This window comes from Macaca mulatta, chromosome 6 (assembly GCF_049350105.2).
Source record: "Macaca mulatta isolate MMU2019108-1 chromosome 6, T2T-MMU8v2.0, whole genome shotgun sequence".
Classification (NCBI taxonomy): domain Eukaryota; kingdom Metazoa; phylum Chordata; class Mammalia; order Primates; family Cercopithecidae; genus Macaca; species Macaca mulatta.
The window spans coordinates 118,480,952-118,769,309 of record NC_133411.1 but is presented as its reverse complement, the minus strand read 5'-3'; the positions used below and the strand labels follow the sequence as shown (position 1 = coordinate 118,769,309).

The 288,358-nt window shown below is 37.9% G+C and overlaps 3 protein-coding genes and 1 pseudogene across 4 annotated transcripts; 2 read left to right on the top strand and 2 right to left on the bottom strand.

Annotated features, from left to right (window-relative positions):
* Positions 1–55,996: 55,996 nt before the first annotated feature.
* On the bottom strand, positions 55,997–58,149 carry LOC106998885 (uncharacterized). The gene has a single exon (XM_015140553.3). It carries the CDS (start codon positions 57,207–57,209, stop codon positions 56,169–56,171), a length of 1,041 nt encoding a protein of 346 aa, XP_014996039.2. The 5' UTR covers positions 57,210–58,149; the 3' UTR covers positions 55,997–56,168.
* Positions 58,150–73,970: 15,821 nt separating this feature from the next.
* On the bottom strand, positions 73,971–249,840 carry MAN2A1 (mannosidase alpha class 2A member 1). Of its 2 annotated transcripts, none has more exons than XM_015140548.3 (22): positions 248,736–249,840; positions 224,833–225,087; positions 222,295–222,439; positions 209,139–209,310; positions 183,835–183,962; positions 174,481–174,654; positions 171,596–171,782; positions 167,150–167,327; positions 162,416–162,618; positions 159,503–159,685; positions 155,297–155,411; positions 154,819–154,886; positions 126,315–126,480; positions 123,859–124,077; positions 123,412–123,534; positions 119,615–119,729; positions 102,980–103,113; positions 99,426–99,567; positions 96,744–96,877; positions 89,238–89,432; positions 78,439–78,549; positions 73,971–76,743 (listed from the first exon to the last, which is right to left on the bottom strand). In XM_015140548.3, the coding sequence occupies exons 1-22, from the start codon at positions 248,868–248,870 to the stop codon at positions 76,591–76,593; spliced, it is 3,435 nt and encodes a 1,144-aa protein (XP_014996034.2). In that variant the 5' UTR covers positions 248,871–249,840; the 3' UTR covers positions 73,971–76,590. The 2 variants fall into 2 exon arrangements, with proteins under 2 accessions (XP_014996034.2, XP_077860594.1); XM_078004468.1 differs by having other exon boundaries at positions 222,295–222,399; positions 248,736–249,365.
* Positions 104,802–105,257, top strand: LOC106998884 (cancer/testis antigen family 45 member A10 pseudogene; annotated as a pseudogene).
* On the top strand, positions 248,453–251,470 carry LOC114678876 (uncharacterized). The gene has a single exon (XM_028849639.2). It carries the CDS (start codon positions 249,526–249,528, stop codon positions 249,883–249,885), a length of 360 nt encoding a protein of 119 aa, XP_028705472.1. The 5' UTR covers positions 248,453–249,525; the 3' UTR covers positions 249,886–251,470.
* Positions 251,471–288,358: the final 36,888 nt, after the last annotated feature.

Below are 288,358 nucleotides of genomic sequence, written 5' to 3'. Positions count from 1 at the left end.
AAAGTAGATTAGTAGTTGCTTAGGGATAAAACTGCTCTAAAATTGACTGTGGTCATGGCTCCACGTATCTGTGAATAGACAAGAAAAAAAAAACACGATGAATCATCTTTGGGTATGGTAAGTGTATGGTAAATGAATTATATCTTAAAAAATATTTAACTGGTCAAAATTGTAAAAAACAAACCAGCAAACAAAATAAAGGAAGGGGAGATATAAATTCTTGGACACTTTCAGTTCTCTACGGCTGGGATAGTTCAAGGGTGGTCCTCTAAAGAATTGCAACTTCTGGTCCTTAAAAAAATGTAGAAGGGATGTTGGGGAGGTGAGGGGAATGAGGGACAGGGGTTCACACAAATGTTAGAAAGATAGCTCAAGGTGTGTAAATTGGATCTGCTGTGGCCTGTACCCATTGCTTAATCAAGCATTATGACCAAGAAGATGCAAATATCTTATTGTCCAGCACTGGATCCTATGCCCACCATGAGCCCAGACTAAGAATAGGGGAAAGTGGTCCCAGTGGAAAAGTGAACTGCCAGTGCCAGAAAGGAAGGGAAGCTGGACAGGCACCCCCAAAAGATGTCCACTCGAAGGACACAGTCTTCATACTTCAATCTAAGGAAGACTTTCTAAAAGTAGAATGAAAACAGCAGCCTCAAAAGCGGCCAAGCTCCCAGTACAAGAAGTTTTCATGCAGAGCAGAGATGTGGCTGCCTGGAGAGCTGAAGGAGATGGCTCCTGTGGCAGGGAGCTCTAAAGTGATCCTCAGTGACTCCCTCCTCTTGACATGCATGCCTTTGTGAAACCCCCTTCCCTTGAGTACGTAGGGACTGCAGAGAGTGACTCACTTGGGGTGAATAGGATGCAGCAGAGGTCCTAGAAAATTGTTTTTGAGATTAAGTGGCTTCCATCTTGGGTGCCCTCTCTCACAATCTGACCTCTTGCTTGCACGCTTGCTCTGAGTGAAGCCAGCAGCCTTGCTGTGAGCTTCCCTATGGAACTCTCATGGGAGGAACTGATGTCAATAGCCAGTGAGCTCTTGAAAGCTGCCAATAGCCTTGTAAGTGAGCTTAGGAGCAGATCCTTCCCCATTGAGGCTTGAGATGACAGAAGCTTCACTGACACCTTAATTGCAGCCTTGAGGAAGACCCTAAGCCAGAGGCATGCAATTAAGCCATGTCCAGTTTCTTGACCTGCAGACCATGACATAATGAATATTTGTTGTTCGTAGCTGTGAAGTTCTGGGATAATTTGTTATACAGCAATAGATAACTAGTAGCCTTTAGAGCCCTTTATTCTACTATTACATTAGTTTGAGAATGTTTTATCAAAGGGATTATTTTTGTGGTGTGAGTCTGCGTGTGCCTTTATGTGTGAACATGAGTAGGAGTTTGTATGTACCTGCAGGCATTTTGAAGGGAAGGCCAGGAAGGTGATCCATAAATAGGGTAAAAGGACGGTAATTTCAAAGACTTCAATCCACTTTGATGTTGATGTGTCCTGGCTTTCTCTAGCAACACATTGGTTCCTGCAAACAGAACTTGCCTTGTCTTCCAGAAAGCAAAGTATTGTTGTGACAATAGTCACAAAAAGACTAGCACTTTCCATCTTAACCATGTTTTGTGCCCTCTGTGAGATTGCAGACAGTATCTAAATTTAGGCAGGCCAAATTAGACTCCAAAGAACTGATTTACAGTATAATCAACGTCACTTGGACTTTCTTCTGATTAGTATGGGAATGGTCAGGAGCTTCCCAAGTACCATTTATCCCACTTATTCTATTCTTTCTTGACAATAATATGTTAGGCTTCTTTTCTGCCCCAAAATCTGACTGCCCATTCTAAAGCCATAAATTATACAGGAGGCTCTTCTGTGCAGAGATCAAACTCAGATCACTACATGGCTTTTATTTGTGCCAAATGCACACAGTCTGCCTTGTCCTGGAGAGCAGGAGCGTCATGCAGTGGGAGCTACAGAAACACTGTTTACATGATCAGAAGTCCAGTTTTGCTCCTGTTTCCTTGCTGCTCCCAACAATTAGCCTCTCTCGGAACATCAGCTTGCCCTTATCCCAGTGGAACAGAATAACAAAACAACAGCTGGCATCTTAGAGCAGCAGTAAGTGAGGACCTGCCTGGAACTCTTTTCTGATGACTTCTAAGTGACGCCTCCAAAGAAGCAGAAGTTATCACCTTCATCACCTGAAAACACCAGCTGTGCTATGGTTAGAGGTCATACAGGTTTCAGGGACACAGGGCCCAAGGAATTTTCAGATGTGCATTCAAATGGGCACGTGGAAGGGGTCACAACACAGATTTCTGTTCCAACCTGAGTGAGGATGCTCACTGGCTACCAGTAGAGCATCCAATATAGAAACAATCTAAGACCAAGGGCTGGAGGGTGGGACCATTCAGATAATAACTTCTAGGGGGCTCTTCCAGCCCCACCAGGACTCAGTGGAGTTCTCAAGAGAATTAGGGTCTTCTGGTGCATTCTAGAGTCGAGGTATTGGCAGGAGGCCAGTAATATGGGCAAAACATTGGCCTGAGACAGGAGACCTGGATTCCAGTTCTAGAGCTGTCTTTGATCGATTTGTCTTGGTTAAGACTTTTTTTATTTTTAAAAAACAATTAAGCAAAAGCAAAACTTACTCAAATTCTCTTAACTCAAATAGGATCCAGGGTATATGTCTCTCGTAGAATCCAAAGGAAACAAGTGGAATTGAATTTCAGAAGAAATTGAAACTAGAAACTAGAAATCCATCAAGAATCAAGACAGCCTTTTACCCTCACCTCCTTTCCCTTCCCACTTTCTCCTTCTCTCTCTGTGTTCTCTCATCTATTTCTGCTGTGTGGCTATGTCTTTCTTGTCTCTCTGCTTCTGCATGCTCAGAAAAAGTCGCCCTCCCCGAAAGTGTAAATGTCCTCAGCTCAGAAAGCCAGCTGAACTGCAAGTGCTGTCGAGTCTCATTTTCAGGCTCCCGGGTGAGAGACTGTGACTAGACAGATTGAGTCAGGGGCCTGAGGCTGGTCCAACCAGCTGTGGCTTGGAATGGGGGTTGGGGGTGGGAGTCAGGATTATGCAGGACAAAGGTAGTTTGAGTGAATTGGGGAAGGAGGGTGGTACAAGGTGGACACCAGGAGGGGACTATTGGGCTGGGCACACTGTCAAAATGTGTCAACTCTAGTACTCAGCCTGTCTGGATTCTAATACTTTGAGAAGTTTAAAACTTCTGGCCCCTAAAGTTCTCCCCTGTTTTCACACTGTATGAATCTTGAGCTCTGTTTAACAAAGACATCAGCCTGGCAGTGGGAAAACATTTCTTAACTCTTAGCCTTGGGAAGAGCAGACAGTCTCTTCACCAACACAGTAAGCCCTTCATTCACAAAAAAGAGATGGCAATTAACTGTAGGATAAGTCTGAAAAAATTAGACAGATAGATCTAGGAGACCAGTCACGTTAGCCATTCTCTTATCCACTGTGCCCTCCAGTCCCCCAGTGACTAAGCATCAAGATAGCTGGGATCTGATAGCTGTGCTTTAATTAACCTATTAAGGTCCAGAGGGGACCATTGACAGCATTATCACTGCACAAAATGGATCAGAAGTTCCAAATGTCTCACTAAGGTTATTGGATCCCCTGGGGCCTAGGAAGAGCATGCCACCCTAAGTACTCAGCTTACCACACTACTAGACAGCAAATGGAACAGCGGGGAGGAGGCTCCACGCGCAGCAGAAGGCATCTGTCCTCAGGTTGTTTACAGCACAGCAAAGATACATCTCCAGCTCCGAGGGAGGCACGGGCCCCACATTATAGAAATAGGCTGCTTTAGGGGTTTCTTATTCTGGTACATGCATGTTGGTTTACTTCTCATTTGAGCTCACCAGCCATCTCTTTTTCACTCTCCTGTCTTCCTGCAAATGGTTGAGAAATTATCTGACCCATTGACACCATCCTTGAGCTGGGGGTTCCTTCAGTGTCAGTCACTTTTGAATCAAGTACATTTAGCTGCCGTCTTGCTATTTTTCTAAATTACTGTCTTCAGCAAATGCTTAGATAAAACAGTCTTTTTATTATTCTGATGGAATTCAGCAAACAGTGTCTATGGGACTTCTGTTTTTGTGAAGTGCTCTGTTGCCAGGATACCCAGGGTGAAGATGTCAAAGAAGACACATTGAAAGGACAAGCTATAGTGAATATCCCCGAATCAGCTCCTTGCATACTAATCATTCAGATTTACCCTATGCTGTTTCTGTTTGCTATAGGAAAGATACTAGAGTCCATAATTTCTGAATAATAAACTATCCAGAGAACAGAAAACATGTATTATTAAGGAGGGCAATGCTTGTTTAACTTCCTTCTTTTTCCTTTTTTTTTTCTTTCTTCTAAAATGTGGCACTAAGACCATTAGAGACAAATTCTGGTTTTTCATTAATACATGTAGGAAGATGAAAGAGAAATAGATTTCTACACTGACAATTTCAGGAAGAATGTAAAATACAGTGAAAAGGAAAAGATGAGAGGAATGAAAGATACCATTAATAACAGCAAAAAGACCCCAAAAGTCACCTATTTATTTAAAAAGCACAGGGTAAGCATTATAACAAGCATTTATTATCACCTACTGGGTTTATAGTATGATACTATACTTATAATGATGGCCTTAGACTTAAGCTTAACTAGATACACTTGAAATGGAATAGATGTAAACTCCTATATCCACATAAATAAATAAATAAACAGAAAAGGCAAATCTACAAGTTCAGAATGAGATTTAAGATAGTCTTAGCAGTCCCTTTCAGGGTTATAAAACAACAGGTTTATTATAAGCAAATGGTATGATATGTTTGGGTAGAGGAACAATTAATTGAACTTTGGACTGTCTCAAAACTATTCTTCTGACCAATAAGCATATTGTACTATTAGGATGTGGCCAGTCATACTAAATGACATGAAGTCTTATGTTCATGCAGGCACAATATTGCAAGAAAAATATGCTGGCTAATTACATACATCACAGTTGAGACTGACAAGCTTGGTAGAGATATGAAAGAGAGCTGACCAGAGGGAAAGTTCTGGAAACTACCTCACAAGACTACCTATTAAAGAAACTGAGCATGTTTAAGCCAGGAGAGAAGTTTAAAATGTTGGTGAAAATGCTATTGAGGTTTTAGAAAGCACCAATCCACTCTAAATATACCCATCCTGACCAAAAGTTGTCTGAGCTCAAAAGAAGTATTGTTTTCTCATCATTCAACACAATGGACACTTGAAGGATATATTTCCCAAAAAAGTTCATTAGCAGTCTCCCATCGGCCATGCACTGCTATGTCCTAGCACAGGCTATGGGATCTGACAGTCTTTTGTTCTCAGATGTAGTACCTTGATCCTGTGGTCCTGATCTTGGTTCTGAGGGAATCTTCTCTCTTGGTCTGGTTCTTTCTCCACTAAAGAGTGAAAAAGACAATCTAGAGGCCTCTTCTCCCCTGTGGGCAAGAGGTTTCTCTCTGCCAGTGACAAGTGTGAAGAGAGTTTTGGAGAGGTGGGGGCTGTCATTTTGAACCTGGGCTTCCACCTCAACGAGCCACCAAATAGTCAAATATTCTGAGTCCCCACTTAGGGAAATCCATTCCAAGATTCTGTCCACTTTTTAGAATGAACATCCAAAGTAGCTAATAGAATATAAAAAATGTTTTTTTAAGACCAAAACTTTTTTTTTTCACAATTTGGGTCCAAATGTGCTGCAAATACCAGAAATGTAGACCACCTCAAACTGCTTAAGCTGTTTCTAAAAGAAGGAATCTCTTCCCTTTCTGCCTTCCTACTGTCAGCCTGGTTTTTAAAATAATTCAAGTACAATTACAGTCAAGAAAAGGGGACCATCAAGACTGCCAGAAAAATATCCAGCTATGAGATACCACAAGTATAATAGGGTCACATATGATATTAGTATGCATAGAAACCCGAATTTTTATATTGAAAAATCCAAATTATCCTATATGCTGGTTTGACCATAAAATAATATTTTATGGAGTGCTATAAGGATAAATGATTAGAGTTATATAATGCCTATTACGTATTATTAAAGTATTTTAAAAATATCAAGTTAGTGGTAAACCGATAGCAGTATTTCAAAATAGCTTTTCAGTTATTCAATATGAATAAAGAACTTTAAAAGATTCATGACTTTGACCCTATAATTCCTCTTTCTCTATTTTTACATCAAAGAAATAATCCCAAATGCAGACAAGAATTTATACACAATTGATATTTCAAAAATTTGAAAGAAAATCTAACACTTGGGAAATTACTCTAATTTTTAGGAAGTTTGTCCAATGGGATATCAACATAAAATTTTAACATAATTTGAGAGAAAAAAGGAATGGAAAATTTTAGAAATGTGACCAAATATTAGGTAAAACATACCCAAGCCTTAACAGTGGTTGCATTTGAATGGTAGAACTATGGATAATATTTCCTGTAATAAACATGTACTATATTGATAATGAGGACTATTCAGTAAAAGCATGTTCAAGGCAATAACTTCTTCGGTATCCACATATCCTTACTCCAGGTGGAAATAGTAGATGGGCCATAGGAAGAGAAAGTAAAATCTGGTTTTGTTTGGACAGTTACACCTTGCAGATACACTACATATGTAACTTTATTGTAACTCATGTTTATCCAGTTGCAACCAACTACCCAAGGATAGTTGTGTCAGGATCAACTTTTCTCTTGGTCTCCCCAGCAGGGCAATCCAGTGCTTTTTTTCCTGATGAATTTGTGTCTGTTTTTGGAGACTCAAGTCCCAGAGCACGATAGCTTTTGCACAGAAATGCCACATTTTCAGGAGAAACTAAGCCTGCTTCAAAAGAACATGAGAGTGGGGCTGGAACATAGGCATCAAAAGCCTCAAGACATGAAATACATTAAGAAACCTCAAAAACACGCTGGAGGATCCATGTGCAATTATTACATAGCCCTGAGTGAAAATAATTTCCATGCTACATTTAAAATCAGCGATCCTATGTCTTGCACTAGAACTACTTCTAACTCATTTTCTCTTTTGCCCCCAAGTTCTCTTTTCTCTGCCCCATTCCCATCACACACACACACACACACACACACACACACACACACACACACAAAATCAGCTAAAATAAAGCTAGTATAATCCACCCTAACCTCAGGTGAAGAGGTTTTTTATAAAAACAAATGCAGTGACTCCCTGTTGAGCTCCACGCACACTTCTGAGTGTTTTCACATATATAGTGACCCAGCTAATTCTTACAAAAACTTTATAGGGCATTATTTTTCCCAGTCTGTGGATGAGGAAACTGAGGCTCAGAGAGACTTTAGACTACTTGTCCCATCACCCATGGCAGATTCAGGGTTTAGATTTCTAGTTCTAAATCCCATTTCTTTTCTATTAAATCACAGTGGGTGCCCACTGGATGATACCTATTGACTTCCCTAGATACAGGCTGACCTTAACAATTTACCATCCAAACTGGGACAATTTTTAGAGGACAGCAGGCATAAATTTGGACTAAGCAGAGAAAACTGGGACTAGTTATCCTAAGGTACAAAATATAGTCAGGACTTTCTACAGTTTACCACACATAACCATGAACATAAAGTCAGGTCGTCTCAACCTGACAAACTAATACAAAATTGCCAACCAAATGGAAACCACTGAGTAATTTTTATGTTCCTGGAAACAATGCTTAAAAGAACCTGTGTAGGAACAATTCAACCAGTGCAGCCACTCAAAATAATAATGCTTGAAAGGGAGCCACATTGTTGGGATATCATCACAGAAATTTTGAAATTGATTTTTAATGATCTTCCTAAAAGAGGAGTAGGTTTGCATCAAGCAACAGAGGCCCATGTCTCATAAAGCTGTATCTTGGTTAAGATTTAAGTGCTGGCTGGCCGCAGTGCCTCATGTCTGTAATCCTAACATTTTGTAAGGCCAAAGTGGGAGGATCGCTTGAGCCCAGTAGTTCAAGACCAGTCTGGGCAACATGGCGAGATTCCATCTCTTAAAAAAAAGAGAAAGGGAGAAAGAAATTTAAGTGTTAACTAACTTACCCTCTGTACAAACAGCATGTAACCAGGTGCAACATTTACATTTGTTCTCTTCTCAGTCACCCTCTTGCTAGAAGCATTGTGGGCTCAAGCAAAAAGCAACTCAAAACCACTGCTGGTTTTATTGGCTGGGGCTGAAGAAACCCGAGTCAGTGGTTGAACTTCAAAGGAAAATTTGCGTCTCTCTCCTCCTACTTGGGTATCCTCATCAGCACATCAGAGGGCCAGAAATCAGCTAGAATTTTAAATTAAGCCAAAACAATATCCACAAATATAAAAGTCATTGTGTCCCTCCCAACTGCCCCAACCAGACTGACTGAAGTATGAGTCTGTGCTAGCACAGAGGTAACACTGGTCAGCTTTGAAGTGAGTGGACATCTCTTCAAGGAAACCCTTCAAAGCTCAATCTTCAAAGGGATACAGGATCCATCCACTGCCCCCAGCCACAGCCTCTGAACCAAGTGGGCTTTGCTCTCTGGCAAAAGAGCCAGAGAGTTCTTTTCAGGTTGAAACAGTCTCAGATGGCACTGCTTTGAAAGCAAATTAACTACTGCCCGACAGGTAGAAAAAGCTGGAACTGTGACAAGGGACAGCAATAGGAGATAAAGAAGAAGAAGACGAGGCACTCAAAGTGCTAAGAGAAGAGGGGAATTTTGAAGAAGCATATTTTCATCACTGTTTAAAATTAGCAGAAGAGACCAACAGATGTCTTAGAAACGTCTTTTGCAAAATTGAAACCAATAATCCATGCGAAAGCTAGACTCTCTAATAGGCTCTACTAGGGCTTAGAAAATGAATTGTATTGAAATCTATGTGTATTGTAGCTCCTGAAGAGCAGCCTTGTGCAGTCACTGTCTCCCGAATAGCTAGTCGTAGTTCATTCAACACTGATGAGTTTGTTCTTATGTGTCCACTCGTCACACCCATAACAGTGCACCTGAGGGAAGCAGCATCATGTGGTGGTCAAAGGCCTGGAGTCAGGACTCAGGAGTGTATGATTTCAAACCCCCGTTCCACTACTTGCTAGATGTGTGACTTTGGAAGTGTTACTGAATTGCTCTAGGTTTCAATTTCTTCCCCTTCAAAAGGTGGGGAGGAGTGATCATGGTGCTTAACTCACGGGAAAATTAAGTGAATCAATATAATCAATACATGTGAAATAATGGAGCAGAGCTCACCAAAGGGTACGAGCTGTATAAATGTTGGTTATCATTTATGAATAATAGAAGCACAAGTGGATAAATTCTTCACGTTTGTGGTTGTTTGCACCCCTTCTTGTTCTGGAATGAATGTGAGGTAGCTAACAAAAAATAAGAAAAGTTCAATCAGATAGTGTAATTTTCAAGTAGGCACAAGAGAAAAAGAGGGCAGGGCTAAAATTCATCTAGAATATTTATTGCTGGCATTTTTTTTTTCAATTGTGAATTAACCTCTCAAAAGGGACTAAGAGGAAAGACAACAGCTAGACAGACAATGGAAAAGGCAGGTCCTCATGTATCGATGTTGGTCTATTCTTCAATAATTTTCAGGTCGACATCTCATTGCTTCCTTTGAAGCCAACATTTTCCCTGGCTTTGTTCTCTTTTTTCCTCATTACTGATCCTTACTGCTCACGCCAGAAGTACATAGTAGAGATCAGGAATGCTGCTAAAGTGAAGACAGAGAGAGTGAGGAGGTAGAAGGTAAGAACAAATGAAGACACGGACCCAAAGGAAAAGTAGAAAATCAGGAAGTTTAGGGGACTTAAAATACTCCCTATCCAGACCTATAAATCTATTACCTAAAGAGGTGTTCTTTCTACCGTAGTGCTCTGTGACTCTCAGGCTCTACAGGGAACTCCCAGCCTGGCCTCTGCTTCCAATTAATGCTGCCCATTAACATTTTCATGAGGTGATACATTTGTCTTCTGAATATGGTAATGATCTCAGAGTTCTTCCTTGTCTTGGGAGAATTTATTCACCAAAAGTGTCTGCTCCAGGAACCAATTAGAACAGCACTGCCTTAAAGAATTTTACTATGGTTTGAACATCAGGATTAACTTAAGCATAGGCCATGTTTATGTGACACATAAACAAAGAAGTTATTGATATTCTAGAACTAGATAGTTATAATAACAACTCATATTTAGACTCATGAAACTGGAAGAGACCTTTTAGAGATGGAATGCTGCTTCCTTATTTTGCAGCTGAGATAAAGTAGTTTCCTCCAACCCACCCTATTCTGTTCTTATTAGAGTGAGAGGAGATGCACAAAATTTATTTTTCATCAAAAGAGATTAAAGAAACCCGATGCATGATTTTCTTGGTTTTTCAGTTTATCAGTGTGAGAGCATCTTTTGCTGTTGGAAGATGTGTTTCAGGGGTTGGGCATGTCAGGATGTTCACTACGACTCCTCTGCAGTGGGCCACTAGGGAGCCTCTGCTGATTCCTCTCCAGCTGTCCAGCTGCCATCTGTCAGTGTAGCCATTGTTATTTCTCATGAGAATCAGTTATGATTTGAGAAGAGTTGCCATTTGTCAGGGGGAAACCACATCACCAAGTTTATTATGCTGGAAAGCATAATTTTATTCAAATTAGTTGGTGAACTCTAGCTGGAGATCCAGAAGTATGGAGATCCATACTTACGTGTGTGAGCTTTCTGATACCTATTTTTCTCACTTCTCAGAAACATGGTGGCAAAAAAAAAAGTGGCCTCTGCAAATAGAACACCTTGGTCATCAGGCTTGTGATCTTAGGCCAACCTCTCTAAGCCCCAGTTTCCTCATACGTAAAATGGAGACATTAACAGTATTGTCTATGACATATGGTTATTATAATATGTAAATGAGATAACTCAAGTAAAGCATTAGTTTATATAGGCACTAAATAAAGCAAAGGACAGATCTCAAGCCTGAGGAGTAGAAAGACATTCGTTTAACACAACCAATTAATAAAAAAAGATGTCATGCTATCAGATTAACCTTTGTAATGCATATAATTATGTTTTTCAGATAGTGCATTCTGAGGACATACCTTTCAGGGGCTCCCTCCTCTCCCTCGCCTCCTTTGCTCTCATGACATGACACTTTCACAGCCACCTCTTTACCCCACACACTGCATTCAGCAAAAGCACTGCATGCAACAGAAAATGGCTGATTCCCCCATGTTTTGAGTCTGGACACAGGAAGTGGCAGAAATCTGAGAGATGGAGAGCAAAGAGATGAAAAGCACTGATGGCATAAGAAAGAAGGAGGGAAGCACATCTACGAATATGGCATCCCCAAGAATCTAGAGTGCAACCTGTGGAAAAGTTGAATAGATTAAGAAATTTATTTTGTTTCACTGGCCAAGTGGTAGGTGAGGAGGGAAGGGAATATGTGTTCTTTTTCCCCATCCCCCATCTCCAGTTTCTAGCAAACAGTTGGATTTCTCCAACTGGAAGTTAGGAAGGTAGAGATAAATAGGCATATCATTTGGCAAGTATCATAATAATACCTGACTCAGACAAGAACTATCAAAGGCTGAGAAAACAAGTGGATGAAAGTTTGAGAAGAAACAGTATATTTACACCATTTCCAAATATGAATTACAAAGAAGATAGTGCTAACTTTACAGTAGAAAGACAATTAAGGATGCCCCCATAACCATGTAATCCTAGCTAACATCACCAATAATGGGACAAACTGGCATCATGTCTCTACTGATGTGATGGATACAATATTATTTATGTAGTATTCCTGCCAAAAAGGCATAACCTGAAAGTAGTGAGGAAACATATACACAAATGGAGGAGCATTTCACAAAACAACTGTCCAGATTCTCTTTCAAAATGTCAATGCTGTGAAAGATAAAAAAGGCTGAGTAATTATTCCAGATTTAAGCAAACTAAAAAGTACAATAAGGGATCCTGGATCAAAGAAAAAGGCTATAAAAGACATCATTTGGACATAATCTACTACTGTCTGAATGTTTGTGTCTCTCCAACAGGCCTATGTTAAAATCCTAACCCCTAAGGTGATGCTATTAGGAGGTGAAGCCTTTGAGGAGTTAAGTCATGACGGCTGTCTTCATTAATGGAATTAGTGCCTTTATAAAAAAGACCCCAGAGAGCTAGCTAGCCCCTTCCATCACATAAAGGCACAGAGAGAAGGCACCATCTATTACCGTGAAACTTGCTCCACTAGACACGGAACCTCCCAGCACCTTGACCTTGGACTTCCCAAACTCCAGAACTGTGAGAAATAAATTTCCATTGTTTGTAATCCTTGCTTTTAAGAGAGACACACAGTATTTAGAGATAAAATTCATGACATCTGTAATTTACTCTCAAATCATTTAGCAAAGCTAACAGTAATAGTAATAGGGAGAAGGGAAAAGAAGGAGAAGGAGACTGTTGGAGGGGGAGGGGAGGTGGAGAAAGAGATACAAAGCAAGGATTGTAAAACATTAACATTGGTGAATCTAAGTAAAGGGCATATGGAAGTTAATTACATTACACTTGCAACTTTCTGACTTGCTGTAAGTTTGAGGTTTTCTCAGAATAAACACTTTGTAAAACATTACAAAAAAAGAGAAACAGAGAAAGAGAGCGTGCACGATGTATAAGACAAATAACTAGCTGATTGTAAGATAGGTGTGTTAACTGAAAGCACCATCCCTTCCATGAGGAGCACGCTGACCTGGGTCACATTTTTTTTTTTTTTTTAAGACAGAGTCTCACTCTGTCGCCCAGGCTGGAGTGCAGTGGCGTGACCTTGGCTCACTGCAACCTCCGGCTCCCGGGTTCAGGTGATTCTCCTGCCTCCGCCTCCCGAGTAGCTGGAACTATGGGACACATTTCGCTTGGAAGTACTCCACTAAGTTCCCATATTGTTGCTGTTTCCAGGGTTGTAAACCCCAATCATTGTGCTTTCACTGCCAAGTTACACTGCTGATTTTATGTGGCCTTAATTCTTTCTGAATGCATTAAATTATTTTTAGTAGAACTCATGCTACCTACCAGTCATGAAAAAATTGTTTACTGTTAATTGAAAATGTTTGTAAAAAGAGCAAACTATTGTCAAAAACAATGTATACATGGCTGAAATATCTTTTCCCTTGAATCCTTAGGTACTCTTTGAGTAGGCATTTGCCAGTTGGAGTTGTACATTGTCTTTCTTGCGTTAAGCTCACCCATTGCCAATTATTTCCAGGTTTCATTTCTATAAGGTTGAAAGTGTATTTTGTCTAGATGTTTACATTCATTTCCATCATTTACAGATATCTTGCCTGCTGATGAAATGTAACCTCTTTAATCACAAGAAATTTCATTGAATTTCTTCAGGGCATTCAACTTATTTTTCACAGAAATGACTCTTTTCTTATATATATCATCAGTTTATGTAGTATTTAATTATGTAATCACCATTTTAAAGATAACTGGAAGGAAGAGATTTGGAAACAAACACAATTCACTTTTGGTAAACATACAAGCACACAGCCAACCTAGGGTGCAGAAGAACAAGAACGGAAGGCTGACCAGCCAACTGGTTGTAAGCATTCAATGTGCCATTAGCTTCACTCATTGTGTTTGGAGAAGAAATAGAAGAAAATCAGTTAATTCATGAGGAGTTGAGTTTCAATTCAGTAGCGGTCACTAAGAGATCTTCTATGTATTTACCTATTTTCAACCCACAAAAAAGGTTTGCTATCTTCCCTAGGTAAAAATATCCCTTCCATGGGTAAATATTGATTATCAATTCTCCATGAAATTTACCACTTATCAGAGAAACTAAAATTAGGAGTAGTGATCTGATGGACATACAGCCATTGAGTGCCTACTGTGTGCCAAGCACTGTTCTGGACACCAGGATAACAGGTTCCTACAGAGCTTCATCACAGTCGGTATAGTTATCTGGTAGGATTCACTGCTGGGCTGCTGGGCTGCACTTCTCTGCCCCAGTAAATTTCATAAGAAAATGCCTGCTTGGCTCAATAAGTAAGGAATTAATTCAAGGCTATTCTTTCTGTCTTCTGAGAGACTGGGAGAATAAAAAAGAGGGAGGTTTTACTCTGTGTCAAGTTAAATGCTGTTATCAGTTGCTGCATGTACAACATGTTGTTTATGGTAGAGTCAATTGATTATGACGCCTGAAACCAAGTGATAGATGGGACATGGCTGTAGCAGCAGCAGAAAAACAAGGAAAAATAGTGATCATTAACATATGGAGGCACATGTATGTGATTTTGTGTCTTCTTTTATTAAAGCAGTTTTCTAAATTTGAGCTGATCCTTTTAATTAATCATGGAGCCAAGGCTTTTTAGTTTTCTGTTTTTATCTATGTCTTCAAATTACTTTTAAAAGACTGTTGCTGCTTTCAGTAGAATTTAGCCTTCAAGTTGGGAAGTAACTGAGAAGATGTCTGAATATTTGGGTTAAAGAACATAGTTGTTGGTTTTGGTGTTGAACTCTGCTTTTCCTACATGCCTAATTGGTTCTGCTCATCTCTGTGCTTGTGATTGATACTCACTCCCCTCTTTTATTGGCTCTCATGCCCACGAGGCAGGCCATTCCCTCCACATACACACACCCTGATGTATGCAAGGGTCCCTGCCAAGGGTGGCTTCATTTTTCTTCTCCATGAATTAAACCCTCAACTTTGCTAAGTAGCCAAATGAAGGTTCCTGAATTCTCAGTAACTTCCTGTCTTTACTCCTATTTCATGAATACCTAAAGTGCTTCTCATGAATACCCTTCGTCAGTGACCCAGGTCAAACTCTTATTTTCTCAACAAGAAAATCAAGATGGGAAAAGGTGAATGACACAGCCACTGTCATATTGTAGAACCGAAGCAAAATCCAAGGCCTCCTGTCTCTCAGCTAAGCTCTTTCTACTGTATAACAATCCACCATTTTTTACTACTTTAACAATGGTTCATGTAGCCTCTACAGTGCTATCCTGAGTTCGCTTTCTGTGAGAATTAGTCTGATTCCATCATGTAAAGCATGCCCTGCAATTAGCATGTAGCTTCCTTGAGGGCAGGGACTGTTCCTTTCATGTCCACAGCTTGCAGAGTGAGAGGACACTGACTACAGGACAGGGGGATTTAATTAGCCAAATCTCATATCAAACAGCATCAGATCCTCCCTCCCAGCCACCTCCCAGTACCCCAATAAACAACCAGCACATATCTTCTGATTGCATTTCCAGGCTCCCCTGTGCTTTTGATTAACTTCTGTGTTTTTCAGCCTTTGCATTGCTGATGCATCCATTTTGTGTCCCCAAGTGGGATATAGAACTGTAGGTAACAGGCAGTTAATAAGCTAAACAGGTAGGGACAGAGGCTCATTAATGGTTGCTCTGTGATTTGTAGCCAGTTCCCTTAGCACCTAAATCTTGAAATAAATATATTCAGAGACTCCGTTATCCCGGAAGAAGACATGGATCATTTTTCTTTCATTAACAATGGAGCCGCTACCGCAACATTTTTATTTATATGCACATTTCCAAGCCTAAAAGCTTGTCCCTTTAAACCTGCTTGCACTAAATTTTGATCAGCCCTTGATGAAAGAAGACTTACGAATCGGAGACAACCTGGTAACCATCTGTGCCCAATGCATATTAAAGGAAGTGTAAATTCACAAAAGACTCCCCAGCATATATCAGCTTCTCTACCCTGGGAAGACAGGATGATTAGAGAATCTGGGACCAAATCTCCCAATTCAGTAGGGCTATGTTAATGAGGAACTTTGACGAAGTACACAGCAGGAAGGAGCCTTCAACAAAAGAAATTTCTAGATAACGGATGGTCCCAAATTTCTTCTATCTAGAAACCTATCCTTCTATCTGATGTGGTAGGCACTTCTAGGGGTCTCTACCCAACCATAAGAACACACATGCATGCTTCACACATACACGTGTGTGAGCATGTACCTGCACACATAAGCATCTCTGAGCTCTGAACACTGGTACATGTGGGTCCAGGCAGTCATATTAACTGTCTACGTGAACATTTTGTGAGCTCTCTATTCACGCCATGCCACCCCAGGGCCATAGTCTTGGAATCGTTCTGGACAGCCCGTGTGGGCGGCAAGCCACCCAGGTGCTGAGGCAAGAGATCGAGGGCACGAGCTGTTCCAGTATAACAAGATATACAAAATAAGAATAGTTATACTAGATGTAGATAATAGATATGATTATGTATGAATATCATTAATCAATAGTTTGTAGCAATTACTCTTTACTCCAATATTACAATAATCCTTGCTCTACAATTATAACTTAGGAAAAACCGGGCCATACAGAGATAGGAGTGAGAAGTGATCAGAAGACAAGAGTGCGAGCCTTCTGTTATGCCCTGGCAGGGCCACCAGAGGGTTCCTTGGTCTAGCGGTAACACCAGCGCCTGGGAGGATGCCCATTGCCAAGCGGACCGTGGTCTAGCGGTAGCGTCAGTGTCAAGGAAAAACACCCACTACTTAGCGGACCGGGAAAGGGAGTCTCCCTTTCCCCGTAGGAGTTCAGAGAAGACTCTACTCCTCCCCCTCTTCTGGAGGGTCTCACATCTGTCAGGCCCACTCGCAGTTATCCGGAGGCCTAACCGTCTGCCTGTGATGCTGTGCTTCAGTGGTCACGCTCCTAGTCCGCCTTCATGTTCCATCCTGTACACCTGGCTCTGCCTTTTAGATAACAGTAGCAAATTAGTGAAAGTAGTAAAAGTCTCTGATATGCAGAAATAATGGCATAAGCTGTCTCTCTCTCTCTCTCCTTTCTTTCTGCCTCGACTGCCAGGCAGGGAAGGGTCCCCTGTCCAGCGGACAGGTGACCCACGTGACTTTATCTATCATTGGAGATGGCTCTCACTCCTTACCCTGCCCCTTTGTCTTGTATCCAATAAATATCAGCGCAGCCTGGCATTTGGGGTCACTACCAGTCTCCGCGTCTTGGTGGGAGTGGTCTCCCGGGTCCAGCTGTTTTTCCTTTTATCTCTTTGTCTTGTGACTTTATTCCTACAATCTCTGGTCTCTGCACACGGGGAGAAAAACCCACCAACCCAGTGGGGCTGGACCCTACAGCCCGTATACTGTTAAGACATATACTGTGATCAGAAATCAGGCAATCACATCCCTGCCTCAGAATCCTTTTAAATTTCTCTGACTTAATCTAAACTAATCAGATTTTTTCTGTGAATTTGGAGTTGGCACTGACAGGAATAGCTCTACTGTTTGCCTGAGCTGAGGGCTTTGTAAAATTGCCTGATAAAAAACAGCCATCTTCTGCCATGTGGTTGAAGAAATAGCAAAAGTTGGTATAATAAGAGAAAAATAAAGCAGATACACAGTGACAAGTGGTGAGCAAGAGCCACAAAAGTCAGAGACAGACACACACGTAGAGACAGAGGAAGAAAGAGAGAGGAATTGTGTTGCTTTCTGGATATTTTAAGGTACTGGTCCCAAACCTAGACATGTTTTCCCCTTGCGTTTCATGAGACAGATACCCTATTTTCTTAGTAACAGTCCTCCACTCTGCTTGAATTCGTGTGCAGTAAAAGAGCTTTGGGGACAATCCCTAGTCATTGAGGGCTGGGCCCATCTAGGCTTCAGGGACAGATTCCCAGCAAAGCCATGCAGCAGTTCTTCCCCACCACTGAGCAACGGAGCCTGGTTAGGGTGCACCACCTGTGCACTGCCTGCCTGTCCTTTATCAGAACTAGCCCTCCTACTAGCTTTTTAACACCTCTGTCCTTGCCAAAAACATTCAGAGTTGGAAGACAAAAGCATCAAGGATGCAGGAGAGGCCCAGGAAAAAGTGAGAGCAAAACCAGGGATTGCTGTGGACAAAGATAGCAACGACAAATCACTTCAGCGGGCTGTCATTCACAACTGAAAGCCACAGGCTGGAGTGCCTGTGGCGGCTGGAACACAGTGTTCTACCATAAGGAAAATGAGGTGGGTAACTACTTTCATTTCCACCACATTGAAGGTCTATTCTTTCTTTCAAAAATATTTAACATACTATTCCAATTGTATTAAAAATGCAACACCAGCCAGGTATGATGGCCTGTAATCCCAGCACTTTGGGAGGCCAAGGCAGGAGGATCACTTGAGTCAGGAGTTCAGGACCAGGCTGGGCAACATAGGGAGACTCCATCTCTACCAAAAAACAAAAACAAAAAAAGTTGAGTGTGGTGGTACACACCTGTAGTCCCTGCTACCCATGAGGCTGAGTCAGAAGGATCGCTTGAGTCCAGGAGGTGGAGGCTGCAGTGAGCTAATTGCACCACTGTACTCCAGCCTAAGAGGCAGAGCAAAACCTCATTTCAAAAAAAAAAAAAAAAAAAATCAAACAATACCCAGCCTAGTCAAGTTCTGTCTCTTCTTAGTTCTAACACATGTCCTAGGTATCTGATTACATGACAGAAATCAGTACAGAAAGTATTTCACACCCTACCCCACTCCCACACAAAGCCAAAGCATGTCTGTCTACAGCTTGCTCTGTGGCACTGCATCATTCTTCACCCCGCAACCTCCCCCCATCCCCCACATCCTTCCTCCACTGTGCTCCCTGGATAAGCATCCCATTCATTCTTTAGACTTCCCAAAGGGAGTAATTTGGCACCACACGGGACACCTTACCCTTGGAGTGCTAAATAGAAGTTAAGACTCGTGACCCTTCTCAGCTCTAATCACAGTCTAATTTCTCTGATAAAGCCACTTCAGATTTCTATTCAGCCCAGACCCTTGGCATCAGGCCTTGGAGCTGTTCTGGGCCAGGCTGCTGGGCATACCCTGTGATCTGAGCTTTAGCAGTCACCACATCGCTTCCCCATCAAACCTTTTAACCTGCTTTGTTTTGATTATTTTAAAATCCTGCCAAACCTATTAGGGCTAATGCTCCTCTGAAAGCAGCCACGACCTCCTGTCAGCACTTGGCACTGCAGGGCCATCCGTGACAAGGAGGGAGCTCACAGTCCTCTCTGTGGGATGCTAGCACCCTCTGCTACCAAAGAGGGAGGAAGCGACAGTGGAAAAGGCACCTGCCACCTAAACCTCAGAAGTCAACAGCTCCCCTGCCCCTGCAGCTAAGGCCTCAGCTCTTTGAAGGATATGAGCAGCTGCGGAAGCGATGGTGGCCTCAAAAAGTCCCATCAGCTGCTCTCAGTTTTGTCTTCAAAACAAAAGTGCACCTGTGTTTTGGCAAGCTTCAAAAGGGTTATGAGTTGTGAGCAAATACAATGTGGTTGAGTGAGAAGTGCTTCGAGCCTATGACTGCACAGACATACCACAGCATCTGGCACCGTGGCTGCTCTGTGACCTTGAGGAATCACTCTGTGGACCTTCGGCATAGGAGAGATTCACAGCTTATCAGATTCACCCCTGAGCTTCAGGACCTGGGTTCACAGTTAAAGACCTTCCCAGCTTGTCCTTCCATGCCTCAGGTTTGTTCCACTTTCTTTAGCATCTAATAAATAGCTCCTGTCCCTTCCCCTTTGGTCTTGGCTCCTAGAATGCCCTCCGATCTCCCTACTCAAATCCAGCACATTCTCTAAGACTCAACTTAAGTTATTTTTTCTTGAAGGCTTTCTTGGCTCCTACAGCCCTCAAGGCTCCTCCTGCTATCCCATCAGACAATTGCACACAGTTACGCAGCCATTTTAGACTCCTTTATATTGTTCTCAATTATTATGTCTGTGTTAATATTGCATCCTTCAACATCCTAAAATCCTCAAGGATAGGGCCCAAATCATTTTAGCACACTCCTGGATTGTGTTCTAAGATTAAAAAGAAAAAAAAATAATAAAATGGCAACCTCCCAGGGCATGATTATCCAGCCACTCTTCCCCAGCAGTCACACTGAGTCAGGAGAACACGGCACTCTGTAATTTCTAAAGGTCAGAAAAAGGTGATCGTGGTCAGCCAGTAAAAGTTGGGTGAGCCACGTCCATCTGGGTGTCCCTGCTATTTATTTCTATGTAATCCTCTGCTTAGGGGGCAGTCAGTGATGCCAATAGTGGGGGCTTTCAATCCATAATTGAAACGTCTTTCCTTCAGCCCAAAATGTGGAGCAGCTCCTGATTCCTCCCTTGGCAGCCAAAAGGCTGATCTAGCCCCAACCAACTGCAAGAGGTAATGGCAGGACCACAAACTTCCTGCAGCTGCAGGAATGAGACAGGGGAGGCTGATAACCACCAGAAATGACCACAAGGACTCTGTGGGTGTCTCTGGAGGCAAGGACTGGTTAAGAGAGGAATTGGGGAAAGTAGAAATGAGGCTTTGCAATGAAACTCTGAATAAAGCTAGCTCTATGGGCCTTTGTACTTAAAAGCCCTACATGACCAAAAGGTAGCAATCCCCATCCCCAACACTACTCTCCATATCCATGCGGGCACCACCTTCCACATGCCCCAGGAGCCCAGCAGCTTTTGAGGACCCTGCTCACGCTCAGTGGTAGCAGAGGAAGAGAAAGAAAGGAAATCCATTAAAAGCCAGGAGCTAGCAGAGTCCAAATAAGAGGATATTTAAAAATAAATAAATAAGTCAATTCATTTTACAAAAGAAGACAGAGGTGACCAACTAGCATATGAAAAAATGTTCAACACCACCAATCATTAGAGAAATGCAAATCAAAACCACAATCAGATAGCATCTCATACCAGTCAGAATGGCTATTATTAAAAGGTCAAAATAATAGATAATGGCAAGATTGCAGAGAAAACGGAATGTCTGTACATTGCTGGTGACAATGTAATTAGTTCAGCCATTGTGTAAAGCAGTGTGATGATTTCTCAAAGAACTTAAAACAGAATTACCATTTGACCCAGCAATCCCATTATTGGATATATATCCAAAGGAATATAAATTATTCTACTATAAAGACACCTGCACATATATGTTTATCACAGCACTATTTACTGTAGCAAAAACATGAAATCAACCTAAATGTCCATCAATGGTAGAATGGATAAAGTAAATGTGGTACATATGCACCATGGAACACTACACAGCCATAAGAAGAATGAGATTATGTCCTTTGAAGCAAAAAGAATGGAGCTGGAGGCCATTATCCTCAGCAAAATAATGCAGGAACAGAAAACCAAATACCACATGTTCTCACTTATAAGTGACAGCTAAACACTGAGTACATATGAATGCAAAGAAGAGGACAACTTAAGGGTGTCTGGGGCCTACTTAAGAGTGGAAGGTGGAAGAAGGGAGAGGATCAAAAAACTACCAATTGGGTACTATGCTTATTAGCTGAATGATGAAATAATTTGTACACCAAACCCCCATGACATGCAATTTACTTATATAACAAACTTGCACCTGTACCACTGAACCTAAAATAAAAGTTTTATTTAACAAGTCAATTTAAAAGGATCTAGAGATTTAGTCATTGGCTAATTTCATTGCACTGGAGCTATCATAGACAATAGATATTTGGGCTCAAATGTTTATAGATTGGAGCATGGGATGAGGGAAATATTGTATCTTTTGTCTTGTCCTAAGAAGGAGAAACAAATTCCCAGGGTGTATTAGTCCATTTTCATACTCCCATAAAGAATTGCCCAAGACTGGGTAACTTATAATGGAAAGAGGTTTAATTGACTCACAGTTCAGTATGGCTGGGGAGGCTTCAGGAAACTTACAATCATGGTGGAAGGTGAAGGGGAAGCAAGGCACCTTCTTCACAAGGTAGCAGGAAGGAGAAGTGCTGAGCTAAGGGAGAAAAGCTCAGATCTCAGGAGAACCATCGGATCTCGGGAGAACTCACTATCATGAGAACAGCATCAGGAAAACCAACCCCATGATTTAATTACCTCCACCTGGTCTCTCTCTTGACACATGGGGACCAAGGAATTATGGAGATTACAATTTCAGATGAGATTTAGGTGGGGACACAAGCCTAACCATATCATTCCCCCTCTGGCCCCTCCCAAATTTCATGTCCCTTTCACATTTCAAAACCAATCATGCCTTCCAAACAGTCCCCCAAAGTCTTAATTCATTCCAGTATTAACCCAAAAGTCCAAGTCTAAAGTCTCAACTGAGATAAGGCATGTACCTTGCACCTAGGATTCTGTAAATCAAAAGCAAGTTAGTTATTTCCTGGATACAATGGGATATAGGCACTGGGTAAATGTACCCATTCCAAATGGGATAAATTGACCAAAACAAAGAGGCTATAAGCCCCATACAAGTCCTAAATCCAACAGGGGAGTCAAATCTTAAACCTCTGAAATGATCTCCTTTGACTCCATGTCATGCTAATATAAGAGGTGGGTTCCCATGGCCTCAGGCAGCTCTGCCCCTGTGGCTCTGCAAGGTACAGCCCTCTCCCAGCTGCTGTCTCAGGCTGGCATTGAGTGTCTGTAGCTTTTCCAGGTGCATGGTGCAAGCTATCAGTGGATCTACCATTCTGGGGTCTGGAGGACAGGGGCTCTTTTCTCACAGCTCCACTACGCAGTGCCCCAGTGGGGACTCTGCATCGAGGCTCTGACCCCACACTTTACTTCTGCACTGCCCTAGGAGAGGTTCTCCATGAAGGTTCCACCCCTGCAGTAAACTTCTGCCTGCACATGCAGGTGTTTCCATATATCCTCTGAAATCTAGGCAGAGGTTCTCAAACCTCAGTTCTTGACTTCTGTGCACCAGCAGGCTCAACACCATGTGTAAGCCACAGACTTGGAGCTTGCACCCTCCAAAGCAATGGCCTGACCTGTAAGTTGGCCCCTTTTAGCCACAGCTGGGATGCAGAGCACCAAGTTCCAAGATTGCACAAAGCAGAAAGGCCCTGGGCCCAGCCCAGGAAACCATTTTTTTTCTCCTAGGCCTCTGGGCCTGTGATGGAAGGGGCTGCTGCAAAGGTCTCTGACATGCCCTGGAAACATTTTCCCCATTGTCTTGGCAATTAACATTTGGCTCCTCGTTACTTAGGCAAATTTCTGCAGCTGGTTTGAATTTCTCCTCACAAAATGAGATTTTCTTTTCTATTGCATTGTCAGGCTGCAAATTTTCCAAACTTTTAAACGTAAGTTCCAATTCCAAACCATCTCTTTGTGCATGCATAAAACTGAATGCTTTTGAAAACACCCAGGTCACATCTTGAACATTTTGCTACTTAGAAATTTCTTCTGCCAAATACCCTAAATCTCAAGTTCAAAGTTCCACAGATCTCTAGGATAGGGGCAAAATGCAGCCAGTCTCTTTGCCAAAGTATAGCAAGAGTGACCTTTTCTCCAGTTCCCAATAAGTTTCTCATCTTTATTTGAGACCACTTCAGCCTGGGCGTCATTGTCGATATCACTATTAGCATTTTGGCCAAAACCATTTGACAAGTCTCTAAGAAGTTCCAAACTTTCCCACATCTTCCTGTCTTTTTCTGAGCCCTCCAAACTGTTGCAGTCTCTGCCTGTTACCCAGTTCCAAAGTCGCTTTCAAATTTTCAGGTACCTTTATAGCAGCACCCTACTCTCTGTGGTACCAATTTAGTGTATTAGTCAGTTTTCATACTGCTATTAAGAATGGCCCAAGACTGAGTAATTTATAAAGGAAAGAGGTTTAATTGACTCACAGTTCAGCATGACTGGGGAGGCCTCAGGAAACATATAATCATGGTGGAAGATGAAGGGGAAGCAAAGCACCTTCTTCACCAGGAGGCAGGAAGTAGAAGTCCTGAGCCAAGGGGGAGGGACTCTTATAAAACCATCAGATCTCGTGAGAACTCACTATCACGAAAACACCTTGAGTTAAACCACCCCATGATTCAATTACCTCCACCTGGTCTCTCTCTTGACAAGTGGGGATTATGAGGGTTATAGGGATTACAATTCAAGATGAGATTTGGGTGGGGACATGAAGCCTAACTATATCACAGGGGCAGTACTGTTAGGAAGAGAAATACAAGCATTAAAAAACAAGAAATGGAAATAAATGCATCCAGAAATGTCTCTAGGACTTGAAATGGCATCTTTGCATGTGCCTTTGACAGGACTATGTTTGCTCTAAGAGGCCTATTTGAGACAGAGCAGTGTTTAACTGGGACCTTCTTTTCCCTGGAGATGGCCTGTTCTCTTCTCATCATTTTCTTCACATCCCACACTTCAGGACTTCTGTCCACTGCTCAGTTTCTCACCACTCACACACAAGCCCAACAGCCTCATGGCTGTCAGGAGAATTGTCTGTTATCAGGCTTATGTGAGATTAAATTTAGTCATTATCTTGGAAGAGAATTATCTCATGTTGACAAAATCCCTCAGAGTTCACTGTGGAGAACTTTAATTTCCACATTCAAATGAGATTTGAATTTGATCAGGCATCAATTAAACACTGTGCATTACGTAGTGACCTAACTTCAAAAGAAAAGTCAGTGCTTGTGCTGTGCTTGTTCAGCACAAAGGATTTCGTTTCCTTCTTCAACCATCATTTGAGGTTACAGGTCAGACTCAGAAATAATGGGCCATACATTTACAGTAATACATAGAGGTTATGATTGCTGCTTTTAAAAAGAGCCATAGCATTCTAAATTATAGGCTTATTTTCCTGGGTCAGCTTTGCCTCAGTGAAGACAGCACCACGTGGCACTTAAGAGCAAAGCTTTGGGGCCAGACAGGCCTGTGTTCAAATATTATTCCATCACATTTAGCCATGTCAGACTGAACAATTTCACTAACCTCTCCAAGCTCAGTTTCATAATCTGTAATGTGGGAAATAATAAAGTCATGTATACAGAAAGCATAACATAGTGCCTGCTACAGGATAAGCAGTCAATAAATGGCAGCTGTCATTGGTACCTCTGTTAGTTATCACTTTCTACATTAAATAATTTATTTAATTAGCAAATATTTGTCAACCATATACTAAGCCATTGGGGAAGATAAATAGAGATAGAGTAATTAAACTATGTGCTTTCTGCCCTCAAAGAACTTATAATTTTGGAGTGAGACATGTTTTTTTATCAAGTTTGTGAGACTGTGTATATAAAGTGTTTCAAGAGTATTGGAGAAGGAGCATCCAAATTGACTGAAGATATAAAGGAAGGCATTGTAGAAAGGATAACTCTTGAGCATAGATTTCAATGATATGCATTTATTAGGACTCAAGTACAGGCAAGCCACTCTAGTGGAGGACATAACATGTACCGAGTCTCAGAGGCATGAGAGAGTAGAGTTCATTCATGTAATCCCAAACTGGTCTGTCATGCCTGGTGAGGAGAGGTTAAAACAAAGATGAAGACCTGGATAAGAGAAGGTCATTGTAAGCCCCCTGAAAGGAGTGAAAGGCTTGATCAGTTTTGCATATTGAGGATAAGGCCCAGCTCATATTCATGTGTACCCAACACGGAGACCTGCACATTAGCAGACGCTCAATAAATGTTAGTTGAAAAGACAAATTAATGAATGAATGGAGCATCTCAGTATTACTATCTCACTTTCAGTAATCAGATCAAATGTGTAGGAGTTAGGGGTTCCCGAGGCAGAACTGGATGTTCCCAAATAAATCTGGACCACAGCCCTCTGTATCTTCTACAGGGAAATCCCCAAGGCCCTTTTAATCATCTTACACATGTTGGACCATAGAACATACCTGAACACTCTTTTCCAGCTCTGTGACCATGACAGAATTAGTTTATACTCAGGTGAGATTGGTCCTCTCTGGGCATTTTCATTTTTGCCCCCCAAACAAATACTTACTGTAGGGTTTGAGTATGAAACAGTGTCTATGGTGGAACAACTCAAGTGCCTTTCAAAACAAAGGATTTAAATATATGGTTCAGGAATTCAGAAAAGTCAGAGCCAGTCCTAAAGTCCGCAAGCACATCTGGTGTAGGAGCAAAAGAAGGGCTGGGCTAGTGGGGTGGAGAATGGAGGAGATCTACGAGAAAAGAAGAAAGAGGGTTTCTGCCAGGCTCCTCTAGGAAAAGAGAAATAAAGGGAACCCTGTTGCTTCCCTCATCTTCTAAACACTGAATTTCTTTATTAATCATTTTGCTCTGTATTCACCATGCATTTCACTATGGCCAGAAATGTTATTTAAGCTTATATTTTGTACTTTGCTTATTGTTGGCACTTAAATGAATATTGAATAGTGATGACAACTGTGTGTATACAAGCACCATCCAGTGGACCGATGAAGGGAAAACTGACATGCCACACCAAAAGGGCCTTATGAAGCCCAGTTTTCAGGATTCAGCTTCGCATATTCCCTGGCTTTTCAATATTACAGAGTAAAACTGTAAATCAGAAAGCATGAACAATATGCTTTCCAAATTTATTGGTTTTGATAGGCACTGAAAAATACCTTTAGGATTTTGATGTAAGGTGGGGTAAGCTGGCTGCTTCTGAGGTCAAAAGAGTGTAACCCTATTAACAACAAGAGGAAGAGAACAAGAATGCTTTGCTCAGTAGAGTGTTCCACAAAGGGTTTGTCAAAATCTCTCCTGGAGAGAGAGCAATTTGCACGCTATTTCTCTTGGTTTTATCTCATGTTGTCTCAAAGGTCCATCGTGAAGAAGGTTCTAAACAGAATTAACCTTGGAGAGAAAAGTAGCAACTTTGGTATTCATTGTTTTTTACATCAAATATACCATTTCCTTTCTCTGACTTTCAGCATTAGTTAGAAGGTGAGAGAAGCAGACAGAATTGTGCTTTGAAAGCTCAAGAGGCTTTTGTTGTTCACATTCAAGAGTGAAGTCTAGATCTCCCTGCTGAACAGAGCTCCCTGCCTGTGCTAGATTAAAACAATCAAGATGCTTTCCTCTGCGGAATGAACATTTTTGCCACTCAGTGAGATTCCATTTTCCTCCAAAAGTTCTGCCTGGCAAGGTTAGCACCACATGTGTGAACTCATATTCTCACACAGTGGTCAAAACGATGCTTGTTAATTAGATGCCATCATGGTTTGGGTGAATGGTTACAATCACTTTCCATTTGTCTCATTAACTACTTCACTCTTGGAGTCAGGCTTCCAAGTGCCTGAGTAGGACAATCTAGAAAGAGTTAAAAAGGCCCTACTACACTTGTCCATAGATATCTGCACCAACCAGGAGCTACTGGGCCAGAAATGTGGCCATTTTCAATGTGTTTGTTGTCGTTATTTTGCAGAGTATCATAACCCTTTCAAGGAGTTCTGTATTTTGTGCTCAGCAAACATATATTAAGAGTCTTCCATGCACAGGCATTGTGGGAGATAGAGGAATACAATAGCCTACACTATACAGAGTTTTCTTGGAAGGTAGATATGTGTCAGTAACGATAATCTAGGGGAAAAAGTATAAGTGTCATAAGAGTGTTTCAGATAAAATGCTATGAGAATTCAAGAGGGGAAGTTATTGATTACTTCTGGCATTTGAGCTGTGCATTAAAGGGTGGGTATAATTTGGACCTATCTGGAAAGCATTTCAGAAGCATTCTAATTTGTAAGCTTTCTATTTTTACAGTAAATATTCTAAAATAAATAGGTGGGTTTTTGTTTGTTTGTTTGTTTGTTTGCTTTTTCAGATGAATTTTCACTGTGGCAAGAGTGGCCTGGGGCGAGCAAGTAGTTCAAAGAAGAGGACACCAGACAGTGGAAAAGCACACGCTGGACCCATGAACTTTCTGGATTCACGTTTTCACTTACAACAGGCAAAACTTTGACAACCTCAGATATAAGTGATAGAAACAGAAGTTTTTCAGTAAACTTTTTGGGAGATATGTGACCAATGGAGATACGTTCAAACTCCTGCCCCAAAGCAGAAGGGGGCCCACAGCTCTATCTCTGGCTGGGTATTGGAGGCTTATGGAGGGGCTGCTCTGCAGGCTAGAAGTATAAGTACAGAAGGTAGCAGCTGGGCCTAGAGACTGGATGTATGAACAGGCTAGCCTGCTAGAGTTGTCAATCTAAAGACAGCACAGTGAGGTCATAGTGAATCTAGTGCATGAGATCAAGTCCAGCAGTTCCCTGAGACACTAAGGCTGACCACGGGATTCATAATATTGTGCACAATGGACAAGCCCTGCAGAGAGCCATGAGTCATGAGAGTTGCACTTTCAGTCATGTAATGTAATGACGGACCCGTCAGCCTACAAATAAGACAGGAGACTCTCCAGGAAACGGGTGCCCACCTGGCTCAGGCACACTGGGCCGGCTACGGAGATTCTGAGGTATGCATGTGCCACCACAGGGGGAAGCTGTTGCCCTGCAACTCAGTGGGGTTGTGCCAACAGGAAAGGCTCATTTGGCAGCATCATGGAAGCAGGTTGTTCAAATAAACATTTATTAGGAGGTGAAGGGGAAATGCTTAACTTACTCTTACTTGGAAAGACCTAAATTCTCTGAGGTCTAAAATCAGAGCAGAGAGAAGTGCTGCTGGCATTGTGAAAGGAATTTTAACCAGTGGGGGACAATGAGAGAGACTGAAAAGTGCAGCCAGGTGCATCCTGTGACTGGAACCACCTGTAGGTCACAGAATCTACACTTTATTAGTGACACAGTGTAATACATTTAGTCCATCATGGTATCTAAGAACTCTTGCAGGGATGGGTGCTGAATCTTACTTGTTTATCGGTATGAGTACTTTCGAAGTGAACAAACTGGTATTAAACTGCTTTGCTACCCTGTTTAGAGAAATGCACAGGATTCTGAGTAGAAGCTTCAGCCAACAGAAGCATGACTCCTTTGAATGTAACCGAGCCTTTTTTCCTTTCATTCTTTTTTGCTGGCATTTTTAACCCATGGATCATGAAAAAAAAATTCCCCCTAAAGATCACTGTTTCATTAAATAGACCACCATCTTCCAGCCAACTCTGAGATCTGTCTGCCCATGGCCACAATGAGCAGATGCTAGGTTCCATCACTGTAATGTGGAGACGTGGGCATCCATGCAATTCTTCCCCTGGTTCATAATGATACTTTGAAATACAATCTGCTATTTAGAACAGCTGTTGTTGATTTTACTTGGGACACATGCTGATTTTACGTCAAACAGAATGTCATGTGAACTTCTCCAAGGAGTCCTAGGGAAAAAAAAAAGAACAGCATAGAAGATAAGAACAGCATTTATAAATGTTTGCCTACGTTGGAAATCCCCAATATAAAATTTTTTGACACTCTGGGAAATAACATACCTATGTAACTGACTTACTATTTCTTATTCCATCTTACAATCTCTTATGCTGATATGAGCAAAGAGAAAAAAGAAAAAATCCCCTACTGACAATGAAATGCTTGTTACACTGATGAAACCTTTGAGAAATACTAAAAAATATGTATCTTCAGGGAAGTACCTTACTTCTTCAAGTCTTCTCTTTCTGTTCCGTCTTCCTTTCCCCCCTGACCTCAACTAATTTCCATCATCAATATTTTCCCTGAAATTAATGCAAATTTATCTGGTTTAAAAAAAGATTTCTTGTGTACCTAGATTTGTTAAGACCAACAACACATCAGACTGTAAGCACTTCAAAGGCATAAAATGGGAATGGGAGCTTCCTTTTTAGCTTCCTATCTCCAGTAGCTAGCACGAAGCCTGGCATGTATGGGCATTTAACAAATTCCTAAATAATTAAGTTGAATAAAGAGTGTGGTTAGTACCCCAGAAAGGATGAGCTGAGAACTCCCTAAGTAGAAATTAGCCTCTCCTTTAACATTGTCCCCTCTCTCCCGCAGATAGCTATTTATCACCGTGGTCCAGCTCCGTGATCACCTCCCTCACCTTGCCAGTCACCATCAGTAGCCCCCCCACCTTCCAGCACTGGGCCTCTCTGTTCTGTCTCGAGGTGTTGCATCAGTCTGTGCCCCTGACTCTCAGTTCTGCTTTCTTCAATGTACTGGAGCCAACTCTCACTCTGGCTTGCTCTTTCACCAGCTCACCTCCATTCTCACCCTAATTGCTTCAATCTACCGTCCCCATACTGACACATCCTCATTTTAGGAAAGCGAATTACAAAAGAACCCAGGTTGGTTTTTGTTTGTTTTTGTTTGTTTTTTCAATTTTGCTCCAAAAGTCCATTCCAAAGCACATCCAAGTGGTCAGTTTCCCTTGTGGTGCATCCTTGTGATGTACTGGCATATCTAGGACTTCTCAGGGAGGAAAAATCCGCAGGAGTTGTAAAGAATCAGCAACTACACAGACAGGGCTACGGACCATCACTATGAGGATAAACAACACTGCACTGGAGTTAGCCAACACAGCAGGCATTTTCTGATTCCATAAGGAAGACCTGATGTCCTTGTGCATCAAAGGTTAAACATGACAAAGAGATTTTCTTTTTTTTTTTTTTTTTTTTTTTTGAGACAGAGTCTTGCTCTGTCGCCCAGGCTGGAGTGCGGTGGCGCGATCTCGGCTCACTGCAAGCTCCGCCTCCCGGGTTCATGCCACTCTCCTCCTCAGCCTCCCAAGTAGCTGGGACTACAGGCGCCCGCCACTACGCCCAGCTAATTTTTTTTGTATTTTTAGTAGAGACGGGGTTTCACCAGGTTAGCCAGGATGGTCTCGATCTCCTGACCTCGTGATCCGCCCGTCTCGGCCTCCCAAAGTGCTGGGATTACAGGCATGAGCCACCGCGCCTGGCCTGATAAAGAGATTTTCAAAGAAACGTAGATGGTATGGTGAATTAATAAGATTTTTTAAAGTCACTATGAAGCATCTACTATATGCTGGTCTTATTTCAGATACTGAGGATACAACAGTAAATTTTGCTTTCAGGGAACTTACCTTTACTTGGAAACACCGAGAAAACAAAACAAAACAAAAAAAGCAAGTTAAATACAAAAAAAAAAATGATGTAGCTTTTAGGCACTAATAGATGCTCTAAAGAAAAATTAATCAAGTTGAGAGACTGTGGTGACACAGCAGGGACTCAGGGACCATTTTAGGTCAGAGGTCAGGGAAGGACTCTTTGGACAAACTCCTTCAAAATCTGGAAGAGAAACTTCAGGCAGAGAAAACAGGAATTGCAAAGAGCCTGAGAAGGAAATAAACCTGGCATGTTTAAGGAACCCAAGAAAGCTGGGGTGACCAGAACAGAATGTGTAATGGGGACAAAATTAGAAAATAAAATTAAGTCTGATGTGACATTTATTGGCCAGTATAAAGAATTTGAGTTGGAGGATTCTGAATGAGAAGTGAAAGAATCTCACTGAGATTTTAAAAGATCATTGAGGGTGATGTGTGGAGACTGGATTTTGGGCAGTCTGGAGTGAAAGCAAAATCCATTACAAGACTTTCGCCCTAGTCCAAATGAAAGATGATGGTGACTTAATAGAATGATAGGATAGGATATTAATGACTTAATAGAATGATCGAGTGATAGGATAGTAGTCATGAACTTGTTGGAGAATAGCTGGATATGTAATTTGAACAATGAACAGGATTTGCTGACAGGCAGGATTTAGGATTTGAAGGAAGAAGATTCAAAGTTGACTCCTGGAACTTTGGCCTGACTAACTGAATAGATGTACTGAACATGCTAAGTTTGAGAAACATATTAGATAGATACTGGCAATGCCACAAAGTTGCCTTGATGGGAGTTTGGAATTCAAAGGACAGGTTGAGGCTGGAGACAATATTTACAGTCATGAAACTGGATGGAGTCTCCTAACAATACAGAGAAGACAAAAATCTGATAAATAAGCCCCCAAAACTCCAAAAACAGTGCTCAGAAAGAAGACAAGGAACCCATAGAGAAGCCTGAGAAGTAGTTGAGGAGACAGAATGAGTATCAGAAAATTGTCACAACCTGGAGGTCAAGTGAAGACTGTTTCAAGAAGTAAAAAGTTGTGTCAAATGATGCAGAGAGTTCACGAAGAATGAGTGCTGTAAGGTGATCACTAGATTCAGCAATGTGGAAGTCACTGGTGACTTTACCAGAACAGATTGAAAGGAGTGAGAACAAAGCCTGATGAAATGAGTGAAAAACAGACTGGAAGATGAACAAGCGGAAGCAGAGCATAGACAACTCCACTGAGTGTTTTGTCATGAAGGGGAGCCCTACAAGTGGGCAGCAGTAGGTGGAGAAAGACATGGGACTGGGAATTAGTTCTTTTGTTTTTGTTCTTTTAATATAAGAAATATTAAGAGTTTTTTATACCAATGGGAATGATCCAGCTGATGGGGAAAATTAATGATACAGAACACAAGATGAACTTCTGGAGTTAAGTTAAGTAAAAGGAGATGAGCTGCAGTTACTAAGTGAATAGAGAAATTGGCTTTTGATAGGACAAATTGTTCTAATCTAAATGCTTTTCTTTCAGAAGAAAATACACTAATTGCTTCCTTTTTTTCCTCCCTTAATAAGTACAATCTTGTGGGTTAAATCTAAAAGAGAATTATCACCTTTTCACATACCAGAAAACTAAAATAACATGGTCAAGTGATTTGTCCAGAGTCACACACAGCCAGGCCTCATTCCCTGAGCTTCTGATGCCTTATCAATGGTTCTTTCTGCCTCTCCTCCCAACATGTGTGTCAGAGTCAGGCAATGGAAATGCCACTCTCAGGGGCCGATTCAAAGCCACAGGCTTAGACTCTCGTGGAAATTAAGTAAGGCAAACTTTTGACAAATTCATTCAAAAAAAGTGTTTTCAAATTCAGTCTGCACCTGTCTTTTCCCCAATCAGCCTGGATCAGAGATTCGGAGCTGACAGATGGTCTTTACGACTTATCAAGGGAACACTCCTATCCCTTCTATTCTGCCAGTCCTTCCAGATGCATTTTTTCTCAAATGGCAGTCTTATCAAGGATATAGTTTATTCTGCTAGCAAATAGCCAAGGGACAGGCTGGAAACAGATAGGCAGCAGAGGGAAGATGGTCTGGAATTATCAGTTTGCTGGGCCTCATGCTCAAATGCATAATTAACAGTTGATAATTGTTCTGGGTTGGGCACAGTCCTATAATGGTTAGATCAAGGCATAGTTTACTGTACTTAAATCTAGGCATTTACAATTATTCTCCCCTTAATATAAATTAGGAAGTTGGAAGCTCTCTCTCTCAAACAGATTTCTCTCTCTCTCTCTCTCTCTTTTTTAACAATTCTACCACCACCTAACTTGCCCTTTAAAAATATGCTCAAATTCTTTCAAGGATAAGAGTGAGAGACAAGAGGATATAAATCCAAAAGGTGGTTTCTGCCGTTTTGCCACATCTGCTCAAAATTCCACAACTGGCACTGCCTCCTGGAGATTACCAGAATGACTAATGAGTCACACAGCTCCCAGTCTTAAATGTGCTCGGAAAATGTTCAGGGATTTGACCACAAGTTTTCAACATCAAGAATGAGAGGTGTGAGAGCTCCCAGACATCAGCTAGTTCATCTCTTGCCAGATCTGGATTTTTCCCTTCTGGATAAGATTCTAGCAGATGCTTTAGCTAGTCTTGTTTTAAATATCTTAAATGATGGCACTCCCTCTGCTTTCCAAGGGTAAGGCTTTTTCACAGTCCAGTGGATCTTATCACCAGTCTGTGTTTTCCAGAAAGTTGCCTGAAATTTATCTTTTGTTAATTTCTTAACATAACTCATGTTTATTCACTTTGGCAACTCACCTGCAAGCAGCCTCTCTGCCTCATTGGCAATTAAGCAACTAAGTCTACAAGCGAGAGATCATCAGCCAATCTCTTCCATCTATTTCTTTTTCTTGCTGGATAAATCCAGCTTGCCAAGAAGTTCTGTGCTCTGAACACCCGGTGGTTTTCTGTTCATTTTACTCTGTCTCTTCAGTTATCACCTCATCTCTCTCAGCCACAGCATCTCTCAGCCACTGTTCCTATCTACCAGGCTTGGCAGGGGACTCAAGTATCAACACAATGCAGTCATTCTCACCAACTCCCTTCCTGGCCCAGAACTTACAAATTCCATCTGTCACAGACTGCAGCATGGGGACAGTTAACAGAAGATACACGCTGAAGCAAAGGTTGATGTAGAAGACTCCACCCATCACCAAGTGGCTCCATGTTTTCTGCTGTGATGGTATCTTGTCCACTCTCATGCCAGCATCTCTCTATGCACCAAACCCACTGCTATTTTTCTTCTAGCCGATTCTTCTCACTCTAGACACTACTTTGGGGCCCCTTAGCTCTTCACTTCCAAATTTCCTCTCAACCTTCTTCTCTTTCTACCTCACAGCTCTCATTTGAACCTTGCTGCATATTTTCCCAGCTGAATATGTTAATCACTTTCATCTTTTCCTCCTCTGCTGTAGACAACCCTGTGGGCTAAATAAGTCATATTATTTATTTCACTTTTTCACACACTGGAAAATTAAGACAGCATAGTCAAGTGACTTGTCTCAAATCACACAGCTAATATCAGGATCGGAGCCAGCATTCATACCCTGAGCCATATCCATAGTTCCTCCTAATTTTCCACACAACAACGCAGGCGTCAGTGACACACGATGGACACAGGCTTTGCTATTGACTCCCCTATTATTCTAGGAAGGTGCTACATACCTAAATATACTTATTTTACATGTTGTAAAGAATCAACTTTTTAACTTTCCTTTTTACAAGAATGGTGTCTTAGATGTTGTTTTAAATGATTAAAAACAAAAGATAAGTATAGTTAACAGTAATTTATTTTACTTTAAAAAATAACTAAAAGAGTATAATTGGTATGTTTGTAACACAAAGCAATGATAAATGCTTGTGGTGTTGGATACTCCATTTACCCTGATGTGATTATTACATATTGTATGCCTGTATCAAAATATCTCATGTGCCCCATAAATAATACATCTATGTACCTATAAAATTTAAAAGTATTTTTTTAAAAAAACAAAGGAACAGTTTCTTGCAAAGTTAAATCACTTTTTTCCCTTTGCATTTAGGCCAAATATATTTTGCTATGCAGAAATGTTTAAGTAAATTATGTGATAACTGAAAAGTAGTTTAATAGAATTTACATTTGATTTTTTAAAAATCCATTAGGCTAAGGATTTATAAAGACATTTTTTCTTCTGCTCAATACCTGCCTGAACAAAACACCCACCCAGCCAAAATCAAACAAAAAGCTTCTTTTGTCTTCATGAACTGATGTCACTTGAGTTGTACTACTTTAGAATCCACAGGACTCAAGTGAAAAAACACAGCAACTAGAATGTGAACATCAGGGGGGCTGTGACTCACATACCTGCTTGCTGACTATTAGATCTCTTAATTTCCCACACAATATGAACTATGGTCTGCTTCAATTCCCACACTGTATTTTAAGAGCTTTTGCTTCAATACTCTGGTATAATTTCTAAAAACACAGGGCTTCACAGCTATGGCCAACTGCTTATCCCAGGCAAATTAAATTAAGCCCCTGGCATGCAACTTAAAGTTTGTTTCGCCTAATTGAGCAGCTAATGGGTATGGATGAATCTGAGGTGCAGATAAAAATATTGTTTTCGAAGAGCCTTTCTGATTACCATGCTCTGAAATGAGCAAAGAAAAATATTTATGCAGCCATTTTCATAATCATGCTCAAATCCATTTGTTAAGCTCCTGGGAAGATTTCAGAAAACTCTGCCCTGTCTTTCCATGAGGTGCTCTGCTCATTGCTAAAGAAGGTTAAAATCCTTCAGCTGTGATATTCTGTGTTGTGTCAACACCCAGTCATCTTTAATATGATTTGTGGCAAAATAACCTCTTCCCATTGCCAACATGTGTCTTCACTCAAGGACTGTATGGGTCTCTATTCCAGCGAAGCACTATTCTAATAAGTGCCTTATCTAATAAATGGCCCTGGGGCTGCTGTGCCACTGTAACAACTGTTAGTGGGATGGAGGAGAGAATAAACAAATAAATAGTTGGGGAGGAGTCTCTGAGACATCAACATTCTAGAACGTGTATCATTTTCCTATCGTTTTGCTGTGTTTTCATGTATTAAATGTCAGAGAAGATGGCCCTCTTTCCCAGTGTATCTCCTTTTTATTGCATCTTTTTAAAGTAAGCTTTCATTAACAACAAAGCAAATACATGTGTTATTTTCCAAAACTTACAATCATAAAATAAACTTCATGCCATGTTAAAGTCAGTTAAACACCGGGGCTTGGTGGCTCACTCCTGTAATCCCAGCACTTTGGGAGGTCAAGGTGGTCAGATCACTTGAGGCCAAGAGTTTGAGACCAACCTGGCCAGCAAGCCAAAATCCTGTCTCTGCCAAAAATACAAAAATTAGCCAGGTGTGGTGGTGCATGCCTGTAATCCCAGCTACTTGGGAGGCTGACGCACGAGAATCGCTTGAACCCAGGAGGTGGAGATTGCAGTGAACCAAGATCATGCCATTTCATTACAGCCTGAATGACAGAGAGAAAAAAAAAGAAGTCAGTCAGTTAAAATTTTAAAGACAATTATTTTAAATGACAGCTATCATTGTGACAGATTTATCTCAAATTCTATCCATTCCATCCATTGTCCTTATAAACATGGGCATTTTGGGGGAGGGGGAGTTCTGTGTGTGTTTCTTTTTCTATTAGTTTTTATTTTCTCCTTAGATCTCTTACCCATTTGTAATGAGGGAGTGAAGAAAATACCATGGATATAGATGAAAAAACCCAAGGCCACAGCTAATGTTCCAGAGTCATCTGAAAACTGATGTCAGGTTACTGTGGGGATAATTCTCAAGCAAGTGGATACCTTTATGGCCCTCCACACATTTACTTCATTTGGTCCACAGGTGAACTTGTCACATCACATTTACAGCAAAAAATCCTTTATGTTTCAGGTAATTCCTGAACCTTCAGTGAGTTTCTATTAAACATGTTCTGTTTCCAAATAATCTGGTTTCCACCGCTGTGTCCAGGAAGCGATTATCAGAAAGGAAGAGAGAAAAATGACATCATAATGCAATCTGGCCCCTCTTTTGCTGGGCTAGGAACACAGCATCTGGCAGAGACTTTCAAGTGTCAGATACTGCTTTATCCATCTATTTCTGAAGTTCATTTAATAAATAATGGAGACTGATATGAAAAGGCTTCTAGTTCTACTAATGGAAATCCCTCACCCTGGCTCTGAAACAAACTTTAAAAAAGAAATTGTGACTTTTCTGATGTTAGTTTGCTTCAGATGAAACTTGTTCTTATTCCTAGCTTGAAGAAGAAAATTTCACCCTTTGCCCCTTTAAGGCTATATAACTTTTCTTCCCACAAACTAACAGTATCTCCAAAAGGCACTACTGTCCAGGTTGAGATGAAGGTTCCAGTTGCATTCTCTTCTGGGTGCAGGTCATTTTGTTTGCTGTTCACTTATCACATCAAAATGCATAGCAAGTACCAGCTTCCTGTCAGATAACACATAAACATGAGCTGTATCCACTCATATGTATATACATATAACTCAATCTAACTTTCCCCTTTCTATAAATTCAAATCATGTGCCCTGATGTGGTCATGCTGGAGGTCACACACAGAGCTCTCACCTGAAATGGAAGGGAAGATAGGAAGGAATCTAACATATATTTAATGTCTACTATATGCATATAAAATTAAGACATGTATTAGCTTATTTTATCCTCACAACAAACCTGTCAGGAATACATTATTATTTCTATAGACGAAACAAAATAAACTCAGAATGGTAATAGTCACTCAAATTTGAGTGTCCTGGCCAAGAAAGACACCTTCCTCTTTCCCAAGTCTTTATTGCAGTCTCACCTATGCATATATATCCAGGATTAATTCTCAATCAGAGGAAACTTCTTAAAGGGACAGAAAAAAGGAGCACTGCTCACTCTTCATGCTCACAGCAGTTTCCTCCTTGAAAGTTTCCATGGCAGGGCCATCAACTGGGGCCAGGAGCAGTGGAGGAGCACCTGGAGGTGGAGATCTTTTCTTCTTGCCTGTCAGGGCTGTGCTCAGATGCCATCCATCTCACAGGCCCAGGGAGTGTTTAATGAAGCTGATTTGGATCAGTGGAGATTGGTGTTTAGGCCGTTCTCCAAGACTCCTAAAATGGCTGGGAAATGTGCCCATTTTTGGCTTGTTGTGGTTTTATTTTTAAATAATCATCTTCAACAACTTTTTAGGTGCCTGTTCTATTGAAAGCTCTTTCAATTATTCAAATCAAGTCAATCAGAATTATTGAGCACCTATTCTGTGCCAGGAACAGCAGGAGTATGCAAAAATCTGTAAGATACTACTCCAGGAACTTGAGAAGGATGCAATAAACTCACAAATAATGCCAAGGGGCTGAATATGAGAGCTATAAAGAAGTCATAGGTAAAGAACTACAGGAATTCAGACAAAGGAGACATCCTTTCTGGTTGGGAAAAATCAGAAGAGATATCGTGGATAGGAAATAAGCATTAGACAGAACTTTAGGAATTCATTCACTTACTTGGTCATTCAGTCAACAAATACATAGTGAATATTTACTATGTACCAGGCATTTGTTAAGAATCGGATATACCAGAGGGATATAATCCCTGCCTTCAAGGCATCAGCATTCTAGCAATAAGGAAGTATACAACTAATTATAGCGTGTATGGATATTAAGAATTGAATGACCAAGATGAACTGATATTATTAAGAGTAGTAGGAGGTATATGGTATTGGTGAGGGTGGGGGAGGTGCTTTAGAAAAGTGGTCAAGAAAGATCTTGCAAGGGAAGTGATTTTTATTGAAGACCTAAAGACTGAGAAGGAGCCAGTCATTTGAATAGCAAGGGTAAGAATATTCATGAGACTGAAAGCAGGAAGTAAACATTTCCTAAAATGAAAAATAATTTGGTGCTCTCAAGAAAGTCTCAAAATGTCACTGTGTTCAGAGAATAGGAGCAGTAGGCAGGCTAGCTTGCAACGAAGTTGGAGAAGCAGGTGGGGTTCAGATCTTGCAAGGTACTTAGTTATGACTGGAAGTCTTGATTTTTCTCCTAAAAACAGCAGGACCTTTGACAGGTTTTAATCTGGGAAGTGGCATAAGGCTAGTCTGCAATTTGTAAAGAGAAGTCAAATCAGAGTACCAAGTGGAGAATGGGGTGGATCTGGGAGGTGAATTAGAAAACTATAGCATTGCTCCATTTGTGACGTGTTTTTCACAACGGTGAAGCTGGGAGACATACATGTAGATAAATTCAAGATACATTTTGGAGGAAAAAACAATAATAATTTACTAGACTGAGGTGAAGCAGGGCATTTATGTAGACAAAGCAGCATAAACAGACATTCAGAGGAGATAAATGGTAGGTCTATGTGGGCTTCAGTAAGACAAGACCAGTGTAACTCTTTCTTGCAACAGAGCCCTGGGCCATAGAATAGCATTATTCATCTTTGAATGTGGAACTGGACCCTGTTTCTACTCCTTAATTCCAGCTTTAATTCCCCCTCCCCTGCTCCCAGTCTCCATCCATGACTCATTACAATAAAAAAAAGTATAGGTTGCAAGACTTCACAGACACCCAAGCAAACACTGAAGCCAACATTCTCAAAAATGTATTCTGCGTGCCACTTGTTATATGAGATGCTTCTTGAGAAAAAAAAATAAAGTTGGAGAGTTTTGTGGTCAAATAAGTTTAAAACATGATTTTCATCTTTTTTTCTGGACAGTGACAAAAACATTGACATGTAAACACTCTGAGATGTCCTTCAGTAAAGAAACTTACTTAGCTTTGTTTAATGGTTAACCCACATTTTTTCCAAACAAATAGGACCTTAGGCACCTTAGTCCATAGACCAACCCCAGGAATCCTGTGGAATCACTGACATGTCCCACAGGACAAGTTACATAATTACCCAGTGCAAAATGAAAATAATGAGCCTTTTGCTTAAAAATCATTAAGAAATTCAAGACAATGACAGCAAAGCACTAAGCCAAGAGTGGGGCTATTCTACATGTGGGCTCCTCTGGGACTGCACAGAGCTTGCATGACCATGAAGTCAGTCTTGCAGTACCTCAAGTTACAGAGGAAGAAACAACCCAGGGAAGTAAAGTGGACTCCCATGATCTCACGTTAGGTAAACATTGACACCGGATCTTCACCCTGTGCCTTCTGACCACTTAGAGCATACCAACATGGCTTCTACAAGGTGAACCAGATAATTTGGGGGATGGGCCATTTGTGATTGATGCCTCAGTCAGGTGCAGCGGCATCATCTTTGGTTTTGCCCCTGCTGTGGCAGGCACCAACCCTAAGGGGCAACCTCTGGCACGACTTGCCTCTAGCTTGCCCTCAAGCTAATTTCATTGCTTTTTCCTGTCATCACTCTGGTTTATTGTCACCAGTCACAGAACTTAATCACTACCCTAACAACAGTCCTGGGGATAATGTGTCTTCAGGAAATATTGTGAGCTGCCTGATTAGAGGATGAGTCAGAAAGTAAGGCTAGAGGAAGGGAGAAGACCATGATTATCTAATTCTCACTCTGTTTGAGAGAAGAAACCAAGTACCTTTGCCCCTGACTTACAGTGGTTCAACTTCCTATTTTTGGCTTTACAGTAGTATGAAAGCCATATGCATTCAGTAAACACCGTATTTTTCATTTTTAATTTTGCTCTTTTCCAAGGCTAGAGATATGCAGTAGGATACTCTTTTGAGGTGCTGGGCAGCAGCAGTGAAATGCAGCTCCCAGTCAGGCACGTGATGATGAGGGTAAACAGCTGATATTCTATAGTGTGCTGTGTTGCCAGCAATTTTTGGATATCCTGTTTTCGCATCCATCATATCTACAAAATGCCCATCTGTGTCTCCTGCTTCTGGTAAGAAGAAGAGGAAGGCAATTACTCTTGAGATGAAGCTCAAGCCCAGCATGAAGGCAGCAGGCCAGTAATGGCCATCACATGTGAGTTGGGACATTCACAGTCCACAGTCATGACTTATCCTTTACATGAGTTTTTCGCTTCCAATATTTTCAACTTCAAACAAATTTTTCAGGACATAACCCCATTGTAAGTCAAGTAGCATCTGTATTTCCTATCCATATTCCATAAAACATTAACACAGGGTTGTATACATAGTGGATGCACAAAAAAAGCGTCCCTTCTCCCTTAAAGGTAGGGAAGCTGTAGCAGTCCATGTGGAATCAGAATGAGGAAACGGTGGGGAAATACTTAAGCTCTGTGAAACTATAAGGTGGATGATGCTGAGTTCTCCAAGAATAAAATAAGGAAGGGCTTCAAAGCAGAGGATAAGAATGAGCTTTGGAATAGGACACACATATATTTCAAGGACAGGAAGGAGAAGATGCAGGTAGACAGAACACAGGGACTTCAAAGACACAGAGAGAGGACATGGAGAGTGTAGAGGGTTTCTACTGTCTGGCCTTCTGTATTAGTCAAGGTTCCCCAGAGAAACAAAACCAAAAGGTTATATGCATGTATAGAAAGAGATTTATCGTAAGAAATCAGCCTGCAGAATTAGGGAGATTGACAAGCCCCAAGGCCTGTGGGGTGAGAAAGCACACTGAAAGCCCAGCAGAGCTGGTGGTGTAGCACCAGTCTGAGTCAGAAGGCCTGAGAACCAGGAGAACAAACGGTGCAAATTCCAGTCTAAATGCCTGCTGGCACTAGACCCAGGAAGAGCTGGTGTTTTATTTTATTATTTATTTATTTATTTATGCATTTATTTATTTTGAGACGGAATCTCACTCTGCCGCCCAAGCTGGAGTGCAATGGGGTGATCCTGGCTCACTGCAACCTCCACCTCCCTGGCTCAAGCAATTCTCCAACCTCAGTCTCTCCAGTAGTTTGGACTACAGGCATGCACCACCACTCCCGGCTAATTTACTTGTATTTTAGTAGAGACAGGGTTTCACCATGTTGTCCAGGGTGATTTCGAACTCTTGAGCTCAGGCAATCTGCCCGCCTCAACCCCCTAAAGTGCTGGAATTACAGGTATGAGCCACCGTGCCCGGTTAAGAGCTGGTATTTTAGTTTGAGTCCAAGGGCAGAAAAAACCAATGTCCCAGTTCAAATGCAGTCAGGCAGAAAGAAATCTCCGCTAGTTAGAGGAGGGTGAGCCTTTTTGTTCCATGCAGGCCTTCCACTATGTGTGAGGCCCACACACATCAGAGAGGGCAATCTACTTGACTCAGTCTACCAATTTAAATGCGATTCTCTTCCAAAAACACCCTTAGAATAAATGTTTGACCAAATATCTGTTCAAACGCTGACCCAGTCAAGTTGACACGTAAAATAACCTCACATCTGCCCAACATCATTCCTTCTTATTTCAGCTCCATGACTCAATTTTCCTTTGGGGAGCCACCCCTTGCCCATCAGCAGCCTGTGTGGGTGGGCTAGGGCTGACTCCAATTCTGAATTTCTAGGAATAGACAATGAGAGTATTCCAATGTCCTGAATAGGGTTACTGCGTTTGAGACGGGCCAGTGAGTCTCAGATCCTGGGATTTTGCTGTAAACTGTTTGAAAAGAGGAAAACAAAATGAAAAGAGGTGTTTTCTGCCAGGGTTGTTATGCCGAGAATGCTGGGCTCACTATGGGGAGAGAACTTACTTAAGAATGACACCAGCACAGAGGAACAGAAGTGAGAGAGAGCCCTGATGACACGGTTTGATTTGAGCCCCTGCTCAACTTTTCCTGGAGGTTTCAGTTGCATGAGTTACACAAGTTAGTTACATGAGTGTCATTTCATACTTCAGCTGGCTTAAGGTAGGTCCTTGTCTGTTATAAGTAATGAGTTTTGACAGATGCTATGAGCACATTATGCTCAGAAAATAAGCCAAGGGAATGGATCTGCCTTATCTAAGGAGCTGTGAGCGAGCAGCCGGCAGCTCTGCTTTCTGAGTGGTCCTTTTGAACAAAGTTACAGCATTGCTAAAGGCAGATGAGTGAGCTCGACTTAGCTCCCAAGGCTGATGCTAAATCTATCAACTCCTAATGTCACACTATTAACTGAAAATGATTCTAGCCCTAAAATCCCATCACGTTGACAATAAAAATCATCATATGCTATTTAATAGGAGCATAGACAGTGTACTGTCAGAACTGGGACTGGGGACAGTGAGCAGAGAGGTTAAAATCCATTTCTATTGCTCTGAGGGATGGGAACAGAATTTGGGACCAGGATTGCACTAGGGATAAGTTAGAAGCATGGAATGTGAAGCCAGAGGCACCAACATATTAGTGCTAACTTCAAACAAATTCATGTGGAATCTTAGATAACTTCCTTTTCCCTCCCTCTTTCCCATCTCTCTGTCTGTTTGCTTCTTCTTCCCCCTTTTCCCCACAGTTTTGAACCCTCTCCTGTTCCAAGCACTGTGCCAGACACAAGGGCTATGACGACAGGCATCAAAGAAGTTTACAGGCTGGGGTTGGGAGGGTCATGTTGGTGGGGACAGAGCAAAGCATGCATGACTATTGTAGCACAACACAGTCAGTGTTGGATAGTGACACAAGATGCTTTGGAAGCACAGTGAGAGAGACTCACTGCCAAGTGCAGGGATATAATGAAGGTTGCTTACCACCACTTTTGGGCTTCAATGCCAGAGGAGTGGGACTTCAAAACATAATACTTTAAAAAAATTACTCTAAGGATAAACTTGGAATCTTGTAACTGCTCACATTTTTTTTTTCTTTGTTTTGATCACATCTAGAATCAACGTATGATCTATTCTAAAGTAACTCTAGTTCCTTATGGAAATGATTTCATATGTTAACCTCACTCCTAAATTAATCTTAATTCTTACAAATGTTCTCATTTATTTTTATTCCATTGTGCAATACACATTTCTGTAAAATATTTCAAATTTGAGGGTAATGAAAGGTATATAAGTAAATCATGTACTTATGTATCTTAGTAACTTTTCAATTACTTAAAACAAGTAAGTTTTTTTTAAAGATGATTAAAGCATAGGTAGTAACTCTTATAGTAACCCTATGATCCTTGCTTAAATGAATAAAGTAGTATGTAGTGGTTCATGAAAGTACAAATATCAATAGGACAAAACAAATATCCAAGAAACCAACACTAGTATATATAATGATTTAGTGTAAGATAAATGTAATAGCACAGCTTCATGGGGAAAAGGATGACTCTTCAGTAAATAGTGCAGGGATAATTACACCACTATTTAGTGGGAAAAAGTAACCTTAAGCAAATAAAACTTCTGATGGCTTAAAGAGCGAAATGTTTAAAATTAGCCTCAAGGCCGGGCGCGGTGGCTCAAGCCTGTAATCCCAGTACTTTGGGAGGCCGAGGCGGGTGGATCACGAAGTCAGGAGATCGAGACCATCCCGGCTAACATGGTGAAACCCCGTCTCTACTAAAAATACAAAAAACTAGCCGGGCGTGGTGGCGGGCGCCTGTAGTCCCAGCTACTCGGAGGCTGAGGCAGGAGAATGGCGTAAACCCGGGAGGCGGAGCTTGCAGTGAGCCGAGATCGAGCCACTGCACTCCAGCCTGGGTGACACAGCGAGACTCCGTCTCAAAAAAAATAAATAAATAAATAAAATAAAATAAAATAAAATAAAATTAGCCTCAAATAAATGAGAAGAAAATATATTTAATTTTATCAGATCCTTAGATGTGGAGTGGCTTTTAAGGAATTAGCCAATATAATATTCAAAATAGAACTCTATATATAGTTTTTAATTTTATATATTTTCTATATTTATTTTTATTTTTATTCCTATTGATTCCTAGGGCAAGCCCAGTCACTGGGCCCCTTATCATTAGATAAGGAATGGCAATATGCATGAACATAAATAATCTGACACAGTTAGATTTAGTAATTTTGCTTCTCAAAATTTACCTAAAGGAAATAATCAGAGATTTGTCTAAAGGTTGATGAAGAGTCTCACTGAAGTTTAATTATTTAGAAAGGACATTTACAAATGTTTGACTTTTTTAGTATCCGAAGACTTTTTTATATTTTACACAAAAATACATGCAAATGTCCCCCAACATTTGAATATATTCTATTTCTTATATTGGATGATAAAGTTGCAGGTAGTGATGGATACCAGCACATATGCATATGCATTTATTTTAAAAAGAATACAATCAGCTCACACTCTTCTATAATTTATTTTTAATTTAAGTGTATATTTATATTCATCCATCAATTTTTTTACTGCATATCTACTAAGGGGAAGGAATACAGTGGTAAGTAAAAATAGTTGAACTCTACTATTGTGGGGTTTATGATGTAACAAAAAAGGAAGATATTACAGAAATAAGTCAACTAATATTAATGTAGACTCTCAAATGAAGATAAGTGCTAAAGTTTGGATATTTGTTCCCCCAAACCTCACGTGGAAATTTGATTCCCAGGGTTGGGTGTGGGGTCAAATGGAATGTGTTTGGGTCACGGGGTGGATCCCTCATGAATGACTTGGTGCTATCGTCAAGGTAGTGAGTGAGTTCTCACTCTATTAGTCCCCACAATAGCCAATTGTTAAGAAGAGCCTGGCGCCTTCTCGCCTTCTTGCTCTCTCCCTTTCTTCCTCTCTTACCATGTGATCTCTGCACATGGCAGCTTTACTTTGCCTCCAACCATAATTGGAAGCAGCCTGAAGCTCTCACCAGAGCAGATGCTGGTACTATGCTTCTTGTACAGCCTGCGGAACCACAGGCCAAATGAACCTCTTTTTTTTTTTTTTTTTTGGAGACAGAGTCTCGCTCTGTCGCCCAGGCTAGAGTGCAGTGGCACAATCTCGGCTCACCGCAAGCTCCGCCTCCCAGATTCACGCTGAACCTCTTTTCTTTATAAATTATCCAACCTCAGGTATTCCTTTATAGCAACACAAATGGACTAAGACAATCATCCCAAGGGATAAAAAGGTTGTCTTATTAGGTTATATGACAAATGAAACTGATCCCAAGTGTGGGGGTTAGGAAGGCTTCCCTAAGGAAATTAAATCTGAAATATGAGTAGAACTTAAGTGAAAAGTAGAGAGACGAAAAAGAACATTCAAAAGACAGGAAATGGCCATTGCAAATGCTCTGTTTGGAAAGAGAAGGCACATTCAGAAACTGGAAATGACTGGTGTGACTTGATCATGAAAAATGAGGACAGAGAGTAAAAGAGGAAGCTTGAGGAAGATGTAGCATCTAGGCATGCAGAGCCTTGGTCATTATGCTGAGGATTTGGGTCTTTATTCTTTATCCCAAGCCCAGTGGATGTGTTAAAATCCAATTGAAACTTTAAATGGATTCCTCAGGAGAAGGTGGTAATTAAGCACAGAAGCATTACTTAGACAAGAGATGATGGCACCTTGGGCTAAAATGGTGATTGCATCAATCTTATAAATGAAACAGATTTTTTGGAGGTGATACCAACAATGCTTTTAGTATGGATATGGGGATGATGTAAGGGAAAGGAACATTGCCTAAGTTTTAGTCCTGTGCAACTGAGTGAATAGAAGGTGGTACCACTGAACACAGTAAGAACAATGGAAAAGTACCAGTCTAAGGGAAGATCATGGATTCAGTCCTGATCACGTTCAAGTGAGAAACTTTGATTTCAAGTAGTTAGTTAAATGAGTAAGTCTGGGCCAAATATTATATTTGCATAATAATGGTAACTGAAGATTTGAACTTGGTTGAGGTTACGAATAAAGTATGAAATGAGAAAAGGAGAGACTCTAGGAGAAGAATGTCAATGTGTAATTTCTGGGTAGAAGAAGAGCCTGCAAAAGATACAGAACAAAATGGCCATTGAGGTAGGTGAAAAGCCTAGCGAGTTTTAAAATGTATCCATTGCATATAGCATTATTGAGTTTATTACTGACTATAGCAAGTGTTATTTCAGTAAGACAATTGGGCTAAAGTCATATGGAGTGAATTGGAAAAAAGACCAGAAAATAAAGAAATAAAAATGGTGAATATGGATAATTCTTTGAAGAGGTTTAGCTATTGTGCTAATCAACTTTTGCTGTGATAATAAACATCTTCAGGATCCTTGTAGTTTAGAGCAACAAAGACTTGTTTCAGTGGACCAGCTATAGTTCTGAGTTTGACTGGGCTCCACTCAACTATGCATGTATTTCCATTCTGGGATCCAAGCTGAAGAAGCTACTGGGATATTCTGTGCTCATAGTGGAGGATAGAAATGTGAGACAAACCATGTCATGGCATTTAAAGCTTCTGCTAATACATGAAAATGTGGCCTTGGCCAAAGCATATGGCCAAGCCCAAAGTCCAAGTTGCAGCAAAATTTAATTAAATAATTCCATAGCATTGCACATTTCAGTATTTCCAATTTTTTCATTTCTTAAATATCTTCAGTAAAGATGTATGTATAAGGAAGATGATTGTAGCATTGATTGTAAAAATAACAAAACTTCAAACTACCTATTAATAAATGCTCATCTACAACAGAGAGACACATATTCCTCCTTCAGCAGGCACAAAAAAAGGACTATAACATGATGGTAAGGAATACTTAATTCTATCACACAGTAGGTAACAAAAATATTCCAATCTATCATAGCTATGAAAGAGAGAAGAAAAATAAGGAGATAATCTACAGGGAGATGAGGGGTCTAGGGAGCATATTTGTTTTTTTCCCTTTCATTTTTTAACATAGGAAAGATTTTGACATATTTAATATCATTAGGAAGAATCGAGTAGAAATGAAGCAAACAACTTGCTGGAAAAAAGAAGAATAACTAATAGCATACATTTCTTGAACCCGTAGAAAGCAATAGTTGTTAAATCACAGGTCTGGCCTAAGATATCCAAGGGATATAAGTCTGTGTGTTAAGAAGGGTTAACACATAGACGTACGTGTGTGTGTGTGTGTGTGTGTGTGTGATGAAGGGTTGTGTGTATTGTACACCTCTTCCTAGAAAAATACATGTTGATTTATTTCATTTATTAAACAGATGCATATATATTAATTTAGGTTAATTTTAACCATTCTGTAGTAGGTAAGCATTTAGGTAGTTTAAACTTTTGTTACTTTTACAATCAATGCTAGAATGAACTTCCTAATTATACATATCTTTACTGAAGATACTTATAAATGAAAAAATTATAAAAATTTAAATGTACAACACTATGGAATTATTTAATTAAATTTCGGTATTCCACTTAATAAAATACTATGTGTATGGTGGCTGTGTCCCCACCCAAATCTCATCTCGAATTGTAACTCCCACAATTCCCACGTGTCATGGGAGGAACCCAGTGGGAGGTGATTAAATTATGGGGGTGGGTCTTTCTTGCACTGTTCTCATGATAGTGAATGAGTCTCACGAGATCTGATGGTAAAATGGGAGTTTCCCTGCACAAGCTTCCTCTTTGCCTGCTGCCATCCATGTGAGACATGACTTGCTCCTCCTCTTTGCCTTCCACCATGATTGTGAGGCTTCCCCAGCCACATGGAACTGTAAATCCATTAAACCCTTTTTCCTGTGTAAATTTCTCAGTCTTGGGTGTGTCTTTATCAGCAGTGTGAAAATGGACTAATACACTGTGTATCCGTTTAAAATCATTTTGTAAAAGACTATTGAATGACATATACTGCAGGTCATCAAGCAACTTAAACAATGTGATAATATACATAATATATATATACGGTTGACCCTTGAACAACACAGATTTTAACTATATGATGCACTTATATGCAGGTCCACTTATATGTGGTTTTGCTTTCACCTCCACCACCCTGAGACAGCAAGACCAATCCCTCCTCTTCCTCCTTTTTCTCAGCTTACTCAATGTGAAGATGATGAGGATGAAGATGTTCATGACAATCCACTTCCATTTAATGAATGGAGACTATATTTTCTCTTTTTAATGATTTTCTTAATAATACTTTCTTTTCTCTAGCTCGTTTTATTGTAAGAATACAGTATATAGCATATATAACCTAGAAAACATGTGTTAGTCTACTTATGTTACCTGCTTATGTTACCTGCTTATGTTAATCTGCTTATGTTACCAATAAAGCTTCTGGTCAACAGTAAGCTATTAGTAGTTATGTTTTGGGGGAATAAAGAGTTATACACAGATTTTTCAACTATGCAGGGGGTTGATGTCCTAAACCCTGCATTGTTCAAGAATCAATTGTATACATACACACACACACACACACACACACACATATGTATACACAGAGTACACACAGAGAGAGAAATTAGTACACAAATATGTCTAATACATGTAGTTGATTCTGGATAGGTGGATTTTTGCTTTTCTAGGCTTTTCTGGATATCCACTCTTTTTCAATGGCCTTATAATACTTTTATAATTGGGGGAAAAGTGAATGTTAAAAATGTGTTGCTCTTCACTAGATCACAGTAGGGCAGAGCAAAGCAGCACAGTAGAAAGGTTGACAGAACCAGCCCTGAAAGTGCCCCAGTGCAACCTGGACACTAGCCCTTATTGCAGGTATGCCCGCAGGCCAGGTACTCCTTCTCTGCCTCAAGGTCCTTATCTCTAGAATAGAAACAATAATTATTCCATCGGGTTTAGTCGATATTAAAGGGAAATAATAGGTAAAAAATATTAAGCCCAGTAAACTGGCTATAGTTAGTGCTTTAAAACCTTGAACTTTTGGCCAGGCATGGTGGCTCATACCTGTAATCCCAGCACTTTGGGAGGCTGAGGTGGGCAGATCATGAGGTCAAGAGATCAAGATCATCCTGGCCAACATGGTGAAACCCCGTATCTACTAAATATACAAAAATTATCTGGGAGTGGTGGCGTGCGCCTATAGTCCCAGCTACTTGGGAGGGTGGAACAGGAGAATCGCTTGAACCTAGGAGGCAGAGCTTGCAGTGAGCCAAGATCGCGCCACTGCACTCCAGCCTGGCAACAGAGCGAGACTCCATCTAAAAAAATAAAAATTAAAAAATAAATCTGAACTTTTTTTAAAAAAAGGTACTATCTTTCTTCTTTCAGTTTGGAAAGGTCTTCCGAAATTATCAGTGTTGGCAAGAATGAGGTGAAACAGGTGCTTTAATATGCTACGGTGGAAGTGCAGATTGGCACTTTCTGGAAAGTAACTGTGCGATATATTAATACTCTTGTTCCTATAATCTCAATTTTTAGGATTTTTACCTAAGGAAACAGTCCATGATAAGTAAGAGATTCATGATTATCAGGATTTGAATGAAGCCTTATGTATAATGAGGAAAAACTGGAAATATCCTCAACATTCAATGATAAAGGAATAATTAAATACATTTCAAAGATAATGTAATAAAAAAGGAAAAAACTCATAAAACTATTTCAAAGTGACTTTAAAAAACTAAGAATTAAAAAAATAACTTAAAAATGCTGAAAAGTATGATTCCAGGAGTATATAAGTCAATAAATATAATAAAATAACAGGTAGTAGGAATAGAACTAATTTTATTAATTTGCAAACCAGCTTTTTTCACACTTTCTTACAATCAGTATTAGTTAATTTTATAGTCAATCCCCAATTTTTTTAAATGTAGAGATATTTTTAAAATAAAGAAAATGTATTTCCTTTGTATACTTTATTGATCTTTGGGAAGGAAAGGAAAAAGGGAAAAAAATCCATTCTGGAGAGTATATTTCAACTCCTTGTTGCCAAAGCAGTCTCAGAAAAGAGGGTCTCAGAGACTTCCATCTCATTCAGGAAAGCAGCCATCGAAGGGGTTTTGTATGGCCTGGAAATATCCAGGGTCTCCTGAAGCTTGGAGGGGAGTGGGTAAGGCAGTAACAACCTTCACTTTGTAGAGGTGCACCCCTTTCTATGGTCTTCTTGTGGACTTTTCCAGCCAGGCCAACCTCACAGAATGAGAGACCATCAAAGGTTATTTCTAAGCTTGATTTAGCAGACCAGATACTGAGGAGGTGGATAAATGTGGTCCTGGCTAACAGGTGCTGCATAGAGGAGCAGGAAAAGCCTGTGCTTGGCCATCTAAAAGCCTGGCTCACCTTCAGGTTTCCCTTTCTCCCTGTTTCCTTCTAGTTGAGTAACCATAGTAAAATTACTTAATCTCCTTGGGCCTCAGTTCCCACAGCTATAAAACAGAGGTTATAATCTCCACCTCACAGTGCTATGAACAGGGCTTCTATCCAGATAGCACACAGTGTTAACAGCTTTGTCGATCATTAAAATATTAAAATACTTTACTACAAGTTGGTGAATTGCCACTTCTGGAGCCCACGCAGTGTTTCCCATGGCCATCTATCCACACCTCTCCATTACCCTCCAACCAGAGACACAAATGGGGCCTTCAGGTCTCTACTCCAGCACTAATGCCGGTGCCATTTGAACAACCTGTGAAGAAGCCATATTAGTTGTTAAATGTTTTGGATATTATCCCTGGTTGTGGGAATAAAAGATGAACAAGATGATTTCCATAGTTGAGATTGTAGAACATAGAGATTTGGAACTTTTTAGCAAAAAAGTATATACTTATAGCACACATACACACACACACACACCACACACACACACTCAGGTAAATAGTATATTTTTCTCCCATGAGACCAAGAAACTTCCCCTTATAAGGGAAGAAAGACTTGAGAAGGTTAAAGAGCAGTGCATAGCGTGACCCCCAGAGCAGTTCTCATAGCTTCTAGACAGTGCCTAACCTGAGCTCAGAAGAGTGGGCAAGTTCAACTATTCACTAAGCTTCATTATGAAATCATCAGAAGTGGCCTTCCTTAGCCCTGCTACTTGCAAATGAAAAAGAGAGCTAGATTTTTTTTTACATTAAAAAACAGATTTTCTTAAGAGAATGTAGATGGCCTTGGATTTTAATAGATCATCTGAGAGTTCTTGACACAGACAGAGTTTAAGAGCACAACTTTTGGCCTCTCTTGCTTCAAGCCTAGACTGCTAATTCCTCAGAAAAAAGGCTCTAAGAAAAAACTCTTTAACTTATGATTCTGGTCTTTTCTTAAGGGCGTTTGTTCCATTCCTTAGCAAAGACAGGTCTAGGACAACCTGCTCAGAGATATTTCATAAGAATTATCACTAATTCTGGGATCCCCCTCTTCCAATAATGAACAACCAACACTCTTACCCTTCTCCTCTAGAACTTTTTGTTTTATTTAGCTTGTATGAGATAATATTGAGAAACAGGAATACCAAAACTCTAAAACAATTTTGTAAAGAAAAACATTGTCTAGATTTTCAAGAAAGATACACATTAGTGATACTAAAGTAAATGCAACTTACACAAGAGTAACTTCTTTTTTGTGCTTGATTAGTGTTCTACAAAGAATAGCATGTGATATTAAACTGGGGCAGCTTCTGGGCGTACTGGTATTTGGTTGGAGTGAGAGCTATACTAATCTGAGTGTATTTAAATTGGAGAAAGTTCAGATTTTTTTTTCCATGTGCTAGATTTCCTGTCAAAAATGTGACTCTCTTAAATGCAGTCTGTTCTATTCATTCTCAGGCCTTCTGAAGTACTGGGGAAAAAGAGAACAAGCCAAAATCTTGTGCCCATGTCTTTATTTTGGAATTGAGTTTGCACACCTATTATATCATTTTGGAAACTTGATGCCCAAAAGGCCTCAGCATCTCTAAAGACAATTTCATGAGCTACCTATTGTTTTGTTTTGCTTGTTTTTTTCATCAGGCATCAGAAAACCTTCTGAACCTCATAACCAGACTTTGGATGAGGGCAACATGCACTTTTCACAGGTGTTCTGTCTGTGACAAAGGACAAATTAAGTCTCCAAAAAGACTCATCTGCTAGCTTTTTCTGGTGACTTCTATTTCAAGGTCTTCTCTCTCTCCCTAATTAGCTTTCCCAAATGGACTGTTTAATGCATAACTAATCTTGAACTTGCTCTTTTCTCTGACTGAAGAGAAAATTGCACTTCATTTTGTTGAGCTATGGTGCTTATGTTGCACATTTATCAACGAGTGATATTTTAGAATTCTAGATGACAGCTGTTCAGAGTTTCCTCATTGTCAATATTAGATTGGAAATTACTAATGGTGAATATATAAACCCTTTTTAACATGCAGTCTAATCAAAATTGTTCTAAATATTTAGCTTCCTAAATTCAAATTATTTTCCAAAGTATATTAGTCTAATGAAACGTTCTTTTTGGGATCTAGAGGAAAGTTGAAAGCATTTATAACATTTATCACATGGCCAAATATGTAATTGATAATAATATAATTCAGTGTATTGATCTGTCTTCTTAGCTCTGCACCTACATCATCTTAATTTATTTCCACTATTTTATTTTTGACAATAAATAAAATACTTCAAAAAATTTTGGTCTGAAATAAATGGCTATGCTTGTTTTGTGTTTTTTGATCAAAGGAATTTTTAAAAATGTTTGCCTTATTCTTCTGCTGCAAGTAAAGAAGTGGAACAAAGTAAGCACATACAAGCTGAAATACAACCGGCAAATAGAATTCACAACATGCTTCCTTTCAATGATTGATACCACACTTAGGTGGGCAACAAAAATGGGGTCTCCTGTGTCTCTGCAAGCAGGCAGAGTTCCCTTGAAGGGAGCAGGAATCTGCAGGGGCCTGGATGATGAGGTGCCAAGGGGACCAAAGGCCCAGGATATTGGAAAAATTTCTCTAACATCTCTTTCTAAGAGCTATAGTCCTTACCTTTTTTAAAACAGGAATCTTGCATTGAATTGATAGCACAAACAGAAGTTAAAAATCCCTAAGTTTGAGGGTGGAAGGATATGAAGCAAGGAAATACTGAATTGGAAAGAGCTGCAAAATCAAAGAATGAGTGATGACATGAAATAGATGTTATGGGGGTGACCTCACAGAAAGTGGAGGTCCTTATCAGGTAGAAGGGAAGGGGAGAAGAGAAAGTCTCAAACATAAGGAAATTGCAGAGATAGATGAGAGCTCGGAAGTTAAGTCTACATCATTTCCATCTAGTTGTACAGATCTGTCTCCACCTGAATGCAACAGGAAGGTAAAATGAGATTTGGTCTCAGTTTAGGCTGAGGTCCCAAGGCAATAGGTAGAAACAACTTCTTCCAGGTTCCAAAATGACATACAAGGCTATTTATGGACAACGTGTAATGGATGTAGTCTAAATCTGGTTTTGCAAATCTTGGCCTCTCTCAAAAAATATATATAAAATGAAATTAAATGCTTGGAAAATTGCAGTTAGAGAAAAAAATTCTTTAGGAATAATTGGTATAGTGCTGAGTCTCAACTCTTCCTGCACTCTCCACTCCTGATGGGAAAGGGATGAATGTTGCCTTCTCCTGACTTCAAATCTAGTGAGGAGGCTTCAGATAAACCACAAGGAGAACCTGTGATGTGACCTCTGATACCAGACTGGTATGTGACTAGCACCTGAGAAATCTAAAGGTTAATTTTATGGCTAGGGCTGGATGCCTACCAGGTGCTCAAAGGAAAAATGGGTTATGTCTTAGGAAGCTATTGCATTTAAAAATGGAGGTGTACCACAATATACCCAGGGGCTGTGAGATAAAGGCAAAGTGATTAACAGAAGCATGTGCCCACATCCAGGGAGACTTCCAGCAATGGATGTGTCCAAAGAACCTATGAAAATGCTCCAGGACAAGATCAACTGTAAATGTCTATTATAGATTGATGCCAGTCAATAAGGCTTCCTCCCACCCTCTTGCCTACCCTCCCTTCCTCTTACCTTATCAGGGAGCTGAGGAGGAGGGCAGGGGAGAACCGACAGAGTCATGAAGCCAATCACTTCCAGCTCGCTTTTCCACCTTGGGCCCTGACAGGCCAGTGCTGGATGAGGAAAGAAACTTTAACTTTGGATGAAATTTGGAGTTTTGGCTGGACATCCAGGTTACTAAACTGAGATTACTCTGCAGATTAAAGTATCTAGAGGATATTTTATTTTCTAAGAGTAACCAGGAAAGTCAATGGCACTTGCCCCTCATTTCAGCTGGGACAGAGAAGAACCTGCCCTCAGAGTGGTTGTGCTTGCAGCAGTTGTGGAAAAAAAATTGTTTTGATTGTCCCTTGTTTGTTCAATGCGATGCTGACATAAAAATGAGCATAAACATATAAACAGGCAGGTGAAAAGGTGAAAGTTGCCTGTAGAATAACTCTAGAAATGAGAAGGCATTTCACCGAAGAGAAGTGAAATTTGGAAAGTGTGAAAATCTTCTGGAGATACAAAGGCAAGAATCGGCATTGCATTTAGGAAAATAGCAGAGTAGAACTAAAGGGACCTCTGGTAACTGCATCTGCTTCCAACTGTGTCTTATGAAAAGTACTATCTCTGGGCCAGGCACAGTGGCTCACACCTGTAAACCCAACACTTTAGGAGGCCAAGGCAGAGGATTGCTTGTGACCAGGAGTCTGAGTTTGCAGTGAGCAATGATCATGCCACTGCACTCCAACCTGGACAACACAGTGAGACTCTATCTCTCAAAAAATAAAATAATAATAATAATTTCTGGACTGAAAGCCAACTTCCTTTTCTTGGGGAAAACAAACATATAAACAGAGAGGTTTATATGTTATATATTTAGAGTTGTCTGCTGATATGGAAATAAGTATTCCTCAGTTAACTCATCAAATAAAAGGGAGTGAGATTTGTAGACGAAAAACTGATCTCACTTCTGGAGCTGTGTGTTCCATAACATGCAGAAAGTTGGTGTTTCAATATAAAGCAGTCCTATGTATGAGTTCGGTTTACAAGTTCTTCCAGAATCCAATTATTGGGATATTCTGAAAATTCCTATGTCAAGGGTCTGAGAATTCACACCCCCAGCTATAAGAGTTCATGAACCTTGCCACACTCATTTGAACAATAACTTTAAGAGAGTCATGGGGTTGGAGTGTGGGAGCGGAATGAGCATCCTGTGACTAAAAGACAAGATTAACCAGCCTGGTATATCTCATAAACCATCCCCATCGCCTCTCCACTCTCCTTCTCAATTAACAATTATGAAAGACTATTATTAGATACAATCTTGGCTCTTCCACTAACTAGTGGAGTAATCAGGACCAAATCATTTGCTCTTCTAGACTTTACTTTTCTCATTTGCTAAATAAGAGCTAGGACTAGATAAGTGGTATAGGTGGCACAAAACAAACCAGTTATTTATTTATTTACTTACTTATTTATTCATTGAGATAGAGTCTTGCTGAGTCGCCCAGGCTGGAGTGCAGAGGCGCCATCTCACTACAGCCTTGGACTCCCAGGCTCAAGCTATTTTCCCGCCTGAGCCTCCTTAGTAGCTGGGATGACAGGGACGTGCCACCACACTCTGATTTTTTTTTATTTTCATTTTTGTAGTCTCGCTATGTTGCCCAGGCTGGTGTGGAGCTCCTGTATGCCTGGAATTACAGGTAGTCGTGAGCAACCGCGCCCGGCCCAAATCTGTTATTTAAAAGCATATCCAGAGGCGGCGTGCCTGCCAGGCATTGAGCGCCCGGGACCTGCGCCGGAGCTGGCGGCCCGGGGATCCGGCAGGTGCTGAAGCTGGCAGCCTGCGGGCTGGCCAGGGGCTTGGTCCCAAGGTTCTGCTTCGCTGGCACAGTGGGGAAGCCGCGCGCAGCCGAGCCGTGGGCCTGGGCGTGGGGCACGCGGCCGGGTCTCAGCGTCTGGGACCCCAACTGGGACAGGCGAGAACCACTGTCTCTGAACAACCTAAGGAAGAGGAACGTGGAATCTGGAGAAGAGCTGGCGTCCAGGCTGGACCACTGCAGAGCCAAGACCACAGCGTACATCCTCCTCATCACACGTTGCCAATACCATGTGGACGGCTCCCTGGAAAAGGACTGCGGTCTGAACCTGCTGGGTCGTGAACCAGTAGAACTAACTGGACTCCAATTTGCAAGCTTGGGGTTGAGGTTTAATAAAATCGTCCATTCCTCCATGACCCACCCCATAGAAACCACTGGCTTCAGCAACAGGCACCTGCCAAACGTCTGCAAAGTCCACACAGACCTGGGGCGGGAAGCCCCCTCGTCAAGCCAGCCTGGCAGCGTATCACTGGAAGCGGCCACTGGGCATGTTGTGAAGATGGGAGTGCGGATCGAGGCAGCGCTCCGAAACTGCATCCCTCGGGGGATGCCAAGCAGGGGGACGATAATTAGGAGATCTTCCGATGTCACGCCAATGTCATTCGTTGCCGGTGACAGGGCACAGCGCTGCAGTTTTCTCCGGAAGCCTGGCTCCATTGCTCCCTCAACAATGGCAGTATCACCCACCTGGTGATCCGACCCAATGGCCGAGTAGCGCTCAGGACCCTCGGGGACACGGAGTTCATGCTCCCTGACGGCATCACCCAGTCCTGAGGGCAGTCCACAGAACTCTGCCCTTCTCAGCTCAGGACCTGGCTCTGGCTTTTCCTTCCCTCTGTCCTCCCTTACAGACTGCATTGCAGTTACGTGCTGTTCTCGAGGAGGCGGACAGAAAAGTAGAAATCTCTCAAATGCTGCATTTGGGTACTTGTTTCTGGCCCAGGCTGACAAGAGAAAAATTCAGATCAGATAACCTGACTTCTTTGCAAGGCTTTCTATATTACCATGACCTGCCAGGACGACCGTGTGGGGTTTAAGGTGAAAATTCAGACAAAACTCGGGCCTGCTTTGGGGACTGAATGAGGCCTGACCCAGGCCATCACTTTGACGACCACAGCAGGCTGTCGCTGAGGGTCCGCTGGGCTCCGTGGGCAAAGCCTGTCAGGCACGAGGGTAACTGAGGCACACGGAGAAGAAGGGCACGGAGATTTTGTTCACAACTCACTTCACTTCACATTCTTTTAATTTCTTAAAACCCTTTTGTCACTTAAATATTTATCCATTATAGATTTTCCTCATCTGGGTTCTTGCTTTGAAAACCAATTTCTCACTCCAAAGTTACAGATCCCTGATGATTCTGAATCTGAATTCATCTAAGTTATTAGGCCTTTGAGGGCTCAAGGACTTACCAACTACACAGGTGACCATGGGCAGGTGAGGGATGAAATGAGTCTGCAGAGGTGGTGTGACCTTCGACCTGCATGCTGGTCTCAAGGGAGGGGTGACATGCTGGTGACAACCCAGCAGGAGGAGATTATCCTTATTCAATATTAAATCTCAGGCTGACAGCTCAATCCTAGTTTGCTTCTGATTAATTTTTTATGCTTGGGGATTGAAATATTTAAACGTGATATGTCTATCTCAAATATTTACTACAACCATCCTATTAATTTAGAAAAAAACAATTTCTACAACATGATTGTGAACATTTTCTGCAGTCAATACAACTAATTGGGATAGTTAATCTCTTTCTTTGTCAACTTTGGAAAGGACTACATCATAAAAATTACTGGTTTAAAAAAATTAAAAATACATAAAAAATAAAAACATATCCAGAGCCCATCACTAGAGATTTGTGATTCAGTTGATGAAGACTAGGATCCAGGAATCTGCATGTTCACACATTTAAACTGATTCTGATGCAGATGATCAAAACAAAAATTAAAATACACAACCTCGAAGGTCTCTTGCAATTTTAACCCTTCTTCTGTTCTAGTCTATCACGACTGTTTATTGCTCACTTAGAGAATGCTTGGTGCCTTACAAAATCTAGTGTACTCAATGAATATAGTTTTATTTGAAATCCATACTCACTGGGTGCTGGAATTGGTTAACAAGGATTCCAGTCATCATAGCATATTATAGCATTCTGCTGGCTGGACATGGCAGTCTTGATTTTTCCTGGTTTGGGTTGTTTCGATGGTTGGACTGAAAGATTCCCATCACTATGGGATTCTATGATTCTGATTCTAATTCTGTCATATTATTAGGTCTGATTCTAATTCTGTCATCCATTAGGAGTTGCTAACTTTTCTCTGTTACTTGGCTAAACATAAGTGTACTCCCTCAGAAGGCCTCCAGGAAGTTCTCCATGTGGTTAAGAATGTTGATGTTGATGGTTCAAAAGTTACACACTCAGAGTGAAAATATAGCTTTATTTATTCTCTACTTGTTATATAAAGATGCCTCAGTTTTGGATAATTCAAAGTTTAAGCTCCTTCTAAGTATTCCCTTCCTCTCATACTTCCCAAACTGGCAACTGGACATACAGGTATGCCTATGTATCACACATAAAATAAATGAATTGTCCTTAGGGATAGATACTGCCTCTGAGTCCTTGCTGGTCTCCGACATGTTGTAGCTTGTTTGGTCCGGTGCCCAGGAAACAGTGGTGGTGCCCACAGAGGTGTGGTTTGTCCCACCTGCTTCCCTCAAATGCTATGCTGGCATCCCCTGCTGAAGTCTAACTACATTCATGACCTCTTCCTTCTAACCCTAGTCCTCTTCTGGTCTACTGCTTCTTCCATTTCTCATTCATGTCAAGGATACAGAATATTGGAGGATAGGAAGAAATGAAGTGATATCTAAAGCTCAGCCCTCTAGACAGCTCACTCAGCCATTTCCGCCATCCAGTCTGGCACCATGTTAGATGCAGTGCCACGCCAACTGTGGGATGCTCTGAAGCACAGGCTGGGATACACCTGCTGTCCTGGACCATGTTTCTACCACACCTTCCAAGAAACTACTACCCAAAGGGGACAAGAGAGCTGGCATAATCACGTCTGATGGCTTGTCTTTCTTCTCTTTACTCCTCCCAACCATCTCCTTTCAGAAATGTAAGGGGCTTTCCCTATTCTTAGATAGAAATGTCCATTGCAGCATGTATTGGTCCTCTCTACATAATGGCTTATAGTAAAATTCAGTGATCCAGATTCCCTAGGCTTAGCATTTGATTTGTAAATGAAATTTTGGCAAATTTAAACAACATTTTTCCCCTCTCAGCAAAGCCTGGAATTCAATATTATGTTCTCACAGTGAATTTTTTAAAATATGGTTTTCCATGGATGGTCAAGAAATGACTTCTCTGTTCCAACCTCCCGTAAAATGAAGTCCAGTGATTTAATAAGTGCAGAGCTGCATAGCAATGTGATTTCTGAAAATGAAAAATGTCAACTTAACATTTGCGAAAATATTATTCCTGTAAAAATAATTCTTGGCCGGGCGCAGTGTCCCAAGCCTGTAATCCCAGCACTTTGGGAGGCCGAGACGGGCGGATCACGAGGTCAGGAGATCGAGACCATCCTGGCTAACATGGTGAAACCCCGTCTCTACTAAAAAATACAAAAAACTAGCCAGGCGTGGTGGTGGGTGCCTGTAGTCCCAGCTACTCGGGAGGCTGAGGCAGGAGAATGGTGTGAACCTGGAAGGCAGAGCTTGCAGTGAGCTGAGATCCGGCCACTGCACTCCAGCCTGGGCGACAGAGCAAGACTCCGTCTCAAAAATAAATAAATAAATAAATAAATAAATAAATAAATAAATAAATAAAATAATTTTCTAGATAGGTCTGCCTTTGGAAAACCAAAAGCTAAGAAAATAAATTATACAAGTATAACTGTTGCATCAAGGGCCATAGATGGCAAACTGCTTAAGATCAAGCATCATTGAGTTTACATATATTTGGTTCTCTTGCAGATGCTACAATCATAGAAACATAAGAAATGCAGGACCTAAGCGATCCTGACAGTGAAATTTGGTAAAATTAAGAGAGATGATTTTTCCTAGGAAAAGGACAAGATTAACAGTATCAATTCTCTCACAAATTGGCCCAATCTAGCACTCCAGCCTTACCTCCCCCTCCTCACCCGTGTCAACCTACTCTTCCTACAAAGCCAGCAGACCCATGGACCTTCAGATCCACCAACTGCATTCCTATATCTATGTCTTTGCTCCCACAATCCCCTCCATGGGATGCCCCTAGGCAGTAGGGCTCTGAAGATTAGCGAGCAAATTCATGAGGATTAAGTGAGTATCAATAAGCATGCCTCCTGTTTCTACCTCCATCAAACACAGGAATCATGTGTTGTTACAAGAATGGAAGTACTATATTTAGTTAGGCTCCTCGTACCAAAAAAAACCAGTGGATCATAGTGGTATCTTACTTTGAGGGAAAAAGAGATTATATCCAATTACCGTTTTCTATAATTTGTCTTTTCTTTTTAGAAAGACTTCTGAGTAGGAGCCACAGGCGGAGTCTGGCTCTGAGGTGGGGGAGAAAATGGAAGAATAAACACTGAGCAGGAAGCAGGGAGACCACGGTTGTTACCATAGTGATGAGCATTGAGTCCGGGTGGTGCTGTTGCCAGCTTGTGCTAGTGAGTGGGAGAAAACCACTTTCCTTCTGGACTAGTAGAGTTGAGGACAGAAATATCTGAGATGACCAATTTAACTTGCTACTTGACAGTCTAAATTCTATCTCTGTAGATATAGCCAGTGTTTATTAAGCACCTACTAAGTGATGCATAATAAATGGCAAATAATTGGCAATGTGCTGGATGGATGTATTAGAGGCTTTGATGTATGTAGACCCAGAAATTTAGGGACTAACATTCCCATTTTAAATATAAAATAAAATTTCAAGAGACTAAATAATTTATTTGTTATTTAATGACCTAGCTAGTAAAAGAACAGGGCCAAAATTTATAGCCAGATCATTAATTTAATTCAATCTAATTTATTTTCAGTGTAAACCTATTTCCACCAGGCCACAACTATGCCTGTCAAATGATATGGCAGGAAAATTATATCCCTTTGAATAATGCAAACTTAGAGAATCCATGGTGGTTACCCCAGACTTTGACATTTTAGTTTTCCCTGTTTTGCAAGTTTCCTAGAAAATAATCGATGTTAAAGCTTTCTTTCCTTCATTTATAAACTGAATGAGTTTTCTGATAAACATCTTTTTCATATGTTTATTCGTGAACTATAATTATTCATTCTTAGTTAAAATGATTAGAAAATAATCCTAAATGACAGGTTTCAATGTATTTGGCATTAATGTGACAGTATCAAAATTTACTGACAGTAATATTCACTTATAGACAGACAAAGTTCATGAAATTATTTCCTACATTCTTTTTTTTCCAAAATGGAAGCACCTTTGAATCTGTAACAACCATCATTTCTTACCAGTAAACACAAAAAAGAATATCAGAAAATTAAAGACCCCTATAATTCCACTTCCATTCCCTTCCTTACTCCCCAAGTAAAAACTGTTTTTGTTTACCCTTTTTGAACATTTATGCACAGTACAGTGGTGAAAAGTGTGAATTCACATTCTGACTTTGTCACTTACTAGCTATGTGACTAGACAAATTAGTCTCTTAACCCTCAATTTCTTAACTGCAAAATAGTAAATAATATTACCCAACACATACGAATGTTATATGTAATAAATCATATAATAAGACAAATTATGTTAAGTGCTTAGTGCAGTACTTTAGCACTTTATAAATGGTAGCATACATATGTATGTATCTCTCTTTATACATATTGTTTACATAAATGAATTATGCTACACATATTGAGCCATAACTCTCATAACAAAATTTCTTAAGCCATATTTACACATCTATATGTAAGACTACCAGTTGCTGCATAACACTCCACATTGTGAATATAAAATAATTTTATTTAAGCATAATTAATGAATATTTGAGTTGTTTATGGTTTTAATCTCAATAGAAGCATTGGCAAACTGTCAACAAATGAAGAGATAAGAAATATTTTAGGCTTTGCAGCCCATTCAGTCTCTGTTGCAGTTATTCAAGTCTATTGTTGTAGCATAAAAAGAGCCAGAAACAATACAAAAACAAACGGGTATGGCTCTGCTCCAATATTTTCTATTTCCAAAACAAGCAGTGGGCTTGATATGGCAATGGGCTGCAGAGTTTGCCAATCCCCAATATAATGTTCTGATTGATACTGTAGTACTTACATTTTTTTCTTACTTCTCCTGTTACTTGCTTTTAAATCATACACACACACACACACACACACACACACACACACACACTGTCTTATCTGCTCAGGCTGTGATAGCAAAAGACCAAAGACTGGGTGGCTTAACCAACAGGAATGTATTTCTCACAGTTTGGGAGGCTGACAGTCTAAGATTAAGGTGCCTGCTGATTTGGTGAGTACTCTCTTCCTAGCTTGCAGACGGGACTTCTGGGTATGTCCTCACATGACAGGGAAAGACAGAGTGGAGGAAGAGGGAGAAAAAGAAAAAAAAATCTCTGGTGTCTCTTCCTACAAGAGCAATAGTTTCATCACACAAGCCCCAACTCTCATGACCTCATCCCTCCTTAATTACCTTCCAAAGATGCGTTTCAAAATACCATCGCCTTGAGGGGTAGGACTTCAATACATTAATTTGCGGTGGGGTGGAACACAAACATTCAGTTCATAGCACTTTGAATACAGAAACCGATTTTTAAATTGCAAATCTTGATAGGCATCATATGATTTTCTACAATTTACACTCCTACCAAAGAATGAGAGAAAGCCCAGGTTCCTACCTCTCATCACCCGCAGTTGTAACTCATTTGATTCTTTAGTAATCTGATAGGAAAAACATTACATGTCATTTTCATTTGAATATCTTTGTTCATAAGGATAAAATCTTTTCCTATGTTTATTGGTCAACTATTATTTCTTCATTTGGGAATTTTCAGTACATATCTTTTTTCAACTTTTCTAGGTTAATATTTTTCTCATTGATTTCTGTCAGTTGTTTAGAGATGCTAACTCTTGCGTATCAAGACTTATCCACATCACACTTTCCCATGGCATCCAGCTTGACCTTTATAATACTCATTATACTCAAAAGTACTTGGTCAATGTGGGCTAGATGGCAAGGTCCATGAGGTCATGATGACTGCTTATCTTATTCAGGGTTTAGTACCTAACACTGACTGTAGTGTCTGGGGCATACCTGGTGCTCCAAAACTGTTTGCTGAATAAATCAATAAATAGCACATATTTTGCAAATATTTACCACTGTATATTGTTTTGTTTTTCTGTTAATTTATTATAGCATCTTTGACCACATCATTTTTAATTTTTATAACCAAATTTGTCTATTTTTCTTTACAGTTCTTAAGTTCATTTTATGCATAGAAAGTCCTTCTACACTCCCGTCATTAAAATACATTTCTTGTATTTTTTCTATTGTATATATATATTTGCAATTAAATATCTAATCTATAAATTATTTTTGTATCTGTTTAAGGTAGACAAACAATTTAATTTTTTCTATATAAAGACTATACTATTTATTGAGTGATCTACGTCTTTACCAACAATGCGAAATGCAATCTTTATTATATTCTAGATAGAATAAATTTTTAATATACGTGTGTTTCAGTGTGTGGTAGGGTATATCTCTGTTTTTCCTATCTAAAACTTTTTTTCCCCTATTCTCATGCAAGGACATTTCCAGGTAAATATGGTTTCAATTTGTCAACTCTCTGTTGAATCAGTCAGTCACTCCCTACAGAGAGAGTAAGCCAGTTAAGCAGGACACTGGAAGAGGAAAAATCATCTTTCAATCTAGCTTTACTCATTAGCTTTAAGTTGCACAGCTTAAAAGGATTCATAATCATACCTGTCTGACCTGCTTCACAGAGTTATTGTGAGACTCAAGAGTGCAGATTGATCTGCATATTTAAAGTGCCCTAAAAATTAAAAGTTTCTGAGAAGTGAAAATTATTCATATTCCCTACTATTGACAAGTACCCAGTTTATTTCATCTTGAGAAGATTACTCAAACCTACTGGAACTGGATGAATAAGGTTCTGTGGTAAATGGAGGCAAATCACTGAAAACATCTTCCTGTTTTTATTCCAAGCAGGTGGAATAAGTAGTCCCGTCAAATGAATCCAATACTCGAGCGGCTCTTGGCTAGTTCTGTGCCTCTGTCATCCTGGCACACCGCCTTGTCTATCAGGAGTCGGCACACTACCTCAGCCGTTTCTTCTCCGGCAAGACCACAGGGAGGTGGGGAAAGCTCTGATGTGCGTCTCCACAGGGGCCGTGGGATGGGTTGGATGAATGTATTTTGGGTGCTACATTTGTTTCCTGAGGCTGTTGTTGTTACAACAAACTGGGTTGTTGGAAAAAAGAGACACTTACTCTCTCACAGTTCTGGATGCCAGAAGTTGCAAACCAAGCTATTAGCCAGGCCACACCCCCTCTGGAGAATCTAGGGGAGACTCCTCCCTGGCCTCTTCCGCCTTCCGGTAGCTGTCAGCATTCGTTACCTCGCGAACGCATCACTCCCAGCGCTGCCACCATGGTCATGTTTCCTCCTCCTGTGTCTTCTCCTATTCTGCCTCCGACAAGGATGTTTGTCATTGGATTTATGGCCCACCTAGATAATCCAGATGATAGCCTCTCACGGTCTTTAATTTAATCACATACGCAAAGGCCCTTTTTCCAAGTAAGGTTGCATTCACAGATTCAATGGATTAGGGCATGGAGATATCTTTTCAGGAGCCACCACTCATGTCGCTACCTGTGCCCGTATCTTCAGAGGAAGTAAATGTAAACGGGCTCTGTGCTTGCAGTGCTTTGCCAACTTGAGTCTCAATAGGACACAGCTGAAATTAGCCAAATGGGAGCTCACTCTCAAATGATGGGCTTGAAGTTCTGACATTTTGCTGTTCCTAAAATATACACATAACTTCTGTCAGATTCAAACTTGACTGAGGTTGCATTTTAAAAGGATATACATTTAATTACTTCCTCTCTGCTCCCACTCCAAATCTTCATACTCTAAATTGAAGAGTCAAGACAGCATCACCAAATTACACATGCTTCCTGCTTCAAACCACCACGATGCATTGTGGAACAAGGTGAAGTTCCCGTAAGCAGACACCTTATCAAATCCACCCTATGTGAAACTCATTGCTCAAGCACTTCTTACAAAGCAGTCATTATATTTTCATAAGCAGTCCTTTCCCTTAATCTTTCAGGGCAAAGCTACACCAGGACTGATTTTTAACCACAGATAGCAAAAACTAAGATTTCTTGAGATCTAAAGACATTTCTCCTCTTAGTACTTCAATTGAAGAGAATCTCCTCTTCTGCAGGTTCCCACACTGATCTGAAGCCCAAGGCATTTATGAGCTGTGGTTGCTGGTTCCCAGGTCAAAACTCAGCTGTTTTCATGTAATCCTTTCAAGATTTTTCAGATTACTCTTAAAATTTGGGCTTTAACCACTCCAGATAAAGTTTCAGGTACATTTTTTTTCAGGCTTATGTTGTTTCTGGGAAAGGAAACCCTGGCATTTACAAAACCAAAACAAAACCAAAATAAGTTTTGCATTAAACAGATCATTTTGTTCCCATCCCCAAATATCTATCTACCCAAAGGTGCCATAACCACAACATGGAGAAGTCGGACTTCAAAAGGTTATTGGAAAGAGCTGCAAGCATTGCCATAGAGAATGACTTAAAATGCATTTTATTTCATCTGCTAAAATAGTTTTTTGCAACCAGAAAAAGTGTTTAGGAAACCTTCTAATTTGGAAAGTTGGCAGTGTAGCTTTAATCAGTAGACCAGGAAAAAGAGTTCCTAGGAGGTATAGTGACTCCTCCAAGGTCCCACAGCTACTTTTGCAGAATTTGAGACCGAAATCCAGATTGCCAGATCCCAATCTGGTGTTCTCTCCATTACTGTTGCATCATTTCATTCTCTTTTGTAATAAAAATACTCCCTGAAATGACAACTTTAGGACTTCCGTCTGAAGTGGAAGGATAGTGTTAAGAACTCAACATCTACAGAGAGACAAGACGGCAGCGACTCTTTTCTGTAAAGGAACATTAGTAAATATGTTCAGCTTTGCAGGCCACACAGTCTCTGTTAAAACTACTCAACTCTGCCTTTGCAGCCATAAGGCAGCCACAGAAAATACGTAAACAAATGGTATCACTGTGTTCCAATAAAACTTCATTTACAAAAACTGGCAGTGGGCTAGCTTTGGCTTGTGGAGTATAGTATGCAGACTCCCAGATAGACAGAAGTTTTTCATCAGCCTTCATTTTCCTGTTCTGTAAAATGGGTATAACAATAGCATATCCTTTATAGGGTGGCTGTGAGGATTAAATGACAGAAGGTATGCTAACTGTCTTATAGTACCTACCTGGCACATGACACAAAAAATGTTAGCTGTTATCATTATTATCATCATTATTTAATTTCTGACTGTGCCTTCTGAAAAAGGATGAGAAACAAAGGTATCACCATTTAGCAATCCTTTCTTTTTCTCCCGCCCCCAGACAAGTCAAGATTTACCCATTGCCATGAGCCACCCTCTAATGCTTTACAAACTTCATGAGGTAGGCGACTGTCACAATCACACAGATGGCAACATCAGACTTCATGCTCCCAGGGCTCTGCAAGCCTGAGACAGACAGTTTGCCTTCTATTTGGAACCCTGGCAAATTCTGAATTCCTATAGCCTCCTGCCTGGCTCCTTGAAACCAGGTGCTCAAATAGATAGTTTTCTTTTTAAACTTAGAACAGGTTTTATTTTCACTATTTATTTCTAGAGATTTTAATGAAGCCAGGTGCACAGTTTCAAAGGCCAGCCATTATTTCTCGTGCCACTCTGCCCCTTGTGTTCCCCTGTAATTTGAAATTTTGTATTCCAAAGAGCTTCATGTTTCCTCTACTTGTCAAAGCTACAAGAACTAACTAAGGCATGTGCTTATGTGCCTATGTGCTTATGTTTCTACAACTTCATAGAAAGCCCACTCATTACCCATGGTGGAGACAGGGTGGTTTCAGGATACGGTGGCCTACTCTTCCACTTCGGGTAGTTTTCACTTAATTGCAAAACCTCATCATTATTACACTTCAATGACACAGGCCCAAGAGATTGCATGACGACAAGTTTCTACTAAACCTTAAAATAATAGAACTCTTTAAAGCTAGAAGTATTTTAATAATGTCTCATTAATTCCTTAACCTCTTATCTGGGTGACAAATATTCCTGAGTTTATGGTTAACAAATTAAACCCTAGAGACGACTCTGAAGTAGATTGGCTGTGGACTAATGAAAGGGGCTAGTTACTTAATACTCTGAAAAATGTTCTGTCCACACTTAGATTAGATTCTACTCTTTCACTGAGAAGGTTTCATTGTATCACTATAGAGTTCTGGGGCCAACAGGCTCATACATAAGAAATTTATATTTCATCATTTCCTTAAGTATCATGGGGCTGCAAGGAAAAAAAATCACAAATTCAGAGATATATGTGCCCTTTCCTTCACAATTATTTGTAATTGTGTGGTTATATTAAGTTTTCCTGAAAACTATAAACTGCTTTTTTCCTTTCATATGCTTACATGTTTCCAGACCAGTGTTAATGGGCACACTGCCACTCCCCCATTTTCTTCTGTAGAGTAGAATCCAAGCTCTACATGCAGACTGCAGAGTCTTTAATCAAAAACATTTCCAGCCAAACTTCCAATAATTTCCCTCCATGAAACTTCTACAAGAAATGAGATTTCTTGCCTTTGTGCTGTTGGTTTCAAGTCACCCTCCTCTCACACACCCAGTTGGTGACACACTTATTCTTCACGCTCAGCTCTAATTCTCCTACCCCCTTGCCTTCCCTCCTCATCATTCCAGATGGAAGGCAAGTCTCCTTCCTCTGTACTCCCAGAGCATCTGTCATTTGTGCCACTAATGTGACCCTCTTGCTCTCACCTTTTGGCACCTTAACTGCATTGGGACTTATCTCCCTTACTAATAGGAGGGCAGGATTATTGGAATCCCCCTCTTTCAGAGCCTGGCACAGCTGCCCTGCCCAAATGATAAATTCAGTTAACATTTATTGATGGCACAATGCAAAAGTGAAAACTGATTGCCTTCAGGCTCCTCTTAAAGGTACCCCACAAATTCAGTGAGGGTGAGTTTATAGATTTTACTTAAGAAAGTATATTTTGACTTCAAAATAATCTTACTAACTGCACTTAGAAAATTCATTTAGGAAGATGAATACGTAAATGAAAGACTCAAATGGTTTTTCTGGAACACTTACTTCCATATAGCCAGTCCGAAATTATTTCAGTCCTGCATAATGACTGAAAAATCCATCCCAGGAAATACAAAGGCTCTGAGTCTCCAGTTCCAGGAGGGAGTTTCAGACCAAATCAAGACCTACCCCAACTTTAGATCAAGCTTTGAAAGCCAACCAGTGAGGGTTCCATTTTATTTTACCGGTATTTCACACATCCAGACCTCATAGGTACATCTTGCCTGCTAGCATTGTCATTTAGCTCTGGGACCAGAAAATGAGTCCTAAGGCTAAACTGTGAATTTAAAAATATGGGAGCCAAGAACTCAAGTCTACGTGTAAAGCCCATAAAATAGGCCCTTTTACAAAGTGAATCTAAACAATAAATTCGGGAAAAAAAAAAAGACCTTTTTAAATAGCAGTGTTCCAATTTCCCTCCTTTGTAGATTTAGAAATTCAGACAGCTTCTCAGTGATGTTTGAAAAAGTCTCAAAGTACTTAAAAGAGTTACTTGACATACTTCAAAGAAGCTAGCTGCCACTGACTCATCGCTTCCACCCCAGCCCCTTTTACTTATTCTTCCCCTCTACCTCCAGTTTTTGGTTGACATTTGGAAGGGTCATCTTGCCACACAGGAGCCAGCCCCAATTCCACATCTGAATTAAAACACTCTCTGAGCAGATGATAAAGGAACTCCAAAATCTTCAGGCATTTCCCTTCAGGCAATTCTTGCCCTCAGAGGAGCTTACATTCTAATGAGGAAGTCAAACCAACAAAATTTCAGGTTTGGCTCTGCTGTAAGAAAAAGGAGATAACTCAGATAACCCACATGCTTAATTCACTTTGCATTTTAAAAAACCTGTCTACACACCTTATGTTTGAAAAAAGATACTGCAATGTAATAAAGTGCAGTTTATTAAAATTTTTGAGCAAAATGTGTGAGGTGGTGAGGGGAGGAGAGACAAAGAGACCATGTTCCAAGGGACTGACTCTGCAATCAGGTCCCCTTGAGTGGACTTAAGTCACTCAAGTCCACATGTACCCATTCGGCAAAGCATCTACATAAGTAAGAGCATGGTACTGGGGCAGTGGTGACACCCAAGAGCAGTGGTTTCAATGCTTTTAGCTCTTTGTCATGTAACACTAAACTCCAAATACTCAAGTGAGTTATTACTTCATATAACGAGAAAATTGGAATTGGTTCATCCACCAGCTCAGCATCATCAGGGACCAAGGCTGTACTTACCCAGTTGACTTCTGTCCTCAGGCTTTCCCTGCAGGGTTACAAAATGGCTGCAGCAGCTCCAGCATCAATACTTACCCAGTGCTGTCTTTGAACACGGTCATGTGAGAGTAAGATGCTCTCTCCTTTTTAAGAGGGAGGAAAGAGGCCTGTCACAGAAACTCCCAACTAATTTCCATGGTAAGTCATTGGATTGGCCAGAATTGTATCACACGTCAATTCCTAAATCGATAATCCAGCCTGGAGACAGAAATTATCATGATCGATTTAGACCAACCATGATTCACCCTCTGAGACCCATGGCTACCTGATACTTGAATAAAATCAGAGTTTTGTTAGGAAGAAGAAGGTGAAGGGACAGCTTTTGGTTGATAATAACCTATGGTATATTCCACAAGGTCATATTCTTTGAAGGGATTAGGAATGCAGCTTGAAAATTCATACATTCTTTACTGGCCATGGGAATTCCCTGAGAGTTTTGAGCAGGGAAATAACATGAACAAACAAATAATTAGATGTAAGGGATTTTGCAGCCTTTTATTCTGAAATTATAATTCTTGTTTCTTTACATTTACAGGTGGTAATCATTATTCATTTATTGAACAAATATTTATAGAACCCCTGCTGTTCCGAGCATGGGGATACAATGCAAGGCAGCTGCAGTTCCTGCCCTTAGAGGAGCTTACATTCTAATGGGGAAGTCAAACCAACAAAATTTCAGGTTTGGCTCTGCTGTAAGAAAAAGGAGATAACTCAGTGAAGGAGTGGAGGTAGGACTCTGATAAAGTGGCTGGCCAAGAGAAGAGGGCCTTAAGATGACAACTGAACTAAGATGAGAAGGACAGGAGGAGGCCTGCCATAGGGAGGTCTGAGAGCAGAGCCTTGGATGCAGAGGGAAGTGCAAGGCCCTTAAGAGGAATGATCTTGGCGAGCTAGAGACCCAGAAAATCCTGGATAACTGTCAGTAAGAGGGAGAGTGGTAGAAGGCAAGACTGGCTTGGGTCATGAAAAAAAATGTTACGCAACACACACAATAAAGTTCATATACGTGGAGGGGCAGGGACCAGGCCAGGTAGGGTTTTTAGGCCATGGTAAAAGTTTCTATGTTAATCCAAGTTAATATGCATCTATGTTTTTCCAAGAGAACAGAAGATTTTTAACAAGGAAGATTTTTGAATGTCACTTTTTAGAAGTGGGCAGGGCCGGAAATAGCTTGTAATTGGTTAGTGTTAGGACAAGTGCACAGATTTTATGGGATGTTTTCAGGCAGTAGAGATTGTAAGGGTGGGACTTAAGAGTTACTTAGAAAAGTTTGACAAGACAGAGACCTGACTTCTTGAAAAATGTGCTAGGCCAGCTTTAATGAGCATGTGAATTCTTGGAGGATCTTGTTAAAATGCAGATTCCAATTCAGTAGGTCCGGGGTGGGACTTGTGAATCTTCATTTCTAACATGTTTCAGGTAATGTCAGTGCTTCTGGGATGAGGACCATACCAGGATTCTAGCAAAATGTGGCCTTAACTTGTATTTTCAGTTGTACTTTCTGCTAATATCTTATACTTAACTATGCACTCCAGACACAGTAGCCACGTGTTGCTATTTACATTTAATAAGATACTCAGTTCCTTAGTTGTACTTATCAGACTTGCAAATATTTAAGAGCTAAAAGAGGCTAGTAGCTACCACACTGGACAGAGCAAGTATAAACATTTCCATAATGAAAGAAAGCTTTATAGGCTGGCACTGCTTCAGACAGAAGATACTACTTCTAGTTCTTTAGGATTTGCTGTTATCAAGTCTTCTCCATCCCTTTTTTTTTTTTTTTTTTTTTTTTAACAGGACACATACTGTCTTTACCTGCTAAAATCGAATTCATCTAAGAATTAATTATCTCAAGTCCACTTCTTCTATGGGACCTTTCCTGAAACTCAAACTGGGTGTTGCTTTCAGCTTCCTTTAAATCTGCAATCTCCATTTGGTTTTCCTCTGCAATGTATTTCTACTGTATTTTGCCTGCCTAGTATCCAAAGTATCTGAGCATCCAGCTCCTGTTTCTCTGGTTGTAGAACTCTATTTTCTTTGGGTTGGGGATGAGGCACTACTTCTCACCCATTTCTCCATGTGATTCAGTTGAACCTAAGTCTAGACTCCTAGCCATAATCATTAGCACATGAGCCAGATGAGAGCCAGTGACATTAATGCCAGGACATTTGCTGAAAAAATTACATAAAAGTGTAGATAAAAGTACCCTTTCCACTGAAATCTCTGAGCTGTCTGGATGCCAGTCTGGACCTGCTGGCAGCCATTCTGCCATTCAATGAGCAGACCTTGCCCAAGAATGAGGACAACTCAGGGGAAAGAAAAACCAAGAGATCCAGACAGAGCTTAGATGGCATCTCTTACCTGGCAATAGCTGTATTTGGAGTGCTATCTACCTTGAACACTAGTTACTGGACAGTTACAATTTCCTATTTTTGCTTCATCTACTGTGTAGTGGAGAAATCTCGCCCTTTACAACCTCTCAAGACGTTTGTTTTCTGCTTTGATATGTGGTAGTAACCAAGTACTTGCTAATTCTTCCAGCTCCCCTGTGATCCAACTTTTCAACATCATAACTGCCCTTTGTTAGTCTGATTCAAAGGTTTGTAAAAGGCATTGTGAACATATGCTCACCTAAAGTTTCTTTACCAATTTTAATATTCAAACTATTTTAACATGTTAATGATCTAATTTTATGGAGCCAAAGACTTGTCTCTATTTCTCAATGACATCTATTTTCATTAACTTCTACAGATTGTTAACACTCCTGTGTGTACATAACTGGATTATTATTTTTTTGAGACAGATTTCACTCTTATTGCCCAAGGTGAAGTGCAGTAGAGCAGTCCCAGCTCACTGAAACCTCCGTGTTCCGGGTTCAAGCAATTCTCCTACCTCTGCCACCCAAGTAGCTGGGATTACAGGTGCCCACCACCATGCCCAGCTAATTTTTGTATGTTTAGTAGAGATGGGGTTTCACCATGTTGGCCAGGCTGGTCTCAAACTCCTGGTCTCAAGTGATCCACAAGCCTGTCTCCCAAAATCCTGGGATGACAAGTGTGAGGCACCACACCTGGCCTTAAGTGGATTATTTCTTAATGGCACAAGTTATCCAAACCAAGTGCAGATTTCCTAGTTAACATGTACTGTTTACCTGGCTAACCCATGTGTACCTCCCAGAATATTCTCCATCTGTGCCTGCCTCCCAGCTTTGAAGGGACTCCTCTAAATCTATTAACGTTGTGTAGTAGTCTGGGCCAGCAGGCTGGAGGATGACTCCAGATCCAACTTTTTCAACCCACCCTCCCTTCTAGATCAACTCACATGGACCTTCTTAGCTTCATGTCTGAGCTTACTCCCCTCCACAACTTTGTCCTGCTTATATATGGAATCTGACCACAATCTACCTACCTCCTAATGGGCTCAGAAGGCCCCGTGGGGCACAGGTGCTAGGAAGGTCCCTAGACTTCAACCTGAAAGGTGCCTCCAAACCCAGATGTAACACTCGACACCACCCATCTACAATCTTCTCTCTACATTTTCTAACTACAACTGGACTAAAGAAAGAGCAATCCAGGCCAGGTGTGGTGGCTCACACCTGTAATCCCAGCACTTTGGGAGGCCGAGGTGGGTGGATCACGAGGTCAGGAGTTCAAGACCAGCCTGGTCAAGATGGTGAAGCCCTGTCTCTACCAAAAATACAAAAATTAGCCAGGAGTGGTGGTGGGTGCCTGTAATCCCAGCCACTTGGGAGGCTGAGACAGAGAAATGCTTGAACCCAGGAGGTGGAGGTTGCAGTGACCTGAGATTGCATCACTGCAGGGTGACAGCAAAGACTCTGTGTCAAAAAAAAAAAAAAGCAATCCATCATGAAGGAACAAAGAACAGACCCTCACTACTCCCCCTACCCTTTCACTATGTTTTAAACCATGTTTACAAAATAGGATTAAGAACTACTCTAGAGGGCCATGTACATGATAAGATTATCTTTTATTAGAGATCTTATATTACATATTCCCAAAAAGATATAAAATCTTCCAAGAGAAAAATATCAAAACCTGTTGATTCCAAGGTGAACAAAATGATCAAAATGAAGGCAAACATTTTCTTCCAGACAAAGGAATATAAAAACATTTCGGCACAAGTACAACAAAGGTATGGGAAGATCATGATAATGTTTTACAACGCATTTTACAGCATTTTATTTTAATCAGTATTTGTAGAAAATAAGGATGCTGAGTTCTTGAACACTGCAGTCACAAACTCAAAATTTCCAAAAAAAGGAAAGAAAACACTGAACTATCTGGTCAATTGAACATCTGTAATAATAAATGTAATGAAACCTAACCAAATAAATATGCCACTGAGATCACAACTGAAGTGTATGGTTTTTAGTGTGTGCCAGAGACATTACATTATTTAATCAGTTTTTGACCACAACCCAAAGCAAAAGCATCCTCTCTTCATTTCCCTGATGATTTATTCTAAAAGTAACTTTAAAAAGCAGAAACTTGCTGGTTAAAGAGAATTTCTGCTTTACCTGTGAACTGCTGGTAGCAACACAAGCTGAATAAAACCCCAGACTAACATGGGACAGATCCATCTCAAACAACCAGAAGTGGCAAAATCACTGTTATTGCATCAAGATTTTTTTTTTTATTTCATCTGATCAGAATTTCCAGAATGATTAAGCACACCCACTTAACCACAGAACACACTGAACTCCCACAGGAAGGTTTTACATTTAAGATGCAATGAAAATACTGATCTCATTCCTGGGGTTTGCTTCTGGCAACCCTAACATCTGTAGATGTCCACAAAAAGGAAGTCCTTCTTCTTTTTTTAGTTTTTTCCCAAAAAATGTGGAAGAAAACTTACAGTACATGTTTATTGCATGAAATTACCCCTTGTAATATCTTTATCAACACTGGTATTGTTTCCTTAATTATTAAAGGCAAATGAGTTTATGAATTTAATGTAACAATAATCTTGGGAGCTGCATCTTGAGTCAAAATCCAGATGATAATCAAACTATATGGTGAAAGAGAAATTGGGTTTTTATTTCTCTATAAAGATGTTGGAAAGACAAAAGGTAAATGGAGGTTGAAAGCCACAGAATACGAAATCGATTAACTCAAAGAGAATTTTCAAAACTGTACATACTCAAAGACTCCTTTCTATGCTAAAACTGAATAGTCTAAATGTTGCTATTATTTTAATGTTAAGGAAACAATAATCCCAAATAAATTTTATTAAAAGCACTGTAATGGCACACGGGCTCAGAACTTCATTAAGGTTAGCACATACAAAAGTTGAGAATTGAATGAACAAACATATTCCTTAGTTAGATAAACCATAATGAGCTACATAAAAGTGGGTTTCAAAACAAGATCAATTTTAAAGCATTCTCTCTTTAATATAGTTAACTACTGTGAAATGGAAACAGTAGCTGGATTTTGCATTTTACAAAATCCTTGCTTCAAGTTGCAGTTTCCTTGGCAGCAGCATATTTTAATTAACAATATTTTCCTTCCTTATTTTGTTTTCTGATGTCTCAGTACATTCAAATAGTCAAAATGTTTAGAGTAACATCACCACAAATTTAATGAAACAGATCAGAATGTGGCCAGCATTGTCAGGCAAAAATTACACAATTTATGTGTCATAGAAAGTACCCACCCCTCTCCCCGATCCCGCAACATTCCCCCTTCCCCAGACAGTAATATGGACACTGATTTAACAAGACTTATAAAAAAATAAGGCACATTTATTTTGATATGGTAATTTTAAAATAGAAACCCCTTCTCAGAACACCTGTATTCAAATGAGCTGTGTAAAAAGACACCTTGTGGTACCTAAAATAGGTTTATGGTACCTATGGAATTGCTTCTATTTTAGTGAAGATGGAATAAATTGCACCCATCCCACATTGTCAAGTAATGAAAATATGCCTCTTTTTCTACTGTTGAATGATTCAAAATCAGGTATTTCTGGAAATACTTAGAAAGGGTAGGAAGGGAAGGAAAAGGTCAAGGGGTACACCAGAAAAAGGTATAAAAATCAACTATGTTAATCATAAGGGTGGATAGATTGCACTTTTCCACTTATTTCAACACATAATTTTTCAAACTAGTATGAATGATTGCAACCATTTTGGCCATTAGCTTTTACCCACAAACACTTTATTCCATTTCAGCCAAATAGGTATTTTTGTAAAACTAATGAAGGATCAGCACACGGATATTTTAAGAATCTCTTCACAACCCCCAACACAGACATAATTAGTTAGCATTTAACCTGAGATACAATCTGTTGAGAGGCTGTCTTTAAATATTCCTTCATTTGTTGCATCAATTCATACTGATGGTGGTAGTTCATGGGAGGAAGTTTAAAAAAAAAGAAACTTGACCGATAGCATGGCTTTTTTTTTTTTTTCTTACTTTAGTGGTAAAAGAAAAAAAAAAATCACAGAATCACAGAATTTATCTTCTCACAGTAGCCAGAAGCTAAAATAATGTGCTTCTTTATTGCACGTCAAACCAAGAAAGGTATAAAAGCCAATGATTCTCAATCTAAATGTGAAAGTCAGGTTCACCTCAACCGGATTCGGTACGTGCTGATTTCCATTGGACTCAAGTTGATCTCACTTATATTCTGAGTGCCGGGAGGTGAATGCATCAAGGATAATGATGAAAGTGTGAGACTTTCGACAATAAACTTGTTAAAAAGTTTCTGTACCAACATCTGAAAAGTAAATGATAAAATTTGCATATTTAGATCAACTTTGAAGATTAGCAGCACAACTATATATTCTGTGAAAATCAGTATGAGAAGGAATAAAACAGTATGTTGAAATTCTCTTTTGAGGAAAAAAGGGTGGAGTAAATATACATACATAAGTTATTAAACATACATATATAAGTTCTCTTTTATGGAAAAAAGGGTGAATTAAATATACATATATACATGCTTGAACATATAGACTATCCTTGGAAGGAAACAGGAAACCAGCAATGGTCATGAGCAACATATTCTGCATTCCTTTTTGTATTGCTTGAGAATTTTATCATGCACAGGGGCTTTTTCAATAAAAGAAAGGACACCCAATGGCCAAGAAGCTTTAAAAACATCCTTATTCTCTTTTAGTCCATACTTATCCCTAACAATGGTAGTCCTCAACCACTTTTTCCTGTTCCAACAGAGTTGAGAGAGAGCACACTGGCTCACTACAAGGAAGGATCATTATGTCATTGAGTCCCAGTCTATAGAGTGGACAGGTCATTTGAAAAGTGTTTCCCTCACTGCTGCCATGTTATCTGTCTCTCTGGATCATATAACCCCCTTATGATTCAAGGCCTTAATGTCAGAATGCTCAGAACCAAGTATACTTAGATCATCAACAATAAGATAGAGTGCAAATACAGTATAATAAAAAAGTAATAAAAATATCAGTGCTTTCTTGGCATCAACTCCAAGCAGGGTAGGGTAAAAGAAATGTAGAAGCTAATCTATCTAAGTAGGTTTAGGGCTCCTACCACATTTTTCTTTTCTTTTTGGACCCCACACACGCTAATTTGTAGGATTGGAACTGAATCACTTGAGTCTGGTCTACAGCATTATTTATGGGGTTTTGGAGGAAAGTTGGGTCAGCTGAGCTGCCTGGTGAGGCAGACCTGCCTGTGTGCCTAAATCAGCCCAGCTGCCTTCTCTGAGTCATGGCCCTTTCAGTGACAAAGGCAGGAGATTGGAGGTTTGTTTCCTTCCAAGGACAGGCTTGATGGAACTGCCAGAAAGACCAACTTGAAGAGAAATAACAAATAGGCAGCCAGCAAGCTGTGTTCAGACTGAGGATCTGTTTGGCCTGCACAGTGTTGACTCATATGCAAATCTGCATTAATCAGAAGACCAAGACCTACATTTATTTCCCAAGGGAAACAACTGATTGGTGCTACGTACGGCTGCCTCCTGGGCTGTGGGTACATTATCCTACTAGCCTACAGTCTCAATTTTCCCAGTTGCTTCTTTATGGCTACCTCTATAAAGCTTCAGTTACTATAAACTTGCCTTGGCCTCTGTAGGACTTAGGTGTACCAGTGCTGAACTAAATGATATGTGAGCATGTATGGTTCGGGGGAGGAGAAAACTGGGGGACTGGGAACAAGGCACTTTGTAGGCTGGAAATAGAAGGCCGAGGAAATGACAAGAGCATTGCCTTCAAATGTGCATAAACTCCAGCTATGTCTTTTGATGCTGACAAGGAAAGCAGGCTGAAGTTTTGAGAAAGTGTATTTTTCAGATGGGGAGATTCAAACTAATTTGCAGACTGATGAAACTGAGACAGTAAAGAGGCAATGAAATATGATCTTATTGTCAAGATTCTTTGCAGAAAGAGATTTCAAAGCACATTAACAGTAAGCAAAAATAACCTTTTCAACTTACCTTTCCCTGAGTAGTAGAACAAAACAGCCCTGTGCCTTTGCTAGAGAACCGACAATCAAACCCTTTTCTGTGGAGGATTAAAGCTGCCTCATTGGAATGCCCACTGCCCACCTGCAAATGAGCAGAATGGAGTCACACCGCGCAGACAATAAAGCAAATATTTACAGTACTTCACACACCACTCTCTTGATGTCAGCATCCAAAAGCACATTTATTTAGCAAGAAAGTTAGGCAAATTCATTTCTCCTCAGGTCCATGCTCACTGTCCATTCACCTGCTACCATCCTCTCCTACCTGTACTGAGCCAGATGAGATTATGTTCTAAGGTTACTTGTTAGGTAACCTCATGCCTTGGTTTCTCCTATAATCTTAGGTTTCCTTATGTCCATATATTATTTGTTTTATCAAAGTTTCTTCAAATAAAGCATTTTGTTTTCATCTTACTTTTTGAACACACATGTCAGTTGAATAAACTACACCTGAACTTAGTCCTTATCTGGTCATTGAATGATATATCATCTAACTTAGAAGCCACACACGCTTCTTTATTGAACACTGATTTTTGCTAACTGCATTCTTAATCTTTGATGTATTGATTCATTATTTTTATATTAGAGCTATTTAAATTTAGTTATGCTTTCACTTGGTAGGCCAGCTCACATTTATCAGTTTGATGTATCATTTAAATTGATACTACAGAAGCTATTGTGGATGGGCAGGCAAAAATAAAAATATCCACATGACAAGTCAGCTAAGAGGGTCAGTGTACCTTTTCTCACAATAAAATTTCTCATATCCATTTAAGTATCAATGTCATGAATGGTTCAGGCCTCTGAATATTATAAAATACAATTATCTTAATAAATTTTATGTTTCGAAAAGTTGGAAGGTGTTTATGATAAGATAAATGAATTTAAAATCCCTGGAAAAATTAAGAAACATATGGTTTTTGAAAAAAAGAGTCATGTGCTGCTTAGCACTGACACTGTGATAAAACTGATTCTTTCCTCTGTTCTCTGGTCACAGACAGGAATATGCCCAAACTCTTGATCATCCTCACCAGGGGATACGATTGTTTAATGTACTAAAGAGACATCTTCCCTGAATGGCTGCCAGAATCTCCACCACCGATTTGATTTTAATGTGCCTGACGGTTTAAAGCTGTCCTCGCCTCAGAGTCTTGGCTGGAATAACCTATGTTATGATGTTTCACACTGATATTTTGTAGTGGTACTACTAAGATTTTGTTTGAAGGAAAAGTCATTTAAGGAATCTGAGTCATCACAAGACCAAGATACACACAGCAATTTTAAATCATATAATAAAAATTTCTAATGCATTTCAATACATTTAAAACACCCTCCCCATGTAGTATAAAAATAAATAGCAAATCCTTCATTTACGGTATCATTAGATCTCCCAAAGAAAAACAAAGAGGACTCTATCATGTGCCAACTGTGAAACCTTAGAATAGTAATTTCTTCTTCCTAAATATCTATTTTTTTGCCTGCAAAATGGAGGTAATGCTTGTATTATTTCCTTCATGGAGTCACTGTGTGGATTAACCTGTTGAAAATACTATGTAAGTAGCCTCACGCTGCCGTGTAGGGCAGAATGCGCTAGTGCAGGAGCTGTGTAGTAAGAGTGGTTCAGAGCCTGAGTGGGGAGTCAGACACCTGGAGATTTGGATCCTTGCTCTGCAATTTACTAGCTGTGGATTTCAACAAAACCAGGTTTTCCTTTTCCATAAAATGAAGATGAAATGAAATGAAATAGCTTAACGAAGATCTGGTAAGTGTCTGGCACACAGGAAGCCCTTAGCATAAATTTCCTTTATTGACATTACAACTTTGTAGCTAAAGACTCAGGGAACTCCTAAATTATATGTCTAGAGTCATATATCAAAATCATAACAAAGTCTGTATTCAGATTAACAGGTTAGAAACCCTCTTCATTAAGCTCTTTTAAAAGCACATATCACTATTAACCTAAAGCATTTGGCCTTTTTAACTCATGGGTCCATCCTTACTTATCACTTGATAGCATGCATCGCTACAATTCCTGCAACACATTTGCTTTTGGAATAATGAATTCCTAAGGCCTTTATAGCAACAGAAGGGGACAAAAAAAGTTGGGAGGGAAACACCTTTGGAATTCTACATTTGAATTCTACAAGGAATTTAAACCAACAATACAAAAATAGAGATAAAAGTCATAAAAATTAACTTTCACTGATAGAAAAAGTTATACTTTCTCTCAAAACTAAAATTACATCACTTTTGTAAGAACAAACTGAAATAGCAATCATCTTTGTCCAAGTTTTTAAAAAATCAAATATTCATGAAAGTATCAGTTTTCAAGCAAAAATACCTGAGGCAAAGCAGCAGTTTTTCAGTTTCAAAGTCTGTCTAGACATTTATTTCCAAGAAAACTGTTTTTCAAAGTAGGGAAACTGTGAATTTAAACTGAATATGCATGCAGGAAAACAGATACCTTTAAGTAGTTACACTGTATGCTCTAGGAGAGTAAACACATTTTGGAAGAACTGCTTTTACATTCATTAATGCATTAGTAATATCTGGACCCCATAAAACGGGAGGATGTGGGGAAGAAAATTTACAATTTTTGAAACTGTGCCAAGCACTGTGGTAGGTAACTATCTTTGTAAAACAGATTAGATCACTTTCAAGGCTGGATTACTGAAGTAAGGCTGGCATATTCAAAAGTTGCACAGAGAAAACCCATTGCAAACTTAATTCAGGGGATAAAACCAACATTCAGCTCACAGACTAAGCTGGGCCTCTGAGGCTTTTCCAGCAACTTGGTGGAGTATGGGGAAAGGTGATTTGGTTTGCAGAATGAAGCCATCAGATAAAGCGGCGCTTAGAGAAAGCTGGATCAGACCAATGACTTTTTCTACCATGAACCATTTATGTGACTTTGAGTAAACCTCTACAAATTCAGCAAGCTAAGCGGGACATGTGAAGAGTCCCTCTGAGGACTGAGGGTCAACTGCAGTGACAATATCAGTCATTGCTAATACCTGTTGAGCACTTGCTGTGTGCCATACCCTGTGCAGAATGCTTTTCATCAATTAACTCATTTTATCTCACAGCAACCTTTGAAATATTTGAGATGGTATATGAGTTTGTATTAAAATATGTAAATATACGGGAAAATCTCTATCACAAAGCATTCTCTCTTATACTCAAACAGCAATGACCACAAGTGATCCTGGATTAGCCCTTAAGTCTTTTCCCGCCAATGGTTGGGATATCCTTCTGTAGGTGTCCTATTATTACTGAGGACACAAGAAAAATAGACAGTGTATTCCCTCACATTTTCAGTGCTCCCTCTCCCTTCTTGTTCCCATGCAAGACAGTATAAGGTTCTGAGAAGCCATCTGGACTCAGACACACCTGCGTGTGCTCCCAGGACCACATTTAACGGCTGTGTGCCCTAGACAGTTAACTATCGTATCTCTAGGTCAGTTACTTCCCTATTCTGTAAGATGGGATGAAAATACTGTCTACCTTCTTAGTGTTGTTGTGAGAGCTTTAAAGTTCATGTAAAGCACTTGGCACAATGACTGGCAAACAGACAATTTTAGATATGTTATTTTTAAATATCTGAGGAATTAGTAACAAAGTATTAAGTTGGTACAAAAGTAATTGTAGCTTTGCCATTACTTTTAATAGCAAAAACTGCAATTACTTTTGTACCAACCTAAAATATCAGGAATAAGTCAAAATGACATCAAGATTTACACTCTGGCAATAAATGTCAACCTCTAATTTATAAAGAAGTGCCAATGTTTTTACCTCATTATTAGTGATAATCGCCATTGTTCATGACTGAACTATCACAGGTAAGAACCTTTACTTGTCAAGCACTCATAGGGCTTACTATGTGCCACACACTGTTCTAAGCGCTTTACTGACACTAAAATTATCTCCAATCCTCAGAACATCTCTAAGGTAAGTATTATTCCCATCTCCATGTTACTACGGAGGAGGCTGAGACTCAGAGAGTTAAGTGACTTGCTCTAAGTCACATGGTTAGAAAGCGAAGCAGACACGCTCATACCCAGGACATCTGATTCCAAAGTTTAAGCTTTTAACAGCTTCCTTCTCCTACCTTTGCACTAGCTACGAATTTGTGCTCATAGATACCTAGCCAGGAGAGAAAAGATAAAAATTATTTTTGATGTAAAATAACAAAATACTGTAAACTAAAGGAGGTAACCCCTCCAATTTATGGCTGAAAAAGGGGAGTATTGACTGATGGTTCCAGCAGAGATAAAACTGTAACTTATCAAAAAATAGATCAATTCAGAAATCAAGCTTTGGAAATTGTAATTTCCTTCCACCTACCACCTATCCACCTATCCATTTACCCCACTTCAAATAGGATTTAAGGCCATTCTGGAAATTATACACATATGACAGTTTCTTCTAAGGAAAAAGCAGGTGAATAGTCCTCTACCGAAGATCTTAAGATGTGAGTTATGTCATTCTTCTCTCGTACCAAAAGAAACAGTAAACTTTTGGAAACTGTAGTAAACACTATGTGTGCACCCACCATTTATGGGGAAAAGAGGGACCATAACTTTGGCCAAATTCTCCAGGACTCATGGGACGCCACCCCCCTCACAGAGTTAGTAAGGTGCACATAGATTAAGGCACGGCTACACATCTGGTGGGAAAATGTCTCCAACCCACTCAGATTCTTTGAAAATACCTAACACTCATCTCTAGTGCATTCTAGCAGCTGGAAAGGTTAGAAAATTACATGCTTCATTATAAGTCCAAAGACAGGAAATAACCAGCAGAAATTCATTTTTTAGGGTGCTCATTAAAATGTCCAATAATAGCTATCCTGTTTTGATCAACAAGATAAAATGACAGAAAGAAAGGGAAGGTAAACGGCTGTTCTTAGATATGTACAACAAAGGAATTTTTTTTTCTCACAATTCTCACCTTTCCAGAAGCTAGGAGATCAATAAAGCACCAATCAATTCTTATAAGAAAGACAAAGTAAAATCCTCAAACTGCCTTTTATAAGACAAGAAGAGGCAGAATGAACAAGTGGAGAGATAAAATCTTATTCAGTAAGTGCTGCTGATATTGAAATGATGGTTAACTATTTGCAAGAAACAGTTAAATACAAATCAAAATAAATTACATAGAGAATAAAAAGAGATATATATATATATATCATGTTTATATAAAATAAATACGTCTAAATATAAAAGTCAAGGAAATAATCTAAAAATAAAGAAAAAAAAAAAGAGTTGAACTACATATCACTTTTCTAAAGTGATTCCAAGTAGAATGGCTCCATGAAGCTGAGCTTAACCAGCTTCCTCTTTGTCCCTCTATTCCAGGCTGAACCTGCAGCTCCAGCTTCAGAAGCCTGACTCATGATCTGTCCTCCCATGAGATCCTCCCAGCATCTTCTCTACCCAATCTCCCTTCTTCTTAAATAATGGTCCTTTCCTGATGACAAGGCTTTTGCATTTAGTATATTTGAGTGGTGTTCCTGTTTCCTAGGTTTCAAACCTTTACAGAAGCTTCTTTGTAGTATCTCAAGCTCTTCATGGTGTAGGGAAAGGGGGTGATCAAGGAAAAGAGTTGAAAGACGGGTCAACCGAATAGGAAGGCTAATGGGTAAGTTTGTAGAGAGTGGCTGGAATGGGCGAGGCCACGCAGCATGTTGTGAGGCAGGGCTTCAAGAGATGTTTGTTCCCCTCTTCATCTGAATACAAATATATGGCATATAATCATTTCCAAAAATTGATATAAAGCAGAAAAGCAAGATATGTCTGTCTAAAAGCAAGATATGTCTATACAAAAATGTAAACTCATCTACTAATATAGAGGATTCCCGGAAAGCTTGGACTTTTACAAACAAATGTAGTAATTCTAAAAAAGTCAAATGCTACCCTCTGAGGCCACACACAGCACTGAGATTCAGAGGCCTGGCTGTAGGTCTGATTCTGCCATTTGCGGCTGAGTGATTTTATTTTTATCATTTAACTTAGCTCTAACTCTTACTTTCCTAATTTAGGAAATGGAGATAACTCAGCAATTTCATCAGAAAAATTTCTAAAAATTATGAATTCCTAGGCTCTCCTCCCCAGCCCTATAGAATCAGAATCTCAGAGATCTGGAAATTTGTAAAAGTCTCTATGTTTAAAATCTCCCCTGTGTGATCCAGACACAGCGAATCTGAGGACTAGTAGTTGAAACTGCTGAACCACCTCAGTGGGTTATTATACCTGCAGCCTGCAACTCGCCTCCCTCACTGTTCTTTGAATATATAACCCATTATCCCAGGAGTCAAGAAAACCAACTGAGGTTTAGAACTGAGAAACCTTTAGACAGCGGCCCAGAGGAGGGCCAAGCAAGGCAATCTCTATCATGGTGCTGTAGGAGCTGGTCAGGCAGGAAGATATGTGTCCTTATCATGCTAAAGTGGCCTTCAAACACATGTCTCATGAAATACTCTGGTGATTAGGAAAATGCTTACTTAAATACAAGGCAATGCAGACTTCAGGTCTTGCTTGGAACCTATGTCTATTTTGACATTATTTCAAGGGGCAAAATGAGTTGCATTCTCCAAATGAACAGCCCATTATTGCACATTGGAAGCTTCTAGCTCACAGAAACAGGAACCCAACCAAAATGCTTAGGTCTGGCTTCTGCACTTATTCATTGAGTTATTTTGGTCTTTCTTTTAGTATGAGCATGGAATTACACTGGACACTTGGTAAGTACAGCTTTCTTTGAATCAATACCCACAACAGTTCCCTTCAATGATTATCTTTCTATTATCAGGTTAGGGCAATTCTTCAAAGAAGTGGTTTTGAATGGACCAATCCTTCCTCTTGGATTACTAGCGGGCTTTTAAACAACTGTTATAAATATGTGCTAAGAGTCAAAGGCTAACACAGGAACTGGCACCAACTGATATTATATGATAATGCAAAACTCTCAAGTATTTAGTTATGATTATGTGCCAGCATGGTGGTTATCAATAGGCATTATTAACATTTCAGTTTTTAATCCTCTTGGTCAAATCTTTATGTTGTTAAGTTGCTCTCTATTCCCTCTGCTAAAACCCCAATCTGCACCCAAGTTGGAGTGTCATTAGGATAACAAGGTATGTTTACAAAGTGCTTTTGTTTTCAAAAGGCTTTCACAATAGGATTTCATCTGTTTTTAGCAAAAGACCTGACACAGCAATACGTGACATTAACCTCATGTTATAAATGGTAGCTGAGTCAGCAGTCACTCAGCCCACAGGTAGGGAGGGTGGCCCACCTGTCCAAAGGCACGAAGAACAACGGGAAGCCAGGTGGCTGCAGTGAGTAGAGGCCAGGCTGCAGAGGGCCTGAATGCTCAGGCCAATTCCAGAGGCAATGGGATTTTTCATCTGAGAAGGGATTAGATTTGTATTACAAGAAAACAGTCAAAAGCAGGAAGGATATGAAGAAGTGAGTGACCACTAAAAAAAGGTGACATAAAAAACAAGTTCCGGCCGGGCGTGGTGGCTCACGCCTGTAATCCCAGCACTTTGGGAGGCCGAGGTGGGCGGATCACAAGGTCAGGAGATCGAGACCATGGTGAAACCCCGTCTCTACTAAAAATAGAAAAAATTAGCCGGGCGCAGGGGCGGGCGCCTGTAGTCCCAGCTACTCGGGAGGCTGAGGCAGGAGAATGGCGTGAACCCGGGAGGCGGAGCTTGCAGTGAGCCGAGATCGCGCCACTGCACTCCAGCCTGGGCGACAGAGCGAGACTCCGTCTCAAAAAAAAAAAAAACAAGTTCCAGGCTTTAGAAGGTAACACCCTATGCTCACTGACTCTAGTCAGCTCCAGCTGCTTCCAGAAAACAATCACATTTAAAACAACTACAGTGGAGGAGCCACCTAGAAGTGAGGCTAAGGGACAGTGACCACCCATCCTCCCCAGAAGCTTCTGGGTTCTTTAGGTCCCTGATGTCCTCTACCATCTGTGCTGGGCGGTGGTAACCTGAAGCCCAGAGTATCTGATGCCCTCTACTCTATTCTTTCCATTTCTTTTAACCCATTAATTTATGACATGACACCTCAGGGAGCCAAAATGTAGACCTACAAAAAAACCACAGCAGAATCCTAGAAAAAACATCTACACAATTCACTGATTCAAAGTAGTTTTTGAGATCCTTTGTGCAGGCATTGTTCTTTACCGGGATATAGCAATGAATAAAGGACAAGCACAGCTCTCATGGAGCTTCTGTTCTGGCCACATATCTCTCCGGCCTCAGGGCCTTCACACTTGCTCTTTTCCTGGAGCACTCTACCCCCAGAAATCTGCAGGAGTTTCTTATTCTCTGACCCTCTTCAGATTTTTACTCCATTATCACCCCTGTGAGGCCCTCTCTACACACCTTAATCAAAATTGTGTTACCTCCTCTGAATGGCTCTTCACTTTTTACTCCTTCGTAACACTTAACACCATCTAACATATATTTCTCTTACTTTTTCTTTTTTTTTTTTTTTTTTTTTTTTTTTTTTTGAGATGGAGTCTCACGCTGTTGCCCAGGCTGGAGTGCAGTGGCGCGATCTCGGCTCACTGCAAGCTCCGCCTCCCAGGTTCCCGCCATTCTCCTGCCTCAGCCTCCTGAGTAGCTGGGACTACAGGCGCCCGCCACCGCGCCCGGCTAATTTTTTTTTTTTTTTTTTTTTGTATTTTTAGTAGAGACGGGGTTTCACTGTGGTCTCGATCTCCTGACCTTGTGATCCGCCCGCCTCGGCCTCCCAAAGTGCTGGGATTACAGGCTTGAGCCACCGCGCCCGGCCTCTCTTACTTTTTCTTATTTTTCTCCTCCCATTAGATTCTAAGCTCCAGAAGGGCAGGGGCATTTGTCTGTTTTGTTCACAATTGTATCCCTAGTGCCTATGGCAGTAACTGGTATGTAGCGGGTAGGAAATAAATCCTGCAAGTTCACTCATGATTTTAAAAAGCCTTTCCATATATACATACACACACACACACACACACACACACACGCCTTAAGCATTTGCTTGTAGTCATTATTACAAGTCATATATGTTTGCCTGCATAGCCAAGCATAAGTTCCTTATCTCTGAAGGAAACCAAAATACTTCTCTCTCAAAAAACTGAGGATTGTTGAGCTGAAGAAGGAAAAAAACCAGGGGGCCATTCTGTCCCTTCTTCTGCCTGCTTGATGGCAGGACAGCAATTTACAAATACAAGGGGTCTTCAGCCCTGCCTCTCTGCCTTTTCTTGTCTAAAGACAGGCCCCTTTACAAGGCTTGCTAATCAGCTGAGACAGCAGTGCCAGAGCATCTAGGAGAAGACTTTACTCTTCCCATAAATTTATCCTCCCACATTTTCCTGCCTTTTGGAAGCCTGAAGATGCTTTCTTCTTTGTCTTGTCTCTAGAGGATTTATGGCTGTTTGTTAAAACATTATTTAGGCAAAGTCCCAAAACCACTGCCTTGGGAAAAATACACTTTTGAACTGAGGCCTCTCTCAAGTGATGGGTACAGCATGTACAATATACTATTGCTATTTTTCCCGTTTATCTGACCTTTATTTTCAAAAGTGTCTCAACTAAAAATCTATAAAGGAAAAAAAGAAATTATATTTTTTATCCTATATCTTAGACATAAAGTTGTAAATCTCTAACATTCAAATTATAGGCATTTATCCTTACTTTATTGCTTTAGTTCTTTGTTCTAAATTAAACATTTCTCACCTTTTATATGTTCTTTAAACATGAGCATCCTCTTCTTTTCATACTTAGGCCTTTACCATGAGGTATTTTCCACAGAATCCATAACCACTTACTATTTCTAGCTAAATCTATGTCAATTTGCAATATCAAAACAGCTTTGCAACACATAAGAACAATGTCAAATGTCTAATTCTTGTTCTTTCCAAATGCTATTTTTTTGATGTTAAAAACAGGTATGTATATAACTGCAGTCTAACCAAATTAAATTTCATACCTAATAAAACTTCCCCATGCTTTTCCTCTAATATTTCTTCTAAACAGTTGGTTTTCTAATGGGAAACTGAGTTGCAGTGATTCTCAAGAGAAAGGTACGAAAATGCAAAGTCTCTGATACAGAAATAACTAAGTACTATTTCTCTAGCTTCTGAGAGATACTGTCTAATAAGGAGAAATGAATGGGAAAAGTCAGTAGTGCTAAACTTAAGGCCCAGATTGTCCACCTACTAATGATATTTCCTGACCTGCTTGCCATACAGAATTTAAGAGTAAATTAGTATCAGGATATGCTTTAAAATACAGAGCAATAGTCAAATGAAAGGCATGAAGCTTTCGGCTAAAGGTGAAGCCCTGTTAATAATTCCTCAAAGCATAATAAAGCATACTTTTTTCCCCTTTCCTTACCCCCTTAAAACAAGTACATAACAAACAGTAATTTTGTATAAGACATATTTTGAGGCCGGGCGCAGTGGCTCAAGCCTGTAATCCCAGCACTTTGGGAGGCTGAGACGTGCAGATCATGAGGTCAGGAGATCGAGACCATCCTGGCTAACACGGTGAAACCCAGTCTCTACTAAAAAAAATACAAAAAAACTAGCCGGGCGAGGTGGCGGGCGCCTGTAGTCCCAGCTACTCGGGAGGCTGAGGCAGGAGAATGGCGTGAACCCAGGAGGTGGAGCTTGCAGTGAGCTGAGATCGCGCCACTGCACTCCAGCCTGGGCGGCAGAGCGAGACTCCGTCTCAAAAAAAAAAAAAAAAAGACATATTTTGAGACATACCTTTGACTGTATTGTTCTCAGATTAACCAGATGAATGTCACAAGGCAAAGATGACTGTAATGGAGAGAATTCACCTTGCAGATCAAGGGTAGGTGAGGAGAACTTATTTGTCATTGGAAAGACTGGATGATTCATGAAAGAAGAAGTTATGTGGCTAAGGAGAGAAGGATAACTGACCGAATTCTTTTCTTCTTCCTATCAAGAAAAAGCAAAAATGTTTAAGAGGTCTGTATTTCCAGTTCTCATCACATTAAAGAACTATCTGAGAAGGTTTAAATATAAAAATATATGAATAATTTGGTTTTATTTTATAAATAACAGTCTTAGAAAACACTCCATAAACTACCAAGTTTAGTTGTAAGCAATACAAGAAAATAAACAGTGCACATCTAACTCATATGTTTAAAATATCTCTCCCATTGATTTAATACTAAAAATACTGAAAACATTTCCTACAAACATTTTAGGACAAGGCACACCTTTTTATGAAAATTATCAACCTATCACAAAACTCTCAAAGTATAAGGATTGGGCTGTACATAGATTATATGTTATGCATCATCAAATATTATCTCCCTTCTCAGGTTTCATCCACCATATTCTTGTGGTTTCATTTATACACCTTAACAAGACCATAAAGGCACGTACTGATTCAAAGCTAAAGTCCATCCATGTTACCAAATGATAGGAACTAAATGTTACCCAATAATAGAATTTAAAGAAAACAAAACTCTCAAAATAAATCCAATTTTAAAATATAAATAACACAGGTGGCATGCCTAGATCATCTGATTGTTTTCTTTCAACTTGGTAAATCAATGCCCATTGTTTCACTTTTATTCCAAAAGTAGAAGTGTTAAATACGTTACTGAAGTTATCACACACTTACATAGTATATGATTATTCCATATAATTTAAAATGCTTTAGTCTTTGCTGTGATATATGGTTAAAGGCAACACTTCTGTAGGTTAAAACATTAAATAAGCTACTAATGTTGGTAGATTAAATATGCTAGACGACATAGAATCTTAACCAATAATGCCTAAGGAGTAAAAACAGACACAAATAATTTAGAAAATAATTTATGCAGAAAGGTCCTTTGATCACCTGTTATATTTGAACCAAATTTAATTTTGTATCTTATTTTTTTAAATGATTACTCCATTGATATCTTCTGATTTTGCATCCTTTTTGTAATATAAGGCTCAGATAAAAGGCTTGGCTACTGATCTGTGTGAAAAGACAGGATTTATAGAGAAATAGAGCTTAAAATTCAGAATGTCAGATTAGCATTGCACAGAAGGGTGCGAGCAAAAAGTGACTAGCATCGTGCCAGAAGCTAACATTAGATGTCATTACAATTCAGACCATGGAGAGAGAAAAAGAAAAATTTAAGACAGCAGAGGGACACTGCAATATTAAGATACTGACAAAAAATCAGGTCTGAAAGAATTGTAAAAAATGTATCCATTCCACATTTTTTTAAAAGAAAGATTAAATAAAGCATATAAAATAATATTCTCCAACAATACTGAAATTTAATGCAGCTTGTAGAATAACATGAATAAAAGGAATAATTTCAACAAGATATTTTAAATGTACTCTCCAAGATCAAATAACTTCATAATCTAGGTTAGGATTGCTGACAAAGTCACTCACGAGTAATAAAACACAAAAGATTGAAACAGAAAAGAAAACAAATTTGGGAAGTATTAAGTCCACTCTAGGTCAAGAAACATTCAGAGAAAGCTCTGGCTTTGTTCTACACTCTTGGAGTAATTCCTCGCCACTCCAGTGAATAGCCAGAACACTTCCTGATTAATCTTCTATACCTCAGAAACAATAATGTGCATATATACCAATCCTCCACATCAGATTAGTTCTTCCTAACCATTGGTATTTCCCCAAATTAACCATACAACAGAATGACTTAGGGTACCTTTAATCAACACAGATTCTAGGGTCCTATCCCAAATCTACAAAATCTTGAGAGGTGGGGTCCTGAAAATGCAAAGCTGAAAAGCCTCCCCAGGTAAATTTCATGGAGTCAGCCACACACTGCTCTGTGACCCTGTGCTGGGAACTGCCACCCCAGACATCCAACCTTATAGAGAAAACAGAGCTCCCTTTAGAATCAAAAGATAAGCTTTACCTTTTAACTACCTTTGCATTAAAAAAACAAGATTCGGTTTCAAAGACATTTTGACGGGCAGTCTTTTAAAAGGAAACAACGTCATGGATGTTAAGGACTTCAAGAATTTAAAAACTGTAGTTTACTATCCTTAGCAAGCTAAGGAAGTTTAGAAAAGAGTTGTGGTTCACTACCCTAAGAGCACCATGAACAAATAACACCGCCAGGTTGGAGTGGCAAAGTCTCACCCAGGGTTCCGCCATTCATGTACTTTCTTATCATATTTTACAGCAACAAGAGGCTCAACAAGATATTAACTGTTGAACCATCGATATTTAAATTAATCTCTACAAAGGTTACCTTTCCACTCTAAGTCACATGATAAACCCAAAGTTTTAAAAACATGTTTTCTACAGGAAAGTTTATGTGTTTAAGTTATAAATGAATCCCCCAGCCTTGTACTTAACTAATCTAGTACTATAAATCTTATTTAATTTCTTGTTAGTTGGAAGGCTTCAGATAGTATAAGTGTAGCTTTCTCTCTGCAGCCTGCCTGACATTAAAGAAAGTTTCTAGCACCTTCTGATCTAAACCACACAAAGTACAGCTCTTCCTCACTGGGTTCCGGCCCTTATTCCATAAGTCAGAACTTCCTGCTAGACTCCTTGGTGCCCTTAATTAAGCTCACTTTGAGTTAAACGATCCTTAAACATCAAAGGCTTCTACTTCATTTACATCAAATTCTGTTAAATTATGGTGAGATAGTAAGAGACCATTTTTAAAGTTACCTTTGTTTATTCAGTTTGACTTGAAACATGGTGGGAACTTAGTAAGTCTGTTGAAGTAAATCTATTAATTTAATAAGCAAATGCAATATAAATAAATGAAACAAGAACACTAGAGAGAAAGGGTGGGGTAAAAAGACAAAGGAGATAAAATGAAGAATAATGCATTGAATCATAACATTTAGAGGTAAATATCTGTAGCCCAGGACTGAAGACTATGGGGCAAATTTGAAGATACACATTTTGGTAGGTCTGTATGGTACTGAAAAGTTTTTTTTTTGTTTTTAAGCCAACTCTTTAATAAAAAAGTCATAATAAAAAATCAATCCCAAAAAACCCAAAACACATTTTTTGTTTTTTACCCAAGAAACTGGAAATTTGTGTCACCCTGGGCAGGCATTCAGTCCCATGTGGAAACAATCAGCTGGAGCTGAGTTGTGGGTCTTAGTGGGATATGTCCTCAAGTTTAATGTAGATCTTCTGGTCACCTAAGTATTTACCCTTATCGTTGACCTCCCTCATGCTGTCACTTTTCTAAACCATATAAGCATTTAAGATTTTAATCTGATCTCTCCCAATTTCTTCTCCTTATATTTAAAGGTAAAACAACACAATTTTAACACTTGAACATTTCCAAGGTTCCTAGCTCAGTGCCTTATTAACCAACCAGTAGCAGGAAAGGGGTAAGGATAAACGGTCAAAGAAACAAATCCTAAAGCCATCAATGCCTGTTTTTAGTCCATTTTTCTGTTGTCATAACAGAATACCACAGACTGGATAATTTATCTGTAAAAGAAATTTATTCAGCTCACAGTTATGGAGGCTGGGAAGTCCAAGAACACAGCACTGGCATCTGGTGAGGGCCTTCTTGCTGTGTTATCACATGGTGGAAAGGCAAGACAGTGCATGCAAGAGAGCTCATTTTTATAACAAAGCCACTGCTGCAATAACTAACCCATTCCCATGATATTCATTCATGAGGGCAGATCCCCCATGACCCAAAAGCCTCTCAAAGGTCCCACTCCCAACACTACCACAATGGTAGCCAAGTTTTCAACACATGAACTCTTGGGGGACACATTCAATCCTGGCAATGCCGAAGAGATGATTCCTATTTTCCATTTCTATTGGCCTTTGAGGATGATTAGCATAAATGATGGTCAAACTTGTGCAGCCACAGTCCTCGCTGGACACCTGTACATATCACACAGTGGATATCATTCAAGTCCTTGTTTTTACTGACTCTCTGCAGAATTCTCTGAGGACAGGACTTACTTCCACTTAGCTCGGGATTATTTCCATGAGGCTCTGTCATGCTCAGGGCTTCCCATTAAAATATCTTCCTATTCAGGAAGTATCCCCCCTCTTCAATTCCCTCCATCATTATTTTAGATATTAGAGTCTGAGTTGAAATTAAGAACGCTTTCTAGAAAATTCAAGTTACATGGTATTAACTTTCCTCAATTAAGTGTCTTTTTAATTATTTTCACTAGACATTAAAATGTATTTTCTCTTCTCTAGTTCATTTCTTATTTAAAAGAAACCATTAATTGAAGACCCAGAATCCATACTTGAGTAAAAGAAAAATTTAACCAATATAAAAACATTAGATTAAATTTAAATCAATTACTATCCAAGGAGTTCTGAATGGGAATAAACAAATTATTTCACTTCTAAGTCAAAGCTTTATTGATTTGATGTGAACATTTTTATTGTTGTAGTTAACAGAAATTTTGTAGATTAGTGTCAATATAAAGTCATATAAACCAGAAACTTTTTCAGGAGGAGCAAAAGACAGTAGCTGTCAGCACTCAGACAATGATTTTCCTAGGCAGATTTAGTCCTTAAAACTAGGCTGTCTTGTCAGTAATTGATTTAAAACATGAGTCTCAAGAATGGTATGGCTCTTGACATCTAAAGTGGATACTAATTTTTTTTTCTAAGATATTCTAAATACTGGAAGAATTTTTGCTTTAATTAGCTGTTGCCATTTAATTCAATCAACTAGTATTTTATTTAAAGTATGTCTACCACATATAAGGACATATGAAAATGAAGGCAACAAGTTCCTGGAATCTAGTAGGGGGAAAGGAACATGCATATGAAGACAAGGTAATAAGCAGGAATTGCAAAAAAAAAAAAAAAAAAAAAAAACCAGCGGCAAAATGTGCTCTAACAGTTCATTCATCTATGCATTTGGGTATTCATTCATATGACATATATTTGGCATGTCCTCTGCCAGGAACAATCCTAGAAGCAGAGAAAGGCACAATCCCCACTCTCATGGAGTTTATGGTCCAAAGGAGGGAAAAAGACATGGGTCAAATAATCACACACTTGCAGGAAGGTGAGATGCACAGTTTGGAGGCAGCATAGGGTAAGAGCTTTTAATCTGGTCCAGAAGCAGGTGATGAAGTAAGCACTAATCGAACTATCACCAAGAGTCCCAAAGGCAGAGGATAACAGGCCGTGTGCAAAAGTGCTGTGGGGAGGAGGGGATGGAAAGTACTTGGAACTTAAAAGAAACCAGTGGGCCTAAAGCAGACACAGTAAAAGGCATGCCAATGCCTAGGGGACATGCAGGGCCCATAACATGAGGGGCTCTGGAGGCCATGGTAAGAAATTTTGACTTTTATACTGACAGCAATGAGAAGATATCAGAGGGTTCAACAGGAAGCAATAAAGTTAGATTTGGCTTTGAAAAAAACAAAAAACCAAAAAACATTCTGCCTTCTGGGTGGTTAAGAACAGACATATGGCAGAAAGAGAACAGGGTGGATGTGTATAGGCTAGACCCAGGAAATACAGGAAGTTAGTTTAGATTAGGGTGGTGGAAGTAAAGAAGATTATAAATTTGAAATATTCAGGCAATGAGATAGATAGGTGACGGCAATTACTCTGCGAGAAAAGGCTGATGGGAAGAAGCGTCTATCAGGCAGAACCCATGTCTGTCTTGGAGTTGGATGGACGGTGGTTGCTGTTGACTGAGGGGAACACTGGAAATGGGTCAGGTTTGGGAGGGAAGAGAGATAATGAGTGTTTTGGATATGCCAAGCTTGAGATGTCCTTATAAACAGGCAGGAAGCAATTAGATAGATGAATCTGGAGGTCAGAGACAAGCCTAAGTTGGAGATATATATTAGTGGCTTCTACCTGTGTGAAGGATGCAAACAAAACCAGGGGAGTAAAAGAGATTGCCAAGGTATAGCATAAAAAATAAGAAAAGGAGAAGGCCAGGGGCCATGCTTTGAGAGCTCTAAGATTTAATGGCTGAGTAGAGAACTAATAGAGAGATAAAGAACTGCCAGAGAGGTGGAAGGAAAACCAAGCTGCATAGATCCATACAACCCCTGGCAAGGCAGTATTTTACAGAGTGACAATGGCCAGTGTCAAACACTGCTGTAAGGTGAAGTAAGATGACGAAAGTCAATATCCACTGGATCTACTGACATCGTAAAGAGCTCTTTCATAATATGATGGAGGCTAAAGCCAGACTGAAACAAATTGAGCGTGAGAAGGAAGTGATGAAATAAACTCATCTCATAAACTCTGGCTCAATCGGGTAGGAGAGAGAGGACAGTAGCTTACAGGAAATGGAAGTAAGAGTCTGAAGGAAGGCTGCATTCCATTTCTATTTTTAACAGAAGAAAACAAAGAGTGTTCAAAAGCTAACAGAAAGAATCTCCCAGGAAGTGTTGGATATGAGGAGCAAGGGAGAAAGAGAGAGAGAATGAATAGTAAAAGGATGCTGAGGTGGTTGAAGAGAGTAAGTTCCAAGGACAAGTGGTGGGATCTGCCTAGGATGATGGATAGTAAAGTCTCTTTTTAACGTATCGGGAGGAAAGACGGGAAGGGTGGAAGTAGATGTTAGGTAACTGGAACAGAGAGCCCTGTCTAATGGCTGTTCTCTCTATAAAGTGACAGGTGCAGTCACTGGCTGAAAAGAGTAGAAAAGACTTGCAATGGTCAGTGCAGAAAGGAGAATAGAGCAAAAAGAAAAAGCCCACGTTCAGGGTGCGTGATAACTTTTGGAGAACTCTGAAGATAACTTTACCTGAACAAGCATATCGTCAGGTCATTCAGGTCCAGCTGGGCTTGTGTCAGACTATTCAACACAGAGTACTAGATTTTTGCTTTGAGGAATAAAAATCAAACATGGAAAACCTACATATAAATACATTTTCAACTGAAGAGTCTAAGACTAGAATAAGTACACTAACATTTCAAATAAATTTTACTAACATTTCAAATAAAGTTTACCAAATTTAATCTCCTAAGTATATGACTAAGTTCTATTCTTTAACTTTTATTTAGCTCAATTTTTCAATTCTTATTTTTTTCAAAATAATTTCAGAAATATTTACCGAAGCTGATTTCCTGTTGTTATTTTTTATCTACATAATAAGCAAACATAAAAAATAGAAAGACCTAAGTGCAAAACTTACATGATATTTATAACTGAGTTCTCTTTCTGTGAATGTGGGCCACATCTACTATAAAGAAATCTCAATATTGGAAATGATTCAAAAAATTTTTAAAGTGGAAAGTCGTAATTTCAGTATCAGATCATGCTAGTTATTTTTTCATACCGTATTAACTGCACTTCTTTTTTCTAGTAGTATTCGAAATAGATTAGCTGTAATCTTATTATCCTGGACACCTTGCTCAAGGCCACGATTATCATCTTGCATGAGTCTTCGATCCATGATAACTTCAATCTGACCTAATACGCAAACAAACAAACAAGCAAAACTGACCAGAGTTATTTAATACTGACATTCGTTGAGCATCACTTAAGTAGAAGCCATGATGTCTTGCTCTAAATTTCCCCTCTAGTCAAGGAGGTGGATTTATACAACCCACTACACCATGGGCTTTCCCTTGATAATAGCTCAAAGTAGCTCCTACAAATTCATAAAACAGAAGAGTATTTCTGTGTTTCTTTAGTAATGTTTCACAATATCTGATAAGAAATTAAAAATGAGACAGGACAGATCAAAATTTAAATGAAAATTTTTTTCCAAAACATTAACCTAAACAGTAAATTAAGTTCTCCAAAACTTTTAGTAGCACCATTTGGAATCAAAAATGCTTATGAGGTTTATTAGGAAATGTACATCACACAGAGAGTAGTAAAATACACATAGATGGGTAGGTCTAAAAAAGGTTTACAAAGAAAATTTAGGTTACTTGATATGAAGCAGGTTGCTGAAGAAGCCCTAGAATGTGGACACACTCATGATATACTCCCTTGCTTCTCTGACATTGTGTTAGTGGCAGCACCACTGTCCTGCCTTTCTGGCTTAAAAGGGGTCATACCTGGTTCCTTCATTTGCTATGCAATATTTCCATATTTCCCCTAGCTCAAGTTTTGGAAGCTAATCATTATGAGATTAAAAAATTAAAAAAACCAATTAGAGCCGTATATATATACACACACACACATATATATACACACACATATATACACATACGTATATACACACACACACTTAAGCTAATACTCAAATAAGACTTAGAAAACTGATGTTATATACTTAAAAATACATGCATATTCATTCATATCCATTACTATATTAAATGATCATTTGGTCCAAAAGGGAAATAGCAAACACAAAAGACTAACAATTACTACTATTACATAGTCATACCAACTCTGTTTAGCTTCTTTCTTCTGAGTTTATGTATCTAGTACCTAAAATTACCAGAGATGAGTAGAAATCTCATTGTCACTACCTTCATAATTTAAAAGACAACTGTCTAAGATTTAGTCCCTAGGCTCAGGGATTAAACTGGGTGTGAAGTGACAAGCTATAGATAGGTATGATTGGCATAACATACCTATTCAATTTAGCATATCAACCTCTTGGCAATTTCTAACTCTTCTCCTGTCTCCAAATGTTGGTACATATAACACATGACTGGCACTTAGTGATTTACTGGATTGTACTTGAATTGCTTTAATTCAAATACTAAGGTATTTGGTGGCTATAGCAGAAACAGAGGAACTTTATTTCTTAGCTTGTCTTTACCAGGAACTGAGATAATGCTGCTTTGTTCATCACGGCTTGAGTCTTACTGTCTAGTCCTCTATTGAGGGCACAGCTTCGAGAATTCAAGGCAGTGTTTAAAAATGGGTAGCTCAAGAGTCATGTAGGGCACAAAAATGTTTTATGTTTTGTCAACATAGTGTTTTTTAACAAATGATATCAATATTTTTCAGATTGAACAACTTCACGGAAAATTCCAGACTTCTGGACTCTTCTTTCAAAAATTGAATTTAGCAACACTGGGCCTCTAACCACACAGTAACAATGCTGCCCCACTGCACACTGGGAACATGCTCTTCAGTTTGCTCAAGTCTCTAACCCTCCCTATTGGATCCCTGATGTGGAGTCATTACTATTTTCATAACCGAATTCATGTCTTTATGGCATGAGTTTACATGATCTTATCTAATGAAGGCCACAAAGAAAAATGAGAAGTAGCAGTTTGTGTGTGTGTGTGTAAGTTACAGAATGCATGTATACGCCTCATGTAAAAAGTGGGCTTGTGTCAAAGGACACACTAGGCATGTGCACTCACTTATCTGGCTCCTTCAGACATTTATCTCTACGAACTCTTAGAATGTAAGAAAGAAGACCAATGATACCATGTACGATAACCAATTAAAAATATGTATTATAAAAGATCAAAGTCTCTCAATAGAAAGACTTGCAAAAATTAATCAGTGTCTATTGACTATTTTCTCTCACTTCCTATGCATCACTTTTTCTCTTTTGGAATCCTTAAAGCCATACCTCTTTATCCCCATATCTCTGTAATTTCTACTCCCTTCCTTCTTTCAGGCGGTAGCAGAATAGAAAGACCATGATTCACAGAAGGACCTAAGTTTGAACCACGACTTCCCAAATTTGCAAACGTAGGCAACTTATCTAAACCTCCGAATCTGAGTTTCCACATCCATTAAATCATGATGATGACAGAGACCTCTGCAAAGTAAACACTATTAAGAGAAGCAAATTATCTTTAAAAAGAAATCTTTACATGGAATTTTAGGTCTCCTGTTCTTCATCTGAAGATTTAGGAGATTCATCTTTTTATGTTGTTCTCACAAAACCCAAACTTAATAGTCTGGTTGCTGAAAGAAAAAAGCTGAAAAGAAGACAGGGAGGTTTTAACTAGAGATTATACCACATCTGACCAACAGAAAAAGTATACACTTGGAACTGAAACCTTTCAGAGTGAAAAAGAGTGTAAGCAATACATACCACTATTCAAACTTGAAACGCCTAAAGACTGAGCAGAGAGCAGTGTCAAACGATGTTTGGCATCCTGGATATAGGCCATTGTAGTCATGGGATAGACATTTGCTTGAAGAGGCAATTTGCTCAGTGTCATTCTAGGTTGAATCTATAAAACACAACAATTCCATCTACAAAAAGTGATATTTACATATATTCTTTTAAAAACTGGAGGACAGGTGATTTTTCTTTCTAAGAGCTTTAAGACGAAGCTTCCTTTTTTGTTCAATGGAAGAAATAATTTAAAAATTAAAGCATTATTTAAAACAATATAAAGAAAAACCACAAGGATATTAGAAAACAATTTTTAGGTGGGAAAGGTAGAACTTGCCCAGATTTTTAAAATAGGCATTCCTATTTAAATTCAGAATAAAAATGCTTAAAAGTCTTCTAACTCTCCAATATTTGCATAAAACAAATTATAAAAGTATTAAGTATTCATTTCTCATCTAAATCTAACATACTGCTTTTGTAATGAATGCTAAGTATAATAGCTCTCTATCCCCTTTCAAGAAATATCTCTTATTATTCTTGAATTGGTTTTAATAAATACCACAGATCTCCACACCAAATCTTCTAAGATATTACATTATAATCAAATGCATATTTATATTTAAAAACCATTCAGTGCTTACTCTTTTTGATTAGTTTCAATGTAGATAGTTCCAAATTCCAATTCCTTGTAACCTAGTACCTGAATGTTCGAAATATGACTCTATTTTTTGAGAAAGACTGTCGGTAACCCCAAAGCCCATCTGGGTCACAGTGACTGACTGTAAGCTCAGAACCCTGTTATCAGTGAATCTTAATGATACCACATAAAAATGTCATCTCCTCATTTAAACTCATTAAAGTTAGACATAAAAGTGAAGAAAAGAAGAGGTACAAAGTTGCCATAATAGTTAACATGTATTAAGTGCCCATTAACGAAAGGCATGGTCCTGAGTATTTCACAAATCTATCTTTAATCTTCCCAACAACCCTGCAATGTCTCCCTCAAATTACTGGCTGTACTAAGTTGAATAATGCCTCCCTCTCTCAAATTCCTGTCCACCCACAACCCGTGAATGTGATCTTATTTTGAAATAGAGCCTCTGCAGAAACAGATGAGGTCATTCTGGATTATGTTGGGACCTAACCTAATGACTGGCATCTTTACAAGAGGGAAATTTGGACACAGACAGACAGATACGACAGGCACAGGGAGAACTCTATATGACAAAAGAGGTAGAGACAGGAGTGATGCATACACAAACCAAGGAATGCCAAGCATAGGCAACCACTAGAAGCTGGGATAGGGCAAGGAAGGATATTTCCCTATAGCCTTTGGAGGGAATATGGCCTTGTCAACACCTTGATGTTATAAATCTAGTCTCCAGAACTGTGAAAGAATAAAGTTTTGTTGTTTTACATGATTCCATTTGTATGGCAGCCTTGGGAAATTAATAAACTGATAAAGCTACAACTGTAAAATGTTTAAGGAAAAAAAAAAAGTAAACCTACCTTAAAAGAATTCTGTATTTCTCCTTTCCAAACCAAATTAACTTGTATAAGTGAACTTATTTTTAAAAATGTAAAACTATCACAATTGTGTTGTTGCTGCCGCCACTCCTCACTGGAGCTAGATATCTAGTTTTGCCCAAGTACTACTATATCCAAAGCTTAAAAAACGGCCAATTTTAAAAGCAGAAATATTACAGACTTAAAGGTAATATTTTCTTTTTTAGTCAAATGTTCCATGCACAAAAAGAAAATTCACATTCTTAGTCAGTTTTACTAAGTTCCTCATTCATGTCTACAACCACAAATACAAATAACTGGTTTTGTATGATTTTAAAAGACTTCCTTTTGTATATAAAAAAATTAATCACCATAAAGTTGAGATTTTATTTGGAATCCAAATGGCTGTAGTCGAATTAACATGCAAATTCAGAAACTATGCTGAAATTTTTATGTTTTGGAAAAAGTTTAAATTTAACTTTTGCAGGAAATCGTAGAAGAGAAAATTATTAAAATCTTTTTCACCCACCCCAGTTGAAAATCAAAGTAAAAGTGTTTATTATAAAATTATTTCTATTCACAGCCAAAAATCTCTAAAACACTTGTTTTAAAAACACGCTTATGGTTTTAATGGTATTTCAAAGATACGTTATCAAACACATACACTCAGAAAACAGAGATTTAGGTAACAATCAAAAGTGCTCTATTAAATTGGAGAATTGACAATCTGATAAGACCGTATAAATCAACTTCCTTACTAGAGTTTGAAACTATTTCATGAAAATTTTGATTAAATATATACCTGCCTATTTCTAAACAGATATACCTATGTATATGTATACATGTGTGTCTGTGTACGTACAATGGTATACACAAACACACATACAGAGGAAGAGTTTTCCTGAAATTTACAACAGCCCATTATTAGATCATACATTAAACCAATATATAAGGAATAAACTTAATAGGCATGAATCAATTCCTTATGAGGAAAACTGACATAGACTTTGTATCCCCACACAAATCTCATCTTGAATTGTAATCCCCAGGTGTTGAGAGAGAGACCTGGTGGTTGGAGACTGGATCATGGGGGTGGTTTCCCCTATGCTGTTCGTTTGATAGCCAGGGAGATCTCATGAGATCTGATGGTTTTGTAAATGGCAGTTCCCCTGGGCTTTTCTCTCTCTTGCCTGCAGCCATGTAAGGCTTGTCTGCTTCCCCTCCACTACGAATGTAAGTTTCCTGAGGCTACCCCCCAGTCATACAGTACTGTGAGTCAATTAAACCTCTTTCCTTTATAAATTACCTAGTCTTGGGTATTTCTTTATAGCAGCGTGAGAATGGACTAATACAAAAACAGACCAAGCACAGCGGCTCATGCCCATAATCCCAGCACTTTTAAAGGCTGAGGTGGGCAGATCACTTGAGTCCAAGAGTTCGAGACCAGCCTGCCAGCATGGTGAAACCCTGTCTCTACCAAAAATACAAAAATTAGCTGGGTCTAGTGGTGTGTGCCTGTAGTGCCAGCTACTTGGGAGGCTAAGGCAGGAGAGTCGCTTGAACTTGGGAGTCAGAGGCTACAGTGAGCCAAGATCATGCCACTAAACTCCAGCCTGGGCAACAGAGTGAGACTCTGTCTCCAAAAAAAAAAAAAAAAAAAAGTAAAAAAAATCCCAAAAAGTATAATAATCCATCAATCCCTAATTATGTTTCCTTTCTGGTAGACAGATTCATATATATATTTTTTAGCATCAAGATATTTAACATTCATAGTGGTCACCAAATCTACCCTTTGAACAAATAAATCCTTACAAAAAGATGTTCTTAAAAAAATGGTCTCCCAAATATTTGTTCTAATTGTAGAACCCGCAATTATCTATCAAAATTCAGTTTTATTTTAGAAATAATTTGCAACTTTAGGTATTACTTTGTCAAAGGATCCAAAATTAACTGGGGCATTATTATATATAAGAATCATACACCAATACAACCATCACTTAAACATTTTGAAGGAAAATTACCTGGTATCCATTTAGGTCAGTATAAAATCTATTTTGGCTTTTTATATCAGAAGAAATTTTCATTGCAATCTCACGGTTATATACTTTTCGGATGTCCACAATATTGGAAACTTCCACAGACTGTCCTTCTATTCCTAAAAAAAAAATATATAGATAGATAGATAGATAGATATAGATATAGAACTCCTTCCAAAGTTACATATATTTTCTTGTTTTCTACTTCCTATCTTAACATCTCTCATATAATAAATGCTATCACAATTTAACTTTTCTTTTTAAAAACTATCAGAAGGTAGATAACATTTATTCAGGGGATCATATTATTCAACTAAAGAATGAAGCAGCTGGGATGAGAAAAATGTAGATGATGTATAACATGTAAATGACTCTCTGAGTTCGAAACAGGACATGAAATGAAAAAAGGGCTGCTCAGCTACAGGCCAGTCCACTTCTCACCTGCACCACCATTCCCCGAAAGAGCCATTCTAGCCTACTTTTTCACCATTTTCTCCTTACAGACCAGATATTATGAGCCAGTAAAGTTCACATTCTGCTGGTTCAGGTGACAGTGTATTATTGCTAGGAAAAGAGACAGAAGATCCAAGGAGATGGTTTATGGCCGAAAGTGATATTAAAATATTAGTATTTGTGCACTATAATCTGGAAAGCTCTCCAGAAGTTAAATCAATTTTAGTTGAGTTTAGTATCTCTTACGACCCCTTGTTATGAAATGATCCATTTTGTCCTTTGTTATATAAAGCAGAGGACAGCTTTAAAAAGTCCCTAACATATGAAACATTCGTTTGGACAAGTCTGAAGTGTTTACTAGTCTCTGTCATTCTACTTTAATTGTATCTTCAGGTCCTCAGTGAGGCCTTGGGTCAATTTCATAGATGGAGAGAGAAGTTAAGAGGAAATCCAACACACTTAATACAGATCAAGGGTGTATGAGATAAAAAGGAATGAATTAATGGCATTTGAATACAGATCAAGGGTGTATGAGATAAAAAGGAATGAATTAATGGCATTTGCAGTGACCTGGATGAGACTGGAGACTACTATTCTAAGTGAAGTAACTCAGGAATGGAAAACCAAACACTGTATGTTCTCAATGATATGTGGGAGCTAAGCTATGAGGATGCAAAGGCATAAGAATGATACAAAGGACTCTGGGGACTTGGGAGGAAGGGTTGGAGGGGAGCAAGGGATAAAAGACTACAAACAGAGTGCAGTGTATACTGCTTGGGTGATGGGTGCACCAAAATCTCAAAAATCACCACTAAAGAACTTACTAATGTAACCAAATACCACCTGTACCCCAATAACCTATGGAAAATTTTTTAAAAAAGGGTGTGTGAGAGATATTACAGGACCTTCTAAAGACAGCAATGAGGAAAGTGGTCATAAGAAAGAGTGACGTTATTCTATTTAATAAAGCTGAAGCCTTCTGAGGTTCAGAAAGGAAAAAAAGGGAAAATGCGGAAGGGAGGAAAGGAGTAAGGAAGACTTTTTCCTAGGAGCCAAGAAGAATTCCCAGAGTTTAACAGAAGGAGACAGCAAAGAGTTAAAGAAAGGAAGTTTAACTTTGTGAGGTTTGTGGGAAAGAATGTAAATGCAGGCTCCACGGTTCTCGGGGCTGGCACCCGCAGTCCTACTGAACACAAGGCTTCTCCTCGGGACTCTGGCACACCACACAGGTTCCCAGTGTTCCCAGTGTTTGGCTGGGGCAGGGCACGCCATGGCAGGCAGTTTCCCTTCCATTCCCCTTGGGCTATACTGGATCGGTCCTTCTGGAAACAATGACTGATAAAGCAGAGAAGGTTGCTGTAGAACCTGAAAACGTGTTTAAATGTCATAGGGAATCGAGAGTCCTTCATCTCAGAAAAGGCAGAAGATGGCCCTGTTGTTAAGGAAACAAAGAGCAGGAGACAGCCTTATTGGAGGTTCTACCATGTCCAAGGAAAAGAAGCTTATGGCAGGAGATGGTATTCCACCAAGCCAATTGGATTCTTGGTTTGATGATTTCAGTGGTTTCAGCAAAGATGGGCTGATGCAGAAACCTGGTAGAAATGCACCTGTAGGAGGAATCATTACCAGGAATTTCTCTGGAGATGACCTAAAAGTCACAGAAATACTCCCTTTTCCAAAAAGCCAAGAAGAAATTAATGTTGATATAAAATGTCAATTAGTGAAGGAAATTCGACACTTTGGACGAAAATATGAAAAACTCTTCAAATTGCTTGAAGGACTGCAAGGACCTATGGAAGTCAAGAAATGATTTTTTGAATCCATCATCAAGGAAGCCACAAGATTTATGAGGCGAGACTTAATTCAGCACCTTGAGAAGAAACTGGAACAAATGATTTCTGGCTACTTGTTCAAGAAGGATCATCTCACCCCAAATGCATAATCTTGCTAATGACTGAGGAGAAAAAAAGGATCAGATTGCTGTTTTCTAGAATGGAGCAGGATATTGCTGAAGCCTTTTAGCATGTGTTAGTGAATAAAATGGACTTCCAGAAGCTAAGACATTTCTGTTAAAAAAAACAAAAAACAAAAAAAAAAAACAAAGAATGTAGATGTCGTGAAAACACCATAGATTTATCTGAAAAGTACAATGGAAATTCTAAAATATAAATAACAATCTAGCGATAAATAACACTTAAATGGGCTGAAGCCTCTAGGAACAGAATTTTCAGAATGCTCACTGAACTTCTTTCTGGTATATACTGCTCTTCCAACTCAAATGGAGCTAACTTCAGTTTCTTACTACATTCATAAAACTATTATGAGTACCATCTCCATGGGTGAGGAAATGTGGAATGTCCTTTATTTAAAAAAAAAAAAAGAGAGAGAGAGACAGGGCCTCGCTATGTTGCTCAAGCTGGCCTCCAACTCCTGGGCTCAAGCAATCTTCCCACCTCAGCCTCCTGAGTAACTGGGACTACAGGCATGTGCCACTGCACCCAGTTGATGCCTTTTCTTTTTTTAAATGGCCACAGTCTGAACCACTAACCTCTGCTAGTTACCTACACATGTACATTTCCTGATGACAGTTATTACAAGGACCTGCAAAGACAGATGACCCAAATATCTCCATCACTATTGAGAAGTTGAAAAACAAATCACATATATAACTGATGATAAATAACAGTATCTTCTATGACCTAGGAAATGCATTACTCTAAACGCAAACCCTCTTTTCAGTATGCTTACATTAACCAAAATAGTTTTGTAAAGCCAAAATGAAATGTATATGGAATTTTAATAATAATAGATAAGCATCTACAAATGAACCAAAAACATCTAAAACACAAAATGTAGCACCAAGCATGATAGTATTCATGTAATACTAGGGAGCATGGCTGATGACAAGAAGTAAACTCTAATTTAATAAAAGCATCCATTGGGTTTTTAGTATACTGTTTTTTGCTTTCTTCGCTCTAGATTAGATATTTTCTCAAAGAGCAACAGAATACATGAAATGAAATAAAGCCTTAACAAAAGAGAACATCATTAATTTTAATTCATGTACCTCCAGAAAGCATTTATAAAAGAACATGCTTCAAGGAAAAAATAATTATTTCACATTACCTCTATCAATAATAAAGTATTTCTGTTGAGAAAATCATCTTTCTCAAGCTCAGTGTTATACTTAGATCCTGTTGTGGCAACAAACACTTAAAGCTCTTTAAAAGGAACTTTATGTCCATTCACAATTCAGCAAGATACCAATTTAAAGTTTGTAATCAGGACAGACTTTTAAAATAAGATTAAACATGCTTATTATGAACAAGCCAAACAAAACCTGTAATGGTCATAAAAACAAGGAGATATCCCTGAGTTCTCAATGGTAATTTATTATTTTTTTAAAGAACAGTATATGTGAAACAGTGAAAGGATTGCCAACTGTTCCTATTCTGTGTCAGTAATTCCTTAAGTTGTACCTTTCCCAAAGAGGTTCATGCGATGGAAGGGAGAACATCCCGGGAAGCAGGAATGCAAACCAGCAGTATCCAGTGGTCTGTTTTACCTGTACATCACATGGCAACAAAAATGCTTTTTTTTTTTTTTTTTTTTTTTTTTTTTGTTTTTTTTAACTAAAGTGGCTCCACCTGGGCATGAATGGCCAGGGCTTTCTAAGTCCCTCTGGTTTTTCTTCAACACTTTACAAGATTAGTCACTAGGGAAAGAAAGGAGTGATGCCATTCCCAGGTTTCAACAAAGAAATATGTGCCTTCTTGCTGCTAATTCTCTCCTCCTTGGAAGAGAGAATGGAGGTTGTTTATCCTTATTCACATAGGCAACGCAAGGTAGAACAGAGCCAGTTCACAGGTGAAAAGTGGTAATAAAAAGGCCAGAAAGAGTCCTTCAGAAGGTCCCACTACATCAGAGTGTTCTATAGATGGGGGTAGATCCCACCCCCAGAGCTAGGATTTTTTTTGTTTGTTTGTTTTTTATCTCCCTACAGAATGTTAGCTTCTCATAAATACAGACTGTCTTATGCACCATCTTTGCATTACAGTTCTTAACAACATTTGGGGTACATGGTAAGTACTGAATCACTGTTAGACAGAAATAGCTAAGATATGAAAGCCTGTCCTTTATCATGCAGAAGTTAGCTGACATGGGAGGAAAGCAAACTGGGCTATGGATAAAGTTTAAGTAGCTGGAAAGATGAGAGAATAAGAACTTTCATTTTACATACATGTTACATGCATGTTAGAATGTAAGTTCCTTAAGGCTAGAGACCATGTCTTATTTATCTTCATGTTCCCAGCACGTAGACATGTATAATAAATGTATGCTGAGTGAAGGGTGGCAGCTATGTGGCAATGACAGGAGCCAAGAGTTACTGATGCTTACTATGTACCATATGTTTACTACAAGCTTTATATATAATGACCCCTTTCGTCCTGACCCTAAGCAAGGAAGAAATCACTTTCCCAAGGACAAGGCTGGCAGAACCAGGACTATACCACTACATCATCATGCCTCACTGGCAGACCAACTACTGAAGAAGGCTCAAGTTACTCTGGGACCAAGGACTGGGAGAGGCCTCTCCAGATTTTGTTTTCTTTTGTTTTTAAGGGGAGAGGGCATTGAACTGAAATCTGATATCTTCCAAGAGCTATTTGAGTGAAATAAGGCACAAGAGGCTTCCAGACCCCAAAAACTCTTTGTAACAACCCAAAACTCTCTTTCAAAATGGCATGCTCACCTTAGAAGCCAAGAAAGTAATACATATTTAATATTAAAGACAGATACTCTATTGCACAGCAGTTCCTCCCCACTGTACTTAGCTGAGATGTACAAAATGGTGAGCCCAGTAGGCATGCACCAGCATGTTCACTGCATACTGGCGCTAGGAACAATAGGGAAATGAATAAATAAAATCACATACGCCCATGTTATGGAATGCTGCGTCACAAATGAAAAGAATGAGGTAACTATCTCTCTTGGCAGAGAAACATCAGAAGAAAAAAGCTAAATGTAGCAGTTGTATAGCATGATAAACTATGCTGAAAATCGACACAAGCACAATACTATACTTTTCTACAGTTTTAAGACCATGTGGTGCATGTATGCTTGCACATATATCTGAATTCCTCTCCTGAGTAGTGGATGGAGACAGACACAGATGCCAGAGGAATTTTACTTTGTATCTGTAATGTGTGGAATTTGTCAGAAGAGTAGTACACATATATATTATTTATACCTGTATTTATAAAATAATATTAAGCATTTTTAGAATATTTTCTGAGACAGCAAGAAAAAATAAAACCAAGTAGATCACTGTCAGGAGGCTGGGCCATACCACAGCTTTAGGAGGACAGAACACTCAGGCTTACAAGGTTTTAGCACCAGTCTCAAAATGACGTTGCTCTTCTCAGAGCCTTCCCCCACTGGGTGGATCAGAGAGAGAGAACAGAAAACAAAAGGCATCACCCTCTTAACTGTTGCTCAGCACCAGTCTAAGGAAACCAAAGGGGGTGCTCCCTGGTGTGGGGAGAGAAAAACTGGAGGGCAAGCCTGACACATGCCATGCCTGAAATACGAGTAGAGGAAACATCCAGGAGGGTGTAAGGACTCCAAGAAATGCAAATGGAAACCCTGGAGTCATAGCTCTGAGCGACAACTAATGACAGCCTTTGGAGAATCCCAGGCTTTTACTTCCTCTGTACCACCAACTCTCTCAGTTCCTCAACAATTTATCTGGAGCCACCTAATTCAACCCTGAACTGCAGAATCTCTGAGTTAGCTCAACCCTCTCCACCTCTCCAGATCATCTTACTCTAGCTATTTTGAAATGCAAAATATACTTTCCCAAGGAATATACTCATAAATCATACACCACTCTCGCCACACTCAACCAGTTATAGGAGTGAGAGGCAACAACTCGGGAAAAAGGACAAAACAGAACCTCACTCATATCCCAGCAAAGTCCAGTATCTTATCAGTGGCACCTAATGTGATTAGGACAACTCTTTACATCAAGAGGGACAATAGCAAATGGCCCACGGTCACCTAGGAAAAAGACAAGTGATGGCAAGAATCCTAAGAGACATATTTAAGTCTGCAAATAAAAGTCTAACTGAAATTTAACATGGCTATCAAATCACATAAAATAAATCTCCAAAATACCCATCTAAGATTCAAAGAAATGTCTGAGTGTCTTAAAAATACTGACTCTGTCAGGCAAAGCAAACCCTGCTATCTATCTGATTGTTGTGCTCATCTCCTTTCCTCCAATCTGTGTCTGAGCAGAGAGGATGACAGAATCAGCACTTTGTTGCAGAAGTAGGATAGTCATAAAAAACTAGGGCTTCTGATTTTGAATATTCCCTCTTCCATTTGGGAAACATTTTGTTTTATATTTTAATCATCAAAAATATAAAACTACTTTTGCTATTATGCACTTACTTTAGTGATGTTTTTGTAAAATTTATCCAACTTAGCTTAAAGCTCAAGCTCATGGTTACTAATTAACATATACTGCTTAATTCGTAAGTATGCTTTTATGACATTCTCACAACAATGATAAACTGAGTAAGTCAACATCTAAATGTTTCTAAAAAGAAAATATTATCGTGACCACATTTTTTAAAAACTGTACTAGTATCTGAAAGTACCAAAATAAAAATGGTAATAATTTCCACTATTGAATGACCATTTTTTCCATGTTGACTCACTCAATTTACCATTCATTATAAGATCTAATTTATCCTCTGAGTCACTGCTGATTTCTGGGTCTGTAAATGTTCATATTGATTATTTCTCCACAAGTGAAAATTTTAACATCTGCTTTCACGAATACAAATTTTAGTAAATTTCATTTCAAGTCGCAAATTTAAGAAAATGATGATATACTGCTTTGTGCCATTCATAAAATACTACTAGATAAACAGCTACTATTACTTATCGATCACTTATGAGTTAGGCACTAGTGTACCTATTTTATGCTTTTCATTTCAATAATTCTCACAAAAATGTCAAAAACTAAATCTGTAATAGGAAAGGTATGGCATTTTGATCATATGAATTGTAAATGCTGTGTAAAGATTATACCAATAAACTATGATATGCTTGAAGAAGACGTAATAACTGAAAAACATATAACAAAACTGAAAGGCTTTTTGTTTTTTTTTTTAAAGCATTAATGTTATGAAACAACAGAATTTTTTGGAAGCTCTGTTTTGGAGGGATCATAACACTGACATCAGTTTTAACCTCAAAATAGATAAAATAAATAAGGTCTAACTAAAACACTCCCCTAGGAAGTGAATAAAATAGCTCACAACATTGGAGTTTTTTGGCGCCTTCCCTGTGACCCAGGCTTGGGCTGGTCTAAGACAGAAGAGAGAAGCTGGCTGAACTAACAATGATACTTGATCTGCACATCTGTGGCACTGGCAGTTACTCTGAACTCACCTATTTCCTGTTTTCCCAAACATGCTCCTTTCTAAGGCACCTTTAGGCAGGAAAAGATTCCTCACAATGATCTGCCTCCATGACAGATGTTTCTTTCTTTTCCACCACTCTATTTCTTCTCCCAACTTACAATAAATAAATAAATAAATAAATAAATAAATAAATAAATAAATAAAACAAGCAGCAGCATCTCTCTCACCCTGTTTAGTGGGTACTGAACAAAGACAGTTCAATTTATTGGTGTCTGACTGGACTTTAATGACCAAGTAACAAATATTTTTGCAAAACACGTGGTTTCCAATTGCTTGCTTTCAACAAAATTGAAAGTGTACCTAATCAGGTTGTCAGGCAGTAGGACTTTAAAAATAATTGATTAAAATTAATGTTTGACGATAGGTCAGTCTGTGACTTTTGGCATTTAACCTAGGAGTTCAAAGTACTGAATGATATTCCTATAACAAAACTCCTTCCATTACCAGCTACTTATTTATGTTAATAACTTCCCTTTGCACTGATATTTACAAAAACAAAAATTAAAAATAAAATCATATATCATTCTAGCAATGAGTGACATTCACCAACGGACACATTATCCATTAGGAATAAAAAAGGTACAACCCATTGAGAAAAATGTTTCCATTAAAATTTATAAAATACAATTATTAAAATAGGAACATATTTATGTTTTTTTGACCAACTGCATGCCAATAATTTTTACATCTCAATCCAGAAGAAATAAAATACTTAGAGCCTTATAACAGACTTTTAAAACTGTATATATAAATACACACACACACATGATTTTTGTTTTAGAGAAGTAATGAAAGACTGACCAATAACAAGACTCTGAACCACAAAAATACTACATTAAGATAAAATTCTGTGGAGAAATAGAATGTAAAAGCTAAAGAAAAAGCTAGTGCAGGTTTTTAAAAAACACATGATTTAGTACCATTGCCCATCGGATATGCTTATTTTTAAAAGTTACCATGTACAATACACCAAAATAACATCCTTTAATTATTTAAATGTATAAAGAAAAACCACAAGTCAATTAAAAAATATATAAGGGACAAAGAGTTCTTTAAATCCTTATAGTAGGCTTCTAAACAACCTTATTTCACACATTGTGATATTCTTTTCCTCCTTTCTGCCTTTCATGTGACATTCTCTAAGACGTAGCCTCTCAATGACTCATTTCTTTCATTAAATCCTCCTCAATTCCCCCAATCTGTAATGACCATGCTTTGTCTGATAACACTCAACTATCTAACCATCTGGCTCACTCACTCTTATAAGTAGATACAACATTCACTATGGGTAAGGTTCCTTGTATATTCACTCAGTGAATACTCCCAACATCCTCTGAAGCTGATTTTACTACTGTCAACATTTCAGATGATAAACCAAAGCCAGATTAGCAGTAACCTGTGCAAGGTCAAACAGCTGCTAAGTGGCAGAGCTGGGATGGGCCTGGGAATAAAACACAAGAGAACTGTCTCTGGAGTCTCAACTCTGAACCATTACACATCTACGTTTCCCATCCCTGTGCCCTGAACCTGAGTTCAGTGCAACCCACCTTTGTAGGGGATGATGCTTCCTTGCTAAGGAGTTACGGCTTCAACAACCAGCTGCTCTCAAACAGCCCCAAAGATAACCTCTGAGTTCTGAATCTGTGTAACCAGAACGTGCTTACAGTCCCTTAAAATAACCTTCTCTTTCATGCCTGTAGGGAATAATCAGATTCAACACATAGCTATTTATTTCAATTTTTAAAAGTTCCAATTAACAGGGAAAAAAATCCTTAGCAGTCAATTGCATATTATGATATTCCAAAAATGTTTTAATTACCTAAGCCTGCCTAGCTATAACTTACTTAATGCTTTTTACTTTTAAATAAAACTAAATACGGAATATAGCTCTGGAAAAAAATGAGAGACTGATTGCAAACCACCTTAATGTCCTCATGAATCTTTTTATGGAAATAAAAAGAACTTCAGTGAAGTTCTGAGACCTTGTTTACAAGTAGGGCAGACACCAGGGATGGAAGCCCCAGATTCAACCGTCCTTAGAAGACGAATTTTATCACTTCTTGGCCTTTTGGCTAAGATCAAGTGTAGAAGATGAATTTAGAAGCAGGGAGTCAGGCAAAAGAGATTTTAGGTGAAACTAAGTTGTATGAAGACTGATGGTTACACCTAATTGAACATCTACCTTTTTTTATAGATTAAGAAACTGAGTCCCCAAGAAACGAAAGGACAAACCCATACTCCTCTGGTTTGCTTAGAGGCAAAACTAAGGATTTGGGTCTCTAAATCCCAATGTGATTCCTTATAAGAGGGGTCTTCAAAAGTTTCATGGAAAATGCCTATCATGAAAAAACTAAGCATGGATTTCATCAAAATAAACTCATACTTACTTGTTATAACATGTCTGAACAGGATCTAGTTTGAGGCACTAACAAGGGTGAGACTTCGGTTTGAAAAGAGCCCCTATCAGAGCAATATAAATTATGCTAAAATTTAAACAAGAACAAATATCAAATTTATGGTGAAGCTTGGGTAGAAGTATGGTGAAATCACTGATGCTTTATGAAAAGTTTATGGGGACAATGGTGCAAGAAAATCAGCAATTTACAAAATAGATAAATTGTCTTGGGAAGGGATGAGACAATGTCGAAGATGAAGACTACACCAATTTTCAAGAAAAAAATTAAGTCTGCTTTCCTGCTCTAATTGAAGAGAACTGACAATTAGCAGCTTATACAATTCTGACTGAAAAATTAAAGTTGAGGAAACTTTCCACTCAATGGGTGCCAAAACCACTGTGTCCAGATCAGCTGCAGACAAGAGCAGAGCTGTCAATGGAAATTTTACATAAGTGGGATCAAGATCCTGAAACATTTCTTTGAAAAATTATAATAGTAGATGGAATACAGCTTTACCAGTATGATTCTGAAGACAAGGCACAATCAAAACAATGGCTACCAAGAGGTAGAAATGGTCCAGTCAAAGCAAAAGAAGACTGGTCAAGAGTAAAAGTCATGGCAACAGCTTTTTGGGATGCTCAAGGCATTTGGTGTGTTGACTTTCTGGAGGCCCAAAGAACAGTAACATCTGCTCGTTATGAGAATGTTTTGAGAACATTAGGCAAAGCCTTAGCAGAAAAACACCCAGGAAAGTTTCACCAGAGTTCTTCTCCACCATAATGCTCCTGCTCATTCTTCTCATCAAACGAGGGTAATTTTGTGACAGTTTCAATGGACAATCATTAGGCATTCACTTACAGTGCTAATTTGGCTCCTCCTGATTTCTTCTTGTTTCCTAATCTTAAAAAATATTTAATGGGCACTCATTTTACTTAAAAATACAAGTAGACTGAAATGACATGGCTAAATTCCCAGGACCCTCAGTTCCTTAGGGATGGACTAAGTAGCTGGATTCACTGCCTACAAAAGTGTCGTGAACTTGATGAAGCTTACGTTGAGAAACAGTTTATATTTTTAATTTTTATCTTTTAATTTCATTTGTCCACAAACTTTTTGAAGTCCCCTAGTATGTTTAACTAGATGAAGCTCATTTTGATTCTCTAAAAGCCAAGAGTCAGGTTATAAATCCACTTATGTTTATATATTCAAAATTGCTCAGAGAAAAACTAAGCAACTCTCTTCGATTGCTAAATATGCCCATGCAAGGAAATCATTCATTTCAGTCAAAGGAAAGTCTTTTCTTCCATAGTTTTTGATGTCAGTTCATTATATTTTACCTCCAGGCTACTTGTTTTCTTTGAGTAAGATCCATTACATATAATACTTTATAATATGTTGGTGGAAAATAGAGCAGAAGTATCCCATTTAAGATGTTTCCCCTAAGGGTTAAAACATAGTTTACACACACATACATACTCACTCGCTAACAAACACTGGCCTAGGAGAACACAGTCCTTGCACCAGTGAAATGTACATGACACACTGGTTACCCACAGTGACCTAAATTCTTCAAAGTAGCTGTTGGTATCAGAAACTAGGACACTAAAGTCCAATAATTACAGCTCTGAAGACAAGGCCACAGTTAGCAATGTCACTTACTGGTATTATATTATTGCAAGGTATGTACTTTCCTCTTAGGTGCAATATTAAATAAAACACAAGAGGATACAGGAGCTTCTGTTTGTATTATATTCTATCTTCTAATCACAGATTAACCAAAAAAGCTAAAGTAGCAGCCTATATGGTAATGTTTAAAGCTTCCATTAAATGAAAGATGATTATACTGCAAGAAAAATTAATTCCCACCTCTCTCAACTTTTCCCCCAGAAAAATGTTATTTTCTAAAAATGAAATAAATTGCATTTCATTAAATTATGGGTGCTATAAAATGGATTTATTAAACCTGACATTGTCAAAAAATTGTATCTCATTAGAAATTTTTTTTTTTTTTTTGAGACAGAACCTTGCTCCGTCGCCCATGCTGGAGTGCAGTGGCGCGATCTCAGCTCACTGCAACCTCCGCCTCCTGCGTTCAAGCGATTCTCCTGCCTCAGTCTCCTGACTAGCTGGGATTACAGGTGCGTGCCACCACATCCAGCTAATTTTTTGTATATTTAGTAGAGACGGGGTTTCACCTTGTTAGCCAGGATGGTCTTGATCTCCTAACCTCGTGATCTGCCTGCCTTGGACTCCCAAAGTGCTGCAATTACAGGTGTGAGCCACCGTGCCTCGCCTTCATTAGAAATTTCCAAACTGCTCTGATCTTGTAGAGCTTTTAAGGCTAGTGAGCACAAGATTTCTTCTAATTTAGTATTTTTAGAAACCTTTTGAATGCGATGTCTGAACGATAATGAAAAGGGAAACAGAGTGTTCTTTTATTAGCTTAAGAGATGTTAAGAAAGAGAGAGCCCTTCAACTGCACTTCTAATCATTTTCAGAATCTGGAGAGAATGCAAATAGAAAAACAAAAGTTAAATTCCAAACGAAAAACAAAAGTAGGGTTGAACTATAAGGCCTCTCAACTCTGTTTCAAAATCATTAAGGACCAAAGAGTTTATATAATTTTGGTAATGTTGCTTGATTTTCGTTCTTGATTTTGTTTTCTCCTGAAGCTTAATTTGGGCAAATAGTTACTTTGGGGAGAAAAAGGTCAAAGAACAACTAAAGTAGAGATTGAGAAATGTAAGAATATTTTGTCAGGTATGCATTACTTTAGTTTTTAAATTGAATTTGTAAGGTTTAACAAAAATAGACACCCAACAAAGACAATCTTTAATACTAACTCATTTTCTGTTTCTTTAGTCCTTCTTGCTGAGAGATTACAAAATCTTTTGAATAATTAACTGGTTTAGTAACCTAATACAATTACAGTACGTAACCATAAAATATTAATAGTCTCTCTCCCCAAACCCTCATTTCCTCCTGGATTGAAAATCTGGTACTAACAACAAATAGGCTCTATTCATTAATACTAATCCAAATAACTGCATCTGGTTGGTTTAAGGGGGGCAAAAGTAGCATATATCCAAAACTAGTTTAGTAAATTAAATTCAAGAATAAATATTTTTGTTATTTTATGCAATACTAGCTAAAAGCCAATCTACAAAAGCATGGAAGTTGGCTGGTGTCTTCTTTGCATCTAATATGAAAAGCCACATTTTGTCTATGAATTTTGATCAATCATCCAGATGTCTGATTTACAGGAAGCCAAAGTTTAAAATGTTAAACAACTTTCCAGTATTTCTTAATACAGAAAACTTGGCACTAAATAAAAGATCCCTGAAGACTGATCACCCTTTCAGGCAGTGTGAACACTGATAGAGCCAAATACCCTGAAGACTTCATATTTCTATCATGGGCCTTGATTAGTGATTTCATTAAAACCCAATAAGCCAGGACTGAGACAACCTGAGTGTTCGGGCAATGATGTGTGAAAAACAGGAGAGACAGGTGAGTCATGAAAATTACTAAGGAAAGACTCTCTCCACAGCTGGACTTATCTTTTCCCAGAGGGAGATTCGTTAAGAGGAGCTCAAATACAAACATGGGAAGGTATACAGTTTGGAAGAAAGCATTTCAGGTGATCCTGGTATCTCTATTTCCTACCAACTACTTTCATGTTGAAAAAAAAAATGACCTGGACTGGAAAGAAAAAAATATTTATATGTTACTTCAAGTTTACATATGACAGCTTCACGTTTAATCCAGGCAACTACTGTAAAATTTATCAGTGAGGCACTCTAAGTTTGCATTACACTTATTTATCCATCATTTATTATTTTTTTCATATGCACGAGAACACCAAGGAAGGGAAGACAAATAATCTAGAAAGGAAACACATGAAAAAAGAAAATCAGTCCAGGTGCAGTGGTTCATGCCTGTAATACCAGCACTTTTGGGAGGATAAGGCGGGTGGATCACCTGAGGTCAACAGTTCGAGAACAGCCTGGCCAACATGGCAAAACCCCGTCCCTACTAAAAATACGAAAATTAGCCAGGCATGCTGGTGTACACCTGTAGTCTCAGCTACCTAGGAGGCTGTGGCAGGAGAATCCTTGAACCAGTGGGGCAGAGGCTGCAGTGAGCCGAGATCACGACAGAGGAGACTCTGTCAAAAAAAAAAGAGAAAGAGAGAGAGAGAGAGAGAGAGAGAAAAAAAAAAAAAACTAAAGAATGAAAAACAGAAAAGAGGCAGAGGGCAAGACCAGCAAATAGAAATGGGCTACACGGAGAACCCCTTTGGAAGGCCAGGAGCCAGTCAGACCTCAGTGGCCCCTGCTCCTGCTTAACACTATTAGCCACTGGACAGTTCACTGCCCAGAGGGAAACAGGAAGAGAGGGGGAAAAGAAAAATGACAAGCATTTAGTTCTGATGAGTATAGTTTGCTCAAATAAGTAAATAGGCAACTCAGAGTCTATCAATTTCCAAGTTAAGCACTAAGTACTCTGGCGAGCTAAGCTACAGCCACCAGCAGCAGAACAGGGCCATCTAGTCTACACAAACTGCCCTATGATGTGAGAACTAGAGGTCCTAGATAATCCAAGGAAAACCCAGAAGATATAGTGACATGGTTAAATAAAAGCAAAAGCAATTATGCAAATATATCTGATTGAGAAGTTGGAATTTTAGGATGAGTTGCTATAGCATTTACTCTGAGACACAGCCCATCTCTAAATATAACTGATGAAAAACAATGGTAAATCAAAGTTGATGACACAAGTATGTGCCAAAGTGTGTGCCACGTTGTACTCCAGGAAAAACTTTTCCACTAAAAAACAATAGTTTTTAGCAAACTTAAAAATAGATGAGCATATCTTCTATGCGGTAATGCTATAAAGCTGAAAATATAACTTAGAGCTCTCAGGGATATTAAATAATGGCTTATACAAGAGTACAAACAGATAGTCAAAAACATAGTTTCTGACTTACCAGAAGTTTTGAGAAACTCAATAAAAGATTATTTCAGAACTACAGGTTTTCCTGTAGGTAGCAAAGTGATCACAGATAACTGCAGAAGTCACATTTAGGGCATAAAACCACCAACCAGAGAACTTTTACTTCTTGATTCATCCTATGAATCATGGGTTATTCTGAAAAACCTATCATATTATTACCTAAAGAAGTTGCGTGAGAAAGTTTGTCCATACCTGAAATTCTAACAAAAAGCAAATACTAATGAAATTTGAAATTAATAAAAAAGTTAAAAGCAAAATTAAATTTAACTATGAAATCAGAAAATTGAACTTCAGTTATCTAAGAAATTCCCTGAACATAGTAACCCTTTGCTTCCCCACAATACCTAAAAAGGAAACAGTGCCGGTCTACACATTTATCTTTAGTTTGTGAAATCCTTTATTTTTTACCTGTATGAAGATTCAGGGAAAGAGTATTTTTTCTTTTCTAATTTGTTCAACTTACCTAACAGCAAAGATAAATTTAAATGGCATTTTTATGAGGTCTTTTTCTAAGAGCGTCAAGAATATGGTAAATACCCTGGTTACTAGGATTAAATCTGTGGTTGGAAAAGCACACCATTCTAAAAACAACGGATTTTAAATCAACCAACCTAAATGTGCAAGTGTTTGGAAACCACAGCTCCACTCAGACCCCACAGAATCAGTTCCATTGCCCAGGATTAAGTTCTCAAAAGGATCAAAAGCCTATTTCCTATCACTTGGGTTCATAAAGATGCTGCTCAGTACTGTTCTAAAAATGATAAACAATTGCTAGGTTTTATACTTTACTGGGTAAAGAGCTGTAAACAAATGGAACTAGTTTAGAACATTTTTTTCTTAAAGTTACATTCCAGTGATACAGGCTATATTTAAGGAAGCAGGTCCCAAATATGTGTGTGGTCTACTAACTGAAAGTCATATTTAATATAATTTCCATTTCATAAAATCAAAACACTGTATTGTTTTCAGGTGTTAGAAATAAAGTTTCCAGTTAATGAGTTCATGACTAAGAACAATATGGCAACAGTTAAGAGAAGATATACAGAGGAAAATGTACATGTAGGGATTGAAATGTTTTACCATTTTTAATTATCAAAAGATAAGTTTCATATTTTAAATCACATTAAAAATATGATGTCAAGTTTACAAAAATATCATCTACAAAAATCAACTGTTAATTTATTAAGGATGGCATAAGAAAAGCAAGAATTCAAAAATCAGTATACATATGTTTCATAACTGCATTCCTATTTTCTTACCCTGTATGTGGTATAGTCGGACTCTATGAGTAACATGGTCAAAAAAGCAAGTCACTTCCGAGTAAATCCTTCCATGTGTCACTCTGACAAAGGGCGGTGTTGTGTAAACATAAGGCTGAGAAGAAAATAATATATTTAAGGAAAATATTTTGGCTTCCAAACTTTTAAAAGAATATGTTTATTATGGTTTCAAAAATGGAAAATACATATCACCTGATATTTGCAATTTTAAGTGTAAACCAGATCTTATAAGGTAACAATATGCATGTGATAAAAACTCAACATGTTTTTTATTTTTAAAAATGCTGAAAATAGGAAATAAAAATGTTTACAACTTCATTGCTCTAGAAAGCATTCCTCCCAGCTATACAAATTTCTAACTAAAATCCTTCTATTTGTCCATATAGTTACTTATTAGAAACAGCAATCATCCTATAGAAGTTACATTTTCCCAGGTAAATAATTATTATAACCATGGTCCCAGCCCCCTAATGTTCAGGGTTTGAGACAGGTGGCAAGGATGACTACAGGGAGTCATCTAAGCAAACTGAAAGCAGGATTCAGAAACATAGTTTAATCACAGCTCGGTTTACTAAACTATAAAACATTTTGTCCTTTTACTTGAAAGAACTAGCTGAATATAAACTCACAAACTTGAAAAAACTACTTGGAAACCACTAGTTTAGTTTTTATTTAAATTTTAAAAACTGGTAATAAAGCACATAACTTATGTGACATGGAAGCAAATTTAAAACATTTATGAGTGATTATATTTTTAAAGTATTAGATACCTTAGCTCAACAATAGCATAGAAAGTTAGGCTTGCAATATGAACTACTTAAACAGTATAAGATTTTCGGCTGAGCGCTGTGGCTCACACCTGTAATCCTAGCACTTTGGGAGGCTGAGGTGGGTGGATCACGAGGTCAGGAGATTGAGACCATCCTGGCTAACATGGTGAAACCCCGTCTTTACTAAAAATACAAAAAATTAGCCAGGCATAGTGACGGGTGCCTGTAGTCCCAGGTACTCGGGAAGCTGAGGCAGGAGAATGGCGTGAACCCGGGAGGCGGAGCTTGCAGTGAGCCGAGATCGTGCCACTGCACTCCAGCCTGGGTGAAAGTGCGAGACTCCGTCACAAAAAAAAAAATAAAAATATTTTCAGAATTGTGTAACTTTCTTCCAAATTTACCTCTTTTGCCAGGGAAAATTTTCTGGAGTTATTAAAATGCTTAATGGTTTACAAATTTCTTGTACCTAATTACCAAATAACTAGAAAGTGAGGGAGGGGATGAGAACCTGGGATGGTGAGTTCTGAGCTCTTGTCTTCTTCTGAGGCACTAGATTGCCTCATTCCCTGATGTTTTTTATTTTCTCTCTGTAAAAATGACAATCGTTTTATCTTTCTATCTCACATTAGAGCTATTTAAAGATAAAATGGTTTTAAATAAATTAGTTATTGGTATCTATGTATGAAATTCTATAGCACAACTACTTTTTAAAGTATAAATACAGTCAATCAAAATAAAATGTCCAATGACAAAAGCTGGTAAATGAGAAAATATTGAAACAGCTCATAATTGGGATTCACTGCCCATCTTGGAATGCCTCATATGAGTTGTAGTTTGTCTTTAATTCTTCACTGACTTAAAAAAAAGAAAAACCCCAAACAGCCAAAAAAAAAAAAAAAAACCCAGAATCCTTACTGTAGCCTACACAATCACTTAAAATCCAATACTAGATTTTAGTTAGCAGGTTTCATAACTTGTGGAACAAAAGTAACTATTTCAGGAGATAGGTCCCTAGCTAACAATAACTAGGAGAATATTTCACTGATCTTGAGGTGGAGAAAACCAATAAAGGTATAAAAGCAAAGGAAGAAACTCTAAAGAAAAAAAAAGAAATGACTACACAAAAATTTAAAACCACTATAAATGAGAAATACAATAAAATAATTATACTAAATGACACAATAAGAAAAATTTTACAACATATAGGGAAAAGGATTAATTTTACCACATATAAAGAGTGCTCAGATATCATCAGGACATGCCAACAGAAAAACAGTCAAAGAATAGAAAAAGGAAAACCACAAAAGAAACATGAAAGATAAATGAAGGCACAAAAAAGTTCAACCTTACTAGTAATCACAAAAATCTTAACAGAAAAATATTTTTCTACTAACTTATTATTATAGGCAAAGCTTTTAATATGGCCAATTCTCACTGGTTGGAGTGGGATTTTAGAGTTACTCTCAAAAAATGCTGGTGGGATTGAACATTTACCTAGTCTTTCTAGAGGGAAGATAAGCTGTACATAGCAAAAGTCCTTAAAAGACTTCAGAAACTGATACAAAATGACTCTCCTAGAAAGTTATTCTCAGAAATTCATCAGAATTGCATAAAAAGAATGGTACATACAAAGAAAGCTAGGCCGGGCGCGGTGGCTCAAGCCTGTAATCCCAGCACTTTGGGAGGCCGAGACGGGCGGATCACGAGGGCAGGAGATCGAGACCATCCTGGCTAACACGGTGAAACCCCGTCTCTACTAAAAAATACAAAAAACTAGCCGGGCGAGGTGGCGGGCGCCTGTAGTCCCAGCTACTCGGGAGGCTGAGGCAGGAGAATGGCTGAGGCAGGAGAATGGCGTAAACCTGGGAGGTGGAGCTTGCAGTGAGCTGAGATCGCGCCACTGCACTCCAGCCTGGGCGACAGAGCGAGACTCCGTCTCAAAAAGAAAAGAAAAAAAAAAGAAAGCTTATTACAATGTTACAGTAGTGAAGAATCGGGAGAAAAAGAATGTATGTAACATCTTAAACACAAGAGTATATATTAAAATTCAATTTTTAAAAACATACCATGAGATTGTGAGCATTGTAAGAAACGAAAAACAAAATATGTACGTGCAAGAAGTCAAGACTTGAGAATGGGAAGAAAAGGATATGCATAAAATAAAAGACAGTAAGAAATACATCCAAATGTTGGCAAGAGTTTTCACGGGATTGTGCACTAGTTGGTAAATTTTAGTGTTTTCTTCAGCTTCTGGCATTTTCAAAATGTGCCAGAGTTTGCATATTACTACCCTTATAGTCAAGAATGAGAAGAATTTGTTTTTTAAAGGGCTGAAAGTTAAGGAGAAAAATGGTCCAGTGGACAATCTATTTTTCCCATTGGCTAGAGGTTTTGTGTCTGTATAGAATGCATACATATAAACACCACAAAAGCTCCCTAACTCTACATAAAATCTAGTTTCTTCCCATGTTCATTGTTTATCCTAATTGAACATTGTTCATTGTAGCATCTTAACAAATTCCAACTCTAAACAGCTATTTATCTAACAGGGTCTCGCTCCATCAACCCAGGCTGGAGTGCAGTGGCGTGATCTTGGCTCACTGCAACCTCCGCCTCCCAGGCTCAAGCCATCCTCCCACCTTACCCTTCCTGAGTAGCTGGGATTGCAGATGCAGGCCACCACGCCTAATTTCTGTATTTTTTGTAGAAAAAGGATTTCGCCATGTTGCCCAGGCTGGTCTTGAACTCCTGAGCTCAAGCAATGTACCCTCCTTGGCCTCCCAAAATGCTGGGATTACAGGTGTGAGCCACTGTGCCCAACCATTTATCTAACTTTGGACCACAAATTGCTAAGTATCAATAAGGTGATAGATAATACTGAAACCAAAAGTTCATCTATCCCTAATAAATCAACAGATGATAAAATAATGACACTCACTTATCTTTTTCCTCAATACTCTTTCAATAAGTGTTTATTCCATTTGTCATCTCATCAGTACCACTTACCTTGGCATTACCATCAGGTAAGAAGAGGTAGGCACCACTTTTGTCTCTTTTAATCGTGGTTCCATACCATGAAAATTGCACACTTACTTCATGGTGTTTACCATCTTCTTTAGTCATCATTTGCTAAAGATTAAAAAAATAATAATAAGCCACTCACCACTAAGATGTTAAGCATGTTGCATCTGGTTCTATGTATATGGCAATTTAAAAAAACAATTTCTGTACTTATCTTGTGGACCAGTGACACACAGTCCATGGAGGAGCGCCACCCACACACCATACATGTGAGCAGCAAGTGGTCAATGAAGGTGCAAAAAGCTTCTTATGCATTCTTTTACTCAAGAGTATTTGATACAGCTCCACTTAAGACTTTTTTCCCCTTTTGCCTAATTAATCTACACACATTGTAGCAAAAATGATAAGCATTCTATGAATTTTAGAACATACCTTCATAAGTCCAGTTTGATCAAACCGAAGTAAAACAAAGGAGTTCTCTAGTGTTATACCTTCTTCAGTATTTATCATATTCTTTATGGTGAAAATTCCTCTATCTTCTACTTTATTGTTATACAAGACATAATCAGCTAAATGTGAATTTGAACTTGCTGATTCCAAAATCTTATACACTTTCAGTCCCAATGGTGGTATATGTGCTCGAAAAGAGATCTTTAAAAGATAGGGAAGGGAATTTATTCAAGATAAATGTTATCTACTAAGAGGCAAACCATTTAAACCAACAAACTATCATATCTTTTAAAAACAGAATCCAGTTGGCCCTCCATATTCACAGGTTCCATGTCCACAGTTTCAACCAACTACAGATAAAAAATATTTGAAAAAATAAAAAATAAAAAATACAAATAAAAACTATAGTATAATAACTATTTACATAGCATTTACATTGTATCAGATGTTACAAGTAATTTAGAGATAATTTAAAATATACAAGAAGATGTGTGTAGGTTATATGCAAATGCACATGCTTCTCAACTTACGACTGGGTTATGTCCAATCAAAATTTGAAAATATCGTTAAGTCAAAAAGGTGTTTAATACACCTAACCTATCCAAAATTACAGCTTAGCCTAGTCTACCTTACATGTACTCAGAACACTTACATTAGCCCACAGCTGGGCAGAATTACTTAACACAAATCATATTTTATACTAAATAGAAATAGCTTATGTAATTTATTATATACTGTACTGAAAGCGAAAAATAGAATCGTTGTATGGGTACTTGAAGTATGGTTGCTACTGAATGCACATTACTTTCACACTATTATAAAATTGAAAAATCTAGGTTGAGCCATTGTAAGTCAGGGATCATCTGTACTATGCCATTTTATATAAAGAACTTGAGCATCCACAGATTTTGTTATTCCCAGGCGGTCCTGGGACCAGTCCTCTACAGATACCAAGGGATGGCTGTATAACAATATTCTATAAATGTTTGATATCTTGTGGGTAAACCATACACATCTCAGTTTATCCAGAGAACCTAATAACCTAAAGTTGGTAGGCCTATCAAAAGCATTAGTGTTTTTATCCAATATGTGAACCTGCATTATCATTCTCAATTGTTTGGCTGTACTCTACAAAGCCTAGAGAAGGAAATTCTCCATGAATGTAAGGGCTTCACAACAATGGCATTTCTTAATTATTAATTTTTTTGCAATATTATGATATTTTGGTATATAAAAATGATAAACATAATATAAATATTAAACAAGTTAGTTCAGTCAGCACTAGCAATCAAATGCTTGAAGTTCAGCAGACACTGAACAGAGCATGGGGGATGTACACAGTAAAAGACATGACCCCTCCTTTCCAGGAGCTATGGTTCCATTTTCTAGATGGAAAGCTTCCTGTAAAATCTGACCAAAATTTATATTCTAGTTTACCTTTCTATCTAAAAGATTATGCATATTTAAGAGTAGCTAGAGGGTGGATTACAGGGTCAGGAGTTTGAGATCAGCCCGACCAACATGGTGAAACCCCATCTCTACTAAAAATACAAAATTAGCCAGGCGTGGTGGCACATGCTTGTAATCCCAGTTACAGGAAACTGAGGCAGGAGAATCACTTGAACCCGGGAGATGGAGGTTGCAGGGTGCCGAGATCACACCATTGCACTCCAGCCTGGGCAACAGGAGTGAAACTCTGTCTCGAAATAATAATAATAATAATAATAATAATAATAATAATAATAAAAGTAGCTAGCAATAGCTTTTGTCAAGCAGAAACAGTTCTTAGAGTTCCTAGTTTATGGCTGTATCTCCAGAAGTGCAGTTTAAATTGCATTCCAGATTTTAAAAGTTTAACCTTTCTAGTGGTACAGTGATCAGTTTAACATTGCTTATTTTAAGAAACTTTGGCACAAAAAACACCTATTGAGCACAGATTTTCCACAATTATGTCTCTAAAAAGCAGCATCTTAATTATTTTAGGGCATTTATCTTCCATGGTGTGTTATGTCACCTTTGCAATGAAAACCTAAAACTATCCAAAGTTATTAAGGGTGGTATTTATCTCACTTTCGATATGCATAATTGTCATTAAATTCAGTTAGACCAAAACATTCAAAATTTTATGACTAATAATTACTGCATCACCTTAGAATAAACAGTATACATCCTTACAAAGATATACAATATACATATGAACAATATATAATAAGACACAATATATACACTAACAAAAGAAATTAACATTTTAGGGAACACAGGATCGTTTTTCCTTTAGTGTCATTTAACCCACCAGTTAAACTCTCCGGTATTTACAACTTTCATCACCTCACATACACCAACATGATGGCTAAATGGGGGCTACTGTACATACATAAATTATATACTGGCTAGGTTTGTTTTACAATGCCTCCTTAAGTTCTATGGCCACAACATACCTCATAGGCTGTTTCTGAAATAGTATTTGCTGTATCCCAAACTGCACTGACTTGAACTTCCACAGGTTTTCCTGAAGCAGAGAACACTTGCACCGTGGGGGAACTCACATAGACTGAGACCACCGAGATTCGGTCTTGTTCTAAAGGATTATAGACCACAAGGTACCTGCAAAAACAGCTGCTTCATTATTTGGATCTCAAAATATTTGTACTTCTTTCATATACGTATACATACATATTTTTGAGATAGCGTCTCACTCTGTCACCCAGGTTCGGGTGCAGTGGTGAGATTATAGCTCACTGCAGTCTCAACCTCCTGGGCTCAGGCAATCCTCCCACCTCAGTCTCCTGAGAAGCTGGGAGTAGCAGGTGTAGTGCATGCCACTATACCCGGCTAATGTTTTTCATACTCTTCATAATACTTTAGTTCATGGACAGTCATAGAGCCAACTCATGGAGAAGAATTAACAGGAACATTCTGTGAGAACTTTCAGAGAACAGGCAATTTCATCACAACAAATATCACACAGTACAAAGGGTAATTAAATAATGATTCAGAAGCCCTTTCTAAAGAATTAATGCTTTACTAATGCAAGATATTCATAGATTTGTAATAAAGCTTTTCTGTATCCCAGAAAAAGACTTTATAAATACGGTTTTATTCATCTATCTAAAAGAATCAGCTCCATACAACTAATACCCTGATCCTTACCTAATCTCACTGAATAAAAAAATTCACAATTTGTTTGCAATTTAGTCACAATTAGTTCCAGGTAAAAATCTAATATTCATTTTAGACCACTAAGAATGTATGGCTATATGTGGAGAATCACATAATTCACACACGTATTTTATATACAATAGGACTTTATTATTAAAGAAAGTTAATTCTAAAAAAAGGTAACTTGAAGCGAATCCACTTGTAATAGGGCCCCCAATTTTTATAGTAAGTAATGGTGAAAAAGAAATTGATTGGGATTAGGTAGAAAAAGGAAAATGCAAACTATTAAAATAAGTTTAGGCAATATTTGCAACTACGTGTAACTTTTGGTATGAACAAAAACAAAAATGAACTGAAATTTGGGACACAATTTTTCCAATATTTTATACCAGCATATTATGACATCCTTCACATAACATTTAATTTTTACATGATGGTTTTATTAATAAACTGTATTTGAAAAAAAATATTTCAGGACTTTATTTTTTCCTAAAATCCTCTCCCAGTTCTGATATTCAAATAATTCTCCGTTGAGGTACCCAACAGCCTTGATTTTCTTACTAGCATAACTCTACCAGATTCTCATTCTTTCATGGCTTCGCCTGTGAGTAGAGACATTCTAGACCACCAACATCGCAGACTTCATGAAATCTGCATCCTCTGCAAAGTTTATAATTTTATAATTTATAATCAATTTGCATCATATTGTCTTCAAATAAATCAAAGAATATTTCAAAGAGTGGACTCTTTGAAATAATGGTGGACAAATGGTGGACTAATAATATAACTCACTGATTCACTAGTGCATATTTTCATGATCCGAAATATTTGTGTTTTCCTATACAATTTTGTAACTGCAGGAATACACTGAATAGTTGGATAACAACCACCTCTCCCCCAATACGTTGTAGCTATAGATGGTAGCACCAAGCTTACCAGTATTCTTCCATCCTGCATATGTGTTCTATATATTTTTGCTTTAACTGCATTACAAAGTGTTCATTAAGAAATAAAATGAATACTTACAGGGGCCAAAACTAAAAGGAAAAAAGACAACAGGAAAAATGAAGGAAAAGAAAGAGGATATAACACAAAATCCGTGACACCAGACTTATAAATTGTTCATCAGAAGCAATTATGTTAAAGCAACATTCTGAGATACCAAAGGTGATGATGACATTAAGAATGTCTCTAATTCCTATTAGGCTTATAGTATGTGTCAGGATAACAAGACCTAATTTGTTATTACTTTTGTTCACTGAGATTCCATATGTATACAAGAGATGAACAGATGAAACCACACAGTCACAAACATATTTACAAAGAGTACTGAACCCTCCTAGTACTCAGATAAAATCCCATTTTACGCACAGAAGCAATTCTCAAGGAGAGGGAGGGTGATGCCCTATTGAGGGGTATGCTCAACAGACTTACCTCAGAGATTTGTCAACCTATTTGCAGCCACCCACAGCCCTCCTACCAGAGATTACATTTCCCCTGACTGTTCCCCATTCACAAACACACCTGGCAAACTGCAACTGCCAGGATTCATTATTACTAACGGGACTGTCCTATATTTCTAAGGTGCACTGGGGAAGAAAAATAGTGGTGGATCACTCATTCTCTGCACCAAAGATGTTCAAACCAGACCTCCAGAAATGAGTGATTTACTACTGAAACCCATGTTCCCAGAGGCTTATGGAGCTAGTATTTAAAGAACTTGAGAAAATGGTGGCCTGAAACCTTTGGCCAATCTCCTAATTCTGTAGCAGCCCTGATGTATACCTAAGCACACTAAGCCTAGAATCCCTACTGGCATGTTCTCTGGGTGCTCCACTACAGCCAAAGGTCATGAAGGCTGTGATACTATAATGTGTGCCCAAACAATAAATTAGATAATAAGCATCCAGAACACTAATTCCTTCTATGAAAAAAAAGTACTCATACTTAATGCAAACAATAATTTTAACCATATATTTGGTTTTGTACCCTATTAAATCACTTTTTATAATAAGCTGTGAACTAGGTTCTATTTTGTTTCATTTTAGTAGCTAATTAGTATATGACCATAATGATGTTTCTACTGTACTGAATGATTATGTAATTATCATACCAGGAATCTATTCAAAAACTAAATGTGTAGAGTATATAATGAGTATAATGCTGCACTAAGAAAATTATTTTCAACATAGAGATTCACAGCATGTTTTTTATGTGCATCACAGTACAAATTTATCTGACACACAAACTCCTATCTATGTACATTTTAAGTAGAGTACAGAGAAAGGATGATCATATATAGATATTTCCTTTAGAAATAAGTACACCATCATAAATTAACTTAATTTTCATTGTCATCACATTTGGTAGTCCAACATTTGTTATATGGCCAACATCCCCAAACATGAGTGCTTTCAGGCCCTCCAGTTGTGAATGAAACCAACAGGTTTCAGTATCATATCATAATATCATACTCACTTACTGAAAATTAACAATATTTGATCCATATTAACGAAAGAATTATGTTTATATCTTCAGAATGGGGAGGGTTAATTTCAATTTTAGCTGGAAGCTCAGTGCTTTTTTTCTCTTCTCAATTTCCACCACATCAGCATTAGCTTCTTACATATCATCTGTCACCAAGTCACGTCCAGCCTCCTAGTTCTCATTGTGACATTGGCCCTCATAATTCAGGGTTATGAGCAATTATCTCAGTTTTCCATATACAAGGAATAACTCTCACCTCATGAAGAAAAAGCACTCATATGTTACCTGCCAATCAAATTAGAGGGCAGAAGATAATCTACTTTCACTGGAGAAAAAGGAATGGAGAAAAATGAAAGAACACCTGTATGCTCATATCAAACTGGGAATCACTTTATGGAAGAATCCCAGTGTAAATGTGGCTGTCCTTGAAGATTCTACTGAGGATGAGTATACTAAAAATTCCTTCACTCCTTTCATAGAAGCAATTCATAGCATGTTTAAAAAGACAACTATGGAATACTGAGTTTTCTCTTTGAAGTAAATCTAATCAGTGCTCACTAAAATGTGAACAACACACTAGGACCACACAGGCTTCCTTCTAGGACTGGCTGCACTACAAAGTGGAAGGAACATGCCCCTTGGTCAGATGGACCTTGGAATTATCATTCAGAGAGCATCCTGCATGCCTGCGCTGGTCCTCAAGCCTGCATGGGCAACCCGTGAGGTGCAATCTTTCATCCTTCTCACTGGACATATAAGGAAACTGAGGTTCAACAAGAGCAGGAATGTTGCCAAGATTGGCCCAGCTAAAAAGTGCCACAATAGGGCTTAGAATGCAATTTTACCCCCATACCCATCTTCTTAACTACTTCACTCACAGGCCAGACATATAAGGATCTTTGTGACAGTTGTGACAGCTGAAGTTTCCTGTGCAAACTCCCTTAGTTCCAAATTCACATGTGAAGAACTTTCTCCTCAGCAATGCCAGTATCCCTAGAGAGTCTCACTCCTCAGGAAGCTCAGATAAGCAATAAGCTATTTACATTTCATGTATATTGTATTTGTGAAAGAAAATTTATATACTGGAACACCAGAATAGAAAAAAACTTGCAATATATACTAAGGAGTTCATTTTATGACCTCACTGCATGAAGTAAGCAAAAACAATATTTGAGGAAGCATTTTAAAAGCCACATACATATTTTTATGATTGTGTAGGAAGATTAAAAAAATATGTATTGTTTCAAGTTCTTTGTAAGTGCACTTTAAAACCAGTTAAGCAAACACCAAAAGGCATAAGAATATTAACTGTTATTTCATGTGCTTACCATAGGTACCTAGCACAGAATAATAATGTTCAATAGTTAATGAATGATCAGTGCAGAAAAATGCCACTAGGATAATTTATTACTTGTAAATAGTATCTACTAATGTGGGGCTTTATAGTTTTATCAGAGCAGTTCCATTTTGATTATTTTAATTCCTTAAAAAGTGCTTTTCAATTCTTCAAAAATGTAAATTATAAAATTAATCCCTTTGTAAAGATGGGGAAAATGGCACATTCAAGATTACAGAGAAAGTTAAGAACAAAGCAAAAACTAGAGCTCATTTTGTCTGACTCTTAATCAATGACAACATATTAAAAAATAATTTCAAACAAGAATGCATTCATCTTCTCTAAGTAGCCTCATTACTGGAATATAACCTAAAGAAAAATATTAAGCTTTATACAGTATTCTGAATATGGAAACATATGAATTTACATGTTAACAAAAGTTGCAAAATCTAGACCTGAAGTTCTTTTGATATATTCCATTTTGTTTTCTAGGTTTAAAATATAATGCTTACCATATTAGCAGGAAAAAATTCAAGACATTAAAAACTAAGAGTGTCTTTTTGAGTTATACTAGATCTTCAATCACAATTGTGTGATTCCTGGGCTTTTGAGTCAGACACTCCTGAGTCAGACACATTCAAACCCCCCACCATGTCACTTAGAGTTTCAGAGGCTTTGGATAAGTTATTTCTCTTCCCCAAGACTTAATATCCTCATCTATAAAATCGAGACACAAGATTATTGTTAATGTTGAATTATAAACTGTTTAGAAAACCACCTAGCTCAGACCAAGCACAAAAAAGAATCTCAATAACAATTCACTTCTCTCCTTCTCCTTACAAGACCCTCATGGTATCGTGACCAAGGACCCTGGTACATCATCACACTGGGTAGTACAGTGAACGATTTAACAAACCCAGTTCAATGAGCTGTCATAAATCCTTTTTTTGTGTAAGGCATGCATAAATCTAAATAAAGGAAATTAACATGTGATAATACAGATATCCTGAAACAAGAGTTCTGATAACATGGTAGTGGTGAGAATACACATTCAAAGTAACAATATGGCTTATGGCTAAGTTAAAAAGCAAGCAAAGAAAGGAGAGAAAGATGCTGTATGGTATGTGTAGTTACAAACTTATGAATGTGAACACATAATCCCAGTCAACAAAGTACCTACAGTCTAGGAGGGGGAGGCACAGAAACACACTGGTAAGTTCAATATAACAGGGTAGGCAATAAGACAAAGGTATGTATAGCATGTCATGGGATGCATACACCAACATGCAGACACACACAGACACAGACACACACACACACACACACACACACACACACACACGGCAGTTAGGAAGATTAAGAATTACCAGGAGACCAATCAAAATAGAAAATTAATTTTATACAAAATGAGCAGAATATATAATATATGCAGAAAATGAAAAAGAGTCATTTAGTAGAACATAAAAATGAATGAAGAGATATCTCTTTCTAAACAAGAAAACTAAAATAATGCAAAAGCACGACTCTCCCAAAATTAATTCATAAGTCTTATGCAGTGCCAACCAAAATCCCACGGAATTTCACTTCTTCAAAGAAAGGTGAGGGAAGGAAAATGATCATGAGCTGGGCAAAACAGTTCTATAATATATATACATCCTTAATAATAGATGAGCAAGACAAATGGTTACATAGATACATTAAAACAATATGCCAACACTGGTTCCAGATAAACGTAAATTTTCAAACATAAAAAAGATACAAAATTAGTAGAAAAAATAAATATATAATCTGTGGTACAAAAGGTCTTTCTAGCCATAACTGAAAAATACAATGAAGTAAAAGGCTGACAGATTTGGTAACAAAAACCTAAAAATTTTTCTATCGTAAAAATAAGATTAAAGAACAAAAACTAAAAAAATAAATAAATAAATTAGTAAAACTTGTAAAGTGCTCTTACAAATCAACAGAAATATAAACACTCAAATGAAAAAAAAGGTGAGAATTTTACTTTTGTCAAATTGAAGTTGAGAAATAAATGATGTTTCCACTTCCAGGGGAAATGGAGTAGCTGTCAACAAACGAGAGCTCTCACTTCTACTAGCCAACGAGAAAAGCCAGATAAAAACAGTAATAATCATTTGCCTAAGGGCAACAGAAAACTGCTGAGGAGAGGAAAAAACTTCAGAAAAGTGACCAGCCTTCGGCAGTCATTTTCACTCTGGGGCATGCCAGTTCTCAGCAAGGGAGAGGCTGTGAGTTCCATGCAAAACCTAGTGAAAAGTCTGGAAGAAATCACTGGGGAACAGAGGTCAAAAGAGCATTTTGTGGAGATTTTGGGAGGCTTCAGGTACACAGTTGATTTTTTCATTACGACAAGTGCCAAATACTGAGGCTGTGCAGAAAGGGAAGCTTCAAACCTAAACAGAAAGCTTCTGAAAAGTAGAGCAGAGACATCTCATGACATTCCAGAACCCACCAGGGGATAGGGCCTACAGAATATAAGCAGGCTGTTAGTTGAAAACTTACTTAAAAAGCCAGGTGAACAACAGGTTGAATAAATCAGTCTCAATTTAACACAGTCCTTGATTGGAACAATATCTATCTAGAAGAAGAAATTTTCTAGAAGTCTCTCTAAATTTTATGCACAATTGTCTAGTACTCAATATGAAATTAAGAGGCATCACCAAAGACAGAGCCACATGACTAAACACCAAGAAAAAAAAGAAACTAGAACCATACATGACCCAGATATTGAAGTTAGCAGACATGACTTTAAAATCATAATTAGTATGTCCAAGGAAAGAGAAAAACATGAATAGAAGACAAGATAGAGAATTTTACCATAGAAATGAACATATTACAAAATAATCAAATGAAATTCTAAAGGATAAATATTTAAAGTTAAAAATTCCACAGATGTCTTTAACAACAGCAGAATAAATATATTTAACTCAGCAAAAGAGAAGTCAATAAAAAATATACAAACTGAAGTGGTGAAAAAAATGCAGAAAAGAATGTTAGGGACACAGGCAACTCAGTGAAAAGATCTAATATGTGAAATAGGATATGTGTAGATGGAAATAAAAGAGAAAATAGCACAACAGAATTATCTCAATAGCTGAGAATTTTCCAAAACTAAAGAAAGGGACTAACCCACACATACAAAAAATACTCTGTGATTCCCAAATGAAGCAAATACACCTGGTGTGTCATGTTAAATCCACCATGAAAAGGCAAAATCTGAGACGCAGTCAGTAAAAATAAGATTACACTGTTCAAAGAAACAACAATAAGATCATCAGCTGACATGCCAAAAGAATTAAGGAAGCCAGGATAAAATGGAATTACATATTTGAAGTGGTGAGGAAACAAAAAAATACTGCCAGCCTAAAAATCTATATCCAGCAAAAATTTCCTTAGAAAGTGATAAAGATGCCTTCAGAGAAATAAAAACCGTGTATGGGTTACCAGCAAACTTGTACTGGAAGAAGTATTAAGTCTTCAGGCAGAAAGAAAATAATCACAGAGTGAAACATGAGATTGCAGGGAAAAATGAAGAGCACAAAGAGAGGTAAATATATAAGAAAATATAAATGATAACATAAAACAACACAAAAGTAATAATTTGAATTAGATTATAAGTCACCTATGCTTCTCTATGTAAATACTGAAAGAATATTAAAATCATCTTATAAAAGAAGGCAAGAAAGAAGAAAAAATTACTTGACTTACCAAAATATTAGCAATACCTATTGTTAGGTGGTAGCATTATAATTATTTTTCATACTTTATACATTTCTTCTATCTAGCATTTATAATTTTATAATCAGAAAACACTATAACTTAAAAATAGTCTGTCTTTTAATCCAATGATTCCTACTCTTAGAAATTTAGTGTAAGGAGGCCAGGCGTGATGGCTCATGTCTGTAATTGCAGCACATTGGGAGGCCAAGGCAGGCAGATCACCTGAGGTACAGAGTTTGAGACCAGCCTGGCAAACATGGCGAAATCCTGTCTCTACTAAAAATAAAAAAATTAGCTGGCATGGTGGCGCGTGCCTGTAGTCCCAGGTACTCAGGAGGCTGAGGCACAAGAATCACTTGAACCCGGGAGGTGGAGGTTACAGTGAGCTGAGATTGCATCACTGCACTCCAGCCTAGGTGACAGGGTGAGACTCTGTCTCAAAAAAAAATAAATAAATTAGTGTAAGGAGAAAAACAGAAATACAGTAAACAAAAAATATTTTAACTATTTCCACAACAATGTAAATATCTAAACAATACTATCCAAAACATATTAGCTAATCAATATAATATTAAATTGAGGGAACACATTAACGATTAAAAGTATACTTATGAATTAGAATATTAATACTCATTAGATATAAAGATTTTTTAAATAAAATCTTGCATTATTAAATACAAAAGAATATTCTGAATTACATACAAATAATAATCAGTGAAATATAAAAATATATAAAATTCTAAAAAGAAGCTGTTATTAATAGTTACCTCCTCTAGGTTCTAGGGTTATCAGTGAATATGCTAGAAATCCTTTTAGTAGCTTTGGGTATAAACACTATTCTACAAGAAGTTACATGTTTATTAGAAAAATTCAGAACAATAACATCAAAAACAAAGAAATTTTTTAAAGGGCAAAGGAAGCAGGCAAATCCTTTCTAGTTATAAAGCCACAGATATACAGGAAATAATGTTATTTTCAAGATATATAGGCCACTACCACTAGAAGCTACACAGTAAAGTGAACCTCTAAAATGCAATTATATGAAGTTAGAAAAGGAGATAAAACTCAAGTCATAGTGGTGAGTGGGTTGTCTTTTAGTCATTACAAGGAGCTTGGAGCTTTTTGTGAAGTTGATGGAAAAGGTTTAACATGGTTAAATTTTCCTTTTTAACACCTACTTCTAGTTGCCAGGTGGAGAAAGAATTTAAGAGGTGAAGGCTCAAAGCAGGAAGACGAAGTAGATAGCTTAAAGTTGATAGCCTAGGCAGGAAAGGTGAAAACAGACAGATCAATTTTTCCACTGGAAATTTAAAAATCAGATTTCCAGGTAAGATAGGGAGCATAATGACCCCAAGATGTCCATGTCCTAATTCCAAAACCTATGAATGCTACCTTATACGGCAGAAAACACTTTGCAGATGTGATTAAATTACAGCTCATGGTATGGGAAGCTCATTCTAGGCTTTCTAGGTGGGCCCAATGTATTTATAAGGGTCCTTATTAGAGGGATGATCCAACAGAGAAGAAGACTATGTGACAACAAAAGCAAGTGGATGGGATGTACAAGGAAGGGGCCACAGGCCAAGGAATGCAGGTCATCTCTAGAAAAGGCAAAGGCTAAGAAATGATTCTCCCCTCAGAGACGCCAGAAGGAAACAGCCCTACCAATATTTTGTTAATCCAGTGAAAATGATCTTTAACTTCTGACCCCAAAAACTATAAGATAATACATTTGTGTGTTTTTTACTAGCATTAAGTTTGTTGGTAATTTATTATAGCAGCAACAGGAAACTAATACACCAGGTTACACTATTCGTGTTGAAAATGAGGACTAACTTCCAGTTTCATACCACCAAGGATATATAAAAGAAAATCCTGAGTCCTGGAAAACAGAAGGGAGGTGAGCAAAGAGTAACAAGCAAGAAGAGCTTGGGGTCCTTGGAACTGGGACCAAGCAAAGATTAAATGAAGTGGGTCTAGCCCTTTGCCCTCTCTCCTGTATTCCAAGGGAAAATTTTTAAATGACGGTTTCTGGAAGCTACTAGCTGGTTAAGTAACAAATATGGCCTGCTCTAACAAGAAAAAAAAAATTCAACACTAAGGTACAGAACACTCTCTCAGCAATAAAAATTAGAATTTTACTTGGATACAGTAGTACATAAATGCTACCCAACCTTCCTAACACACGAAAGTTTATTTCACACCTTTCTCTGTATTTAGGAGAAATCATTCTTAAAATCATGGACAAAAATATTATGAACCTATCATCCTATGGAGAGCCATTTGTCCAAGGAAAAGATTCAAAAGGGAAGTAAACAAGCATGTTGCATGATCAAATGCAAATATAAAGTTGTCTTTCACAAAACAGTATGACCGCAGTACCTAAAATTGCTGTTGGCAACTAAGCGATTTCTGCAAATACCTTATTCTCCTCAAATGCAAGAATTCCACAAAATATTACTAATAAATTCTTAGTTTCTAAACTAAGAATGGCAAGGAAAATATGATATTATTAAGTAAATATTCTAGAAAGCTATATGTTAGAAAATACTACTTGGCGGCCAGGAGCGGTAGCTCACGCCTGCAATCCCAGGACTTTGGGAGGCTGAGGCGGGTGGATCACGAGGTCAGGAGATTGAGACCATCCTGGCTAACACGGTGAAACCCCGTCTCTAGTAAAAATACAAAAAATTAGCCGGGTGTGGTGGCGGGTGCCTGTAGTCCCAGCTACTCAGGAAGCTGAGGCAGGAGAATGACGTCAACCCAGGAGGTGGAGTTTGCAGTGAGCCGACATCACGCCACTGCACTCCAGCCAGGGCGACAGAGCAAGACTCCGTCTCAAAAAAAAAAAAAAAAAGAAAATATTACTTGGGCAGATGGGCAGAGAGTTATATTTGTCTATAATACTAATAGACAAAGCAGTAAGTCAAATATAAAATTGTATTAAATGAATATTTTTGCTATCTTTAAGTAAATGACTTAGGTACTGGCAGAGTTTTTCTGATGTTATGGTAATTATAGCAACTATGATGATAATAATACCAACAGCTAGCACTTAATTAGCCTTAAAACAGTGCTGAGCAAACAGTTACAAGTCTATTTTACAGAAGCATAGAATGGTTCTGTATCCCACTCATGGTTATGTAGCCATTGAAATGGTATAGCCAGGATTCAAACTGAATCAGTCAGGCAGTCAGAGGCAGGGAAGGTGACCTGCTGTCTCCCTCCAGTGGGTAAGGCAGTCAGGGTGCATGTGCCAGAAGCACTGATGCAGCAACTGGAGCACTCAGAATCCCACTACCCTCCCGCTGTCTCTCTGAACACAGTCTTATCAGACTGCTCTATATTCACCCCAGCAGAGAACCTTCACTCCAAAGCCTCCCCACCTGCAGTGGCAAGACAGGGGTAAAGGATGTTTCCTGGAGGTGAGGATTAGGCTACTTCCCCTGGTTGCTATGATGAAAACACAAGTGGTTCTTTCACTACTCAGTTCTGAATTTCTGTAAGAGGTGGTAAAAAGAAAATTTGCTACATAATAGTCTTCATTTTGGAATACTGGAGATATTTTGGAAGACAGATTCTTTATCTTATGTACCAGTTACTGGAAACACTTGGTTATTGTTCAGAGTAGTTTCTTCCTCAAAACTTCCTTTCCTGGTGTTTATCCAAATGAATGCTTTATAAATGATTAATACTTAGACCAAAAAACCCAATGTTAACTGGATGTGACCTCGGGGATTACCTATTTAACACTCCCGCCAAATATAGAAAGCAAATGAAACTGAAGTTCCAAAAATATGAGCTGGTTAGTGACAAAGATGGAGCTAGAATCAGTCCCCTAACTCTCAACGCAAGGCTCCCTTCACAACACTGTGCTCCAGAAATTCCAGGCATCTGACAGGGAGATCTGCCTAGAGCTCAATGACATAGAAATAACAGAGTTGGTATCAATATCCACAGAATTTGTAGTTGCAAATGCAACTCAAAACTACAAATGATAATGTTAACCCTGAAAAGTAGAACTTCTAAGACCATAAATATAACCGAAGCAGAATAAATATGTGGATTTATAATTTTTATAAAGATCGAAAAATTTTACAACTATTTCCAGTACACAACAGAAAATAGTAAAGTCAACAAAAGAATAAATATTCCAAGTATTCTAAAACTTTTGATATTAAAGCAACAAAAAGAAACAAACACAAATTGTATCTAATTTGGCTGACCCCAAGAGTCTTGTCACCAATTAAGTTGCTTTCACTCTGAGAGAGTTTTGCCTAAAACAAAAATACCATCTGTTTTACCTAAAACATTAAGATGTTCTATTTCCTTGTCAATTCAGAAATCACATCTGTAGCCATTTTCTGAAAAAACAGCAAAAGACATTATATTTATGGGTGACTGCATAAGGAATGATGTTCAATCAAAATATAATTTTCATCTACTGGAAGAAAATTTCATTTCTCCAACGAATATAACTCTGTAACTTTGGAAGAACACATAGTACATAAACAACCTAATTTTCACAAATAAAAAAGATCTTAAAAAGTTAACACAGTAAAATAAGACTGTTTTGTTGTTTAAGACAGAAATGGCAAAGATGTTTGTATTCACTTTCTGTATCTGTGTTGACAAATGAAATCTATCCTGTGTGAGGTTTCCAGGTGAATAGAGGAGGAAACAACAAATTTTTACTAGGGCTACATCTCTTCCCATTAGTAAGCCATCATATAACTGGTAAAAAATATGAAAACAATAAAACACAAACCACTTTCTACTTTCGAAGTATTTTTAGAAACAATATTGGTCCTAGGAAAGACTCCCTACTATACAACCCAATGAACCGATTAAAGGTACAAAACACTAGAGAAAACATCACTCACGGTGAACGCAAACACAATGTCACAAGGGATAAAAGAACACATTTCAAATAAAAACACACAAGCCAACCAACTACCTGTAATATTTTGAGTATAGACTAAGTACCTACAACAAATCTGAAACCCAGATATGTTTCAGTTTGAAAAGTAACCCGATTTCACACACAATTGTCTTGCCTAAAAAAAATAAAAAATAAAAATAAAGTGCTACTCTCTGAATAAGGATGAAATAAATAAGTCCAAAGGCTCTACTTAAAATGTTTCTTTTACCACAAAGTTGTGAAGTGTTCTGAAGTCCAAGATGGGCTTGAAGCCCTCCCTGACTTTTTCAGGATCAGGATACCTTCACTAAAATCCTTTTCCTTGTTCCTCTTGTTGTGCACGCTTTATTAATCTGCATTTAGAAGGAAAAAAAATCTAGTTCAGAAGAGTGGAAGACTTTGAAATATGCCACATCACTTTAGTTTATGTTCTGAACTGCTTTGGGTTAATAATTAGCTTTATGTTACTATTTTAGAAGACATGATGGCCACCGGGAGGAAAAGAAATGGAAAGTGGACAGAGAACTAAGTTTGCAAGAAACTGAAAACAATAAGCTACTGAAGGAATCTCACGTAACCATCAATTACTCCCACTCCAATAGAAATCATTTTTAAAAAATCACTCGTACTCCAGATATTTAGTTTAACATTTTCATAGTATTTTATACAACTTCAAATGTTGGTGCTACAGCAATAGCAAAACAGAATCATTCAAAATTTATATTATCTAGTAAACACACCAAAACTAACGCCAGCTATTCTTTGATACCACCTCATCTTCTTTTCAAAGTTTTTCTTCAGTTACATAGTTATGTATTTCCAAATATCTTAACTAGAAATTATTATAATCCTTTATCCATTATATGTGGTACTTCCCATGCCAATTCTGCCTTCATATTTTAATATACCAAAATATCTCATCATAATTCTATATATATGAGCACCTGTTTTTCCTCCCCATCTTCTGCATTTTCCTGATTATGGTCCTTGATGGATGAAGATGTTATTTATAAGAAACAAGCAAAATAACTTTAATCTTACCACACAAAAAACACACAATTAAAACACACTTTGTAAACTGAATTCATTGTATAATAATCTGACAATAAACTAGAACCATGCAATTAGTTAATTAAGAAAGTCCAACTTAAAATATAAATAAAAAATCAATTAAAACATAGACTAACCAGGCAATTTAGCAGGTGGTCTCTGAACATTAAGCTACTCTACCCTTATTTTTCAAGAAATAAAAATAAAAAATAGAACTTTAAATGCAATCTATCTGTTTAATCACTTTCACAAATAAAATCTAAAAGAATTTTGTACCTAAAAACAAAATCACAGCAGACTAAAGTATAAGGGCCTGGTAAGGAAGATTCTTTTACAGTTCATGTGAAATTGAAGAAAACAATGATTTAAAATCCTATGCTGTTAAAGCACTAAGGCAAAATCCCACACTGTATATCACTTAAAAATCAATGTGTGAGGCCGGGCGCGGTGGCTCAAGCCTGTAATCCCAGCACTTTGGGAGGCCGAGGCGGGCGGATCACGAGGCCAGGAGATCGAGACCATCCTGGCTAACACGGTGAAACCCCGTCTCTACTAAAAAATACAAAAAAACTAGCCGGGCGAGGTGGCGGGCGCCTGTAGTCCCAGCTACTCGGGAGGCTGAAGCAGGAGAATGGCGTGAACCCGGGGGGTCGGAGCTCGCAGTGAGCGGAGATCGCGCCACTGCACTCCAGCCTGGGCAACAGAGCAAGACTCCGTCTCAAAAAAAAAAAAAAAATCAATGTGTGAGACTGGTAATAGCCTAATGACAAACATTTTTCTTCAAACTTCTAAATGACAGTAAAAATATGTATTTAATTATATTGTATTAGGTAGCCTATCATAAACTTTAAACTGCCTGATGCAAGAATTGTAAAAAGCATTATTTTAGGAGATGCAAGAATAGAATGACAAATTTTTTGAAAAAATTAATTCTGACGACGAGGGAAGCTTGAAGTATAATTAGGAAGCTACAACGCTCAGTAAAGTCAAGGAATGAATTCTTGCAAAGAAAAAAAAAGTCAACACCTAAACACCTACATGTTTAGAGAATGTGGTACAAAAGAGTGAAGAGCACTGCTCAGCTAGCAAAGATTTCTTGAGAGACAGACATTTTTTAACAGATTTTTGAAATGATGGGAATCAGAACAAAGAAAAGCTGAGGCACCCAAGCATGGATGATAGTAACAATCAATGCCATTTAGAAGAGTCAAAATGGTTTCTGCTATAATGCATCTTTTTAGGAAGCTTACTAATTATTTTAAGCAATTTCATAATTCTCCCAATCTAATACTCTACATATCTACAATCTCTAAACTGTGAAATCCAAAAAGCTCTGAAAAAATCAAAAGCTTTTTTATAACTCATTTGGTGGTAAATCTAAACAGAACTGACATGAAGCTTTATGGAATCTTTATCCCATTTGATCAGAACATTCAGAAATTTCAAAGGAGACTCTGCAATAATATGCCACACAGGCACAGTACTTTCCTAAAATTAAAAAGAATTCTGAACCCTCACATACATCTACCCTTGAAGATTTCAGGTAAGGCACTGAGGGTTTGTCTTATGGGTAGTCTACACAGCACAGTATAAGTTACAGGTCACTTAGAAAAGAGACCTTGCCTGTGTAGGTTCTGAGCAAGAAAGAATCAAGAAGAAATGAAAGAGGCAACAAAATATGAACACATACCAGTACAGTGCTGCCCAAGACAGAAATACAAAGTAAATCTGTCATTGAATGAATGAATGTATGAATCAAAGAATAAGGAACTATATTTTAACATAGGCCCACACAGTCCTACAAAGAAATAGGAAATGTTTAAGAATAAATATTCTATTTTCTTAATATTTAAATACCCCAAATCCCAACTGGATATATATGCTCTTATTTTATGAGCTTTTATCTCTTTAAATTTTTAATTTTGCAGCATCTAATTATGTTTTGGTTTTAGAATATGCAGAAAATTTTTCAGTTTCATTGTGTTTGCTATGATTTTCCTACCTAACTGCTAAGTCTTGAGAACACGTTTTAAAGAAATATCTAACCACCATTACTGATTTATTCAGTATAGACCTGTTCCTAGAGTGTTCAGAACACAACTCCAGTCCCTGAGCTGAAGTGACCAAGGAAGAGTAGCTGATAGAAAATCTGGTAGCTGCTCTTTGATCTAGTTAATGAATCTAATTTGCAGATGCTGCTCCTTCCTACCCAACAACCATTATCACTTTCTCCTTTACTGATAAAAAGCCAATTTTATTTAGGATGGCAACAGTCATAGCTTAAAAAACAAAATCAAAATGAACAACAACAAAAAACTGTTTCACCATGCTAGATGCAGACATGTGGCCTAGTTCTGAACAATGACATGTAATTAGAATTCCAGTATGTGGAAATTCTGAGAAAGTTACTGAGTCCTCAGTTTATCCCAACTGCCATGACCTTCATCCTTTGCTCATCATCCCTCTTTCTGGATGAAACACAGATATAATGTATGTAGAAGCAGGAACAATCCTGAGCTTACAAGAACAAGAGCCACAGACTAACAGTGGCAGAGCTAACAGGTAAAAGCAGCCTGGACCTTTGATGACACCATGGAACGTATCATGAGCCCTAGACTACCTACCTTGAAACTTGTCCATAATAATAATAAAAGGCTTTCTTCAGAAGCCATTGTAATAAGGTTTCTGTTGTATGCAGTTCAGTGCAATACAAAATCAAACACTATACATGTAAGAAGTCATATTGGGTAACAAAGGAAAGACAACAAGTACAAAAAACTTCACCTTTAAAGAAGAAAATGATTAATGCAAGATGATTCTAAATCAAAACTTTTCCCATAAGGGTTAATCACTATGGATAAATTATTTAATTGCCTAATGATTACATGACTTTTTCTCAGAATTTTCACCCTCTCCACCTCCAATTTTTAGTTATTAGTTTAGCAAATAACTCCTATGTACCAAGCACTTCTTCCATATTTCACTCAACCATTCATAACTTCAAACAACTCATCTTCATTTTCTCCAAAAAACTTGAAAACACAGATTTCATAAAAACTTAAGCTAAAATCCCAGAACTTACCAGCCCTATGTTCTCTTTAGTACAAAAAGAAATGCTAATTTAGGCATCTTCAAAAAATCTTTCTATATAACTCACAAATGTAGAATATTTGACCAATTCATTATTACTGATAAACATTTAAGTCTTTTAAAATATTTGTTCACATGATAAACAAAGCTGAAATGCATGTCCTTGTCCAAAGTTCTCTCCACCTCCATATATGATTTTCTGTGCATGACAGATTCCCTCCAGTGCAATTCCTAGCTCAAATGCTACTGGCAGTAGGTCACTTTCCTTAAAGATTTGATAGGCACCATTTTGGAATGATGAACAAGACCAACCCATATCTGCAAGAGGTTTATAGTAAGTCTCTTCAGAGGACTATTACGCAGGCAGTTACTGGGTAAACACACAGTCCCATGGAGGCATATGAGACCACCACCTAGCTTCAAGGATCTCAACGAAGTTTCCAGAAGATGTAACATCTAAGCTGAGTCCAAAAAGACAATCAGAAATGTATCAGGCAAATGGTGTATGTGTGCATGTGCATGTCTGTGTGTGTACACTCGGGTGCATCTGGAGGTGAAGTCCAAGGTGGTTTTTTTTTTTTTTGGAGACAGAGCCTCATTCTGTTGCCCTGGCTGGTGTACTGGTGCAATCTTGACTCACTGTAACCTCCGCCTCCCTGTTCAAGCGATTCTCTTCCTCAGTCTCCCAAGTAGCTGGGATTACAGGTACATGCTACCACACCCGGCTAATTTTTGTATTTTCTGTAGAGATGGGGTTTCGCCATGTTGGCCAAGCTGGTCTCAAACTCCCGACCTCAGGGGAGCCACCCACCTCAGCCTCCCAAAGTGCTGGGATTATAAGCATGAGTCACCACACCTGGCCAATATCGGAGATTTTTTGTTGTGGTTTGGTTCTTTTGCTTTTGTTTTCTTTGTTTTTTTTCTTTGTTTTTTTTTTGTTTTTTTTGTTTTTTGTTTTTTGTTTTTGAGACGGAGTTTTGCTCTTATTGCCCAGGCTGGAGTGCAATGGTGTGATCTTGGCTCACCACAACCTCCACCTCATGGGTTCAAGTGATTCTCCTGCCTTAGCCTCCCAAGTAGCTGGGATTACAGGCATGTGCCACCATGCCCGACTAATTTTGTATTTTTAGTAGAGATGGGGTTTCTCCATGTTGGTCAGGCTGGTCTCAAACTCCTGACCTCAGGTGATCTGCCCACCTCGGCCTCCCAAAGTGCTGGGATTACAGGCGTGAGTCACTGCGCCCGACCTCGTTTTTTTTACCCCCAGGCAGTAAAGATGTAGAGGTAATACAACAAAAAATGGAGTGTCCAAGAATTGATAGTTTTCTGAATTGTTGTGCTCTGAAGAGAGTCATTGTAGGGCTGGAGCACATAGTGCAGACTGAGGTAATGCAAGAGATGATGCGAGAGAGATAAAAATGCAGGCACACAAGCCACGTTAAAGAGTCTAGAGTTTATCCTTAGGAAAAAAGAAGGGTTTTGAGCTAAGTTACAACATCATTGCTAATATTAGTTAAGTGCCTGCTAAGCACTAGGTCCCATACTATGAAGTTCATACACATAACCATATTTAACCCCTCCAACAAATGTGTGAGGCAGGCACATCTGTCACAGGGTTATTACCTGTCACCCAGGGGAGTCTGAAGCAGGGTAGTAGCACTGAAGATGAAGAGAAGTGGACAAATTTGAGACACATTTGAAAAATAGAATGAGGCTGGGCACGGTGGCTCACACCTGTAATCCCAGCACTTTGGGAGGCTGAGGTGGGTGAATCACGAGGTCAGGAGATCGAGACCACCCTGGCTAACACGGTGAAACCCAGTCTCTACTAAAAAAAAAAAGAAAAAAAAAAATTAGCCAGGCATGGTGGTGGGCACCTCTAGTCCCAGCTACTTGGGAGGCTGAGGCAGGAGAATGGCATGAACCTGGGAGGCAGAGCTTGCAGTGAGCTGAGATAGTGCCACTGCACTCCAGCCTGGGCGACAGAGCAAGACTCTGTCAAAAAAAAAAAAACACAGAATGAAAAGGTCTACCATGTGTTTGGATACTAGTTGAAAGTGAAAAGATGAAGATGATCAGGGTAGCCCCATAATTTATTGTGCAAACTAATGCACTTTTGAGAGTGAAAGAGGCCAATAGTGAAAAAACTGTCATATCTGGTCACTCTAAAATTGAAAGAGCTTGGGATCACATAACAGGTTCAAGCAGGGAAGAGGAGTTCCATTTTAAACACGGTGAAGTGGAGCTGCTAATGGGCCATCCCAAGAGAGCTATCCACTTGACCTGTGGGTCTAGAACTTAGAAGACTTGTCTCAGCAGAGACAGATATTTGAAGAGTTAACAGTACACTGATAGTAAGTGAAGGCAATGGAATAGGAAATATCACTCTCACCAGAAGTTGGTATTTTTTCTCTTCTTGATGAAAAACTATTATTTAGGATCTCTTATATGCTCCTGCCTCTCCACCTCTTTCAGGCATTAACATAACCTGAAGCCACAGATCCACGGTGCTGTTAAATTCTATCAAAACTAAATGGACATTTCTACCTTTAGTATGACAATAAAATTGACAATAATGATCTAGATTTCACTATGTCTAACTGCTTTCAATGCCTTTTTAATTCTTTATTTTTAATTGTTAATTCTAATTCATCTATCAGTCGGCTGAATTGACTCATCAAGAAATTTTTAAAATTTTTTTAAAAATATGGGAAGTGTGCCTGTGGTATGTTTTGTAAGTGTTTTCATATCTGAAAATGTCTCTCTACTACCTTCACATATGAGAGAAAACTGTGAGTATAAAATTATTTCAAAACTTTATAGTCTTCCTAAGTCAGTCTAGCATTTCTTCTATACTATACAATATCGTCTTTCTGCCTGGGCACTTTTTTAATATGTCCTTTTTCCTTTTAATTGAACTAAGTTACCATGGTGTACTCGGGGTGGCTCTTTTTTCATTTTTATTACCCAGCACTCATCCCTCTTCATATATAAAGGGAGGCCTTTTCAGCTCAGAAAACTTTTCATCAATTATAGCTTTGATCATTGCCTCTGCTGTAATTTTTTCCTAAAGTTTTTTAATTCTTTTGTTGGAATCTTGTCCTCCATACCTATCATCATCTTTCTTCTCATTGTTGGCATTTGTCTTCCTTTTGTCTACATTCTTAAAAAAGTATCTCATGGACTTTTTTTTCCACATCTATACCTTCTTTCAGTGTCAGCTTTACTCTTCAGCATCACTAGTGAAGATGGTCTGTTATTGCCCCTCCAACAATCTCTCCTTATCTCACTCCTCCCCTCTTTCAAATATTTTCATTTTCATTTCTTTGTCATCTTTTTGTTTCAGTGTTTCACCTTGTTTCATATTCCTCAGAGATTATAACTCAAAACTTTTTGAGAATTCCAGGTCCTCTTTTTTAAAAAAATTTTCATCTAATCTATGTAATAAATCATTTTAATAAGATACTCTTCTGAGTCATCATGCTGCACCCTATTTTTTAATCAGTCTGTACAGCTTTTTCACAGCTCTCCTATGATAACCTTTCAATCACTTATCCTCAAAGAAGTAGACATTCACCTAGACTCTGTGTTTACTAAAACTACCCTTGGTCCTTTTTATTTTGATATTAGCTGAAGTCCTTCTCTTACGTAGAGTTAGTTTATTTGACAAATATTTGTTGAACACCTACTTTGTGCCAGGTATTTGTCAGGGGATGCAAAAGCAAACAAAATCTCTGCCCTGATCGAGCTGCTATTCTAGCAAGGGAGGCAGACAATAAGGAATAAATGACATGGCCAGTTTGTTAATAATGCCATGAAGGATGTAAAGAGGATTCAGTGATGGAGAAAAAGAGTGAATAATAGGCTCGCATACATAGATCCAGCCTGACTGAAAGTTTCCAAAAGGTTAATATCCAAGGTGGCTGTGCCTGATTGGTATTTAGTCTTCTATACCGGCTCTGATACTGAACAAGGGGAAGGCTTCTTTCTTCAACAAAGAATATCACAGTATTCTTCTGGCCCATGCCACCACCAACAGCAATTTCCTTGAGCACTTTCCTAGCTCAATGATCTATCCTAAGTTCCCTTGTTCCTGCTTATTTATTTCTGGCAGATTTAGTCTCCAAACTGATTGCAAAATATGGACACAGTGGAAGCCCTTTCATCAACGTGATCAAGGCTGGCAATAGATCTATTAACAGAAAGAGTTAAAGTTGACCTGAAAATAAAAGTTAAAGTAGAAAATCATTATGATATATATGTGTTATTCTTAATATTTTACTTTACCATGTAATATATATGTGTATCATATTCAAAATATACAAATCCTTTGCTTTGACTATGGAACCAGTAATTGGAGTTGTCATATTCTCTGCATAACCAAACATGTGATAATCTTCTGTGGTCCCAAGCTTAGGTTTCTCTAAAGTATAGCAAGAACTTAAACTCAAAAATATTAAGAAAATCTGAATGCAGGCTGCTTCTACATTATTATGATTTCTTCCCAAATCTTTTGCAATCATCTCACCAATATTTGTCAGTGACTCACCTTTGCTGAATACTTCCAAAGTCCTCAACTTCATAAAAAAGGGTTTTTACATAATTCATCAGCATAATAAAATGGTTTATGAGAAAAAAATAACAAGAACAACTTGTTTAGGAATAAATAACTGATTCATGATAATCACACAACTGAAAGACTGGAGGGAGGGAAGTGCATTGGCCTGCTAGCTAACAGCCTGTTAGCTACAAGGCCACATTGCCATGGGCACTGAAAAGGAATGAAAAGAATCAGTTGATCTAGTTGGTCAATTAAATGAAGATTGGTCAACAGAGACCTTAGTCAGGGAGGAATAAGAAAAACAAAACAAAAGCTACATAACTTGCTAATAGCCTCAAAAGTAGCACTCTTCCAATAGAAAAATATTTGTTCACTTTCTAGTTAATATAATCCCAGAATTTCAAAGCCTTGGGGATAGACATTATGAAAAGGAAAAGGAATCATTCTCCATACTTGCTTTAAAAGACATGCAGGTTGCTTTTATTTCAAACTGCTTATCATTAATCAGCAAGTAATTGCATTTTTCAGACCAGTTCTATCAGCTTTGTAGTTCGTGGACATCTTAGATTGTGGCAATACATTGACTGTCAAGCCAAGGTTTTGGTATTCCTACAATTGTTCATCATCTTCTACATTTCATATGAGCTTTAATGGGAAACTGAGAGTCAGTCTCATGGTCTCTAGTCAGCCATCATGTAAATTGGAAGTGTCAACTATTTTTTTAATATAACAGATGTTATTTCATTTCAGTCAATGTGAGGTTGAAACAGTATTTCAGGAATTAATACTCATCATTCCCAATGTCATAAAAATAAATAGAAATGCTAAGAGTGGAGGGAACTGGAACAAAGGTGGAGCCTTTTCTCCTCATTTCCTACCCAAGAGACCTTTATATTTTCTTGAAAAATTAGGCAAAATGTAATCCCGTGATGACTGAATTAGAATGGCAAACACCAAATAAGATTATTTTGTATTGCTACTGAGCCCTGACTGCTCCAACACTAGTACCAACCACTAGTCAATGCAAACTATTTTCAACATAAAATTAACTTATGTAGCATCTTGCAGGTACCTTGAATTCCTTAAGAAACTTTTGGTTATTTACATAATACAATATATTCTATTCAGTCTTCTGGATAAAGCATCCTTTCTGAAAACACCCCAGCAGACTACAGACAAGATGAAAAGTGCTTCTGGATAATCAGGGAACTAGCCAACCTATACCTTGAAAAAATCAAAGTTAACACATAACAGAGACAGAACATAGGTGAAAACATACAAATATCTTTTACAAGCAATTTTATATTTAAATAGAAAAGCATCCTAGAGGAGAGTTTATAAACTCATCCTTCAGATCCAATAAAATTCATAAATACACTGTGCTATTAATGCCCAGATATACCTAAACTAGACTGGAATACAGAATAGCTTAGTTTTTATGTGTTTAAAAGTCTCTAGGACCATCAGTTACCAATTCCCTCATCAAAAGAAAAGTTCAAAGCAGCTTTATTTAAAAGGTAAAGATATCTCAGCTTTTCTCAAAATAATAGAAGCTGGAGAGGGTCCAGCATGTCAAATCCTATATTCTATTATTGACTTGAATTATTTTAGGATAATTAAAAAATATAGCCAACCATTTTCAAGAAAGAAAACCTTTAATCTGACATTTTACACTCATTATTCTGTTAACTAATAGAAAGACATTTCTATATACTAGTTTTCTAGTACATGTCAAAATTCAAGCTTAAACCATCATAATCCATGAGCTATTAAGGACAGTTCCTGGATTAATTATCGTGGTTAACACTCTTCCATCTCCCCCACAGTTGAGCACAAAATACGCTCCCTCTGTACACTGACAGCTCTTTCACCAGATTCACTTCTCAGACTAGAGCTGCCTTTTCAAGTCATGATCTCACTTCTGCCCTTAAGCTCCAAATGCCTCTATCAAATAATGCTGCCACAATCTGAGTGGTTAGAATTCTATTTTCCTAGAAATTCCATTTCCAAACAATAAAAATAAGGTTGTGAGCTTGGCTTCTTCATTTAAAACTTATGTGTAAACAACTGGTTAGAGATATTAGATATTTTCTAAGACACATTCTTATTTGGTATAAAAATAAGTTGATAACAAAAGAAAAAAAAACTCACCTAAAGCCTTGAATCCCATTAAACTAATAGATAATTACTGCCAGAAGAATTGTTTACAATAATAATATTAAAAATACAAAATGAAGAATCAGGCTATGTTGATAACAACAATAAGTCTTACATATGAAAACCAATCTGATAAAGCCAATTCAATCAGCTATTTGGAACTATCTTTCATATCCGTCCATTCTGAATAGCCACCCAAAATCCAATCTCAATGAAGTTAATGCTGTAAGAATGCAATGATGCTGAGATGCAATCTGAAATTTCTCAGGTCTCATGGTATAAAACTAAAATCTTAAAAGGACAGTTATACAAATTCCCAGCTTTATCGAATTCCTGTTTATCTTTATTTGTAGTAGTACTTAAAAGTTTACTTGGAAGCACTCTGGCACCCAACCTCCAAATATGAGACCAAAGAAATACCTAGGGAGAACATATACCAGGATACCACATTTTCACATAGAATGTGAACCATGTTCTATGTATATCTGGTGTCTGAAGATTAATATTCTCTTCAGTCAATATTTAAATATATTTCAATGAATCTGTATTATTCTTACTACGTTGCATATAATACCACAGGCATGATGCTAGAAATAAAGAAATAATTCCTACTCTCAAGGAGTTTACAATCTAGTGTGATTAACTTTAAATAATTATACTGGAAGAAACAAGCCAGCATTAACTGCCAGCCATGAGTGACCCATTTTGGCCTGATCTAGGTAGAAATTTGGGGCTAACAGTGTAATGGGATGAGGTATTGGGCATATTGGGAGGTGGGTGAGGTTACTCTGTACATGAAAGGTATATGAACTGAGGTAGCCTATAGGTGAACTGTCACAGCTACTCTCCAAAGATGACTACCATCATTCCCTTTGCTTTCTATACATGCTCCTCACATCAAGAAATGGAGAGTAATTCCCTCCCCTTGATCTTGGCTAACCTTCCTTGACCAACAGAATGTAATGAAAATAGCCTTCTAGGACTTCCAAAGCTAGGTCTTAAGAAGTCTTGCTGTTTCTACCCAGAAAACTCACTTTTGAGACTTTCAATCTTAAGATACTCCCTCTTAGAACTAGCCACTATGGTTAGAGAAGCCCAAGTCATATGGAGAGGCCATGTGTAGGCATTGGCAGCTAACAGCTCCAACTGAACCCTCAGTCAACAGGGAGCATTAACTTTCAGTAATGTGAGTGAGCCCTCTTGCACACTGAGCCCAGTCAAATCTTTGGGGAACTCCATTCCCAATCTCCAATTGCCTGCAATGGTATGAGAGACCCCAAGCAAGAACTGCCCAGCAGTTCTCTACAGAAACATGGGAAATATAATACATTGTATTTAAGACATTAAGTTTCAGAGTAGTTTGTTAGGCAATAGTCTACTAAAACATTTGACCATCAGGTCAGACTTTCCTCAGTAGGTAAGAAGTACCTAGAGAATGTTGAATTTAGAAGTGACTTTCTCAGAGCTCTGTTTTTGGCTAGATTCCTCTGATAACTTCATGTAATAAATTAGGGGCACAGAGAAATTGAAGACAAAAAGGTAAGAAAGTGTTGAAGTAATTCAAGCATGAAGTATGGCTTAGAACTAAAAAGTGACAGGAAAAAGGAAGATGCATTTCACAGATGAGAAGAAAAAAACTCTCCAACTGATAAAATTTAAGGAATAATAGAAGGTAGAGGTCAAAGTAGGTTCTGGGGTTTCAGAACCTAGATAACTAAAAAGATAATAATACTCTTAATCAAGACTGGCATCCAAAAGGAAAGCATGTATGGAGAAAAATCAGAAGAAATTAAATTATTGGTGCTGGGAGGTCATCCAGGGAGAACCATTAGACGAGCCAATGGCAATGGGTTATGGGAGGGCTTTTCTGGAATTAAGTACTTTTTAAGAATACCTTAAGTTGATATTCTGAAGTAACTGTTTTCTATACAAAAACTATGAATCCACACATGATATAGCTCATGTAACTGTGTAAACTAAATTAGGCATATCAACATGTACTAATGTCACTTTAAACAGATCATGGACTACTTTTTAAATACTCACAAAGTAAGTTATATTAAGTTTATTGCTATAACTAATATTGCCAACAGCATGACCAAATTTACATGTATTATTTATATTCTATGGGTTTAAGTTAGTATTTCTCAATCTTTTTTACATTATCACCTCCCTAATGACTCTTTTTAGACATTTACTAATCACCCACATACCATTTTAATGCCACACACAAACTGTTTACCTGTTATGTACTGTATCTATGTTTTATATATTAAAAAGAAAAAGATTTTCTTCGAATCCCCAAAAAACCAATTTTCACTATCTTGGAAAGAATATCTCCCCCATTGAGAATGCATGGTTTATTTAGATAGTTTGTTACTCAAATAGGAACTGAGTCTATAACTAAAACAAAGCCAACCCTTAGAACATTAAAGAAGACTCATGAAGAATATGACAAAGACTCATAGCCACACCTCTAAAACTTCCAATTTAAAAACTGAAAAGGGCAATTACTTTACTTTCAGTGCCTGCTAAATAAAACTACCAAATTCTTCCATTTTAAAGGCCACTATCATTCCTTCATTATTCATCCATTTTTACTGAGAGATCAGTAACTAAAATAATTTGCAGCTAACAAGTAAAATATAGATTTTAAAACCTAAAATCTAAGAAGCCCTAACCTACCAAATGGATAATAAGCATAAAAATAAATAAGAATCTGCCAATCAGAAGTATTCCTAATTTACCTACCTACAGAAATAGGAAAGTCAATATTTGATAAAAAAGAATTGTAAAGAAGTAATAGGAAGATAAACACTATACTATTTAAATAAAAACTATTTAAAAAGAAACATCAAAAAACAATCATTTTACTAATAGCCCCCAAAATTCCATTTATGTTTACCTGTATTTAAAACTCCTCAATATGAAAGCTTAAAAATATTTTTCTCTTTCATTAATATACTATATTTCATAACTTTCTTATCTGGCATTAGAAAGGCAAAATTATTAATTACTACTTGCTAAGGCAAAAACAGTAAAGGAAGGAGAGAAACTAAAGGGAACATCTTTTCCTCTGACCTATTATATTACAGTTCCAGCCCTGCCTCACCCCACCCACCATAAAAGCACCCAGAGATGGGGCACAAATCACTTACAGCAGCATATATTATTCTTATAACCAGCAAAAACAAAGATGTTCCTCCCCCAAAATATAAAAAGAAAGAAAAGTTAATAGATGAGAGAACTATGCCTAAAGCCAAATAGATATACTAATGCCAGAGATTACTAGGAACACAATATTTAAGGAACAGGCATATAACTGCAAATGCATCAAAACATAACTTATTTTAAGACAAAGAAAACATTTTGTAATTTTATAAGTAATATTTCTTTCAGTGTCATTATCCTTTCATCCTAACTACGACCTGGCAATCTGAAAGCTCCTACGGCTTGTGCCGTGTTACAGAGAACATTAGTATTACTAAAATAAAAAAACTTATCTCATTCTAAGGAATAAGCTGTATATATCTTAGGTCTCTACTTACTAAAGAAATTTAGACAACTAAGGTTTTAGTCTATACTTAACAAAAAGTGTCACCTTTACTAGCAACTATAAATTCTCTATACTTTCATTCATTTTTAAATAATTTTAATAAAATACATTTAGTTGAAATAATGAATTACTCTTTGAAATTATTTTTTTTATCCTATAATTGGTAAGGGGGGTACTAAATATCTCAATTCTGACAGTTAAAGGTTATATTACAAAAAATAACCACTGTGTGCCTGGGTCAACTGGGAAACGACCAACAAATATTTGGTTATTAAAAACAGATAACTTGCTGTTTAAAGAAATACCAATAAAACATAACGCATTTCTTTATAATTATTAGGTAGCCACCAATTAAATGCCCTGGTTTAAGGTCACTGAACGCCCTTCCCATTTACTTCAGCATAAATCAATAGTGCTAAAACAAGGCTGTTTCACAAGCAAAATGATAGTTATCTAATGAACAATTTACAGTAGAAACCTTGATCTTCTAATATTAATAAAGTTTCTTCTTTCATTTAAAAACAGGATCAGGGATTAATGAAGACAAGGTCGTTAAATGAAAGGTTAATCAAAAACGATATAATCTGAAATTAATTTTACAGAGATAAGAAAATGTTTTATAAGCTACATATTTATCATGCTATACCTTATATCTGTGAGAAATATTGCTATAATAGTTTATTCAGCAGTCAATGTACTAATCACTGTGTTAGCTATTAGCCTGAGCACAACACAGTCATGAAAGAAAATCCATTTTTTAGGAGTTTTTTAATTAATAAATTGATTGCCTCAAAATACATGCTAACTAAAAACCAGAACCATAAAACCTAAAACTATTAAGCCAGAAAGTGGTAAACATTTGTAAGAAATTATGAATTTACCTTGGCTCCGCACTCAGCCTTATTATATTTTTTTGTGGCAGAGAATCTTGTGATTTTTGTTTCAAATCCTATAAAAATGAACAGTAATTTTTAAATTTTACTTAACACTTTACGGACTCATCTTGAAACCAGAAGATCATTCAAATTCAAGTTTAGCAAGAACAGATTAAGGACTTATAAAAATTTAAGTATCAAGGGGCTTCTAATTAAAGCCAAGCAAAACAACTAATTATAATGCCCAGTTGCCTTACTAACATCTTAATAGTATTCTAAAACCCCATATATTTCACATAGTTTGAAATATTTATAGAAAAGATGAACATACAGGTAATTTATATTAAGCAATAAAAATTCTTTCAAATACTGTACAAAAAATTATATTTCAATGTCTCTTTTCATTAAGCTTCTCATCCTCTTTGCTAATGCAAGAACAATGAAATCACACATTTTTATGATGACCATAGATGAAATCACTAACCATCTCCAGGAAGGTATCAGAAGAGTAAGAGTCATATGTGAGTTTGTCCTTCAAAATAAGAAAAAATGCAGAAGTTCCAATTATCTTCTCCAAAACCATTAATGAATGAAAAAGTCTGTAAACCAAAAATTTTATTAGTCTGAGAAATAATTTTAAAATCTGCATACAATATTTTCAGTTTCATTAATAATGGCCAAACCACCAGTATCTTCATCTTGCATTCAAAGTGAAACCTATAATGAATCTATGACAAACCTGCTCTTTTTTCCCCCAGAACTAAGTACTTAGAAAAATGGTTAATCAGAAGATACAACCGACAAGAATGCATTTAAAACTGAAAGCTTTCTGGACACACCTGAAACACATAAACATACTCAAACTACATATACTTCCTATGAATATTGCACCAAATAATAATATCCAGTAGGATCACCCCAATAACTCTGAGGCATTCTACCAAAAAAACATGACTTGCTACTTTAGAAAAAGTTCTAACAAGGGTTTTAACAATGAATAAAAACATGAGCTAATTCAGCTCACAAGAAAATTCAATTAGTATACAAGTTATACCCCAAGAATTAAAATAGATATTTTGTTTAGTTTCATGTTCTTGTTCAAGAGAACTAGGAGGACAAGAGTTTTTGACAGATGTGAATAATGAAATTGTCTTCATCCCTGTCAATTCTTTTGGTCACTGAAATTACTAACTATATTCAAATTGTATTTTTAAGTCTAAGGAATCAAGTCTATTGATTCCAGACCAATTCTGAAATATATCCTCAGTATATCACCAGCTACTGCTGAAGCACTACTCATGGAAAAAAGGAACTTGCTTGAAGATTTTTTTTTTCCTAATTCAGTTATGTTTCTTGAAGGCTTTATAGACCAGGCATCCATAGGCAAATTCATATTGGAGAACTATGCAGAAAATCCTCGCTAATCACATTTTCAATTATATTATTTTTTCTAACACAGAAAGCAACTTTGGATCTATGCCTTAAAAACATTTTTGTTGTCATGCAACAACAACAAAAAAACCTGTAAAAGAAGTTAACTTCTTTTTTGCAGAGTATTAATATTTCCTTCAGAGATGTAAGTGACCATGATCAATGTTACTAATTAAATATATTTACATGGCAAATCTATAATTTTAATGCTAAAATCTTATGGATTTGAGTTCATGCCATAATTCAATTAAATTTCCCAATATATTCAAATGTTTTCCTAGACAGTGTTAAGTGTTTTCACCATACTAAAACACCATATGAATGAATATGGTTCAGTTATGACAATAAGACCCTCAACCTAAGTTCCTTTCTATTGTCTACAGGGCTATCTTTATTAGGCAGCCTGAATCTCAACCTAAGTTCCTTTGTATTGTCTACAGGGCTATCTTTATTAGGCAGCCTGAATCTGCAGAGTGAAAGTCATGTTCTCCACCACCTAAAACCACAGATGTATAAAAGAGTCCTAATTAAACTGAGTCGAAGCCAGGCATCAACATTTGCATCCTAAAGGCACACATGAAGCCTTCTCATAGGATGAGTACTAAAGACTACAATATATCACTCCCCAAATGTTTTCTCAGGATGTATAGAGCTGTTTTGTTTAAAACAAAACAAAATGAAACACAGTACATTTGGGAAACACTGGGTAAAACAAAATTCTAAATGTTTCAACATTTCATTAATATGGAATTTTTTTCAGGGCCTCTAATTTCTGAACATCCATTTATCCTATTAATATGGAATACGGTTCAGGAAAAGTCACTTGGGAATCACAGGTTCCTAGTTTGCTGTCATGGCTGTTGTATTAAGGAGATGTTAGCATGTCTGCTACTCTATAGGTTGTCTACATTTTAGGACCCTCACGCTCACCCTGTGTTCCGTTTTCTCCCACCTACCTTAATTACAAGTTAGGAATAATTAGCGGAATTCTAAAACATTTCTCTAAATGACCTCATTACCATTTCTTCTTCCCTTCTACACAAGCCACATTATCTATTAATACTTTTAAGCTGACTGTCTATTACAACATTGCCCCAATCCAATTCATTTTTTTATGCCATGATTAGAATTAATCTCCAAATGTGGCATGATGTATTCTTGCTTTCCAGTTTATAACTATACACACATTCGATCTATTGTTGATAGCATACTCTCAGATTCCCCCTACTATGGCAGAGGAGAAAGAAGGGCCTGAATGCCTGATGACACTGCAGAGCTGCCATACCAGAACCAGTTGTCTACAGATTTTTTTCATATGACATAAAAATAAGCAGGACAGGATTTATTCTGTTTCTGGTTGCTATTACTCGCAGCCAAATGCACCACTAATTCATACACTTGTTCACAGTGACATTTCTGCCAAATCTGAATGAATAGTAGTCATCAGTCCAAGTTCAAGAGAACACCCAATACTAACTACCTCTTTGTTAATAATTCTCTAACTTGTGTTTTGAAATTTCCTCCTTAAAATGTCTGTGCTAATGATTTGGTAATTGTTTATGACTTTTCAATGAAGTGTGAAGTACTTCCATAGCAAATTTACAAATGCCAAGTACAGTTTGAGAATTACCGCCTTTTCTTCTCTAACATGCAATTCTGCACAGGGAAGTTTTTATAAGCCAAAAGCAACACAAAACCTGTGGAGGAACCAATGATAGCTCTTCCAGACAGGTCATGATAAAAAAAACGTTCTGTAGCCAAAGCTCAATGACCTATAAGCAAATCTCTTTCAATATGACAGCCAGAGACAGCAAGTGGGCAGTGTAGGAAAATGACTTTTCCATGTCCTCTTAGGAGCGCTGCCCTGGTCTGATTCTAAGCAGTCTCACTTTTAAACTCTCAACAAACCAAGCAGGCCAGGAGCAGGTGAGAAAGAAAAATGGAGGATCTGACCTTACTTTCAAAAATGCTTTCTGTGGGAGAAATACCATCTTTATCATCTAATGAGCATTTTCTACTTTAAGCCCAGATCAACCTCAATAGGTGGGTGTCAAATATACTTGCCATTAAAAAATGGAGAAGATATTCAAGATACTACTTTGAATGTTTTTTTTTAAGAACTGAAATCAACTAATGAAACCCCAAGAATATCTTTTTCCCCCAATTTCTAGAAAGCCAGTCAAAATATTGTAACTAAAAATTTAATTAACATTTACTACAATTAGTAATATAAGTTGTGAGTCAATTTTTTAACATTGATTTCATGTATTGTATATGCTTTTCTCATCAAGGAGTAGTAATAAAGATATTCACTTTTTAAATCTATTCTTTAAGAAAATCACAGTATATTTTAAATGACTTTAAAATATTATCAAAGCACAACACTGTTGATAAAAAAAAAAACAGTATCAGGAAGAATAGTCTAAACCATAGTAAATAAAATAGTCAAAACTCCTTCCCCAATCTAGGAATCCCCGCTGCACTGATCTTAATGAATGAATGGTCATCCAAAGTCTGGCATGAGGATAGAGAACTCCCTACTACAAAAGGTAAGATTTCTTCCCCATTATTAGGAAGCTCTGTTTGCCAAGTCCTCTGTTATCTCAGACCATGCTTATACTCATTGTTCAAATTCTTTAATATAGAAATAACTTAGCTTCTACTCCCTCGCCCATCTGACAGCCCTTCAATGAGTTAAACATGGCTTTAATATCAACACCCAGGTCATCCTTTCTCATTCCCAGTGGTTTATATAATCCATATATGATAAGGTTTATAGGTCTTTTTCTTTCCTGGCTATGATTCTCAGCTTATTATGTCAATGTACCTCTTAAAAAATATATACACAAGAACAATTGGATATGAAATAGGATGAGATTAAACTGACATACAATGAAGTAGGAATCTTTATCTCTCTAGATTATAGCTATGTTTTGTTTGATGCCAAGTCCTTGGTCAAGAAGATAACCCCAATCACCACACTGTATTTAGAAGAAAACAGGATCAGCTTTAAACAGTAGTAATAATATTTTACTACCCTATTTGCAGAAATGCATTGCAATAAAAAGTTGGTGCAGCTAGGATTTTGTCAACAGATTTCTTAAAAAAATTTGAATATCGGTGCTGTTTTGCTATAGTAATACGAGGGATATCATTGTTAATGTGATTTGATATGCACTAACAACTTCATCAAAATATATAATCTTATTACCCATAATTTTAAAGATTTTTTAAGATGATTTTTGTATAATTAGATTACCTGGTACCATAATCCACAACCACCCAATCTTTTGCAGTTCCTGTGATAGCATCATGATGCTGAAACAGTCCCAAATTCCTTCTGGCTTCTGTCAGTGCCGTGTAAAGCGATGATGAGAGAAATTTATTTATCTTGTATTTGTGAGCTTGTCTCAGGGCGAAATAGTAAAGAATTTCAGCAGCCCTAATTGCATAAAAGTCATATTTTTATTTTAAAACAAACACTTAACTTATAATCTAAAACATGTGACATCAATACTTTTCAAATTTTTTAATCCATAATTGCAGTACAAGCAATTTATGAAAAAGATATTGGTAATAATAATTCACATAAAATGACCAGTGTATCCATATAACACATTTGCATTCTCAATCATCAAAGAATACCATGTCTACACTGGTATCAGGGGTCCTTGTTCTAGATGATCCTGGAAAATAAGCCAGTACCTGTTGGCAGCAAGACAGGCTTATTTATGTATCACATAATGAAAAAATACCTGAAAAATTGGATAAATTTCTCTGCCCTTTTTTCTTTCCAAGAGCAACACACACACAGACCATGAACATCATAATGTCATTTACTCTCACATATATACAGTAAGAGACATGCAAAAGAAAGGCATAGTTGGTAAATGGGACACTCAGAGGAGAGGAGAGAAGAGGCAGAAAATAATGGCCCAAGAACAGCTCAGGGACAAGGGTTAGTTTCAGTTTTGAATGGTAACATATAACAAACATGGAGAATTTAACAATACAAACTGAAAAATGATAAACAGGATGTCAGCTGGGCATGGTGGCTTATGCCTGTAATCCTAGCATCTTGTGAGACCAAGGCAGGAAAATCACTTGAACTCAGGAGTTCAAGACCAGCCTGGAGGACATAGCAAGACTGTATCTTAGCCAGGTGTGGTGACATGCACCTATAGTCCTAGCTACTCATAAGGCTGAGGTGGGAGGATCACTTGAGCCCAGGAGTTTGAGGCTGCAGTGAACTAGGATCACACTACTATATGCCAGCCTGGGCAACAGAGAAAGACTTTGTCTCTTAAAAAAAAAAAAATTCCTGGCTTTAAAAGGAGTACATATGCATATCCAGATATCCTAAAATGTTAAAAGGAAGATTTGGGAAATACTGTCTTCCCTATACTTTTATATTTTATCCACATTTTACAAATGAACAGAGGGATGAAACATTACTATTTTCAGACAAACTTATGTATAAATTAATACATTTGCAAAGTCACAACTATTGTATGGTTTTTTGGTTTTAATGCAGCAGAATTTTCCAAATATATTACTAGCAGTAACCACAATGTCTTGAATACGTTCAATAAATGAAGATAAACCAATATTCTTTTTCCCACTAAAAAATACTTGACACTTAAAAATCACTAATTCAGTGGTCCAAAAGGATCTCTACATTATTGAGAATATACTTCACTTTATAACAGAAAAGTTTAAAATAGTATAAGAGATAACTGGTTGATATTCTGTAAGGTAAGAATGGATAAACACTATAATATGTAAACATTATTTTAAATTTAATAAGATATATTCCATTACCTCAAGCAGTTATTTCTTTGTGTTAGAAACATTCCAATTCTACTTTTAGTTATTTTGAAACACATAAATGATGAATATACAAACTATTATGATTATATACTGTATGCTTATATCAAAATATCACATATACTCCATAAATATGTACAACTAATATGTATCTATAATAATGAAAATAATTTTTTTAAATGAGATATATTTTTCGGGCATATTACAAGTAACAGTAAAAGGTTAGGCTTTTGAAATAGTAATATTTAATAGCAGCACAATATTAATAAAAAAACACTACCATATAAAAAAAAACTCTTAAGAAAATTCATAATTTTTAATAAAAAGCCTTTCCAAAATGTAATCAATGTCCACTAGTATATAAAAGAGAGTAAGTACAATCTAACTCAAACATCAAGATTCAACATGAAAAGGAATTACTTTAGTGGTCTATACATAGAGAAAGCCTTGGGGGCCTCTGGAGTAGTTTAACTTTATCAACAATCAGCCTCTGTTATTTAGGACCATGCTCTCCAATATGATAGCCATAGCCACACATGGCTATTGACTTTTAAATTAATTAAAATTAAATGGGCACATTTCAAGTGCTCAATAGTCACATGTGCCTAATGACTACCATATTGGACAGTGCAGAAATAGAACCTATCACAATAGAACATTGTATCAGTGATTGAAAGGTCTCCTGGATAGGGTCAGTTAAGTGTTTTTATGTTTTCTACAGACTTTTCTGTCTTCTCTGTATCCATTTACATGTTCAATCATTGTCTGCCCCACCAGTCATCATTTTTTCAAATGCTGTTCTATGCAGATAACTGTGCCTATAGAAATGTGCTTCAAATAAGTATGTAAGAACTGAGATGAAACCTAGTCTAAACTTCTCCGACATACAAAATACATTAGTTTTGGATTGTGAACTTTGAAGCTCATATTTCAATGCTGGGAGGCCCTATTTGCTTCTTTGATGCTCACCTATGTTTCCAATGAGAAGCCCATCAGATTACTAGCCTGCAGACACTCATGATGATGTCACTGAATATTAATATGGTGTGCAAATAACATAGGAAAATTAATTAGAAAAATACAAAATGCAGAATACAACTCCTTAAAAATCTAATTAAATAAACTATTTTTTCTTCCAGAACAAAAACCTATGTAATAATTTGATTATAGTTTGGAGACGTATTTCTGACTGCATTAAAATTTCACAATTACATTAAGTGCTTAATTAGAGCTTAACACTACATAATGTACTACACGAATGATATATATTATGAAAAACTACAAAAGGTTATGATAATATAAAGAAAGTGAAGAAATAGATGTAGCTACAGAAAGGTAAAAGTACCTTAAATGAGATTCCATGATTCTATCCATTCGTTTGTAAAAGGGTCTGGATGTAAAATAGCCACTCCAATAATGATCATCTCGATCAGCATAAGTGAAAAAATCTCCACTTAGAACAGGGAACATCGATTGGCCCTTGTCTCTCTGAGTTTCATCTGCTTTATCCAGTGCATCAAAAAAATCTGATAAAGTTCCAAACTGTATCTAGTTTAAAAAAAAATGCACTTCAATTATTCATTCTACCTTAAAATTATTTACTTCTTACACTGTTAGGAAAAGTTAGTAATAAATACTTAAGATGTGTTTCCAAGTTAAGATGAACACATAGCTCAGATTTTGTAAAAATCAGAAGCAGAGAAGAAAATAATAGTGACTTTTTTTTTTTTTTACTTGCATTAAGGTCCAAATTAAACTAAGGGAAAACTTATACACTTTAGCAGTTAAGAGAAGAGCATGTAGATCTACAAATCAGTGAATATGAAAACTCCTACATATCTCTAGAATTTCAAAGTGCAAAATAATTTGGGCATGGATTAATCCAGATAAATGAAAGATGAGGGCAGCAGCAAAAATAAAAGACATATTAAAGTGTTCCAGAAGTCTAGAATAACAGTTTTATTAGCCATAAAGTCTAGAAGAATAATTTTGTTAGCCATAAGGTATTTCATATATCATACCCTCCTCTATCTCCCTTTTCCCCCAGTTGAGTTCTTGTGAAAAAGGGACTTTAAGAACAGCAGGTCATTTAAAAAAAAATGGATTTACTCTACCAGTAGGTAACACTGAGTAGAAGTTAAATACAAAGAGTGATAAGAATGGCAAGTCTGCTGCTTAAACACACTGGTCTTTCCGACTAATTATTTAAATCAGCAGTAAGAAATTTGTTTTTATGAGTTCAAACTATTCTACAAATCAAAGACAAAAAGAAACACTATACCAAATCTTGTAAACAGATATTAAAAGGCAGTCCTGTCAAAATAAATAGATTATTTAACAGGGAATGTGTTCCTTTTAAAAGAAAGATGCTGATTTTGTTGTTTCCTACACACATACATACAACACAAACACACACACACACACAAATACAGATATTGCAAGTCATTTTGATTCAAGGTAGCAATAGTATGGGTTTGAATTCCATCTCTACCACTTATCTGACATGTGTTTTGAGCATATTACATAACTTCTCTGTCTATCCACATTACAGTGAATAGGGCTCTAAGTAAAAAGTTTACAACTGGCTGGGCACGGTGGCTCACACCTGTAATCCCGGCACTTTGGAAAGCTGAGGCGGGTGGATCACAAGGTTAGGAGATGGAGATCATCCTGGCTAACACAGTGAAACCCCATCTCTACTAAAAATACAAAAGAATTAGCCGGGTGTGCCTATAGTCCTGTAGTCCCAGCTACTTAGGAGGCTGAGGCAGGAGAATAGCGTGAACCCGGGACGCGGAGCCTGCAGTGAGCAGAGATCATGCCACTGCATTCCAGCCTGGACAACACATAAGAAAAATTACAAAAATAGTTAAATGATGATCAAATGGCAAAATGACTGTCTGGGCTATTCTATGTCAATTTTTCAGCCATCTGAACTGAGTTATTTACTTTTATTCTCCATTTCATTAAAAGAAAATAAATGTATGCTTCCAGTTCAGACAAAGTAACTTTAAGTATCCCATAAGAAACAGATATAACTAGATAAACTACAGAAAGAAAAAGCTCTGAAGACATTAAAGAACTAAAGCAGCCAGAACTTAAGGGACAAAAATGTTGGAGAGAACGAAAATGCATTAAGGTGGACCCTATACTCTACCAAATTTTCATCTTGGGGTACTGGTCCAATCACTGCACAAGACATAAAGGCCTAACAGAAAGCAATGTCCTAGAAGAAGAAAATAATAAAATTTAGTATCTGGTCATGAAAAAACACTCTGTAAAAGAAGAATATAAGGAAAATTCCATAATCTGATAAAGGAAACCTACAAAATTCTACAGCTAACATTATGACCCATGAATGTTTTCTCTCTTAGAAAATTATGTCTGCTTTCACCACACCTACTCAACATTACACTAGAGGACACAGCCATCGTACATGGTAAGAAAATAAATTGAAAGATTTAAAGTTTTGGAAAGGAAGACATAAATATGCCATTATTCATACATAGGAAATCCATGAAGAATCCACAAATATAATAAATAAATTTAACAAAGTTACTGGATACAAGACTAAAATGCAAAAGTCAATTGCATTAATACACAAAATACACCATGTTAATCGATTAGATGGCCCAATAATTGTAGTTATTTGTGCTCAAATTAAAACAAAGATTCAATGCAATCCCAATCAAAATCCCCTTCAATTTTTTTTTGTTTGTTTTGGTAGAAATTTAAAAGATGACCTAAACCTATGTAGAAATACAAAGGACTAACAGTAACCAATGCAATCTTGGGAAGGAGAACAAAACTAGAAGACTTTTACTATCAGATATTAAAACCTATTACAAAACTGTAGTATTAATAATTAAGACAGTGTGAGATGAGACAAATAGACCAATAAAAGTGAACAGAGAGTGTAGACACAGACCCACACACAAATGCAGTCTCATTCATGATTAATGACAAAGATGGCACTGTGGTGCTGTGGAAGAAAGTATGGTCTTTTCAATAAACGGTACTGGATATCTATATAAGCCAAAATGTATCTTGATCCCTACCCTCACACAATTCATAGCAATCCATTTCAGATAGATTATAGACCTGAATGTTGAAGGCAAGACAATAAAGCTTCTGGAGGATAGCTTCATAAGAATGTAGCTTCACAACCACATGATAAACAAAAAATTTTTAAACAGAACAAGTTCTAAACATAAAGAAAAATAGTTATATTTAATTAATTAAAATTAAAAATTTCTGTCCATCAAAAGACAGCATGAGAAAGTGAAAATGCAGGCTACATAGTAGGAGACAACACTTGCATATATTTTACATGAAAAAAGATAGAATTCAAAATGTACCAAAGAGCTATAAACAGTAAGAAAAAGACAGACAACCCAATTTAATTAAAAAATCATCAAAAGACTTAAATAGGTACTTCACAAATGAGGATACCTAAATGGCAATAAACATATGAAAAGAGGCTCAACCTCATTAACCACGGGAGAAATAAAAAATAAAACCATCCCATCTATCAAAAGGATAAAAATAGAAAACAAAAATCCTTACAATACAAACTAAGAAAGGGTGTGGAACAACTGAAACTCTTATACAACACAACAACTGATGCATCTATTTTGGAATAGTTTGACAATATATACTAAAGCTGAACATGTGCTTTACTAGGATCATGTGCCTATGATCCTAGTTCATAATCTGATAAAAATTCAGCTGTAACGATCCTGAATAAACTTGATATTTTATTAGGTTTATTTATCTATTTGATATTACTTAGGTTTGTTTAATAAACTTGAATTCTTACTAAACTATGGTTTACCATCAGCTTTCAAATTTCCTAAACAGTAACATCACTTCCTTTCTATAGTATTTTCACATATGTTCTACTTTTACAGGTCAATATGCAAAATGATAAACATGCTGAATAATTAATCTTCTTATGTAGAGTCTCTAACACACATTAAAAAAAAAGACTTAGACTATTGCCCCAATACAAAGAAATGATAAATGTTTGAAGTGGTAGATATCCTAAATACCCTGATTTGATCATTATACATTCTCTGCATGTATCAAAATTCATAGGTGTCCCATAAATATACACAATTATGTATCAACAAAAAATCAATTTTGTAATTAAAAAACTTATTGATCAAATGCAATATATGACTATTGCTTGAATTTTGACTCAAACAAATTGTATGTTAAAAGAATTGTTTTTTATGAGATGAGGAAAATCTGAATCTGCCCAGATATGTATCATGAAATTATTGCTAGTTTTTTAGGTGTGATAATGGTATTACGGTTATATTTTTAAACAGAAACTTTATAATTTAGAGATACATACTGAAACCTTTACAGATGAAACTACATGAAATCTGAGATTGGTTTCAATATAATCCTGTGGGGAGGAGTGAGACAGCAGTGGGGCATGGCTGAAACAAAAGTGGTCTTGAGTTGAAGAATGTTGTAGCTGAGTCATGGATATGGGGAGAAAGGGAACAATTTTTGCTATTTTCAGAACTTTACAGTACATTTTAAATTTTCCATAAGAAAAAAAAAAAGAGTAAGAACCATAGGCAAATGATTAATTTTAGAAGTCTTCTCACTTAAAAAAAAAAATGCTAGTGTATTCTCTGGACATAGGACATTTGTTTGCAAAATTCATGACGTGTTCATCTGCATCTGCCAGTCATGCTACTAAATCACAAGGATGCAGCTGTCAGAGAGAAATAACAGACTTTCAACGTTGGTTAAAGAAAAAACAACAAAAACAGGGCGTCCCTGAAGACTAAATATCACAACTATTTTCAATCACATAATTTTCAATCACATAAAAGTAAATTCCTCTTTAATCCTCAAGCAGTGGTAGGAACGGGACAGCTTTAGATATGGAACTATAGCATATAATAATTTTCTTCCTAATGGATTATACTTTTACACAATAATTATATATTCTAAGAAGCACTGTGATGTAGGACAAAGAAGCTAAGGATTTCTGTTCATAGTCTCATTTAATAATAAAGGCTCAACTTCAAATATGGAATCATAAATATTTTCTCCTTACCTTAACTTTAAACTTGGACTGAGAATTCATATAATCAAAAAGCTGCTGATAATTCTTAAACTGTAAATCCCATTCTGTGTATTCACAGTAGCGGAAATCATCTCCTAGTGGAGCCAAGAGAACTTTGGTACGAAAAAGCTTTGACTTCTTTCGGTACTGATCTAGTAGCATTTGAGCCCTAAAAAAAAAAAAAAAAAAACAAAACAAAACAAAAAAAAACCAGAAAATATGAATTTGACTAAGAAAAACTGAATGTGACAACTGATTAAAAAGGAAATAACCAAATTCAAAAGTATATTAAAAGAAATTATTGTATATTTTATCTGCAAAGTTAGTATAAAGACAGATTTTTTTAAAAAACTATCATACTAATTTTCATTATCCTTTAAAAATATTCATAAATTCTTATCAGTAGGAAAAACTCATAGGTTTCCAATGAATTATCTTTGGAGAAATATGGTCATATACCAACTTGGCATATAATAAATGGGATACCAATGACTTCCTAAAGCCCAGTCACAGAGATTGAATACCAGATAGCACATGTGTTAAAATAATTTATCTAGTAAGACAATAAGGATTTCCCACATATACAGACTTTGAAGTTTGCTTTGTCTTAATATTCCTTTCTGTAATCTAAAATTATCTGATTAAACACAGAAAAAGGTGTACTTTGAACAAAACCAAAAGAGAATAAATGTTAATCTATAACATTTTATAGAGTCATATTTTCTCTTCTAAAGAAAAAAAAAATCAACACACTTGTCACCTGCCACCAATAATCTGAGTATTTGTCACAGATTTTCAATACTGACCATCAGATAAGGATTAGGAGTTGAATTAGCTATTTTGGTTTCTACTTCTCTGGACTCTAACCAATAGCTTGATGGAATAGCTTTTATATTTCATATTCTATTATAGTATTCTGCAGAATATCCTTTGGAAATCACTGAATTAGGGCATCATTTAAGAAAGTCTGAGAATACAAACTAAGAGAAAGGGCTTGTGAAAATGAAATTATACAAGTGGATGAACCCAGAGCAGTTCACAATGTTTACAAAGACAAAGCTAAAGACAAAGCTTAAGAAACTAGTGATTAAATGACAAGTATTTTTATACTTAGTATTCCAATTTTCACTTCAAGAATCATCCAAAAGTAAATTCTAATTCACAATATAAAAACTTATGAAAGTATTTCAAAGAACACCAATGATGGAATGAAGCATTTTATAAAAATTAAAAACATTTAACTAAATCTCATATGGTCCTTTTTACATTTATAATCTCTGAAAATGCATTGCAAATATAAAATTTTAGCCAACATAATACCTTGGTGAGCAAAATATAACCACAGTGTCCTTATGTAACATATAATGCTTAGTTTTCTGACATTAGCACATTACTTTATCTTTACTAGTAATTTGCTAACATTCCACATTTGCCAAAACACTTTCAGGTTACTTATAATAAAAAATACATGAAGAATGAGATTCTAAACAGAAAGAAGGCTACCAAAAAAAAAATGAGAAAAAAAAAATCAAATATATAAATCATAGATACAAGACAAAATTGAGCTCCAACTAGATTTCCTAGGCAGCCAGCATAAAAAAGGGTTTACTATCAGATATGCAATATTTTGTATTATATACATGTAAAACACATATAGAGAAAAGAAATCACAAACGTCAATGGCATGCCTTTAACACTTCACATCTATCCTAACTCTCAAGCCTGTCCAGAAAGTGTCAACACTGGGAAACCGAAGTAACCAGCCTGTAATGCCTGGCAGGAAGAAGACACTCACTAAATATATGGTGAACCAATAACAAATCAATTGACTCAACATCACATTTGAAAACATACAGATGCAATTTGCTCCTGATTTATTTTACCAGGTAAGAAATGTCAACTTAACTGTAACCAAGAAAAAGAAAATACCTAAAACATCAAATCATGTGACGGTCAATAGAAAAGGCCAACTTAAAATATATAGTACTTGACCAAAAATGAACTTGACTAAGAATGATATTTCTTTACTTGCAAAGTAGAAGAACCTGCTGAGCCGGACATATCAAAAGATGTCATCTGCACATTATAGTTAAATTTCATTTTCTTTGGGACATTAAAAAGTTGAATAGGGCTAGTAGGCATGGTGGCTCATACTTGTAATGCCAGCACCTTGGGAGGGCGAGGCAGGAGGATCATTTGACCCCAGGAGTTCGAGACCATCCTGGGCAACACAGGGAGACCTCATCTCTACAAAATTTTTTAAAACAATTAGTCGAGCATGGTGGCATGTACCTGTGGTCCCAGCTACTCAGGAGGCTGAGGTGGGAGAATTGCGTGAGCCCAGGTGATGGAGGCTGCAGTGAGCTATTGTGTCATTGTACTTCAGCCTGGGTGACAGAAAGAGAATCTGTCTCAAAAAAAGTGGGGGGCTTGAAAGCGGCCAATGAGCTGGAATGCCTATGTTTTATCTCAGTTTATCAACAGGTCGAAAACAAGGTGATATATGGATCTGAGTTAACCAGTAGAGTTAACATTTCAAGACTTGTAAGAAGTTTGTTTATTTATTTATTTTAGAGAAGTCTTGCTCTGTCACCCAGGCTGGAGTGCAGTAGGGCAATCTTGCTGCAAGCTCCACCTCCCGGGTTCTAGTAATTCTCCTGCCTCAGCCTCCCAAGTAGCTGGGATTACAGGTGCACGCCGCCATGCCTGGCTAACTTTTTTGTATTTTAGTAGAGACGGGGTTTTACCATGTTGCCCAGGCTGGTCTTGAATTCCTGAGCTCAGACAATCCACCCACCTTGGCCTCCCAAAGTGCTAGGATTACAGGCATGAGCCACTGCGCCTGGCCAAGAAGTTAAAAAAGAAAAAATCTCTAAGTATTATATAGACTCATTCATTCAACAGTATGCCCCCAGGTGCCTGGAAATCACTTTCAGAACCACTGGAACTAACTGAGCACAAGGTATCATCCTGAAGGACAACTGTTGAAAGGTTAGATGACATAACAAAAGGATTATTTAAAAAGCCTTCTTTTCCTCAATAATGTGCCTCAGGTAGTCTCAGCAGCAACTCCCCCACCCCCCCCCCAAAAAATAACAAAGGGCTCACAATACTATGAATGCACTGGGACTCCCCAGCTGAAACATCTGGTTCACTTGTAAGAACTTCCCCATCCCTGGTCACCTGAGCAGAGAGTAGTGTAAATACCTGTAAATATAAACAGCTATTTGCCCACCTACACAGGCCAGGATGCCCCCACACTCAACCCTTCCTTTTCATTACACCTTCTGCCACACAATATACTGGCTTATTCTCTTATGCCTACTTAGCGCAACCCTAACTAGAAAGCAGGTTTTTCTGAATTCCTCACTGGTTCTCATGGCTGTAGGAACCAAGAAAATGAAACCAAGTCAATCCGTAACCTTGGGCAGTTTTTCTAAACAACTATTAAAGTCAGATTTTGATAGAAGGGCTCCATGACTTTAAGAAGGCTGCCATGCTAAAACACCTTCATGTCTGCCACAGCGAAAGGCTCACAAAGAGTATCTTCTTTGTGATTCTAAGGACTCATTGAAGATAAAAGATCTCATTTCACCTTCTTCCTAACACACATTTTTTTTAAGTGACTTCTCTTTTTAAAATAAGCTGATTTAATAGTGCAAAAATTTATTTATTTAATTTATTTAATGGGCTGTATTATTTTCCTAGCAGAGTTTAGTGTTTTTATATTACACCACAATGTTTTATTTTAATACACTAATTTTTAAGTGAAGAAATTAAACTTAAAAGTACCAATATTAGAAACTACATGTAAGTTGGTTTAATGAGATGCTTCCATCATTAGCACAATTTTCTTCTAAAGAAATGATTCATACCTTTGATTTTTATTTAAATGTATTTAAGTATAAATATTCCTAATTAAAGTTTACTATAAGTCAAAAACATCAGAATGATGCAAAGATGTGTATACACCAGAGCTGGGAAGCATTCACTACTATTGAAATTGTTATTAAGGGAACAGATAATTACATTCTTTATGTGTTCCATTTCAATAAATGTGTTTTTGCAGTTGAACTGCTTTTCTTACCAATTTGTACAATAGGGACCAGAAGTTTTATTATCAACAAAAGTATATGAAATCAATCAAACACAGTAGAAGGCTTTTATAATGAGGGCAAAGGAGATGGTAATAATAGTGTATTATAGGTTATCCATTGTATATTGATCCAGTATTGTTCACTTTCCATTAAAATGTAACACATAACAGGCATAGTCAAGGCTCTGGCATTTTTAAGTTGCTTTAGATCTGGTTTGAATGAATACTTCAAATGAGGATAATGTTGGCTACTGAAGCCCATTTGTTCAACCCTTCAGCAACTAGCAGCTGAGTGGCTACTTTATTCAAGACGATGTCTTATGAAATACGCATTTTCATACCTGCTTTGGACATTTCCAGGATGTATTGTTTCTGGGGGGACTCCCCAGGGACAACCAAATCTGCCTCCAGGAAGCCGTTTAAAATCAAACTGGCAGCATATTTTAGGATCAGGTCCACAAGTGTGAGGGATGTCATAGCTGTAGAAGGGCATCATGTGGCATAAAATATCTGTGACAGATCCCAGATCTAAAATAAAGAGCCAACACACAAACCTGCATTTATAAAATCTATTTTCCCAAAAAATATTCAAAATGTCATTACTTTACACAAAGTATGCTGATTTAGCTCTATTCTAAATCAGCAGCCCCTTTAACTTCCATAACACATACCCCAGCGCCATTTAATGGCCACCTGTCTGAAGGAAGATACTCACACATCTCAGTCTCTATCTACCTTTTCTATCTAAGCATAGCAGAGACAGGAAAGCCCCACCATGAACCAGCACCAGCTGACCTGGAGGGATACAAACTGAACAGTAGTAAAAGTTACAACTGGCTCATCCAAAACCACGTCCATCCCTAGCTGCCAGTTCCTGCCATATCTGTTCCCAATTCAGGTAACAGGATTCACTGAGAGATACCATGATATTAGCTGCAGAGACGGGGTGAGAAGAAGAGAGTAAAAAAGGGATGGAAGAACAAAGGAAGAAGTGTGGAACATAGACTTATAAAAACACTGGGGAAATTCGCTCTTGGAGAAAATTTCCTCTTATGGTGAGGAGAGGATGTACAACCCAGAAGAATCTACAATCTCGCCCCATGTTTACCAAGAATGAGTTAGTCAATGGAACTTTTTACCAACGAAGAAGCACAGGAAAAGAAAAAGTAATTTTCAGAAAGTGAAACAAAAATAAAAACAAAACAAATAAGATATGGAAAATGAGCTCTGATTCCTGATGCAGAATTACTTTTAATTAAAATTACAATGTTATCACATGTTGATACCACTGGCCTGGAGAGGTGAGAAGCCTATCAACAAGTGAGACTGGAGGACCTAACTAGTAGTTAAAAGCTATCTTTGTGAATATGACCCTGAGCTTTTAAATAACCTCCACCCTTTATTTATGTATGGATTTCCAATATTCAGCAATGAGTATGTATTGCTTACGTAACAGAAAGACAAAAAAAAATTTACATTTTTAATAAGTGAAAACAACTGCTTCATAAGAACTGGAACACATGAACAAGCTCAACTTAATTTGAAAACATTTTTTAAAAAGCAACATGTTCAAATGTATCAGGTAAGTCCTAGAATATTCCAGTTTTATCAACTTAGTTAAAATAATTAACCATTATTTTCCAAATTTAAAATTATTAAAATCTATGTGTTTCAGTGCTGTCAGCTGTTTCACTGAATCATATTCAAAACTGTGACACTGTAGATGATAAGTCAAATCATCTTATGACTGTATGCTTGCTATGAGCATACAGTCATCACAAAAGGTTGTCACAAACCCTAAAACTCTTCTCTCCTATGGATAAGGACATACTCCATACCCCACTAATTCTCCTTATGCTCTACTCTTTTGTAGCTAATTTACATACTTAATTTTATCTGCTACATTTGGCTGTATCTGTATTTTATCAAATTAGACTGGAATTTCCCTATAAGCAAGGATGTTTTCAATATTTCTTCCTAGCACAATATTTAAATATTAAATTTAAGCACTAAAATATTTAAGTACTCAATAATTTCTTACTAACTGATATTTATGGACAATTGTTTAGGTAGGGATTCTTCAAATTAACGGTTCTTTGTTTTTCAAATTAGTATGCTCCTTAGCATTTGACTACACAGAATGCAATCCCCTACAAGTTCTTGTTCTCCCTACAGGTTTAATTTTCTAGAATTAAGAAACTATATAGCCAATGCTTTCCTTACTGAAAAAACAGGAGTACATATAAGAAAGTTACTGTCTAGATTTACAAACGATTTTTCTGAAACACTTAAGGGGTCGAGATTATACAAGAAAACAAGTATAATGTAATGCAGTAATTTCTCAAACACTGTTTTATAAACAAAATGTTTCTTTCAGATGAAATTTTACTGAGAACACAATGACACAGGTTAGGAGCCTGGGCTTCAGGAACTACACAGAACTAGATTCAAATCTCTGCTCTCTATGTATGACCTATATGATTTTTGGCAAATGGCTTCTCATATCTAAGCCTCCATTTCTTCACCATAAAAAAGTAGTGATATTAAAAATATTAAATGAGAATGAATATAAAGCAGAGGTAACATAATACATGGCCCATAATAAAGGCTTGATAAATAGAAAATAAGGTGGTCTGAATTAAATGGGGGTTGAGAAAGGCAAAGGCCTCCCAAGAGGCCTAGACCTTGTCTCCTCTCTCTTAATAAAGAACTGCAGAAGTATATCCTTAGAATGCCTGCGTGGCCACAGAACACACTGTGAAAACAGGTGGCATTTTGATATTAGGGCTGTTTTAGGAGGACAGGATTAAGGCTTTAAAAGGCAATTCTTACAAGATGTAGAGACAAGAGAGACAGAAGGAAGGAAAACTGGCTGAATATAAGATACATGACTGGTATCACTTCTAATGCATGTTCAAATTTGTGATAAAACATGTGCTTTCTAAAACAGAAGCAAGAGAAAGCATTATTGGCAAAATACTAACTCATATTTATCTACTTTCTTTAGTCATAAAAAGATTCTCCTATGCTCTATAAATATCTGCATTATTACTTAAAAGAATCTTGACACAGGTACATGGGAAAAATAATTACAAGAGTGAGTATCTTTACGTTACCTGATTTTTCAAGACTGGCAGAGAACAAAACCCACAGTGGCATGAGTTCATAACCCTTGTGAAACAGTATCTAGGACAAGTGGGATCAGCTTTCATCAAACCCTACATACCCCAATTCTGTCTCCAAAAAAACTCCAATGTTTTATGCTGTGCAAAGTGTTTTTTAACTGCATAATGAACTCTCTGGATAAGCATGTGAGAAAGTTCAGCACGGTTTAGAAGATAAGCCATTGTTGGTGAGTGTCCAAAGGGATCAATAGCCCAGCCGGACCGAGGTTTCACTCCTGTGGATAAAGATGATAAGTGTTATTTTTTTAACTGATAAATGAAATAAAAAGAAGTCATAACACATTCAGATTCATCAATGTTGTATAGTCTCCTAGAGATATCAGACCAAGGACCTACCCAGCATTATCCTCTGCCAAGTATTCCCAGCAAGATATCAGGAAGGGAGGGTTGTGCCACTGCCTATGCTCACTGAAATTAATCAGTTAGAGTTGAAATAAACACTGCCATCTTTTAGCCATTAACATCTTTTACCTATTATAAAGCCACTGCCATTAACTAGAGGTAGAGAATAAACAGGACCAGGGCCCTTCCTGGAAGGATCTCACAGTCCTGTGATCTGTGGAGCTGGATAACCCTGGAACTATTAGATGATAAAGAAAAGTAACGTAACTCATTTCAACTTACATTTCCCAACCCCAACATTAAGGATTTTTTAGTATGTCTTTTACACCTCACAAAAGCCCCAAATCATCTTATGATACAGTGGCAGAACTGGCCAAAATAATTATACCATATTTTATTAAATCTTAAGACATTATGAAGCTGGTGCTTTCACTCTGCCTTGAAAGGGGCCAGTGATTTCTCACAGCTGGCTCACACCAATAATGCAAACTACTGACTACAGATACATCTCAATTTCACAGAGGATAAAATGTAAAAAAAAAATAAATAAATAAAAATAAAAATAAAAAATGTACAGGTTAGAATTAATAAGACTGTTCATCTAGCATTATAAAAATCTGATGTTTTAATTATTTGGGATTCTCAAATAAACTGTCTACTTACAACTTAAAAATGGACATAAGTAATATTGCTGTGTGTGTTTTTTTCATTCAAACACCTTTTAAGCACCTTACCTAAGATGATGAAAGACCCCAGGGTTACAAAAACGAGTTAAATTAGATCTTGACTCTAGTTGCAGAGGCTGTCATTCAAATAAGTATAACACAAAGTAACACACAAGACAGCAAAGAGAACTTTGTAAACAATACTAAAGAAGAACACAGAGATGGGGAGCCAGTAACGGACAATAAGGAAAAGTCAGGATCTATAGGGGACCAAGAGTATATAATCAAAACTCAAAAAGAGAGTATGTCAAAACTAAAAGAACTGACCACATAAGATTTCTGCATTTCACATATTTACATCCAAAAACTAAAAATAAATATTGAACTCTATTTAGTAACTTTGGGTTTTGTGGTAGCATGGATTTAATAATTCTGAAGGTAGCTTTCACGTATTCTAAGACTGAACAAATGAGAACAAGGGAGCCAGGATTTTCACTGTAAGTAACTACAAATGTAGAAGACTGGAATGTACCCTATGATATTGCATTACAACAGGAAATATTGGTACTAACTTATGGTTTTTAGTAAAGAAATATAAAAATATAGATATAGGTATCTATATGCATATTCACAAACATACACAAATTTCCCAACTCAGTGCACTTGAAGAACCTAGATGCAATAAAACCTCAGTACCAATGACCACACCTTAGCTCCCAGATCTTGGCCTCTACATACCAATCATTTTACAAAGAAAGAAAAACCTTAAAGAAATAGCTTATTCCAAGGCTGAAGCCAGGAAAGTACATGATAAGCCTGGAATATATTCTTGTGTCATAAAGATACAGTCAAGGAATCATGGGAACATATTAAAATAACTCAGGAAAAGACCAAAGAGGCTTCCAATGGCCAAATCTGGGACAACTGAGGCATGAAAATAAATAATGCATCATAATCCACTGAATATTAACAATCTATGAGCCCATACTGATATAAATAAATAAACAGAAAATAAGATGGAAAGCTCTTCTCTTTAGTAGAATGCCAACTAGCAATTATAGAAGAATTAGGAAATCATCAATGGACACTAAAACAAAAACATGAGAGTTGGCTGAGGAAAAGAATATTCACTCCCATTGTACCTCCCACAAATTAATTAGAAAGGGCAAAAATCTAACACAATGGAGAAACTTAGCAGACAAACCCTAACTAGTCGTTCCTATTATTACAAGCACTGGGACAGAGACATTACATGCCTCCTGATATGATGCAGTGAGGACAACGGGACATCACATTACTGCAGTGATACTGTAACTAGACAGACAAACAGGTAGATAGGCAAAATACATAAATAACTTGAATCCAATCATGAAGAAAGTGACAAAGTCAAATAGAATTTCTACAAAAGTGGCTCTACTCTTCAAAAATATAAAGATCAAGAAACCCAAAGAAAGACTAAGGAACAGTTTCAAATAAAAGGAAACTAAAGAGACATGACAACTAAATGCAATGTAGGACCATGGATTCCATTCTTGACTGGCTGGGGGAAAAAGCGGCTCTTATAAAAGACACGATTGAAATAATTGACAAAATCTGAATACAATCTGTGGACCAAACTGTCCTACTGTATCACTGTTAACATTCCTGATTTGATAACTTTATTCTATTTACATATAAAAGTGTCCTTATTTCTTAGGAAATACGCAATGAAGTATTTAGAGATAAGGGTACAGGGGACCTCCAACTTACTCTCAAATGATTCACAAAAATATACATATGAATCAATGTACAAGATACATGGGAGTCCTTCCCAAGTACTATGATGTCACCTTTATAAGTTAAAAATTACATCAAAAGTTACAAAATTAAAAAAAGGAGTACGTATTGTCCAAATAATGAGGACATAATAAGCTTACAAAAAAGATAAAAATCAGTATCAGACAGTATAGTGATGTTAAAGAGTTTATCATGTCCATTCAATTTAACAATTATACCACATCACTGGTGATCTTTTCCACATCAAAACCATTGGATCCACAGGGGTAACAACCTAGCTGCAATGGAATAAAGAGTCACTGAGACTGAATAATGTAGAAAAGAGAGAGTGTAAACTATATTTTTAAAAACTTTGATATGAAAGGAGGTGAGAACAAGGGAGAGACTTAAAAAGGAACCCAGGGTCCTGCTAGAGTTTTTCTTGGCAATACTTGTTAAAAAGAGGGTAAGAGGCAAACTTAGGAAAAGGTACAATATAAGAAAAATCCAAAATTTTATAAAGGGGGCACATTTGCTAGCAAAACTGGAAAGCTCATCAAAAAGATTTAATGCCTTCATGCAAGAATAAGATTATCAAAAATATAAAGACCACCTGATATTTGACAAATCTGACAAAACAAGCAATGGGGAAAAGATTCCCTATTTAATAAACGGTGTTGGGAAAACTGGCTAGCCATATGCAGAAAATTGAATTTGGACCCCTTCTTTATACCTTACACAAAAATTAACTCAAGATGGATTAAAGACTTAAACATAAGACCTAAAACCATGAAAACCCTAGAAGAAAACCTAGGCAATACCATTCAAGACACAGGCATGGGCAAAGACTTCATGACTAACACACCAAGAGCAATGACAACAAAAGCCAAAATTGACAAACGGGATCTAATTAAACTAAAGAGCTTCTGCACAGCAAAAGAAACTATTATCAGAATGAAAAGGCAACCTACAGAATGGGAGAAAATTGTTGCAATCTAGCCATCTAACAAAGGACTAATATCTAGAATCTACAAGGAACTTAAACAAATTTACAAAAAAACAAACAACCCCATCAAAAAGTGGGCGAAGGATATGAACAGACACTTCTCAAAAGAAGACATTTATGCAGCCAACAAACATGAAAAAAAGCTCATCATCACTGGTCATTAGAGAAATACAAATCAAAACTACAATGAGATACCATCTCACCCCAGTTAGAATAGCAATCACTAAAAAGTCAGGAAACAATAGATGCAGGAGAGGATGTGGAGAAATAGGAATGCTTTTACACCGTTGGTGGGAGTGTAAATCAACCATTGTGGAAGACAGTGTGGTGATTCCTCAAGGATCTAGAACCAGAAATACCATCTGACACAGCAATCCCATTACTGGGTATATACCCAAAGGATTATAAATCATTCTACTATAAAGACACATGCACATGTATGTTTACTGCAGCACTATTCACAGTAGCAAAGACTTGGAACCATATGTATATGCATAATATAATAAAATAAAGAAAATATGGTGCATATACACCATGGAATATTATGCAGCCATAAAAACGGATTAGTTCATGTCCTTTGCAGGGATATGAATGAAGCTGGAAACCATAATTCTCAGCAAACTAATACAGGAACAGAAAACCAAACACCACATGTTCTCACTCATAAGTGAGAGTTGAACAATGAGAACACATGGACACAGAGAGGGGAACATGACACACAGGGGTGCATCAGGGGCTGGGAGGCTAGGGAAGGGATAGCATTGGAGAAATACCTAACACATATGACAGGTTGGTGGGTGCAGCAAACCACCATGGCACGTTGTATACCTATGTAACAAACCTGCATGTTATGCACATGTATCCCAGAACTTAAAGTATATTTTAAAAAAAGGCAACAATTCAAATAAAAAGAATGGGCAAAAGACTTAGAAACTTGAAAATAGGGTATACCACTGGCCAATAAGCACAACAAAACATACTCAGCATCATTAATCATCATGGAAGTGCAAGTTAAAATAACAGTGAAATATTACTACATACTAACTAGAATGGTTCTAAGAAAAAAGACTCACACACCAAACATTGGCAAAAATGTCCAACAACTAGAATTCGAATTCATTGTCGGTGGAATATAAAATAGTACAACCACTTTGGAAAACTCTTTCAAAGTTCACACAAGCTGTAACATACACTTATCCTAAAGCCCAGCAATTATAGTGCTAGTACATATTTCATTCCAAGAGAATGAAAACATGCCCACAAAAAGACCTGTGCACAAATGTTTATTACAGTATGATTCACCGTAGCTTAAAAGTGAAAGCAACCCAAATGTTCAACAGGAAACTGGACTATCAATGGAATACTACCCAGTAATAAAAGGAAATGGATTACCAACATACACAACAAGAATGAATCTCAAAAACTTCATGCTGGTGACAGGATACAAGATCACTATACAAAACTCAATTGTATTTCTACATACTAGCAATGAATAATCCTAAAATGAAATTAAGAAATTAATGAACAATCCCATTTATAATGGCAGTAAAACAAACAAAATGCCTAGGAACATATTTAATAAAAAAAGCACGGGACTTTTACACTGAAAGCTATAAAACACAGTTGAAAGAAATTAAAAATGATCTACTTACATGGAAAGCCATCCCATGTTGATATATCAGAAGATGTGACATTGTTAAAATGGCAATATTCACCCAGATTGACCTACAGATTTAATACAACCACTACCAAAATCCTAGCTGATATTTTTGCAGAGATTGATAAACTGGCCTAAAATTCGCATGGAAAAAACAAGTTTAAAAAAAGAACAAAGTTGGAGAACCCAGACTTCCCAATGTCAAGTTTACTTACTTACTTACCATAAGCTATACTAATCAAGACAGTATGGTACTGGCATAAATATAAGTCAAGGAAACAGAACTGAGAGTCCAGGAATAAATTCTCATAATTATGGTTAACTAACTGTTAAGAAGTGTGCCAGGACAATTCAGTGAGGAAAGAATCATCTTTTTCAACAAGTTGCATTGGAATAACTGGGTATCAACATGCAAAAAATAAATATGAAACTCTACCTCACATCATATACAAATATTAACTAAAAGTAGATCACTGACATAAATTTAAGAGCTAAAACCATAAAACTATTTTTAAAACAGGAGTACATCTTCATAATTCGGGAATAAACAATGGTTTCTTACTATGGCATCAAAAGCACAAGAAACAGAAGAAAAGCTTCCTCAAAATTAAAACTTGTGCATCAGAAGACACCTTCAAGAAAGTGAAGAAGACAACCACAGAATGAAAAAATAAATATGTAAGTCACTATCCAACAAAGAACTTTTATCCAGAATATATAAAAACAATTCTGGCCGGGCGCGGTGGCTCAAGCCTGTAATCCCAGCACTTTGGGAGGCCGAGACGGGCGGATCACGAGGTCAGGAGATCGAGACCATCCTGGCTAACACGGTGAAACCCCGTCTCTACTAAAAAATACAAAAAACTAGCCGGGCGAGGTGGCGGGCGCCTGTAGTCCCAGCTACTCGGGAGGCTGAGGCAGGAGAATGGCATAAACCTGGGAGGCAGAGCTTGCAGTGAGCTGAGATCCGGCCACTGCACTCCAACCTGAGCGGCAGAGCGAGAGTCCGTCTCAAAAAAAAAAAAAAAAAAAAAAAACAATTCTAAGTCAATAAAAGACAAATAACTCTACTGAAAAACAGGAAAATAATTAGAATATATATTTATCCTTAAAAGATCTATAAGCAGCCGATATACACATGAAAAGATTCTTAGTGCCACTAGTCTTTAGGAAAATGCAAATCAAAATCACAATGAGATTACCATTTCACACATATTAGAATGACTACAATAAAAAAGATAGACAGTAAAAAATGTTGGTGAAGATTTGGAGAAAGTAGAAACCTCATACATTGCTGGTGGGAAGGTAGACTCATACTGCTCTTCTGGAAAAGTTTGACGGTTTCTCAAAATGCTAAACATTTTTACCATATAACCCAGCAATTCTACCCCTAGGAAGAAAGATAGATTCACACAAAAACCTTTAAACAAATGTGTATAACAGCATTATTCCTAGTAGCCAAAAAAGATACAACCTAAGTGCCCATCACCTGAATAAGGGATAAACACATGTGGTATATCTATACAACAGAGTATTATTCAGCTAATAAAAGGAATGAAGCACTGATATATGCTATAATACATGATGAGCTTTGAAAATATTATGCCAAAAATCCAGTCACCAAAGGCCATACATTACATGCTTCCATCTATGTGAAATGTCCAGAATAGTCCAATCCATATATACAGAAAGACTAGTGATAGCCTAAGACTGGGGCAGGGAAGGGTGAAGCTAGAAAGGGGAGTGACTACTACTGGGTATAAGGTTTCTTTGGGGGATGTTGAAAAAAGTTCTAAAAATAGACTGTGGTGATGGTTGCACAAATCTATGAATTTATGTAAAATAAATCTCAATAAAGTTGTAAGAAAAAAATTACACTGGGCAAAAGACACAAGATCCAAAAGAATATTATGTGAGTCCATATATTAATAAATTATTCTTCAAACAAAACTCATCTACAATGACAGAAATCAAAGAGCAGTTGGCTGCAAGGGGAAAGATGAGGGGATGAGAGACCTTTCTTGGGTAATAAATGTATAGATTAAATGGGTATGTACATCTGTTAAAACTCACTGACCTCTACATTTAAGATTTATATATTCCACGCATGTAAATTATACTTCAATAAAAACATAAAAAACATTCATAACTGAGGTTTATGAAGAGAATATTCTTGGATTAGCACATCAGGTATTTAAGGAAAAGGGCATTGTGTAGAGAGGGTCCCTAAGACCACCTCCAGGTTCGGTGATTTGTTAAGAAAAACCACAGGTCTCAACATATTGTCGTACTCATACCTATAATCTATTACACTGAAATGAGAAAAAAAAAATCCGCAAAAGGAAAAAGCACAGACAGTACGTCCAGAGGAAGCCAGGTGCAAGCTTCTAAGCAACCTCTCCCTGTGGAGTCATACAGGATGTGTTTAAATGCTCCAGCAAGAAACTGTGACAGTATGTGTGAAGCGTTGTTGACCAGGAAACTCATTACAGACTCAGTGTCCAGTGTTGGGGGTTGGTCATGTAGGCATCCTCTGTTCAGCACATACTAAGAATTCAGACTCCCAGAAGGAATGCAACTGTTTAGCACAAACTACATTGTTTATACAAACAGATTAAAAACAGTGAGCCACTCTTATTGTTAGGATATCCATGTTCCCAGACACTAGCCAAGGGCCAATCTTGTAAGCAAGGCCTTTCTAAGGATAGCAGACCTGCTATACTATTTTCTACACAGGCATGATACCTGCAACATACTTGCAAATGGTTCTAATAATAATAAATACCAGCACCACTGCAACAACATGGAAATAGAAAAAATTAAGTAAATGTGTCAAAATGTTAACAACTGGTAAATCTGGGTGAGGGGTTTATGAGAATATTTTGCAGCATTCTTACACATTTCTTCAAATTTGCAATTATCTCAAAATAAAAAGTAAAGAAAAAATTAATAGGGACGAGAAGAATTTTATCCCTAAGAGACAATTTTTTAAAATAAGGAAATATCTAAAAATAACTTCAACAAAAAACACATATACTTACATAAAAAACTACATTATTACACTGAGATATAAAATATTTGAAAGGATTTACATACCATGTTACAAAATGTAAATATTAAATATCACAGTTTTCTATTAGTCCCAAGTTTTTATAGTGGATATCTGATTCTATCAGTCTAGCATCTTTTTTCCCATTTCTTGTAGCAACAGAATTCTTCTGTTGAACTGGACCCATTCCATGGGGCCATTCATATGGAGGACCCGTTCTCATGCTTTTTAGGTGCAGCTGACCCTGCTCTCCACAATTCCCTTTCCCCCAAGACCATTTCCACTAGACCTTAGTGATTTGAACTCCTATACCTCTGGACACAGTAACTGGCTCAGACATAAGCAACTGACTCAAGTTGGGCCAACTAGATAAAGTATTTTAAAGAGAACTCCTGGTTGCTAGGTTGGAAAAATTCGTCTCAGCTGCCTAGAGCCATCTTACTCACCTTGTAAAGAAACCCAGCAAAACAAGCAGAACCCAAAGATACACTGCCCAGACAATATAATTTAAGTCCCCTGGATCCCTGAATGCAGCCATACCTGCAGCTAACATATCTCTGTAACACTTAGTGACATAACAAATATCTTTCTTTCCTTTTTTTGCTGGAAAAAAAAACTTAAGCTACCATAATTAGGTTTTGCCTCTTGTCATCAAGTCTTAACATATAATTAAAATCCCAAAACCAATAGAAATATAGATAAATAATACATTAAACGAGGTAGATGATCCTAAAAGTGACTACAGTAAATCTCTGTAACAGTTTATGAGCTAAGAAATATCATAAATTAAAGAAGAATAAACTGTTCAACAATAATAACAGGGAAAATAGTTATTCAAAAAAAAAAAAGACAGAGACTCACTCACATTCCCCAAAATTAACTGTCCAAAATAGCCCAAATAAAGAATATACCAATACATACCTATATTATTTTCCAGCCACTGATGTCCTTCAATTAGTTGATCAATTAAGGCAAAATAATGTGCAGTGGCTTCATCAGGCATAACCCAGCCACCTGTCACAATTTCAAGCTGACCATTTTCTATTAAACTAGAGAGAAAATAACAAGAGTCCACATTAACAAATATAAGAAAAGTTCAAATAAAAACCTAAACAAGCATAAACATTAAGAACAGCCTTTAAATATAACCAGTATGTATACTAGTTGTTAAAATTTTTTTTTTAAACCAGTGAATGAATTTCAACTTCAAGACCTCAAGATGGCACCCAGTGTCTCAGGTGACCTTTGCCCTTCTGTAGGAAAAGCCAGGCAGGTCATTCTGGAGGTTCCTTCCACAAGGATATAAACTCCCACACAGCCTCAAAGATTCTTTATGTCAAAAGCCACATCTGGTTTATTTATTTATTTATTTATTTTGAGACAGAGTTTCACTCTTGTTGCCCAGGCTGAAATGCAATGATGCGATCTCGGCTCACTGCAACCTCCACCTCCCAGGTTCAAGCGATTCTCCTGCCTCAGCCTCCCAAGTAACTGGGATTACAGACAGGCGCCACCACGCCTGGCTAATTTTGTATTTTTAGTAGAGACGTGGTTTCTCCATGTCAGTCAGGCTGGTCTTGAACTGTCAACCTCAGGTGATGCACCTGCCTCAGCTTCCCAAAGTGCTGGGATTACAGGTGTGAGCCACCGCGCCCGGCCCACATCTGGTTTATTTCTGAATCTTGCAGAGCACATAACAAAGTGTTTTACACAGAGTATATGCTTGATGAGTGTTTACTGGAAGGCTGTCATTTTAAGCGCATTATTTTTTTCAATATATTTTTATCAAAAAATCAATATTTACTTTAGTCCTTCTGACACTGATAAGTTAATCATTCAAACTATCCTAAAAAAATAACAAGGGTAAAGCTAGTAAATACCACATGACTCTGGGAATACAGATAACATCATAAAACACTTTGCTCCAGATTCAGGTGAAATATAGGCTATATAGTTTATTTTTCATTATTGAGTGAAAGGTTCTAACAGCATCATTATTTGTCTACTGGGTATTCCTTTGCCATAATACCATACCAGGTAACAAGATCCCTAGTCCTAATAAAACTGTTTTGAGAAGATACTTTCCCCTGAGAAGAAAAAAAAAAATCATAAGCTATTAAAAATTTGAAATAGTGCCCAAGGAAGCATAAAAGTCAAGAATTTAAGCAAGGTCTGGCACAGTGGCTCAGTCCTATAGTTCAAGCACTCTAGGAAGCCAGGACAGGAGGACTGCTTGAGGTCAGGAATTCTAGACCAGCCTGGGCAACATAGGGAGATCCCATATTTACAAAATAAAATTAAAAAGTTAGCCAGGTGTGGTGGTACATGCCTGTAGTCTCAGCTACTTGGAAGGCTGAGGTGGGAGGATTGCTTGAGCCTGTGAGTTTGAGGCTGCAGTGAGCTATGATTATGCCACTGCACTCCAGCCTGGAAGATACAGCAAGACACTGTGTCAAAAAAAAAAAAAAAAGGAAAGGAAAGGAAGGGAAAGGGAAAGGGAAAGGGAAAGGGAAAGGAAAAGGAAAAGGAAAGAAAAAAAAATTGAGCAAGTATCTATCTTAAGTGCCAAAGACTTGCCAGCCTGCAACAAGATGGTTTGGGAAGTGGGGTAAAATTTCAGAAACAAGCAAAGCAGCTTTAAAAAGGACATACATCACTGGATGCCTACAGCTAACAGCCAACTCTCAAGTCAAATTTAGTTGAAGCAGACCAGAGGCACAGAGGATGAATAACTATTTTCCTACAAAGCATATGATAGAAGCCACAACATTAACACAACATATAATTCAAACATATGCATGATCATACAACCAGTAACAGAGTGGATAATGGACATAATTTCTAAAAAAAAATCAAACAATAAATTCCCTGCAAACATTAAAGAAATAAATTTATGTTGCCATGGGGATCACCAACTAATATAATTTCACATGCAGAATATGATAACTTACTAGAATGTCTAAAGAAACCCAATATCCAATCAAACTTCAGATTCTCAAAGGCCCAAATCAAGAACCTACAATGAAGAAGCTGGAAATTTCTAAAATCCACACTTCTTTAAGAACACAACTAAATTCAAGGCTACTGGTCCCATCTTTACTGTCAGGAGACCTATGCATACAATTAGTTCTTTTTCTTATCTTTCTGGTGATTGCCTGATTTAGCCACAGTCTAGAGGCTATGGACCAAACCTGCCCCTTATGTCCTATGCTTGGCAGCCTGAGATGTCAGGACAGTATGAGATTTAGTATCTAATTATCATATATGGAAACTTGACTTCATTATTTCAATATCTCAATAAATAGATCTTTTGGAAAATTTCAGATATAAGTTCAGATATAAATCAAAAACAAACTCTTTGCTGATCTTGAATAGAGAAAAAAAACTACAGATTAAGAAAACTAAAAATTAAGTGGAAAAAATTTACTTCAATGATAGAACTTTTCTTTTTTCATCTATATCAGTTTTAATAGACAACATAATTCCTGTCCCACAGGCATCAATGGTCTTCAAGAAAGTCAACCAGCCAAGAATTACATTATATACAGTAACTAATTTTCCCAGCTCCATTTGTTAATAATCCATATCTTCCCCCATGATGCCTGAGATGCTACTTTCACCAAAAATTGAATTCTTATCTGTACATAAAGGTTAAAGACTATTGTGTCTATTAATTTTGAGGAGGCATGAAAAACTTCTCACTTATTAAAATGTTTTCCAGCATTTATCTACTTTCTTCTCCCCTATCTTTCCCAGTCTGGCTGGTCTCAACTGCCCTCATAGCTCAGCTCAGAGACGTCTTCATGTGCACCCAAGCTAAACTAACACTCCCACTATACCTCCCATTCTATCCATCACAGTCTTTATCAGAAACCAGAATTACCTTGTTCATTGTCAGATCTCTATTCTTTCCCTACCAACATCTACCCACTATTAGAACGTAAGCTCCAAGAGAACATGGACCAGAATGTGTTTTGTTCACGTTTGCATGTCCGGCACTCAGAAGCTTGCTTGGCAGATAATGGTCATTCAAATATTTGTTACATAAATGAGGAATTAATTAATAAGGCCATCAGTCTAATATTAGTATTTACCTACAGTTTTTGTATTAGAAAAAGCTCACAGATATTTGCAAAATAAAACAGAAAGAGAAAGGTCAGTCAGAATGAAGTTTCAATTATCTAGGTATGAGATGATATGATCTAGAATATGGTAGTGGTAATTATGAAATATGGAGGAGGAGGAAGACAGCGGAGACATTACATGAAAAAGTATCAACAGTAATTAGAAAATGATTGAAGATAGACGATAAGATTAATGCAAATATGACTTAGAGTTTTAATTCCAGGTGTCTAATGGAGTGGTAGTATTAATACACATATAGTGCAATTGAGTTGAGAAAGGAAGTCACTTTGTAGTAATGAATATAAATTTGGACAGGGCTTTTTATGACAGTGTGACATTCAAAAGGAGTTAAGTGATAAAGAAGAGCAAGTTTAAGAAAAGGGGCCAATTAAAAAGTTAAGTTTCAAAGAACTATTAATAATAGAGAAAATAGGGAATGATGGGAAGTTAACAGAAAACAAGCAAAAGGAAAGTCAAAGATCAAGCTGAAGGAAAATATAAGAGAAATGGAGATAAGAAATGTTAAAGTAAGGGCAAAAAGAATAAATCTGAATTTAGCCTGAAACATTTTAGAAAAGAGGAATACAGAGCAATCTGTCCTTCCAGTTGGTAAAAGCCATTAAAAAGCTACCATAACTGTGACTTAGAAATAAACACATCAGTGAGTCAGAATAGGAAGTTGAAAAATAGATTTTCTTAAAAATTTACATTATTAAAATAGGCATTGAAGATTTATTAAAAAAAAAAAAAACTAAAAACAGGACAACCATATGATCCAGCCATCCCACTTCTGGGAAAAAATCAAGTATACCAAGGAAAAAAATCAGTATACCAAAGGGATACTTGGACTCTCATGTTTATTGCAGCACTATTCACAACAGCAAAGATATGGAATCAACCTAAGTGTTGATTTAGATGAATGGAAAAAGAAAATGTGGTGTATATATATGCAACGGAATACTATTTAGTCATGAAAAAGTATGAAATCATATCATTTGTAGCAACATGAATGAAACTGAAGGTCATTCTATTAAGCAAAATAAGCCAGGCACAGAAAGACAAATATCCTATGTTCTCACTCATATTTGAGAGCTAAAAAAAAAAAAAAAAAAAAAAAGGTGATCTCACAGAAGTGGAGAGTAAAAGGACAGATACCAGAGGCTGGGAAGAGTATGTGACTTAGGGTAAGGATTGGGAAGAGGGGTTAAGAGAGGTTGGTTAATGGGTACAAATATGTAGTTAGATAAAAGGAGTAAGTTATAATGTTCAACAGCAGAGTAGGGTGACTATAGTTAACAACAATGTATTGTATATTTCAAAACAGCTAAAAGAGGACTGGAAATGTTCCCAACACTTAGAAATGATAAATAGTCAAAGTGATGGATACCCCAACCCTGACTTGATCATTACACACTTCATGCATGTAACAAAATATCACATATGCCCCATAAATATGTACAAATATTTGCATCAATTAAAAATATAAAAATAAAATAAAACAGCCATTGATTTAGTGGAGTAAGAATGAGTTATATTTTTTCTTTTTAAGACTCAATCAGAGTGACTTAAAAGCAGCTCATAAGAAAATGCCAAGATATTATGTCATGGAAGCCAAGGGATTCATATTTTAAAATACTATGGTCATACAGGTTTTTCAGAAAAATTGCATGAGTAGGTAAAAAATAGACAAATATATCATATCATATATAAATGACATCACAATAGCAGGCCAGAAAGTACACAGGTTTTAGTTTTTCTAGTATAGTTTATTTTATAAGATAGAACAAAACACCCACCCCATGGAAGAAAAGAGACGACATTATTTTAATATGAACCATACTGTAATAGCATGATACCTGATAGAATAATCAGTTTAGTGAGTATTCCTATTTTATTAAACTGCCTGTTTTTCCTAGGGTATTACCCTCTAACCCATCCACAAGAACAGAAAAACAGGTAATAAACCAGAAGATTCTTACAGGCAGGAAGGTTTGGTCTGATATAAAATATTTCCTGTGTTAAGCAAAAACACTTGCCATTAACAACAACAACAAAACCCAAAAACATCAGAAGGACACAAATTTGCCCTGAATTCTAGAACACATATGATAAGCACTTAAGGAAGCATCTGATGAGTGAAAGAAAAACAAGAAATAGTCCCCAAAAAACAAAGAAAATTGTCGACCTAATTATTGAGAAGCACAGCAATAACTATCATCATTTAGTGATAACTACAAAACCTAGGACTAGAAGTCTTAACAGAAACAATATGTCTGGAAATACTTTTAAAAATATTTACAAGCTCTTAGGCCCAGAGCAAAACTTAGAAATCCTACTGAACTTGGCAACCTCGGTTTTTTATATTAGAGATCAGGAGAAGCAGGCGGAACGGGACAAACAGGATTTTTAAAAAAGACCACCACTTTAGTCATGGCCCTCAGACAAGCGGACTTTTGGAGTCTCTGGAAAAGGGAAAAGCTGGAAAAATTGAATGCCTAATAGGGCTTGCTTCCAGTGCGGTCTATAAGGACACTTTAAAAAAGACTGTCCAAGTAGAAGCAAGCCGCCCCCTCATCCATGCCCCTTATGTCAAGGGAATCACTGGAAGGCCCACTGCCCCAGGGGATCAAGGTCCTCTGAGTCAGAATCCACTAACCAGATGATCCAGCAGCAGGACTGAGGGTGCCCAGGGCAAGGGCCAGCCCATGCCATCACTCTCACAGAGGCCTGGGTATACTTGACCATTGAGGGCCAGGAGGTTAACTGTTTCCTGGACACTGGCGCGGCCTTCTCAGTCTTACTCTCCAGTCCCAGACAACTGTCCTCCAGATCTGTCACTATCCAAGGGGTCCTAGGACAGCCAGTCACTAGATACTTCTCCCAGCCACTAAGTTGTGACTGGGGAGCTTTACTCTTTTCACATGCTTTTTTAACTATGCCTGAAAGCCTCATTCCCTTGTTAAGGAGAGACATTCTAGCAAAAGCAGGGGCCATTATACACCTGAACATAGGAGAAGGAATACCCGTTTGTTGTCCCCTGCTTGAGGAAGGAATTAATCCTGAAGTCTGGGCAACAGAAGGACAATATGGTTGAGCAAAGAATGCCCATCCTGTTCAAGTTAAACTAAAGAATTTCGCCTCGTTTCCCTACCAAAGGCAGTACCCCCTCAGACCCGAGGTCCAACAAGGACTCCAAAAGATTAAGGACCTAAAAGCCCAAGGCCTAGTAGAACCATGCGATAGCCCCTGCAATACTCCAATTTTAGGAGGACAGAAACCCAACGGACAGTGGAGGTTAGTGCAAGATCTCAGGATTATCAATGAGGCTGTTGTTCCTCTATACCCAACTATACCTAACCCTTATACTCTGCTTTCCCAAATACCAGAGAAAGCAGAGTGGCTTACAGTCCTGGACCTTAAGGATGCCTTTTTCTGCATCCCTGTACATCCTGACTCTCAATTATTGTTTGCCTTTGAAGATCCTTCAAACCATGTCTCAACTCACCTGGACTGTTTTACCCCAAGGGTTCAGGGATAGCCCCCATTATTTGACCAGGCATTAGGCCAAGACTTGAGCCAACTCTCATACCTGGACACTCTTCGGTACATGGATGATTTACTTTTAGCCGCCTGTTCAGAAACCTTGTGCCATCAAGCCACCCAAGTGCTCTTAAATTTCCTCGCTACCTGTGGCTACAAGGTTTCCAAACCAAAGGCTCAGCTCTGCTCACAGCAGGTTAAATACTTAGGGCTAAAATTATCCAAAGGCACCAGGGCCCTCAGTGAGGAATGTATCCAGCCTATACTGGCTCTTACTCATCCCAAAACCCTAAAGCAACTAAGAGGGTTCCTTGGCATAACAGGTTTCTGCCGAATATGGATTCCCAGGTGTGGCAAAATAGCCAGACCATTATATACACTAATTAAGGAAACTGAGAAAGCCAATACCCATTTAGAAGATGGACACCTGAAACAGAAGCGGCTTTCCAGGCCCTAAAGAAGGCCCTAACCCAAGTTCCAGTGTAAAGCTTGCCAATGGAGGAAGACTTTTCTTTACATGTCACAGAAAAAACAGGAATAGCTCTAGGAGTCCTTACACAGGTCCGAGGGACGAGCTTGCAACCCGTGGCATACCTGAGTAAGGAAATTAATGTAGTGCAAAGGGTTGGTCTCTCTGTTTACAGGTAGTAGCAGCAGTAGTGGTCTTAGTAACTGAAGCAGTTAAAATAATACAGGGAAGAGATCTTACTGTGTGCACATCTCATGATGTGAACAGTACACTCACTGCTAAAGGAGACTTGTGGCTGTCAGACAACCGTTTACTTAAATATCAGGCTCTATTACTTAAAGGGACAGTGCTGCGACTGCGCACTTGTGCAACTCTTAACCCAGCCACACTTCTTTCAGACAATGAAGATAGAACATAACTGTCAACAAGTAATTGCTCAAACCTATGCCGCTCGAGGGGACCTTTTAGAGGTTCCCTTGACTGATCCCAACCTCAATTTGTATACTGATGGAAGTTACTTTGTAGAAAAAGGACTTCAAAAAGCAGGGTATGCAGTGGTCAGTGATAACGGAATACTTGAAAGTAATCCCCTCACTCCAGGAACTAGTGCTCAGCTGGCAGAACTAACAGCCCTCACTCAGGCACTAGAATTAGGAGAAGGAAAAACGGTAAATATATATACAGACTCTAAGTATGCTTACCTAGTCCTCCATGCCCATACAGCAATATGGAGAGAAAGGGAATTACTAACTTCTGAGGGAACACCTATCAAACATCAAGAAGCCATTAGGAGATTATTATTGGCTGTACAGAAACCTAAAGAGGTGACAGTCTTACACTGCTGGGGTCCTCAGAAAGGAAAGGAAAGGGAAACAGAAGGGAACCGCCAAGTGGATATTGAAGTCAAAAGAGCCACAAGGCAGGACCCTCCGTTAGAAATGCTTATAGAAGGACTCCTAGTATGGGGTAATCCCCTCCAGAAAACCAAGCCCCAGTACTCAGCAGGAGAAATAGAATGGGGAACCTCACGAGGACACAGTTTCCTCCCCTCAGGATGGCTAGCCACCGAAGAAGGAAAAATACTTTTGCCTGCAGCTAACCAATGGAAATTACTTAAAACCCCTCACCAAACCTTTCACTTAGGCATTGATAGTACCCATCAGATGGCCAAATTATTATTTACTGGACCAGGCCTTTTCAAAACTATCAAGCACTTAATAGTCAGGACCTGTGAAGTGTGCCAAAGATATAATCTCCTGCACTGCAGGCCATACATTTCTATCCCTGTATCTCTAACCTCCTTGTTAAGTTTGTCTCTTCCAGAATCAAAGCTGTAAAACCACGAATCGTTCTTCAAATGGAGCCCCAGATGCAGTCCATGACTAAGATCCACCACGGACCCCTGGACCAGCCTGGTAGCCCTTGCTCCGATGTTAATGACATCGAAGGCACCCCTCCTGAGGAAATCTCAACTGTACGACCCCTACTATGCCCCAATTCAGCAGGAAGCAGTTAGAGCAGTCATCAGCCAACCTCCCCAACAGCACTTGGGTTTCCCTGTTGAGAGGGAAAAACTGAGAGACAGGACTAGCTGGATTTCCTAGGCCGACTAAGAATCCCTAAGCCTAGCTGGGAAGGTGACCGCTTCCACCTTTAAACACGGGGCTTCCAACTTAGCTCACACCCAACCAATCGCATAGCAAAGAGAGCTCACTAAAATGCTAATTAGGCAAAAACAGGAGGTAAAGAAATAGCCAATCATCTATTGCCTGAGAACACAGCGGGAGAGACAATGATCCAGATATAAACCCAGGCATTCCAGCCAGCAACGGCTTCCCTCTTTGGGTCCCCTCCCTTTGTATGGGAGCTCTGTTTTCACTCTATTTCACTATATTAAATCTTGCAACTGCATATATACATATATATATAAATATTTATATATATATATTTACAAGCAGTAACAGAAAAGCTATGTTAACCTAAAAAAGTACCATACTCAATGCCACTGTTGTTAGTGATAATAAAAATAAAATGAAGACGGATTGTAGCTGTACATTCACGACTAACAATTTTTAAAAAGTAATGAAAAATACCTGTTCTATAGAAAAATTTACTTAGAATGAATACAGGCACTTCCAAGTATTTCCATTCACAGTGTTCAACAGGTATCAACTGAACTATTTATCTGACAGGCAGGGGAATACAAAACAAAAAAAAAATAAAAAAATAAAAAAGATTGTGCCCACACCATAGGATCTATTGCTTAGTTTCTACCAAGACACTCTGTCTATTTTACATGTACACTTCATGATATTTCCTAATAAACATGAAATCTAAAGGCCAAAGTGAAAGGATATTGGGTTAGTAAGGGAAACAAAAGAATATATTTATCTAACAAATCCAGAAACTAAGAAACCAGGAACTAATTTTCAAAATTAACAATACTTATGTTTCACTTTTTACAATAAGTTGACTTGTAACTAATGGTAAAAGACATTAAAATACCACAATGTTTCTATTTCAATGATGAGAAATTTGGTATAGAAAGCTTAAGAAAATTACTGATCAAAACTAAGCTGAGCGTATCTGTCGCTCCTCATTTTACCTAAAATGTAGAATTTACTGCAAGGCACAACAAGCTGCAAATTATTTTCTCTGAGTGTCACTTTTTCCCCTATGTAGAATCATCAGACATTTGGAATTTGGTCACACACAGAAGGACACACTCAAAGAGTTTTTCTCCCTAACGGGGAAATTGTTACAGACAACTTTGTAGCAAACAATGCATCATTTAGCAAGCTTCAAAGAATCACAAATTAATTTCACATGAGAAAACCAGTTGAATTTCTAATCACACATCTGGAGAAACAGGAAATAATACAAGATGACATACAGTATTTCATTCTTAAATTTAAAAAAATTTTTAAATGGAAAATTCAAAAACACAGAAGCTCCCAATGAATCAATTTATACCCTAAAGATATTCTGCTAATCAGATTCTCTGATTCATATTCCTTTCATGGAGAATATCTAGTATGCAGGGAAAAAGATTTGTTTTAAAGCCCCTCATATAATGATAGGGGAAACTCACTGTATATTTTTGAACACTGTTGATATGTATTGATACAGATTTAGTATATGAGGAACAGAGGGCAAATTAGTCATCTCTCATCGTTTCTTCCTCATTGCAATCCAGCCACATCCCCTTCTTTCAGCTAGCTGTCCATGCTGTCCATCCGCCTGGAATGTTTTCCCTTCAATTATTTGCCTCATTGGTTCTTACAGGTTCCTTAAGGGCTGTTACTGGCCACCACATCCCACCCAAATTCAACCTAAACTGTTATCTTTCAGAAAATCTAACTTTTCTTCCGTAACATTTACAAGAAAATTTAATTGCATATTTGTATGTTTACTATCTTTCTATTCCAACAGACTGTAAGTACCATGAGCGCAGGAATCATATTTGTTTTGTTCATCATTTGACACTGATTGTTCCTATTAGTATAAAATTGTAATAAATGGGTACCAATAATGCAAAAAAGAAAAAAAATGGGCAAAAGATACAATGCAGATATTTCAGAAATAACTGACTCATAAAAATGACAAGAAATTTAATCTCACTCATAAGGAAATGCAAGTTAAAACTTCATTAAGATGCCACTTTTCACCTATCAGATTAGAAAGATCGAAAAGTTGTGTAACATACTGTGATGTTAAGGATGTAGACATAAGTAGTCTCACATATTGCTGGCAATTACTATCAACCTGTAAAATGCATATGTACTTTTATCCATGCTTACTGAAAATGAATCAGAAAATACTGTATTTTAAAATAAGAGCATTATATACACTAATGACAAAAGATACACTAAATACATTAGCTAGAGGCCAGAAATAAAATTGGGAGTAGTTAAACAACTAGTCCCATTCATATAACAGACTTTACTAAAAGACTCTCCAAGATGTATGTTTAAAAAGCACTGGTACGACGCCCATTAGGGATGCCTATTATGTAAAATAATAAAACAGCAAATAAGTGTTGATAAGGATGTGAGGAAATTGGAAATCTGTGCATTGCTGATGGGATGTAAAATGGTACAGTAGTATAGAAAACAGCATGGTAATGAAAAAATTATGCACGAATCTTGTATTACACATGTCCTTATACTGCCCTTTGATTCCTTGGTGCAATTCCACATTATTCCCAGGCAGTATACCCTACAGAAAAGGTATGTCCACTTGTTTGTTCTAAAACAATTTGGGGAAAGCCCTACAGAATAACGTTTTAGGCAACGAAGACGACAAAATCATACAGCTAAATGTTGATTACCTTGTTAATCAAATGAAACTGCTGTACCAACCCTCTCCCCCGAGCTCTGCATTATCTTTGTATAAAATTAGATTATAGAGATCATGAATACAAACAGATGTTTTCAAAGATAAAAGTTAAGAAATTACCTAGATCTCCAAAAGTAAGAGATTAGTCAAGTCAACTCATCCATACAGTGACGGAGCATTATTCAGCCATTAAAAATGATATCACAGAAAACTACTGAAATTCATAAATGTTTAGAGTATTTTACAAAAAAGCATGATATAAAAATATAATAACAAAAATACAAGCAGCACATGTACAGAATTACTGCCATTTTCATGTCAATGCTTATCATGCTTGTATTTATGTCGATGTAAAATGTTTAAATGTTTTACTCTGCCAAAAAAAAAATACCTAAAATGACAGTGATTAAAAAAAAAATTAAACATAGAATTACTATATGATCCAGCAGTTCCAGTTCTGGGGATGGAAAGAAGGGACCTGGACAAGTATCTGCACACCCATATTCACAGCAGCATTATTCACAGTGGCCAAAAGGTAGAAACCACCCAAATATCCATCAAAGGATGAATGGATAAATAAGCTGTGGTATGTATTAGGTTGGTGCAAAAGTAATTGTGGTTTTTGTCACTACTTTCAATACATACAGGGGAGTATCATGTAGCCTTAAAAAGGAAAGAAATTCTGATACATGCTACAACATGAATGAGCCTTGAAGATACTATGCTAAATGAAGTAAGGCAGACACAAAAGGACAAATATATGACTCTACGTATCTAAGGTACCTAATAGAGTAGTCAAACTTGTAGAGACAAAAAACAGAACAGTGGTTGCGAGGAGCAAGAAGAACGGGAATTACTGTTCAATAGGTACAAAGTTTGCATTTGGGGTGATGATAAAGTTCTAGAGATGGATGGTGGTAATAGCTGCACAATGGTATAAATGTTGTAATGCTACTGAACTGTACACTTAAAAATTGTTAAAATAGTAAATTTTATGTTATGCTTATTTATAATTTAAAAAATAGACCCACTCAAAAAAAAAAAAAAAAACACAGCACAATGTACATGGCATGGTATCATTGTATAATATATATGCCTATGCCTTTATGTACATGTGCATATGTTTTCCCATACATCTACAAAATAAATACGAGCCTGGTCATAGTAGTTACCTCCTGTGAAAAGAGCAAAATGACAAGGAGACAGGAGTGGCTGAGTACCGTACTTTTCATTGTGTATCCTTTGTATATATTGGGACATATATTAAAAAGTAAACTAAACCAAATTTTTTTCTCAAGTATGAATGTTATAACCTGTGTTTCCTAAGCACTGAAAACTAACAAAACTGAGGCCAGATGCGGTGGTTCACATCTGTAATCTCAGCACTTTGGGAAGCTGAGGCTGTCAGATCACTTGAGGTCAGGAGTTCAAGACCAGCCTGGCCAACATGGCAAAACCTCATCTCCACGAAAAATACAAAAATTAGCTGGGTGTGGCGGCACATGCCTGTAATCCCAAGCTACTCGGGAGGCTGAGGCCCGAGAATTGCTTGAACCTGGGAGGCAGAGGTGGCAGTGAGCCAAGAATGCAACACTGCATTCCATCCTAGGCAAGAGAGTAAAGCTCTGTCTCCAAAAAAAAAGTAACAGAACTGTAGCTTAAAAATAGGCATGAAAATTTCTTTAAAAACATGTCTTGGGGCCAGATGTAGTGGCTCACATCTATAATCCCTACGCTTTGGGAGACCAATGCAGGAGGATCACCTCAGGCCAGGGGTTTGAGGACCAGCCTGGGTAATATAGTAAAACCCTTCTCTACAAAAATATAAAAATTAGCCCAGCATGGTGGCATGCACCTGTAGGTCCTAGCTACTCAGGAGGCTGAGGTAGAGTATCACTTGAGTCCAGGAGTTTGAGGTTGCAGTGAGCTATGATAGCACCACTGCACTGCAGCCTGAGTGACAAAGACCCTGTCTCTAAAATTAATTAATTAATTTAATAGAAATAAAAATAAATTTCTCATATGGTTCAATAATCTGCAAAGTTTTAATAAGCAGGGGATGTATTTTAAATCTTTCACTGTATAGTAAACAATATTTCATTCATAAAATACTCATTCAAAATAGGTTGAAAAATGTGAAAGAGGTTAAAGAATAAAATTTAGAAACTCACTACCTTGATATATATGCACAAAGGGTTATGGTAGCCAGAGTTTTTAACCAAGTTAATTTACTTAACATTATACCATGAACATCTTTCCATATCAAGAGAGACATATATCATTATGTTTATTGTATTGTACTGTATTATATTATTGTATTATATTGTATGTTTATAATGTATTACATTTTCTAAAATATTTTTGAGATATAACAATATACAATACACATATTTTCAGCCTCATGAATTCTGACAACTGTAATCACTACCCAAAATAATATACAGACTACTTCCACCAATTCAGAGAGTTCCCTCATGCCCCGTTCCAATCCACACTCACCACTCACCTTGCCCCCAAAAAACATTCTGACATTCTATTTCTATCACAATAGATCAGTTGAGTCTCCTCTCAGAATTCATAAAATGGAAATCAAACAATATTTACTCTTCTGTCTCACTTCTGCTTAACATTTGTGAGACTCATCCATATTACTGTGCATTTCAGTAATTTATCATTTTTTACTGCTAGGTATTCTATTGTAGGAATATACAACAATTTTTTAATCCATCACCTTGCTGAAGGACATTTAAAGTGTTTGCAGTTTGAAGTTACTAGGAAAAAGCCTGTATGAAAATGTCTGTACAAGTCTTTATGTGAACTTGTTTTCACTTCTCTTGGGTAAATTCCTAGGAGTGGAGCCCCCAGATCACATGGTATATATTTTAAGTTTGGAAAACTCTTCGGAGGCTTTTCAGAAAGTCGCCCCCATTTTACATTCCTACCCGCAATATATGAGAGTTTCTGTTGCTACACATTCTTGCCAACTTTTGACGTTGTCATCTTTTTTATTTTAGCCATTCTAAAAGGGTTGGAAACAGTATCTTCTAGAAGTTTTGATATGTATCTCCCTGATGGCCATGATTTACCCAGCTTCTACACACACACCCTCGCCGCTCACCCTCCCCAACTGCTGCTGTCTAATAAATGTCTTCCAGGTGTTTGAACATGCCCTTGTTAATCCCTGGCCCATACTCACCATTCTCTTCTCACAACCTGAAATTCCTTCTCTGCCCTCTGACACCCACTTCTTGACTGGCTAGTTCTAGTCATCATTCAGGTTTAAGCTTGAATATCATTTGCTTCAGGAAGCCTTCCAAGACCCTCCTCTTGCCTCTATAGAAGAAAACCCTTTATTGTTATACTGTGTTTAATTACATGTCTTCCCTGCTCTTTTCTGAGGGCTGGGACTAGGTCATTCTTGCTTATCTCCTACATTTCTGAAGCATAGCACAATAAATATTTGCTGAATGAATGGTAGAAGTAAATAAGGGAAGTCTTCAGAGATGAGGTAATATTTCAGCTGAGTGTTAAAAATGAGTAAGACTGAAATTATCCAGTGCACAAAAGGAAAAAAACAAAAATCGAAGCTGAACACAGGCAAATTCCTAAGAAGCACGAAACAGCATGTGTCTGAGGATACCCGTGGCTCAGAATGCGTAAGAGTAGAGTGTGAGGCAGGAAGTGATTGGAGATAAGGATGAGCAAGTTGGGAAGAATCAGACAGAAAAAGTCAGTATGTGTCCGGCAAAGGAGACTGGCCTGTTCCTTTTGAGACTGAAGCACCATAAAGCATTTTAAAGCAAACATGGTGGGACTCGCATATTAGAAAACTAATTCTGTTGATGAAATGGCAGATACTTAGAAGTGGCACAGCTGGAAATGGAAAGACAATCTGGAGGTTTTCACAATAGTATGAGACAAGAGCAATGGAGATGAAAAGCAAGGGTCAGAGTCAGGAGACACTGAAGAGGTAGAAGTCACAGAGCTTAGGGACTGACTGGATGTCACAGGAAAAGGGAGGTGGAAAGGCAGAGCACCACAGAGGTAGAGACTATTTGCCCACTGTTTCTGGGGCAAGACTGCCTGGCTTGGGTCCTATTTCCACACTTACTAGCTGGGTGACCTTGGGCACTTTCCTTAACACTCCTGCCTCAGATCCCTCAACAAGAGAACGAAGATGATAAAGAACCTTAACTCAAGAGAATGCTAGAGGATTGGCTGAAATAAATACAGGAGTGCTTAAAATGTGCCTCGAGTGCCTTACACAGTAAGCACTCGAGTGTTATCTCTTACTATTGCCACTAACTAGAGAACAAGAAAGAAGTCCAGGCTGGATCTTTAGATCTGGAAGTAGTCCAAATGCCTGGTAATTAAAACAACAGTGTGGAAGAGCGTGCAAAATGAAGAAAACCAAGCAGTGTTCCCCAACAGGTGAGAAGAGGAACATTTCGAAAGTAAGCAGAAGAGGAAATCAGAGAGGTAATGAAAAAGGAACGGTCAGCAGTGTTAGAATAGACCCGAAAGTGAAAGAGCTCAAGGTCACTTCAAAGCCAAAAGAGGAAAGAATTTCGAGGAGAATGGAGTGGTCGATGTCAATGCTGCAAAAACATACTCTCTGAGGCTTGAGAAAGTATCCAAGGGATGGATGGAGCACCTGAGAAATCCCTCATGGCTTTTACAGGTCTCCATGACATAAACAGATGCCAGTGGTTGAAGGGAATGAGAGGTGGAAGGATAACCGCCTTACTCAAGATGACCTGGAATTGAAGAGGTAGGGATAGAGCATATACTTTCTAAAATAAACGTAAACCACTACTTTGACTATTAGAACTAAAGTTATTTTAGACCCTGATGCATTGCTTTCAGTGCTTTGATGAAATGCTAAATATCTTTAGATTCTAAACTCAATCCAAATCTGCAAATGACTTTGAATATCACAAGACACACTGTAACTTCCCATTGCTCTATAAATTTTACAGCAACCTTCAGTTAAATACCAAAAAATCCAACCTGCATAAAACATATAATGAATTAGTCTCAATAAGAACATTAATAGTCCAATTTCTCAGAAAACCCAGGATGCACATTAGTTAAGTTTGGATTCTTATTTAAGAATGTAACATCAAATATTCTTCTGATTTCAAGAAGCAAGCAGAGATAGTTGAGAAGACAGTGGAAGGTTCACTTAAATATGAACCTAGGGAAAAAAAGGTAAGAAGATAGTACAAAGATTACATAAATAAAGAGTCTGCATTCTTGCCAAGGCAATGAAACCCACCAAATTGGTGAAGATAAAAAATATATACTAACTGATGGTTATCTTCCTCCTAGCAAACATTTGGAGCCCTTTTTAACACTAAAAGATCCACAAAGAGAAACTGGTCAAGACTTTGGTGAATATACAACCTGTTCTTAGATTCTAACAACTCGGTGGGTTTCTCCACTCAACACTGGTCTCAATAGCAAGAGCAGATGCAATATAAAAGCTGTTTCAATATCTCAGAGCCCAGAGAGGAACAATGAATATGTAACATGCTGTATGCTAGTCAAAGGAAATGCCAAGGCTAACGTTTCAGCTGCTTGACTCTCAATAAGGGTTCACATTTTGATGTATTATAATCATGCAGTATTTAACTGCATTTAGCCAAAAATATTCAAATGTGAAGGCTAAAAAGTTTTAAAAAATTACTACACCAGTCATTTTCAAAATAAAACAAGCGTAGAAGATAATACACTGATTATTTAATGGAAGGCAGCTTCTTTTAAATCCACTGGATATGTATCACCAGTAGGTACCATGATTATAACTGACTAAATTATTTCAGATCACACAGAAAACAGAAAATGTAGAAGTTGTTTACATAGATCTCTCTTCAGTTAACTAGATTTTCACTTTTAAAAGCTTATAGAGTTGAATAATAATGCTGCTAGGGGGAGGGGATAAGAATCAAACAAGTCACTGCTAGAATAGATTATGAGGATCGTTTGAGTTATGTTTCTGTTAAGTTCCCACAATCAATTGGTATTCTTTAGGGACAATGAAAGCTTACGTGGAACTCTGCTGGAATTAACAGGTTCTGTTCTGCAATAGCTAGCTTGCAAATTTAGGTACAGATATTTAATCCATAGCTCATCTTCAAAAAGAGAAAAACAAGCCACCGCATAAGCATTACACCAGAAGTCACACACAAAAAATCTACTAGTAATGCCACTTAGTACAAGCTCAGAATTTTAAATAACAGGAGCAAACCTAAACATCTATTAAGTTTTCCTCCGAAAATATACATTCAAGCAACTAACACTAAGAATGTTTTGTTCAAGTAAGTGTTGGGGGTGGGGGAGATACTATTACTATAGTTCTACAAATAAATGTAGTAAGTGAATAAAAGTGAATTATTAGAGCTAGAAGAGAGAGCACTTTAGCAAATCTTGACCAGAAACAGAACTCATCTTCTCTAATCTGGCTATAATATATATATATTATATATATATTTTCCTTCAAGCAAAATGATACCATTCAGGATCAAGCCTATATTCCAGAATATTTTCCAATGCCAAAAAAGCTGTTCTCAGAAGGAGTCTGAGTGAGACAAAGATTGAGCACTAGATTCTAATCTGCAGTCCCCTCCAATATCTTACCATCTTTTATCTTTAATATTGGACTGATTCATGAAATTGCCATTTTTGTATATCAAAAGTAGTCAAATATTGGCAATTTTATATGGCTCAACCTAAGAAAAATAACCAACAGAATAAAAAAAAAAGAAAGGGCAAAAACTTGCATCCAGGTAGAGTCAGGAGAAAGAGGCCATCCGCAGGCCATAAAATTGGCAAGATTTCTGACAGATATGGTACAAGTAAAACTGAAATAATTCAAGTATTGACCTGCAACTGCCCTGCATGAAAAATCAGCATGGAATCCCAGCATAAATAAGAAGATTCTGAGAGATTCTGTCAACAGCTCCTAATCTGAAGGGCCAAGGGCTGAGGCAAAGCTGAATCTTGGTACAGATACTAATCACAGACTCTTCACCCTCATGGCACTTGTGTGAGCCCCCCTCTGCAGAAGTCTCTCTGCCCATGCACTTAGACTGCTGCAGAGGCAGTCTCCTTAATGAAGCCATGCTGCGCGACAGCCAAGCATGGCTGGCCCCACCTGACCACAAGCAGCAGGCAGCAGACCCAGTTTCCTTCTGAGGTGGCTGGACTCTGTGAAGCAGCACCTTTGGACACACATCTCCTACCTGGCTTACAGGCCACACAAAAACAAAGCTAGATGGAGAAAGCCAGCCCCAGGCTCAGCAGCTACACCAAAGAAACAGAAAACCCTTCATAGATGGGGCACTCCTTTTTCAATCTTCTCATAGCCCAAGCTCCTCTCTTCTCACACCCTGTCCTATTTATAACCAGGGCACCTTCCCCAACTGCTGATCCCTGCATCTCATATAATCTTGCAGGATGTAATTCTCCAACAGAGGAACTAAGGAGGCATCCTAAGTTCCTATCAGCTAGCTTTCTGGTTTGCAAGCAATACAAACTGACTGTGGATACTGTCTTGAACACAGAGAACTGAAGACAGGATAAAAGTGCAGGCTTAGCTAAGGGCTGAAGGAAAATGAGAGAACACAGGGATCTTATAACAGGAAGAGTCTTGCAAATACAAGGTGCTGTGAGGAATGACCAGTAAACATTCTTCTGTTTCTGCTTCCCTCCCTCCATCTGTCAGCCCTCACTTCACTCTCTAAAGATTCAAAGCCCTGGGAAATAACATGCTGATTAACTGAGCTCAGGTCACAGCTGACTTGTCTGGGCTAGGACAACAAGGAGGAGGAGCTGAACTCTTTGGGTGAGAGACCACTTCCCAAAAGGAAATTAGGTGAAGTGGATGCTGGTCAGCCAGTAATAACTAATACCCACAGCCAGGAAACTGAAAGTATTTGGTTAGAAAAGAAAGGGATTCAAGGCAAGTTACACCATGTTTTGGGACAAATTCCAGGTGTGGATACAGCTGTTGTTGCTTGCAGATAAATAAAAAGGAGGAAAATACTTGGACTTATGGACAACAATACAAAAAGCACAGAAGTAAAGTTAGAGTCAAACACTCAAAGCCAGAAAACACTCAATACCAGAGTACTGAACTGAGGGGGTGGTAGGGAAGACTCTTGGGAAAAAACTCCCAAAACATAGTAAATATGACAAATTAAAAATGCGTATGAAAAAGAGAGACTAGAGACACAGTAACAAGGTAAAACAAACCTTGTTTTGTTTTACTAAACAAAAGCAGTAGTAAATTAGTAAGTACAGAACACATAAGCTAAAGAAACATTTGAATTGATTGATGGGAATCTTAATGGAAAGTTATACATACCTAGATATATAACCCTTAGTGAAAATTTAAAATTTCATAAATAAAGTAAGTGAGCATGGGGAAAAAGTTACCTTCAATGAAGCATTACATAAGAAAGCTTTAAGACAGAAGAGAAAAAAAATTTTATAGATAAAATATCCCATAATAGGGACTGAGCACAGTGGCTGATGCCTATAATCCCAGCACTTTGGGAGGCTGAGGCAGGTGGATCACTTGGGCCCAAGGGTTCAAGACCAGCCTGCACAACATGGCAAAATCTCATCTCTACAGAAAATACAAAAATGAGCCACCGTGGTGGTGTGTGCCTGTAGTCCCAGCTACTAGAGGGCTGAAGTGGGAGGATCACCTGAGCCCAGGAGGTTGAGGCTGCAGTGAGCTGTGATCATACCACTGCACTCCAGCCTTGGAACAGAATGGGACCCTGTTTCAAAGAAAAATTAAAAATTAAAAGAAAACTCTCCCATTATAGAAGACTTCAGCATTAAGAATTACATATGGTATCCAGGAGAAATACTCAAAGTCTCAAATAAAATTTTAAAAAGCACTAATGTTCATTGGGATCTTAAAATGTGCCAGGCATTGTGCTAAGCATGGTGTTTGAATTAATTCAATCCTCACAAAAACCAATAAAATTGGTTTCAATATTATCCTCGTTTGACAAATGAAGAAACTGAGGTATAGAAAAGTTAAATAACTTGCTCAAAGTCAAACAGTAGATGAGACTTGGCAGAATTTGAACCTAGGCAGCCTGGTCCCAGTTCCCAGCCTTTAGAACCACCAAGCTGACAGTCCTTCAAATAAAAAGGACAGCAAACTCAAGCAAACGAACAACGAAAGTGGTAGTATAATAATATTAATTATAAAAAGGAGAAAAGATGGTGTCAATGATGACACATACAGTTTACAATAAAGAAAAATAAATCTTAGTCTAGGAGTGCCCACCTTGCAGTCCCTGCCCCACAGTAGATGTTCGGGAAGTGTCTGTTGAATGAATGAATGAGCTAATACAGAAGCCAACAAAGATCAGGCAAGAATGGGAAAACACACACACACACACACACACACACAGAAAATATCCAAAAAATAAAAGCTGACAGGGGAACAGTAGCAAAAAATAAGTACAGTCAGTTCTGCTATAAACACTTGTTTTGAAAATGGGAATGAGTTCCCAGGTGATTGATTACATAAGGAAATAAATTTTGCCTTGCTTATGCACAATTCAGTCTCCAAGAAACATTGATGAAGGTACAAAACTTCCCTCAGCTGAACAAAGCTGTATAAGGAATGCACAAGGCACACAGACACACCTCAAACATCTACCAGCTCCCTCAGTTCATCAAGGGTTATGAGCCACAGTCATCCACATGTGCTATTCAACTTTCCAACAGACTTCAGCTAACCTACTTGCCATTACTTCTCAGTAATAACTCGAATCGATATTCCTTCCAATACACCCTTCCACAAGCAAACTTTAGGCCTTTTTCAAGGTAAACTGGCATATTTATTTATGCATTTTTAAACCAATTTAACACAGGCAAAATTGGATTTGCATCTTTATTAGGTTTCCATCTCTTGTGTGTGTCTACGTCACTAATGAAGTTTTAGAGTGCTATGCTCTAACTGTACTTTTTCATGAGCCCTGGGTTTAATATTGCACAATTTTGCATAACACGATTTTTAAGAATGTGTATATAATATGACAGCAAAACTGAGTGTACAAAGATAAAAATAGCAATTGTAAAATACTGAATTAGCAGATACCAAACTCTATATTCTACAAACACCACCTTTTCAAATACCAGTAGAGGCTTCATCAACATTGATTACACATTAAGTCATAAAAAAAAATTCAAAAAACTCTAAAGAATAAAAAGTATACAGGCCAGGAACAGTGGCTTATACCTGTAATCCCAGCACTCTGGGAGGCCAAGGCAGGTGAATCATTTGAAGTCAGGAGTTCAAGACCAGCCTGGCCAAAATGGTGAAACCCTGTTTCTACTAAAAATACAAAAATTAGCCAGGCGTGGTGGCGGATGCCTGTAATCCCAGCTACTTGGGAGGCTGAAGAAGGAGAACCACTTGAACCTGGATGGCAGAGGTTGTAGTGAGCTGAGATCACGCCACTGTACTTCAGCCTGGGTGACAAAGTGAGACTCAGTCTCAAAAAAAAAAAAAAAAAAAGTATACAGTCCATACTCTATGGCCATAAGACATTAAAGCTAGTTTATAATACAGTATAACCGGGAAAAAAAAGAACTTGCAAATTGAAAATTATTTTTCTAACATACTTAAATCAAAAAGAAAACAGTAGTACAGTTATTAAATATTTACAAAAAAATACAATAAGAAAATAGCATATAAAAACATATAAAAAGCTACTCAGAATATTGCTAAAAGGTAAACACACAAATGAACTTATTAAGTAGACTGGTTCATTTAGCATTAGTGAAATTGAGTAGAAGGAATTACGAAAGATGAAAGCAGATAGGTCAAGAGTAAAAATTGGTAAAATATAAATAGGTTCTAGGAGGGTAAGGTGGGCAAAAACCAGTAAAATTAAGTAAATCAAAATGAAGAAAAAAACCAGATTCCCAAAAGAAGCAACAAAAAAGCAAAAATAACTACAGATGGGATAAATTCTTAAAATCAGAAACAATCTGAGAATATCTATAAAATTATTTTCTTAGAAAATATGAAATATTATTCACGCTCAAGAAGTAATGTAAGACCTAAAGACCTAAAAAAAAAAATTTTTTTTTAGAGTTGAGGTCTTGCCCACTCACCCAAGCTGGAGTGCAGGGGCATGATCACAGCTCATGGTAGCCTCCAATTCTTGGGCTCAAGGGATCCTCCTACCTCAGCCTCCCAAGTCACTGAGATTATAGCCATTAGCCACTGCACTTGGCAAAAAACTTAAAAGTTAATCAAAAAATTACCTTTATAAAACAAACACCAATGCCTATGTGGTTTTATAAGACAGTTATTAATGTTTAAAATGTTGCAAACTACTGTATCTAAACTACAGATTCAGAAATGTTGATGTGATCTGTTTGGCACTGTGTGTGTGTGTGTGTGTGTGTGTGTGTGTGTGTATGTGTGTGTGTGTGTATGTGTGTTTGTGTATGCATGCACATGTGTGCATGTCCTGGTACATTAATCTAATTAATAGCTAACATTTCAATGTAAAAATTCTAGGTATTTTACATAATATTTTGGAATTCTAGCTTGTCTTGAGTAACTGGAGGGATATCCTGACAACTCTGGTTCCAGTGGCAGCACATGGCTAGAGTGGATGTGGCTAGCCCCTTTGGATTAGGTAGTTAATTAATCCCAGTACTCATAGAAAATATACCCTTCACTTAAAGTACCTTCCTAGCCAAACCTGATTTTAATAGGCATTTTAAGCCTCCTATCAGGAGGAAAAAAAAAAAAATCCAATGGAAATTATAAAAATTCAATTCTCCCCAAATTATCTTTAAATGTTTACATCAATTTTCATCGAAATCCAAAGAGATTACTTTTTTGATGGAGTATGAAGAATTTAACAAATTAATTCTAAAGCACTTTGGGAAAATTAAATGTTCACTCATTGAAAGAACTTTTTAATATAGTTAAGAATAATGTATCATATATTTCAAAATAACTAAAAGAGAATTCCAATGTTCCTAACACAAGAAAATGATAAATGTTTGAGGTGACAGATATCCCAATGACCCTGATTTGATTATATGTTATATACTTATATTAAAATACCAGATGTACCCCATAAATGTGTACAACGATTACGTATCCATAATAACTAAAAATAACAACTAAAAACATAAAAACTAAAAACAAAAAGACGAGAGGGAACTTCAACTGTCAATTAATGAAATATATCATAAAGGCACAACAATTGCAGTCCAACAGGGAAGTCTATGAAACAGATCAAAATGCCCAGGAACTAAAGCATATTTAAATACAATAAAGATTGCACTTCAAATCACTAGAAAAGGATGGACTAATTCAACCTTGGGGAGGCAGGATGGCGCAGTGTGCAAAGAAGACAGTCTCTGGAGCTGGACAGTCTGGACCACATGGAATACCAGGCTGCCCTGTGACCCTGGACAAGTCAGTGTCCTGATGTGTAAAACAAGGATAACAATTGTACCTGTTTCACAGAATTGCTTAGAAGATTATTATCTACAATTTGTAAAGTGCTTAGAACAGGTACTAATACAGTAAGCGCTGTATAAGTGACAGCAAATAAATTAAAGAAAACAATTCATTAAAAGATAATTCGTAACTCCAGGGGATACATGGAGATCAGAAAACCTCCCATCGTAACATATTTTTTAAAAAATCAGTTTTTTAAAAAGTGAATGGTAAAAAATGAAATTAGGAAGAAAAAAAGCACTATTTATTTGACCTCTAGATTGGAGAAAACTTTTTAAAACATGACAGCAAAAGCAATATCTGAAGAAAACAGAATAACAGATTTGAGAAGATAAATGTGTTAAAATTTTGTATATCAAACGCTTAAATATGAAAATAAAAATTTGAGAAAAAATATGAGTTAAGGAATATATATAAATACTCCTAAAAATCAGTAAGGAAAAGTATAATAGGCAAGTCACAAAAACCTTCACCTGTATGAGAATATACGCAACATTGTTACCAATGAAATATAAAAATTAAAATGAAAATTTTCAACCATCAAATTGGCCAACAGTTTCAAAAATTATATTGCTGACCAAAAAGCAAATAAATTGATATTTTCTATATGGAAGACTGAAAAATACACTGAAACAAACTTATACAGGAGTCACTTTAATTATATGCTTTAAAAAAAACTTTTAAACTATTAAGTCACTTTGACCTAGTAATTCCACTTGTGGGACAAAGTTGGAACATAAGATTTTTTTCCCCCAAGGCAGAGTCTCGCACTGTCACCCAGGCTGGAGTGCAGTGGCACTATCTTGGCTCACTACAACCCTCTGCCTCCTGGGTCCAAGCAATTCTCATGCCTGAGCCTCCTGAGTAGCTGGAATTACAGGCGTGAGCCACCATATCTGGCTAATTTGTTTGTATTTTTAGTAGAGACGGGGTTTCACCACATTGGCCAGGGTGGTCTTGAACTCTTGCCCTCAGGTGATCCGCCCATCTCGGCCTCCCAAAGTGCTGGGATTACAGCAGTGAGCACCCAGTGGAACATAGGATTTAAATGCAAAAGATTCAAATGGCTTTTTCAGAGATGAACCAAAACCAATGAACATGGTATGTGAAGAAATATTTTAAGTTTCAGATATAAAGCTAAGAATTTTCACCATCTAAAAATTCAATACTTAATTCATTGTACAATTAATTTTTAATACTACCAAATTCCAAAAAAGTTTTAAAACAAACCTTTTAACAGCATCCTTCTTCTGAATATCTATAATATCCCACCACTTTGAAAGGTAAGAGATCTCAGACCAAATAAACTTCCTCCGTGAGTCTTCTTTCAGCTTTAGGACCATGTTATTAAAAATATACTGAGTCTTGTCTCTAAAGTAGTCATTGAAAGTCTTCAACCAACCTAAATCAAGACACAAATATACCACAAAGGTCTGATTCATATGGCTGATTTCAACTCAGTCACATTCCACTGCATTACTTTGGACATCCTTAGAAGTTTCATTCATAGACATATTTTTAAATTTAACAGGTGTTTTCAATTAATGAAACTCCATTTTAGTCGTCATGAGACTCAGAAACCCACTAATATTAAAACAATGAAAACACTCTGAAAACTGCACAAATTCAGATATAAATGAGAAAAATAAGATAGATGACTGAAGGCCAAAAAGCAGTTATTTATATCTAACAATTATAGCATCTAATTCAATTTTTTATCTCTAGTTTAAGGAATTTTTTTTGAATTTTAAAAATCTAAACAGTGTTAACAAGTTGGCAGTACTGTTATCAAAATATACGATCCAAATTTTATCCTCTCATGCCATGTCTAAAATTCTTCACCCATTAAATAAGTTAAACTAAGAAAAAAGATGGCAAGTATACACTACACCTAAAAGCTTGCAGCAGACCAATAAGGTAATTACAGCATAAATATGAATACTGAGAAGTAGAATTCTGCAAAAATACAGGTATTTGTTCCCAAAAGCTGTTCATTATTCAATTCCTTAGAAGCACAAAGTAACACTAATCAAACAACAAATGCAAACGCATTAATAGGTAAAATTTTTCAAAAAGAGAATTATAGATGTTGACAGCTTGGTTCTCTGTTTTTTCCTATATTTTCCAAATATCCTGGAAATTTTATCTAAAATTAATTGCAATTTGGCTATAAGAAACATAAAATTTTTTAACACCAACAGGTCCAAACATAGCACCACAAGGCAGACTACTAAGATGGCCAAGCAAAAGCATACACAGCCACCTAATTGCACCTACTGGTGGTAGGCAAAGTAGACTCCCTAAAAAATAACCTGTTCCTATCTAAAACACCTTATAGGGAGAAGTTTCTATATATCCCGGCTGAACTATTGGTCTATTGTTTCCAAACTTACATGTGAGAGAATTAAAAATAAGGGGCTCCAAATGGCTGTTTCTTATCTGTATATAGTTCAATTAATATGTATACTGTATTTGCTGGCAAAAAAATAAATAAAAAACAAAAGCCTGCCAGGGCAGAGAAGACAAAACTATTCTGACAATGTGAATATGAGCTTTTGAAAAGAGCACTGCAGCTATGACTTATTTGTTCCTCTTGCTTTAATTGAAATCTACTCATTCATCCTACAATTATTTACTGAGCACCTACAATGTGGCAAGTATGAAGTTATGGGACCAAACAGAAATACACTGTCAAATAGTCTTTATAGGACTTTCTTGATCTGAGGCACTTTTAACCTGGTTTGACACCGTAGAACACTTCCTGGATACTTCAGTTTTTTCCACATTTAACTAAAAAAGCCTGTGTCTATTTTTAAAACCTCAAAGATATTTCATTAAATAGTGGTCTGCAAAGAATCCCACCTAGCTTCACCAAAGTACTAACCTGGAGCACTGCCCCCAGAGCACTGAGCCAGGATCCACCTCTGGATTCCCAGGGAATAGCCCAGAAAACTCAACCAACCATTAAACAGGATGCCCTAACTCCCAGATGACCATACTAACACCACCAAGTTAAAAAACATCAAGTGCTCAGAACTGATATCATCATCAGTCTTTAATTGCCCTTTCCCATATCTGTACAATTAAACTAGGTAAAGGGGAAATAAAAAATATTCTGAACACCTAATTTGTAAAGCAGACAATTAAAACACTTACATAAACTGCTCCACATTTTAAACATATATTGGTTACCCAAAATTTCAGTTTGCACTGAATTCACCCTATGCCCTTGTTATGGACAGATCTGTGTCATATGCCGAAGTCTCACTACCTCAGAAGATGACTGCATTTGGAGACAGGTCTTTAAAGAGGTAATTAAGGTAAAATGTGGTCATGAAGATAGGCCCTAATCCTATATAACTATTGATGTGCTTATAAGAAAAGGAGATTAGAACACAGATACACAAGGAAGACCATGCAAAAACACAAGGAGAAAACAGCCATCAACAAGCCAAGGAGAAACGACCTCAAAAGAAACCAACTCTGCCAACACCTTGATCTTGGACACTAGACTCCAGAACTGTGAAAAAACAAATTTCTGTTGTTTAAGCCACTTAGTCTGGTACTTTGCTATGGCAGCCCTAGCAAACTTCTTCAGTCCTAGAACAAATCAGCATCATTACCATCCAAGAAATAAAGATTGCAATGTGGGAAGAATTTATTTTATCAAATACCAACATAATATTTAACTGAACATACTCTATCTACCTACTTATTGCAAAACTGAGCTAAATTCAAATGTACATAAGTAAATCTATTTCTGTACCATGCTTTTATTATACACGTGCAACAAGGACCACGTAAATGAAATGGTTCTGTTAGAATTATCGTCTTTAAGATATCACATAATACCTTTTACCTAAATTTTAAGGTTCAAACTAATTCCTAATTATCTGGCTACTAGCTAAAGAACTATAAATAGTGAAATGCCTCCAAATTAATTTGATACTAAAACTCCAGTAATCTAGCATAAAAGGCAAATTTTTAAGGGTTAGTCTTTATGAAGATTGATAAGTAAAAGTTTTTTTGTGTGTTTTTTATTAATCACAACAATTTATTTTCAACAGTTATAATCTGTGATGAATGAACTAAGGCCATTTCAAAAAAGAGTTTATCATGGGAGTTTTCATAGAGGAATCACAGTGACTGATTAGTCCATTTTGCCTTCAACACTTCATTCACCCCTCAACAATCATAAGGAAAATATGGTAAAGACATTCACATGAGCCAAAATACAAGCTCAGAGATGTCAACCTGAAAGCCTTCCATAAAACTCATACTAATATCACCACCATACAGCATAATTAATGAAGAATGAACTGAAAGATAGCCTCTTGCAGCTTTCAGTACTGAGTAATATAACAGTAAATTAGCTTTTATTGTTCTTATACAATAATCAAGTATTCCCTTTTACACTGAATTGGTTCTTTCGTTTTCAAAATTACTGTAAAAACTACAATTGTATATTATCATGAGACCAACCAGAAATATAGTATTTTACAAAAAGTGGTAGGGGATGAATTTTCATGACATAAAATTATATTCCTACCTCTAGATTTAATAATCTTAGGACACTGAGTTGCAGACTGATTTACTTAAGTGGTCAATTCACAGCTTTTTTTCTTTCTGTCGAATATACTTGAAAATTGAACCAGGACTAGAACAGCATTAAGAATATCTTTCAATTTATTATTTTCCATTCTAACACTATTACTACCCATAAAAAAAGCTAATAGCTATTTTAAATAAGTGGGGAAATATTTAAAACAAAGAGTGCATAATTACAAGTTCCACAAAGCAAGCATAAACCCAAATTCGATACCACTATTTAATTATTTTTTTTAAGTTCTAAAATAAAAAACAGCTAATAAAGCTGGAAACTCTATTGCCTATATTCAATGTCTATGAACAATTAAGTACCTAGTAACTGTTCACAGACAAATCACAATTTATTTTTTAAATTTTGAGCTCCCAGCCATAGGTTGGAAATCTGGAGACTATGTGGAGTTCTGATGCTCTTCAGGAACATTTAGTTTTATTAGGTCCAAGGGCACATAGTAAGTACCACCATGAGGACCTGGGCAAGAGGTACCTGGCCCGGAGCCCTGGACTTTAAAAGGACCTCCCTATTCTTCTGACTACACCCCTTTCAATTGGATAAATCCACAGGACAAACTGACCCAGAGCCTGCCCTGCCCTTCTGAGTACCAGGGCCCAGAAATCTGTCTAAACAGCCCCAAACTGGAAGCCTACTGGGACTCTTTTAAGTCTTTCCCCATCAGGGCACTTAACCCTAACAAATGGGAACCTCTCTAGCCTAAACAGTGGCCAAGAGGCTGTAGTTTGTAGGGATGTAGACCTGGCACCAGGATCTCTTCAGGCAAGGTCCTTCCTGGTTTGGCACACGGCCAGGACGGGGAGGAGAAGGCAGTTGGCCTGCCCCACAGGCTAGCTCTCCCCAGAGCTACAGCAATCTAAACCTACATTTGGTCTTCCAGATCACTGAGCTACTTCTCCAGGCAAGAGGAGAAGACCTATTTTTCTTTAGCAATTTATTACTTTGATTTATAACTTTTAAATGTTTAAACACAGGGTATGTGGGCCTCTGTGTACTTTGCCCCAGATCTTGCAAATTTTAGAAGCAGGCCTGAGCACACACTGCCACTCAAACTTAATCTAGTATGTTTAAAATGCAAACATATAAAAGCAAGAGTTCAATAAGTACTTGATACGATGAATGAAAGGTATAGCCAAAAGCTCTGGGAAAAAGTACAAATGCAAATTTATTACTTCAACTAGAAATGAAACTAAAGATAAAATGATACAACACTATTAGCTTTAATATGTTCCCTCTCTGTTCTGATACCTAATAATCATTGTCCAACATTTTTAAGTTTCCAAAATATTTACATTTTAAGAGGATCTGTCAGCCCTAGAATGATTAAAACACCCATCCCTAAGAAGGCACCCCGCTCCACAAAGTACTGTTACACTGCTATGGTTTTAATTGCTATAATGATTTTTTCTTTTATTTTTATTTTTATTAATAATGATTTTTAAAGTATATTAATTCCACTCAAAAGTTAAATAAGCACCAACCTTCAGGAAAACATGAGAAGTTTTTGAAAAAAAAAATTACATCCAGATAAATAATACATTGGTAATAAACAATTAACACATGCAACTTAAGCCTTAAGATTTTTTTCCATTTCAATGTGATAAATATTCTCAAATTTTAAAATAAAGTTCATTAAAAACAGAAATATCCTTTGTTCTAATAATTTATTCTCTTTTATTAAATTTTAGATTCAAGAGGTATATTTGCAGGTTTGTTCCATGGTATATTGCATGATGTTGAGGTTCGGGCTTCTATTGATCCCATTACCCAAACAGTGAACACAGTACCCAACAGGTAGTTTTTCAACCCTTTCCCCCTTCCCTCTCTCCCTCCTTTCAGAATCCTCAGTGTCTATTGTTCTCATCTAGCATTTAAGTTATTTTCTATGAACAAATGACAAACAGGTTTCTTCCATCACTCGGTAATCCTTCAATATTCAACTGCAACTTCTAGTCATATACTTAAAGGGTAACATACAATCTTAAATGGTATTACTATTACTCAAATATGCTGCTGATTAATTTTAATTCCAACATTTCTATTGTAAGTTAAGCTTGCTTTTCCTCCCTGATCAACTGTGAAAGAGTTTTAATTAACGTTCTGATTTATTCATTCAAACACGTACCTTGCATCTAATAAGGGCAAAGCAATAAAGCAAAGCTAAATGAAAACAGATTCTACAGTGAAAATATGAACAAAATGCCATGGAAATAAAGAAATGGTAAAGTCTTACCAAAAGAAAAGAAGAAAGATTCTTAGATTAGTCATCATCTGGAGAGAGAAAAAGGTTGGTAGTTCCAAATAGAGGGAAGAGCATATGGAAAAGACAGGAAGTTGAGTATGGCTGCATTGCAGGGTACATGATGCAAACATGGTGAGAAATAAATATAAAAATAGAAGTGGGAGACAGATTATTGAAAACCTTCTAAACCATTCCTGTTTCTTACAGAGAACTTTGGAGAGAGGACGTGAGGGTTTTCTGACCTGCGCTTTCAAAAATAACTGTACTAAGAGTGTGAAGACTAAAAAGGCAAAGTAGAAGGAAAGAAACAGAAAATGAGACCACTGCAAAATTCTGTAAAAAATGGTTATGGACTGCAGTGGAAATAAACAGAGGGAAATAAGAGGTCAAGGAGACAAAATGAAGAGAACTTAGTAATCGACTAAGTTTCCAAGAGAGGGTAAGCAGACAGTCACAGATGAAGTTAAGGATTCCTGAGACCTATGAGATTCGGAAAATCTAGAAACCTGCTGATGCCTCTAAATGATTTTGAACGCAGGTTTCCAAAATAATCTAATTTTTTAAAAATAATCTGTTTTTCCCAGTTGATTCAGTGTCATTTGATAGTTTTCTAAGCATATCAGCTTTAATTCAATGACGTTGTTTGAGAAAGATCATTTTTTGAATCCATATGAAATTTTACCCCACACAAAAAAACCTATTTGCATTACTGTTAGGACAGCAGGCGTTTTGTTCATCCTGCAGCTGTATACATACAGTGTCCAACTGTGACCCCTTATTATATTGCTTTTCTAAGTGCCCCTTAGAAGACCTGCATACTTTGTTACCTCATAGCTGCAAAATTTAGGATAATTTCTAAATCTGTGCTAAAGCTTTTCCCCTCCCTTATTAATGATCCCATCTATGAGCATCTAACACTGACAATACTTCAGGCATAGTAAGTCTTCCCCAACAGAGCTTGGTTTTTTGAAATAATGAGAAAACTGTCTAAAATATGAGAGACACTGTGAGAAGGAAAAGTGACTTTCTTTGGTGGGTTACTCTTAGGGTACATGACTTAGCTTTAGACAAATACTGGGCAAATTATCAAAGTTTCTGAAAGAAACCAACTTAAAGGCTGGAAAATATTGCCGAGTGTGGTGGCTCAAGTCTGTAATCCCAGCACTTTGGGAGACCAAGGCGGACGGATCACTGAGGTCAGGAGTTCAAGACCAGCCTGGCCAACATGGTGAAACGCCGTCTCTACTAAAAATACAAAAAAAATTAGCTGGGCACTGTGGCGTGTGCCTGTAATCCCAGCTACTCAGGTGGCTGAGGCAGGAGAATTGCTTGAACCTGGGAGGCAGAGGTTGCAGTGAACCAAGATTATGCCACTGCACTCCAGTCTGGGCAACAGAGCAAGACTCCATCTCAAAAAACAAAACAAAAGCTAGAAAATATTGCTTGTAAATCACTTTCTAATTGTAGAAAATGTGGTAATGAGGAAAACCACTCACCATTTCATGTACTAATGTAGTATTTAAGGACAGAGACATTCATTTCAATAAAGACAAACCAGAAAAATCAGAAGGAAAAGAAGGATAGGAGATAGTGCAGTGAGATGTCCACTTTTGCAAGACAGTTGAAAATCTTTTTTATGATTAATAATACTAAAGTAGTTGACATTTGGCTTGGAAATACTTAAAAATACTTTCCTCCTATATGCTCAGCCTGTGGTTTCAGAATTATCCACAAAAGGCAATATATTAAAAACTGTTATAAGTCCTGGTTCTAGAAAAAGATCACTTGATTTCAAACCTAGACCTGCCATGAACAGATCACTTATGCTCTCTCCTGCCACTTCTCCCATGAAGTGAGGGTAACCACAGGACTCTGTCATAAAGTTGCTGAAAGGAGTAATGGATGTGATATATGTAAAATGCCTAGAATAGTGCACAGAACATAATAATTCCCTAAGTGCTAGTAATTATTTGTATTACCAGGGCACTGGAGAGTTTTGAAGCACCCAGGCTTGAAAGATACACAAAGGTAACTGAAATTAGGAGAAAGAGGAGCTATTTAATGATCATCTACATTTCTCAGCAGCTGCTTAACATATGTGCTCCTCAAAGAATAAAGTCCAATGAGAGACCAAACCATCTATTCTTCCTCTAAAAAGGAATCTCAACACACATATTTTAGAGATCTCTAAAAACAGAATTCTAGATAGCCATATAGAGCCATTTAACTCTTAAGTGCTACAATTTCCTTAACAATTAAGGTTGTCAGATAAAATGCAGAGTGAAGTTGAATTTGAATTACAGATAAACAACAAATAAATGTTTACTATAAGCATGCTGCATGTGATATTTGGGACACACACACACACAAACTATTCATTGTTATTGAAAATTCAAGTGTAACTATTTTATATTTTTGTTTGCTAAATCTGACAACTCTATTAACAATCCAAAGTCCAGATAAATGTGTTAAATTGGCTAATGCCTACAACACAAGAAGAAAAGGAATAGAATAATTTTAACTAAGTAAAGTATCGTAAGAGCCAATAAAAAGACGTAAATGGAAAAAACACAGATTTTACAATCAGGCAACCCTGAGCTTCAATTCACCAACCTCTGAGAATGTATAATTAAATTAACTGACTTTGAACAAATTACTATACCCTAACTTAGCCTCACTGCCCTCACCTGTTAAATGTGGCTTAATTTACCACTTTTCAGGGTTAAAGAATTACACAAAGTAAAAAGTAACAAAGAGCTGTCACTCACCTGACGCGGGACAGGCAATAAATGCCAGATCTCAGTCGTTCCTCATACTATTTTAGCTCCAGAAACTAAAATTTCCCATTATGGCAGTCAAAACCAAAGAATCCACTTTATCCTGCAGTAGCTATACCAAATAAAGTACTCCCCAAACAGTGTTCACATACAACTTCTCCTTCTGATGACCGTCTCATTCTGATCAGTAAAGTTCCGTTAGCAACCAGACTTCTAAGTCTCCACCACCTTTCATCAAGTTTGTCCAACCTGCGGCCCACGAGCTGCATGTGGCCCAGGATGGCTTTGAATGAGCCTCAATATGAATTTGTAAACTTTCTTAAAATATTATGAAATTTTTTTGCAATTTTATTTTTTAGCTCATCACCTATTGTTAGTGTTAGTGTATTTTATGTGTGGCCCAAGACAATTCTTATTCCAATGTGGCCCAGGGAAGCCAAAAGATTGGACACCCCTGATAGAGACATTAGCCAACTATGGCTGACCAGAACTATTTTCAAATTCTAACTATACTTGGAAATATTTGAAAATATTACACTGATTTCCTCATGTTTTTATTCTTTTTTTACAAACTTTTTTTAAAGGATACATAATTATCATAATACTAAATGCAAACATCTGTCTCCTAATTTTATACACAAAAAAAGCTGAAAAGTCCTAATCACCCTCTGAGTCAATAAAAATTTCTGCAAAAGAATTGTAAATGCACAAAAGAAAATTATTTTCCAGTGTAACTCTTGGGCCTAGGTCTTCCTACTATTTTAGAGTCATACCACAAGGGGGATTATTTTCTAATGTTCATTTCACAAATTGCTTAACTAACAATATGCTGTCCAACCTTCCATTTAGTATACCTTATCTTCTCTCCACACACTGTGATTTCTTTGAAGTAAAATTAACCAAATAGTTCAGCAGTTTAACTAGTGGGAAGCAAAGAATTAAGACTGTAGATACAAAAGTGCTGTAATTGTGTTTTAATCAGCTTATTAAATACAACATGAACATGTATCAATCAACTAACATTTAATTTCATGGTCTACGATTCAAAACTTTCAAAAGCATAACAGTACAAAGTTATCAGCATTTACTTCACAATTCTTTTCCAATTCAGTTTGTACTCATGTAAAACACTTAAATATTTTATGACAATTGTTACATGTTTTCAGACTGTAACATAATTTGGAATTTTATTAAGATACCAACATATTGTGAAATTTACCTTTTCTTGAGGGATATTACCAACTCAGTCCAAAAAGAAAGATATCTATATACAGAAAAACACAGCAACATAAATTCACAAAGTTGGGGAACTAAATACAACAATTTTTTAAAAATCTATTTCAAATATTTCTATCCCCAATAGACAAAAATCCACCAATGAAACAAACTACTAAGCTAAAGCTCGTTTTAAATTGTTGCTGCAGAAAATGCAAACAAGTCTCTCTATAAATCTCATTTAGAAAGAACACTGCCTAACCTCACATTCATTTAGGAGTATTATACAAAGATTTCCCATTACAGAGTCACATTTTGACTTGGAGCATACATGAACACATCTTTCTCTTTTTCCTCTATTAAAAAGAATGGTTTTTCATGATGTGAATAATTCAGGTTTTCACAGAATAATTTAGTTTGCCAGTATTTTACTTTTGTTAAGGAATAGTGAAAATTATTAAGTCAGTGGATTCTTCTCTCTAGCATTTTGCTTGACAGCAAAAATCACTGTAGTTTTAAAAGGTTTGTTTCTGACAATTATTTTTTCCAAGTGGAGAAGGGTGTGAGAGTCAGGGTCATTAACATCTTTTACTAAGACAAAAAGATTCAGCAATAGTTACTAGGATACCGAAAGAGATTACAGTCAGGAATACTTATTAAGGATGTCTACTCAGGAGATGACCTACTAACTAAGCAGGAATAGTAATGCAAACAACAAAAAAAAAGTCTAAAAATCAAGAGCCATCCTGCCCTCAAAGAGCTTATTACGGCCTGTTTCTAGTATACAAAATTACAAAAGAGTAATTTAAATAAGTTTTTTGTTTGTTTGTTTTAGAGTAGAAATAAGTAGCCATCAGGAAGGAGGGAACTTAAAAGAAAAGCCTAGGCCAAGGAATAAGTCAAATGTTTCATCCTAGTTTGAAGAGTCAGATTCATTAGCTCATTAACTTATTTAGCCAAACTCTTAATGACTCAGTACTATGTGCCAGTTATGATTCTAGGCATTCCCAACACAGCAGTGAATAAAACAAAGTTCTGGCCCTTAATGAGCTAACATTCTAGTGAGGAGACCAAGTACGTGCTGTAAATGTTTACATCTGCGAAGACCTGCAAGTGTGGAGGTGTGTGTGTGTAGTATGAGTATGTGGCGGAGGGGCTTCGAGAAAGGTCAAAGAGGCCTTATCTTTTTGGCAATTATTCTATATGCCAAGTGTTCTGCTAGGCCACGAGGAGAGTGTGTTTAATAGGGAGCATATGTTCTTTGCCACTAGAATTTACTTTAGTGCGAGATCCAGGTAAATTGTCAGGAAAGTATTCTGGTGCCCCTTGTTAGCTGTGTAACCTGGTAACACCTTCATCGTGAATCATGGCACTAACCTTCATGGGTATGCACTAAATGTTTGTAAAACATCTGGCACTCTGCCTGGTAAACCATAGATTTTACTATTATAGTTAAAAGCCCATGTATGGAATAACAAGAAATGAGATTGGTGAGAATTAAAAATGGCAGAAAAAGGGACAGAATAAAGGTCTTTTAAAAAAATCAAGAAAAAGGAAGAAGTGGGCTTCATATGAGGAAGGCTCACAAGACATACTTAGAAGTATATTTTTAAGCCTACAAGGAAGATTATACTATGGAATCACATCACTCTCCCAATTAAGTAACAAGAATTAAACTAAATGTGATTGGCAGAAAGCAAAGAGAGAACAATTTAGATATTACAAGTGGCTCTTTCACCATTTCACTCAATAATTGAATATTCAACAGTGATTATGAGATTTATAGAGAAAAAAAATCTGCAGTGCCATAAGCTGTCTAGATCCTACATTAAGTGTGAGCACCTCACCTCACTGAGTGTGAGTCAAGTAATCAAAGATATGTGTTTTTCATATGCATCCCCTAAATGCAAATGTACTAACTAATCTGTACTCAAGTGAATAAATAGCAAAGAAATCTGGATTAGATGTAATTTTCATCACCTTTTATAATTACTTTATAACTAACCCTGGCTTAAGATGCTACTCCACCTGTATGATCTCCATTTTACAGATACACAAATCAATGTGCCCAAGGACACACAGGCAATACACAGCAGAGCCAAGATACCAGCCTCATTCTGCCTGGCTCCAAATCCCTGAAGTCTTTCCATATGCCCAGCCTTCCCTGAGTTTGGATTTAAAAGGTACAGGCTAAGATTAAGGAGAAAGACAATCTAAAATATATATGAGGAAAACATAACACCAACAGGTATTTGTAGGAAAAGATAAAGACATTAAGATCAAAGATAGGGAAATCAAGTCAGAAGCTGATGTGCAGTAATTGCTCATCACAAATTTCCAGAATATTGATTTCATACACTTTACATGTCAGTGCATACTAAATATTGAAGTAGTCTAGAAATCCAAGCATTTCAATATCTAAGCTCACATCTCACACCCAAAAGCAGCACACACACACAAAAAAATGCTTCACTAAATCATGTGTCCAGACCTAAAGTAACATGTTTTATTGTCTTAGAAATAGAAAAATAGGAATATCTGCCAATAAACTAATGGGGAAAAAATGTAAGTAGAAGATAAATGAATGTTGGAAGCAAAGAAAAAAACCTTCAAATTATTAGGTTACTAGTGCTTCTGACAGTAATCATGAAATCAAGATATTAAGAAAAGTAACACACTCCTTCAAAATAAGTCTTTAGAAATACACCCCCCACCCAACCTCCACAAAAAAAAAAACGCGGCAAATAAATTATCTGTGCCTGTGTACTCAAACCAACAAAGACGTATATCAAATCCTATGTTCCATTACAATTGAAACAATTTCCCCTAATCTTGGCGGGTGAGGGGGGAGCGGGAGGGGGGGAAATCTATGGCCCCTGTAAATAAACGCCATCATATGTAGTAACAATAATGACAGCAGCTACTGTTGTGCCATACATGATTCTTTTACTTTTCACCCTACTGAAACAGATACTATTATCCTCATTTTACCAGGGAAAAAATTTGGTCTCAGAGGGACAAAGTAACTTGCCTAAAGTTGCCTAACACTGATAAATACAGAGAGCTGAGACTCACATTCGTATGTGCCTGAAACCAATCAACACCAAGGTTCTTAAACCATTTAATACTGCTTCTCTATTTTAAAGATTCAAACTTTCCCATGAGTATTCTGCCTCTTTTAAAGGTAGACTTCATAGACATGAAATAATTCTCCCATGCAATATTTTACAAAAAGTTACTAAAATCAACAATCAGTCTCTTAAAAGTATATACCGTTTTTCTCCCAAAGGCAAGCCCTTCTTTTTTGTTTATTACCATTTCATACTGCACAGATACTATCCTTGAATGGCACATAAATTGATAAAATGAGAACACTAAAACATAATGACACATAAAAGGAATACATTAATGTTAAAAGTCAGAGAATAATGTCTCAAAAATTTGAGAAGTGGCCTCTACCAGACTCTCATTGAAAGACTCTAGGCCTAAAGGAACTTAATAACCTCCTGGTTTTTTTGAGGTGCAAATAATTACCTGGGTCGTTATGGGAATGAGGCACCACAAAGACTTGAAGGGGTTCAGTGTCCCATTCATTAGATTCATAAGTAATGTCAAATCCTTGCTTCCAAACTCCACCATCTGGATTGTCAAAAGAAATTAGACTGTAAACATCCAACATCTAAAAATGTAAAAGAAAAAAAATTAAAGTTTAACCATTATTAATTTAATGTTGGTAAATATTTGCTCAAAATTATTCACTGCTATACTATGCATATATATTTTATAAAATAAAACTATTTCGGTAGACATTAATTGAGGAGTTTAGAGTAGAAAATATTTCATCACCATTTAAAGGCTTGAAATGCTATTTGTGCTACAAAACTACCCTGATAAATAATCCCCTCCCATCTGCTTCTCATAAAAAATAAGTTCATTCTATTCCTTCTTCCCCTACTTTATTTCCAAAACAATTTAATAGAAATTTATAGAAAAAGAACCAAGAAAAAAATTTCTGATGAAATTTGATAATGACCAGATATTTCAGTATTTTCAAAAATAGTACTGAAAATGATATTTTACTTTGAGCTGTCTTTATTTTATAGTAAATCTCATGTATATTAAAAATCTATACCTGAACAAAAATACATCTGTCTATAGCTACTCTTCCATGTAGCATATGTTCTATCTACCTGTTTTATCCTAGAAGTAAAACTACAACAGGGTCAACTAGGCATAATCATCTAAAAATTGAGAAAATTTTTTAAATTGAGATTTAGTTTTTATGTATCCTAATGTTTTCTAGCTTTTCAATGCAGTATTCCTGCTGGCTAATAATGTTTGGATGCAAAGGAAAAAACAGTGGGAAAAAAAAATCTAAAACTTTACTTTTGTTCTTCACAGTCTCTATAATATTAAATGTGACAACACAACCAAACAACCTTCTGTAAAATTTAAATTATGTTAAAACTAGATTACAAAACTCACATCCGAATATATAAATGAGTTACAAAAAAAATTTAAAGGCCAAACAAATTACATAAAAGTCAATACAAAGTATTTTAAGGCAATAATATTTCTCTCCCTATGGAATATATGACTTTAATAAATAAAATAAAATCTTCTCAAGGATGAGCCGACAAATCTTTGGAAATGAACTGGGTAGGAGGATGTCTTAGCAGTCTCTGTTTCTTCCTTCAGTCCTGCAGCTCTCCCAGTACCCTCCTGACTTGCTCTGCCTGACTTCCATGGTTGCTCTGCAACTCCTTTCTGTCCAGCCCAGATTTAGACCACACAACAAATATATATATATATATAAAATTTTTTTTTTTTTTTTTTTTTTTTTTTTTGCTGTTCCTTATCATGGATGACAACAAGGCTAGCTAGGTACTTAAGAAGCACTCAACAAAAAACTGAATAAAGTCAAACCTCACAGAAACAGCCATCCCTGTTAGCACAGGATTCTGATCCTATCAGAATCTGGCTACATTCTAGCTGATGAGGTTGCAGGTGCAAGACCTGGCTAGCTCCACTCTCCCCAGCTTCCAGCTTGGCCTGTGAGCCATGACCTCAAGATCATATCATGTTCTCTGTCCCTCAGCAGTTAGTGGAAAGTGTATATTCGAAAACAAGGCCAGAAGCCAAATAATTTTGTCAAACTTTAAAATATTCACCCCTTAGGATCCTTCCACCAAAATCCAGTTTCTGGTATAAGGCACAAGGTTAAACACAGCCTTGCTCTAATTTGCAAAGCCAGTGTAAGTGAAACACTCTGAGTTTAAGAAAGGCAGAAGGCCTTTCTGACGCTGGGTTTTTTACTCCATTGCCCTCTGTAATAGCGCTGTCCAAGAGAAATATTATACAAGCCAAATTTTTAATTGTCTAGTAAAACAAAGCAGTTGAAATTAATTTTAATATTTCATTAACCCAGTATATCCAAAATATTATCTTAACACATAATCAATATATAAATGAATTAAGATATTTTGCACGCTAAGTCTGAAACACTGTGTGTGTATATTACACTTACAGCACATCTCAAGCCACATTAGTCACATTTCAAGTGCTCAGTAGCCACATGTGGATGGGGGCTTCCAAACGGGAAAGTACAGCTCTAGAATAATTCCCTTCCCTCTTGCAAAAGGATATTAAGCAAAAAAAAAAAAAAAAAAAAAGTCTAACCTTACTTTGTACAAAATCTATAATGTACAACTGATATATGACAAGAACAGGGCTTTTCTTGTATTCTCCAATAGAAGGTTAAATAAAAAAATCTCTGGCAAAATTTAAACCTCTAAAGGTTTTCAACCATTACAGAAAATAAGACTGAAAAGCATACAAAAAGACTGTATTCACGTAAGTATAAAATAGTAAGATAAACTGAGAACAACAGAATTATGGAATTTTATCACTAAACAGAACATTATGTTCATGTGACTAATCAAAGTACTTTACAAAAAGAGAAACTATAATCCAAAGAGTTTAAGCAACTTACCAAGTCAGAACAGACATCACGTCAAATCTTAAAAAGAACAAAAAAAAAGCCCAGTGATTATTAATGAATGTATACATTACCTGCACATCTGAATTGTGACTTCCACTTTGTGAAGCAAACAGACAGTCTGCAGTGTCAACTGAGAGGGATAATTGTGAGGGCAGAAGACGTGAGCCAGCACCTTGACTGAAATTGCTTTGTGAACTTTTCGGACCATCCTCCACAGACTCACTCAAATTGATGACTGAGTCTCTAATATTTGAGATGATCTCATTATTCTCAGCCAGCAAACGCTCCAAATGGTCTATTTTTTCTTGCAACATTGAGAGCTGGCCCTACAATAAAAAAGAAAAAGGCAGCTATATGAAATACTAATATAGATCTGCTGAGGCATACACATTTTTTTTTTTTTAATTATGTGGTTGCCTACGAGGGCAGCCACTCACCCTTCACTTTCCACTTTTATAAGTGGGATCGCAGAAAGCATGAACAGCTGCCAGGGTTGAAACACCAATTTATAGCAGAAAATCTTCACGGCTGCAGTCTTTGCTTAATCATATTTTAAGACGTGCAACAGAAAGACCAAAAATATTTTGGGAAATATTTCTGTTCCCCCCAACCTCAGTCCTAAAAGATCTTTGGGTCTCTGGAATCACTAAGCACAACAGCATATTATATTCAAGTATGAAGTTTTTAATTTAAGTATAACTGACTGGAGTTACAAGGGTTCAAAAAGTATGAACTTGAAAAAGATCATTCCATCTCAATCCCTTAAGGGTCAAAAAAGTATGAACTTGAAAAAGATCATTCCATCTCAATCCCTTAACACTAGTGGATAATCCTAAATAAGAAATATCATGTATGGAAAAATCAATTAGTCAACTCAGCCATAAGCATGAACATCTCCCAAGTAACCACACCCTAAGTCATTCAGTCTGCTTTTGCTATACTGTGTGTCTTAAATTTTTTTCATTGATCCTCACATTAAGAGGGTTATCATCTCTACAACATAAACCTTGTTATACAAAATAATACCTCACTTTATGAGAGCAAGGACAATCTTTACCTTGTTCACCCCTATATCCTGGGTTCCAAGTACATAGTAGGTACTCATTTATTTGTCAAATGGCCCTCATATTTCTGAAACTCAACAATAATTCTTTAGTGAATGGCCACTGTGTCAGGCATATATGCTGGGAAGACATGCATAAGATACGAGCCTCTGTCTTTGAACATACAAGGTGATGTTATAACTAGCAAAAGCCTCAAAAAACCCACATTAGGGTTTTATTTTTTTTATTTATTTTTTATTTTTTTGAAATGGAGTCTCACTCTGTCGCCGAGGCTGCAGTGCAGTGGCGCCATCTCCACTCACTGCAAGATCCGCCTCCCAGGTTCACGCCATTCTCCTGCCTCAGCCTCCCATGTAGCTGGGACTACAGGCACCCACCACCGCGCCCGGCTAATTTTTGTATTTTTTGAGTAGAAACAGGGTTTCACGGTGTTAGCCAGGATGGTCTCGATCTGACCTCGTGATCCGCCCGTCTCGGCCTCCCAAAGTGCTGGGATTACAGGCGTGCGCCACCTCGCCCGGCCATTAAAACATTTAAAACATTAGGGTTTTAAAAAACAATATGCATGGTGAACAAACAACTCCGGATACTCATTACCAGGAAATAACAGAAAAGCAGAAAGGAAAGAAGGAAGAAGGGTAAAGAGAAAAGAGACAGAAAATATCCAAATGCCCAAAAGTAGGGGACTGGTCAAACGATAGATTCATTATCATGGAAGGGATGTCACCCACTGAAAATTTAGAAATATAAATTGTTTTAAAACAGAAATGTAAGGAAAGGTATTTTCAGAAGATAAAGTGGCGAAAAGGCCATTTAAAAATAGTAGGTATAGCATGATATGCTTTAGGAAAAAATATGAAAGACCATATAACACACAAGATATAAGGGTTATACTCACAGATTATTGGTCAGTTCAACAAGAGGAAGGGAGAAGTTAAGAGACTGAGATCTACCAAGAAAAGACCAATCATTTGAGCAAACTATGCCAGAATTGGCAGAAGTCCGAAGAGACTGCAAGAGATTTTGGAATTTAAAAAAAAAAAAGTAGCCAAAATTAGCAGCAAATCACCGGGGGTGGCAGGGGTTGGGGGCAATACAACACCAGGGGTGAATATCTACAGCCCTGATGTTAGAGAAGAAAGGAGCACAAGATAGCCATATACCTCCTCAGACCTGAAAGGTGTTCTCACAGGCCTCTCTACTTAGAAGCGTGTAACAGAAAGAGCCCCCTACACATCAAAACTGTAGTCCTTTAAAGGCAATTGTCATATCTAAGATGGGGTGGGGTGATATATCACCACAAGATAGAACTCTAAAGCCTGTTTATCAGCATACACAGAGACAAGAAAAAGTTTTAGCACAGATCTCATTCTGAAAGACAAGCCCCACTGCACTAGTGAAAGGGAAGAGAGGGAGCACACATCACTTTACAACTGGAAATGGCAAAGCAAAGGAAACGGGAGATGAGTGCACTAGTTCAGGACTCAAATAGAGAAGCTAGCTGAACTGTGTAGATTCCAGATCCGCAAAGCTGTCGAGCAGTATCGTCCTATAAACCTTTACACCCTTCTTTGTAAGTGCACATCAACATTGGTTACAAGTGATTCTCCATGAGAAGACCAAAGGGGATCCCTTGGCATAACCCAAAGTTCAACCCAAAGAAACTAAAAATATTTGAGTCAGGTACACAGTTGATCAATCTGTATATATTTTCCTAAATACATATGCTATCAAAGGCTGTCTGGAATAGGGGAAATGCTTTTGTTCACTTATCATAACACCATAGACTACAGCTTTTGAAATCCCTTCCGATACATTCTGTTGAATATTTCCAATACTGAAGATACCAATTTACCGCAGTAGGTAATGGTAAATCAAGTTACTCTTATTACAAGCAGTATTAGAACATGTTGATTCATCTTGCCAGCAGTACAGCTACACATCTCCATAAAATAAAACATCACCTTAGTCTAAAATGCCATCATCACAGAGCTTTTAAAGATACCACATTTTGGGCCGGGCGCGGTGGCTCAAGCCTGTAATCCCAGCACTTTCGGAGGCCGAGACGGGTGGATCATGCGGTCAGGAGATGGAGACCATCCTGGCTAACATGGTGAAACCCCGTCTCTACTAAAAAATACAAAAAAAACTAGCCGGGCGAGGTGGCGGGCGCCTGTAGTCCCAGCTACATGGGAGCTTGAGGCAGGAGAATGGCGTAAACCCGGGAGGCGGAGCTTGCAGTGAGCTGAGATCCAGCCACTGCACTCCAGCCTGGGCGACAGAGCGAGATTCTGTTTCAAAAAAAAAAAAAAAGATACCACATTTTGTCCAGGTGCGGTGGCTCACACCTGTAATCCCAGCACTTTGGCAGGCCAAGGCAGGTGGATCACCTGGTCAGGAGTTCCAGACCAGCCTGGCCAACATGGTGAAACCCCGTCTCTACTAAAAATACAAAAATTAGCAGCTAGGTACAGTGGCTCACACCTGTAATGCCAGCACTTTGGGAGGCTGAGGCAGGAGGATCATCTGAGGTTGGGAGTTCAAGACCAGACTGGCCAACATGGAGAAACCCCATCTCTACTAAAAATACAAAATTAGCTGGGCGTGGTGGTGGGCACCTATAATCCCAGCTACTCGGGAGGCTGAGGCAGGAGAATTGCTTGAACCTGGGAGGCGGAGGTTGTGGTGAGCTGAGATCGCACCACTGCACCCTAGCCTGGGCAACAAGAGCGAAACTTCGTCTCAAATAAAATAAATAATAAAAAAATAAAAAATAAAAATTAGCTGGGTGTGGTGGCAAGCACCTGTAGTCCCAGATACTCGGAAGGCTGACGCAGGAGAATTGCCTGAACCTGGGAAGCAGAAGGTGCAGTGAACCAAGAACGCGTCACTGCACTCCAACCTAGGTGACAGAGCAAGACTCAGTCTCAAAAAAAAAAAAAAGATACCACATTTTATCTTATACTTACAATATTACAATACTACAAACTTAATACATGAGTGCCCACATTTCTCCAGATCTTTCTGTACTTTGAGGAAAAGATCATTTTAGAGCCACATACACAGCAAAACTGCCTATAGCTCAACAAGTACACACTGAATAAGAAGACAAACCTTACTGGGAATATTTTTATTATGGCCTTGGTCCCATAATCCATGGATAAGAGTATTATTCAAAATAAACATTAGAGGAGATAGTTCATGAAAAAATGATCCTACAGCCATTAAAGATGACTTTCAATCTCATTTAGCTTTAAAGATATTATTAATGATCAGTACCTGGAATTCTATACTGAATTAAGTACATGGAGAAAACTATGGCCTAGGGATATGTGCACACAATGGTCTAAAGAACATCATTTCTAAAATTATATTATGTAGTGGAATGAAGTCTCCCTCCAAACAGGTTAAATTCTTGAAATGAACACACCTCATAAGCAAATTCTATACATGTGACAGAGAAGAGTAGAATGACCTTAAAAGGATGCACTTGTAGTCTGCATTAAAGAAACAGAAATCATAGATAATGCTTCAATTATGCTAAGAAGTCAAAGAATACTGATAGTAACATTGAAAAAGACAATTTTCTGTAGGGCAAGAAAATCACCTGTGAAAAAACTCCTTTATTCTTTGATTTGCTAATCAGTTCTACAGGGAGGCCACAGCATTGCACTGCTCAGGAGTGGGGAAGGAGATTATGATATTTGATTTACTCCACTTTTAGTGAAAGAGAAAAACCAAGCAAAAAATCACCTATCAAAGACCTTTGAGAGAAAAAACTTAAGAGTCTACCACAAGGTAGAACAGGATCAGTACCCACTCAGTCCTATGAACAAAATCAGTGTGTATCTACAGCTAAATCCGTACATTTATTACATAATTATTTACCTCAAATAGGATACTACCTGCTGGGTATTGGCCTCATCGTGATCCCTCCAGCATGGTTGAATCTGTGTATCTTCTCCTGCCTTCCTGGAAAAGTGTGTGTCTTTCCTTCTCCCTGCTTCAAAGGCCAACCCTCTGCAGAGCAACAATCCCATTTATCTCAACTGCTCCAAGACTCTGTTCTTTGTCCTTTTGATTAAACCCTCTCAATATTGCTCAATCAAGCTCCACTTCTAAAAGCAACTCATTCTCAGTAATATAACATGTTCTATTAGATCAAACTATACGAAATTGCCATTCTCATAGGTAAAACAATCTCATAGGTCGAATATCACCAGTTTCGTGTGGTTCAACTTAATATTTATTATATGCTATGTACATCTAAAAAAGTCAAACTCCTGTGCTTCCACCCTTCTGTGCTTAACCCCATGTGATGGTTAATTTGGGGTTCAACTTGACTAGATAAAAGAATATCCAGACAGCTGGTCAAACACTGATTATTCTCAGAGCTTCAGTAGGCACTGAGCCCATCCTTTATCTACTGAAAGTGAAACCCAGGTGGTTTGGCAACTGATTAGAATTATTGAGCTGCCCCAGGTGTATCTGTGAGAGTGTTTCCAGAGGAGATGGTGTGTGAGTGGACTACGTGGAGAAGATGTGCCCTAAATGTGGCAGTCACCATCCAATCAACTGGGAGCCCAGATGGAATAAAAAGGCAGAGAAAGGGCAAATTCTTACCCTCTCTCTCCAAGAGCCTAGCAGCTCTTCCTCTCCTGCCACTGGATGTCAGAATTCCAGGTTCTCCAGCCTTTAGACTCTAGACTCACATCAGTGGTCCCTGGGTTCTTGGGCCTTCCACCTTGGACTAAGTTCACTATTGGCTTCTCTGGTTCTGAGGCCTTCAGACTTAGACTAAGTCCTGCTACCGGCTTCTCTGGTTCTCCAGCATGCAGATGCAGATGGCCTATAGTGGAACTTCTCAGTCTCCATAATCAAATAAGCCAATTCTCCTAATAACTCCCTTCTCGTGTGTGTGTGGTGTGTGTGTGTCCTATCAGTTCTGTCTTTTTGGAGAACCCTGAATAAAACACCTTACATTCCCATTCCCCTCCAGAGCCCCACTCACTTCATGTACCAGGATTATCAAAAGTCTCTCTCTACACATTATCCCCCTTCCTTACAAACTCCCATTCATTCATCTGCCCATTACAATCAGTATCTGCTCACCACTCCTCCAAAACTGACCCTGTAAAGTCCCCAAAGACTCCCATGTTACAAGCCTAATGAAAAGCACTCTGCCCCTACCTTATCCATCATCTCAGGGAGTATCAGGCACAATGGAGCACTCCTTCCCTCTGGAAACGTTTTCTTTACTCATTCCCAGTACAACATGCCCTAGGTTTTCCTCCTGCCAACTGTTTATCAGTCTCCTTTGCTGGTTCCTTCTCTCCCAACCTCTAAATGTTAGAGTACCTCAAGGTTAGCTTCTTGAGCCTCTTACCTCTCTAAACTCTCTTACATGATCTCATCCACTCCATGATTTAAATTCCATGATGTCTCCCATATTTATATCTCCTGCTGGAACCTCGCCTCTGCAAAACAGACCCATATATTCAAATGCCTACCTGATGCCTCAAATTGTCTTTCAAACTTAAGTCCAAAAAACATACTCCTCAAAAAGACACCCACAGTCCTCAGGTCTCCAGTAAGGGGCTTTAATCTCTACCTAGTTAGGCACCCTCAAAATCAAAACATTGCACACCACAGTCAGTAAGGACTGAATATGTCTTTCTCTCAACTTAGCTTCACCTTGATTTTCTCTCTGTTCCAAGCCAGCTCCTCCCCACCCCACCCTAAAACCTTTGTACATGGTCTCTGTTTACATAATGCTTTAACTCTCATGCCAAATGTCACCTCTGCATAGCCTTCCCCAGCCATTCTAAAACAGGCCTCCTCGTGTTATGGTTTATCTCAACTTATTTTTTGTTTCCTCCATAGTTTTATTACAATTATCTATGTTATTCATGTATTGCTTCCCTCTTTTCCTCACTAAATGAATCCCTATATTGACAACAGGCACCATAGCTGTTTTACTCAATGTACTGTACCCTGATGCCTACCTACCTAGCACACAGCAGGACCTTAAGTATTTATTGGGAGAAAAAAAGGAAGGAAAGAAAGAAAAATGGCGTATAACATTTTTTTCCAAGTATTCAATGTTTTGGCATATAAACCCACACCAAAAATAATACAAATAAAAACAAAACACACTAACCATTTTTGAAGAAAGAAAATCCAAAAGAAGTCTTCACTGCATTCCAAAAAGTAGGTAAGAATGGGAAGGAAAGAGCTAATTAATAGGGTGGTTTTCATGGGCTGTTTGGGAAATAATATAGAATGGGACCCACGTTGGCCACAGGATGACAATCATGACCTGGTGAATATAGTACAATATGTGACTCCCTTTCTAGAGCAAAGATTATGGATTCCGTACAGTCCAATCAAAAGCTTTCCATTTTCACTACCATCACTAACCTAGCTCAAGAGACTATTATTTTCACCTCATGTGGGGAGTGAAGGGAGTTTGGAAAAAGAACCCCATGATAATTCTGGACTATTTCCTATCATGGTAGTGATATAAGATCTGCACTCAACCAAATCAAGTTTCTAGTTATAAGACTTGTAGAAGATATGTTTATAATATACCCACCAATGGTAGCATTCAAAAGAAACAAAACTTTACTCCAATGTGTATGCATGTATCTGAAACTTAGGATCTATACCACCTTTCATTTACGTTTTTTTTCCTTTCAAATCTAATTCTGTTAGATTCAATATATCACTCCAACACACCAAGTTCTTTCTGGACTCTGATTATGTCATCAAATGTGCCCACCATGTACGAGCAAAGATTACCTTTATCGTTAATGATGTCCTTCACCAGATAAAGGTGAAAGCAATTCAGCTTAATGGCTAAGCACTGGCTCCTATTCAGGCTATCTGGCTTCCAATACCAGTTTCGGCACTTATTGGCCATGTGATCTTGGGGAAGTAACTTAATCCTGGGCCTCAGTTTCTTATGGGCAAAATGCAGATGCTAACACCTATTGCTTGGAATGGCTATGAAAGAATTTAGCACAGGACCTGCCAACAAGTAAGCAGTGAAGAAGGTATTATTGCAGCTGCTGCTACATATGTGAAAAGTATGGCTTTTGAAAAATCACTTTGAAGGGTACTATAATATGCACCTCCAGATAGTATGCATCATAATTAAGAACAGACTCTGAAGCCAACCAAAATTTGAATTCTGGCACCACTACTTACTGGCTATGTAACTTCGGGCAAGTTCAAAGTTACATAACTTCTCTGTGCTGCAGCTTCCTCATCTGTAAAATGGGGAGAATTAATAATACCTAATTCACAGGGTTGTTATGAGGATTAGTTAGTATATGCAAATAAATGTAAATAGTGCCTGGTACAGTAAGTAGAATAATGTTTAGTCAAAGATGTCCCTGTCCTAATAATCCCTGAAATCTGTGAATACCTTACCTTACATGGCAAAAGGAATTTCCCTGATGTGATTAAGTTTAAGGCTTTGCAGATGGGAAGAAAACCCTAGAATATCTGAGTAGGCCCAATGTAATCATAAGGGAAAAGAGGAAAATGGAAGAGTCAGGCCAGAGAGGGAGATGTGAGGACACAAGAAATCAGAATGATGCTATTGCTGGAAGGCAGCCTTGAGCCAAGGAATGCACTCAGCCTCCAGAAGCTGGAAAGGCAGGGAAACAGATTCCCCCCTGGAGCCTCCAGAAGGAATGCAGCTCTGCAGACATCTTTATTTTAGTCCAGTAGGGCCTGTTTCAGACTTCTGACCTAAAGAACTGTATAACAACACATTTTTCTTGTTTTACGCCACTAACTTTGTGGTGATTTGTTATGGCAGCAATAAGAAACTAATATACCTAGCAAATAGTTGGCCTTATAAAAATAAAGCTTATAAAGTATTCTTAAGCTTAGTCCTTTTTAGAGAAAGTCTTGCCCAAAGCTCTATCATCAGAGCTGGAGAGCCATGACCCAAAGGAGCTGTGAGCCCAAGCAATGGAGGGTGAGGCCGTGCAACCTCATAAACTGTCTCCCACAGGCATAATTTGGTCTAACAAGGCTCTACACCTAACTGAATAAAGGAGTTAAGAAAAGACAGAGTTACCCTTTATGGTTCAAAGTAATTTTCAGAAAAAGCAGCATCAACATCTTTATCTTAGACTGAGTTTTAGAATCAATCAATTAAAAAATTTAAAGCCATTCTGGAGCCACAGTGGGGCATATGGACTAAGAGGCTGCAGTTTGCCAGGTAAAAGCCATGGTAGCTTGGACAGGCAGGGAAGGAACATGAAAGAATGACAAGAAAGATGAGCTAGGAATGGGAGGGGCAGGAAAGGAAAACAAAAAATGGCATTGAGTTTTTTGCTAGGGCAAGGGGGAGGATTATGGGTGGCATTTTAGAAGAACAGGCCCACAAGCCAGTTATTGGGGCGGAGACAGAGGGGCACATGTTATATTCTGAAACTATTAGATAGCTGAATGGTGGTGTCAGTGAACATGCAAGTCTGGAACTCAGGAAAGAAGTCAGGGCTAAATATATAAACTTGAGTGGCCAGAATAAATATGAATTTCAAGCAATGGGAACAAATGGGATTACCTAGAAAAAGCGCAGAGATCTGCCTTTTATAATTTAAAATGGCTCACTAGGCAATTCTCACACATTCCCAGTTAAGAAGCGCCGCATTAAAGCTAAATATAGGAACTGCGATTTGGTAAAAGAGAGTCTGTATTTCTAGCAGGGGTGTCATCGTTATTGCTGCAGTCCCTGGTCAGTCAGCTACTATTCAATCTCAACAGAAAAACCCTGCCTTTAGTCAGATCTCTGGAACTTAACAGGAAGGCCTTTGAGTTTGATAAAATGACAGGTAACCTTCCAAGTGCCCATTTCACCCCTTAAGATGTGTAGTGCTGAGGCCAAAAAGAGTGTGAACTGGGGCTGTGGCCACCTGTCTATCAATGAGCCACAAGCCAGTTATAGAAAACCTTTTAATGGTATTTTCCAGACTGAGAGCTTAACATGCCTGAATTTCTTCAAAATTGTGGAATCTGTCTTTGTGCAGCCACTTGTTCATTCAAAGAAATAAATGCCCTCATGATGTGAGCACAAAAAATACATAGTTACAGAATCCCTCACCAAATTGCAGAAGCAATACACTCTTTGCCCAGGCAAATCATTTTTCATAAATCTCACACCTGCCTAGGTATGACAGTAACAGAAGCTGCTCAGATGCAGGTAAGAGTGCCAAATGACTGTGAAGGGAAAAGCTGGGACTCCAAGCCCAACATCCCTTGCTCTGGCGGGGCACTCAAGGGACTCATGACTACTGCAGCTGGGCCACCAAGCTAGTAGCTGCCAGAGTCACTACACAGGATCCAAGTCCTGACCTCAAATAATAACATCCCATTCCCTCACCACCCTCCTCCAAAAATGTGGTCAGGACTCCAGTTGCTGACGTTTTCTACAGGTTCCAGGAAACAGCACCAGCTCCACCCTATGAGTTTTCAGATGTATGTTTAGATTAGAACCATATGGCCCTATCTGCACCAGCCCAATATGGCTGCACAGAAACTACCTCCTGTTGAGGCAACATTTTAGACACCAAGCTATTACATAAAATGAGACTATGCAAAACAGATACCCACTTAAAAATGACTGGAAGAAGGGTGTATAAGTAGGGCAAAATATGTAGATTATAAAATTTTAATAAAATGCAGTTTTATTACTTACAGATCCATTTAATAACTGCAATTAAGTGGCACTAAACATATTAACTGTTGACTAATAGAACTCTTTCTTTAATTCAGCACTTCCCAACCTGTTCTATGGAACACTATTCTTTGCAGAATTTTTTTTAAAAACCACACCAACTTTTCTTCTAAAACTTATTTTTAATTTATATTCTTATGCTTAGCACTCTGACAGAATCTGCCAACAGTGTATCCCACCCAAGAACTTGCATGAAGGTTCACGTGATACACTTTCAGACCTTAACAATTCTCAGCTAACCAGGGTCATGTTGTTACACATCATATAGGCAATGATTGCTGGTCTATGTTGGTAATCTGTCTTACATTTATGACAAATGCTTATCTTTGTACACAAGGTTATTAGGCACTATCCATTTATACTACCTAAACACATTTACCATGAATTAATGCCATGTATTGTATGTTAGGATATGCTAACAAAAGTTCTGTCAACATCTTATAATTTTACACAAGTAATTTTGACAAACAGTTTCAACACAAAAAGAAAATAATTGTCAGTAATCAACCTAAACAGTGTTGGCCTATTAAAATAAATGCAACTGACATGTCTGAGATTGTTTTTCATACAGAAATAGTTTTGGAAAGCCTCTGAAGGCAGGGTTGTACTAATTAGATAATCAACCCCCCTTCAACCTTATTTATACTAATCATTTCCTGAATAAGTCCCCCCTTCTATTTCTTATTGACAGGAGACAGGTATTTAGGCAAGTCTCATCTGAATTATTATAAATTCTGAATTTCCAAACTATTCTTTATACAAGCACTACAGACTCTAAAGTTTTACAAATTCTTTCCTATTGTCTTTCTTTATAAAAATCCATCTGTACCAACTGGTCTACAAGGGCAAGGTGAGACACAGTACATACCACAGAAGCAACAAATGCAGCAGTAAGACATAACATAATATATATCAATACGATTATAGCAAACCTCTAAATATCATACCATTGGCTATCAAAGATGAGTTAAGGATACAAATTTCTGGAGTTCTTCTCAAATCTCTTTTGTTTAAAACAATTATTGGTTGGATCTTCTACCTAAAAGTTGGAAGAAATATCCGATACCTCAAGTGTTATTATTTGACCCTACAAATTTTCCAGAGGTAGCCCTGGGTCAAAGACAGTTTCTACTTCTCCAGTTAATGCGGTCGGCTACCAGCCCAACAGAACAGGGTTTTTCTTTACCATCAACAACAGGCAATTTGGAGAGTATTCTCAGAAATATGTCTGACCTTCAGAACAACCTTCAAACTTCAGTCCCCTATTTGGGGTGTTGCATTTTGATCCTTAATAAATCTCTCTCTCTCCCTCTCCACGACCTGTCTGCCCATCCTCCACACACACACACACACACACACACACACACACACACACAACTTATGTTCTGTCTTAAACAACCCAGAAAAAAATAATTTAGTCCTATCATTTGTGCCAAAGATGAGAAGGGTCTTTTTTAAACTCCTACTAAAATGCTTCTTAGAAATCCTTCCTTCTGATCATCTTACCTTTCCTTAGGTAAGGTGATCCATGAGCTGCTAGTTTGACAATTTGAACACAAGCTGCTTTATTTCATTAACATCTGCTACAAAATATTCTTAATGTAAGATGTACAGTTTTTGGTTATAAGAAATGTACCTGGCCCTGCCCTCACTCAGCACAGTCCCCAAGTGAGCTCATTCATTCTCGGCTATGCTGATGACTACCAGATCAGCATCTCCCTTCCCTGATCTCTCACTGGCTTTCCAGACCACTTGGTTATTTCCACTAACATCCACGTCATCATAAATGAAACCGAACTTGGCTTTCCAGATCAGCTTATCTTTCAAGCTATCCCCTTTTGCAAATAGTACAACCAGTCTCCAATACCCCAATGGAAAAAGGTAGGAGAAATTCTCTGATTCAAGCCACTCATCATTACCCTTGATTAAATCTGTTAAAAAGCTCTGGTCTTTCTCTTTACAAAATGTCTCCACATTTTTCATCCTCTCAATTCTAGCCAATTCAATACTGGTACAGGGATTTACTGCCTTATGTCTATATTACCTCAAACAGATTCTCAGCTGCCTTCCTACTTGAGTCTTCCTACACACAGCTACCAGAATAATCTAGATTGAATATTCTCTTAGCTCCTTTCCAGGTCTAAAATTTTCTACAAAATTAATTCTCTCACACTGCTTTTCTCAAGCAGCTTGCTGGTATATTCAATAACTTGGAGTGGTTCACTACCATCTAACTCATAACTCTTCAGACAAACTCTCGGGGCAATTTGCAATCCGATCCTGAATTACCTACAGTGTTTTCCCAACTACTCTTTATAGGCACCAAAGATTCTAAATCAAGCCAATCTCCTCTAGGATTCAAAGCCTTCAGAAGCACCGTACTTTACACTAGCCATTTTCTTTCTCCCTTCAAAGTATTATCCAACAGGAAAAGCTTAGCTTCTTTACCCTCTCCTTTAGTCAACTTAAGCCAGGCCATCACCAGAACTTGTTTCTGTTTCTGAGCTCTCTTTAAGGCCTTTGCCTTTATATCAGGAATATAAAATAATATTGACTCTTGTTTTAGTCTTAGCTCCTGTATCCCCAGAACTTAGAACAGTGCTTGCTACATAATAGGTATGCTACAAATCTGTCCATTGGTAACAACTAGCATTTATTGAGCACTTACTATACGCCAGGCAACATTCTAACCTCTTTAACTTTTAATGAATAACAGCACTTAACTGTCTCTAATAGTTTAACAAATGGCAGTTTGTTTTTCTAAATAACTAAAAAGTTATTTCAAAGCAAGTAATATATGTCTACCATAATTTCCATATTACCTAATGCAGTAAATTTTCAAATATATGCTGGATATGGGTATAGTACAGCCAGAAGGCCAGTGAATTATAAGTCAGGATGCATGTCCCAGGTATGCTGTGACTGGACAAATTGCTGAGGTCTAGTTTATGTGTGACTCGGTGCCCTTATCTGAAAAATCAAAGACTAATACCTGTCCCGGAAGGACTCAGTCTACTCTACAATTCTATGCCTGAATTTTTCATAAGTATGACTTTTCTGGAATGCTGGTGACTATTAAAAGAATGACTGCTTCACTGGATTCTAAAGACACCAATTCAGGACTTTATGTAGAAAATGATGCTAAGAATGATTCACATTCTCAGGCTTCAATGTTCTGATGCTCTACAGGTAAAATGTTACCACCAAGGCCAAGACCCATAAATTCCACATTCCTCTACACCTGTGGTACAAAGAAACAGAAGGGAACTGCTGCAAAGTACATCTTTAGCCCCAAAGTCCTCACCTTGAAGGGAAAGGCTTCTCATCACAAAGGAAACAAAGCACTATCAGTTCAAGAAGAAGAATGGCAATTTGAGTAAATAGTAATTGTGAACAACCAAAAAAAAAAAAAAACCGGCAAAACTTCATACTTTCAATCCTGAGTAGGCACAAGGCACCAAAATGTTGGTGCATACTGAGTTGTAAAATGATTTTTTAAATAATGAGATTCAAGAGATAGGAATCAATAACTTCTATTTCCTCTGACACTAACGAAAAGGGAAAGGAATTAGAAATAGACAGAAAAAACAAAAATTACATATAAGGAAGTCATGGTCCAGAAGTGAAGGAAACTGAAATACAGCATGATTCTCACCAGCTGGAATATAAGAGACTCCACTTGCTCTGATGCTCAGAATATTTCCTTCAAGTGGCACAGGTTTAATTATCAAGATTATCCCTTCTTCTTAGGAAGCCAAACTATCTGACATATATTGAATGGTATTTAATATCATAAAATTGAAAACACTATGTACTGGTTTTCTTTTTTTAACATTTTTCATTTCTTTAACTGACAAATAGGATGTGAGGGCAATCTGGCTGTGAAATCTGTCACCCATTGATTACCAGGGTTGATTTGGCTGATCTGGTTGGCTAGGCGGGTGTCCCCTCCCTCCCTCACCGCTCTATGTGCGTCCCTCCCGAAGCTGCATGCTCAGTCAAAGAGGATGACCATCCCTGATAGAGGAGGACTGGTCTTTGGTCAAGGGTATGCAAGGAGCTGCACTCCCCTGCTGGAACCTCCAAACAAGCTCTCTTTAACTGACAAATAAAAATTGTACGTATTTATCAAGTATATCATTTTGAAAAATGCATGCATTGTGGAATGCTAAATCAAGCGAATTAACACATGCATTACATCACATACTCTTTTTTGTGGTGAAAACACTTAAAATCTACTCTTTGCAATTTTCAAAACTACGATGTATTATCATTAACTATAATCAGCAGGTTGTACAATAGATCTCTTGAACTTATTTCTCCTACCTAAAATTCTGTATCCTTGTTTACTGGCTTTCAATTTTTGTAACCAACCTATAGTCAGAGCACATAACACATTCAGTCACAGGATGAAATGTAGATGACATAAGGTATGTTGATGTAAAAAAACTGATGGCTGAGGGAGGGTGAGAAATGAGAAGGAAAAGAAATGAGTGGGAGAAGGCTGAGAAGTACCAAATTCCTTGACTGACAGAGTGGGGAGTCGCTTTAGGTCTAAAGTTGATGGATCAAGAAAACAAATGCAATTACATCATTGAAAGTTGTTAATGTATATCAAACAAATTGAATACAAAACTTTTTAAAAACTGAGAAGAGTGGGGGTATTGAGTTAAATTCTCCATCTCTTATAAAGGGAAACAATAGCTCAAAATTGAAACAAAAATCAAAAAAGAGGTATATGCACGTATTTAGAGTTAAAGAAGGAAACCCACATGGAACATAAAGAAATGGTCAGAAGTGGGACTCAGAGAAGAGTGGACTAAAGATGGGGAAAAAAGGGAGAGGGATTCTATTGTCAATGTGTACCTTTCTATGTCATATGAATTATTTCTATGTGCATTTATACCCTGTACATGTTTAAAAGAAAAAAAAATCATTGGTAAAGTCCCAGCTCTCCGGACTCCTCACTGAAGCCAATGAACTGCACCGGCAAGAACATAGGACAGGGTCAAATTTGGAGTCTTCTCTGCTCATGGAAAAAGCATTTAATTTCTCTGGACTTCCAAAGGCACCTTCTGCAAAGGCGGCCAGTGGTAAATCCATTTACATGTGAAAAATACAAAAATGCATACATTTTTTTAGTGAAAAAAAAATATTTAACTCTACTTAACACTAACCTTAACACTACTCAATGAGACACATTGCCCCCATTTTGTTCAGACTAAGTATACTGCAATTTAAAGATGATACTAAAATCTCTTGAGGACACAAATGAGGTGTTGGCCTGTGTCATAGCAAAGAAAGTGACATATAATCTTTAAAAGTGAAGAAAATGATGAAAATTAGCTAGAATTACTCTTCAATAAGCAGAAGAACAGGTCAGCACCTCTGCTGACAACCTGAAAGTACCCTGCCTCCAAGCTGAGTAACGCTCAAGATCCCAGAGACTGGCTGAGTTTCATATTCTACCTAACATCTTATGAAGAAGATACCTATACCTGAGCTCTCCCTTCTCAGAACTAACCCAAGCAATCAGACTGGGCTCAGAATTAAGCCCATCTGTGAATTACAGCAGATCCAAAAAGTCATATTTCCGTCTTGAAGCTACGGATCAATTTTGCCTAGTTCATGGCCCAGAACCTTCCTTCCCAGAGCAGTCCTACAGTGTAAAACCTTCAGGTGAAAGAAGAGAAGCAAACTCATCAAGCATGTCCGTGCTCTAGCATCGAAGTTCCCCAAGGATACCTGGAAATCTATGAAACATGCAGATTACACAAGTTTTAAACCACTCTCTAAAAACACAAAGTTTGACCAATGCTTATCTAATAACCAATTTATGAGAATTGTTTGTCTTTAATTAACTCACATATACTTTAACAGATCTAACCATACTATTTGCCTCCATTATTAACACTAGAGAAATATAGTTTAACCTGGGGATTGGCAAACTCTGAAAAGGGCCAGATAGTAAATATTTTAGGTTTTGTGAGCCGGTTTCTGTCTTAACTACTAAACTTTGCCACTGCTGTGAGAAAGTGGCCAGAGAAAATTGGTAGATGAATGACTATGGCTATGTCATGAAACATTATTAAACCATTTAAAAATGTAAAAACCATTCTTAGCTCACAGCCCTACAAAGACAGGCAGCAGGCAGATTTCACTCATAGTCAGCTGACTTAGGCAAAGTTCAAAACCAGAGGCCTTGGAGACAAAAGAAAGAAGATTATTTGTCAAGAACTTCATTCTTTCCCTGCCTTCCCACTTCCATCACACTTTCGTAAAAAATGCTATTTAGAGGACAAAATGAAACGATCAGGAGGAAAGTCTCTATCCACTCTCCTTATTTCCCAGTTTCTTTCCATGCTTTTTCTCATCTCAAGAACATATTTAAAATGTTGTAACCAGAATCATCAAAATTAACAGAAATAAAAACAATATACTGAAAAGTAAATAGTCTGCCTGAGAAAACTGCAGACATTTCAAAACATTTTTGCAGACAATTTTTATACTACCTTATTAATCAATATACCTTATCTTCCTATGCTAAAAGGCAAGGGGAATAAATCTGGACAAGTGCCAACCTCTAATTCAACTGGAAGAAAGTAAAAGATGATCTATTTACCAGACCCTAATGTTTTTCTCAGAATACATATGTCCGATTGGAAAAGATTTTTTTAAGTTCCATTATAATAATCTTCCATTTTTTCCTTTAACTTACATATGAACATAATCTATCCTTGTAATTTTTTGTAACATACTACAATTTAGAATCCTAAATATGTAAGTGAATTTTAGGCATCCTGAGGAAGAATAGAGTTCACCCATCAAAAAATGCTAGTTGGCTTTTTGAGCTTCAGCCTTTTGATCACTCCTTCCTAAAACACAAAGTGCTAATGATGTGTACTGGGTATAAAGAATAGGCCTTTGACAAAACCACAGCCAATGCAGTTTCAACAGGGATGATTCCCACTCCCAGAGGATATTGAGAGCAGTGTCTGGAGACAGTGTTCATTCCTACAACTAGGGGGACAGAGAGAGAACGGTGATGCTGGCAGATATTGGGTAGAGAGCAAGGATGCTGCTAGACACCCTACAATGCATAGGACAGCCCTTAAGACCAAAGAATTCTCTGGCCCAAAATGTCAACAGCAAAGAGGCTGCAAACCCTGGATAGAGGCAGCAAATGGTAGAGCATGTACCATTTTAAACTAAAGTACTTTAAAGTTGATCTCTTCTTTAGAAAACAGTATGTTAGATTTAGAAATTTAACATTAAGATATTTAAGAGATACCCACCAGGCGCAGAGGCTCAAGCCTGTAATCCCAGCACTTTGGGAGGTCGAGGCAGGCAGATCACAAGGTCAGGAGATCGAGACCATCCTGGCCAACATGGTGAAACCCCATCTCTACTAAAAATACGAAAATTAGCCAGGCATGGTGGCGGGCGCCTGTAGTCCCAGCTACTCAGGAGGCTGAGGCAGGAGAATCGTTTGAACCTGGGAGACGGAGATTGCAGTGAGCCGAGATTGCACCACTACACTCCAGCCTGGCAACACAGTAAGACTCCATCTCAAAAAAAAAAAAAAAAAAAAAAAAGATATTCACTAGATACCTACTATCCGCCTGTCTGCATAAAAATATAATTACCTTAAACAGGGCACTCTTTCAGAAAAGCTATGCTATGACCTCAAGTGACACAGTTCATCAAATCAAATGATTTACTTCCTCCCTATTATAGGCAAATTTAGCTATACTCACTAAAGCACTAGATGTGAGCTCCATTTCAGTACAATTAATCCACAAATCTGTCTGAATTTAAACATGGTTTCAATCTTAAAAATAGCAGCTTGGCTTGATAACTGAAACAGAAACCCATTTTAGTTAAAATGTCCTACTTCTTCTTCTGATTAACCTACTAATAACAACTGAGAAGCAAAAATAACTATTTTAGAGTTCTTCCTCCTTGCCTTAAGTTCTGCTCAAACTTTTACAAAAGCTGCCGCTATCAGGAACTTTACCAAGACAGAAGGGACAAAAAATGCAATAAGGCCTTTACAATCCAGCAAACACAGGTCATCAGAGCTGCTAAATATCCTTTCATTTTCTTAAAGATTACAGAAGTTGGAGAACAAGGGAAAACTAAGACTCCTGAATGCAAAAAAAGCTAAGAATAAACCAGGTGATCAGCAACAGCTAGGGAACCACTCATTCCAGGAAACTCTCAACACTTCACTCCTTCAAAAAAGACTAAAGTTCTCAGTTATCACAAAAAGCAATAGCTGACTCAAAAACAAATAAAAGTGGTCATGTTAGTCACTACTATGCCCACAGCCCAGACACCTCTTAATGCAAATTAAAAGCTAAGACAGAAAATCCCCTTCCAATAATACAACTGTGACATCTCCCTGACAAAAAAATTTGCTTAGGCCCTGATAACAGTGTTCATCTGGGAACAACACACCCAATTCAATTTAAACAAAAACAAACAAACAAAAACATAAACTACTATCTTCAAACCACAGATAGTCATGAGTATCTGGCCCTGGTAGTTTATAGGAAGTCAGTTTGGGTCTTAGTGAAAAATGCTGATCAGGAAGAGTCCCACAGGGCTGTTGGACCGAAGAGGAGTTACAGAAAACCATCCTCAAAAGGCTCTAATGTTTGTTCTTGCATTCCTAAATGCTGGATGCACTATCAAAGTTCCATCACTTCCCAAAAAACACAGATCTCAGTATTATATCCCAGGAAAAAAGACAAACTCCCTCATACAAACGTGAACAAACCCCAGCAGCAAGTACTATTGTTTATAAATAGACTGCACTGAAGGAAGGGGAAGGAGATCATATTTTCCTTATATGTCATTCTTAAGTAAGATTTACAGATTTATGAAAGCAAGAAAAAAAACTGGGGAATCAAAGTCCTAGTTATACATATTGCCATGGGTCAACTTTCATTAATAACATCTACTGTGCTAGACTCTTAAGAAGTACTACTGATGAAAAGCATGTAAGCACATTTCTGTATCTGTATTATAGTAAGTTAAAAAAAAAAAAAAAAAAAGGCAACTGGGACCAGTGGATCACACCTATAATCCCAGCACTTTGGAAGGCTGAGGCAAGGGAACAGCTTAAGGCCAAGAATTCGAAACTAGATAGTCAACATAGAAAGACCCAGTCTCTACAAAATAAAAATTTTAAAACTGGCTAGGCACAGTGGCATACACACCTGTAGTCCCAGCTACTCAGAAGGCTGAGGTGGGAGAATGCCTTGGGCCCAAGAATTCAAGGCCACTGCAGTAAGCTGTGATTGCATCACTGCACTCCAGCCTGGATGACAGAGCAAGACCCTGTCCCAAAGAAAAAAAAGAAAAAGGTATACAAGTTTCCACCTTCTAATGGCTTTCAATCAAATGCTTATTTAAAGGCATTCTCACTTAATCACTTGATAAATGTTACATAGGCAAAAAGATAAAAGTTTTAACTTCACTTTCACATTTTCCATCAGAGTCTCAATTTCTGTATTTTAAGAGTTAATCTCTACGGTCATATGCTACACTAATTATTTAAAGAGTGATCATTTGTTACACAAAACCTGACTCATTAATTTACTTCTCTAGATCCAAACATCAGACATTAATAAGACAACCCTATTATACACACCATAGATAGAAAGCAACTTGTGAAATCTGCTTGTAAGAAGTGATGACTAATTTCAGGGAGACCTTATCAAAGTTTCTCCTTTCCATCTGCTCAAATTCTTCCAAGTTATCATAAAGCATTTTCAGGACATTAGTCCCTGACCAACCTCTCATTCACAGTGGAATTTTTATTAATTTTCTTAGCTGAGATTTATTAACCCTGAAATATACACACAAGTTACATCAGATTAGGCCCCCTGTTGCCTCTAGTCCTCCAAGAAGCAGAAGGAAGGCTTCAGAGTGCTTCAGGATAGATTTCCAAAGAATATCTCAGACGCAGGCAGCTGCTCCGGGGTGACAGAAACTGAAGCACCCTGAGCCAGCCCACTCTTGCCCCAGAGTCCAGCCAAATGGTGGAAAACACAAGAGTTTTCCCTCTCCAAAAAACACAACAAATAGATTGCTCTCAATCTAGGATGGTCTTTAAAAATATCTTGTTTACAAGATGAACCTAAAGCCTGGTGAAGGTTCCATATCAACTGAAACCAACTAAAATGGACAATTTAGAGGAACTCAACACCTATCTAAATAAACCATTCTACTAGACACCAAAAATGACACATAGTGACCAACCTGCTTGGCTCTACTAAAACTCAAGAAAAAATTCAGTACCCAAACTTGCCAAAGAAATGTATTGCAACCTTCTTTTACTATGTTTGGTGTTATTAAGTTAGAAGCAGTGAAAAAAAATAAATAAAAATCAAAAAAAGAATCAACTCAAGTTCTGGATGCTGGACTACATAATGGTTTTCATTATAATGTTTAGCTCTGAAATGAGCTCAGACATTCTGGGAAGGTATAAATCTCAAGTGGTAAATGTTTCAGAAAAAGGACCACATTCATTATGGCTTCAGAATAGAAGTTCCTTTAGTTATAAGCTAAAGTACCAGAGAGCAACATGCTCTGCATCAGGGGTACCCGATCCCAGGGCCGTGGACCTGTTAGGAACCAGGCCACACAGCAGGAGGTGAGTGGCATAGCAGGTCAACAAGCATTACAGCCTGAGCTCCACCTCCTGTCAGATCAGCAGCAGCATTAGATTCTCATAGAGCCCAAACCTTACTGTGAACTGCGCATGCGAGGGAGCTAGGTCGCATGGTCCTTATGAGAATCTAATGCCTGATGATCTGAGGTGGAACAGTTTCATCCTCAAAACCTCCGACTCCCCCCCAACCCCACCCCTGTCTGTGGAAAAACTGTCTTCCAGGAAACCAGTCCCCGGTACAAAAAGGTTGAGGATCACTGCTTTCTATTTTACATCAGGTCTTTCCATAAGCAGATGGCAGCCTAAACAGTAGGCAACAGATTCCTAAGAGGCACGACAACATAGTGGCTGGGAGCCTGGGCTACAAAGGCTACCTGTTCAAATCTCAGCTTACAGCTGTGTGACCTTGGGCAAGCTAATTAATCTCTCCGTGCCTCAGTTCCCTCGCCCACTGAAGTTTACCTAAGATACGAAGGCTAATGTCACACACATAACGGTTAAGCTTACAGAAGGGTCTTAAAATGTCTGTCTGCTTGGGGAGTCAGCGGCCTTCCGGGCACTCAAAGAATTTCTTCTTTCTGCAGTGAAAATCCAGTATAGAAAATCTGAGAAAGGCAATCTTAAATACAAAATGCTCTACCTCCCAGTTCAGTACCAACAGCCTTCTCCAGCAGCCACTTTCACCTTTCATCAAATGAAAGGTGATGAAGTTCTGCTCTTACACTTAAAGCAGAACTTCAGCCTCTCATTGAGGACTAAGGATGGGTATTACAATATTGGAATTAGCTTTGCCTAAGATTTCCCAGTAACTGAATGAGTCACTCACGTCTTTAGAAATAGAGAAAATGTCAAGGTTGCCAGAAAACCCAGGTCCAGATGTTTGCATAAATCATTTTCAAGTGATCATCAAGCCAAAGCCAAAGGACATTATTTAAGGAAATGCTTTAAGTAAAATATATCACTTTTTATGATTTTCTTGTAATGGAGGAAATTCTGAAAATGAGGTTACTGGAGGGAAAAAAATTACAGTAATTTCAATCCCAAAATTACACAACATATCAAGCTAAGCTTAAAACTCCTTACCTTTTTCCAACTGTTCTCTCCAACCTCATCAAGAAGCACTGGACAAGCTTTGAGCTCAAGATTTAAAGATGCCCATAGTGCTTGTTTCTATTTTCTCTGTCATACTACCTAAGGAAAGCAGAGGCTTTTAAAATTTTGATACATCTCTCTGCAGCAAGATTTTTAATACCTCTCACCGACAAAACATGTTGAGTGCTCTGTATTGATGATAGCACCCATAAAAGGGTCTTTTTTCACTTTCAAAATAATTCCAGTAAAGTTTGTCCTTTAATCTCAATTAAATTCATGCCATTTGCTCTAGCATAATAGAAAAAAAATGGCAAGAATATTCTTTGGTCATTTAAGTTGTCACAAAAGAGAAAAAAAAATCAACTTCACGTCTAGGCTTCTCTCTCTCTCGTAAGTCAAGTAGGAATAGTTAGATTGCCCTGTCAGGGTTTGAGTTCTTCAGGTTCATCCGTTCCAGAGCACACTACATAATACCCAGTTCCACCCCAATTTCTGAAGTGCACAGGTTATTGGCAAATAACTTGAAACTGAACTCGCACATGCCGCGCGGCGGGTACCCTTCCAAAGGGAACAGATTGTGTCCGCTTTGCTTATTTTCGGTAACTTTAAATAAGACTTTGGATGGGTCGTTTTCCCAACTCATTTACCAATTTTACCACTGGACGCAGGGCTGAGCGCCCCACAGCTTTCGGCCGGAGTATAACACGCGCTTCCCCACTCGGTTCCCCATGTCTGCTACAAACAATCCAGAGGTAATAGCTGAAGAATGACGACACTAAAATCAACCTACAGATTCACATCTAAAACGGCTGCAACACGAAATAAACTTCTCTCTCTTCAGAGGCAGTGGGGAAGAAAAAAAATAATAATAAGGCTAGGTGGGGTCGGTTTGATCCATTTCCGAGACTCGGTGAGCGTAGGGGTCTGGACTGTGCGGGCGACTTAACCCCGTAAGAGCCGAGAACGACCCCACCGCCATACGCGGGCCCCGGGCTGGGGGGGCGCCTCACGCCGCGCCCGTTCCCCCGCCAGCAGGTGCCCGAAGCCACCCCAACAGGCCGGGTGCGAATGCCGGAACATGGCCACTTCCCTGAGAGCGATGCCGCCGCCGCACGCCGCCCGGCACTTTGTTAACTCGGCGCGCCCGGGCGAGATGGCTCCCAAGAGATGATCATTGCCGTCCGAGAGCTACAGAGCCCCGGCTGGCGGCGGCTGGGACCCTCCCCTGGCCTGGCCTCGCCCAGCACCGGTGTGGGGCCGCGGCAGGAGGAAGAGGTCGGGGAGGAGCCGGTAACCAGGAGCCCGCACGCCTGGCCCCCCCGGTAACCAGGGGCCCGCACGCCTGGCCCCTCGGAGCCCCGCGCCCCCTTCCCAGGTGCTTACCTGAGGAAAGGAGCCCTCGCGGCGCGGGTTCCTGGGGTAGTCTAAGTGACCCCGGTCCAGCATCAGATAAAGCGAGAAAATCACCACACAGAAGATCGCACTGCCGAACACGGTGAACTGGCGGCTTAACTTCATTTTCCTCGATAGACTCGGGGCCAGGACACTGTCCTCAGCCAGAGGAGACAGCGGACTGTTGACTCCAGGAAGCAGCCGCCGGAGGCTCCCTTCTCCCAGGCTGCGCGCCCTCCGCGCTGTCGGCTGCGGGTGCTAGTCCCAGCCGTGCTCCGCACCTAAGTCTCCGGCGCCACCACACGCCCTTGGCCTTCGCCCTGGCCTGCCGCCCTCCCCGGGGCCGGGCGCCCCTCTCGAGGCGAGACTCGCCGGCAGCTGGGAAGGGGCCCCCACAAACTTGATCGTAAGCTCAGCGCCGACCTCCGGCAGGGCGCGCGGGGCAGGCGGAGGAGAGGTCGCTGCCCGCACTTCCTGCCACCGCCGCGCCAACTGAGTCGGCAGGAAAAGTTTTCTCGACGAGGGCAGGCGTGTCCTCCTCACCCAGGGGAGGCGCGGGTTCGGCAGTTCCCGGGCCGGGGCCGCGCAGCTAGGTCAGAGAAGCGGAGGAGAAAGGAACAGGGTCGTGAAGAACCTAGCCCTACAACTTCTAGCCGGGACGGTCGGGCCCGCCCCCGCGGCACCGCCCCCGCCTCCCCCAACTGAGCCCCTTCCTGCCGCCGCCGCCGCCGCCGCCGCCACTGGGCCGGTGTGTACCCTGGACTCCGGGGCGCACGAATTGATGAGTTTCCTCAGAGCTAGCATCCGCTTGCCGGCCTCTCCCGCCCCCAGCCGTCTCTACCTTCCCCCTCCCGAACCCAGGCTGCGCGGGGAGGTGCAGGGGGCGGGCGGTGGCAACGCGGGGAGAAGGAAAAGGAGAGCAGGGAGAAAAGGACCGTCCCCGGAGAGAAGCCCGCTCCAGCTGCAGCCGCGATCCCCCTCCCTCTTTCCCGCCCCACAAACGCGGAGATGGCGGCGGCAGCGGCGAAAGGAAGCGCCGGTTCTCCAGCGCCACTTGGCGCTCCAGCACCGCCTGCTACGAGCAGGAGGAGACAGCGGCGGCGCGGCGGCCGCCGGGTCAATAAGCGCCGACAGCCCCTGAGCCGAGCGGGCGGCTGGCCCCGCCCCCTCCCGGCGCTCCGAGTTGAGGGGGCGGGCCCCCCGGCGCCCAATCGCAGAGCGTCACCGGCCGGACCCGCCCCGCGCCTGCCTCCCAGTGTCCCGGCGGTAGGAAGACCTCACAAGGCTCTTGTGACCTGGCAGGCAGCTTTCTGGGAGTTGAGGCCTTCGGAGGCGTTCAGGCGCCAGCACCCCACGTCCAACAGGGGGTTGAACTTACACCCCACTTCCCTTTGTTGCCCAGGTTTCCTATCCTAGGACACTCGGGCCTGGCGTGCCTGGAAGAGTACTTAGTGAAGGGCTGGAGGAAATGCAAGAGAAGAGGGCTTGCACATTCTCTTCGGGCTATTTCCTCCTTTGGTCACAGCCTGTTGAAACCTGGGGGAAAGGAGACTGACAAAGGGCCGTCCAGGCACATGTAGAAACATCTGACTGCGAATTCCATGAGTGTAATCTGAGAAGTGATGCTTGTGCCAGTTATTGATTGCCTCTCAGCTCCAAATTCACCCTTTTTGACTGCACTGTAAAAATGGATCTGAGCCTTTTAAACAGTTTTTCGTTTGCCTTCTGGGACTGAAGCTTTGTCAGTAGAGGGCGCTGAAGAGACATTACAGAAAAAAAGGATTTTGCTTCCTGGTTTCTGTGTATTGATAGGCTTTTGCAGCATACCTGGCTTTCTCCAGTGCCAAGATCCTATAGTGCTCAGTAACTAGCAATTTCCTCTCCCGTGCCCAACTCCAGGAGCTTTGTAGAGGAGGTGAGACACTACCCCATGCATAACTTCCCTGGTACCCTAGAGGTATTTGCAGCAAGTTGCAGAGGGCACATGTTCCACAAGCTTTGCAGGCGTAGCCCAATGGTGACTTCTCTGCCATTCAGTGAGCCAGGTCATGCCCTCTCCAAAAAGGTCTAGATCTTAGCCCTGGGAGGAATTGGGGAGATTCTTCATTGGGCACTCTGTCTCTCAGTCCAAGAGTTAGTTATAAGGTTAGCTCCTTATACCTGCTGTTGCTATATTCTTTGAAGTTCTCTTTTCACTAGTGAATCCTTCATTACTCTAATTCTCTATTATAGTTAATAATTCTTTTTATTAAGCCTTCCCTGTCCCAGGAATAGTCCCAAGAAATAGACCTGCAAAGATGGGATTAAAGGTCAGTTTGATTGAGGTTTTGAGCTTGAGCTCGTTGCCAAAGGGAAATGTAATTCATGACATGCTGGGCATCTCAATTAAGCAATTACCTGTGGTTGATCCTGATGAAGTGCCAACTGAAGCCTGTGCCTTGGGGGCCCAAGTGGCTGCTACACTTGACTGCTATGGTTGTAAAGGTGACTAGAAAGACTGGTGTGGGATGGATTCTTTTGAGTGGTTAGTTATAAAGAGAAATGAAAGCACAGGTTTTTTAACTCTCAGAGTTATGGCATGAGAACCAGAGATATTCTGTAGAATTCTAAAAGCTCTGGTTTATTGTAGCGACAAGAATGATGCTGAGAAACAAAATTTTAATTTTCATGTTACTAAATTATAACTGCTATTAAATTCATACACATTCTCAGTTTTTCACGTAAAAGGGTGTTATTTTTTAATAATAGAATCTCAATACTTGAAATGGGTTGGACCCAGATGAAACCGACAATCTTAAACACTCCAACTCTTTCTCTTATCAGTGGAAGTAGGTTGCCCTCCAGTGTCTAAAGAGACTAGACTTGCTTGAAAACCTTGACTATAGAGGATGCCACTATCTAGATGGGCTCCCTGGTTTCAGTGGGGATGACACAATCTCAGAATAGCAGAGGCCAGGCAGCACATAACAAAGACAAGGTGGGCACATCTACCTTAAAGGGCAGCAGGATATCAGACTGCCTTGGCTTACAAAGCTGCTCTGGGAACAAAATAGGTAGGCAGTTGAAATAGATTATTGCTTGATATTTATAACAGTTGTAAAGATCTAGGTCAGGTAGCCAAAACCTGACTTGAGTCACCATAGTGGGTAGTCACAATCTCCCAGTTCTCAGACCTAAGTCAATTCACAGACCCTTAGTCCCTTGGTTGAAAGAGAATCTGTGTCCCCTTTAGGAAGGATCTTGCACCTTGGCCACAGTACACATGGCAAATTCTTTCAAGCTTTCCCCAAAACGACATGTGGCCATTTACTAGTGACTCTACATTGGCAAAAAGGAAATACACAGATCATTTTAGGTTTACTAAACACTGGCTCTGAGTTGATGCTAATTCCTGGGGACAGAAATCACCACTGTTAGTCCACATACCAACTATGTGTCTACTTTCCCAGTATAATTGGAATATGTATTAATGACATAATTTTAATGGCAAAAACAGCAATTACTTTGGCATCAATCTAATAATTGTAATAGACATACTTAGCAACTGACAGGATCCCCACATTGGGATTTAGCCATAGAAAGAGGACCATTATTAGGGAGAGCTAAATGGAAGCTCCAGGAGCTCTTGGAGCTTCCATTTAGTTCACCAGATGCAACACTGCATGGCTGGGAGGAATTGCAGGAATCAGTGCTACCATAAAAGCCTTAAAAGGAGTAGGGGTGGTGATACTTATTCTCATTTAATTCACCAGTGCAGAATAAATCTAGTAGAATAACTGTGGACTCATAAACTTAATCAAGAAGTGATTCCAATTGCTGCTGCTGCTGTCTCAAATGTATTATTTTTACTGGAACAAATCAACATAAGACTTGGCACTTGGTATATAGCTACTGATGTGGCTAATGCTGTTTTCTCTATACCTATTTGTAAAACCACCAGAAGTAGTTGGCTTTCTCCTGTCAGGGCCAACAGGATACCTTCACAGTATTGTCTTGGGGGTGTATCAATTCACTTTAATATAGTCCACAGAGATGTTGATTGTCTTGACATGCTATAAAATATCACACTAGTCCACCACATTGACAACATTATGCTGATTGGACCTGAGAAGCAGGAATTAGCAAGTATTTTAGGTGCCTTAATAATATATATTTAAACTAGAGAGAAGGAGATAATGATTTTGAGTATGATATGACAACTCTAAAGTGGTCACTTCAGATGTGGGATATGTTCAAGGATGGTACAAGCTATATGAGTACAAAACCACTGAGTCACTGAGAGATGAATCCAAACAGATGGTGTTGGTTAGCAATGGTTAGGATTTGGGGGAAAGGGGGCAAAGTAATTGTTGCAGGGACTGGTCATACCAATCATGTGGCCATGGAAGGAAAGTGGTATAGTCTGAATGTTTCTCTTTTTTTTTTTTTTTTTTTTTTTTTGAGACGGAGTCTCGCTTTGTCGCCCAGGCTGGAGTGCAGTGGCCGGATCTCAGCTCACTGCAAGCTCCGCCTCCCAGGTTTACGCCATTCTCCTGCCTCAGCCTCCCGAGTAGCTGGGACTACAGGCGCCCACCACCTCGCCCGGCTAGTTTTTTGTATTTTTAGTAGAGACGGGGTTTCACCATATTAGCCAGGATGGTCTCGATCTCCTGACCTCGTGATCCGCCCGTCTCGGCCTCCCAAAGTGCTGGGATTACAGGCTTGAGCCACCGCGCCCGGCTGAATGTTTCTCTTTAAAATACACATGCTGAAGTCCCAACCCCCCGTACCTCGGAGTATAATAGTATTTAGAGATAAGGTCTTTAAAGAGGAGATTAAGTTAAAAAGGCGATTAAGTTAAAATGAAGCTGTTAGTGAGGCCCTAATCCAATCTGACTGGTGTCCTTATAAGAAGAGAGAGAGACCAGGGATACATGCACACAGAGAAAAGACCATGAGAGGACAGATTGGGATGGCAGCCATCTGCAAGCCAAGGAGAGAGAGGCCTCAGGAGAAACCAAACCTGCTGACACTTTGATCTTGGACTTCCAACCTCCAGACTGAGAAAATAAATATCTGTTGTTTAAGCTAGCCAGTCTTTGGTATTTTGTTATGCCATCCCTAGCAAACAAATACAGAAGGCAACCACCCAGCTGATAGAAAATATTAGGTAGGTGCAAAAGTATTTGCGGTTTTTGCAGGTAATGGCAACTGTGATTTTTTAAAGGTAATGGCAAAAAAAACGCAATTACTTTTGCACCAACCTAATATTTGCAAATCACATATTTATTAAGGGACTAATATCCAAAATATATTATGAGCCCACATAATTCAATAGTACATAAATAAATAGTCCAATTTTAACATGAACAAATCACCTGGATAAACATTTTTTCAAAGAAGACATACAAATGGCCAACAGCTAATATTAAAAGGTGCTCTAGGTTGGGCATAGTGGCTCATTCCTGTAATTCCAGCACTTTGAGAGGCTGAGGCAGGCAGATCACTGGTGAAACCCCTTCTCTACTAAAAATATGAAAATTAGCCATGCGTAGTGGGAGGTGCCTGTAATCCCAGCTACTGTGGAGGCTGAGGCAGGAGAATCGCTTGAAGCCAGGAAGCGGAAGTTGCCGAGAGCAGAGGTTGCACCACCGCACTCCAGCTTGGGTGACAGAGGAAGACTCCATTTAAAAAAGAAAAAGCTTTTCTAATCATCAGGCAAATGTAAATGAAAGCCACAATGAGATATTACCTCATACCTGTTAGGATGGCTATTAGAAACATGTCAAATAATAATAAGAGTTGACCAAGAAATGGAGAAAAGGAACCCTTGTACACTATTTATAGGATTATAGACTGGTAAACCATTGTGGAAAACAGTATGAAGTTCCCAAAACCTTAAAAATAGAACTACCACATTATCCAGCAATCCCACTCCTGTGTATATATCCAAAGCAACTTCTCTTTTTCAGAAAATTAATTTGGATAATCTTAATCACTTATTTACTTTACTGAAATAAGATTTTACTATCACTTATGAAAAAGCTGTATGTTTTCCTATTGTTACTAACATACTAACGTATGAGTCTTTATGTCTCCTGGAGTTGATAATAGCCATTCCAAGAGATGTGAGGTGATATCTCATTAGATAGCTGCACTCCCATTTTCATTGCAGAATTACTCACAATAGCCAAGATGTGGAATAAACCTAAGTGTCCATCAACAGATGAATGAATAAAGAAAATGTGGTATATATAAACAATGGAATACTATTCAGCCTTTAAAAAGGAAGGAAATCCTATCATGTGCAACAACATAGATGAACCTGAGGAACATTATGCTAAGTGACATAAGCCAGATTCAAGAAGACAAATACCTCATGATCTCACTTATACTGGTATGTGGAATCTAAAGAAGTCAGACTCATAGAAATAGAGAGTTGTATGGTGGTTGCCAGAGACTGGGAAGTGGAGGAAATGGGATTTTGGTCTAAGGGTATAAACCTTCAATTATTAGATGAATAAATTCTGGAGAGCTAACATACAGCATGGTGACTATAGTTAATGATACTGTATTGTGTACTGAAAATTTGCTAAGAGGGTAGATCTTAAGTGTTCTCACTATCCACAAAATAATGGTAATTATGTGGGGTGATGGATACGTTAATAAGCTTATTTGTGGTAATCACTTTATAATGGATACATGTATCAGAACTTCATGTTGTATACCATAAATATGTACAATTTTTATTTGTCAATAATACCTCAATAAAGCTGGAAAATAGATTGATAGATAATTGATAAATTGATGATAGAGATATACAGATAAATTAGATAAATACATAGGATGGATAGATAAATAGATGAAATGAGATAGATGATTGATAGATAGATAGATAGATAGATAGATAGATAGATAGACAGACAGACAGACAGACAGACAGACATATGTTCTGGTTTCCCCAGGACCTTCAGAACAAACCTAGGTGCCTATCCTGGGATACAATTTTTTCATTTGGGAAAGATATGAGAAATTTTATCCTCCCTTTGGATCAGAGCAATTATCTCTGTCATTAGGGAAACAAATTGCTACAGATTTAATCCTTATGCTATGAGAAAATTTTCTAGCAAAAGTGAAAGCAAACATTCTCTATAGTGTACATGTTTTTGGGGCTCAGAAGGCTAGAGCTTTTTGTAGGAACACTGAAAATAGAAGGAAGGGAAGGTACATGAGGGCAGAGCTCATATCATAAAGGTTCAAATCTGATTGCTTCTCCAGTAGATAAAGCTTTTGTGACTTTGGGAAAGTTACATAATATCTCTAAGCCTCCATTTTCCAACATATTATATTGGGGTAGTAACAGTGATCTTTCAGCCTTGCTGTATGATTAACACAGGTAGTGACATATTGGGAGAGCATTCCCCAGATACTTCCATTTACTCTGGGAAAGTGAAAGATGGGTGCAATTGGGAGGTGAGTAGGGGAGAGAACATTTGAAACAGCTGCCGTGGGACATGGAGAAGGAAGTCCATGTAGATAATCGGACAGTATTGATTTGTCATGGAGCAAGTTTACCGTTTTCTCCCTTGTCATTGATCTATGGCTTGAGAGCTCAATGAAAGTGTACTGTGAGGATAATCCAGGAAGAACCCCTTCTACCAGGATGCAAGAACAACAGTCACCCAAGGAATGCTCCAGGTTAGGAGCATATCACAGATATCTGTCATTTTTCCTACCCACTGAAATACATTTTTGCAGTGAAGATTGAGTTAAAGTGAGCACTCAATGTAATTTTGAATAGGAAAGGTCTCGAAGGAGTGCTTAGGGTGAGGTTTCTGGAAGGCATGAGGTCTAGCCCCATGCTTCTGGTGATAAGTCTATATGTGCACAAGAGCCTCAGCTTATATTTGCTAACAATAGGAAAATCTGTCTTTTCTGACAACTGATACTCTAAGTCTGTCTGAGTTCCTCAAAGGCCTAAATAGATCATATCTAAGGGGGAAAAATTGGAAAGAAGTAGGACAAAGTTCTAAATCCTAAAAACTTGAGAAAATTTTATAATTTTGGTTGCATAAAACTATAAATGAATGAGGGTTTAATCCTTTTCTCCACTCTACCTATTGTGAAAATCAGTCTGTCAAAGCCCTGAGCATCCTTACACATTCTTTCTGGGTATGCTGAGAATGCAAAGCCCTGACCATTATTTACTTGTGTCCTCCCAGGGTTGTGTTTGCAGGGAGCAGCCTTGAGCAACTGAGTAATGCCTTCTCCCAAACAATGAGCAGACTGACTTACCACACACTGTAAAGCAGTAAATTCCTCAAGCGCAATATTCCTTTGCTGTGACAAATCCACTGTGTACGTTGCATCCACCTGGACCCCTCCCCTCAGACCCTGTGGGATCTGGGGGACATGAGAAACTAGCACTGACATCAGGCTCAACATCTTCCTTTGTCTCTTTAACATATTCCTTTGTCTCTAATCGGGATGTCTTGTGTTTTCCACTGACATCCACGAAACAGTAGCGAGCCTTTGACCTTTTACAGATCTTGAAATTACCCACCTACCTAAGAGACTCTTGATATTGTTGGCATAACCTTTACCTCCCTGTGCCTTTCTTCCCATGAAAGGAAGCTGCAAGAGAGGATGAGTCAAGCAGCATAACACACTGCTGAGAGAGACATAAGAAGGTAAGGGAAGGAGAGCTGGAGGAGGACTTTATTCTTTATAACCCTTCTCACTATTTGAAATTATATATTGACTTATTTTATGTCTATCCTACCAATAGAATGCAAGCTGCTACAAGTCAGGGACCTTATGATTCAACGTTGTATATTAGTGAGTAAAATAATGTCTAGCAATATTGAGGACTAATAAATATTTGTTGAATGAGTGAATAATAATCTTCGTCCTGAGCTACCAGTTGATGTGGATTGGTGGTGCCCATTATGAGTTGCCCTGGCTCGTAATAGATGTCTGTCTGCTCTTGAGCTGCATTTAAAGCTATTCCTTTTGTCTTTGTGAGTCAGCACTAAATCTTTATCTTCCTATAAAGTGAGCTTTTCTTTAATAAAAAGCCCTGTAAAGGGAATTTCTCCCCCAAATTATTTTTCTAATCATCTCGATCACTAAAGGAAGTCCAATATAGGGATAGAAAGAAATGAACACCATGTAATGCATCTATGCTCAGTGCTTTACTTATGTTACCTCATTTAATTATAACTCTGCAAGACTAGTATATTAACATCTATTTTACATATAAAGAAACTTAGATACAGAGAAGTTAAATAACTTGCTTTAGAATAGTTAGCTACTAAATGGTATAGCTTGGTTTTTCTGGTTTCAAAACTCCTCTTTTGATGCAGCATTCTATAGAATTATGATACTTTATGCCTTGTACTACAACGAATAGATTTTTGAAAATAACATTTAGGAAGTGTATTGCTCAGACTAAGTGTAAAAATTAGAAATCATTCTAGGTATTTTAAGCAAGAAGTTATTTAATAGAGGATGCTTACAAAAATCCATGTCAGGATTGAAGAAGTGGGCTCTAGACCAAGCTTCCAAAAGTGATTCCCAGTATAATACCAAACTGACCTATCAGTGAAGCTGGAACCTCTGAAGACTACTGGAACACTGAGTTCAAGAACATAACCCTATGACAGAAGGTGGAGTCAAAAACCTACTGCTGTCAATGGCCTCAGATGCATATTGTCTTCCAGGAGGCTGAATAATGGACTATGGAACACAGCTGCAGAAAAATGTTTCTATGACCTTAATTCTAAGAGAAATGCAACCAAAAGTGGTCAGGAGAGTGCCTTAACTTCTTTTCTGTTAAGTTTTGCATGAGTGTATCTAATTATAGACCTAATTCATATCATACCTCTACGTGCAAAGGAGTCTAGGAAACGTTTTAAGTTTCCAGTCTCTGCAGTATAAAAGCCATGATAAGAAGAGAGGAGAATGGACAGTGAGTGAGCCAGCCTGCAGTAGTAACCACAAGCAGTATTTGTAGAAATACAGATACATCTACAAAGAGAATGGAATAAAATGTTTAAAACTGTCTCTTTTCAGAAAAACCTGTAATATCTAATATATGATTACTTATTTGAACTCTGAACTCTTAAAATTACAATCTTTATGGCTGTGATTTATCCTGGGGAAAATATCCTCTATGTACAGTATAATTAGGGCTAGTAATATGTCTAAATGTGCACTTATCAGAGATGAGAAAATTATTTGTGATGTAGGATCATCACTTTCATTTTTCTACAGCCCTTTGTTTGCTGTCACTACAATTGGCCTAATTTGGGGGAACAGGAGGCCTATTTCAGCCGAACCTAGGCCTTTCTCTGGATTCTCTTTGACTCTGATTTTCGTATGCCACACAATACTCATGTAGGAAAGACTTAACAACTCTGTACTCTAAAGCTTCAAAGACACTTAGAACATCCAAACATTTTACAAGGAGACTCCAGAAAGGCAAAAAGATTTGCCCGAGGTCTCAAGGAGACTAGACTAGAAGTCCAGTTCTCTGGTTCCATGTCTAAAGCTTTTTCATCACAAAACTGAGCCTTAGATTGCATGCTATCTAAATACAGAATGATGTGTGTGTGTGTGTAGTGTGTGTGTGTGTGTGTGTGTGTGTAGTGCATGTGTGTGACTCCACTTATATCAAGTTCAATAACAGGCAAAATAAGCTATATCTTTTTAGAAGTATACTTACATGTAAAGCATAAAGGAAAGCAACAAAGCACTAAGCATCAATGTCTAGTTCGTGGTGGAGGAAAGGAGTTGTGACCAGGAAAGGGCACATGGGGACTTCAACGGTGAGGGCAAGCAGGGCTCAGAGTGGTGCATGCCTATAGTCCCAGCTTCATGGGATGCTGAGGCAGGAGAATTACTGGAGCCCAAAAATTTGAGTCCAGCTTGAGAAATAGAGCAAGACCTCATCTTTAAAAAAGAAATTTAAAAAAATTCTAAAGGGGGCGATGGAAATGTCCCAGGAAATTCAGTTTTGTAGGACTTAAGCTTTTTTCCCCTAAGTTTTGAAACCCAATGTAACATATTCGACATTTTTGCCTTTGCTAATACTTAGTTTTAGTACCTATTATATGACAGAGCCAGACTAAATGCTGGATTATTTCCTTTAACTCTAACAAGAACACTCTGATAAAAAACACTATTACTATCCTCATTTTGTAAATGAGAAGACTAAGGCACAGCTTTTACTAACTTGTCCAAATCCACACAGTTCAATAGCAGAGCTGATATTTAATCCATCTGATTCTACCCCTCTGCTCTGCTAGCCACAAGAAACTTAGTAAGTGAGAAAATTATAGATACCTCTTTTTATTAGTATTTTATAGTCACAAAAGTTATAGTTATGAAACCATATTGATAATAGAAAAAGAAAAAATAGGATGTAAAATTACACACATATACACACACATAATTATGATTACATCTATGTTAAAAATATATGTGCCTAGGTACAAAAGACCACAAAACACTGATAAGTTAGGTTGATGAAATATGGGTGCTTTTTCCCAATCTTCTCTGTTTTCCAAATTTGTTATAAAGTGGTTGTATTAAATTTACAATGGAAAATATGTTCTAAAATAAACTTCCCATTTATTTGAAACATAAAATTTCATTTCTGTTCTTTTCTTTCCTACAGCTTTGTATAATCTTTAGAAAACTCTTCTGCTCAATGAGTGACTTCATTACTAAATTGATGGCACCGGATCATTCTAGCTATGCAAATTACAAACCCACAGCCAGCTGAGGAAAAGGCGGATAAAAGATTACATTAAAAATTAAAGCAATGTGTGGAGATATGGAGATAATGTGCTTACAATTATTTCTACATATTTAATATTTATGCAATTACAAAGCCAGTTATGATAAATACAGTATTAAATCTTGAGTTCTATTCCTTTTGCCCTCTGATATTTTTGACCTTGAACTGAGACTGCCCAATAATACATTAAAAAATGACTGTGGGAGAAGCATCTCCTTTCGCCTATAAATGATAAATGCTTATTTCCTGGAAAGTGATCTCATTTCTTCCTAGCTTTTGTTTATTTTCAATGCCTTGGTATTTTTTTTTTTTTCTCTCTGGCATATTCTGATCACCCTTGAAAGCGCTGGGCTTTCAGTCTTCCACATTTTAGTTGTGTTGTTTTCTGGTGCTGCTGCTGTGATGTGTTTTCTGTCAGAGGAAATTTACAGGCACATTAGCCTACTTGACAGGCACAATGAGCCACAAGGCTCTCCTAAGGAGAAACTTCCACATGCTGTGGTGAGATTTTCTGTCTTTCCATCTCATCCTCCCTCTTTAACCTTAATATAATATACCCCCATGATTCTGATATAAACCCCAACCACTTTCCCTTACGGGTATGGCTTTGAATCCTGGTTTTAATTCTCTGATTCACAAGAAAAACATTATACTGCTTCTATAGTAATTAATTCATATTTCCATAACAATCTGACTACAGCAGTTTATAGATAAAGCTAATGTCTTCGCTTACAGCCCTATAGATACCAAGTAAGGAATGGATGGGGACTTTTTTTTTCTTCCTATGGTAAGTCACTGACACAAAGGGAGGAAAATAGCATCCAAGAAGTATACAAAGAAAAAGCAATAGAATTAACTTTATGGAGGATATTAAGAGAGAAAATTCTAAAACAATTTACTTTTCTTAGTGTTTCACAGAAAAAATGATCAGCAAGAATTAATAAAATGTATTAAAAATTCAGAAACCTGGGCCGGGCACAGTGGCTCACACCTGTAATCCCAGCACTTCGAGAGGCCAAGATGGGCAGATTGCTTGAGTTCAGAGTTCAAGACCAGCCTGGGCAGCATGGCGAGACCTCGTCTCTACAAAAAATACAAAAATTAGCTGGGTGTGGTGGCACATGGCTGTAGTCCCAGCTACTCAGGAGGCTGAGGTGGGAGGATCACTTGATCCCCGGAGGTCGAGGCTACAGTGAGCCATGATTGCACCACTGCACTCCATCCTGGATGACAGATTGAGACCCTGGCTTAAAAAAAAAAAAATTAGAAACACAAAATGAGACGACTGAAGAGGTAAACTGTTTTCTTGGCAGATTCCTAATAAATTAGAATATTCCCCCAAGGTTATTAAAGAACCAAAGGCCTGTGCATTTTTCATTTCATATATATTATTCTGCCCTTTGGGGAGTAAATTTGTTAAAACAAAGCCTTTCTGGTACATTCATACCCTGACTTGATGCTAAGATATTTCTTCAATTTAAAATCTTCCACCTTTTAAATAATTTTGAGGGGTGATTTTTGTTTTGGGAGCATTCCTTTTGTCCTCCTTATGTGTGAACCATCAGCATGTAAGTATGTAACCTAGAGAAGTTATTCAAAATAGTCCAAAATCACATGTAGGTTTCTTGCTTGATTCTCTGCCAAGAAGCCAGAGGCATTTTCCAAGCCAATCCATAATATTGGTCTGAGCTACTCCATTTGTTGAATGAATAAACAAATGAGCCATGAATGAAGCTTGCATTATCAGGAACCCAGGAGTGGGTGGTTTTTCAGTGGACTCATTCTTTAGAAAATTAACTAAGAACATTCTTAATTTGGTCCCCGTGCCCTTTTTCTCTTTCTTGGGCCATGCTCTCCAGATGGTTTCACGGAAGTCAACTGCAGCTGTGTTCTCATCCATGCCCTCTGTCCCTTCTCCCCTTCAGAGTTCAAACAAGACTCTTGCTTAGCTCTGGCAGCTTGGTGGGTCCTCAGAGAGGCTGACTCATTTCTCATGCTCCCCTGAGGTCTCTGAGTGAGAGAGCAGACCACAGATTCGCTTATGTAGAGTGATTCTTCTTTAGTCTGGTTTTCTCTAACTACGGGGAATCTCCTCTTTGCCTTTTGCTCCTCTGTAAAGACTGTAATGGTAGAGGCTGAATTTTTAACCTTATTTGTCAGGAGGATGAGCGGCCCCTCCAGCTAGTCCAAAGTATTGGCAACAAACCCCATAAATCCTGCCAACCACAGAAAAGCACGGAAAACCTAAAGAACAAGGATTTTGCACCCTTATACGAAGAAAACCAAGGCACCAGTCAGTGGACTTTTATATACAGCTATTCTCCCTCTAAAGATCTTTAGTATAGCTCCCATTTATCTAGGGTGATTTGAGTAAGATTCTTTTTTAAACAGGAGGCCAGTTTAGATAACACCTCAAGGCGTCTTTAAATTCATGTTTTACTTGTTTTGTTTTTTAATTCACAGGGTCATAAAACAACGAGTAAAACTTTCATAAACAATATACATTTATGCTCATACCTTAGCCAGTGGTAGATTTTCTCTTATTTTAACACTGAATTATTTTAACAAATTATTCTCAGACGCCTAATTATGTGCCAGGTGGGCCCTGCTGTAGATGCTGAAAATACAGCATAGTGTGTTTATTAAACCTGCAGTGTGCAGACTGCATCTAGATGCTGAGAGTTCTTGGGACCTTCTGATAAACTGTTCATATTTTCTATACCTACTTATACATTAAACTGTACTGAGGTATGTTCTCCAAATCATGGAATTCAGCTGCCTCTCGAATCTTCCAGGACTAATCCAAAGAAAACAGCCAGTGGACACATTTTCATTGGGATGAGTGTCTCCAGGAGCCTGATTTTATGAACTCCTCAAAGTCATAATCCTGAGGATTTTTTTGTTTCAGTATCAAGAACTGTTTACTGAAACTAACCAGTGCTCAGGTAGATGAACTGCCAAAAAGGAAACTAAAACAAGGAAACATTTGCCAGTCTGGATGTCTCGCTCATAGCTATCTGGGGAGCTACTACGAGATGGATGGAAAGGGAGAGTCGCTCACCTAGAAGCCTGGCTGTCAAGTGAAAATCCAAGCCTGGAGTTTTTCCCCTAAGAACCCCTATGACATTTTATTCTTTAAATAAATCTTTTCTTCCTCTCTTTAAGTGAGAGATTGACATTTTAAGATCAATCATGCCTCTGCTTTGCAGACTAAGAACAAGGTAAATGGAAATTAAGCAAAATTTCCATGTTTTTGAATAAAAATGCTCAAAACAGCTGTATCCTAAATCAGTATTTTCAAAAAGGGATGCTCTTCCCCCAGTGGTCATTCTCATTACTATGGTTATCTCAAGGCCTTTTGATGTCAAAATTTCACTCTGTTTTCTCTAAAAGAAGCATTCTGAACATACACCTGCTGTTTGAATAGCAGCAGAAAGCAAAGGAATTTCACACCACATTTTTTCCATCATAGTCAAGGATGTTTTATCCCTTTTGATACAGTCACAGTTTACCAGCTCTTTCAGCCCCTTACCATCATGAGATAAGTTTCAGCATTTTTAGTATGGGCTACAGCTGAATTCTTTCCTTCTGTTTATGTTATTCAGTAACCTCTCTTCCTGTTCATAATGGCCTTGTTAACAACTGGCTAGCCTCTCCTAAACCAAATTTGTTTGGTGCTTTTAGCTAATTTAAAATCATTTATAAAAATAGTAAGGCTTTCAGGCCATTCGGTCAGTCCATAGACATTTACTACGTAAATGCATTGGATTAGGTGCTAGGTACCATGGGCGGCCAGGGAGCATGTTGTGGTGAGGAGCACTGGATAAGGCTCGAAAAGTGCCACTCTAGAATCAGCCTTACTTCTGACCAGTGTATAGCCTGGGCAAGGCCATCAATCTCTGGGATTCCAGTTTTCTAACCTAAAAAATAAGAGGAGGACAAGGGAGGGCTGCTGCTCAGTCTCTCATATTCTGTGATTGCTGCTGGTTTAGTGAACTCACTGCAGTGGAAACACAGTGGCCTCAGAAAGATGAATGCTTTCATAAGCCCTCCTAAAGCATCCTAATTCTAATCCAAGGGGCAGTTTTAGTGCTAGAACTTACACTTTTACAAACACCCAAGAAGACTTTTAAAGAAGGAGTATACATAGATATGTTTTTCACTTTACTGTATATTTGAGCATATTCTCCCCACAAACACTTGTCCTACCTCCCAGATGCTAGATTGTATAGGAAGTAGTCTCTGAGCTTGAGGGTCAATTAGAATTCCAAGCATCATGATCTAATCTTTCCAGGATAATAATAAATCAGAGTTACAGAAACAAGCTATAAGGCCAGATAATACTGAATCTACAATAGTGACAATTCATCAGGGTACATTAAAACTCCCTAATTCTATGGCATTTCAGTATTTCCAATAGTTTTCAGTGTTTGCCCTCACTGTTATTGCTATCTCTTTATTTGTATTCACAATAAAATCAATGCTTTCTGTTTGTACAATATTGTATTGTTACTTATATGCAAACCATTAGATATTCTTCTAACATAATGTGAGAATTGCTTTATTTCTTCTATCTTCTGTCTATACAAATACATTTTATAAAATACTTTAAAATGTATCTAAACTTGCAAAATATGCAACATTTTGTATTGGGAACAGGCAGTATGATTCCTCAATTTCTGACATTAACAAAGGGGAAGAGAAAACCTCATATTGCTTTTTAGATCTCAAGTGCCTGAATTTCTGTTTAGTTCATTCAATTTTGTATATCAAAAAATATAGTAACTTACTTTATACCATTGATCAGAGAGAGGATACTTTCTTGTTTCCATTTCTAAAAACAGATCCCACATATACATCACACTTTAAAAAAGAAAAATGAAGAACAGGTAGTAAGGTATGAGTTATATTGAGTAGCTCTCTATTTCCCTGACTTCCTAATAACATTTCACGGCTTTCTCTACTTTCTTTCCTCCCTCTCACTATAAATATCAGAGCTGATGACTGACTTTTACTGCTACCTTTCATGCAAACTCCTCAGGCTTGCAAATCAGCTACTGATTCTGGGAACCATCTCCCAAATCTCCCTCCCTGGCTCGCACAGCTTCCTGATGGAGCTTTGGAGCAACAAAGAATACACACATTGTATAGCATATTGATTTGAATAGTAAAATTCAAAGGTTGATTTTAGACTCCTTGCTTCAGCCCCTATCAGCCCCTGTGGTGCTTGGCACAGGGCAGCTGCTCCCTAAACATTTTGCCTATTGAAAGGATGGCAAAAGAGCATCCTGGACAGAAGACACAAATAGAAAAGAGGTATAGAAATGTTTACAGCAAAGCCTTCCTGCAAGCAGGAATTCTACTTTCCATTTCAAACATGGATGCTTTTTAAAAATAACATTTCAAGATACTTTAATCTTTGTAAAATGAGTTACCTTCCTTAATAATGGTCCAGTTTAATAGTCTATTACACCTATCTTTTGACCTTTTCATAGTACTTTACACTCACATTCACCTTCATTTTGCCTGACCAAAACTTGTGAAGCACATTTACTGGGTATACTGGGATGTATGCATATGTATAGATATCCAAATGCCATGCTGCTGAAGAAACATGGAAGAATGGAATGATTAATCATGGCGATTAGCATGTTTGAGAGCATACTACGTACCAGGCACTGTACTGAGTACTTTATCTCTCTCTCTCTCTCTCTCTCTCTCTCTCTCTCTCTCTCTCTCTCTCACACACACACACACACACACACACACACACATTCCCATGTAACACAATTATTTGAGGTACAAACTATTATCAGCTCCATTTTATACTTGAAAAAACTGAGACACAAAATGTTAAGATCACATACCAGAAGATGTCAGCAGACATGCTAATGCTAACCAAGGCACTGCCCTCCATTACCTAAAACTGAGATGCTCAGCATCACCCAACAAGTGACATGATACATGTATCATTTGAGAACTCAGTTCCAAACATTAACTAAATGAGTATTACTGACAAACTTCTGGATTTTGTGGCAATTCTATTTCCTTGAAAACACAAAAGTTCCTAGAGCTATGGCTCCCGAAAAAAAAATTTTAAACCTCTGGCCCTTGAACTGTGCTGGCTGATATGACAGCCACTAGCGCCACATATGGTTACTAAATTAAATTAATGTAACCCCTCAGTTGTACTAGCCACATTCCAAGCACTCAATAGTGGCATGTGGCTAGTGGCTACTCTACTGCCAGCACAGCTATGTGACATTTCCACCATAACAGCATTGTTGCTCTAGGAAACAGATAACTGAGCAGATACAACAAAGCAAATGATCCTTGAGCCCCTCAGAAAAGGATCTCACATATATTTCCAAGCAAGGATATTTACTGAGTGCCTGTTCTGAGCCAGGCATGGTGCTAGGTACTGGGGGTGATGATCAACAAAGATCAATAAGAATCAATGAGGTATGCACAATTTCCAAGTCAGGCTCCAGTGAGAACACTACTTTGATAAGAGAGGTTCAACTAGTAGGAGGCAAGGCATAAAAAACCTAGAAGACGGGACACCTAACCCTGACTTCGGGGCAGAGGTGAGGCAAGGCTTTCTGGAGAGGGAAAATGTAAACTAGGGCCTTGACTGTGAGAAGCCTCATTAACAAAAAAGAGGAAAAGTGTTTCTGAATTAAGGAACAGTCTGTATGAAGACTCAGAAAGGTGAGAGAGCATGCCATGCTTCGGAGGAATTTAAAGAAGTCAATAAAATTACTTTCTTCATCCGTTCCATCTCCTGAGATTAGAGTTTTGATCATTGTTTTATCCAAGTTACTTAGCACAGAAGGGAAGGCAGTAGGGAAGGAAAAAACGAAGGACCTCTTGGAGCCAGATGTGGCTAATAACTACTCTCACCTCCTACCATCCCACATGTTTCAGTGTGAAGAATGTGCATGCACAGTAGCCTTGGATTGATAGCAACGCAGCAGTCACCTTGGATAAAGGACATATGCTGGGTAATTTGCTAGCATTATTTAGTTCAGTCCTCACCACAAGCCTACCTATTTCCCGACATTCACATTTGCATAATTGGAAATTGGTAGAGAAACCCATGAGATAGAGCAACCTGAACTTTTAAGTTCTTTTCTACTTGCTTAAATACCAGGCTATACAGGCTTCTGGGTTATTGTTACTGCCCTAGCCCTGGCTAGTACTACCTGTCATGACCAGCTAGCAAACTGGTTTAACTCACATGAAGACACAGAAGGTAAGCCAAAGAGAAAAACTAAGAAAACTTGTATTGAAGAGAAATTCGTTTGCACCAGGTAAATGTAATCAAAAGAAAAAAGTGACTAGGGAAAATGCCGTACCTTTATTTCAGAAGCCACCTGAATAATGACCAACAATTTACCATTTGTTTAACCCCAGCAGAAGAATTCTGTCTTATCCCTAGAGTTTTCCAGGAAATTAGGAGACTAGGAACACTTGTACTCGTTGTCTTATCTAGCAATGATCAAACTGACTCAAAACATTTGTGACCTACAGTGAGCTACTTCAAGCAAACTTTCTTTACAAAGTTCCCTCTAAGATTGCCTCAATCTGCTGAAAACTGTTTTGTGATTCTACCCAGCTAAAATTTCAGTGGCGCATATCTTCGGATAAAACAGTTCATTCGCATCAAGCAGTAATTAAATGTGCAGGGCATGAAATAAGCAGCAAGTTTGGCTTCAGAGCCATCTTGCAATCTGTAAGCGATCCAAGACAGACCATATGCCTTTAAATCTAGATGACTGCATACATATCCAAGAGAAACCTAACTGCCACTACTGCACAGCAAGTGTCATCGAAAGACGAAAAAAAGACAGATTTATGTAGCTTGTCTGACAAATGTAAGCTAATATGTATATGTCCACCGAGACTTGGTAAACTACACTTAACTTTACTTTTTGGGTTCTTGATTCAGTTCTACCAGAGAAGACATTCAAACTGACAACTCAAACCAACGGTATTCTTAACTAGTCCATTGCCATGGAGTATGGTGAGAGTTTTTGTCTAGGAAGGGTTGCCACCCTCTTCCTTTGGTTCCTTGAAGAATCTCCTCCCCCACTCCACAAAGGGGCTGCCCCCGACTGTGCCTCATACCCTGACTCCTGAACAGGCTTGCCTGACCTGACAGAGTGGTTGATTCCATCGTCAACATGTGATGCAGTAAGGCCAATATGAACCTTCCTCGGGATTGCTAATATAGGCATGGTATGGTTCTCCATCTCTGGGCTTACTAACCTAGGTGAATGTGAGAGTAGATTTGCTGGTGCTAGCCTTGCCACCCTATGGAGAAAGCCTGTTGAGAAGAAATCAGTAGGGAAAGGCAGAACTGAGAGATGGAGAAAATCAGAGTAGTGAGTGCATTGTCTGGGTCCCTGAATTCTGTCATGTCTGATGTTACATGAGCACTGAATGAGTTAAACTGTCTGGCAATACAAGAGATGCTCAATAAATGTTACTGTCCATCTCTGCCTCCTTCTTTAACTTTGGCAGCTGCCAGACAAGGATTAAAACCATCTTTGGCAGCCAACGCTTCTCTTTCTTGCTTTCAGAGGAAAGCCAGTAAGATAGAACGGAAAATAATGAGCACAAAGTCACACCCTAAAACATTGTAAGCTCCCTCTGCATTTTACCAATATTCCTTTAAAAACAGCCATTCTTTGCTCAGTGCACACTCACATCTCAGACATCAGCCTAGCCATAATCAAGCTGATACAAGAAAAAAGAGACACTTTATTTTCTGGGGGAGGAAGGATCTGAATTGGTTAAACCCTGAAGTGGAACCTACTGCAGGATGCAGACTCCATAAGCGCATCAACAGGCATGCAATTTTCTTCGGGCCAATTGTATGAAGGCACCAATCTGTGTTTGTTTGGTTATTTGCCAATAGCACCATCCTAGAGAACAGGCAATCCAGAGTGTTAAAAATGTAGAATTTATCAACTTGACATGGTGTTTAACCTCATGAAAACAAAAGCACATGGTGGTAATTGATGCTAAATATTAATGGTGATTTAAAACTCAGTTATGATGGGGAAAGTAAAACCACCACTACTGAATGGTATTTGCAAAATACGCATCTTCTCACCCCTGCACAGTTGCGCAGATAAACCATTTGCTTGTACAAAAATGCTGGTGGTTGACGATCAAATTGTGTTGTTAATGTGGTACAATCTGTGCAGTACGAAAATCTTAAAGGTAATTTCTGAGACCTTATGTTTGTGATATTTCCAGACTCAATAAGCAATGTCATAAAATTGTAGAATTTAGAACTGGAATGAACCTTACAGATGAAAGAACCAAGGCTCGGGGAGAATTAATGAGTTGGTAAATGGCAAATGCAGGGACTTCAAGTCATGTCTTCTTGATTTCGTTTGGACATCCCTCTGTTACACCACATCTCATAAACAATAGCACAGCATATTAGAGTTGGCAAAGATCCTCCAAACAAGCTAGTGTAACCTGCTAATTTACAGGTAAGGAAACGGGGCCCAGAAAGGTGAGGTTCTTGCCAAAGTTCAGAACGGAATTAGGCTGAAATGTATTGACCTCTAGACCAGTGCTCACTCCTTGCTGCCATGGATAAACACGCTTTATCAAATTTAGTTGTAACCACAAGTCATCCCACCATTTAAATTCTGTCAAAGGATGAACAAACTCACAAATACCCAGTCATCATCAGGGAAATCCTGGCAATGTGTAAGGTCTGGCAGTAAAATTTGTGAGGGTAACAGAGTGTCTGAGTCAAATAAGTGTACGGTCAAATGTAAGTAAACAACTGAGCTGAAAAACTATAATCTGCCAGGTGTGTTGTGGTACTTTATCTCTTTCCACAGTCACTGAGATCTACGGGCTGCAGCTATTTCTGATACTGAAACCTCATTGGCTTTGGCAAGAAGGCCCTTGAATGGCCTAAAGCATCAGTTCCCTTCTCAGTTCTTGGTTCCTAATTTATTCTGATATGGTAGACGAGGTATTTGTGTTGTTGCAGTTTAAAGTTCACTGCTTTCTAAATTCCTGTAGGATATGTATTATACCAAGAAGAGACTGCATAACTGTAAATAAGTCTCTTTCTGTGTGTGTGTCTCTCTGTCTCATTCTTTCTCTAAAAATTAGAGGAGTTAAGTCATTCTATCTAAGGAATAGGGGGAAGGTGAAAAGCAAGCCTCTGAGTTGCCTGTCCGCCTACAGGAGAACATTAACATTGTTAATCAGCATTACAGGCTTGGCTTTGCTTCCCAGGGAAATGGTTGGTAGAGATATAAAATGTTTCAATCCTTTCCAAGCAATGTTGTCCTTGGTGATAGCCAGGAAGGAGAGATTCTTTTTTCATTTATACCTTTCTGCAATCTTGTAGTTTTGAATGGCTAACAGTAAGAACCAAATCAATGTCAAATCAGGTTAAAGAAGAATTAGCAACTTCTTGCTCTATACCCAACGTTGTGCTAAGCCCTACCAGACATATGAAAAATAATATAGTCTTTGCCCTTGAAGAGTTCACCATTTCTTAGAACAACAATATTTAATAACAAAAACAATAACATGTTGCTGTCCCTCGGCTATAGTGAATTCTGGCAGGACCCCTATCCCATGCGGCATAACTCAGGGAAGCAGTCAGAAGGCCAGGAAGGAAACATGGTAGCTCTGAATAGTGAACACTAGGGCTATCTCACATGAACCCATGAGCAGATCCATCCCAGATACCCTGTGACTTCAACCAATCTTTTTTTTTTTTTTTCTCACCTGCTTTAGCTTTCTGTTACCAAGACTCTTGAGGCTGCAGTGTAAAGGATTCCTCTCCCTATGTTCTATTCTTTCGTCCATCTGGAGTCTGTTGTTATGTGTCTTAAAAGCAGTGTTCCCAAAGTATTGGAGAAATGGCATGAGTGAGCCCCATCATTTCTTGCTCAAAGCACCTTGACCTTGGATTCAGGGACTGTTGTGAATCTGAACAGACCTTTCCTGTGATCCTGAGTGATTAGCCTTAGATCAAATTTGTAGTCTTCCCTCTCTCATTCCTGCGAATGAAATGTGATTTTTGTTGTTTTCCTTATTTTTCATCTCCCCAGCTAGTACCTTGGTCTTTTATGCAAATAATTTTTCTGATGGGTCCACCTATTTGTTCTTCAGTTATATTCTGACTTGTCTGAGTCTTGGGTAAACAAAGCAGAGGCTACAGCCACCATCTCTGAAGAAAAAAAATAGTGGTCAGTCAAACCATTAATCCCTGTTGGAGCAAAGTAGATGTGCCTGCCTGCCCTCACTTCTAATCCACTATCTCAGGCTCTGTCACAATTACTTTCAGGAGCTGTGGAGACAGACTCAAGAAGTTGTATTTTTCTAAATAAATTATTTAGCCTCTCAGAGTCTGTCCTCCCTCATCCCTCATCTCTAAATAGAAACAATAATAATCCTACATCCTAACAATGTTGGGGAGGATTACATGAAGTAAGACAAGCAAAGTGCTAAATATTGTACTTGGCCCATGAGTGAATATGCAATATTGGCTTTTATTTTCATCATTGTTCTTAATCTTAATCTGGATATTCATTTAAGTTACAATTTTACTGTATCAAAAAAATGTTGTAAGTCAGAGGAAGGCTACAATGTGATCAGCCAATAGTAAAGGAAGGGAGCATGCTAACTTCAGTCATCCATAGGCATGGACCTGTAACATATAAGCTCTAACAGAACTTTTTATTTTTCAATCAGCACTGTAAAAATACCAAAAGACAAAAATGGCAGTAAAGTACTTACTACTCCCCCACCTGACAAATCAATCATTATTTTTCTATATTCTTTATTGACATTGTCCATATTCAACCAGAATTTTGCAGTTGCTCTTAAAGCAGTTTGGATTCATCCAAAAAGCAAATAGTCCCCTGACAAGCAAGTGTTGACTGCCTACTAAGTATCAGGCCCTATCCTAAGGAAAAACCACTGGACTCTAGCTGGTGAGAATGAACACCTTGAAAAATTTACAGTCAATCTAAATAAAATATTTTTTTTGTTTTGCTAGCATGTCTTTTTTTTTTTTTTCCCACAGTATAAGGATTTTCACATACTGCTACAGAATTAGAGGAATAGTTAAGAAACAGAAGGTAATCTCTATTTCAGGGCTGATAGTAAAATAGAGAAGTGACTAAAGAAGGGCTGACCAATTTATGTATACTAGCGGGGCCCACTGTAAGAGGCATTAGGAATTACTTATATTACAGAAAAGGTAAAGGTAAGAATAATACTATTAAAAGAAGAAGAATAAAAGTGGTTCAGGTAACATATTTTGATATCCAATGCATCATGGGATATCGGCAATAGTGATGTTTTAGAAATAAACAGAAATAAAGAGACAATAAAAATATGAAAAAGGGACTGTTTATGAAATTGAGGCCTTAAGGAAACGGAAGAAAAGGAAAACAAGCTCAAAAACTTAGAGTTAAAATCATTTGTATTTACTATTACCTTAATGTTGATAGGTATCACAAAATAGGAAGTGTCAACCAAAAAAGGCAAATCTATCCATTAACAGAATGGGAAGAATACAATTACAATTTTTAAAAACTTGTTAAATGCCCAAACAAAATAACAACAAAAACTCCCTAAAAATAAATAAGTAGGAAGCTTTTTGTACATTCTGTAAGACAGCTTTCAAATCCTCTTTTTTACTTTGAATTGTGTCACTGCTATTGCATTTCTTATGGGAATCACATGAGCAATTATGATGTATACAGGCTACACTGAGATCTTACTGATCCATGTCTTTCTGAAAAGCATTCATTCTCATCAAAAAGAAATGGTACAATTGATCATCAAAATAATTGACTTTCTTAAATCTTAGCAAACTCTCACCCGGAAATGAGAGAGTAGATGTATTTTACTTGCCTTCGTTAGATGATTACCTAACACTGCTAGAGAGGCAGCATATGAATTATTGTTGCAACAGAGGGTGCCATAGGTTGAGTACTGGCAAATTTTTTTTTCTGGTCAGTTGATGTCCATTATTTACTAATAGGAGGGACAATTTAATTAATGTCAGTCATTTATATTAAAAGTAATCTTGTAAAAAATGCCCATTAAACTATCCTAAATCTTCATAAATTGAACACTAAAAATTATAATTCCAATGCTATGGAATACAAATCAGCTGTTAAAATAACACACACACACACAAATGTATTTAAAAATGTTATGGGAATCACATGAATAATTAGTATATGTATATATATATCACAGATATGGAAAGATTCAAGATAGGTATTACATTTTAAAATTCTAGTTATATTATTGTGTCATATGCATAGTTTGATACTCTTTTTTAAAAGAAAAATACAGGCCAAGCATGGTGGCTCATGCCTATAATCCCGGCACTTTGAGAGGCCAAAGTGGGAGGATCACTTGAGGCCAGGAGTTCGAGATCAGCCTGGGTAACAAACCAAAATCTCAGCTCTGAAAAAAAAAATTAATTAGCTGAATGTGCTGGCATGCACTTGCAGTCCTAGCTACTTGGAAGGCTGAGGCAGGAGGATTCCTTGAGCACAGAAGTTCGAGGTTACAGTGAGCTATGATCATGCCACTATACTCTAGCTGGGGCAACAGTGTGAAACTGTCTCTTAAAAAAAATTAAATTAAACTAATAAAAGGAAAATATATATATAATTATATCTGGAAGGATACACAAGAAATTATGAACAGTGCTAGGAGTAAGACTGTGGTAAGGGCTGTATTTGTGCTTTTCAGTTTATATACTTTCATGTCTTTGAGTTTTTTAACCATGAGCATGAATTACCATAATATAAACTATTTTAAAACTGAAAAAAAATTAATACAAAATCTGTAAGTGCAGTGAATGGCAAATATCAAATATATCAAAGAAAAAAATGAAGTCTTAAGAAAGTGAAATCGTTATTTAGTCCAAAAAATGAGATAATTTTCAGTAAGAAGAAATGTCGTGTGACTCTAAAATAAAACAACCAGAACATAAATGCTAAACAATACATTAAACACTTAAGTTGCCATGTGGTAGCAGCATTAAACTACAAACAAAACTATGAAGCGAATGGTTCCCTTGCAGTCAATTTGCTTTAATTATCAAGAATCAAATATATAAATGGAACTTTTCTCAAAGAACTTTATGAGTTTCCCTATGAATATGCATCTAAAAGACAGAAGGCCTCTTTTCCTTCTTCCTAACCACACTCACGCACACACAGCTCTGCTATGCACTATCAACATATGCTCACTCCTGAAGAGAAATTTAATTTCATGACCCACCTAAAATATCGACATCTAAATGTAGACATTCTTCTCATTGGAATAGCTGCTGCAACCATACTCTTACAAGGTAAAGAAACACTTTGAATGAACATATGCATTTTTTGTGGCATGTCAAATGGTCATTTAACACATGACATGTGCAAAAGGATAGACAGGCTTCAGGGTGAGAGAAGCTCTTCCATTGCTTTACCCACACTGGGCCAAACTGTGCCTGTTATCATCAGATGTGTCAACCATTTCACTCCTTTCAGCATTCATGTTGAAAACCACAGGGGATTCTCATAAATGCCTAACTTTATTATAACAATGGAAAGAAGAAAATAAGAATGCCTGAATCCACACTGGGGAATGAATATGCAGGATCATAAATAGATAATTAGACCTACAAATATCGTGTAGTATGGTTCTAACCATAACCCCCAAATCCTTCACCAAAGGAAGCCTTGAGCTGGTCCCATTTGAATCTTCTCTCATGTCCTTTTCTGCCCAAGTTCCACACTGGCATAAGAAAAAGACCTCTTCCTTATATAAAAGATTTTGTGTGTTTACTGGTAAATATTTTTACCACTGATGATTCTTATAACCACTTATTGGCAACCTAGTATATGTCAAGCACTGTACCAACCAAACTGCACATATTTTCCAAATTATCACAACTCTATTTTAAAAAGAGCTCAGAGAGGTCACACAGTTTAATAATTATCAAGACTATGAAGGCAATCAAGTTGGTTACCTACAATGGGATCAGTAAATAGGGTGGAAGTGATACAGAAGGGATACAGATACACTCTTCACATAGTTTTAACTTTTGGAAGTATTTTAATGTTTTGCTAATCAAAAATAAAATTAAATCAACCAGGATGAGAAGGGGAAAACTAAAACAAAAATTAAACGGCAATTTTAATTCAAATGTATGCCATAGCTAAACTGAAGCAAGCAAAAGAACTAATTCAAGTAATTTATAAATACAATATTTGACTATGTATTGTCAGTCTTCGTTGGGGGATGTAATGGAATAAATACTGAAAATGAATCCTGAATTCTGTTTAGTAGGTTTATTTATTTATTTTGTAGTGATATGGGAAGAGCAATCTGGGGATCATTTTAGGTGCATTACAGAATTAAGCAAATGAATAAATGTGCTGATGTTGTTGAGATCCAGGGTTCTCACTGTGGAAGAAGGAACTTATAAATATAGAACTGAAAAAGACAATAAAGAATTATGTGGGAATGAATTAAAATGAAAAGCATCAGTGTGAATTTATGACTTCTAAAATATGCATATGTGTGTATAGGCGTACATAACTACCCATATACATGTATATGTGTATATAGAGGTGTGCATGACTATGTCTACCTACATGCAAATATTTCCTAGCTCTGGCCACTGAAAGCACCTAGAAACAAAGCCACCACAGTAGTAGTTAGTACACTTATCATGCCTATTTTGGTATCTAATATTTCTCCCTAAAAGGAAGTAGGGCTTCTCAGAGAAATGATTGATTACAAGATTGGAGTGGGATAGGTACAAGATGAGCCTACACTGTTTGGTTATAACAAAAATAAAGCACCAGAAAGAAAAAAAAGATGAAAACCAGCTTGAAGGAGCTGATACTGGCGAAATATGGAAAAATTTTAATGACAAAATCAGTGAGTATAGTAATTAATTATAAATGAAATTATAAGACTGAAGTTCATGCATTCATACTAATAATGAATATTAATAGATAAATCCGCAAGTAAAAAGTGAGACCTCTTGCTTACAGTAGACTACTGTGTCAAGTGTCAAATGTGGAAGAAAGGCTGGAGTTGAATAATTATTTGTTTGCAAATATTGATTCAGGCAAAAGTCACCAATGAATGACAAATATAGGGGAAATTTTGATGGGGAGCAGGATGTTTTTCAAACAATCCTTGGGTTTCTCATTAGTTACAAGGAAAAAAATAATTATATAGTAAACAAATAGTGTAACACCTTCACTGTGTCATCAACATTATTATTACTAATGAAGGACAAATAGACATCATTTGCTTCCAGATGTGATACAATGAAAAAGACACTAGTTATCCATTCGTCAAATCTTTGTTCAAGGTTTTTAGTTTCTTTGTGTTGGGTTCGTAGTTCCTCCTTTAGCTCTGAGAAGTTTGATCGACTGAAGCCTTCTTCTCTCAACTCATCAAAGTTATTCTCCGTCCAGCTTTGTTCCATTGCTGGCAAGGAGCTGCGTTCCTTTGGATGGGGGGAGAGGCGCTTTGATTTTTTGAATTTTGAGCTTTTCTGCACTGCTTTTTCCCTAACCATCAGAGAAATGCAAATCAAAACCACAATGAGATACCATCTCACACCAGTTAGAATGGCAATCATTAAAAAGTCAGGAAACAACAGGTGCTGGAGAGGATGTGGAGAAATAGGAACACTTTTACACTGTTGGTAGGACTGTAAATTAGTTCAACCATTGTGGAAGACAGTGTGGCGATTCCTCAAGGATATAGAACTAGAAATACCATTTGACCCAGCCATCCCATGACTGGGTATATACCCAAAGGATTATAAATCATGCTGCTATAAAGACACATGCACATGTATGTTTATTGTGGCACTATTCACAATAGCAAAGACTTAGAACCAACTCAAATGTCCATCAATGATAGACTGGATTAAGAAAATGTGGCACATATACACCATGGAATACTATGCAGCCATATAAAAGGATGAGTTCGTGTCCTTTGTAGGGACATGGATGCAGCTGGAAACCATCATTCTCAGCAAACTATCACAAGAACAGAAAACCAAACACCGCATGTGCTCACTCATAGGTGGGAACTGAACAATGAGATCACTTGGACACAGGAAGGGGAACCTCACACACCAGGACCTGTTGTGGGGTGGGGGAAGTGGGGAGGGATAGCATTAGGAGATATACCTAACGTAAATGACGAGTTAATGGGTGCAGCACATCAACACGGCACATGTATACATATGTAACAAACCTGCACGTTGTGCACATGTACCCTAGAACATAAAGCATAATTAAAAAAAAGAAAAAGAAAAAGACACAATACTGCTTATGTGATAGTCTAGCCAGGAGTTTATAATTTGAATTAAATCACAAGGAAATGTCAAACAACTCCAAATAAGGAATATTGTATATTTTTGTGTAATTCAAAACATCAATATCACAGAAGACAAAGAAAGCCTGTGAAAATATTTTAATGAAAGTTTAATAATTAAATATAATATTTGATCCTAGACTGAACCCCGATCCCACATATTGCAAGAAAAAATGCTGTAAAGATGTTAGTTTTTTTTTTGTTTGTTTTGTTTTTTTGTTTTTTTGTTTTTTGTTTTTTTTTTGAGAGGGAGTCTTGCTTTGTCACCCAGGCTGGAGTGCAGCGGCCAGATCTCAGCTCACTGCAAGCTCCGCCTCCCGGGTTCACGCCATTCTCCTGCCTCAGCCTCCCGAGTAGCTGGGACTACAGGCGCCCGCCACCTCGCCCGGCTGGTTTTTTGTATTTTTTAGTAGAGACGGGGTTTCACCGTGTTAGCCAGGATGGTCTCGATCTCCTGACCTCGTGATCCACCCGTCTCGGCCTCCCAAAGTGCTGGGATTACAGGCTTGAGCCACCGCGCCCGGCCAAGATGTTAGTTATTGTGTTAATGGATAAAACAGACATCTAGATGGTAGACTAGGGTAAAATTCATTGTTATATTTACTGAAGTTGAACATCATATTGCAGTTATGTATATAAAAGTGTCTATTATTATGAGATATACATTAAAATATTTAGGGGGTAAAGAGCATGATGTGTGCATATTACTCTCAAATCGTTCAGGAAAAAATATGTATATGCACACACATACACACTATTGAAGATAGATGACAGATTTTTTTTTACATTGAGGAGTTAGCTCAAGAATGAACAAAATTTTAACAGGAAGAACATAATATTGTGAATTATAGCACATTCATATATAGCTTCAACATTTTATGTTAAATAAATGATGATATGTGAGAGTAAACAAACTACTTCATTTTCCATGGTACAGGTATATCTTGAGAAGACAAAAAGCAAAAATTACAATGCTTCTTTAGAAATAATCACTGTCTTCTTGTATTTTCTCCTGTGAGTTACCTAAGAAATTAATCCAATTCTCTACTCCATTTTAATTGTGTCTTTCCTTGTGTCTCTGTCTTCATTGTGGGTTAACAATAATGCAAAGATTCTCTGAATGCCAGGAAATGCAAACACGCCCATGTGCTCATCCACTTAGATTTATCTTATTTCAAGTTTAGGATTATTTGATTGTAATTATATTAAGCAACTAATTTGTAATTGAACTAGTCCCAAATGAAAGACTAATCTCTAAGATCGTTCAGTTAGATTTTTTACAAATAGTCATATTCAAGTATATAAAATTGATTGAAATGCCACAAACCCGCATGTAGACTACAGTATCCTAAGGCAACTTTTAAAATACGTATGTTCCTACTGTATACTTTAGACTTTACTTTTAAAACTATTTTATTATGGAAGTGTTCAAATATACAAAGTAGAGAGCATCGTATGATGAACTCTCATGTACCTATAATGCGGCTTCACCAGTTATCAACGTGGTTTCAACTATAAGCTCAATTATCTCTTTTCTTTTAAAAAATTTTGTATCTCTTGACTTTCTCCCCAGTGCGCCCCTCCCCCACCCCGGTAACCGTAATTCTATTCTCAACTTGTAAGTTCAACTTCTTAGAATTTCACGTGTAGGTAAGGTCATGCAGCACTTGCCTTTCTGTGCCTGGCTTGTTTCTCTTAACAAGATGTCCTTCAAGTTCATCCATGTTGTTGCAAATGACAGGATTTCCTTCTTTTTTAAGGCTGGACAGTATTCCATTGTGTACATACCCTGACTACATTATTATTGAAGCAAAGCTCAGATACTGTATTATTTCATTTCATTTATAAAGACTTCAGCATGTGTCTATTAGGAAAAAGTATCATAATTACATCAAATATTTTAATAATTTTAAAACAATTTTAAATTGAAATTTTACTTTCAAATTCTTTTGTCTTTGTCTTTATGGCAGTTCTTAATCTTTCTGTTTGATCTCTAACCCTGTCAATACAATATTGAGACAGACAAAGGCAGAGGCATTGCTTAAAGTCCAAGAAACCTCCTCCAGATTATAAATAGCCTACAGAGTTATGCTCAGAATCTGAAGCTGCATAGCCTTAACATTTTAAAAATCACTTTATTGTAAAATAAATGCAGATAGAGCAGGCTAGATGAATGCATAGCTTAACAATTTAAGACAAACGTCCTTTTAACTACCTCCTAGGTCACCTCAAAAGCCTCAAACTGTCTCAACCAGAACCATTCCCTTCCTAGAAAAGTAGCCACACACCTGATCTTTATAATTATTCCATCTTGCTTTGCTTTACAGTTTTATTATCCAAGCTTGCAAACCTAGATTTGATTGTTTAGCCTTGCACATTTTTTTAAATTTTGGTATATGTTTCTGAGGCTCCATATCCCTGAAGACAGACTGCATGTTTATCACATTGAATGTTCACTACCTTTTCTATCCATGAAAAGTAATTAGGTTTTATTGCCTTAAACATTCCTTCCTTCAATGTATCATTACTACAGCTAAAATATATTCAACCAAACCCACACAATGATTAAAAGCAAACACTTTTTCCTGATGTAAGCAGACAAATTAGTCCAAAACACCTTGATCTAGATTGAGGTGGGAAGCACAAAGCACATTTTTATAATCTCAGTCAACACTAGAAAAACCCACAGTAAGTATTTCATTGTATTTTGAATAACTTCTGGTGGCAAAGTTTCCTTAGTTGTCATGACAATATTCACAACCTTTATAATATGGAAGCAATTAGAGTACCTTGGAGATTAAAAGGAAAAAAATAAAGAAATGAAAACTTCTAGAAAACAGTGTTGATTTAGAATAATTAGGGAGAAAGTGGACTAATACATTTTTATCAGTTTTAGGTATAACATTTTTTGAAAATTCTTCCATCTACACTATCATTGATTAGGAAAGCAATGTCGTTCAAAATGACAGAAGTGTGATTGGAGAAAAATATGAAAAAGGGCATACATTAAACTCTGAATCCCCATTTTTGTATCCTCTGTCTTTTGACTGTCTGTTATGCTTGCACATCATGAGACAAAAGTTCAGAAGCACAGTTTATGCTGCAAAAGGTTTCCATTTCAGATAGGGTGTCAGCAAAAGCCTTCTTCCAGTAAGAGAGTAAAATAACAAATTGTAATATATTTTTCTTCATGTATGTTTCAGAGTCAGACTTAGATTAGAAAGAAACTGGGAAAAAGTCTCTAGCATTAGTATCTATATTTGGTAAAGAGAGTAACAATAACATTACATCAGTTGATTCTTGGTAAATGTTTTGTATCTTGGTGAGAGTGATAGGTCCTAGAATTTTATTCTCTTGTTTCCCTTCAAATTTCCTTCCTGCTGCAAATCTAACTCACTAGAAGAAAAAAAATGTGCAATTGATTATCCATTAGCTCTAATATCATACTACTAATGTAAAAGTTATTTTCTCCCTTTTGAAATAGCTTTATGAGTCCTGAAAGAATACTCCAGATTGTAAAATTTCTGAAGGTGCTAATAAACTGTAGCATTGTTTAATTTTGGTCATACTTATTACCCGAAAGAGTACTGGGTGAGGAGATAACTATGGTACTATTATCATGCATTTACATCAACTACTTTTACATTAACCTATATTTTTCCATCAGTATTAGATATGGAAATGTAGGCACAAATGAGTAAACATATAAAATGGTGAGGCATTTGTTAAAATATGCTATAAATTTACTTCTCCGTAAATTCTATCACATATTTTTCCTTAAAAACGTAATGATTAGAAGTCATTGTTTATCTGTGGAATCTTGATATTACTTTAAGCTCTTGAAGAGCCTAGCAAAGATGTGACCTCTGTCCTAAGTTTTATATTTCAAATTCCTCTAAGAAGGATAAAAATGACTTCAAGATCTGGCCACTATTTCTCAGCTGTCAAAAATGTCTTTTTTTCTGGTGGTAGAGAAATATCATATTGCATTGTTTTGTTTCAAGGTCATCTGTCAAGAGTCTCAATTTACCTGCAAGTCTTGATGGATCTTAAACATCAATAAATGACCCATTTCTACCTTGCAATACAAAACTGAGTCTGTTCTTGTGTCATCTAATAAGACTATGAGTGTTTTTTTAGCAGCATTGGCAGTAAATACTCTAAAGCATCACATCTAGTTCTTTTTTCTTTCTCTCTTGAGAGAGGACAAAGATATCTCCTCCTAAGGAATATGAACTCTCTGGCATCATCTCTTTGTCAAACAGTTCACCTCATAATGAAGCAATAACCTTTCTATATACAGAATCTTAAAAACCAAAAAAAAAAAAAAAAAAAAAAAGTGTGTCCCTATTGTGAGAGAGGGACTGACAATCTCTGCCTGGATTGTCCATAAGGCATCCCTCTGTGTTTTTCCTCTCTATTTTCACGGAATGTAAAGCATTATTTCACATTGATATACAAAACAGCCATCTGGACCATACAGTAGTGGGCAGTTTATTAAAGGGAAGTTTTTAAAAAAGGAAACAAGAGCCCATTTTATTCTTTACTTTGTAAGAGTAAGAACATCAAATGTCAATGGATTTATTTTTGTGTGATCCTGAGTACCTCTTTGCTGTTGTATGCAACAGTCAACATTTCTTTTTGCCTGAGAAGCCTAAATAGGTTAGTATATGACTGGATAAGTTATTTAATGTGTTTTCCATAATTATCATTAATGCTAATCATTACAATATTTTGTCAAGGCACCATATTTTAAGTAAACTGGCTCTCTCTATCATATCCCCCTCCATGCCATTATCTTTTATCCAACAGAGAGCCAGAAAATTCATTTATTTATTTATTCAACCATCAGAAATATTTGCGGAGTACTTTCTACATGCAAGCACTCTTCTTAGTGTTAGAGAGTATTCAAATAAGTTATTTAAAAAAAAACAAAACAACCCTTGCTTTCAAGGACCCTAGGCTTTTATAGAGACAGTAAGATGTGCTCTCAAAAACCCACAGTAGAAAGCAATGCTATTTGAGTGGTAACGGGAAGGAAAATATGTATTGATCATCTAAGTGCATTCATATGTGATCTCATATAATTCTTACAGCAATCCACTCCCAAGAGTATTATTATCATTCCCCTTTTTTAAAGATAAAAAACGAAAGAACTTCCTGAAGGTCATAGGATTTTAAAGTGGATCTCTCTGAGTCCAAAGCTCATGTTCAGTCTAGCAGGAACACAGGCTTAAACTTTCAGGAAAGGAGAAGGCCTATGCTGATGTGGTCAGGGACACCAAAACTAGAAAGAGAAGTGAGGTTTGGAGCGAAGGTATTCCAGGAATAAGGCACAGGGAAGGAAGTGGGGTGGGAGAAAGAAGAACTCACTTAAGGAACAGCAAGAAATAGTGCAGATAAATAGTGGAAAATCAGGCTAGAACTAGTAGCTTTGGGCCCGAGGAGTAAGACCATTTAGTGGTGAACTGTGAAGGGTGCACTTTTTTCTGCAACCAGCAGTTCCACTGGAACATTCTGATCAACAATGTCGTTTTTCCAAACAAAAAACTCTGCCGGTATGCCAGTAGAGTACAAAAGCATGACAGAGGGAAGAGATACAAACTATTCCATCATTCCTGGTGCAAGCCACATTTCTGGGTTGGCCCAGGAAGCTGCTAGTCATGCTTCCTATGGTCTGCGGTGAATATGTTCATTCCTTATTGTGCAAAACTGGCAGTTCCTTCTTAGGTCTAAATGTGTCATGTGGAATTGCTCCCGTGGCAACAGGAAAAGAGAAGCATGGCAAGAAAAAGAGTCAAACTTGTTTTGCTGTGATTCAAATAATAATTTTACACCCTGAGTAAGCTCAGTTTTTTCATGCATTTCTTTTTACAATAAGGCAAATGTTTATTCTGGCCATGAAAGGCGGAGAGAGTCTGGGGTCATTGCCACTTCATAAATACCCTTCACAAAATCATACTTAATAAAAGTTCTAGATGGTCTAGGTGGAAAGGGTTAGAAAGGTGGCAACCAACTTAAAATGCAATGGCATTATGAAGTTTCTGTAGCATACTAATTGAGGTTGACGGTAGGAGTTCAGTGCTAGGAGACATAGCTATGTCCAGATATTGCAGGAGTGCCCAAACCCTGTACCTAAACGACTCTCAATTTTCCTTTATCATAGGGTATCCCGGCCAATTGTGTATTAGAGTCACCTGGAGAGTTTTGAAAATATACCCATATCCAGGCTCCACCACCAAGAAGTTCTGAATTACTTGATCTTTGGGCATTCCTCCCCATCAACACTTCACTCCATTTTAAAAATGAGGTTTAATTTACATAGAGTAGTACACATAGATTTTTGGTCTAAAGTTTGATGAACGGGTGCAGTTTTTTAAACTTAGATGCCATAAAATTCAGAGATGAACATTCTTTGAACTTCAATTTGCACGTTGAATTCTATAAGGATAGAGGAAATTCAGAGATTTAGTAGAAATGGAAATAATTGTTCAAATTACCTTTAAAGTATATTTTGGACTGCACTTACTCACACAGTACAATTTGGCAAGAGTCACTATATATAATGCTTTTCATTTTAGGTTATGTATGCTGAAACACTGGATTCACACTGCACATCAGTTAACTCTGGGAAGACAATGCATTGGGAGGTCAGAAGATTATTTCCCTTTGTGAGTCATATCATTGACATAACCTGAAAGCTTGTTATAGAGGAATCAGTATAAAAAAGTGAGACCAGAGGGCTGTTCTTTGTGGTACAATCTTGGCCCCAATGCTTTAATAAAGACCCTTGGTTGAACCTGTTATTATGCTTGGAAACGATGGAAAAGGGAGCTCACAGGGGATTCTGGCAGCAATAGCATGTCTAAAGGCAAAAACCTTGCCTTGTGTTATGCTTCCAAACATAAGATCATCTGCATGGAAATATACCAGTGAGTATGAGGGAATCAAACCCAGAGGAGCACTAAGGTAGGGAAAATAGAACAAGGAACTTAGGACATTGTTTGATTGCCTTGTCACAACTAAAACTGCTTTGGAAACACTGATAAGAGAGAGGATCAAGAATTTTATTGTTATGAAAAGAGTGACTTTGGTAAACATGTAAGCAATTAAACATGCAAGATATAACTTTATTGTTTGATGTTTATTTCTGGCATTCTTTCTGGTAGAATTGATGACACACTAAAACCTAATTTCTGGAACCAGTTTTTGAAAGCTCAGATTTTAAATTCTTATTGGTTATTGACAATAAGCAAACAAACTCTTAACAAAGCACAGAAACCACACAGAATTTCCATTTCAACATTAGGCCTAGAAAAATATTGTCATAATTTTAACATTCTAATTTCAAAGGGATGGTAAAAATGAGCGAATAAATTTTATATGTAAGTTATCTAAAAGGAAGATGTTAGTATTTGGAAGTGTATGCATACCAACAAAATGCATACCAACATATTCATTTCCCCTCAGTGCCTATATATAGTTTACTATAGTTTACCATAGTTTTACCTAGTTTACCATACGAGGCCAGGCTCTGAGAAAATTTCCTGACATGAATTATCTCATATAACACAACACTCTTATGGTGTCGGTCCTGTTTTTACTATTCCCTGTGTTACAGATGAAAGAACTGAGAGGTTAAATAACAGTTCCAAGGTCACCTACCTAGCAGAGGCAGATGCAGGACTGGACTATAGGCAGTGCTATTTCAGACCCAGGGAGAGGAACAGAATTAATATGTCAAGTTCCCTCAATCATGTTCAATATACAGCATCAGAAATACACTTCATGGACCCCAGTGGAGCCTGTTCAGAGGTAGGATAGGGAAGTCAGGGAGTTGAAGCTCAACCCTGGCCTTACCTCCACTCACCCTCTAGGGCTTGGTCAATCCTCACAAGAAGTATCAAACAATCAGGTAGTTGCTTTTTTTCCTCCATCCTCTCTCTTCCCTTAGGGCATCAGGTTCAAAGTGACCAGAAGGACAGTCACAGCAGTAGACAAGGACAGCAGTTGCAGTGGTTCCCCTCTGTGTATGACCCTGTAAAACAGAGGATGATTCAGAACGGCGTCAACAGCAGGCCCCGGGGAGGTGGCTGTGCCTGGGCTTGGATGAGTGGTTCTGAGGAGGCCTCTCTATCTCTGCTGTGATTTGTCCCTGTGCCCTTAAACCCACTATTCAATTTTTGGACCAAAGGAATGTTTCTGGAGAAATAATAGCGAGACGTAATATTAACTGCAGGGGTCGTTCTAAGCACTTCACATTTATAACACCTTTCATCCTCGTTACAAACCTGTGAGGTAGGTAATAGGGTCATCAGCTCATCCCTGTTTGCTTAGGACTTTCTTGATTTCAGCACTGAAAGTCCTGTCATAGACAAAACTGGGATGGTTTGTCACTTCAGGGAGGTACTGTTCCCTATAAAAGATAACGGAGGCCGAGAGAAGCACAGTGACTTGCTCAAGATCACATCATTAGCAAGTGCAGAGCCAGGATTAAAGCCAGGTGGTCCTGCTCCAGAGCCTGCACATAACCAATAATAATATACCAATAATAATATATAAATGTCGTTTGTTGAGGACAGGGGAAACTTAAGGATGGACCAATAGCAATGATGATAATATCATCCCAAAGACATTTGAGCCTGGAAATCAGAAAAGGGAAGAAGTTACTGGGAAACTGTGTTAGTCAGGCCCTTTGTTGACATTGTTTCACTGAACTCTCACAACCCTGAGTGTTAGGGGGTATTATTCCTGTTTTGAGGATGAAGAAACAGAAACTCAGGAAAGGTGAGTTTTGCTTACAATCATAGAGGTGGATTTCAACTAACTCTTGCTGTTTCTGAAGTCAATGATACTTCATTGCATCTGTCTACTTTTAACAAGAACTAACATTTGTGGAGCACTTTATAGTCTACAAAGCCCTGTCACATGCAACAACTCCTTTGATCCTCAGGAGCCCACCTGAGGTGAGCATAGCAGTAATAACATTTTCACTTACACATGAAGGCACTGAGGATCTGAGAGGCTGTGTGTTCTCTGAGGTCACAAGGATATCATGTGGCTGAATTGAGACTAGAAACCAGGTTTTCTGAAAAGTTAAGATTCCTTTATTCTTTCTTCCTAACCTTATTAGAATATATCCTGTAGGATATGAGTGAGCAATGGGGCAATACAGTGGATAGTGAACTCTAGTTCCAGGAATAAAAGAATGATAGAAGTCACAGACGAGGAGGCAATTAACCATGGGAACTTCTAAATAGGCAAATAGGAGCAAAGGGGGAAGAGGCCTTGACTTTTTGACAGTTTGGCAAAGATCAGAACAAATAGTATACACTGTGTAAAAAAAAAAATCCTTTGTCTCAAACTCATTCATTCATTCAATAAATTCTTAATGAATGCTTAACATGTGTGAAGCAAGGCGGGGTCCAAGAGTGAGAAATATGGATGCAGGCTAGCTAGACACACTGAGCGCACGGTGTGGTGAGGAAGCAGTACCACTGCTTTTCATGCCAATCTTGGCTCTTCCCACACTGGCTAGAGGTGGGGGACAGCTAGTTTGTGTAGCTAGTTTGCCAATTCGTGGTGTAAATTCTCCCACCTGTGGCTGATTGTAAGCTATCAAGGTGATGGGAATTGGCTCACAAAATTCCTGAAAATTTAATAATCAGTTCTCCAAGCTCAGCACACTGCTGAAACCATCCCCTACTCCACTCACCGTACCCTCCTCACATCAACAGTGGAAATTATTATTTCTTACAAGTTCTAAAGGATTTCAGGAACTGTTTCCAGTACTAACAGGGGAACATCAAAGCTGAGAAACTGCACAGCAGTTTGAGTTTCAGCCCAGAGTGACGGAAGTCAGGGCAAAGGAATTCAGTAATATTCCAAAGCATATCTGTTGAGTCTTGCAAGAAGACAAGCCGAAGCAAATTTAGAGCCTGCCGAAGATCTAGAAGTATGCATCCCCACTCCAAGAGATTGACCACTTCAGTAAGCCCAAGTTTTATCACATGAGATTCTTACCTGGGAGACAAAGCACGGTGATCCATGAATGGACCACGCTGGTCTGCATTTGGCTGAAAATACATCCTTAACATTGTCAATAAGTAGACTGGACAGAGAGCAGGGGCTGTGTTCAGAAAGCGAGAAACTTGCAGGGAGGGAATGCAGGTGAGGGCCCAGAAGGCAGAGTGGGGAGAACACCAAAGCCTCATGAATCCTACTTCATAATTTTGCCTGAGGTTGGTGAAATATGCGCATGTTGAGCTATCAACAGAGATAAAGGGGTAATGATAATAAATGCTGGCCAAAAAATAAAGTAAGGTAACATGGAAGGATTTCTGGTCTCCTGTCTTTTCTAATAACCTTGCAAAAGACATTCGACAGCAAATAAGAGTTCACAGCTGTATGACTT

Coding starts and splice junctions, on each gene's coding strand:
- MAN2A1 (XM_015140548.3), bottom strand. CDS start 248,870: ATGAAGTTAAGCCGCCAGTTCACCGTGTTCGGCAGTGCGATCTTCTGT. Junction 119,730..123,411: donor TACCTGATGGTAATGCCAAG/GTAAGTGGTACT, acceptor TTTTCTTCTCAG/CCTTATGTTTACACAACACC. Junction 78,550..89,237: donor TGAGAACAATACAGTCAAAG/GTATGTCTCAAA, acceptor GCTCATTTGCAG/GTGGGCAGTGGGCATTCCAA.
- LOC114678876 (XM_028849639.2), top strand. CDS start 249,526: ATGAGTTTCCTCAGAGCTAGCATCCGCTTGCCGGCCTCTCCCGCCCCC.
- LOC106998885 (XM_015140553.3), bottom strand. CDS start 57,209: ATGCAGTCTGTAAGGGAGGACAGAGGGAAGGAAAAGCCAGAGCCAGGT.